General features: G+C 43.9%; 1 protein-coding gene and 1 pseudogene across 1 annotated transcript; both read right to left on the reverse strand.

Moving 5' to 3' along the window:
- Positions 1 to 124669: 124669 nt before the first annotated feature.
- CHST2 (carbohydrate sulfotransferase 2) lies at positions 124670 to 127252 on the reverse strand. The gene has a single exon (XM_068280766.1). The coding sequence runs from the start codon at positions 126897 to 126899 to the stop codon at positions 125631 to 125633; it is 1269 nt and encodes a 422-aa protein (XP_068136867.1). The 5' UTR covers positions 126900 to 127252; the 3' UTR covers positions 124670 to 125630.
- A 44268-nt stretch (positions 127253 to 171520) lies between these two features.
- Positions 171521 to 172174, reverse strand: LOC137504717 (histone RNA hairpin-binding protein-like; annotated as a pseudogene).
- Between the last annotated feature and the right edge of the window lie 116184 nt (positions 172175 to 288358).

Raw genomic sequence — 288358 nt, forward strand, 5'->3', positions numbered from 1 at the left:
TGGGGCTTCTCTTTGCTCATTACTACCTCCTACTATAGCTTTAAATGGAAGGGCTATGGAGAACTTTTTTCACAAAGCTTGGAGAACCTCAAAAAACCTTCCTGCATTGTGGTAACTGTTATAGTAGCCCCTGATGAAGCCCATTAATGGCAAAACATGTTGGATGAGAATAGTGTGTCAGTTTGGCGTAAGCTCTTGCACTTTATATAAACTCAGTGTTAGGTGACAGGTGAGCTGTTGATCCTGACACCAGTGGATAGCGTGAGCTCTCCTAACGCACAGAGTCTAAGTGGCTACAGGTCTTCACCAGAACACCCTACAAGGGCAACAGACAACTTTGCTGCCTAGTAGCCACTAGGATTGCCCCAAGGAAGGCAGAGAGAACAACTGAAGAAGGCTGGAAGTGAGGTTGGATAACAAGCAAAGAATCAAGGGCTGGCTGCTGACAATCAGAGTAGAGAACAGGACAGAGGTCAAGGTAGGCAGCAAACAATGTAATTCAAAAACAGGTCGAATGTCAGTGCAGGCAACAGGTAACGATAACTAGAAACAAAGCAGGGAGAGCAACTAGAACACCAATCAAAACAGAGTCAGACTAGCTAAGAGTCAGGAATGAGAGATCAGACAGGAATCAGAGGCTCTAGCAACACTAGCACCAAAACTGCAATGAAGTAACAGCACTGGATGGAGGTTACTCCTCCTCTTTTATGCGGAATATGAACTTGGTGCCTAATTACGCGAATGCACATATGCACACAACAGTGTAAGGAAACGTCATGGTGCATAAAAGTGAGAGTGTGCTCGCGTGTGTACGCCCACATAAACACAGAGGCTATGGACGGGAGCCATAACAGACAGGAAGGTAGCAGGCTATGTTTAAGCTGAGGAGTAAGTGCAGTATACCTGGTGGTGACTTTGCATGTAGTGAGGGTTTGAGTTAGCAGTATATAGCATTCTATTTACAATATACCTCTTGGAACCCTGTTTTTAGACACCTGTTAGTATGGTTATTTCCACATGTTTTAATGATCTAAAAAAGGACTACATGTTATATCTACAGGCCCTTTTGTCTCCTTGTGGGAATCGTAATATTTGCATGGTAGTAGCTTAGCCAGAATTTAACATGGACACAAAGAGGGATAGTAATTGCTCTGACAGCTGACGCTATACTTCCCTGCTGGCAGTCAGTCATAGCTTCAGACTAGCTGATAGAAGGTAGGGAGGGTGGAAGTGGGTGGATGGTGGCATCTGTAGATTGCTGAGGAGGAAAGTGTTGCTGCAGGTGATTTCCTGCGATATTTCACATAACTTTATGCATTAGACTTTTAAAATACTGTTCTATCAAATGCATGTGAGAAACAGCTCATGCCCTTGGGCTTTGGTAATAGAATTATTTAGTAATATGATAAATGATCAAATGTTCTGTGCTGTGAATGTGTTTCAATTGTACAGTAGCCTACAAAACAAGGCTTATATAACATAGGAAGTACCCAAAACCATGGAAACCAAAATGTTTGTCTCCATATGGCTTCAGGAAAATGAAAGGTGACTACTTGCTAGAGATAATGGCACTCTGCACATTGTGTTTGCTTTCTCTGGGCTTTGTTAATATAAACCTGTTTGTTAGATGTCTTAAATGTAGAGTATAACCCAAAACAGATTTGTGGGTCACAGCACAATGAAACATGGCTGGCTAATCTTTGCAGCATTCTCAGTAGAATTGCTTTTTCTGAACCCGAGCTTTATCTAAATAATTAAGAGTTGTCTGTGATTCAGTCAAGCAGAATTAGATAATAGGTCAGACATTGTACAGGAGTCCTATTTCTGGATTCATTATAAGGAATAAGAACTTACTGACAGAAATAGCAAATTCTGTATTTACTTTACAGCAAATGAATGCTCTCCTTGTTTCTACTATCTTCATTAAGTTCCATTCTTTGGTTTTGCATTATGATATTTTTATTCCGTATTTTATGGTAATGCAAAAATTATGTTTATGATGTATGTTGAAAAGTATTAAAACTCATTAAACAGAAGAGTAAAGTTGGCCATACATCTTTCCACTTCACGGCTGATCGACCATCCAGCTCCCCAGTTATCGAATGAAAATCGGTGCTGCCAAGACCATGGCTGATTGACGATTCCAGGCCACAATTGGTTGCATGTATTGATCAGACATGCTGCAAGGTCGTCGGGCCGTTGTCGTGGTCAATCAGGTGCGTAGTGGTAACGGAGAGCAATATAATTTGGGATGAGCGACGAAAACCCCAGCGCTGCCCCCCAGTGTATATATGTGCCCCCCATGTGTGAGGCACAAATAGAAGAGGAAGAACCAGAACACTGATAGGCACCACGTGGTGGGCAATGCAGGACAGGGAAAGTATAAATGCACACACGTACATGCACATTTATACGCCGGGGGCAGCGGTGGATTCAGATGATTCCTGGGAGAATTCATGCTGTAATTTATCGGTAATTGGCCTACAGTGTATGGGCAGCCGACAGGACTCTCTCTGATCAGATTCGATCAGGGAAAGATTTGTCTCTTGGTCGAATCTGCCCATCATTGCTAGTTGTATGGGGACCTTTATATTCAGTGTTTTTACTCATAGAACAGATTTAGCAGCCATAGCAGCTGCTATGCCCCCCCAAAAGTTAAATACTTATCTATGTAGAGGGAAACCTCTAGGAAATTCAGAGGCTACCCATCTCCTCCTTGACCACACCATCACCACATATGGACCCTCTGAACATGTCTGGCAAGAGCTTGTTTGATTATGTTCTCTCGTGACAGTGCTCCCTGCAGGTGCAGTGCGTCTGCAAACTAAAAGAAGGTCCTGGCCAGTGACAGTGTAGTTGAGGAGGACATGGGACTCTTCTTAAGTATCTAACTTTTTTCATGCTGGCTCCTATATAACTTTAAAAGCGGACTAGCAAGGCATAGGGTAGAGATGCGTGCCTTAAGTGAATTGGGTTATACATATACGGTATAAAGCTACTTCACTGCAGAAAGTGACAATATTGGTCACACAATCATGCAGGAACAAAAAAAATCTTTAGTATGCTTTATATAGGTGAACACTCATCCTAAGCATGCATTCTATAAGTGCATTGTTTCCTTCTTATTCCGGTATGGGTTTTATAGGTGCACATTTTCCTCTTCATCTTGATTGTGTTCTATAGGTGTACGCTTTCCACATAACCCTTGATATGTATTATATACTGTATGTTAAATGTTATTTTTGGGCATGTTTATTATATATCCTCTTTATCCTGGACATGTATTCTATAGGTGCACACTCGCCTTCTCTACCTGGATATGTGTTCTATAGGTGCACATTCTCCTTCTCATCTTGGACATACAGTTTATTATATAAGTGCACACTCTCCTCCTCATCCTGGATATGTGTGCTATGGGTGCACATTCTCGTCCTCATCCTGGACATATGGTATATTATATACAGTAGGTGCACACTCTCCTCCTCACCCTGTACATGTATTCAATAGGTGCACATTCTCCTCCTCATCCTGGATATTTATCCTATAGGTGCACATTCTCCTCCTCATCCTGGATATGTATTCTAAATGTGCACATTCTCCTCCTCATCCTGGGCATGTATTATATAGGTGCACATTATCCTCCTCATCCTGGGCATGTATTATATAGGTGCACATTCTCCTCATCCTGGGCATGTATTATATAGGTGCACATTCTCCTCCTCATCCTGGGCATGTATTATATAGGTGCACATTCTCCTCCTCATCCTGGGCATGTATTATATAGGTGCACATTCTCCTCCTCATCCTGGGCATGTATTATATAGGTGCACATTCTCCTCCTATTCCTGGACATGTATTATATAGGTGCACATTCTCATCCTGGAAATGTATTCTATAGGTGCCCATTCTCCTCCTCATCCTGGATATGTATTCTATAGGTGCACATTCTCCTCCTCATCCTGGACATATATTATATAGGTGCACATTCTTCTCCTCATCCTGGATATGTGTTCTATAGGTGCACATTCTCCTTCTCATCCTGGATATGTATTATATAGGTGCACATTCTCCTCCTCATCCTGGATATGTATTCTATAAGTGCACATTCTTCTCCTCATCCTGGATATGTGTTCTATAGGTGTACATTCTCCTCCTCATCCTACATATGTATTCTATAGGTGCATAATCTCCTCTTCATCCCATAAATGTATTCTATAGGTATGGTACATATTATGCTTCTCATCCTAGACATGTATTCTATAAGTGCACACTCTCATCCTAGACATGTATTCTATAGGTGCACACTCTCCTCCTCATCCTGGATAAGTGTTCTGTAGGTGCACATTCTCCTCCTCATCCTAGACATGTACTCTCTAGGTGCACACTCTCCTCCTCATCCTGGACATGTATTCTATAGGTGCACACTCTCCTCCTCAACCTGAACATGTATTCTATAGGTGCACACTCTCCTCCTCATCCTGGATAAGTGTTCTGTAGGTGCACATTCTCCTCCTCATCCTAGACATGTACTCTCTAGGTGCACACTCTCCTCCTCATCCTGGACATGTATTCTATAGGTGCACACTCTCCTCCTCAACCTGAACATGTATTCTATAGGTGCACATTCTCCTCCTCATCCTGGATATGTGTTCTGTAGGTGCACATTCTCCTCCTAGTCCTAGACATGTATTCTTTTTTTCCTGATTAGCTTAGAGTCTAGCCACAGTTTATGAAGGCCCAACCATATTGATAGGCTTCATCACCACGCTCTTTGTGTTGGGCATAAAGTCTCATCATGTTTGCTAATCAGAATTTGCCAATCAAATTTAATAATTACATAGAAATAGATAAAGAAAGGAAAAAGAGAAACAGACTAAAGGAAGAAGGAAGAGCTACCTTCAGAGAAAGAGAAAGTACAGTATCATCCAGCATACAAGACGCCCCCCAACCCCCGGAATCCTGCAATTATGATAGTTTTTCGTAGTTGCGACCGCCCTCTCAGCAGAAATGGATCGGAACCCCGTGTTCAATGTGGAACTCAGCCGCCCTCGAAAGTGTGCTCCAGTCCAGAACCCCCCTGCTTTATCGGATATTGCAAGGCCCAAAGCCAAGTGCCCCAGCACGCATCACCGCCAAGTGCACCCCCACAAAGAGAACAAGCCTCAGAGGTGGCCGCAGGCAAAGCCCTCCGATAAATTAAAGGCGACAGCAAGCGTAGGGATCCCCGCATCACCAAATACAGCAAGGCCCAGAACCAAGTATCACATGCTTAGCATGTATGACCGCCAAGTGCACCCTGCCAAAGAGCACCTGACATGTATTTTATAGGCGCACACTCTCCTCCTCATCCTGGACATGTATTCTATAGGTGCACAATCTCCTCCTCATCCTGGACATGTATTCTATAGGTGCACATTCTCCTCCTTGTCCTTAAATGTGGAAAAAAAAAAAACATATTAGTCCATGACTGATTTCTGTAACATCTGCCTTCTTTATCATATTTCTGTGCATGCTAAGACATTCCCTTCGTTCCACTTCATTCTCTTCATTAATCCAAAAGCTCCATTTAAGGATGTGACATTTCTGCGACAAGGATACAAAATGACCATTACTTCCTGTCACAAGCTGCAGCTTCCAAATGACTGAATATGAAATCCCAGAGTTCAAGTTCAAGTACAAAAGAAACAGAAAGTATAATTCTCATCTGAGGCTGCCTATTTCTGTCTCCTATTAAAGGGAACACTGAGAAAAAGAAACAGACAATCTTAGGTAATAAGAAATTCAAACAGTAGAGAGAAACATTTGTATAGAATAATAACCATGCATTCACACTTATGTAACATGCAACATTCTTGATGCAAAAACAAACATATCTGCCATTTAATTTTCCCCATAACCTGTATATTTATAATACAGCATGCCTACAACTATTTTTAATAGACAAAACGGATTGTAAAAGCCAGATCATGGTGTAACTTTTAAGAGATTCACATTTTTAGAAGGAGGTCAGCAATTGTTCATTTCAGAGGTCAATCGCAGGCATTTTGGGCGCAGCTAGAGAATAAGCAAATGGAGGTGAAATTTATAGTAGAATGAGGGGTGAACCATGGAGGTACCATTTCTAGATCTAGTGGTATTGGTAGTGGACTCTAGATTTGTTATATGTGGTTATACAGATTCAACTTTGGTGTTATATTATAACATGTATCATCCAAAACATGAGAACATGTGAGGGATTCTGTTCACTCAATTCTTAGATTAAGGGGAAACACTGCTAAGATAGGAGATGTTCTAACAAAGAGTGCAGATTTTGAGATGTGAAAAAGAGGGGGTATGACACCACAACTGTAAACCAGGCATAAGGTAAGGTAAGGCAAGAAGTAAGGACAGAACCCTGGTATTCTCTAACTACCTTGCTGGCCCTTTGTTTGTGCTTTTAGAAGGTGCTTTTTCTTTAATGGTAGATTAGGGGAGTGAATATACCTAATATAGGCAAGGGAGCAAATGTAGTGCCAGGCATGCATGCGCAGGTGGGGCGGTGTGCTTGTGTAGTTAGTTGATCTTGTCAATAGGGGGAGGGAATGACATGGGTGATATCATGGTCCTATGGAGCTGGGAACACAGAAGTGCTTATATAAGGACTCCTATAAAGGAGTGGATAGAACATAAACTGGCTACAAGGCAGGGAATCTTGTTGCACTCCTTATTAGCCTTCTCTTTTAATTCAATCATGATTAATAACCTGTGTAGTCTATCAGGATACCCTGCATTTATCGGTTTAGTGACTGGAACCCCTTAACTAGTTTGCTAAATTATTTTAGGATAATAATAATATAATAATAATAATCTGAACATTTCTTTTTACTTTCAAAAAAAGTGTTTATTGAAATATTAAGTCATACATAGCTAGTAATACACCAAAAGTAGAACTTGCAGTATTTACGGCATAAAACCAATAAGGCTAATGAACTAACAAACAAACAATGCTATACTTCTTATTATGAACATATTTTATATCCGTGAGGCTTCTCTCACATAGATATTAACAGTCAATCAGTTCAGAGATAGTAACCTGTAAGGAGAAAGTAGTCAGTCCCATTTATACATAGTTACATAGTTATTTTGGTTGAAAAAAGACATACGTCCATCGAGTTCAACCAGTACAAAGTATAACTCCAGCCTGCTCCCTCACATATCTCTGTTGATCCAGAGGAAGGCGAAAAAACCCTTAAAAGGCATGGTCCAATTAGCCCCAAAAGGGAAAAATTCCTTCCCGACTCCAGATGGCAATCAGATAAAATCCCTGGATCAACATCATTAGGCATTACCTAGTAATTGTAGCCATGGATGTCTTTCAACGCAAGGAAAGCATCTAAGCCCCCTTTAACCACTTGCCGACCGCACGCTTATACCGTGCGTCGGCAAAGTGGCAGCTGCAGGACCAGCGACGCAGTACTGCGTCGCCAGCTGCAGGCTGATTAATTAGGAAGCAGCCGCTCGCGCGAGCGGCTGCTTCCTGTCAAATCACGGCGGGGGGCTCCGTGAATAGCCTGCGGGCCGCCGATGGCGGCTCGCAGGCTAAATGTAAACACAAGCGGAAATAATCCGCTTTGTTTACATTGTATGGCGCTGCTGCGCAGCAGCGCCGTAAGGCAGATCGGCGATCCCCGGCCAATCAGCGGCCGGGGATCGCCGCCATGTGACAGAGGACGTCCTGTCACTGGCTGCACAGGACGGATAGCGTCCTGTGCAGCCCGGATCACTGGGGGGACAGGTAGGAGAGGGAGGGGGAGGGAATGTCGCCGCGGAGGGGGGCTTTGAGGTGCCCCCCCCGCAACATGCCACCAGCAGGAGCGATCAGACCCCCCCTGCACATCATCCCCATAGGGGGGAAAAAAGGGGGGCGATCTGATCGCTCTGCGTGCCCTCTGATCTGTGCTGGGGGCTGCAGAGCCCACCCAGCACAGATCCCATCAAACAGCGCTGGTCCTTAAGGGGGGGTAAAGGGTGGGTCCTCAAGTGGTTAAATGCAGGTATAGAGTTTGCCATAACAACTTCCTGTGGCAATGCATTCCACATCTTAATCACTCTTACTTTAAAGAACCCTTTCCTAAATAAATGGCTAAAACGTTTTTCCTCCATGCGCAGATCATGTCCTCTAGTCCTTTGAGAAGGCCTAGGGACAAAAAGCTCATCTGCCAAGCTATTATATTGCCCTCTGATGTATTTATACATGTTAATTAGATCTCCTCTAAGGCGTCTTTTCTCTAAACTAAATAAACCCAGTTTATCTAACCTTTCTTGGTAAGCGAGACCTTCCATCCCACGTATCAATTTTGTTGCTCGTCCCTGCACCTGTTCTAAAACTGCATATCTTTTTTGTAATGTGGTGCCCAGAACTGAATTCCATATTCCAGATGTGGCCTTACTAGAGAGTTTAACAGGGGCAATATTATGCTAGCATCTCGAGTTTTTTTTCCCTTTTAATGCATCCCAAAATTTTGTTAGCTTTAGCTGCAGCGGCTTGGCATTGAGTACGATTATTTAACTTGTTGTCGATGAGTACTCCTACGTCCTTCTCCAAGTTTGATGTCCCCAACTGTATCCCATTTATTTTGTATGGTGCTAGACCATTGGTACGACCAAAATGCATGACTTTACATTTTTCAACATTGAATTTCATCTGCCATTTATGTGCCCATATAGCCATCCTATCCAGATCCTGTTGCAATATGACACTATCTTCCTGAGAGTTGATGATTCTGCACAATTTTGTATCATCTGCAAAAATAGCAACATTGCTCACTACTGCATCTACTAGGTCATTAATAATAAATTGAAGAGCACTGGACCCAGTACAGACCCCTGTGGGACCCCACTGCTAACAGTCTCCCATTTTGAGTATGATCCATTAACCACAACTCTTTGTTTTCTGTCCATTAGCCAGTTCCCTATCCATGCACACAGACTCTTCCCCAGTACATTTCGTTAATTTGGTTCAAGTACAGAGATTGATATATTAGTCTACAATATGGGGATACCTTCATTATAGTCCGTGCCTTTTATCTTGATATTGTAGTATACTTTCATTTTAAAGCTATCAAGAGCAAGGTATTTCTCCCTCTCCATATTATTAAGATTAACGTATAGATGTTTCCCATATAAGGACTCCTATAAAGGAGTGGATAGAACATAAACTGGCTACAAGGCAGGGGATCCTGTTGCACTCCTTATTAACCTTCTCTTTTAATTCAATCATGATTAATAACCTGTGTAGTCTATCAGGATACCCTGCATTTATCGGTTTAGTGACTGGAACCCCTTAACCAGTTTGCTAAATTATTTTAGGTAGATTAACGTATAGATGTTTCCCATATTTGGATGTCAACCAAGGATGCCAGATGGAGAAAAAAGGGGGGGGGGGTGTCACCTATTGTCAAAGCCATAATATATTCGTTCATACATATATAATTAGTTTTTTGTACTACCTTTTCCCAGTCTAATTCTTATGTTAGCCAGGACTGAGCTATGTGGGATCTGACAGCAACTAAAATTTTATTGTAGAGTGTTTTCTTCCTTTTTTAGACTAGGGAGTCCCAGCAATTTAACAGGCTTTTGTTGGGACTCTCATTGGGACAACAGATCGGCAACAGAACACAAAAAAGATGCTCCGTCCAGATCTGTCGCAAGTGGGAACTGAGCGTTACTGAATAAAACATATTCAGCAGTCATAACAGTGACTGGCAGTGCTTGGACCACAGTACCTCTCTTCTGCTGCTCCTGTACGGCCCCATCCACAGCTTCTCTGCAGGATGACCTATATTTACCCAATGCGAACCTCCAGTCCCCACAGAAGATGACACGGTTCCTTGTCATTATGACGTGTTATTAAGGAACCCATTTACCATTGCACAATTAAAAGGGAATTGTTTACATTTATTAATGTTTTCAAGCTATCTGATTGAAAACAATTAATTTTACTAGATGCTTGCTCAAAGGATTTCCCCATTTTGCACGCTGCCTCAGTGAATATGCCCAAGACTACAGTGTGAAAGATTGCACTTCTATAATATGCATGAAAATGTTCCTGCTTCTGCCCACACTGCGAGCGGCTCAAATGATTCAAAGACAATGGCTTTCAGAATATGTTTAGTATACATAGTTATAGAGTAGCTTGTTAATTTTATGACAATCCTGTATGTATTTTATGATATAACATTAGGGTACCTATTCTCCATAAACTGCTCATTTTGTAGCAACACATAGATATGTGGGGACCATTACTAGTTCACTTGGACAGCAAAGAGTTTCCATTTCTCAGTATCGCATCATAAAAACTACACTGCTTCAAATTGTTACAGTAATCATCTGTGCTATAAAGCATTGTGGGTAATGAGCTCTCATAATATACCAGGATATAGAAAGGTGAACTTAAGGTAGATCCGAAACGCAAAGCTTCAAACAAAGGCTTTTAAAACAAGGTGGAAAATGTAAATTCAGTACGGAAAAAAATCCACATAATTTCCTAATGACAGAGAGAATTAGCTCTGTACACATTTGCTGCAGCAAGTGTGTTTACCTCCATCCCTGGAACCAGATGTCACTGCAACATATTTCTAAAATGTCTTTAATGTAGGGATTGTGTTTTCCATAGTCAATATTGACTGAAAATGCTTCTTTATGTAAGGCTTGGTGGTGTATTCTTCACAGTCAGCATGCAACGCATGAGCTGACGTGGAGGAGGTACACACACTAGCACAAGGAAACAGGCTATCCCTAGTATAGTGGAGGGGAGGACTGACTCCAATAGGAGATTGTGGCGCGCAGAGCCGGTGCAGATCTGACAGCCACAAACAATGCTTTCGTTATAACGTCTCAGCGCAAGGTAGCGCTGAGCGCATAAACCAGAACTGAGGAGATCAGGACAGGTAAACAGAATGAACGCTTGCTTAACTAGCCACTACTTAGTGACAGCAAGCGTCCACAATAACACAGACTGGAATGAGGCAGCCAATGTGTTGCGGCGATGGCGTGCCTCACAAAGACAGGACAGGATAGTCAGGAAATAGCAGGATCAAGATAGATGAACGTAACACAGACAAATATACAATAAGTATGTTTTCCTAGCGTATTACAATTACAGCTATCAATGAAACTATTTGTAACGTCTGACTAACATATGTATATATCGGCAATGAACCGATATATGACATAAGCAGGAACGCTGACTAGGACTGGAGTAATACAGGGAACAGGACTCAGAAGGATTCGCTATCTCTTCGCAGAGATGAACGCAATCCACAAACGGTAACAGAACAGGATTCAGAAGGATTCGTTATCTCTTCGCAGAGATGAACGCAATCCACAAACAGTAACAGAACAGGATTCAGAAGGATTCGTTATCTCATCGCAGAGATGAACGCAATCCACAAACGGTAACAGGACAGGATTCAGAAGGATTCGTTATCTCCTCGCAGAGATGAACACAATCCACGAACAGGACCAGGAGCAGGATACTAGCTCAGCACGGGTGCTCACGATACGCGCAAACTACCAAAACGTGCTGGAAAGCTGACTAACTGCACACAGGATATAAACAGTTCATGTACGTATACATCAGCGACACTGATGTATCAACGTAACACGAATACAAGGAAAATAATAAACGTGCTGGTATGCATATATATGGGCAATGAACCAATATATGATGCAAAACCAGCAAAGTATCTTTTAGAACAAGAAACACGAACGGGGCTGAAGCGACAGCAAGACAGGCTCAAACTGAAGCTATGAAAACCCAAGGAAACCCTGCAGGAAGCAGATGTTTATACTGAGGTCATCCAATGGGAGCAGACATGCAGATTCCCACACAGGTGAATGATAATCAGTCACAAGCTGACAGCAGGGAAAGGCAGACAAAGCTATGCAGCTTGCATGGAAATAGATCAGAACTGCCTGAGCTGCAACACTACTGCTTCCAGCAATACCTGCTGCAGCAGCGATCATTACAGTACCCCCGCCCTTAAAAGTGGATTCCAGACGCTTTTCAAAACTGAAATTCCCAACAAAACAGTCTGACTGATAATTCATGATGACCGGGACAGCCCGGCAAGACCGAATTCCAGAATCAGTCCCCACAAGACTGGACCCATCAGAACCAGAACCTATAGAACCATGCCCATCAGTACTACAAGCCCCAGTGTGACACCCATCAGAACCATGATTTCCAGAAGAAAGCCCTCCGAAACTCCCTGAGCGATACCCACCGCCTTCCAGGAACCGTTCAAAAACGCCAAAGCCTTTGCAATGCCCACCGGGACTGTCTTTACCAACACAAAACCCACTGTTGAACCAGTCCAAGGCACCAGGACAAGTTTTCTCAGAGACCTCCCAGAACACCTTGAAGCTCCAAAGAGATCCCCATAGGTCAGAATGCCCCTTAGGCTCACATGGAGAACTTTTAAGAACCCCTATGGAACCTAGGGCAATTCCCGAGTCAGGGCCACAAGGACAAACATCAAGATCAGGGCTTTCAGGGACCAGAACCATCTCTGGGCATGCAGGCAGACTGGCAACATCAGAACATGTTCCCACTAAGGAAGCATCAGAGCACGCTAACACCTTAGACACACTTGGGCATTCTGGCACACAAAGAACATCTGGGCACCCTGGCACAAGAGAAACCTCTGGGCATGTCAAGGAACTGTGAGCCTCAGGGTCAGCCAAGACAGGACCAAAACCAGGACTGGCCAAAAAAAATCATCATGACTAGACTTCGCAACTACTGGACTTTTACACGAGAATGCAGGATCAGACTTAGATATCGCTGATTCCAGCAAAGTCAGTAACAAATCAGATTCAGGGGCACTAACAAGACAGGACAAATCTTCTGATGTATGCACTGAACCAGATAGGGACTCCACAACTACCTCTGGACTGGACAGAGACTCATCTAATACACTGGATTGGAGCTCATGAGGCACTGCAGAACAAGTCAGTATTGCAGCAGCCCCCACTGGACTAGGCAAAAGTGAGGAATTCCCTGGACAGGAAGGGGACTCTGGAACCTCTGCCACAGCGGCCAGAGCACCAGAATCTTTCAGGATACAGGGCTGGGTTTCAGGAACACTCATCAGACCGGACTGAAATTCTGAGATTTCTATTATTTTGACCAGAGAATCAGAATTATCCATGTTACAGGGCAAGACTTCTGAAACATTCAGAGGACAGGGCTGGAGTTCCTCGGCTGTTACAACACTGGAGAGGGACTCAACAACATTGGTTAAATCAGACTGTGTACAGGGCAAGGTATCTAACACACTTGCTGACGAGGACAATATTTCAATGGCTTCTGCTTTGCTGGGCAGAAATTCATCAAGTTTTATTAGAGCAGACTGTAATTCCAAAACAGCTGCTAGACAAGTGAATATTACTGCAACACCAACTGAGGTAAGCAGTGCCTCAGACTCCTCTGCTAGAGGGTTTGAAGTATCCAAAGTACTGGGTGAAGCATAAGACTCTGCGACCACAGCTTCACTGGACAGGATCACTGAACAGTCCCTATTGCAGGGCAAAACCATGGAAGCACCTGCTGGACAGCATAATGATTCTGTGACCTGAGTTTCATTGGAGAGATCTACTGCACAATTCATGGTACCGGGCAAATTTATTGGAAAATTTTCTGAACAAGGTAATAATTTTGCGATTTCAGGTTCACATAGCAGATGCTCTGAGCTATTCACGAAACTAGAGCGAGGTGTAGAAACAGGAAGATCAAGACACAATGTTTGCGCATCTGAATCACCATTCATTTGTAAAATTGGGAAATTCAGATGCTGGGGTTCTGAGGTTTCTAGGCAGGATTGCTGGGACTCGGAAACTGATGTAGTGCATCTATTGGCATCTGCTGGATCAGACAGGAGTTGAACTTTATTAACACAGGTAATTTCTGCAGAAGTGTTTGCAGAGGCAGGCCAGATTTTTCTGGTGTCTGTTTCACTGAACAAAGACTCATGAGTACTGGCTAGACTGGACTCGGAAGTCAGCAGGACCTCTGGATTCTCTGCTGAGAAATTTGTGCAGGGCAAGGTTAAGAAAGTATCAGTGGCTTCTGTTTTACTAGGAAGTAACACTGAGTTATCCATGGTACAGGGTGGAATTGCAGGAACTTCAATTTCACACAAAAAGAGCTCCGAATCACCTGCTGAATCAGCGAAAGGTGCTGAAGCAGGCGGGTCAGAACGCCATATTTGCGAATTCAGAGTCACATAAAAATCATCCAAAATCAGTTCCCACACATCAATCAAAGGAGCCACACAGTCATACCTACACACACCAGCCTCTATTAGGTTATAGGCTGACTTAATGCATGCGTTCAATACCATTTCACTTTTTGCACTGTAAAATAGCAGGATCAAGATAGATGAACGTAACACAGACAAATATACAATAAGTATGTTTTCCTAGCGTATTACAATTACAGCTATCAATGAAACTATTTGTAACGTCTGACTAACATATGTATATATCGGCAATGAACCGATATATGACATAAGCAGGAACGCTGACTAGGACTGGAGTAATACAGGGAACAGGACTCAGAAGGATTCGCTATCTCTTCGCAGAGATGAACGCAATCCACAAACGGTAACAGAACAGGATTCAGAAGGATTCGTTATCTCTTCGCAGAGATGAACGCATTTCACAAACAGTAACAGAACAGGATTCAGAAGGATTCGTTATCTCTTCGCAGAGATGAACGCAATCCACAAACGGTAACAGGACAGGATTCAGAAGGATTCGTTATCTCCTCGCAGAGATGAACGCAATCCACGAACAGGACCAGGAGCAGGATACTAGCTCAGCACGGGTGCTCACGATACGCGCAAACTACCAAAACGTGCTGGAAAGCTGACTAACTGCACACAGGATTTAAACAGTTCGTGTACGTATACATCAGCGACACTGATGTATCAACGTAACACGAATACAAGGAAAATAATAAACGTGCTGGTATGCATATATATGGACAATGAACCAATATATGATGCAAAACCAGCAAAGTATCTTTTAGAACAAGAAACACGAACGGGGCTGAAGCGACAGCAAGACAGGCTCAAACTGAAGCTATGAAAACCCAAGGAAACCCTGCAGGAAGCAGATCTTTATACTGAGGTCATCCAATGGGAGCAGACATGCAGATTCCCACACAGGTGAATGATAATCAGTCACAAGCTGACAGCAGGGAAAGGCAGACAAAGCTATGCAGCTTGCATGGAAATAGGTCAGAACTGCCTGAGCTGCAGCACTACTGCTTCCAGCAATACCTGCTGCAGCAGCGATCATTACACTTTATAGTCTATTGTGCTTGACACTTTTTCCACCACTACAGTATATCTACGTCCTCTGTGACTTCACCTAAGGCACAAGAACGTAGATATACGTCTTCTAGCTGAAGCACAGCTGTGCACGATTGGGCTTGCTCCTGTGCAAAACCTCAGGCCCTATCTGCTACAGCACTAATTGGTGAAAGCGAATATATGTTCCCTGAGCCAATTACATTGATTTTTGTCATTAAAATACTTTTATTTTCTCAGTTCATAGTGAAAAATGCACACTGTAGCATTATTTCAAAATCCAGTATCTTCACCATAAATAGTGATAGGAACGTCATTTAAGTTTTGTGATAAACAGTAGAAATAGTAAAACAAAATTTGTGTTTTTATCTACAATTGGGCTTTTTATTTTTAAAATGGAATTGGTAAAACTAAGAAATAATGTGTTTTTTTTCTATTTTTTTCCTCTTTATCGTATTAAAATGCATAGAAAACAAAATTGTTTTAGGAAAAAAACGCCATACAATGAAAGCCTAGTTAGTCTTAAAAAATATATATATATTTCATTTAGGTGTCATAAGTAGGTAGAACTTTATTGAAAATTAAATAGGGACATGGCTAAAATGTCAAAACTGCTCAGGTCCATAAGAGGGAAACAAGGTCTGGTTGCAAAGTGGTTAAAGTATACTTTTAGGATAAAAAAATTATTTTTTATAGTATGATAATTAGTCAGAGATTCTCAGAGATGGAGGCACAAGAAGGGCAATAATAAAGTGGTTTTATCACTTCCTCTATAGACAGGACAACTTGAGCGATAGGAATCAATATCTTGAAAATTAAATGCAGACACATCGGGAGCCCAGACTGTGTAGTATTTTCAGTCAGGTGGAAGATAGTTGTAGTAAAGGGGGTACTCACAAGATAAGGTTGCTATACAGGGCAACCAAGCAATGTAGCTTTTAGAAGGATGAGAACAGTTGTGAGGTGAATAGTACACAACATTAAAGTGATGAGGCCATAGTTGAGGGACAAAAGTACCAAACTGAGGGGTCATGTCTGAGAAGGTCTGTAGACATGACACGATTTAATGTTGACTGAATGCTCTATCTTTTTTTTGTCATCTCTATGGGGGCAATGTAGGTGTAGGGAAAAGCCGTGATTTTAGTAATGCTGCTTGTTCGTCATAACGTAACTGGGTGCTATGCAATGGCACATGGAGCTTTAGCCCGATTGAGGCAGCAGTGCAATTGGTCAAACTGTCTGTCACATGATCTGTGTCTGAATCACACACCTGAAACAGGCACGCAACTAATGTAGTCACACTTAAGTCAAAGCAACTGATCTGCATGCTTGTTCAGGGTCCATGGACAAAAGTATTAGAGGCAGAGGATCAGTAGCACAGCCAGGTAGTTAAAAAGAAATAAATGTGTCAGCCTCCATATTCCTCTCACATGTATGTGTACTTACAGCTGGTAAAGGCAAAGCAACCCTCATCAGGACTCGCTTAACTTTCTGTTAGTGATGGTCAAGTAGATGCACATAACTTCGAGTTTATGCACATTTTTATGCAAGTGTATGCATCTTGAAAATGAACCAATCGAATTTTACCTCAGAAGGATTTTATTGGTTCATTTTCAAGCTCCATACATGTGCATCAACTCAAAGTTATTTGCATCTATTTAACCATCACTACTTTCTGTGCTCAAATTTAGTATTAACATAAATATGCTGATCAACCTAAAATGTTTCTATAATCAACATTGTAATTATAATTTCACCTATCCTTTATATACAGTAACTTTAATATACAAATACAATGTATGTGCTACTTTGATAGCACATCATTTTCAGTAGTAAATAAAGCAATAAAAACATTCTCGTGTGAAGTGAAAGCTGGGATCAGGGAAGAAAATCCTGACAGCCAATACAAATATTTCCTCTTTACAGCATGCCATCTGGTTTAGGCATCACAGGCACAACATGTTGTCGTACAGAGAATCTCCTCCAGAAAACAGATGCGATCCTTCACTTGATCATTTTATCTTCTCACATCACATTGTTCACAACAGTCTTCTTCTTAAATCATCAGTGTCCTTATACAGTGACCACCCCTGTCAATGCGCGCCAATTAAGCAGGAATGTTTAAGAGTAAGAGCATTACAAACAATATTATAATCAATGTTACGATCAACATTATGATCGATATTAAGAGCTAAAAACAATAGAAATATTGATCTGCAATGTTTTTTTTTTTATTCGGTTGAAAAATCATTGATCAGAATATAGATATTTGTAATATCAATCAAAATATTGATCAAAGACACAAAAAATTAAGTGATATCTGAATAGTGCATGGCCAGTTTTAAGTCATATTAGATCAGCAAAACAAACAATATCTTCCACGTATTGATTTTTTATCTGGTCTACCACTTTGCACCAGTAGACAAGAGTTCAGAATCTAATATCTAATCTGTTAAAATAATGTGTTGTGTTATGCCCACCTCAAGTATAAGGTTAAAAAACACCCTTTGGGATGGTTACTGAGTAGTACGGCATACATACAAGAGCCAGTGGGGCCGGAGCAAACGCTTAGAGCGCTACAATATTCATCATTGGAAGGAGTGCTGGGACCTCCGTAAAGCTCCACCCCCTGACTGCTGTGAAGCTCCACCCTAACCTCTGTGAAGCTCCTCCCTCACAGGCATATGCTTTTTTTGTAGCCAGTGATTCACTCCCCACTTCCTCACATTATTGACTACCACAGCGTGTACCTAGGAAAAAGTATGTAATGTATGGCAGCATCAGCTTAAGCCCTATCTCTGACACACAAGTAGAGTGGGGGGGCGGGTTGAGAGATAAGCCAGCCTCTCACACTTTCCTGGCTGCTCTCCATCACTCAGCTCTCTCTGTGCGTCCTTCTCTGTGCTCATTCTATCCTATCTCTTATATTTCTGACCTTCGATAGACTGCAGACTCTCCTCCTGACTTTAAATAGTCCTTTCTCTCCCACCCAATATCCTCCATGGTAACACTGTTCTCTCTCCAGGCTCTCACTGTACATAGTTTGTACAATCAAATTGCCACAGCTTATAAAGCGTACTGTGGGAATGATAGTTTGTGAATAATGCATTCAGTAAGGTACAGTAACCAGCAATAACTTATGTGCATCCTTACTAGACTTTTGTGAATCAACGTCATATTTTTTATCTTCTTTGCTTTAAAGGACGTAGTCTTGGAAAGCCTCCAAACTTTGATTTGCCAGCATTCATTCTCTTTCTAGGTGGTCTTAACTAGTTCCTAGTCCAGTCAAAAGCTCTCACTCCACCAGCATATTCTGAATCTGCTGTGGGGCATCCTGCCAACTGGATGTACTTAGAACAGTAGAGCTGTCCAGGGGAAATGTAGGGCCTATATGAAGTTAACTCTACTACATGTTCTAATTCTTTTAGAATTTTGGGAATAAGCCCAATATGAAGACATGTAGCTGTATTTCCATGGACATGAATAAACATCAGCACCAAATGATCCATTACTCTTTAGAGATTCGCTAAACTTTAAACTTTATATAACGCTCTAAAAAATTAATTAGCCCTCTGTATACTTTAATAGTACCTAATCAAATGATTCCTTTTTATTATCCTAATTTAAGATTAGTGCTGCTGTGTTTTATTACATTATAATATTCATTATTTTACACATTCCGCTTATAACATTATTAACTCCTACGTTCATCCATTCCTCTCCTGACCTCATTTCTAAATAGGAAATTAAAGTTCTTATCTCTTTAAGCTGGCAGGTATCTTCAGTGTAATGAACCATGCCAGTCATAGGACATAGGACATCATCCCTGCTTATATTCCCTGGGTAATATTGGAAGTCTGTTTCATTTCTTGCAATCTAGACTTCTATTCTTCTATGCCAGGAAAATGTTGAAAAATGGAAGTTACAGGTGGTTTCCAATGTAAATAAATGTAAAACTTTATTTAATACTAGTCTACCTTTTGTATAAACCAACTTACCAGGTGAGGGGCCAACCAAACACATTTGACATAATTTGGGGTGTGTGGTGGGTTGATACATCCTCAACACGTATTCCTAGCCTGGATATTAATGTAGCTGTTGCTGATATCCATCTATGAGAAAGTAACTTTCCTCGTGTTTGTTGCTAAGGCGCCCATTAACAGTAAAAAAAATTTTCATCAGATGCGAGCTTCTGACAATTTTAATGATCGTAACAAATTGGAAGGCAATTATTGATTGTTCGCAATAACGGAACGATTTAAGAAGGTTTTACATACCAATTTGATCATAAAATCCAACTTATTATTATTATTATTGATTTATAAAGCGCCAACATATTCTGTGGCGCTGTACAGTAAATAGTCAGAAACAAACGAGAAACAAAATAATACAGAAAATGATATAAACCAATATACATAATACAGAGTTGGAACAAAATACAGAATCAGTACAAAGTACAGAATCATTAATAACAGTGACATAATTAGTATGAATAAATTTGTAACCAAATCCACAACACAAAAGAGTGAGAGAGCCCTGCCCTTGCGAGCTTGCAATCTAAAGAAATGGGGGGGGGGGGAACAAGAGGTGGGGTAGTATACAGTAGTCATACCTAGAGGCAGTGTGTTTTAGGTTATCTGGTAGGAAGTACAACTTAGCCAGAGGTCAAAAGGTAAACTGGCCTAAGGTATACTGTAGCATATGCTTTGCAGGAAAAGTGAGTGTTGAGGGCACTTTCAAGATATCAAAGGTTGGGGGGTGATGGATGTGTTGTGGTAAAGGATTCCAGAGGAGGGGCGAAGCACGTGCAAAATCTTATATACGTGAATGTGAGGAGGTCATTCTAGAGGAGGAAATAAGAAGGTTATGTGCAGATCTGAGATTTGCGAAAGGGGGGGTGGTATATTGAAACTAGTGAGGAGATGTACACAACAGAAAGATTGTGGAGAGCTTTGTAAGTTAGAGTTAAGAGTTTGAACTGGATACTCTGGTTAATTGGTAGCCAATGAAGAGCTTGACAGAGAGGAGCAGCAGAGGAGAAGCGGGAAGAAAGATGAATGAGGTGAGCAGCCGAGTTCAGTACAGATTGGAGTGGAGCCAACCTGTTAGTTGGTAGTCCACAAAGTAGTATGTTACAATAGTCCAGGAAATATATCATAAGAGCACATATTAACATTTCAGTTGTGTTCTGAGTGAGAAAAAGTCAGATGTGACATATGTTTTTGAGTTGGAGATGACAGAAGCTGGTTAGGAAGTGATCGATCATTTTTCCTTTTACGATCGCATTTGCGCCACAAACAGTTCAGTTTTCTATACAATTCAATCATAAACAGTGCATCTAAAGATGAAACCTCAAAGAAACTTGTACTGTTAATGAGCATCTTAAGAGAGATTGATATATTTTAATGAGTGTGAATAACTATGACAATTGAGATCTGAAGGGTACTGTTGCTACACATATATGCAATTCCCGTGTCTTTATTTGTATATCTGATATTGAGATGTTCACTTTGTGCACAGTGGTTTTACCTGTTACTGTTTTTTATGTGTTGTATGTTTCTTTAGCTCCTCTGAGCCACAAATCAATAATAATTCTGATAAAAAAAATATTCCCTGGACAGCCCAACAATCTGAGACCACTTATTAATGCTTCTATCCACGGCTAACATTTCTGGTGAGTTACATGTCACTTTAAATCTAAATTCAGTGTTTTCCTTATTAATGAGAATGAAAATCGGTGACCCAAATCCCAGATGAATCAAAAGAAATGGCTGTAGCTTTCATTGCCGATAATGTATTGTCTTTCTGATGCTAAACATTATCTCAATAAATAATTACTCAGAGGAGCACAATAGATTTTGCATCTGGTTTTTATTTTTTAATTCTCCAGCTACATTATCTTAACTCAAGAAAGAACAGTAATTAGATGCTGAAATGGCACAATAAAGGTCACGTCTTCACATGCTGATTTAATGAAAACTACCAAACAGAAATTACAAGACATATAAAACCAGGGTAAATACAAGGAGATTCTCTGTGGAAACTGACGGACCAGACAGATCCTAGTTGTGACGGATGACCCCCTCACCCCCATTCATATTTGTATATTCTGTCCCCACATTGGTGTAGTGACTGGTGTATGGCATGGGAGGGAGGAAGGTGTGGTTGGACTTCCATATCCACAAGTCCAGAATAACTAGCAGTATGACAGAGAAGCCGTGTTTTGATAATGGAGTGGAGAGAGCATGTGTGCAAGGTTGTAGAGGATGTGGTTTAAAGCAGGGGTAGGGAACCTTGGCTCTCCAGCTGTGATAAAACTACACATCCCAGCATGCATTTGCTTTTATTAATTATGACTGTGGTTGTCAGACTCCTGCAATGCATTGTGGGACTTGTAGTTCCTTAACAGCTGGAGAGCCAAGGTTCCCTACCCCTGGTTTAAAGGGAACCCGAGGTGAAGGGGATATGGTGGCTGCCATATTTATTTCCTTTTAAACAATACCAGTTGTCTGGCAGTCCTCCTGATCCTGTGTCTCTAATACTTTTAGCCATAGACCCTATCGTGCATGCAGCAAAGCATAGCTTCTTGGCGCCCGGACACCCAGAACCAACTACTAACAGGCACTTTTATTGACCTGAGGAAGCGGCTGTGGCCGTGAAACGCGTTGTCTAGTGCATCAATAAAAAAACCTGATTTTTTTGTATCCTAAATTTCCACTTGTTTTTATCCCAAGCGGGACATCTATAAGGTAGGACAACTTTATGTTTTAACATTGTTGGATACTACCATATAGCGTTATATACATATATAGAGGTAGACTACCCTTCTGCATATCCGGGCGTCTCCTACCCATTCTTAGCCTATCGTTAGCAGCCCCCACAATTATAGGGGAGATTTAGTCGAGCTACCTGACATAATAATCATTTTTTGGAGCAGCGACTACCAAAGAACCAAAGACCGAGTGGGGACGGTACTTCCCTACACGCCTTATTAGCAACCCACTCTTGTGAGTATAATATCTACTGTTTACACTTCATCCTGATCCACTAACAATATTGCACCAGATTGGGCTCCCGGATTTCTCTCCTTTCTTTTTCCCGAACAACTATGCAGCAAATCAGATACTTTGACTCAGCTGGCTCAGTTTCTACTGGATTAGCCATATGCTTATTCCAGGGTTTTGACTCAGACACTACTTATGCCAGCAGATTAACTGGGCTGCCAGCCACTGTTTACAAGGAAATAAATATGTCAGTCTCCATATCCCTTTCACCTCGGGTCCCCTTTAAAGACCCCTTTACACTGTGCAGGTTGCATTGCAACACAATTGCAACCCAACGCTGCCGAAAAGTCATACTGTGCGTTATATGGGCAGTGCAACTATACGTTGAAGCACAGTGAGGTATACAGTACTATAAAAGTATGCTTCACTGCAACTGTAAATGCACGCATTGCTGGGTTAACGCACAGCATGCTGTGCCTTACTGCATTGGAACCCACCACACCGCACTCAGTGTGATAGCCCCATAGGTATATCAATGCATTGTGTTGCTATGTGATGATATTGCCCGTGGTGATGCAACAGACTTTGGGCTTGATTCACAAAGCAGTGCTTTAGTATGCAATGTGACATGCGCGAAGGTTTGCGCGCATATAGGTTAGCGCGTGCTAACTCGGCAAAGTGCGCGCAGTACCGCGTGACAACCTTCACCTGCGCGTGCATGTAAATCTTTATGCGCGCAAACCTTTGCGCGCATCACATTGCGTGCTAAATGCATACCACGGTCATGCTATGCATTCACACTGCTTTGTGAATCAAGCCCTTAGTGCTTTCATTTGAACTATGGGGCTTTAGATTAAGGGGCTTTAGTATAAACTATGGGGGGGGGGAAACAAGCACATATTCAAACGACTAAAGCCCCCACATCACTAATGTAAGCTCTAAAACCCAGGGGCGTCGCTAGCCCTATTTTGGGGGGGCACGTGCCCCCAATCTGTCCTGGGGTGCCACGGATCTCCGCCGGCCGCTCACCCCCTCTGTCAGCGCAGCCGCCGCGTCACACTCAGTCAGACCTCAGCATCAGGCAGCGAGCCGGCGACCAATCGTGCGGGCGCTAGGACCCAGCACCCGCACTGATATGCGGAAGTGGCATCACTTCCGCATATCGAGAGGGTGCGTCCGGCGCCCGCTGGTACTGGTCGGGTCGCTGCTGATCATGAGGTCTGCTGCGAGGTAGGGGAAGCGGCGGCTAGAGGGGGGGCCCTCCCTGTCACTCACTCACTGCCTGGGGCCCTGTCACTCACTCACTGCCTGGGGGGCCTGTCACTCACTCACTGCCTAAAGGGGCTCCCTGGCACTCACTCACTCCATGAAGGGGCTCCCTGGCACTCACTCACTACCTAAAGGGCCTCCCTGGCACTCACTCACTCCCTAAAGGGGCTCCCTGACACTCACTCACTCACTCACTCCCTAAAGGGGCTCCCTGGCACTCACTCACTACCTAAAGGGCCTCCCTGGCACTCACTCACTCCCTAAAGGGGCTCCCTGTCACTCACTCACTTCCTAAAGTGGCTCCCTGGCACTCACTCACTTCCTAAAGGGGCTCCCTGGCACTCACTCACTTCCTAAAGGGGCTCCCTGTCACTCACTCACTACCTAAAGGGGCTCCATGGCATTCACTCACTCCCTAAAGGGGCTCCCTGGCACTCACTCACTCCCTAAAGGGCATCCCTGTCACTCACTCACTACCTAAAGGGCCTCCCTGTCACTCACTCACTCCCTAAAGGGGCTCCCTGTCACTCACTCACTGCCTAAAGGGGCTCCCTGTCACTCACTCACTCCCTAAAGGGGCTCCCTGTCACTCACTCACTCCCTAAAGGGGCTCCCTGGCACTCACTCACTCCCTAAAGGGGCTCCCTGGCACTCACTCACTCCCTAAAGGGGCTCCCTGGCACTCACTCACTCCCTAAAGGGGCTCCCTGGCACTCACTCACTCCCTAAAGGGCCTCCCTGTCACTCACTCACTCCCTAAAGGGCCTTCCTGTCACTCGCTCACTCCCTAAAGGGGCTCCCTGGCACTCACTCACTGCCTAAAGGGGCTGCCTGGCACTCACTCACTGCCTAAAGGGGCTCCCTGGCACTCACTCACTGCCTAAAGGGGCTCCCTGGCACTCACTCACTGCCTAAAGGGGCTCCCTGGCACTCACTCACTACCTAAAGGGGCTCCCTGGCACTCACTCACTCCCTAAAGGGGCTCCCTGGCACTCACTCACTCCCTAAAGGGGCTCCCTGGCACTCACTCACTGCCTGAAGGGGCTCCCTGGCACTCACTCACTCCCTAAAGGGCCTCCCTGTCACTCACTCACTCACTCCCTAAAGGGCCTCCCTGTCACTCACTCACTGCCTAAAGGGGCTCCCTGTCACTCACTCACTGCCTAAAGGGGCTCCCTGTCACTCACTCACTCCCTAAAGGGGCTCCCTGGCACTCACTCACTCCCTAAAGGGGCTCCCTGGCACTCACTCCCTAAAGGGGCTCCCTGGCACTCACTCACTCCCTAAAGGGGCTCCCTGGCACTCACTCCCTAAAGGGGCTCCCTGGCACTCACTCCCTATAGGGGCTCCCTGGCACTCACTCACTCCCTAAAGGGCCTCCCTGTCAATCACTTACTACCTAAAGGGCCTTCCTGTCACTCACTCCCTAAAGGGGCTCCCTGTCACTCACTCACTGCCTAAAGGGGCTCCCTGTCACCCACTCACTCCCTAAAGGGGCTCCCTGGCACTCACTCACTGCCTAAAGGGGCTGCCTGGCACTCACTCACTGCCTAAAGGGGCTCCCTGGCACTCACTCACTGCCTAAAGGGGCTCCCTGGCACTCACTCACTGCCTAAAGGGGCTCCCTGGTAGAGATGAGCGTAATGACGTAATTACGATTTTGCGAAATTTCGTGTAATTAGTGTAATTACGATTATGGCCGTAAGTACATAATCGTAATGAAGAAGGATTTCGTGAAATTTCGCGTAAGCGTAATTTTTCGCGTAATTTTCGCATTACAGTGGGTGTTACGAAATTAATGCGTATGGCCATGCTCCCAAGCGGAAAAGTTGACGCATGGATCAATGTTAGATAGCCGCCGACTTTAAGGGTTAATAGCAAAGCCCCCTTAAATGCTAAGAGCCTCAAATTTGGAGAATATATTAAGGAGATCAGGAGGAATAAGAGGAAAACATTTTTTTCCAAAAAGACCTTATAGTTTTTGAGAAAATCGATGTTAAACTTTCAAAGTAAAAATGTATACAGTTAAAAACCCGCCGAATTTAACGGTTAATAGCAAAGCCTGCTTAAAGTTTAGGAACACCAAATTCCTAGGGTATATTAAGGGGATCAGTGGGAATAAGAGGAAAAATTTTTTTTTCAAAAAGACCTTATAGTTTTTGAGAAAATCGATTTTTAAGTTTCAAGGGCAAAATTGTCTTTTAAATGCGGAAAATGTCAGTTTTTTTTGCACAGGTAACAATAGTGTATTATTTTCATAGATTCCCCCAAGTGGGAAGAGTTTTACTTACTTCGTTCTGAGTGTGGGAAATATAAAAAAAAACGCCCCCTCCCAGACCTCTTTCACCCCTTGTCCCCCATGCAGGCTGGGGTAGCCAGAATGCGGAGCACCGGCCGCGTGGGGCTCCGCACCCTGACTATACCAGCCCGCATGGTCCATGGATTGGGGGGTCTCGGAAGGGGAGGGGCAGCCAAGCTTTCCCCTCCCCCTTCGAGCCCTTGTCCAATCCAAGGACAAGGGGCTCTTTTCCACCTCCGATGGGCGGTGGAGGTGGAGGCCACGATTTCCTGGGGGGGGGGGGGGTTCATGGTGGAATCTGGGAGTCCCCTTTAAAAAGGGGTCCCCCAGATGCCCACCCCCCCTCCCAGGAGAAATGAGTATAGAGGTACTTGTACCCCTTACCCATTTCCTTTAAGAGTTAAAAGTAAATAAACACACAAACACTTAGAAAAAGTATTTTAATTGAACAAAAAACATAACCACGAAAAAAGTCCTTTAATATTCTTAATTAACCAATAATACTTACCTGTCCCTTTAAATAAATGATCCCTCGCAATATCCTCGGAAATGTTCTATCAGTTACAATGTAACAAAGTTATTACAATGTAACAACTTTGTTACATTGTAACTACGCCGCACCCGACGTCACTCGCCGCTCAGCCGCCGCTCAGCTGTTATGACAAGACAAGCATCCCAAAGAATGAATGGTACCACAACACTCCTAGTTTAAAGGGACACTTAAGTCAAACAAAAAAATGAGTTTTCAATAGCCCGCTGCAGCTGTCCGGTGCCCTCGCCATCTCCCTCCGATCCTCCTGGCCCCGCCAGCAGCCACTTCCTGTTTCGGTGACAGGAGCTGACAGGCTGGGGACGTGAGTGATTCTTCGCGTTCCTGGCCACAATAGTGCCATCTATGCTGCTATAGCATATATCATATACCATATAGCAGCATAGAGGGTGCTAATGTGTCTGGGAACGCGAAGAATCACTCGCGTCCCCAGCCTGTCAGCTCCTGTCACCGAAACAGGAAGTGGCTGCTGGTGGGGCCAGGAGGATCGGAGGGAGACGGCGAGGGCACCGGACAGCTGCAGGGGGCTATTGGAAGCCCTAGGTGAGTAAAACTCATTTTTTTTGTTTGATTTAAGTGTCCCTTTAAAGAGACATAAACAAATTAGCTTTTTTGGAAGCTTAAGAGAAGTATGAAGGAAATATCCGTTAGATATAGCTTTTATCTGTAAAATGAGTTGGAAATCACAGTTTTCTTCCCTCTTTGAGGAGTTCTTTGAGATTCAGTTTGATACAAAACAGATCTGATAATCACATCATTTTGCAATTAACTATTTGTTTATTGACAATAAAGTAACTCCAAAGCTTCCCTAAAAAATGTAATTAGAGTCTTTTTCTGGAGACATATTTCATACAGATTTGCTGTCATAAAAGTAGTTTCAAGTCACAGAAATGACAGTGCCTTTTTCTAATGTATCCATGGAGAACCCGAATAGATTATTATTGTTATTATTATTATTACTAGACCATTACAATAAAGGGCGCTAGGCCTTGACTGCTACACACCTCACAACCCCGTCCCCTCCACCAATGCTGCCGCAACATCACCTGCACGGTCAGCATACATGCATATGGCCGCTACGCGTACGCGCTTACTGCACATACATGTCCTCACAACACAACGCCTGCGATGCACACACATGCCGCAATGTGCGCGCACACGCCCGCCCCCTGCACTCGTCCTTCTGTGCTGTCTAAAGTCCACCCACATGCAGTGCATGAGCGCTGTCCTAAACGCACAGACACAGGAGGACCCAGGGACACAGGCAGATTATTATATAGGATTATTATTAGAACTTGCTTTCATGAAATTCATTGGAGCAAATCAGAGGAAGACTCTACATCATGGGTAGGCAACATTTGAAAGGCATTCCAGCATATCCCCCAGTGTTTCTATACATTCCCCCAGAGTTCCTAGCCTACACTTCCCCCAGTGTGAACATTATATCCCTCACAGTGTCCCAAGTTGTTCCCTAGTGTACCTCATATTTCACATGTGACCCTACATGTCTTCCCATTGTCTTAACATGTTCCCGTGTGTCGCCAGGTTATCTCCTCCATTCATAAATATTATCCCACAGTGTCCAAAACCTGTCCCATAGTGCAGTCTTTATTATTATTGTTTCTTAGATTTCTATAGTGCCAAGATATTCTATTTATATGTTATTTAGATTTCTCTAGTGCTAAGATATTACTTGAAGTTTACAATTATGGTAGCACAAAGTAGAAAAACTAATACATGACCGGCACAAGGTAGGAAGTATTAAGCAGAAAATGCAAGGCAATATACAACGCTGTGCCACATTCAGAGGGATGGCCTTTTTCCAGTAGGAGAACTGTCGGGCATAAAATCAAAAATCAATTCTTTATTTTTATCTGGTAAACAAGTAATGAGGATGCTAATCAGGCAAACCAAAAGTTAAAATCACTATTATTTTTTTTTGCTGATAATTGATCATTCCCCAGTTTACCTGACTATTATTTGGTACGTTGCCACACAAAGGAAGTTGCAGGGCATGCTGGGTTGTCCTTTTGTGCTTCTGTACATTTGTTTAGTCTGAGGGGAAATAAAGAAGCAAAAAAAGACAACCCAGCATGCCCTGCAACTTCCTTTTTGCGGCAACGTACCAGATAAGAGTCAGGTAAACTGGGGAATGATCATTTATAAACAAGAAAAGTAATAGAGATTTTAACTTTTGGATTGCCTGGTTAGCATGCTTATTACTTGTTTACCAGATAAAAATAAAGAATTGATTTTTCATTTTATGCCAGACAGTTACACTTTAATGGAATGAAACACAAGGTGGAGGAAGATGCAAAGCTGTGCTGCCCTAAAGCCGAATACACACGCTCAACAGTGGTCTTTTATGCAGCACAATTGTTGAACAACTTTTGTTGTGAAACAAGTTGAAACAGCTTAAAAAAAAGGTCTTTTGCTATTGTTCAAAAAGCTGATAAGACGTCAATCCAACTGTTGAATTGACTTCTTATCAGTCTTATCAGCTTTTTGAACAATAGCAAAAGACCTTTTTTTAAGCTGTTTCAACTTGTTTCACAACAAAAGTTGTTCAACAATTGTGTTGCTTAAAAGACCGCTGTTGAGCGTGTGTATGGGGCTTAAGTAGATAGTAGAGATTGAGACAGAGCTAATTTAGTAACTGGATTACATGCCCTAGGTCAGATTGTTTGCTTGTTTGTGGAGGTGAGTTTTAGCTTAAGTTTAAGGTGAGTTTAGATGAGTTTAAGGTTGTATGATAGCCTCCAGTGTACCCAAAATGTTTCCCAGTGTGGCCATTTAATTCCCAAGCGTTCCTACAGATCTTTCAGATGTTCCTACATGTCCCTTTTTCTCTTTTCCTAGTGTACCAACATATGTCTTATCGTGGCTGCCCGTGAGAATGACCAAGATGGCGCCGTAAGAGGTGCCTCGGTCACATGGCTCCTTCGGTTTTCCTGTCTTTTTAGCTTTTAGCTCTGTTTTTTTTTTTATTTTAGCCTTTATCGATATCTTTAGCTCTAGCATTTCTTTTCTTTTGTAGCTCTCTAGAATTAGTTTAGCTTAGCTTCGTCTAACACCGAGGAAGGTACACTCTCAAGTCGGGCCACCCAGCTGCGGCTCCCGGAGCCACCCGCCTCCCAGCCCAGGACTCTACATCCCCGTCCTCAGACCCTCCGGAACCCATACTGCAGCATCTCTCTCACCTGCCTCCTCGATCTCCACAGTAAGGGCACCAAAGTCCACAGCAGCGACAACAGCTCAAGGCCTGCTCGTCCTGTCCCCCATCAGCCGCGGACAGCAGCGCACCGCTCCGGCCTCAGGCCGCCTCCCGGCCTCCACGCTCCCAGCAGCAGCTCCAGGCCTGCTCGTCCCCCCCACCAGCCGTGGACAGCAGCGCACTGCTCCGGCCCCAGACCCGGCTCCCGGTCTCCACGATCCGAGGTGAGGCTCCATCCCCAGGCCTGCTTGTCCCCCTCCAGCCACGGACAGCAGCGCACCGCTCCGGCCCCAGGCCCGCCTCCCGGACTCCACGATCCCAGCAGTGGCATCATCTCATCATCAGGCCTGCTTGTCCCCCTCCAGCCGCGGACAGCAGCACATCGCTCCGGCCCTGGGCCCGCCTCCCGGATCTCAGCAGTGGCCCCATCACTAGTCTGCTCGTCTCCCTCCAGCCGCGGACAGCAGCGCTCCGCTCCGGCCCCAGGCCCGCCTGCACGATCACAGCAGCGGCACCATCTCCAGGCCTGCTCCCCCCCACCAGACAGCAGCGCACCGCTCCGGTCCCAGGAGCGCTCATCCAGCACGGGGGCCCTGGGACACTGCCCGCAGAAGATCCACGAGTCCCGAGAGGCATGCCGGGTCCTCCACTGCCGGCATCCAGCTGACCCACCACGTGGCTGCCCGACGCCCTGCCTGCAAGCCACTGCCTTCCACCACCAAGGGTCCCCACTCCTGCAGCCCTGCCTGCCACTTCAGCCAGGAGGATACGGTGAGCCTGCCTAACTTATCACTCTGTTGTCACTGTGATGCATTCCTCTCTGGGCTCCCCCATCTGTGCCTGCTCCCCCATCTGTGCCTGCTTCCACCTGTGCTTGCTTCCACCTGTGCCACTACCAGCCAACCCTGTCTGCTGCTCCCTATGTGCTTTGTCTGCTCCTGGAAACAATGCCTGCTGCCCGCTCTGCCTCCCCAGGCCCCACTGCTCCAGCGGCTGCCCTCCCAGGCAGGAGCGCGGGGAATCCACCCTCACGGGGGGCAAAAACTGTACGCCTCCTATCCCGCACTGAACTCCTAGAATGGGAGCCCCTTGCTGGCGGCGACCGACCCCTTGAAGCCACCCTGTGGGAGACAGTCAACTCCCACATTGCGCTCCTAACTAGTAGCACCAGGGGCCCTCCAAAAAACCGCCGCCGCAGGGGGAGAAGGGCAGGGGCTCGGGTAAGGCTGAAGAGAAGAGGACTACTCGCCCCCATACCGGCCATACTCCTAGCGAACGTCTGCTCACTCCAAAACAAGGTGGACGAACTACTCCTACTGCTCGGCCGCAAACCCTCGCTAAGCAAGAACACCCCTGTGCTCTGCTTCACGGAGACCTGGCTCAACGGAAACGTCCCGGACAACGCTGTACATATGCCAGGCTACTTCCTCTTCCGTGCAGACCGGGATCGAGACCTCTCCGGGAAAACGAGAGGTGGCGGCATATGCTTCTATGTTAACTCCGACTGGTGCACCAACATCTCACTCCTCAGCAAGTTCTGCTCCCCTGATGTCGAACTCCTAGCCATCAACTGTAGGCCCAGGTACTCACCCAGGGAGTTCTCCTCATTCATTCTGATAGGGGTCTACATCCCCCCGGATTCTAACACCAGGAATGCCCTGGGAACACTGAGCGACTATATCTCAGAGTGGGAAACTGCTTTCCCGGAGGCCCTCATCATCACCTTAGGGGACTTCAACAGCGCAAACCTGCGACAGGAGCTGCCCCACTTCCAGCAGCACATCACCTGCCCCACCAGGAACCTCAACACCCTGGACAAATGCTACTACAAGGCCTCTCGAGGTGCTCCCCTAGGGAACTCAGATCACTGCGTGATCCACCTGATCCCCACTTACAGAAGGCAGCTCGAGACGTCAAAGCCCATTACTAAAACTGTCAAAAAGTGGACCGAGGACGCAAAACTGAGGCTGCAGGCATGCCTGGAATGCACCGACTGGTCGACACTGGAGGCACCCACCTTGGAGGAATGGTCGGAAAACATCCTCTCCTACGTCCGCTTCTGCGAGGATTCATGCATTCCAACCAAAACCTTCAAAGTCTTCCCAAATGATAAGCCCTGGTTCAACAGCAACCTACGACGTCTCCGGAAGATCAAGGAGGAGGCACACAAGTCGGGCACCCCAGAAGAGTACAAGGAAGCCAGGAATACCCTGAACAGAGAACTGAAAGCTGCAAAAAGGACCTACTCTAACAAGGTAGGCCTCAGCCTACAGTCCAACAACTCACGGGAAGTCTGGAAGGGACTCAAGGCGGCAACGAACTTCAAACCCCCCCTGCATCAAGCAGCCTCCAGCTCACAACTGGCGGAGGAACTCAACGAGTTCTACTGTAGATTCGATCTCCAACACAAGCAGCCTGTGGCCCCAGCATCCCAGTCAGCTCCAGATCTCACGGCATCCGCGACGGAAGACACCCAGCGCCCCCCAGGGGCCAGGGGCATCCCCGCTCTGACCGCAGTACAGGAGGAGGATGTGCTACAATACCTCCGCAGACTCAACACCAGGAAAGCCTCGGGCCCGGATGGGGTGTCCTCACTGTGCCTGAGAACCTGCGCAATCCAACTAGCTCCCATCCTCACCTCCCTCTACAACAGATCCTTATCAGAAGGAAAGGTCCCCTCCTGCTTCAAAAGGTCCACAATCATCCCAGTCCCCAAAAAAACAGGGAACACGGAACTCAACAACTTCAGACCCGTGGCCCTAACCCCCATCACCATGAAAGTATTCGAGAGGCTAGTGCTGGCCCACCTGAAGCACTCCACCAGCACCCTCCTCGATCCACTCCAGTTTGCCTACAGGGAAAACCGATCAGTTGACGATGCCATCAATGTCAGCCTGGCACACATCTATGAACACCTCGACAGTCCAGGAGCCTACGCTAGGGTCCTTTTCCTGGACTTCAGCTCGGCTTTTAACACCATCTGTCCGGACATTCTGATCGACAATCTTGAGCATCTTGGGGCAGATTCCCTCCTCTGCAGGTGGGTAAAGGACTTTCTCTCCAACAGAACTCAACGGGTCAAGCTTGGCAGTCGCATCTCCAGCGAGAGAACCACCAACGTCGGTGCCCCGCAGGGCTGCGTGCTGTCCCCTCTCCTGTTCTCTCTGTACACCAACAATTGTACCTCAGCCTCCGACTCTGTCAAAGTTATCAAATTCGCAGATGACACCACGCTCATCGGCCTCATCGACAGAAACGGGGAGGACGCTTACCGAAACGAAGTTGCGAGGATCTGTAACTGGTGCAAGGACAACAATCTTGTTCTCAATACAGCAAAGACCGTGGAACTTATCGTGGACTTCCGGAAACTTCCTCCGGCCCCACTACCTGTGTTCATCGACGGGTCCGAGGTCTCCCGAGTCCAAAGCGTACGGTTCCTAGGTTCAACCCTAACAAGCGACCTCAAATGGGGGCAGAACACCACCAGAACCCAGAAGAAAGCTCAGCAGCGGCTTTTCTTCTTACGTCAACTGAAAAAATTCGGAATGTCACGGGATCTGCTCACCAGCTTTTACTCTGCGACCATCGAATCCATCCTCTGCTGCTCCATCATTGTCTGGTACGCAGGAGCAACCGCCAAAGACAAATACAAACTCCACAGAGTGATAAAAAGAGCAGAAAAGATCATTGGCTCCCGCCTGCCCTCGCTAGATCTCCTCTACTCCACGAGAATGAAGACAAGGGCCTCCAAGATCTTACTCGACCCCTCCCACCCGGGCAGACGATACTTTGAGACCCTTCCACTGAGACGCCGGCTCAGATCCATCCCCGCCAAGACCACTAGGCGCATGAACACCTTCTTCCCCCAAGCAGTCCTCCTGTTGAACTCACTGAACTCAAAACTCCCCACCCCCCCACCCCCCTGGCCTACATCCCAGGGACACTCCAGCCCCAGGCATCCCCTCCTCTCAGCTGCAATCTCGGACTGACACGCGGACTATCACAGCAGCAATCACTCCCCCCCCCGAGGACTCTATTTAAGACTAAGATGCTCCAAATGTATTTGTATGTATGCCTTTGTTATGTCTGCCATGTGTCGTTATATGTTAGAGGCCATGTGAACCACAAGCAATTCCGGGCACACCACTTGGTGTGCTTGGCGATAATAAAGATGATTCTGATTCTGATGTCACCTTCTGGCCCTCTTCCAATGCCCCAAACTCTCCCCCTACCTTCCCTCTCCCAGTCTCTCAACATGTTCCCTTCCCCTTCCTCCCAACAGGCAGATTTGTTCAGAAAAGCATGTGACAGTTATTGTCATCTGTTCTAGTGTACAGTCTCCAGCGATCCGCCTGTCACATCCATAATAGGTGAGTGTATGTGATGTCACGTACCAGTGCCTGGGTGATGTTGCAATGGATGATTTGGTACTACATGTCAACTATGCCATCGTCTCCTCCTGTGGTACATTTTGCTTATTGTGTTGGTTGAGGAGGTCTTCTGACAGGGAGAAGATGAGGAAGGTTGTTGGCACAGCAATCCAGGCAATCAAATCTACCCATTGCATGTCTACAATCGACAGGTAGAACATAGCTGATACAGTAGGTTGCTGACCCAATCTCTTGATGCACTCTGCAGTTTTTGTTGAAATCTTCTGTGAGCGCATTTACATAATGAGCTTGTGAACAGAGCTAATTGTTCTTTGTTAGTTTCCTGATTACTCTTTAATGAAGTGATTTGAAAAATAAGAAATCAATATAGAACCCAGGAGAATCTGGAGAGGAATGATGGGAGAAGTGTTGTTGAGGTTGCTAAGGACACATAGCAACAATTGTGGCCACAAATTGTTTTTTCCCCCTCTCAAATATGCCCTGTTTGGCAGAGGTTGAACATTTTCCATATATTTTAACTAGTGATATGAAATTAAGTATTTAGCATTATCAATTGTGTCTTGCAAACCAAGAGAAATTTATAACTGTGGATCTGATCTGTTCTCTTTGCCTGTTTTCACTTCACATAACCAGTCAGATTTTTCTTATTCTGTTGAATCTGATTATGTATTTGAAGTAAGAGCAAGCACAATGAAACATTCTCTTTATATAGCATCCTGTCCTGTGTGTAAGGATTTGATTGGCAAGCATCTCCCAGAAAGCTACAGACAGAATTGTTATTTTGTGATTTGGACTTGTGCCTAGCAATTTATTTTTAAATTATTTGGATTTTATTGCATACGCAACATGCAATTTACACATTCGCAATGCTTTTAGTCAATCATAAACTCTATTCATCACTTTGTTTGTTGGTAGAAGAAATACAAATCTCTTTTTCACTCAGAGATGTTTTCTGTAAGAAAGTCCAAAATAATTTATGGTATTTGATAATGCAGCACTATATAGGCTGTTAAATATTACTGGACACTGACTTAGTAGTATCTGTGTGTCCTGGAATGAACTTAAAGAGGAACTCCAGTGAAAATAATGTAATAAAAAAAGTGCTTCATTTTTACAATAATTATGTATACATGATTTAGTCAGTGTTTGCTCATTGTAAAATCTTTCCTCTCCCAGATTCACATTCTGACTTGTATTACATGGTGACATTGTTACTGTGGGCAGATTATGGAGCTGTTTCTAGCTGGTCTGGCTTTAACAGACAGCTATTTCCTGTCTGAACATTGTTACATTGTGACAGTTTGCCCAGAGTACCGTACGGTACCAGAGCCTCTTGTGGGAGGGGTTTCAGCACAAAATCAGTCATACAGCGCCCCCTGATGGTCTGTTTGTGAAAATCATTATTTTTCTCATGTAAAAGTGGGTATCAGCTACTGATTGGGATAAAGTTCAATTCTTGGTCGGAGTTTCTCTTTAAAGGAAACCTAAATTGTGTAAAAAAAAAAAAAAGTGAGATATTTAGCCCATAGATGGCCCAGGGCTTCCTGGAACCTTCCACCGCCCACTGTACCAGTGCAGGGTGCCTCAAAACCTATTCAACAATATGTGCTGAATAGGTTTCTTCTGTGGACTAGTACATCCGGACTGGGCATCCTCAAGTAGGAGCCACACATGCCTAGTAGAATGAAGCACTCATGCATGGAGGAAAGAAGCCATGCATAAGCAGCCTTTGTCTAGTGGGCATGAGTGGACCTTATTTGCACTTGCCCAGTCCAGATGCACTCATCCATGGCCAGGAGTGCGGCTAGAAGATGTTATCAGTTATAAGTTTTCTTCTAAACAGCTCACAGCCATTGTATTTTCTTTCAAACTCTTATGTATGGCCAGGTGCAGAGCATGATCCTTCTGCTCACCAAGGTGAGTCAGAGAGAAGAGCGGAAACGGCACCAGGTACAGTGGAGGTCCGGGTGGCACATCTCTCTTTTCTCTGACTCACCTTGGTAAGGTCCTGCTATAATTTACGGTGTGTTATTGCTTTCACTCATCTGGTCTGCATCCCTTGGTTATTCCCTTTCCTCCACTTTTGTTTGGTGATTTGGTTTACTTTGGTTGGTGGTTGGTATCCCTTCATATTTCATTACTGGTTGTTGCACTTGCACTGTATCTCATCTTACTTATCTACTTATTGATTTATATGTCTGACTGATTTGTTTACAAGTTCATTGCCTTTATTTCTTGTGCTTAGTTGCACATTTGGCATTCATTTTTGAACCCTGCTGGAGTAGTTGTTGATCTTTTATTTGACAATAAAGCTGATTTGGCGTTGATACATATGGTTTGGTGCGACATTATGACTACTTTATATAATTGTTATAATTGGCTTTGTCATTCTGCATGGCTATAATACTCTAGTCATTTTTGATTTAATATTGTTGATGCTAGCCCAGTTTGGTTGGTTAAGGGAGTTATATGGTAAGAGGGAAAATGTAGAGAAGATGGTGTGTCTAGGGAAAGAAAGCAGAGCACAAATCACCTGAGAGGTGTAACGATCGGTGCTAGCACACAGAGAACTCTGATTAATGGTGATCTGCAGTATCACCAATAATACAGATGCTATACCTGATTATATGGTGATCTGCAGAATCACCAATAATACTAGTATAGCCTGACACTTGACAACCAGTGGAGGATCGTGTTTGGGTGTAACAGTAATTCAGATGAGAGGCCTACCCGAGGAGCGGGTGACTCAGCCATCAGCTGATGTTCACCTAATGGCGGGGTGAGTCAGACAGTACTGCAGGCAAGAGGGATAATGTGTATAATACAATAATGCTGGATAACTGATCACCTGTGGAGCAAGTGATTCAGAGTGTACTGCAGCCCGGTAGTGTTTTGGAGCACAGTATAAGGAGAGAACCACAGTAGTGCTGAACTCAGGCTCCTCTGGAGAACAGATGGGGCTGACTGTTTTGCAGCCTAGGAGTAGTTGATACAATTGGTGCTGTAGCCCCGTAGAATTCAGGCGTACAGCAGCCTAAGCTAGAGTGAGACAGACAATACTGCAGCCTAATGGCAAGTGATACAGATAGAACTGAAGCCTAATGGCAAGTGACACAGATAGTACTGCAGCCTAATGGCAAGTGACACAGATAGTACTGCAGCCGAGGATGTAGTGAGACAGACAGTACTGCAGCCTAGGATACCTGAGGAGCAGGTATCCTGACTATAAGACAGTATTCTACACCTAGGAGATTGGTGCAGAAAACTGATTTCCCTCACTAGTGGCAGGGCCCACCAGTGCGGGTAGAGTGGTCAGACAGGCAGAGTTGACAATGAGCGGACAGACAAAGTACAGAAGCGGAAGACTGATTCAACGTCAGGGACAGGCAGGGTCGGCAACGTGAATCAGATAGGCTGAGGTACAGAATCAACAAACGGAAGAATAATCAGAGGAAGCAATAGGTCATAACAAAAAAACAATGCACTAGTACTTTAAAGCTATCAACAGAATCTAGCTAAGTGTGAATTTCCAGCTCCGGCTGGTTCTAACACACTTTGGGAACTGACTGGGGTCTGAGAGCTAACACAATATAGCATACGCAACAGCAGATGCGGAGCTACTGACAGGCCTGCTCTATATATACCCAGCAAGCTCCATAGCGCCGCCCCAATTCCCCAGCCAATCCGGATGCCAGCTGGAGTCAGCTGACCCCCCTCTTAGCTGCATAAAGGTCCTGTCGCTCCGCTCTCGCGCGCGTAGCCCTTAACCTGTGAGCAATGGAAGGACCAGGCGTAACTTGAGTGTCTAACCGCGCGGCAGAGGCCGCCGGCTGAAACGCCGAGATAGCCGCCATGCTGCTTGTCTCCGCGGCAGCATCTCCGCTATTCCTTACAAGAGGTGTGTAGCTACCAATGGTTGCTGATTTCCTTATTAATACAGCATATTAGTCTCTATACCATGCCCAGACATTCAAGGGTTTGTGATGACGATCCATAGAGTTTTTTGGCTGGGGTTTCATGATATGAAGTTACACCCCTGCCTGTGTCATAATGCAGCTGTATGTATATATATATATATTAAATTGTGCACGCATGGTATACTAATGCTAGCATTTCATGGTCATTATAAGCACTACAAAGGCTGTATGACAAGAACTAAATAACCATACTATACTGAATTGATACACTAAGCTGAGAGATCTTTCCTAAAGAGAAAATGAAATGTGCCTCAGGATAACAGACAATCATGTGCTGAACCAGAGCAAGTGCAATGACACTGGTATAGAATGAGCTCACTATTTTGCAGCAGGAAGTGGTCTACTGATAAGATAAATAGTAACAGAGGTCACCACCACCCCCCTTTCACTGGCTCCATGCTATTGTCTGCCAAGCTCAAGAGAAGACTGCTCTCAATCCCATGATCCCATGCAGAAAGAATTATGAATTATGAATGGACCTTTGATCCAAACAGAAAAAAATTATGTTAAAATGAAAAAATAAACTTCCTCCAAAACTTGTCTGCAAAAGTGTGAAAAAATGGTATTTATTTTTGAATAAGGTATTGCCTTTATGGCTTTCCCACAGCCAAAGCACCACTATTAATAGCAGTACTCACTGAGCTCACTAAAACGACAGCTGAGTGTGATGCAGGGGGTATACACAGTGTGGGTGGTTAGGACAGGTGAGAAGGTGGGTAGCAGGAAGCACAGAGTGTTTGTCGGTATGACAGATGATTGGGGGAAGAGCACATACCTGTGATAATCAGGGCTGGTGAACATGGGTCTAGAGAAATCACACAATGGAGGAAGCAGTAGAGTGTTGTACCATAAAATCCATCACATCTGCACAAGAAATTGTAATCCTTATTAAAATCTTTATCTACCGTTTTGAACCAATGTATGAACTTAGTCTCCCTTATTAGACTTTCATTGAGTGAATTGAAGCCATCCATTAATACAGTGACAAGAAGACCACTTCAACTGCGGTCTTGTGAGCAGAAGTACTGTATATGGGAACTGGGAGTTTAGCATACTCGTTTTTGTTTTTTCTTTTCCTGTAAATTGTGAACCTGTGATGGTTCATACGCTCATGAGGAGTCTGTCTTGTTTCTCCCACATAAATTCCTTTGGGGCATTTTGCACACATGACCATATATACTACATTAGAAGAATGATAGGAAAAAGTGCCTTTTATTTTGTATTCCTGTTGTTTTGTGTGTACTGGTATACTGGCACTATATTACTATAGTCTAAATGAGATATTATAAGAGCATGTACTAACATTTTAGTTGTGTCCTGAGTGATAAAAGTAAGGATGTGAGATATGTTTTTTGAGTTGGACATGACAGGCGCTGGCTAGGGAGTGAATGTGGGGAATAAATTAGAGAGAGGAGTCAAATATTACCCCTACGCACTCCCTGTCTGCTGCTGAGTATCTGGAGGGGGAAACACCAGAAGGAGGGGGCCCAGGTGAGGGAGGAGGAGGGTCTGGCCTCCCTCCCCACCGCTGCCCCCGCTGCCCCTTCTTCCAAGCTTCCCCCATACCGGGGCCAACTATGCTACCTATACTGGGGGCAACTATACTATCTAAACGAGTTAATTGAAGGGCGCTGCTATATTAATTTAGAGCTGCCTATTCCTCAAGGTCTGGGGTATCCCCTTCCCCCTACCAATACTTGGAGCAAAAAAAGTTAATACAGAGGATGGCGCTACGAACAGGCAGAGCCGAGACTCGAACACTGGTTGCCTGTGTCAAAGGCAGAGCCCTCAACCAAGATACAAGATACAAGATACAAGAAGGATTTATTCGCCAAGTGCGGTGGAGCCGTACTCGGAATTGCTTGTGGTACACATGGCTTGGGCAAAGTACAACAGCAACAGTTGTACATGTTACATACACGGCTACAGTACATATACTGACAACACTTAACAATACAGTACATTTACAACTACAGATAAACAGGCTAGCAGCATAAATAGTAGAATAACATTCGGAGTGGTATTAGTGTCAGAGTTGCAATGAGACACGGAAAGTGCATAAGAGAAGGCGGAGAGTAATGCTGAAGAAGGGCAGTGTGAGTAGGGATGCAGAGGAGAAGTGGAATAGCGGCACCAGAGGCAGTCATGCTGGTTGCAGACTAGGAGGTGGAAAGTCAGGGGTCTTTGTTGTTCAGCAACAGAACAGCCTGTGGGAAGAAGGAGTTCCTGCGCCTGGTAGTCTTGGATGGGATGGTGCGGAAGCGCCGGCCAGATGGGAGGGGCTCAAAGAAGCGGCTGCCAGGGTGAAAGGAGTCACGGGAGATCCTGGTGGCCCTCTTCTTCATCCTTGCCCTGTGAAGGAGTTCGAGCCGTGGCAGAGGCGATCCGATCAGGGCCGGATTTGTGGGCAGGCCCGAATAGGCACGTGCCTAGGGCGGAGCCAAGGAAGGGGCGGGTTGACAAACAAGCAGTCAACCTTCCAAACGGTGTCCCCACAGCTGCTGACTCTATCCTCCACAATAATGGACTGGCAGTGCTATGTTTGTCCACGGCCGCCCCCCTGCTTTGCTCTGCACATAAAGTAGCATGTCTGTATGAGCAGCAGCAGCTACAGACTGGACAGACATGGACAGGGCAGACAGCTTTACTAACGTGAGTGTGAAAGGAGCAGCGGCTGTATCGCTGCAGCCCTGCCCGCTGTCATTCTCAAAGTGAAAGATTTAGGCAGCCCCACCCCCGCTTCCTCCCCCTTGCTTGTGTGCCCTAACCATGCTGTTAGAGGAGTTTTGTGTTCAGCAGATAAAGAAAGTGACAAGAGGCTCAACTCATCCCCCCTTTTTTCCACATGGCTGAACTACCTGCAGGAATTATACAGCTGCCGAATGCTGATGCACTGAGTCCTGGCCTCACATCCAGCTGTAAAAGTGAGTGAGAGAGCACATCGTGTTTCAGTGGGGGAGGGGACCCAGGACATTGTAGGTTGATGTGCTGGATGTGTTTTGGATGAGACCTATAGCTTAAAAAAAACACACACAAACAGGATTTACACATTCCTAAGTTTTCTTCCACCCCCCATCCCTATACAGTTCTTGCCCCTCAGTTCCTTAGAACTCCTGTCATATTGCTGTCAACCCTCTAAAAAACTGCAACTGGGCACATGCAATGTCCTGTGTGCTTAGCATCTCCTCCGCAATTATGCTTCCCAGAATCTGTGCACAGCAGCTACAGCCAGCCCAGTGATGTTCTGTGCATGCACAATTTTGATTATTTAAAAAATACACATCTGCAGAGCACTCTGACCCACAGCTTCTGTGCCTAGCCACTTGGAAGCATGATGGAGGAGGTTGCATGCACCAACCATAGCTGTGACTGAGGCCAGTCACAGCTTTTTAGTGTGGCTACAGCAGATGGAGAGGAATGTAAAGGAACTGAGGGGCCAGAAGCAGTACCCCCCCTTCCCTGCTGGTAGAAACCCCAAGCATGTGTAAATCCTGTTTTGTTTTTGCTTAGTTCTGATTTTCTGGAATTGTGTGGTGGTGTTTTTTTTAATTCTTTAAAGCACACCTAAGCTGTTCTTAAAACTAGGTACTTTTACATACCTGGGGCTTCTTCCAGCCCCCCATAGTCCGTGAGGTCCTACAGCAATCTCTGGTCCCCCTCCATTCTCCCACTGGCGGCTCTGTAAGTTTGGTAACTGAAACTTCAGGCACTCCGACTGCGCATGCACGGTCCTATTCATGCGCCCTTCTCAAGTGGTCCCTAACCCATTCTGTGTCCCCCAGATCTGGTACTCCTGACCCCTAATGCAGGGGTGGGAGAGCGGGTCATCCGGCTACCTATACTGAAGGGAGGCAGTGATCTGGATACCCATACTGGTGCACAAAACTCTCCTCTTGTTTGTGGCTGCACTCTCATCTGTGTACAAACACAACCGTACTGGGCATGTGCAAGTACAGTCTGAACGTGTCCAGTAGCACAAATCCACTCATGTAAAAAGGAAAAGGACATATGCAAGCGGCTTTGTGTTACTGGGCATGTGCAGACCATACTCGAGCATGCCCACTACATTTAGGCTTGTACATAGAGTGAATTAGCCTTGAAAAAAAGGGGGCCTGAGCAGCAGTGGTGGGGTCTGAATATGCTCAGAGGGTCCCAGCACTGGAACAGTGGGCCCCAGGAAGATCTACCATGGTAAGTATCTAATCTTTATTTTGCTTCAGGTTCACTTTAAGACTATATGTTAGGGGGGACAGTGTATGTAAGTTGGGGGGTGGGGTTGGTTGAGATGCTGTTAGGTTGGTCAGGGGGCGGCTGCTGACAATGGGCCTTGGGCGGTTAAAAGTAGAAATCCGGCCCTGGATCCGATGATCCTTTCCGCCTCACCAATGACTCTTTGCAGTTTGTGTCTGTCACTAGCTGATGCACTGGCATACCAGACGATCACTGAGGAGCAAAGTATGGATTCTGTGGTGGCGGTGTAGAAGCTGATGAGCAGCTCCCGAGGCATTCCAAATTTTTTGAGATGGCGCACTATACTATCCAGCCACCACTGGCTGGACTATTCCGGGATGTATAGTTATTATGCACACAATCCAATATATATATATGAAAGGATAGCGTCAGTTTTTCTAGGTATATACATTTGTTTATTAAAAGTACAATTTAACATAAATATTAAGGTCTGATAAAAATGCCAGGCTTGCTCACAATTAAAACAATGGTCATCTGAATATTTCAAACCAACAACATTCACTCACATATTTCATACTATTATTAGGTATGCACTCTCCTATGCCGTGTTCTCACATGCATAAATCACTCACAGCTTGCACACAATGGAGCCACCTGATCCAAAAGAGACAAAAAATGATAAAAAATAACCTAAATAAGAAAATATGTATACAAATATAGATCTCTTCTGTTCAAAAATTGCCCCCACAAGTTCTGTGTAGCACTATAGTCTGCTGTAACACTGTAGTCTGCCACTCTAATAGAGCTGCCAAATAGCTTTTGTTAGGAGTGCTTGCAATAGTAGTGCTTAATCGCGTTTCTCATAAGGTTACTCACGCGTCTTCTAACAGTTATTGATTCTCTCCATGCGGGCTCCGGCCGGTAGCCTCGCACTAAGTCCCCCACTCAGGGTGCAGTACTTCCGCTTCCTATGCGTAACTGTATCCGCGTAGTTCCAGCAGTACAGTAGCGGTGAAATCAGCTCTGCCTACAGCTTCCGGGCAAGTGGTTGACTGGGAGTGACGTCACTTCCCCCTGGAATTTATTGCGTTCCACCTTGCTTTCCAACGCGGCTGTCAGTCTCCAGGCTTGTTTTAGCAGCCCGTGGATAATGCAAGAGTGTCCACACTGGTAGCTTCTCTATCAGCTTGCTCAAAACTCCTTTTAGATCGACATGTTTCAATGGCTGACGGCCATCTTCCTCAGGATCAGGATCAACTATACTATCTATACCATACATGTCAAACTCCGGCCCGCGGCCCAGATTTGGCCCTCAGAGCCATTAAATTCAGCCCTCAAGTGGTTTCCCCACTTTTCATTATGTATGGCCCACTCTAGACCGCCAGGGAAGCTATATTGGAGGTGAAGTCCTAGAACACCAAGGAAGCCATATGGGGTGGTAGTGGGAAAGCACTAAACTCTAAGGAACTGTATAGGGGAGGGGGCACCACTAGACACCAGAGAACTTTATAAGGGAGGAAGGTGGCCAGTAGATATTGAAGTTGGCACGTGACTAGGTCCCAGTGTACAATTTCGGGCCTGTGAGTAGATCCCTGTGTACAATTTCAGCCCGCAACTAGGTCCAAGTGTACAATTTTGGCACAGTTTATATTTGAGTTGGACACCCCTGATTTATACTAGCTATACTGAGGCTAGTATACTACTTATACTGGAGCAACTATGCTACTTATACTGGGGGCAACTATACTAGCTATACTGGGGGCAACTATACTAGCTATATTGGGGGCAACTATACTACCTACACTGGGAGCAACTTTCCTAGCTATACTGGGGCAACTGTACTAGCTATACTGGGGCAACTATACTAGCTATACTGGGGCAACTATACTAGCTATACTGGGGGAAACTATATTAGTTTTACTGGGGCAACTATACTAGCTATACTGGGGCAACTATACTACCTTCACTGAGGGCAACTATACCACCTACACTGGGCACAACTATACTAGCTATACTGTGGAAACTATACTACCTATACTGGGGGCAACATTAATACCTATACTAGGGCAATTTTACTAGGGGACACCTATGCTACCTATACTGAGGCAACTATATTATCTATACTGGGAGCACCTATACCTGGCAGTACCCACCTTGGCGCGCTTAGCATGCCACCTGTGCTCCTTTCCTTTTTTGGGAGGGAGCGGGGGCGGTCTTTTAATACTTAGCACTGGGTGTCAAATGCTCTAGGTACGCCACTGGAGTGAGGCCCTTTATGTGTACAGATGCAAGTATCAGTAGGAGTAAGGTGTGGTTGACAATAGTAAACACTGATGACAGATCAGGAAGGATAAGTATGGAATAATGGCCTTTGGATTTAGAAGTAAGAAGATCACTGACCACTTTAGTAAGAGCTGTTTCTGTGGAGTGGTTAGAGCGAAAGCCAGACTGGAACGGATCAAGCAGGAAGATAGATAAATAATGGCTTAGTTCAGCATGTGCATTATATGGTGTTCAAGTAATTTGGATGCAAATGGGAGAATTGACACAGGGCGGTAGTTAGCGAGTCCCATGGGATCTAGAGATTTTTTAATAGTGGTGTCACAAATGTATTTTGAGTGAGGATGGAAAGATGCCAGTGGAGAAAGATAGGTTATTTATTCTTAGACTCCTCAAGCTGCTTGATGTCTTCAGGCTCCCTCCAATTCCACGTTAATCATCTTCTTTTCCCCACAGCTTTCAGGTGATGAGCTATTCTGAACTATGCATGTGCAAGGTACAAACCGCACATGTGCAGTGAAAGAAGCACTTGTGACCAAGTGATTCCTTTTTGTCAGCATGCACTGTTCAGAACAGGTGCATGTGCAGTTCCGATTCACTCATCACCATTTGGGGGAACTTACAGGAGGCTAATAGATGGAGGGAGCCAGTCAAATATAACGAGAATAGGGAATGGGAGGGAGCCCGACGACAACAAGCAGCATAAGGTGCAAAAATACACAGAGATGCAAATATAGGCAGGGACCCGGGCAGTCACACTGCCCAGGACCCCGCAATGCAAAACACATGGGGGGCAGCATTAGGATCCTCAGTATAAAGAAATATAGCTCACTATGGACTTCATTTTTTTCTCCACTTCAAGTGGACGAGATGTGATTGTTGACAGCGCTGACACATTATTTAACCGTACTGTGACCTTCTAATGTAAACACTTTAATCTCAGGGGTGCTTAGTGGCAGAAATAACTTCATGAGCTATGTAGACAATGTTATTTTCAGAATTTACTGAAGGCCAGATGGCAGCTCCCATGAAGCAGTGATAGCACATTTTGCAGCTGTCCAGCAACATTAAATGACACTGTGTACTAATAAAACAATGTCACATAGGGGCGTAGAACATCACAGATGAGATCAAGTGAAAGAAAGTTTACTTTTTTTATGCAATTAATTACCTTATGGTTAATTTAGGAAAAGGCTTCTAGACTCTTTAAGGAGGAGAGGCTGAAGATCTACTTTGAGATAATATTTACACACTGGGCAAATTAGTAATAATAATTCCTTTTTTGTATAGTGCTTTTCTCCTGTCTGACTCAAAGTGCTTGCGAGGCAGCCACTAGAACGCACTCAGTAGGCAGTAGGCAGCCACTAGAGCGCACTTAGTAGGCAGTATGCAGTGTTGGAGAGTCTTACCCAAAGAACTCCTTACTTCAGTACATAGGTCCTGGCTTACAGAATAGAAACAGCTGAGATTTTAACTCAGGTCTCCTACGTCAGAGGCAGAGCCCTCTGGATACCTTAATTAAAAGTATTGGGTGGCAAGTATAACCAATTATCTTAAAGAAAAAAACTATTCTAAATGTGCTGTAAAGCTGTATTTCCATCTTCTTTCTGCTATTAAAAACAAACATTGGAAGTTTAATTCTTCAGATTTCAAAATGGATAACACTAGTTTATTAGTTATTACTTGCTGAAGCCTGAAACATCCTCTGAGTAGCAGCACTTTTCATGTGCAGTACGGGCAAATACAGTATAGGTAGTGGGATAAGGAATGGGTACATGAAGTATTGTTTGTTTGTTTTTTCTCAGAGAAAATTTTAATACAGAAAAAAATAGTGATTTCCTCTCTAGCTGTGACATCACCGAGTAATGACGGAACCTTCTTAGCCTAACCAGCAACACAATAACACACTTGTTTATTTTAGCTTCGAATTGTTAAGGTGCCCATTAATGATGCAGTCTCCAGATCAAAAAAAAACATACAATCGATTGGATTGGGCAGCATTAAAGGTAGCCATACATTAGGTGACTTGGTGGGCAATCAAAAAATTGGTGCTGCCAAGCGCATGCCCGACCAACAATGCGACAATGGTGTGAAATTCAACAAGTGTGACTTGTCTTATCTGTTTGAAGCACAGTCTTCCCCTTCTCCCGCCTCTCTAATGCCTAATGGGTTTGTCTGATCTTAGCTTGTGGGAGATTAAGTCTAATTAGAAGAGTCCTTATCTGCCTTCCATCTTCTGTTGCTTGATACCAGCTTGTGGACAGAAGAAGTACAGGAAGTAGAAGGATTCTGCCTGTAATTAACCTTTAAATGTAAAAAGATAGGTAAAATGAAAGTTTTTCACATTTTTAGTATGCATTTTTAATTTTCTACTGAGCTGCCATGGTGCTCGGCCCCTTTTAAACAAGCCTGACTAACCAGGTGGAGCTCCAAAAACCAAACATTATTTTTTAGTAATTCATATGCTTCTAAGTAAAAAAACAACAAATAAACAACTAATTATAATAAATGTTTTAAATGCAGTTTGATAAAAACGTTATACATTCCATTTAAAACAAAACAATAATAATGAGAAGAGCAAAGTTATTTTAGAGAGGTTTTCTTTAATTGTATAAGAAGAAAAATAGCATTGCAAAGGCAACACCACTTTCTATGGGAAGAGGAACACGTCATCGTCTCAATATACTACTCCATGGATTCCAATTTTTATTGACAAAATACAATTCTTGTTATATATAAATATTTTAAATTGGATTTTTTTTCTCCCAAATATTCAGTAATAGTTATAATATTCACTTCACCTGGCAAATGACATGCTGCAGAGCACTTTTAGTGGTTCAGAACAGAGAATTACAATAACAAAAATACAAAAAAGTACCATTTTAAGACGCAGTGAACTTGTATAATTCAATATTCCATGAATAAACCTGAAAACTATAGCAGCCGCATTCATTGCAGCATGTTATATATAGTTCACAAACCCCCTAAAGTGTTTCATAAATTATTTTCCCAAGTATTCTTTGTGCTGATGGGAACAATGCCTACAAACATGTCTCGTGCATTTCCTTTACTAAAAATAATGACCTCTTAAGCTGATATTGTACTAAAGAATTTCCTTAATGGTGTAAAGTAATGAGAATCACTTATTGTAATAATGATTTGGGCTTGACAGGGCCATTAAATTATGAATATTGCAAAGGCATTCTTACATAATACATATACTTTATTTCAGTTGTATTAAGATGCAAGTGTGCTGAAATCAGTGGCAATGGAACACCTGCTGGTAAATCGAATTTTACTTTATGCTGCTACCATTATCACTAATAATCAGAGCTCAGTACAGGGAATCTGCATGAAACCACTGATCAATTAAAGTGAACCTGAACTCTTGCACACCACAGAAGGAAAACATAGAAAAATGCACCCTGTATGTATTTAGAGAGTTTAGCCTGGCTAATTGCCCCTCATCTGTGACTAATCACCACCTTAATTTGATCTCTCAACTGTGTCAGCTCATGAATCTCCTCTGCCACAACAGGGCAGCTAATTTGTAAGCACAGGAATATGTCTACTTCAATAAAAGCAAAAGTTTGCTTTCTTAAAACAGAAAGAATTTGCGATAATTTAGGTTGGAGTGAGCTTGAGATGTCTCCCAGGCACCACTGCTGAATATATGCAAATTAACCATTGTACCCTTAGAAGCTAAACACACCTCCAGAACCGCTGGAATGCAATGATGTGTCAGCTTGTTAATTTGTACAGAGCCATAATAATCCAACATGCATACAGACTGTTTCGGATTGTTTGATCCTCATCAGTGCATGGCATGCATTAAGAAAGCAAACTTTTGTTTTTTTAACATCTTAGTAAGGGGGCTTTTAGGACCATTGTAGTCCCTTACACACTCCAATGAGTTCTGGGTCACCAGGAGCTTGCTGGTTAGTCTGTACCTCTCCATAAAAGCAAAAATAGTAACAGTGCAGATTTATTGCAGGATTTGTATCAGCTGTAACAAAGAAATGTTTTTCTTTAAAGGTTATTATGCTGATGCCTATCTTTTAGAGCAAGAGGAAGTTCTGAGTTCAAGTCCACATTTAAACTTGTATTTTGACATTAAAGGACTGTAGCCCAATCCATCTATTTAGTATTAGATAAAGATGATTAGTAGTGGCAGTAGAGCATTGTGCTGTGTTAGCCATCGGTAAAAGCAAGATTAGTTGGGTTTTCTAACATCTAGTCAGCATACAGGAACAGAGTCTGAAGAACGCTGATTAGCCCAAAGCTTCCTCTTTTTCTTTTAAATAAGCCAATAAATGGCATCAACATGATTCAAAACTTCTTGCTTATAAAGGTGATTCAATGCCATGGTTAGCTTGTATTCTGCTCCAACCTAGCTCAGGAGAAAAGGTGAGGCTGGCCTTTCCCAGCCTGATGGCTTCTCTAAATAAGGCTGCTGATGGATATATCCAGCCTCTCTGCATGACATTCTAGACAGAGTTGTGTATTTAGATAAATGATGTCATAGTCAGAGTGTACTTGGCATGTCCAAACACAGTTGGCATGCTGTACATACATAGCTTACGGTGAAGCTCAACTCCTGCAAAAATAAAATAAAACAAAAATCATTATAGTTGTGCAAAGCAGAAAGAGAACAAAATGGAACAAAGTGATATAGTGCTGTAACTTAAAGAGGAACTCCAGTGAAAATAATGTAATTAAAAAGTGCTTCATTTTTACAATAATTATGTATAAATAATTTAGTCAGTGTTTTCCCATTGTAAAATTTTTCCTCTCCCTGATTTACATTTTGAAATTTACCACATGGTGACATTTTTACTGCTGGCAGGTGAGGTCAGTGGAAGGAGATGCTGCTTGCTTTTTTGGCAGTTGGATCCAGCTGTAAACAACTGTTATTTCCCACAATGCAATGAGGTTCTGAGACAGGAAACCGTCAGGACCATGGTTCTGACATCACACTGTGGGATTGGTTTCACCACAATATCAGCCATACAGGACCCCCTGATGATCCGTTTGTAAAAAGGAATATATTTCTCATGGGAAAGGGGGTATTAGCTACTGATTGGGATGACGTTCAATTCTTGGTCACGGTTCGAACTAGACTCGGAATTTCCTCTCTGCTCTAAAAGATTAGCCACAGCATAATAACATTTATGGGGAAAAAAATCTTCATTAACATGTATGGAAATCCTAAAAAAAACCTGAAGTTTTACTAGGTTTCACTTCTGCAGAAGGCACTGAAAAGGTTAATCCTAAGGGCCTATTTCCAAATTGGATATGGCACCTGTGCTGTTGTGAAGCCGCAGTCAAATCACTATAGCTGTGCCATTCGTGGATTCGCTGTCGGTGCCCAGAAAACACCAATGTACTGGAAAAAAACTAGTTACTAAAACTTGTGGCGCACCATAAGGCGGGGTGAGGAGGGGAGCAATGTGATTTGCCTAAAAGACATGCGCAAAGGTGTACAGAGGCGCCGGAAGGATAAAAGTAGCTAAAAAGTTTAAAATTGTTCTGGTTGCGGTGGTGGACCGGCCAACCATAAACACACAAAAAGCTGTCAATTTTCAAAACATATACAGTTTATTCAATTACTCCCATAAACAGAGCAGCTGACTCTGTTTATGGGAGTAATTGAATAAACTGTATATGTTTTGAAAATTGACAGCTTTTTGTCTGTTTATGGTTGGCCGGTCCACCACCGCAACCAGAACAATTTTAAACTTTTTAGCTACTTTTATCCTTCCGGCGCCCTTGTACACCTTTGCGCATCCAGAAGTCCACCCTTGGTGGAAGGGTGATCTACCCTACAGTTTCCTCTATCCACAGAGAGGGGCGTCTTAATCCTGAGTGGGGATAGGCTTTTTCTCCCCACCAACCTGAACAGTGGTTGCTTTGGAAGCAACCCTGGTTTGTGAGTATATTACTTACATTTCATAATACATCCCACCCCCTACTAATACATACTACACTATATTGGGCTCTCGATCTTCTATTGTTTGCCTAAAAGACACAACACTCTGGATCTTTTAGCTATGCAGTAGGGTGGCTGTACACATGCTAGAGTTTTAGTAGCGATGGTCCAAAACAGCCGCCACTATAGCGTGTCTACTGGCCCTTTACATTTTTTTGCCCAAGATGAGCACAATGGCAATTTTGGCTGGTGAAAATCTAAGTGTGCACAGGTGTGCCCAGATAGAGTGACCAGATTTTTGTGGGTCCAACCTGGGATGGGGGGGGGGGTGGGGGCGGCAGTGGGGAGGACTGAGGAGCGCGCAGCGCCGAAAACCGGGGGCGGGGGGGGGGGGGGCTGCACCATGGCGAAAAATGGGCGTGGCCATGACATTGTATGGGCGGAGCTAACGTAATGATGTAACAGTGAGGCATAAGAAAGCAGTGTTTACGCCATGATGTGGACAAACGAGACTTTGCATCATGGGTGTGCAGAAACTGTGTGATGCTAATAGTATACCGTAACCACAAAGCAGCAAACATAGCCATCTATGACCATTAAATAATAAATGCAGTAACAGTTACCCCGGACACCAGAAAATAAACGCAATAGGCAACATGTCAGCACAAAATAACCGCAATGCGGCAGTATAAAATAAATGCAATGCGGGCAAACATGTCAGTATAAAATAAATGCAATGCGGGCAAACATGTCAGTACAAAATAAACGCAATGCGGGCAAACATGTCAGTACAAAATAAACGCAATGCGGGCAAACATGTCAGTACAAAATAAACGCAATGCGGGCAACATGTCAGTACAAAATAAACGCAATGCGGGCAAACATTTCACCAGAAAAGAAACGCAATGCGGGCAAACATTTCACCAGAAAAGAAACGCAATGCGGGCAAACATTTCACCAGGCAAGAAACGCAATGCGGGCAAACATTTCACCAGGCAAGAAACGCAATGCGGGCAAACATTTCACCAGGCAAGAAACGCAATGCGGGCAAACATTTCACCAGGCAAGAAACGCACTGCGGGCAAACATTTCACCAGAAAGGAAACGCAATGCGGGCAAACATTTCACCAGAAAGGAAACGCAATGCGGGCAAATATTTCACCAGGCAAGAAACGCACTGCGAAAAGTGGGGAGGACTGAGGAGCGCGCAGCGCCGAAAACCGGGGGCGGGGGGGGCTGCGCCATGGCGAAAAATGGGCGTGGCCATGACATTGTATGGGCGGAGCTAACGTAATGATGTAACAGTGAGGCATAAGAAAGCAGTGTTTACGCCATGATGTGGACAAACGAGACTTTGCATCATGGGTGTGCAGAAACTGTGTGATGCTAATAGTATACCGTAACCACAAAGCAGCAAACATAGCCATCTATGACCATTAAATAATAAATGCAGTAACAGTTACCCCGGACACCAGAAAATAAACGCAATAGGCAACATGTCAGCACAAAATAACCGCAATGCGGGCAACATGTCAGTATAAAATAAATGCAATGCGGGCAAACATGTCAGTATAAAATAAATGCAATGCGGGCAAACATGTCAGTACAAAATAAACGCAATGCGGGCAAACATGTCAGTACAAAATAAACGCAATGCGGGCAACATGTCAGTACAAAATAAACGCAATGCGGGCAAACATTTCACCAGAAAAGAAACGCAATGCGGGCAAACATTTCACCAGGCAAGAAACGCAATGCGGGCAAACATTTCACCAGGCAAGAAACGCAATGCGGGCAAACATTTCACCAGGCAAGAAACGCAATGCGGGCAAACATTTCACCAGGCAAGAAACGCAATGCGGGCAAACATTTCACCAGGCAAGAAACGCACTGCGGGCAAACATTTCACCAGAAAGGAAACGCAATGCGGGCAAATATTTCACCAGGCAAGAAACGCACTGCGGGCAAACATTTCACCAGGCAAGAAACGCACTGCGGGCAAACATTTCACCAGGCAAGAAACGCACTGCGGACAAACATTTCACCAGAAAGGAAACGCAATGCGGGCAAACATTTCACCAGAAAGGAAACGCAATGCGGGCAAACATTTCACCAGGCAAGAAACGCAATGCGGGCAAACATTTCACCAGGCAAGAAACGCAATTCGGGCAAAGTTCACCTGGAAAAGAAACGCAATGCGGGCAAACATTTCACCAGGCAAGAAACGTAATGCGGGCAAACATTTCACCAGGCAAGAAACGCAATGCGGGCAAAGTTCACCTGGAAAAGAAAGCATTTACTCACCTGGCAGAAGTGTCCGGCCTCTGGCGCGCTGCTCCCGGGACCACCTTCCTCCTGAAGTCTCCCGTGCTGACAGGGCTACGGCAAGATGGCGCCCGAAGCCCTGTACTGGAGACACATAGTCTCCGGGACAGGGCTTCGGCAGCCATCTTGCCGTAGCCCTGCTCGCCTGCCGGTGTCGGAGCAGACAACGGAAGAGGAGGCTGGAGCGGGGCTGCAGGCAATGAACTGGCATGGCGTCTATAGACGCCGCTGCCAGTTCATGCGGAGAGAGTGGCCAGAGTCCCGAGGCCGGGACGTCCCGCTGCTGAAAGCGGGACGTTTCCCGGGACCTCATGCTGCCTGGGACAGCGGACCCCGAATCCGGGACGCGTCCCGGGCAATCCGGGACGTCTGGTCACTCTAGCCCAGATGTCATTTGTACTGGATCTCTGCTACTTTTTATATCTTCCAAGTCATATTGCCTGTTCACCATCCTGAGAAGAAACTCATCCAAACATTCACCCACTTTTGAGGTTATTGATTCAATCCCTCATATATGTTATCTTCTCTTTGTAAAATATTTTTGTGTTCCTTTACCTTATCCAGGGTTTGTTTAGATTCTGCCTTAAATTGCTAGATCTAGATTAGGTCTTTCTTCAATAAGTCTGATTAGAAACAAAATAAAATCATTGTGTAAAAAAAATTAGAGCAGGGATGGCATATCAATAAATAATCATCAATGTGTAGCTAGTATCACCCAAAACAAAAGAACATATGAAATAACAAAGCAAAACTGAAATGAAAATAAACTTATGATATAATGAATTGTAGGTGTAGTACAGATAAGAAATAGAGTATTAGCAGCAAAGAAAACAGTTTCATATTGTTTTCCAGTACAGGAAGTGTTAAAGAAAACTTCAGTTGTTATCTATGCAAAAGAGCTTCCCTGAGCTCTTCAACCCACTAGGTCAAATACAGTCCTGTTTTCTGAAGCATTTAAACAGCAAAAAAAATGATAAACAACTTGAGACAAGGTTTTACTGCAGGAAAGTTCAAAAGGTCATTATTTCTGCTTTGTTTTATAGCTTAAAAGACAGAGTGTGGTTTTAAAACTCCAACTGTAACAGAATGATTGCAACGTTTGTTAAAAAAGCTACATCTAAAAATAAAAATATGAGATTCTTTTCATTGCTACTAATGTTCTAGTCATCAGTACTACACATACAATTCATTTCTGTATCTCATAAGGACTGAAAAAAATTATGAATTAGGAAAAGCAGTAAGAAATCATTTTATAAAGAGAATATAGATACAAATTACAACAAACTATCATAAACTAAAAATGATGACACACTAGTCATATTTCATTAATTAACATTAACTTTATGGGGAAAAAATCATTGTGGCTTGTCGTATATCTGCAGATGAGTGCAATTGATATCTCAGTTTGATAGATAGATATGCTCTCGCAGTTCTAGTATGTATAAGCCTAGCATGGGAAGCCTGAGTGGCTGGAATGTGTTCTGGTTAAGGGCTCTGCCTCTGACACAGGAGACCAGGGCCCACACGCAATTCACTTTTTTACCTGAATTTTCTCCTAGGAGATCATTTTTCATCTTCTATTTAAAATAACTTTCCATCACTTTTCACCTGAAAAAGTACCGAAAAGTAGGTGAAAAAGTTCCATCAAAATAAAGCTTTGTATTTTCTTGCTTTCTGGTGGCTTAAAGGCCTTTTCATTGACAATTTTAAAAATATCACCTTGGAGAAAACTCAGGAGAAAATGTTAATTACATACTGGCCCAGCAGTGGCGTAGCAATAGGGGGTGCAGAGGTAGTGACCGCATTGGGGCCCTTGTGCTAGAGGGGCCCCCGGGGTCCCACCCCTCAAACACAGTATTAGCTCTTTATTGGTCCTGTGCTGATAATATTCAGTTCTATAGTGGATTTGAATAGTAGTGCTCATTAACATACTGTTTTCAATCCCCTTCTTGCACCTCTAACACTGTGGTTTTCCTTGATTGGTTTTGGTGTGTTCTATCAATTGTTATCTATAGCATGCTTGGGCGGGAGGGGGGGGGGGGGGTTACGCTAAACTTGCACTGGGGCCCATGGCTTCTTAGCTATGCCACTGTGGCCCAGGGTTTGAATCTCGGCTTTTCCTGTTCAGTAAGCAAGCACTAATTCAGTAGGAGAGCTTGGACAAGACTCCCCAACACTGCTACTGGCTACTACTAGCTGCAGCTCTGGTGCTTTGAGTCCGCCAGGAGAAAAGTGCAATATAAATGTTCTGTGTCTTGTCTTGAATTCCCCTTTATATTGTACTGCTGGGATAAGTCTCCATATGCAGCATGAACCATGGCATATTTTACTACTTGCTGTAACATTTGCTTGTTTTCTTACTAACAAAATAATATTTCCTTCATTTATCATTTCATTTGGCTGTGGAGACAATGACATGAAACAGGCCACAAACCACTAATGACAAGGCCGATAAAACCTGCTGTCCAATCCAGTGTGGCATGTCAGGAAAATGCAAGGGAGGGCGAGAGAGAGGGAATCACAGACAAATAATGTCAACTACGGCACCATTAAGAATAATTGTGCTTCATCCATCATGCCAGCGTGAGCCTGGAGTTTGTTCTGCAGACAATGGCCTCAGCCTTGCCAGCCTTCATTACAAATCTTATCTAATGGCTAATTTTGCTCCAGCGTTATGTGCAGTCAGCATATCACTCACATCACTGACTGGAGTGGAATATTCTAATTCCTCTCACTGGAGACACAAGTGAGGATTATTAATGAACTTAAAATGGAATCTTGGGGCACAGAATAGAACACAATTAAAAGGCATTATATTAATTAAAGTAACTAGACCTGTTAGCTCCTGTACAATATGGTACCAATATGGGGAAGATAAATGGTAATTGCCCTGGTATATCACATGCAGTTAGTGACTTGTCTCTAATATAAAAAGAAATGTGATAGTCCACAGTATTTTAGCATAAATTCTCTATATCAGAAGGTGGAGTACATTTAGATTTGGCATGGTTAGGTTTGTTGCCGGTACAAAGTAGCCGACACAGTTCTGAGCTCTGTTTTGGATGGCAAGCCTGTTGACTGAATAGGCAACGTATTCCAATTTGAATCGCATGCACTAGTGGAAACCGTCCATTAATATTTTTTTTTTTTCATTTCTGCCCTTGTCATACATCTTCCTGATAGCTAATCTTAAAGAGCACCTGAAAAAAGTGCCCTATTTAAACACTTACCTCGGGATAGGTATCCTCCAGAGACTTCTCCGTCGCCCTCCTCGTTCCAGTGCTGAGACCCCCACAAGACCGTCAATAAGGGCTTGTCGACAGAGCCCGGCTGCACTGTGCACAGATGGCTCAAGCCTGAGCAATAGCACAAAGCTGGATGTTTTTTTCTGCTTTTTCCACCGAGCATGAGGGGCGGCTCCATGCTACCTCATACGGGAGTGTAGCTGTAAGCTTCAGGGGTTCCAGCGCTGGGGCAGAGGGGAAGCCTCCAGAAGATAAAGAGGCTTCCCTCTCCTGAGGTAAGTAGCTACATTTTTGACATGAATACACTGTATTGCTTTAAAGAGAATCTGAAGCGAGTATAAAACTCGCTTCTTCTCTTATATTCAGCAGGGGCATGTGTGCCCCTGCTAAACCGCCGCTATCGCGCCGCACAACGGTGGTCCCTTACCCCCGAAAACCCCTCCGTCCTCACTGGGGATCTCTTCCGCATTGAGGCAGGGCTAACCACTGCAGTCCTGCCTCATGCGCATCTGTCAGCTCGTATCTCCGCCTCTCCCCACATGCCCCTGCTGAATATAAGAGAAGAAGCGAGTTTTTTTACTTGCTTCAGTGTCTCTTTAACACACACACGCACACAGATGCACACACACACACACACACGCACACGCCCACACACACACTCACCCCTCATCCTGACACCTATCAATATTGCTCCCTATTGCCTGACATTAAAGCAAATGTGTCATTCTTGCTTGTTAAAGGGTTGCTAAAGCCAAATAGAAAGACAGTTTAACTTACCTGGGGCTTCTTGCAGCCCCCTGGAGTCATTCTGTGCCTGCGCTGTACTTCGGAGACCCTCCAGCAAGCAGCAGCAACTCCCTCAAAGCAGGCCAGTTGTGGCCAGTTGGATTCTGCTGCCCAAGGCCGCGCACACCCTGATCGCGCTCCCATTGCCGGTAGCACTCTGTGCATGCGCAGTAGTGATTCTCATATACTGCACATTTGCAGAATGCTGATTGCAATGGGGACATGGCGAGGAGGCGCATGGCCAGCCAGCTTTGCAGGTGATGCCGGAGGGTCTGCAAAGCATGGTGCAGCTGCTGATGACTCCAGTGGGCTGCAAGAAGCCACAGGCAAGTTAAACAGATTTTTTCATTTGGCTTTAGATTTCCTTTAAGGGTAAAATTGCATTCATACTGCCTCCCTACAGTGCTTTGTAGTCTACTTATTTACTTCCTGGAAGAGTAGTGTAGCCACATCCCTATCTGACATGATGATACACCAGCTCTGCAATGCAGAAGGAGGAGGAATTGTGGCTGGAAAGAAAAACCTTAACACACACACCCTCCTCCCATGGGCACCTAACTTTAAACCCCTGTATCCTGAAAAGGACAACGTGTCTTGCGCCCTTTTCAATTACTTTGTCCCTGTAGCTTTAAGGGGACCTGTAGATGTAGATTTAAGGGGAATCGTTCCTGTAGCTGTAGATTTAAGGGGATTGATCAGTCCTTAGTAAAGGTGAATGTGGTTTGCAAAACCTAGTAGATACCCCTGGAAGTGTACTTATGCTCTGGGACCAGGGGATGAACTTGTGAAAGTCAGTCAATCATACTATTAAATTTTGACACTAGAAAAGGACTAGGACTAAATAATATATAAACAAGCCTAAAATAAGTATCATAGTTACATAGAACCATGCAAAAATATTTGAAATGCATTTTATACTTTTATTACCTTTTATTACTGCTAAACACACAGTACAGGCATCAAGCGGTACTTGGGATGATGTCACCCTCTCCAGGGAGTACTTGGCAAATACCATCTTTCATAATGGGCTACATGCTATAATTACAATGACAAACATTGGCGTTCGGTAAACAGAAATGTGCTTTCAATTAAATGTTATAAAACAGACTATGAAAAAAATGAAACTTTGACAGGGCAGAGATTTAGTAAAAGTAAACAGCTTCTCTTCTATATACAAAGATTTCAGACAGACACATAAAAGGTACTGATTTCAAATGTGAATTTTAAGTCCAGCTTAACCCAAAACTAATTTTGTTCAGTTTTAGACTCATGCCACACTGGGGCAGGATTGCAAACAACCATCTGAAGCAGACAGTGCAAGATCAGCTCCAGCTGATCGTTGAGGTATTTGTAGATTCTGGACTGGATGTGTTTCCACCATATGCTTAGGAAACCATAGGAAACCCATCTGCTTATCTGGAGAAATGGTGCAGGTCAGAACAAAAACAAATGAATCCATTAGAGGGTACAAATGCAAATGGGTGCTAAACTTAACATAAGATCTCTTTGCTCCTCTGCTGATCTTCGATCAGTAAATCAGTGCAATTTTTCAGTTCTGCAAAGGAGTAGGGAAACTGACTGGCCTCTTTGTACAGATCCTTTCCAGGGAGTATTTTTGTAAAGAATGAAGGAAATACTGAAAACCCCGCTCCCCCATGAGGAGATGGAATAATCCAGAAACTGTCAGCTTTTTACTGCTTACAACAGCAACATAGGAAAAAGGCCATTTATAGTGCATTATAGACTTGGAGAAATGTACATTTCCGGGCACTGTAATATTTCTTCTGGGCACTCTGACTTTTCTCCCGGGCACTGTAATATTTCTCCTGGGCACTCTAACTTTTCTCCTGGGCACTCTAATATTTCTCCCGGGCAATCTAACTTTTCTCCCAGGCACTCTAACTTTTCTCCCGGGCACTCAAACTTTTCTCCTGGGCACTGTAATATTTCTTCCGGGCACTCTAACTTTTCTCCCGGGCACTCTAACTTTTCTCCCGGGCACTCAAACTTTTCTCCCGGGCACTGTAATATTTCTTCCGGGCACTCTAACTTTTCTCCCGGGCACTGTAATATTTCTTACGGGCACTCAAACGTTTCTTACGGGCACTCTAACGTTTCTTCCGGGCACTCTAACTTTCCTCCCGGACACTCTAACATTTCTCCCGGGCACTGTAATATTTCTTCTGGGCACTCTAACTTTTCTCCTGGGCACTCTGATATTTCTTCCGAGCACTCTAACTTTTCTCCCGGGCACTGTAATATTTCTTCTGGGCACTCTAACTTTTCTCCTGGGCACTCTGATATTTCTTCCGAGCACTCTAACTTTTCTCCCGGGCACTGTAATATTTCTTCCGGGCACTCTAACTTTTCTCACGGGCACTGTAATATTTCTTCCGGGCACTCTAACTTTTCTCCCGGGCACTGTAATATTTCTTCTGGGCACTCTAACTTTTCTCCTGGGCACTCTGATATTTCTTCCGGGCACTCTAACTTTTCTTCCGGGCACTCAAACGTTTCTTACGGGCACTCTAACGTTTCTTCCGGGCACTCTAACTTTTCTCCCAGGCACTCTAACTTTTCTCCTGGGCACTGTAATATTTCTTCCGGGCACTCTAACTTTTCTCCCGGGCACTGTAATATTTCTTCCGGGCACTCTAACTTTTCTGCCGGGCACTCTAACTTTTCTCCCGGGGCACTCTAACTTTTCTTCTCCCGGGGCACTGTAATATTTCCTCCGGGCACTCTAACTTTTCTCCCGGGCACTGTAATATTTCTTCCGGGCACTGTAATATTTCTTCCGGGCACTCTCACTTTTCTTCTGGGGACTGTAATATTTCTTCCGGGCACTCTAACTTTCTCCCGGGCACTGTAATATTTCTTCCGGGCACTCTAACTTTTCTCACGGGCACTCTAATATTTCTCCCGGGCACTTTATTTTTTCTCCCGGGCACTCTAACTTTTCTCCCGGGCACTGTAATATTTCTTCCGGGCACTCTAACTTTTCTCCAGGGCACTGTAATATTTCTCCCGGGCACTATAACATTTCTCCTGGGCACTCTAACTTTTCTTACCATATGTTCATTTTTTTTTTTAACCAACAAAAATAGTTTATTAGCACAAAAATAAATAAATGTAATCTGTAAGATACATACAAATGAAAAGCACCAAATAGTACAATTACAGAATGAAACTGGTTACATCCAAGAGGGTCAACTCATATACAGTAATGAACAGTGCATAACCGTATGTTAAAGTGTACATTATTTTACATTAGTGGTCTGTTAATAGTTATTCTCATAGAAAGATATACAGATACTGTATATACTCACGTATAAGCCTAATTTTTCTGCATAAAAATGTGCTGAAAAGTTACCCCCTCGGCATATATTCGAGTCAGTGGAGCAAAACAGATGGTGTAGCAGGTTTTGTTACTGGCAGAGGAGCGTAATGATTGTGCACTAGTGATCCTGCTCTTACTAGCTTGTGCGCTGCTGTCTACATGCCCCCCGCCCCCTGCAACATGGTGTGCAGAGTGTGCTGCTCAAGACTACCTGTGTCCCCTGGCTTGTGGAGCGGAGCGTGCAAGCAATGTGTCAGCGGTGCAATGATTGGTTGTTCTTCCTGTGTGGCAATCGCTGTGTCTCATATCTATGACGTCATCTAGTGGCTTCTTGAGACACAGCTGTATGATCCTGGGGTATAGCTGGCTATTGGGAGGGGGGCTGACTTGTACTGGGGGGACATCTGGCTACAGCGGAGGGGGCTATATTGGGGAGGGGGCTTATATGCGAGTCAATCACTTTTTCCTGGCTTCCGTGGGAAAAGTGGGTAGCTCGGCTTATACACGGGTCGGCTTACATGTGAGTATATATGGTATACTGATCTGCATGAGAATATTAATCTTTCTAAAATTTATTTATAGTCTAGTGATGGTGTAGTTGAAGCCTGTGGCAGACAAGGCAGAGGCACACTTAAAGCGAACCTCCAGACTAAAAATCTACTCAGCAGCACTGAAAAGGCTTGGTGTTTAACAGGTTCACAGCATCAGAACTTTGTTTTTCACACCCAAGCCTAATTTTTAGCTGTTTAGAAGCTAAGCCCCACCCCATCAAAGAAAACTGCCTGGGCATTTTCCCCTGATACTGTGCAAAGCATGATGGAATTTCTTATGTTGTTTTTCTCATTGCCTAGCAGCTGGGAGGGGTGATCGGGACACAGGACAGTTGGAACTGTGTCTCATGCTCCCTTTCACCTCCTTTCAACCAAAAAAATTGCTTCCCTTATGAAATCACAAACCTTTGCCTGTTATTTTAAAACAGGGTGGGTAAGATATTATATTACCTATTTTAATTAACATAACTAATGTAACTTAATGACAGTATGTTTGTTTAGGCTGAAGTTCCTCTTTAAGCTTCAAAGCAACTGGTAACCTGTTTGTTTCATGTATGCATCAGAATAGAAGAGTCTGTGATAACATACCGTAGGTCTTTTCTATCAATTCTTGTAGGGTTGTTGTAGTTGTAGAATGTGTGGCTGGTTAAGCACACGTCTCCTACACACTTGAAAAGATCCATCATACCAGCAGACTGGCACAATCTGTTACATAAAACACGAGAGGCCTTGTCTTTTAACATGGCTGCAGTCCTAAGGAAGCCATTGTAAGCATACAGAAACCTGTAGTAATCAATCAAAATCAGATTTAGTCTTGTCTTCCGATGAAGGCTGAACCCACACTGGTCATTATGGCTTACTGCATGTCATTACTTTTTATGATATTTGATGAATCCTAAGTCTCTTATGTGACCATGATAAGTAATATCTATCCTCATGCTATACAGACAACTGTGCTGTGCCCCTAGCAAGGCCATGGCTCTGCCTGAATAATGGTTTCTGTCATTTACTTTCTGACATGATAGAACATAGTGGGAATCTGGTGCTTTCCTGCATGCAAGAACACCCTCTAGCTCCTGGAATTTGCTGTAATAATAAGCCTGTAAGAGCTTCGATTATTATTCTGTCATGCAAGCAGACAAAACATCATTGCCTACGTTGCCATTTTCATGCTGCAATAATGCTGCTTTCTCACAGCTGGATGTAAACCATGCTAATGGCTGTTTATTTTTACATTTTGTGGTGGGAATATTAGAGATTTATTGCACTGGCAGAATTTCTCATAATGAGGAGGCTTTGTCATCACACTATTACATGCAATAAACAGCACAGATAATACATGTGTGTCGCCTGTAGCACATATGTTGCCAATATTATTCCCACTTGTCATACTCTCTGGATCTGCCTCATAAATAATATATGTAGCTTTAGAAAATCAAAAATCGACTGTATTGTACAGATTGCTGTAGCAACGTTTAACCTCTTCAGGATCTCTGTATTAATTTTCCCACCTTATAGTGCCTCTGTCATAACAGGGCACCCATAAGTGCTTCTCTGTTTATGGTGTTCACCTCATCATATTGCCCTCTTATAGTGCTACCGTCGTCATAGTGACCACTTTTGGTGTTCTAATTACAGAGCCCTTTTAGGATTCTTTTTCACTTTATGCAATTGTGCTGCAATTTGATTGTGATGCAATTTCATTGTAATTTTAAAAAGTCCTGCATGCTGTATTTTTTTTCTGTCGTTGTTTTCTCCTCGTGTTCCTAGCATCCAGTGAAAATCGCATTAAAATCGCATCAAAATAGCATTGCAATTTGCACTGTAAAAGAGCCCTATAGAAGAGCAAATGCAGCAGGCCAGTAATTGCGATTCGTGAGAAAAACTGAAAAAAAAAAGACAAGCTAATCGCACTAGTGGAAAACCAGCACCGTAATTTACATGTTAATCGCAGTGCTGTACCGATCTGCAAGAAGCAAGAGATCCAATTTTCAGAGTGAATTGCAGCTACTGGAAATGGGTAGTTTGTGCTTCTTTTATTATAGTATCTGCATTAGTGTTGCCTTCATCATAATGTCCCCTCACCTCTTCAGTGTCCTCCTGATCACAGTACACCTTCTGTACTTCCTTCATTATAGCAACCCTTATCATGGTGTCCCTTTTCATTGCATGACCCCTTCACCATAGTGCCACCTCATTAAAGTTACCCCCTTGTTACACAATCTCTTCATCATTGCGCCCACTGTAATGCCACCATTAAAGCCCTATAGACCCACCTGGTGCCAATTCTTACACAAACCCTCCCTTTTTATTGCCTAAAAATGCCTAATGGAGAAGTGATCAATTCTCTATGTCATAGTCTACTTGATCTTGATTGGATTACAGCAGAAATTGAATCAATAATTAATTGGCTGTCTGTCATTGTTCCACCCTATGGAGTACAATGCCATGCAGCTACTGATCCCTCCACGCTCTAACTGCTAACCTTTCCTTCCCCCGATACAGGGGACTATACTTTAGATCTAGTGGTTTTGTGGCTACACTTGTTATGGGTGTGAAGATCATGATGGCCACACTACCCTAGAGAGATGGGCCTCAAGGCCGAGAAGGCCTCCAAGGGGAGGCAAAGGAAAGAAGTGTGACCATTGGGGGGAGGCATAAAGTTTTGTTCGGGTGCCCCATGAATTGTAGTCACCCCACTGGCTATAGCCCTAGGAAAGCTGCATGCATGGCCCCAGGGCCACGCATGCACAGTGGCTGGTGACTGGCTTAGTTGCCCAGCTTTCCAGGAGCTACAACGGCTGCAGGGATGAAAGCGAGGGACCAGAACAACTCCCAGAAGCTACAAGAATCCTTAAAGGGATACTGTAGGGGGGTCGGGGGAAAATGAGTTAAAGTTACCCGGGGCTTCTAATGGTCCCCCGCAGACATCCTGTGCCCACGCAGCCACTCCCCAATGCTCCGGCCCCGCCTCTGGTTCACTTCTGGAATGTCAGACTTTAAAGTCTGAGAACCACTGTGCCTGTGTTGCCATGTTCTAACTGCCGCTGATGTCACCAGGAGGGTACTGCGCATGCCCAGTATGGTCTGTGCCTGCGCCGTACGTTCCTGATGACATCAGGGGGAGCGAGGACACGGCAACGCAAGCGCAGTGGTTTTCAGACTTTAAAGTCTGAAATTCCAGAAGTGAACCAGAGGCGGGGCCGGAGCATCGGTGAGTGGCTGCGCAGGCACTGGATGTCTGCGGGGGACCATTAGAAGCCCCAGGTAAGTTCAACTCATTTTCCCCCGACCCCCCTACAGTATCCCTTTAAGCACCCGGGGAAACAATTTTGCTTAATATTTCCTTTAAAGTGTACAAGCTATCAAGAAATAGGCAGAATCGATACTTACCCGGGGCTTCCTCCAGCCCCATAAGCACGTGTGAGTTTCACGACGCCCTCCCGCGGTCTGACGTTCAGCCGCGATCAGCCCTGGTAATTGCTTCAGTCGCGTCAGTCTGGGTCTTCTGTGCATGTGCAGGATGGCCGTGCATGCACAGAAGACCCAGACTGATGCGATTGAAGCAATTACCAGGGCTGATCGCGGCTGAATGGCAGACCAGGGAGGACAGTGTGAGACTAACTCGTCCTTATGGGGCTGGAGGAAGCCCCGAGTAAGTATCTTTAGATTTTTTTATCTCTGGTTTACTTTAAGGAAACAATTTACAATGTGAATGTTCAGGATAGATTTGGTCCACCAGCTTCTCTGGTTTCATACATTATGATCTGAATAATCTGATTGAAAATATGATTATTCACTAACAAATTGTGCCATTAATTAAGGCGCACCTTTAGAAAATACATACATTTCTTCAACCCAAATACAGTATTTAATCAAATTCTCATCACACCCATGCAGGGTAGATGCCATTTACCAGGATGTTGTCTACATATGCAGATTACAAATAAAATATATAGTTTTGGTAGATGAAATGCAAATGCACCTCACAAGATGTGTTTTTTTTCCTGGTGATTTACAATGTCCAAATTACACTGTGCCCTCCACACACGGCCAACAGAAAAATTAGAGTAGGCACATGTCAAAAATCTCAACAGTAAAAGTACTGTAGTGATCAATAAAATGTTTTGTGGACAAAAATTATCTTCTTCAAGGATATTCAAAGGTATTTACATTTGTGATAAATGTGCTGTGAATGAAACCTTTGCATTTAAACAAGTCAGCAGCAGACATAAAGTCACCTTCAATAGAAGTACAAGTCAGTAACTCTGCTTTTTGGTTCTTGAAGTCTTCCTATAAAATACTGTATTTCATAAGTATGGAGGACATTCAGAGGTACTCAAAGGCAGGAAAAATATTTTCTTTTAACATGTTCAGCCCTTCTTTGCTCAGGTAGCCTTTCAAAATCATGTTGATTGGTTAACTGAGGTCTGATGATGGCATTAGGATGTTAGTCTGAGCTTCAATAGGCTGAGAGAAACCCAGTTTTCTTTGCTGCTGGTGAAGTATATTAATTGCTAATTGGTGTAAGGCGGTATAATTACTACAGGAAATTAAAGGTGATTTAAACTTTCATAGACATTGGGCTATATTCACAAAAGCTTGGCCCCCTTAAGGACCCGTTTCCACTAGAAGCGGTGCGATGCGGTTACATAGATTCTCGCACATCCGCACACATCTGCCTGCCGTCCCCTCCTTACACTTCCGCATCAGGAGGCGCGGTGACGCGGACGCCAGCGGAAGTGATGCGATGCAGCTAGTTAGCCGCACTTGCAGCACAGATCATGTTACATGCAGAGCGATCCCTTTTCCCCCCCCTATGGGGATGATGTGCAGGGGAGGGTCTGATCGCTCCGGTCTGCAGGCATGTTGCGGGGGGGGCACCTCAAAGCCCCCCTCCGCGGCGAAATTCCCCCCTCCCTCTCCTACCTGCTCCACCCCCCGGTGATCGGGGCTGCACAGGACGCTATCCGTCCTGTGCAGCCAGTGACAGGCTGTCCCCTGTCACATGGCGGCGATCCCCGGCCGCTGATTGGCTGGGGTTCGCCGATCTGCCTTACGGCGCTGCTGCGCAGCAGCGCCGTACAATGTAAACAAAGGAGACATACGTCTCCTACGTTTACATTTAGTCTGCGAGCCGCGATCAGCGGCTCGTAGGCTATTCACGGAGACCCGCTCCGTGATCTGACAGGAAACGGCCGCTCGCGCGAGCGGCCTTTCCTGATTAATTAGGGAGGCACCTGGCGACACAGATCTGCGTCGCTGGTCCTCCAGCTACCACTTTGCCGCCGCACGGTATGAGTGTGCGGTCGGCAAGTGGTTAAAGGGAACCTAAACTGAGAAGGATATGGATTTTTCCTTTTAAAATAATACCAGTTTTCTGACTCCCCTGCTGATTCTGTGTCTCTAATACTTTTAGCCACAGCCCCTCAACAAGCATGCAGATCAAGTGCTCTGACTGAAGTCAGACTGGATTAGCTCATGCTTGTTTCAGGTGTGTGAATCAGCCACCACTACAGCCAAAGAGATCAGCAGGACTGCCAGGCAACTGGTATTGTTTAAAAGGAAACATCCATATCCCTCTCAGTTAAGGTTCCCTTTAACATGATCCGTTGACATATACTACTATTCAAGGCACTATGGGCTTGATTCATTAAGCTGTGCAGCTTAAAGAGAATCTGTACTCTAAAATTCTTACAATAAAAAGCATACCATTCTATTCATTATGTTCTCCTAGGCCCCTCTGTGCTGTTTCTGCCACTCCCTGCTGCAATCCTGGCTTGTAATTGCCAGTTTTAGGCAGTGTTTACAAACAAAAGACATGGCTGCTAACCAGAGTGTGATAGGCTGAGAGGAGCTCAGTGTGTGAGTCATACAGAGCCTGCAGGGGGCGAGGAGAGGTTGTGTATAGCTTCTATCCTATCACAAGCAGAACAGCACATTCCCGCCTGAGTGCCTCAGCCTGACAAAGCCATCAGAGGAAAGAAGATTAGATTATATAACAGAGATAATACAGCCACTGTGCAACTAGCAAAGGCTGCAGTAATCCAGACCACATTAGAACAAGTATAGGAACTTATAGGATAGAAGAAATAAGGCTGAAAATGTTGTTAGAGAGTCTCTTTAATATGCACGCCTTACATAGCAGCGTTCGCTTGAGCACTCAAGGTGATATTGTACTGCTACAATATATTATTATTATTTAGTATTTATATAGCGCCGACATCTTCCTCAGCGCTGTACAGAGTATATTGTTTTGTTGCTTAACTGTTCCTCAGAGGGACTCACAATCTAAAGCCTACTATAGTCATATGTCTATGTACGTGCAGTGTATGTATCGTACTCTAGGGCCAATTAGCCAATTAACATCTGTATGTTTTTGGGATGTGGGAGGAAACCGGAATAACGGGAGGAAACCCACGCAGACACAGGGAGAACATACAAACTCCTTGCAGATGTCGACCTGGCTGGAATTTGACCTGGGGACCCAGCACTGCAAGGCAAAAGCACTAACCACTACGCCATCGTGCTGCCCCAATATAGTCAGGATTTCTATACCTTGCTCTATAGGTGCAATATAATGTATTATTATTGTCTTTAATTACCACATTCTATTGCCTCAAGTTGTTTGATAGTTTTTAATGATTGTATTATTGCTTATAGTGTTTAACCTCTTTAGTACCAGTGGCCTCTGGCCCCTTATGGACAAGAGATTGAGATTGGCTCACATTGATGACAGGGTCAGGAGCCAATGAAAATGGCTCCTGAACGGCTCACCCTCACTATGTAAATTATGTATATCTTGGTAAATGTCTGCAAACATTACCTTTACTAAGTATTTATGAATACAGCCCATTCAGTGAGAAATTGAGATTACTTTCTTGCAAAAATTCACCCGTTTTTATCAACCCTTCAAGTGATATTTCATCCAATCAGGAAAATGCTGTGTTAGATTAGGGTATTTTGAATACACCAGATAAAAGGTACCTCATGGCACCCTATTTGTATAGAGACAGACATCAAAGTCATGCACAAACCACTTGTAAGACCACATCTGAATACAGGTTTGGGTAACACATTACAGTAATGACTGAGTTTTACAAAGAGAACAAAATAGACTTCTAAACTAATTAAAGGGAACCCGAAGTGAGAGTAATATGGAGGCTGACATGTTTACTTTTATTTAATGCACATTGCCCGGCTGTCCTGCTGCTCCTCTGCCTGTAATACCTTAAGCCATAGACCCTGTACAAGCATGCAGAACAAGAATGAAGATTAGTTGCATGCTTGTTTCAGGTGTGTGATTTTGACATATTGACAAGAAAGATCAGCAGGACTGCCAGGCGACTGGTACTGTTTAAAAGGAAATAAATATGGCAGGCAGCTTCCATAGATCTCACACCTCGGATTCGTTTTATATAGATGGATGGTACCTCTTATAAAAACAAACTGGGCCAATATATAAAACCATCCAAGTAAATTTTAAGAACTTATAAAATTTGTTTTTTTTTATATTCAAGTCTGTATAAAGGATGAGAAAAAAAATTAGAATTTTCTGCCAAGACTTCTCATTAGTCCACTGATCCGACCAATGAGAAACCTCTCCAGGGATAATCCTCATTGCTTCAGATCAATGAGCCAATGCGGAGCTTTAGTCGAAGATTTAAAGATGCTTTGTCAGGGCTCTCTTTTCAGGATTGTAGCAGTAGTGGGGAATCGGGGTGGGGGGGGGGGGGGGCTCTTCAGTCAGGAATTTAAGAAGCCCCTTGAAGATTATGATTGAGGCATATAATTTAATATGAATTACCGCAAAGGACAATAAAGCAACTTTTTTCTTATGCACCATGTTACTCATCTCAAATCCCTGAGGAAAGGGAGTAGTGGCTATATGGAAGCCTCCTTATGATAGGGGCCTTCCAAATCGCACCTAAACTTACCACAGGGTCGATCTTTGTACCTACCTATGTACAAAGCGCCAACCTATCAAGGACCCCATTAGTTGGGCACAGCAGCTGTGGCTGGGAATGTTCTGTTGTACATTCACTGTTGTGATGTATTTTTAACCGTTCATGTTCAGGATGCTCTAGTATTTGCTTGAAGTCAACTGAGCATAAGCCCTTCACGCAAGAATTGGGGGGGGGGGCTACGCATGAAGATCAAGGGGAGGCCGGCTAAACTGAGGGGACAACAAGGTAATGGAGGTACTGAAGAACCCCCAGGTATGGCCAGGTCTGATATTTACTTTTAGTTCAGGTGTGCTTTAAGATTGAACATGACTATTGTTTATAATGTTACATAGATTGCATAACTCATGCTATACACACAACATGCACTTTACCTGTATATTATGCACAAAGCAAATAGCATAACACATGGTATACATGCAATGTATATGAGTTATGCAAACTAGGTAACATGCTCTCATGTCTCCCTGTGGGGGAGAAAACCATCAATTGCACACTTGCAGGAAAGCATTTTACCACAACACTGCCAGATGGCGTGTGAACCGGCCCTTAAAGTGTACCAGAGATGAAGTTAATTAAAAAATATATACATACCAGGGGCTTCCACCAGCCCCATCCGCACATATCACTCCCACTCCGCCATCCTTAGTCTTCTCCGACTCCGATACCGGGTCCCGTAACTTCTGCCAGTCGCGGCCGGAGACTGCTCCTGTGCAGTACTATTCTCCACCGGAGAGAGCGCACTGCGCTTGCGCAGACTGACGGACGTTACAGGATCTGGTACCAGAGCTGGAGAAGACTGAGGACGGCGGCGTGGGAGTGATCCGTGAGGATGGGGCCCGGAGGAAGCACCATGTATGTATAAATCTTTTCATTTACTTCTTCTCTGGTTTTATTTAACATGCCCTGCCCAATAATCCCCCACCATCGAATAAGACCTCCACCTCATTGCTGTGTAGCACAGCTGTACAGCAGGATGTACAGTGAGTCACATACTGTGCACTCACTGATGTGCCTATAGGAAAAAGTAAACCCGAGGTGAGAGTTATATGGAGGCTGCCATATTTATTTCTTTTTAAGCGACACCAGTTGTCTGGCTGTCCTGCTGATCCTCTGCTTCAGCCATAGACCCTGAACCAGAATAAAGTAATAATGATACATGAATACATAAATGTTAAGCTGTTCCTCTGAGTCGAAGGGGATGATATACTGAAGGAGATGTGCATTAAAAAGCAATAAATGTAACTTGTGTTCATTGCAAGCATCTTATTATGCACAGAGCAATTTTAATAAATTGCATGATTGAATGTTTGACGTGAACATATAGTAGTTTTTCCTTATTAAGATCTATACTGAAAATGATGAATTCTCCTAGTGCTGACCAATTTTAAGAAATGCTGATTCTCGAGATGGTATGTGATACTCCACCTTTAGTACTTTCTGGGTCACTAACCTAGAACAAATATGGAGATAAGATGTTGTATCTCCTCTGCCAAAAATCTGCTTTGCACACATGTCTGGGCATTTAGTATGCCAGCTGTTGTCCCATCAAGAAACTGTCACTTGTAGCTTGGAGAACAAGCAGCCTTAGAAATCTACAAGAATGTCAGAGATAGTGGACATGGGTAGTCATTTCTGGTATTCATTTGGAACCATGATTACTGACTGACTGAACGGCAAATGCCTGTAAATGAACTGTTCATTGAAGCATTTGCTCAGTGGTTGTTTATGCCATTCTGTAATAGTGCTTCACTCTGGTGACTCAATTGTTGTACCAAACACTGGGAAAACACCAGGATCAACGATGGCAAGGACAATGTATAGGAAAGTTGGGGCAAATGTTGGGGCACTCGCTTTTGTGAAACTCAAAGGAAACCTTAAGTGACATGATGAGACAGACATGAGTATGTACAGTGAATAGCATAGCACACAAATAAATATGCTGTATGCTTTTCTTCTTTCTCTGCCTGAAAGAGTTAAAATTCTGCTATGCAACTAGAGTTTTTCTCCAGTTGGGATCCAGTCGGATTACTGATAAGGAATTACAGCCATAAAATACTTTGCTCTAGGAAGCCCAGTTCTCTGCCAGGAGAGGATAGATTAAAAGAAATGGCAATAATTCATATATTTCAGCACTCTTGAGACACAGAGACAGACTGGTACATTCAGCTGAGACAAAACAATAAATCTGCTTTTTAAGTTTTTAAACATAATATAAACCTGTAGAATATCTAAAAGTCATTTTTGGGAGTAGAATGATATATACAATTGTTAAGTATCACTTTAACCACTTCAGGACCAAATTAATTTTCACCTATCAGCACTGCTCCCATTCATTCGCCAAGAACTTTATTACTACTAATCACACCTAAATGATCTATATATTGTTTTTTTTCAGGACAAATTAGGCTTTTAGTGTGTGATAATTTTCTTTAGTAATTACCTTATTTTCAATGCATTTTAAAGGGAAAAGCAGAGAAAAAAAACTGAAAAACACACTATTTCTCCATTTACATCCATTATAACTTTACAATAAACAGTGCTAACTATAAGTGAAACCCACTAATTTTATTTGCTTATTCATCCTGGTTATAACCACATTTACATTTTGTTCCTAGCACAATATATGGTGACAATATGGTACTTGAAAATAAAGGTGTCTTTTTTCTGTTTTTCGCTTTTGTTTTCTCATTGTACACTATTGATGATTACAAGACCTTATTTGCAAAAATAATAGTAGTATGCCCTCATGGCATACATATTTAAAAAGCCAAGTTTCTAAGGTAACAACATAGGTTGTTTCTTTCATATTCTGTCACTTTGTTTTCATTTTTCAAGTCTTTTATTTTGGTACAGCATATGCAAAAATGTAATTGCCTTTGATTCAGTTTGCGACTAAAAAGAATACACAAGACACGGGCCTCAACCCTAAAACTTTCTACTACTTATCATGGTTAAAATGTTACTACATATGTCTCTTGTCGTTTTGTTAAAACTTTCCCAAATTTGATCATCATTTAGAAAATGACTTTTTTTTATGTTGGATTGAGTTTGTCCGTACCTATTTTTTAGGTGATGTGTGTCGAAGCTTTAAGACACACCAAAATGTATTCTCGTCACGGTTAAAAATGATACCATATGTGCCTCGTTTAGTAACAAACTGATTGTGCACTCTGCACAAATACACTGGACGTTTATAAACGTCTAGTTGTCATTAAGTGGTTAAACCAAACTAGCTGCATGCTTTTTACAGGTGTGACACAGAAACTACTAATTCCAAAAGATCAACAGTTTAGTTATAGTGGGTTTTATTATCTCTAATAGCATACGTTCAGGTTTGCTTTATTAGTTTTTCAATTAATACGCGTTTCACTAAATTACCATAAAGTCTTCAATGACAAGGACCATTAATGGTGATTTCTATTAGACTATAATTTCGGTAGAGTGCATGAAAGAACATGTAGGGAAACAAGCGATAATGAAAGAATATCCATCTGACCTCCGCCGCCAATTCTGTACATAGCCAGCACTGTGTGGGTCCTTGATGAGAGCTCTCAAAGGACAGGACAATATATATATAATGTAAAAGGTGAGATTTTGAGTTCATCTGCTTATATCAAAAGAAAAGAAGAAAATGTGCTTTCAAAGATTAAGTGCAGAGGACTAACCTTCACAGGCTGAGTGCTTTTACAAAGGTCATGAAGTATAACTACGCCTGCGAATATCTGTCTGTTGCTGCAGTAAGGTACAGTATTCCTCAAAATGACATGTGTAATGTAAAGAAAAGAAAAGTTACTTCTGTGAGATGATTTTCATGACCATACAAATTCCTACCTTAAGCAATATCTAAATCAGATCACAAACTGTGTCATGTGTCTGAAGAAGGAAATTATCATGCCTGCAGGTAACACAAATATATGAAATATATGTGTACTTCAAGGTATTGAATGATAATACTACTCTCTAAATAAAAGTAATATAACTCATGCCCTGGATAGTTTACTGGCTCTGCCTCTGACATAGAAGACCTGGGTTTGAATCTTGGCTCTTCCTGTTCAGTAAGCCAGCATCTATTCAGTAAGATCTTCGGTACCATGTGGTTCATAATAATGTAGGCTTTATCTGATGTATTATTTACTCGCTTATTTTAAACCACCTCCCTTGGAAAATACATTTTTGGAGTCTTTGGAGTTAGCCGCTAATGGAAGGGACTAACCAATCAACCATTGTCATCCCTAGAAGCTAAACACACCTCCAGATCTGCTGGAATGCAATGATGTAGTTTCCCAGGAGACAGCAAGAAGCTAGGACTACCCTGGTTTCTGACCAGCTGCATCCTTCTGCAAGTTAAGACCTTCATGCTGGTAAAGTTTGATTATCCGGTTATTCCCATTTTTATTTTTTCCTGATCTACTAGTTTTCTTACAACTACGAGTAATCCTTAATTGGCCTGGAAGGGGTGGGAGCTATTTAACCAGTGGAATGCAGATTGCATAAGTTTGGATTCACTGGATGGTGGAAGAAGATTGTTATAGCTGACTGGATTTGATTGTTGGTTACTTCTTGTTACTATCTGTCTACTTTTAGTTATGCTTTTGGTCAATACTGCAAGATTGTAATGGATATTTTAGATGTTAGGTCTATTTCGTGGTCATTTTTATGTTTCTTTGATATTTTTCTTGTAATAAAAACCGAGTGAAACAAACTAGTCAGCTTGTTACCATATTGCTGGAGAAAGGCACCAGAGGGCAGTAGTACTGTATGTGCTGGCCTCACAGGAATCAGAGCAATCTTCAGCTGATCTGCTCATAATACCAGTAGTTGTCTTGGCTTTCATGATCTGCTCATAATCCAAATGGTTGGCTTGGCTTTCACATTTATGGAAATATGAAAGAGAAAATCATGGCTGCTGATGTTGTTGGAAAAGGTCCATGCAGCAGTTAACAATTCAGCACACATTTTTGATCCCCTTTAACTAATTGTTACTGAATATTATTATTATTGATTTAGAAAGCTCCTACTAGATATCCTCAAACGCACTGCCTCTAAGTATGACTTTTGTCCACTACCCCATCTTTTGTTCCTCATTCCTTTAGATTGTAAGCTCGCAAGGGCAGGGCTCTCTTCCCCTTTTGTGTCTTGGAATGTATACATTTTATTCATCATGTCACTTTTGTCACTGTAATTAGCAATTCTGTATTTTGTAGCAATTCTGTATTTTGTATATTAGTGTATACCATTGTCTGTTATATTGTGTACCCCATGTTTGTTTCTTACTTTGTACAGTGCCATGGAATATGTTGGAGCTTTATAAATTATTAATAATAATAATAATAACAACGTGTCAACATATTCCATAGTGCTGTACAGAGTAAGAGTACAAATATTGGGTACATAATATAGACAATGCTATACACAAAATATAGACAATGGTACGTTATAAAGAATTGGTATACATAGCAATTAGTGACACATGTAACATGATGAACGAAATGTATAGCAAATTCCGAAATACAAAAGGGTGAAAGAGCTCTGCCCTTGTGAGATTACAATCTTAAGGGTCTATATTTATATTTATAGATATGAGGTCATCTGAAAATAGACATGATAAGACAGGTGCCTGATCTGGCCATGATCAGCTTTAAAAGCCTACACTGGCCATTTAGGTTCACCATATGCACAAGGAATAATAAATGCAGTAGCCAAGAAACAATGGATGTTTATTGCAAAGTTTTTTGTTTAAAGTGTATCTAAACTCAGAACTTCCTCTCTGCTCCAAACAACAAGACACAACATGATAACCTTTAAGGAAAAAAAAATCTTCATTAGAATTTATGTAAATCCTAAAAAAATCTGAAGTTTTCTCTTTCAGTGAGCACAGAAAGAGTTACGTTTTTTCCTGTACAGGCAGAGCCCTGGCGCTCTCATTCACAGCCACCGATGAGTCTAATTACACTCTGATTTAGCTAAACAAACACACACAGCTCAGTGCAGTAGATTTGTACAATTATATGTGAAAAAAAACTTTTCATTGTAAGTTGTGCAAGAGTTTAGGTCTTCTTTAAGTTTGATCTAGTGTTGTGTATCTTGGAGGCATCCTTGCCACTGTGTGAGTTTACCCATTCTCTGCTACATCCCAAATCTCTTGTCTGAACATTGTGTGGAGCAGTGCCACTAGGCAGTTTCTGCAGACAAAAACTTTTCTTCAGCACCTCGAGCACAATGATTTTGTTGCACAACCCCTTTTTCTATGCTAAATTTGCCTGTCCTTAGTGGTGGATTGCTGTTAGTCCAGAGTACCTGCATTGTCTTTCTCCTTATTTGTATCGCAATATAAATGTTGTTTGTCTTGTCTTGATTAAGTTACTTTCTTCTTTCTCCTATTTGTACTGTTTTGTTACTTTCTTGTATAATCAAGATGGTTCTCCTTTGACATGTTTCCAATTCTCCACTTTGTTAAAGAATGTCTGAAGCGCATGAGGCTGAGTGGCTGCATAATATTATTCCACTTACACAGAGGTGGTAAGGCCGGAACCCTTATTCAATTTTATTTTTCTAGTAAGTTTGTATGTGGCTAAAGTACACAGTGCTGTCAGAAAGAGAGAGTGAACTGCAAAATACAAATTAACGCTGGCAGGGGGGGAAGTCGCCTAAAACTTTGCCACATCTCTGGACTTCGGGGATGGAAAACAAAGGAACCCAGAATGCACAGCGAAGTAGAGACTTCCTCCTCCTTGACTTTGAAACACAAGCAGTTGGAGGACTGACCAGATCAATAAAACACCAACCAGATGCTTTATTTACTGAAAAAACCCTGCTGATACACATTTTTAAGTGCACTACTTTTATTCTATTTTTAATTGTATGGGAGGTTTAAACCCACTTTAATAACCCAATAAATCAGGACCTGCAAATTTCATACAACTGTTGGTAGATACTGACTAATTTTATCTACGTAAAGCTAAGCTTTGAATGTAAAAGTCTGACAAAAACTCAGCAGGCTATTTTATCACCACAGGTTTTAACGTAGAGCATTCAAATAGGAGTACGGAGTAGAAATGCTTAAAAGTTTTATTGAATAATTTAGTGAAATTTTACCTTAAACTTTTTTTTTAATACAGAACTGAAATACATAGTATACTATATATTTTTACCATACCATGATTCTGTAATGCTGTTCATTCAATTCTGTAATTTAAACCAGGGCTGTGGAGTCAGAGTCAGAGCAATTTTGGGTACCTGGAGTCGTAGTCTGAGGTTTCATAAACTGAGCAGTTAAAGTTGGATGATTTCTGTACCGAGTCCACAGCCCTGATTTAAAGTGTATCTGAGATGTATACATACTTGTAGCTTCCTGCAGCCCCTTTCAAGCTGATCGCTTCATTGCCGTCCTCCTGGGCCTCCTCGATGCGCCAGTCGGCTTCAGTCAGCCCATGCACAGTCCGGCCACAAGTGCTTCCCTGTCGCGTTCCCCCTGCACAGGCACAGAATGCTCCCGGCCACCAGGAGATTAGATGTACTTCTGAGATGCAAAGGCCCATCCAGCTAGGGATAAGAGCGGATTGGGGAGAAGTCGAGAGAGTGATCGGCCTGAAGGGCCTGGAGGAAGCCCCAGGTATGTATACATTTTTTTTGTCCCCATCTCAGGTTCCCATTAAATAGCCCAGCTACACAACGCAGCCATCACAACTGGCTATGTAAGCTCATCTCTTCCTCCTCTGCATTTCTGCAACAAACCTGGACATCTAACCTCCTCATTACTGTTCAATGTATAGTAAAGAACAGCAATAAGAACAGCAGCACACTGATGAGGTCATCATTCTGCTCCCCCCCCCCCCCCCCACACCTCTTCTTGCTTAAAAATACCATGTGAGGAGTGATGGAGGCAGGGAATAAAAAGCACACAGATCGAGACAAGGTCCCTTTGCATTTTGCTGTGTAAACTTAGTACCAGGCCAGTCAGACCTGCTATTATGAGATAAAAGGGCCGGGGGTGTCTGAATGTACTAATTATGGAAGGTGGTTGTATGGTGCCTTCAGTTGTTATTGGGGATGGAATGTTGGCAACACCAGTTATGGCATGAGAGGAATCGTTATGGGGGAATGGTGACGCCAACTTTTTCTGACCCCGGTGATCACTACAGAGTTGTGTGTGTGTGTTTATAAACTGGCCTTTCAATAGTTGCAGTTCTAGAAGCTGATAGTCTCTGTCTCTCTCTAAAGGTGGCAATACACACTATACAATAAAATGATCCGATTTTATAGCAATTCGATAAATCTGATCGGATGTTTTTTTTCATTTGACTGAAAAATTCGATCAGATTTCCTGTTTTTTTTCCGATTTTTATTGAACCGGAATGCTGGAAATTTGTCTTCACTTTTTCTAAAGATTGTACAGTGTGTGTTAGATTGTCAATTTATTAATATAGAAGAGGGAAACCGAGAGCCCAATATAGTGTAGTAAGTACTGCAAGAATGGATATATATAAAGAGTACAATATACATACTCACGAGACAGGGTTACCTCCAGGCAACCACTGTATAGGCAGGTGAGGAGATTATCCTGTCCCCACTCAGGAATAAGAAGTCGCTCTCTGTAGACAGGAAAAAAGGGGTATCCCCCTCCACCAAGGGTGGATAATTAATATTATGTAGAAAGAACAGAGGCGCCAGCAGGATAAACAACAGTAAATGGTCCTGGTTACCTGGACCTTTTACTGTTGTATTCTCCTATGTTATATTGCCTGAGGAAGCAGGTTTACACCTGTGAAACGCGCTGCGACCCCCTTGGAGTATACAAATAAAATTTATTTAGATTTGAACTGACAGTTTATAGTGTCTGCTTACAGGAGGTAAGTCCACCGCTGCCTCCAAAGCACTTTTAAACGTTTTATTACCTGATTTTATCCTGCTGGCACCTCTGTTCTTTCTACATAAATTTATTAATATACACATCCTTGCAATTTTCTCAGAGTTTCCAATCATTTTTATCATAATTGGGGAAACATGTAACATGTATGTGGTACATTGGTCATATTTTTGAAATGTTACAATCAGTCAGAAAAATTGATTGCAATTCTTGAATTGAACAGATATTTAAATAATTGTATGGTGTGTGGCCACCTTTAGTGAAAGGAGGTGGGCAGGTTCAGGTGATCTATTTTGTGCTGGGAAAGGAACTCTCACTCTCCTGGCAACAAGTATCTGCTGGATGCAGTCACTATATATTTTTCCAATAATACAGAATAACAATGTACAAAACTTTTTGCATTGCCAGTTACTGCTAAATTTCTACCGTATGCATTGAAAAAAATGGCGTCTGACCAAAGGCTTTAAGTCTGGTTCATTTTAACGTAATCTTTTTACCTTTTAGGTTTATCGTAGATAGAGTTCTGGAGGTCTAAAACCTCTGAAGGGTTTGCATTGCTGTACATATTCACAAGATTTTTTACCCTACATCTTTCTCTGGTGATAGATGCTATGGAAATAAAGGGTAAACGGGATCTCAGAATTTTACAGCTCTCACCAAATCGTCAGCTGAGACACGTATTCTAGTGACCGTTCTCAGGTATGTGACTTTCTCTTCATTGACAGACATATCCTCTCACATTTTGTCATGTGTCTGGGACAAGAAGTGAGGCGAAAACTTCCTATGGATACAAAGAGTTGTAAAAACCTAACAAAAAAGCTAACCCATCTAGAGAGGTGTCTTATACTCACTAATGGTTATTTCCATGTAATGTAGATGGGAGTGCACAGTTCAAGCGGACCTGAACTCAGAACTTCCTCTCTGCTCCAAAAGATAAGCAACAACATAACATTTAAAGAGAAAAAATTCTTTGGTGCAGCGCACAGAACTCCTGCAATAAATCTGCAGTGTGCATACTTCTTGCTTTCATGGAAGCAGACAAATGGTTAACATCCTGTGTATACAAATTAGATGAGGCTGCGAGATTCCTGTGCTGACACTGCTGTGAGATCAAATACATTCCTACTGATTATACAATCACAGTTTTGGCCAAGTCAACAGTGTACTAAATCCTTAAAAACATTAGTTTACTTTGCTAAAACGTTACCATTTAGCAGATATGCTAAATATAAACAGCACATAGAAAAAGAGGCAGCCAGTTCTCCTTCGCGCATGTAGTTGCTGAGCAGACCAAACATTTGTCATTCCATCACTTCCTCCTTTCCTGTGTGCTTCTCCTGTTACCCATCTGGATGTTCCTCAGCTTGTTAACATATTGCACTGCATCGTGTAACCTCAGAGAATCAGGAAGGCCAAAGCTGCTGCCAACAGTTAAAGGGAATCTGAAGTGATTGGGATATGGAGGCTGACATATGTATCTCCTTTTAAACAATACCAGTTGCCTGGCTGTCCTACTGATCCTCTGCCTCTAATACTCTTAGCCATAGACCCTGAACAAGCATGCAGGTCAAATGTTTCTTACAAAAGTATGACTGAATTAGCTACATGCTTGTTTCAGGTGTATGATCTAGACACTACTGCAGCCAAAGAAGTCAGTAGATTGCCAGGTAGCTGGTATTGTTTACAAGGATAAATAAATATGGCAGCCTCTATACATCTCTCACTTCAGGTTCCCTTTAAAGAAAAAGTGACACCCATGCTAACATAGAAATAACAAACACATACTGTATATAAGTAGATAAATACTAGTTCTACTTACATAACAGATGGATTGCACTGTCCACTTTATGATTCCGGTCAATTTTTAGAAAGGAAAAGCAGAGAATTCTATTCTAGACAGTTTCCATCTTAGTTACCTACGAATGAAGTTAGTCCTGACATCATTTCCTCTCTCTCATTTTTTCTAATTGTGCATTTGTTACCCACCCTCCTCCCAGTGAACACAGTAAATCCAGCGCAGGAGACTTGGGCGCACAGGGAGTAACTTCGGCGTCGTCAGAAGACGGAGCTGAAGTTACTTTTAGGCCTCTTTCACAGTGGGGTGGTGCGATTGATGCGACGTTAAGGTCGCATAACGTGCCCCCAATGCAACGCATTGAAAGACTATAACTTGGACGTTATAGTACATTCTTTAGCCCTGCGTTTGGTGCGCCGTTTTCGTCGCACAGTGATGGAACGAAAACGGCGCATGCGTTACATAAAAAAAAAAAATTACTGAGCATGTGCAACAAACACAACACAGCAGATTTATTGCTAAACGCACAGCATGCAGCACTTTCTAAATATTGCTACAGGTTACACACAACGCAACGTGTGCACTGTGAATGTTGCACAGACTTAATATTGCTGTGCGTTTTTCTAACATGCGACTTTAACGTCGCACTGTGAAAGAGGCCTTAAAACACAATAATTCGGGTTCCAGCAATTGCTGGAAGCCGAATTATTTTATTCCCCACCATCCAAGGCGGCCTGGAGGAGGAATAGTATTTAACACGGCCGGGACTTGTGCAGCAGCAGGATCAGCCATATACTGGCTGTATCCTGCACCCAAGTCTCCTGCGCCGATTCCTTTAGTACGCCCTCCCAGAGTCTTCAGATACTCCCACTGTGGTCTCTACTAGGAAGTGCACTGTCTTATGTCATTATAAGGATTAGGAAATAAAGGGAAGGGAAGGAATATATTATAGATAAAAAGATCCCCCAGCATGCAACTGTTTGGCAATGGCAATTAAAGGGCCAGTGCTCCTAAGGTTTGTGATAACTCCAAACCATAACAGCAGAACAAGTTTTGAAAGTTTTGAATGCAGGATTAGCATCTTTATCACTTAATATACTTCCACCAGTTGCTGTTGAAATTTGATTTTTATGGTGACAATACTGCTTTAAAAAAACTGCATCTACATTTTCCAAAAGAAAAAATAAAACAATCTTTATGAAGTTATGCCCTACAGACTTCAACATTTGAACATATTGTATTACATAAACATACCTGTGATCTGATCACTCTGCATTATCTCATGAAAGCTTTGCTGTTTACCTCCTTAGCTCTCAGCTGTCAGTGAGATAGGAGTAATGATTACTTCAAATGCTTTATATACTGTATATACAGCTAGAATCCATGCAGAAGTGTAGCATCTCTCTTCCCTGCAGGATGAATGGGTCATTGTATAGTGCAAGTACATATATAATATACCCATGTACATATATTAGCGTGTCTAATTCCTCCACATTTGTCTCTAATCACAAGTTGTAATTTGATCTCCCCCCTGTGTCACCTGACTGCCATGGCAGAGATGGCAGATAAGCTCATTTGAAAGCACAGGATGACAATATAGCTAATTACTGTTACCGATTTGTACCTGGATTTTGACTACTCTCTGCCTGACACCTGCACCGACCTCTGCCTGGATTTTGACTACTCTCTGCCTGCCGCCTGCACTGACCTCTGCCTGGATTTTGACTACTCTCAGCCTGCCGCCTGCACCGACGTCTGTCTGGATTTTGACTACTCTCTGCCTGACTTATTTTGAACAGTATCACAATTTTTAAAGTTTAATCATAAATTGAATTAAATCAACAAATGTGTGTTCTAGTCTTTTATTTATATGCAGAATGTCTACCAGGCTTTTATTCTGACATATTTTGGTGAGTTATGACTTAAGAATTGGAGGCCTAAAATTCTTGAAAAAAAATGTACCGCTTTTGACTCATAATTCCAGACAGAAATGCACCGCCAGGGAGGTTAAAAGTTATAGCTGAAGTAGACTTTTCAATAGATTTCATGCTGGACAGCGCGGCAGCCTCCATCCCCCTTGGTCTCAATACTTTGCACACTTAAGAGCAGGGTGTAACCAACTGCTGGGACAACATAGCTAGTTGCCCCTCGGCTGAGTGGGGACACACCACATGGGGAAGACTGTGGAAATATTGAGATATTGAGACTGAAGGAAGGCAGGAGATCTGCTAGGCCTCACACAGGAGTAAGTATGCACTCACTGCCTGGTCGTTTGGGCACAGGGTGAGCTGAATAATTGCTCACCCTGCTGCCACTGAAATTCTGGGTGGCAATACTATTCCCCCTCCGAGTCATACCAACCTGGAGGGAGAAGAAATGTGGGGTCCAATGATCGCCAAGACCTGAATTACACTTTAAAACATGTTATGTTCTCATACTGACTGACACTACCAGAAATGCTGGCTCTGCTGTGTTGTGGAAAACTTCACAATTTAGACCTGGGAGTGGGCATGTGGGAGGGTATCATTGCCTAAAATTAAAAACTAGATAAGTATCCTTCTACACCATACACAAAAAACATGTTAGATACACGGATTTGCTCTGATGCCAAGTAACATTTTATTTTAGGTTGAGTACTGTGGATAAGGGTTAGGATTGTTTTTCTTCTATGGGGGGGGGGGGGGGGGGCTTAGGCTTCATCTGCCTGGGTCCTCCAAGGAGCTTTGTGGCTTTAGCCTAAAAGCTGGTGAGACAGGTGATCGGGTGAGTAAACAAATTACTCAGGGTTCTTGCTCTTCCCTATTCGAAAAAATATTGTATTTGTTGCTGCCCCTCGGCCATTCTTGAGAACATTTCCACACTTGGATGGAGACACAGAACAGTAACCCCCTTTTGAAACTACCCAAAACTACAGAGTGTTACCCACATTTGCAGTGTGATCCATTAGTGCCTTGGTTAAGTGCAGGGCCCAGCTCATCAACCTTTCCAATCCAATGACTGACCTTGTCCGTCACAATGATTTTCAGTAACCTAAGATAGATAAATCCTCTATGGAAGGCAAATGTATGATTTTCTATGATAATGTAGGATAACTTCAAGCAATCCACAAACCTCTTTAACAATCCACAATAATTAAAGTGATCTCAACTTCGGCTCAAAATTAGATAGATACCTTAACCTCCTGAGCGATAATCCCGAGCTGAGCTCGGGGTATGTCGCGCAGGAGGATTTCTCAGGCCCCGCTGGGCCGATTTGCATAATTTTTTTTTTGTTACACGCAGCTAGCACTTTGCTAGCTGCGTGTAACTTCCGATCGCCGCCGCTCACCGCCGATCCGCCGCTACCCGCCGTTCCGCGCAGCCCCCCCCCTCCCCAACCCCTTGCGCAGCCTGGCCAATCAGTGCCAGGCAGCGCTGAGGGGTGGATCGGAACTCCCTATGACGTCACGACGTCCATGACGTCGGTGACGTCATCCCGCCCCGTCGCCATGGCGACCAGGGAAGCCCAGCAGAAAATCCCGTTCTGAACGGGATTTCCTGCTTACTCTGATCGCCGAAGGCGATCGGAGTGGGTGGGGGGATGCCGCTGCGCTGCGGCTATCATGTAGCGAGCCCTGGGCTCGCTACATGATTTAAAAAATAAAAAAAATTAAAAAATAGTGCTGCGCCACCTCTTGGGCGATATAATTGTATCGCCCAGAGGGTTAAGAGAGGGAATCCTCAGAATCCTATTGAGGCTTCCCTCGCTGATCTAAAGCCCCTTGTTGCTGAGCACGGCCCCCTTCCACATTGGGGCCACGCAGCTCTTCTTTCTGAAGCGGGGCTGCACAATAGCCGTGTGAGTTGGCCCGTGTATGAGCAGTACCACGAAGTCTGCAGCTCTGGCTTACTGCGCATGCGTAGGCGTGTCCCCACTGGAGGAAGGAGAGTTGAGCGGCCCGATAGGATTAACAACAATGCATTGCCGCTAATCTTCTGGGGGCTGTGCTCAGCGACGGGGGACAACACAGTAGGAAGGAAAGCCTCCCGAGGCTTCTTTCTCTTTCGGTAAGTATCTAATTTTGTAATCGAGCTTCGACTTGGGTACTCTTTAACAGCTAGGGAGTTTTCTGATGGCAAAAAGAAGTATGGATTGGATTGGAAAGGGATTTAATGCAGAAACTGGCAATACAATGTGCTTTGTACAGAGATTGGCACTGAAGCATGCTTATGAGCAGCCTGTGCAGATTGAAAATGCTTAGTCCTGGACACCCTATGTGAGCGACATCACAGGAAAGTGAAATAAATTTGGTAGATGCTTGAGAGGAGACAACTATAGCGACCATTGAGCAACTCATCTCTAGACACAGCATGCTTTCCTGCTGAACTCTGCTATGGGGAAGGAGGGTGGAATTGCAAATAGGGTCAGAAATCTGGAGCTAGTGTCTGAAATCCAGCAAGTGTTTAGCTGTGGCACTGAGGTATGCGGGCATTCAATCTGCCAAAAGACTGAAAGAAAAGCGCTTCCATGAAACATGCATGCTGATATTGGCTGCACATGTGTATTCATATACATGTAATAGGAATAGGAGAGAGGAGATATCCGTGGCTCCACTTGATCTGAAATGAGACAAGATGAATGATGACAAATGTAAATGAAGGCATCTGTGGTGAATCTTGGGTGAATTCACAGCATAACATTGAAGGATTTATTTCATCATGTTTTAGCATCACTAAATATGTAGAACAGGGAAAACATATCACATCTGTTGTTCTGCTTCTCTTGCCAAGTCAAACACAAAATAACTTCTGGTAATAATAAATTAACTTAAACTGCTAAAATTTTAAATTAAACTCCGGTTCAATATAACAGTGCATTTAAATGAAACCAGCTTATGTGAATTACAAATAAATATACAGTATAAGACAAGAGGGAATCAGGAATTTATACTATATGGATGACTACATAATGAAAGTGAAAAACTATAAAAACAAATACACATTGACAAGTAAGGGTATGGCTGCATTCTGTACAACCTTGTCACTCTTCCTGCTGTACATATTTTCAAATGCAAGGCTGAAGACACCTTTCACTGGTCCTTTTGCTACGTGCTTCAAGCTATAGAAGCCCAGCTAGAGCAACCAAAGCCAAAGCCCAACTGCCTCACTTGACTATGAATTAATAAGCGAATTGTCAGGGCAGAAGTGTCAGGAAGATGGAGAGCAGCATGCAGTACATCAGCGAGAGGCGGGGACATAGGCAAGTTACCACTTCTACTGTGCAACATGCCAACACGGTTTTACATTTTGTGAAACTGTTCCCGCTCATGCCTAGACTTGATATGGATTGGGTCTTAGCAGCCTGGCGTCTCTTCAAAAAGTATTTGGGCATAAACATCCCTCTCAGAAGTCTTCGTGGTTTGGTGTTGTTCCCACCTTCAGTGCTATAACAGCCCTTGGGTATTCTTGGAAGGCTTTCTACCAAGACAGACCGGGATGCAGTGCCTGTCGCAGGTTTTATGTGAACCACCATGCTCCAATCACAAGTCCATCAGTGAGCTCAGGCAGTGGTGTTCTGTGATAAGTCCCAGTTTGATGGATCCCAGTTTGACTGTGTTTAAATATGGGTTCTATACTGGACTGGACTGTCTAGTTCTTCCTCAGCAAACTCCGCATTTCTGTACCATGCTTGCTTTCTGTTGCAGTTGGACAAAGCCCACAATTCTCTAGAATGTCATGTGATATAGCATGAAGATTTTTGTTTACTGGAATTCAGGCTCATAGCCCAAACCATACATAAGCAATCCCAAAACCATTATTCTCCAATGAGTACCAATGGCAGCATGTGTAACTACAAATGTCAGTGGTTATCACATAGTGGGGCACTACAAACCTCTCATGACACAACTAGGTGCAGCTATCACTTTGCTTACATGTGCATATATGGGATAACTCCATCCTATTGCCTGTGTCAGGCACTTGCCAGCTTGTATAATTTTACCGAAGCCAGATAAACTGAGTGAATATACTTTCAATAGACTTTTAGGTAGCTCCTCTATATTAAGGTGGCCACAAACCATACATTTTTTTAAATATCTGTTCAATTTAAGAATTGCAATACATTTTTCTGACTGATTGTAACATTTCAAAAATATGACCAATGTACCACACATATATGTTACATTTTTCCCCAATTATGATAAAAATGATTGGAAACTCTGACAAAATTGCTAAGGTGTGTATATTAATAAGTTGACAATTTAACGCACGCCATACAATCTTTAGAAAGATTGAAGAAAAATATCTGGCATTCCGGATCAATAAAAATCGAAGAAAACGGGAAATCCGCTTGGATTTTTCAGTTGAATGAAAAAAAAAGCTTTCTATTTTTTCGAGAGATCCGATCGTTTTTATCGAATTGCCGTAACATCGGATCATTTTATTGTATCGTGTGTGGCCACCTTATACACAGATGTGGTAAGATTGCACAATCAAGACTGTATTATTAAGGGAGGGATCGCACACTTGCATTTGCAGGAATGGCGGACGATTTCCCCCAAGCATTTTGCAGTACAATTGTATGGTTTGTAATGAGCTTCAACTTTTTTTTTTTTACAGTAGCCATTGATTTCAATGAAAAAAGCATGCATTGTACGAGAATGTAGTGCAGGTTGTATCTTTTTCTTAAAGAGACTCCGTAACAAAAATTGCATCCTGTTTTTTATCATCCTACAAGTTCCAAAAGCTATTCTAATGTGTTCTGGCTTACTGCAGCACTTTGTACTATCACAGTCTCTGTAATAAATCAACTTATCTCTCTCTTGTCAGCCTGTGTCTGGAAGGCTGCCAAGTTCTTCAGTGTTGTGGTTCTGCTATGAACTCCCCCTTCCAGGCCCCTCTATGCACACTGCCTGTGTGTTATTTAGATTAGAGCAGCTTCTCTCTTATATTTTACAAGCTGGATAAATCGTCCTCTGAGCTGGCTGGGCTTTCACATAGTGAGGAATTACAGACAAGGGCAAAGCTGTTTGCAGGAAGAAAAGAGTAGCCTGAAACTTCAGTGCATGAGAGATGCAGGGGGAAAGAAACACACAAATGATCTCTTGAGATTCAAAAGGAAGGCTGTATACAGCCTGCTTGTGTATGGATGTATTTTCTATGTGTGGACATACTGTACATCAACCTACTTCCTGTTTTGGTGGCCATTTTGTTTGTTTATAAACAAACTTTTTAAAATAGTTTTTAACCACTTTTAATGCGGCGGGGAGCGGCGAAATTGTGACAGAGGGTAATAGGAGAGGTCCCCTAACGCACTGGTATGTTTACTTTTGTGTGATTTTAACAATACAGATTCTCTTTAAAGCTATGCAGAATCACATATGCCTCCGGAAAATGCAGCACACCATAGACTATCATTACATGCAATTTTGCATGCATTTTTTGTGTGAGGCACAACGCTGTGGATTTTCTCAAGTGTGACCTCTGCCTGATGGGAACCTTTAGGGCCCATAGCCACTAAATGATTTTTACATGAACGATTTTGCACAACATTGCGCAATATTTAACAAAAATGTTCAACAGCCGAGTGTGCGCGATAATCGTTCGATCTGAACGATCGCCAAGATGGATCCAATCGTGGACAGTTGTTCCAATCACCACTGACCCCCGCATTAATTACTGTGATCTTTCAATAGCGTGCTTGCACTGCACATTCGTTCCTACATTCGCAATTGCAGAATATGGATCAGGGAAAGATCGCTCGTCAGATTGTTCATTGCCATGTATCCCACGATCCATCTTCCGCGGTCTTGTGGTGAGTATGTGGCTTAAGTGCGCAGTTCTCCTTTGTGCAGACGGAAGGTAAGCGAGGCTGCCAACAGCTGTAGTTGCTGAGATGCATAGAAACAATTTTGCAGAATAACTCTATATCCACGGCAGTTATGTTAAGGCAATTTACACATTGCTGTGAGTGGGCTAAACCTGATGCCAGTATTGTCGATGGGCATACACTTCAGCCTGCTGGAGTTGTCTCCTCTTCTGTGTGTCTACTTGTAGGTGTAAATAAACGTGGAATGCTGGCAAAGCAATGTGGGGATGTGTGGGGAAGAGCAAATCATCACCCAAAAACACATTAGCAATGTAAATATGCAGATTTGATTATTTAAGATGATTTACATATTTACTGTAATTTCAGTAACAGCCTGCATTGCATAATTAGCTCTGAAGGTGTTGTTATCCTTTCCAGACAGTTTTCAAAGTTCATACTCTCAATTCATAATGTAAAATGAAGCACAGTACACTGCTACACAATCATTTTCATTTAAAATCCTTGGAAAGTAACACTTTCTGGCAGAAATAAGGAGGAAAGTCATTATCACAGAAAACACAAACATTCTAGGCATACAAATGTACACTAGATGAAGTACAGACTGCACTGTGATGCAAGAAAGTTTGTGTACGCCTAGGAATTGTCTGACTTTCTGCAACTGTATGCCAGACATGTTTATTGGACAGCAAGTATGTATGGCAAAGTTAAAACAACAGTCAGTGTATAAGGGTCATTCTCACGGTTTTCAACACTCAGTAAAAACATCTGACAGTGCTTTCTACAAGATGTCTGATATTCCTAACATTACGGCCTTTTCCACTAGCTATGATCTACTCAAAAAGGCGGATCGCTAGCGTTTTGACAATGTAAATCGAGATGCCCCTTTTCCATCAGTGCATTTCAATATTTTGCGAATGGCATCCGTTGTGCTGCACGATTATTGTGATCGCGGTCTGTTCCTGTCGGTTCCTGGTGCAATTGCGGCGAATGGAAAAAGTTGGTTGCACTATCGCATTGCACTGGGATTTTGCGTGCGATCACGCTTCCTAGTGGAGAAGGAGTCTTAGGGCTAGTTCACAGTGCTCAGCTGTGTCAACTCACTGCCCATACAATTCTATGGGCCTGTTCACAGTACTGCGTTGTAACTGATCACATTATTCTAATTCACTGCATACAAGCTTTGTATTAAAGTCTATGTTCAGTCTCTATTTCAGTTCACACTCATTAAAAATGCATTATAAAGAATGTGTTATGCAACTGACCACTGTGAACTTAGCCTCAAACCATTGTAATAAGTATTGTTTAGATCAGTGTTTCTCAACCATATTACAGCATGTACACCTTTGTGGAAGATGGTGTTTGTCAAGTACCCCCTATAGGGAAAGGCCTCGTTCACATCAGGGCCGTTTCTGTGCGCTTTCCACAGCGCACTGCCCTGTGCGATCAGCAAGGTATTCATTTTTCCATGTAACTAAATGTAGCTGGTTCACATCTATGCGCTGCGGTGAGCAGCGTTACAAAAACGTAGTGTTGCATGCATTTCTGTATGCTGAGCTGTAAAGTGCACAGCAATGCAAGTGAATGGGTCCGCTTTTTTAGCGCATAGAAGCGCGTACAAGCGCATAGAAGCGCATGCGTTTTTTACCCCTAATTGGAGAAAAAAATACATTTACATACAAAAACAAAGTTTTATTGACAACTGCTGCTGGTACAACAAGCAAAACGTGCTTTAAAGAAGCGCAGCGCAACGCATAGAAACGCGGACTAAAGCGCGCACAAGCGCATGCGTTTTTTACCATGCGCTTTAACACCTTTTTCAGCGCAGCAGATGTGAACGAGGCCTAACATCTCAAGTACCCCTAAATACAACAACATTTTCTAGAAGTTCTCAATATTTAGTGTATACATGCTTTTCAAACTCTCCTTTATGATTTTATGTTAAGCAAAAATATTTATTAATTTTTAATTACGAACAGTCCACAGCACCACATCAGTAATATATAGCTCTTTTATTATTTAAAAAGGCAAAGAGTTAGCCATAACAGCGACAGACGCTGTTTCGGACAAGGTCCTTCCTCAAGCTGTATCAGGCTATGAGCCTGATACAGCTTGAGGAAGGACCTTGTCCGAAACAGCGTCTGTCGCTGTTATGGCTAAATCTTTGCTTTTTTAAATAATAAAAGAGCTATATATTACTGACGTGGTGCTGTGGACTCTTCGTGTTGGACTTTGCTGACCCACTGAGGGCTACTGGGTCAATCCACTTTAGCACATGTCTGTCCCCATTTGGGTGCTGGTCTATCCAGTTTCTTCATTCTTAATTATACATGGAAAATGATTTTACTTTATCCCAAGACTCCCTGTTATAGACCGAGATGTCACGTTTAGGTGGAAGTAGGAAATTTCGGCATTGGAAGCGCTGCAGAAGATTGGGTGTGCTATAGGCGCCCATCTTAACGGAACATGAGGGACATTTGAGCACTCACAGTAATTGGCAGGTTTGCGATGGGGTGTGGTAAAGATTAGGCATTGTGGGGGGATCAGTTAAGTTTAGGCATTGTAGTGGTGGTGGGAGGGGGGGGGGGGTCGGTGAAGGATAGGCATCCGTAGTGGGAGGGCTCTATGTGAAAATAGGGTTAGGTTTAGCAATAGTAACATATCAGTAAAATGTATCAGTATTTTACTATCAGAATTACTATTGCCCAAAAGCAGAACATCTGTAAGGGCCCGTTCTCACTTGAGCGGGAATCACGCGATTCCCGCTCAAGGCAAACTGCTAGCGGTTTTTGTCAAACCGCTACAGCATGTAACACATGGCAGTGTTCTCAATGCCGCGTTTGCGGTTAGCGTTAACCACAAATGTGTTACATGCAGCGGTTTGCTGGGGATTCGCGATTAGCGATCGCGATTAGCATGCATAGCACGCTAATCGCGATCGCTCCAAAACTGCCGCAGTGTCCAGTGATTTTTTTCCATGTTAGGTGCGGGAAAATCACTCCCGCAAAAGTTTTGCGATTTTAGATGTGAACGGGCCCTTTGGATATCCATATTCTAATAGCAGCTGTCTCCAGCAATCACATTTCCCTGGTGTCCTTTTTGCATGTGTACCCCCTGAACCCAACCCATGTAACCTTAGATCATGGATTGCATTAGCTGCATTTATTATCATTACCTATTTATGGAGGATTGTACACATCAGCTGTGTTGCACCTAACCCCTCCCCCCTTCCCTATTTTAAACGTTTTTACAAGTTTGTCTCATTAATAATAACTTAATGAAGGAGACTTTTATGAAATTTTGAACACAGTGAGGATTCCCTAGTTTCTGTGTAACTTGGGCATGGATTCAATAGCAGGAAGTTAAAATAGAATGTTTCAATGTAGATTACACTCTGAAGTCATTGCAGAATTGCTAAAACTGGTATATTTGCTACATGAAACGTGTTTAAATGAAACGCATTGACAAATACAGGAAATTATGATCCAGCCCACTCCAGCTTTTACACAAGTAATGCACGAAGTATCATGAGGGATCATGAGGGAGGCGTCCCTTGTTCACCCTCCTTGATTTTTCAATGCTAGAAGAGGTTGATGGGGACTGTTGTTATTCATACACTTTTCATGTTTGATGCAGACACATTCCCTTTGGAAAAGTCAGTCACATGACTTGGAGATCTGTGCACAATAGGCTGCTGCCTGAGAGGAGCCCACCATTGCCCTTTGATAAAGGTATAAACCGAAACAGCGCTGTCAGGGTATCTGGATCTCTGCCATTTAATCACTCTGTTAGTTGTGTGTTTTATCGCTCATGTAGTGTCTCCTGTTCCCATTGGCACTCTTTTGCCTAACATATGGACATTTTCCCTTGCTGCCTTGCTACATAGTTGACACGTTTTTTCACTAGAGTAATTCTGTTAACATTTGTTCTGTATATTAGTGTTTTTGAATGGTGTATTGTTTATACTGATTGTGTAGCTCATGGATAACGTTTTTTCGTGCGAAAATGCGCTAAAACGCGCACAAAGCACCTTTTCACAGCCGTGAAAACAGTTATAATGGCTTTGTGAATCAAGCCCTTGATATTGTTCACTTACCTACATTTTCCTATTTACAATATATATTTTGCAAACTACAATCCTGGTGTGCTGGTCATTTTCTATATGTGGATAAAATGGCTTATAGCCTGTACAGTATTATGCTATGCACCATTGCTACAAAGTTCCGTCACGGAACTTCGCCACTGCTATCTTCTCAGGTGCTTCTGTTGCCCAAATGACCTATGGTGGCCCCCTGCTCCACAGCCAAGCTGTATCTGAGATTCACAAAGGAAATTAGAATGGCACAGGAACAAAACAGAAATGCATTGTAAACTTAACTACACTAGGTAATAACAATTAATAATACAAAAATGGTTTATGTACAATGCTAATTATGATATATTCAGTACAATGTGTCGGCTTTTAACAACATGCTTTCAGTGAAATCAAATACAGAACAACCCCTTCAAAGTGGAGTTCCAAGCAGCTGCTATACAGCAGTGAGGCACTGTATGCTCCATTCAGGAATTATGATTATGCACTGTGCCCTCTGAAAGTACTCTGTGACTACCAAGAGTCCCCTGGGAGTGAAAGAGGAACTTTAATGGATAGTCAAAGTTTGCCCAATCCAAAGTTTTTCTTCATCCTTATTTACATGCATCACAGATGGTAACATCTTTACTACTGGCAAGGTGCATCACTGTGGGGTGTTTGCAGAAACAACACCTGGTCTCCCACAATGATTTTGGACAGAAAGCTGTGAGATCATAGCCTGCACTAAACATCATTGGGAGGGCAGTGTTACATGCCAATATACAACAATATATAGATATAGGGAGTAATGCTGAAAAGCAGGGCCGGATTTACCATAAGGCACTGTAGGCTCATGCCTACAGGCATCTGATGATGGAAAGGTGGCTCATTCCCCTCCTCCAGAGCCTCCCTCCTTCACTATGCAGAGTCCCAGAGAGCTCTGTTGGTGGGGAGAAAAGAAGGGGGGGGGGGTGTCACTTGTGTGCTGTGTTGTGCGGCCCTGCAGCTTGGCCTTAAAGCTGCAGTGGCCAATTTAGTAAAATTGGCCTGGTCTATAGGGGGGGGGGGGGGGGGGGTTTAACACTGCGGTCCTCAAGAGGTTAAACACTAGATGCAGGCTTGTATTTTAATACAAATGATCTAGATTACATTATAATTTGCAATATATGTTTGTGGATTGCTTAAAAGCATTTTTTTCTTTTTTATTACTTGTCTGCTTGGGTTGACAAAATAATTTCCCTTGCCAATGACAGCTGCTGCTTACCTTAGAGAACAGCAGTCTGTGAGCCATCCAAACTCCTCCCCATCACAGCATCACCCACAAGTTAGTAAGGGTCGTTTTACACTTAATGTGATGGTATGCGTTAGTGTGCATTAGTACGCGGCGGCATGTGTTTTTTACATAGTGCATTGTGAAAAAGATTTTAGCTAAAACGCATACAGTGGAAGCTGCCATAGGAAAACATGGACATAGTTTTCTTTCAGATATAACTGAGAACAACTGATTAAGTGTAAAAGGGCCCTAAGGAGATGGAAGGGGATACCAGCCAGTGCATATTGTGAGTACAGCCTTCCCACTACTTAGGTATCTATTTTTTTTCTACAGGTATAGAGTGTTTTTAATTTGACTTTCACTATTGATACTGTATCTGTAAATGTTTGTTATAGAGAGTATTCATACACACATGGACCCTCTCCAGGAAACATGAAGCAGAACAGCAGGGACTAGATTATTCATTATCCCCATCCGTAATCTGCTCAGTGTGGGAATGTACTATTTTATCTGCACTGGAAATCTGTACATACACAATTTTGTTGCTTTAATGCATTTAGCTCATGCTACTTTATGTAAGTAATATTTAGGTGTATTCAAGTAAAAAGGTGGCCAACACAGTCTTGCAGCTCTAGGGACTTGGGTTTAAGGGACACCCGAGACGAAAATAAACTAATGAAATAAACGTTTGTATCTTCCTTCTCCTAAAAATGACTTTTTAAGATATTCCACAGTTTTATTTGATCTTTTAGGCCTCTTTCACGTTAGAAAATTTTATAATGCAGAGTAACGCACAGCAATACTAAGTTTGTGTGACATTCACAGTGCACACGTTGCTTTTGTGTGCAACGTGAGGCGTTATTAGAAAATGCAGCATGCTGTGCGTTTAGCAATGAATTTGCTGCGTTAGTTGTGTTGCACATACTCTGTAATGTATTTTTTTTTGTTATATGTAACGCATGCACCATTTTCGTTCCATCACTGTGCGACGAAAACGGCACACCAAATGCAGGGCTAACGTCTAAGTTATAGTGTACAATGCGTTGCGTTAGGGGCACGTTGTGCGACCTTAACGTCGCATCAAACGCAACGTCCTGATGGGAAAGTAGCCTAAATCTACTTTTTATGTTTTAACTGTTATTGTTTTTGCTCAATGACTCATTCATTGAAGTATGCCAGAGCTAAAATTTATGACCCTTTTTATCTCTTTCCTGCTCTCAGAAGCCATTTTCTTCTAGGAAAGTGCTATATAGTTGGTATTTCTTATCAGCGAGTGTGACACTGTAGTCACTTCCTGTCTGGCCACTTACATACCTGATATTTAACTCTTTCAGGCAGAGCAAGAAAAAAAAGGAACACAGCAGTGTTCTAGGCACTGTACATACACGTCTATCTCATCATGTCACATGTCACCTCGAGTATCCTTTATAGAATACCTGCATTAACACAGTAATAAGAAAGGGACGCTATATAAGTGTATGGGGAGGTGGGCAGAGCCTTATGGCACCTCCCATGTGCTGGTGTCTCCCTCCATTCAGCAGTAAAAGTCCCCTGTCAGCCCTCAGGTCGGCACCCTTTGAACCAGACATACTACGCTAAGCATGCGCAGTATGTGAGGTCACGCTTTGTGACCGTGTTCTCCACTCGTGTCCTTTTATGTGCACAAGTGGGGTGCACGGTCAGAAGGCGCCAACCTGAAATACTAAAAGCGGCCTAAGACATAAGCAAACTTATTCAGTAATGGGAAACAGTTGAACAATATTCATCTTTCATTAAGCTATTGCTGACTATTACTGCCCTTCACATATCACTGTTGCTCTTTCAAGAATATTTAGTAAACGCAGTGCAAAGACACTGACAAAAAATATAGGGAGAAATCTACAACCACACTCAATTCACTAAGTTTTATCAAACACTTTATCAAACGTTTGATAATTTACCTCATGAGTAAAATCTAATTTTGATTTCACCAAGGTGTTATATGTTTATCGAATGTTTTATCGATAAAACGTTCAATAAATCTATAACACCTTAGTGAATTCAAAATTACATTTTACCCATGAGGTAAATTATCAAACATTTGATAAAGCTTAGTGAATTGAGGCCCATGCTAAAATAAACATTAATTCATTAGGTATAAAAATATCATCCCTTCCAACATATATGCTCACTATCAAGGTACAAAGCTTTGCTTTTAACTCTAAAGTCTCTTATTGCTGACCCTGACAAGATAATGTCAGCTTGTTAAACGTGGAGGCGTTGTGTGTAGGCTGTCTTTTATTACCCTGTGGAATGTGGAGAAACTGGCAATATAATTTGAAATTTCACTAGAGTGCATCAGTTTTTTTCTCCTTTTCAAACTTAGGTTACCCTCTTCTACCGCAGCTTGTCAAAATAGCCATTACAGTCAGTGGAACATGACACACTGCCTGCGATGTGACAAAAGTGCTCCAGGTAACACAGAAGCTAATGCATTAGCGTGCAACGCCGTAATCCCGGATGTGCACCAGAAGTGCCACGTTATTTTTTTTCTTGGGTTTCATTGCGGCTATAACATAGTGTGACTTTTTGGCTCCGGTGCATGCCATTATTTCAAATCCTACCACACCAAGTGCTAAAGGGCCCTCAACTAAACTATGTAACTGTGGCCCTGACACACTAAACGGTGGTAGGGCTCAGACACACTGTAAGAGCTTTTCTGAGCGCTTTTTGGCCTCCAGATCTGGTATTGTGCTTTGACTTTGCTTTGATGTGCTACAGAAGATTTATTTAAATCCATTGAAATGCATGTGCTACTCAAAGGATTTAGTGTGAACTTAGCCTAAGGTAGCCCTCAATGCTGACCCCCCCCCCCCCCCTCTCCCACGTTATAATTAACTATTCTACAGCTCCAAGACTCTGCCTTCCTCAGCCATCATGCTTCTGTCCCTCCTCTGTACATTGCCTCTATGTGCAGTGGATTCATAACCCTACAACCGTCTCTGGCCAGACTATTTAGGCTTCCACCTCTTGCTACGTTAAACATGCTTGCTGTAAAAGGGGACCTCTGACTATTGTTGCCTAATTGTGTAAAAAAACCTCAGAATCTGTATATCCCATCTCTTGAAGAAAGCTCTAGCTGATCAACCTGAGAAGAAACATGAACACCAGCTGAGCAGAATTTGACAAGTGTGATCTTCTTTCCCTTTCCTACAAAAGGTAGTCAAAATCTGGTTCTTAGCAGAAAGTGCTTTTTCTAAATAAATGACTAAGTTCAACTGCCAAAATAACGTTTCACCAGGAAATAAATTGCTTGGCTTGCTGCGATCCCTGATGATGCCGGACGTATTTCCTGGTGAAACATGTTGGAAATACACAGCAATACATTTGTGTGAGGATGCCGACCTCCTCCTGCCTCAGGTCATCTGGCCGTCCAACCACCAGCTCGTGGAAATCAAGCTTCCCCATGCACCTTTCTTGTGGATGTAGGATCCGGCTACCGAATTCAGTGTCATGCAAGTATACCTGCAGCTTTGAATACCATTTATGCAGCCCTCTTTTATGCTTGTGCAGATAGTCTGTGAGCCCAGTAGACTTACTGCGCTTTGGTCATGTTTCTCTTTGCTTTGCATAAGCTTTAGCACATGACTTGCATCTGTATGGTCTGCATGACAAGGTGCACTATTACTAAACAGCAAAGGCTGGTCGCTGTCTGAACTGCGCTTGTGGATGTGTCTGCAGTCTGCCCCAGCAACCTTTATGGGCGATGCCTTAGGGCTCATTTCCACTACAGCAGAAATTGGGCCGAATCTGCAGTTTCCCTGCAGGCAAATCGCACAGGGAAACTCTGCCATAGGGGATAATGTTGCCGTCGTCCGAATCGCTTGCTATAGTGATTCAGCTGTACTCACTTAAATAGAAGTTTCTAGTGGAAACGGGCCCTTATACCTCACTGGTTGTGGCAGAGGGGAACCGCCCTATCTAATGACTGTCTGTTAATGAGGTCATGGCCTAGCAGGGATAACCCTCAATCATTGCAGCTAATTTTTACTTTTTTCAGTTGTGTCATATTTTTTACCCATAAGTTATTTATATATATTCTATTACATTTTTGCTTCCACCTGTATTCCCTTCCCCCTCCCTTTTTCCCATTATCAGTTTTCAATATTGTATACGGTGCTACATGTGGCATATGCATATAGTATAATTTTATCTTAACCACTTCAGCCTTCAGTCGTTTTTCACCTTATGCATCCGAGCAATTTTTACCTGCCATTCATTCACCAATAACTTTATCACTACTTATCACAATGAATTGATCTATATCGTTTTTTTCTGCTACCAATTAGGCTTTCTTTGGGTGGTACATTTTGCTAAGAATTATTTTTTCTAAACGCAGCGTGTCGCCAGCACAATGTTTACCTAAGCGCTGACACATCGCCGCTCCCCCGCCTCCTCCGCATCGGCGCTACCCGCCCGTGTCCCTTCCCTCCCGCTGATAGGAAGGAAGTGACGCGGGCGGGTAGCGCCAATGCGGAGGAGGCGGGGGAGCGGTGCTGACTGACAGCGCATAGGTAAACATTGTGCTGGTGACACGCTGCGTGTCGCCAGCACTGCGGGGGGTATAGCGGCGCGCAGGGGGACATGGAGGCACACCATGGGGCAACGGAGGCTGGTCTTAGTGTGCACAACCAGCCTCTGTGCCCCAGTTACATAATTAAATCCCACCTCGGGTTCTCTTTAAAGGGCAACTGAAGTGAGAAGAATATGGAGGCTGACATTTTTATTTCCTTTTAAACAATACCAGTTGCCTGGCAGCCCTGCTGAGCTTTTTGGCTTTAGCAGTTTCTGAATAACGCCTGAAACAAGCATGCAGCTTGTCAGCTCTGACAGAAACACCTGATCATGCTTGTTTAGGGTCTATTACTAAGTATTGTAGGAGGAGGATCAGCATGGCTTTCAGGCAACTAGTATTGCTTAATAGAGATGTAGCGAACGGTTCGCCGGCGAACGGTTCCAGGCGAACTTAGGGGGTTCGCGTTCGCCTGCAGCAGGCGAATTTTTGCGGAAGTTCGATTCGCCCCATAATGCACTATGAGGGTCAACTTTGACCCTCTGCATCACAGTCAGCAGGCACATTGTAGCCATTCAGGCTACACTAAGCCCTGGAGCCCCACCCCCCCCCTTATATAAGGCAGGGTCTGGCGGCCATTACACTCACTCGTGTGCCTGCTAGAGAGAGGAAAGGGACAGCTGCTGCAGACTTTTTCTCCTAGGGACAGATTAGTTAGGTTCTAGGCTGCTTTGCTTGCTCCTGACTGATTATTATTGCTTTTAAAGCACCCATCAACAGCAACAGCTCTTTTCAGAGCTCATCCTGTACATATTTTTTTTTCTGTGCGTCAAACTGATACTTTTGTTGCATGCACAGCATTGCTAATTGATAGTGTGTGTGCCACTGCCAGCAGCCCAGTACATTCAGTGACTACCTGTGTGTGTGACAGGGAGCTGCACATTGTACTACCCAGTACTGCATATACCCCAGTACCTGTTGTGTTTACTTTACCCACCTCATCACTGCATATACGCATATAAGCGCTTTGAGTCCTATGGGAGAAAAGCGCTATAGAAATGTTATTGTATTGTATTGTATTGTATTGTATACCTATCTTTGTGTTGAGTGAACCCAGCTCACTGCATCTAACTACCTGTTGTGTTGAGTGAACCCACCTGGCCACCTCACTGCATCTAACTACCTGTTGTGTTGAGTGAGAACCCATCTCACTGCATCTTAAGTACCTTTAGTGTTGAGTGAACCCAGCTCACTGCATCTAACTACCTGTTGTGTTGAGTGAGAACCCACCTCACTGCATCTTAAATACCTTTACTGTTCAGTGAACCCAGCTCACTGCATCTTACTACCTGTTGTGTTGAGTGAGAACCCACCTCACTGCATCTTAAGTACCTTTAGTGTTCAGTGAACCCAGCTCACTGCATCTAACTACCTGTTGTGTTGAGTGAACCCACCTCACTGCATATACCTAGCATCCCCCCGAGATGGACAAAATGGACAAACCAGGTAGAGGAAGAGGCAGACCCAGAGGAAGGCCACCAGGCACCAGCAGGTCTGTGCGAGGTGGTGTTGCTGTGATTTCGTGCGGACCTGGCCCAAAATACAGTGCTCAGAAGAAGGCACGTGCCATCACTTCCCAAAATCGTGAGGAGGTGATTGAGTATTTAATACAGAACACCTCATCTCCCGCAGCCACCAGCGCTACAACAAGCACCACATCCGCTGCATTTGACACTTCGCAGGAGTTATTTGGTGGTGGTGGTGAAATCACTGATTCCCAGTCACTACTGCAACAACAACAAGAAGGCACAGGTACACCACCTCATACGTCTGAGTTAGGTGGCGATAGTATGGAGGAGGGGGATGATGAACCACCTGAAGTTGGTGCAGTTGAGGAGGTGTCTGAGGAAAGCGCAGCTGGCCAGGAGGATTATGATGACAATTATACGGATACCACATATGTTCCCAGTAGAGAAGATGACCAGGGGGACAGTTCAGAGGAGGAGTCAGAGGAGTAGGAGGAGACGACTCCATGATAGAAGCAGAGGGAGCTCGTCCTCAGAAACAGCTGGGGGCAGTGTCCGGCGCCATGTATCGCCAGCTATGGCCAGCCAGCCAACATGCCCTTCAACGTCAGCTGCTGATGTCACCGTAGCGCCATCACCCCAGGGGGGCTCAGCGGTTTGGAGTTTTTTTTCACGTGTGTGTCTCAGATCGGAGCAAAGCCATCTGTTGTCTCTGCCAGCAAAAATTGAGCCGTGGAAAGGCCAACTCTCACGTAGGGACAAGTGCCTTACGAAGGCAGCTGGAGAGAAGGCACAAACAGCTATGGCAAGAACACCTGAGGAAAAGCAGCACCCCTCAAAAGACAAGCCACCCTCCTTTTCCTCTTCCTCCTTCAGGTGTATCGTCTTCATCCACTTTCTCCCTTGCACCTTCACAGCCACCCTCCTCCACACCGCCTCTTCCCTTGAGCGGTACCTTCTCTTCTGCCCACAGCAGTACCCAGCTGTCCGTGAAGGAAGTATTTTAGCGTAAGAAGCAAATGTCTGCCAGTCACCCTCTTGCCCTGCGTCTGACAGCTGGCGTGGCGGAACTATTAGCTCGCCAGCTATTACTATACAAGCTGGTGGAGTCGGAGGCTTTCCGTAAGTTTGTGGTCATTGGTACACCGCAGTGGAAGATACCAGGCCGCAATTATTTTTCACTAAAGACCATACCCAAACTGTACCGTGCAGTTGAGAGGCAAGTGGTGTCATCTCTGGCACACAGCGTTGGGTCAAGGGTCCACCTGACCACGGATGCCTGGTCTGCCAAGCACGGGCAGGGCCACTTCATTACATACACAGCCCATTGGGTCAACCTGGTGACCGATAGCAGCAAGCAGAGAGTACGTGGCTGCGCAGCGGACCGACTTGTCACACCTCCACGGCTTGCAGGCAGGCCTCCAGCCACCTCCTCTCCACCTGCTACCACCGCTTCGCTGTCGTCATCCTCCTCCTCCTCCTTGGCTGGTGCCGCGATCTCCTCTCCAGCTACACAGCCCCTGCACCCCAGGGCCTATGCTGCATGCCAGGTACAACGGTGTAACGCAGTGTTAGACATGTCTTGCCTGAAACCGGAGAGTCACACTGGAGCAGCTCTCCTGGCTGCTCTTAACAAACAGGTAGAGCAATGGCTGACCCCGCACAATCTTGAGATCGGCAACATGGTGTGTGACAACGGCAGCAATCTCATTGCTGCGTTGAATTTGGGAAAGCTGACACACATACCCTGCATGGCACATGTGCTGAATCTGGTCGTGCAAAGATTTGTGTCCAAGTACCCAGGCTTAGAGGACGTCCTGAAGCAGGCCAGGAAGTTGTGTGGGCATTTCAGGCGCTCTTACAAGGCCATGGCACGCTTTGCGGACATTCAGCGTAGAAACAACTTGCCGGTGAGACGCCTAATTTGCGATAGCCCGACTCGCAGGAATTCCACCCTGCTGATGTTCTCTCGCCTGCTAGACCAGGAGAAAGCCGTCACCCAGTACCTGTATCATTACAGTAGAAGGACACAATCTGGGAGGATGGAGACGTTGTGGCCCAACAACTGGACACTGATGCGAAATGCATGCAGGGTCATGGAGCCCTTTGAGGAGGTGACCAAACTGGTGAGTCGCGATGAGGGCACCATCAGCGACTTTATCCCCTACGTCTACTTCCTGGAGCGTGCCGTGCGTAGAGTGGTGGATACAGCTGTGGAGGAGCGTGAACGAGAAGAGTTACGGCAGCAGGAGTCGTGGGAGCCATTTACACCCAAACCCGATGTTCCCACAACACCTGTGGCAGCACAGAGGGGGGAGGAGGAGGAAGAAGAGGAGTCGTGTGGGGAAGGAGAGGAGTCAGACTCTGATGATGGTGATGATGAGGAAGGTGTTTCTGTGGAGGAGGAAGAGGCGGCGGAAGAAGAACAACCGCGGCAGCCATCACAGGGGGGCTTCTGCTGCTCCACGTTCCCGTGGTATTGTTCGTGGCTGGGGGGAGGAACAGGAGTTGCATCCCATCACTGAGGAAGAGCAAGAGGAGATGGAGAGTACGTCTGCATCCAGCTTTGTGCAGATGTCCTCTTTCATGTTGTCCAGCCTGTTGAGGGACCACTGTATCAAAAAACTCAAGTCGAATGACCTGTACTGGGTGGCCACGCTACTAGACCCTCGGTACAGGCACAAAGTGGCGGACCTGTTAACAACTCAATACAAGGAGGAAAGGATGCAGCACTTGCAGAACAAGCTGTCGATGATGCTTTACAATGCGTTTAAGGGTGATGTGGCTGCACAACGCAATCAAGGTACCACTAGCAGTAACCCTCCTCCTCCCAAGTCCACGCAGGCAAGGACAGGACGCTCCAGCGATCTCAGGGTGATGTCGGACATGTGGACGTTTAGTCCAACTCCTCGCCACAGTCCTTCCGGATCCACCCTCCACCAACACCTGGACCGGCAGGTAGCCGACTACCTGGCCTTGAGTGTGGATGTAGACACTGCGAAAAGCGACGATGAACCCTTGGACTACTGGTTGCACAGGCTTGACCTGTGGCCAGAGCTGTCCCAATTTTCCATACAACGTCTCTCTTGCCCTGCCGCAAGCGTCCTGTCAGAAAGGACCTTCAGTGCAGCTGGAGGCATAGTTACTGAGAAGAGAAGTCGCCTAAGTCACGACAGTGTTCAGTACCTGACCTTTATCAAAATGAATGAGGAATGGATCCGAGGGCTATTGCACGACCGAAGACTAAGTCAGTCCCCACACAAAGCATTTCTGCCTGCAGGCCGCTTGCCTTCTCCGCCACCACCAACAGGGTCCAGGACTCTAGGCGGATTCCTGAATTTTTAAGGCCGCTGCTAGCAGCGGCCGCTACACTCATTTTTCTGGTGCGTGTACATGCCTGCCTAATTTTTCTGGCTGCACTGCGGGCGGCTGCAACAAAAAAACAAAAAGGCATGTACATGTGCCCATCCCCCTTCGTGATCATTACCTTGCCGCGGTGAAGGGGCTTGCGTATCACAATGAAGCAATGACCGCCAGCTATTTGTATACATGTCTCGGGTGGGGGTGGCACACAAAAGATAATAAGGTCGTTGTTTCATTGTGGTCAGACCAAATTTGATCAGCTGGACAGTCACTGTTGTTCTATCATTGAGCTACCACAGCCCGGCGATCATATGGGCTTGAAAACCGCCATGGCCTACACTCTGGCCACGGTGCGCACCAGTCCAGCACGGCCGTCACTACGCAAACAGCTGTTTGCGGTGCGTTACAGTGAGTTTGGTGTGTCAGTGTGAAGCAGAACTCTAATTACACTCCCTGATTGATGTATACCCATGCAAGATGTTTGAAAGCACGTTAGGCCTGCAATTTAGCATTCAATGTGATTTCTGCCCTTAAAACGCTGCTTTGCGTCAAATCCAGATTTTTCCCCGGGACTTTGGGCATGTATCCCACTCCGCCATGCCCTCCTCCAGGTGTTAGACCCCTTGAAACATCTTTTCCATCACTTTTGTGGCCAGCATAATTTTTTCTATTTTTCAAAGTTCGCCTCCCCATTGAAGTCTATTGCGGTTCGTGAACTTTTACGTGAACCGAACCTTTCGCGAAGGTTCGCGAACTGAAAATCGGAGGTTCGCGACATCTCTATTGCTTAAAAGGAAATAAATATGGCAACCTCCATATTCCTTTCTCTTCAGGTGCCCATTAAGGGCTTACTAAGATGGAGCTGCTTTTCTTACCCTCCACTCCCCCCCCCCCCCCCCCTTCTCATGCACAGAATTTTTGTTTTAAATATTTTACTATTATTGAAACATGGGGGAAAAAAAGGCAAATAAACACTAGGGCTTAAAAAACAAAGACTAGCATGTTAGGCGAGATAAACAGCAAAAGAAAAACAAAAAAAAAAGGTCAACACACACACACACACACACTCTTCTGCCAAACAGCTGTGCTGACACAGCCTTCCTCAGTGTGCACCATATGAGAAAGTAAAGGTCTTTCTGAGCAATTCATGATCAGACTGCAATAGTTACAAATAAGCAGGAAGTGAGTATGGGAAAAGAACAGGATGGTGCACACTATTAACCACCTGAGCGTTCTGGACAAGCTGAGCTCTTCCAGAGACGCCGGAGGGTGCCGCTCAGGCCCTGCAGGGCCGATTTCAATGAAATAAAAGGGAGCACGCGCAGCCGGCACTTTGCCAGCCGCGTGTGCTACCTGATCGCCGCCGCAGCGCGGCGATCCACCGCGTGCAGCGGCGAAAGTGGGTCCCCCCAGCCGCCCGAGCCCAGCGCAGCCGGACCAAACAGTTCCGGCCAGTGCTAAGGGCTGGATCGGAGGCGGCTGACGTCAGGACGTCGGCTGACGTCCATGACGACACTCCGCTCGTCGCCATGGCGACGAGGAAAGCAAAACATTACTTCTGATCGCCTGCGGATTAGGAGCGCCCTCTAATGGGCTTTCATGCAGCCAACTTTCAGTTGGCTGCATGAAATAGTTTTTTTTTGTTTTTTTTTTAAAACCGTCCGGTTGCCAGCCTGGCGATCTTAATAGAACGCCAGGCAGGTTAAAGCCCTACTACACCTATTATACTAAAACTAACAAACAACAACAACAAAAAAACAGCAGGACTCGTGCTGATAGTGTATACAGTATATGTCTTAAGGCCATAGAAGTTATCTTTCTGGCACCACTATAGGGCAAGCTGGCTGAGGCCTTGTACACAAATGAGATTGTTCTCGGCTATGGCAGCTGGTCGGGGCTGAGCGCATGGCTTTCCTTCTTATCCGTCTTGCTTGAAGTCATTCTGTTATGCATTGCACCATCAATTCTTTTATCCCTCTATAGCAACAGAAAATGTTGCAAAGCTGTAACTTCATGATGTGTCTGTACAGCAGTCGGCCTCGAAAACTTGCCAGTGGGAACAAGTCCAGATCCCTGACGTAGATTATATTTCTGCGTGCGCATGGTCTGCATTACCTTTAGCGCTCTTTCACTAATGTACTCCCATCTAGTGTTAGGCTCACTTCATAGCGATAAACGACCACCATGGCGCTTGGCACTTAAGTGCTGTCCATCCAAATTAATGGACAGTACCAATACGGCTGCTTGCGCAAATGTCGTTTTTTAATCCCAATTTTTTTAGTCATCTGAGGCCATCGCTTCCAAGACAATTTAGCTCCCTGCAAGTGAAGCGCCGCCTAAAGCTGCCAAATGCTTTTCCTCTTGCTAGCAGAAAAGCGTATGAACGAGATGTCCGTCTGAACCAAACCTTATTTTATGGGCAGCTAGAAGCAAGAGAGATAGATAGCAGTGCTTTAGCCCTGGCCAACAGTTGGAGACAGGCACAAGGGTGGTGGCCACACATTCCCCTATATTCCAAGAATAGCAGCGGTGGTTTAAGGATTCTGATGGCCTTGCAATGAGTACTTTCTAATTCTGCACACAAATATGAAGTTCAATTCTCTCTATCAGATTTACAGGGAATCTGAAAATAATTTAGTCAGAGAGCAATGCTATTTTCTGAAGCACTTATCTCAACCTGTCTCTCACTGTTTCTAGTTTTCTTAGGGCTGGAACCCACTAGAGCACAGTTCCCCAACCCTGTCCTCAAGGCCCACCAACAGTACATGTTTTGCAGGAAACCACAAACATGCACAGGTGAGGTAATTAGTGTCTCAGCAGAGCTGATTAACTACCTCTTTGGAATTCTACAAAACATGCACTGTTGGTGGGCCTTGAGGACAGGGTTGGGGAACACTGCACTAGAGCGATTGTGTGAGTGTTTAGGGAGCAATTCAAACCGCTAGCAATTTCCCTAAACACTCAGCTAATGTTAAAGCGGACCCAAACCAAACTTTTTTTAATTCAAAATATTTAGTTGCACCACTGACACATACAAAGATAAAAAAAACACTCCAAGCCTATGAGCATTTCAGTGCATGCTTTTCACCCTTCTCTTTTCATAACTAGGGTTATACAGGTGGCAGCCATTACTTCTGAGCTTAGTAGGTTTTAAATAATGGGTGTGTTTGTCATCAGCTACCCTCCCTCACAGGGGCTTCGTCTATGTGAAATCTCTGCCGGATTCTGTCCTGGCAATATAAAAAGGAAGGGAGGGGTTCCTCCAATAAATGTTAAATATTTTATATTTGTCATCATGCAGCTAAAAAAAGGCTTCTATTTATTATTATAATTTAGAAAAGACTTTATTTCTGAAATCTTGCATTTTTAATTTAGGTCCACTTTAATGGAGCGTAGGATACAAATATTAAACTACAACTGATGTGAGAAGGATTCCTACATAATGATAAATAATGAAAATATTGTGGTGTCACAAAAAGAACTATTTACTTTTTAAAGCCTACCATAAATATCCAAACAAAAATATAGAGGGTAGGGCAAATTGATCAGTGCAGTAGACTGCAAGTTGTGGGATACCACACTATAAACAGACTTTCTTGGTTTACTATTGCAGTTAAAGAGAGTCTGAAGCGAGAATAGATATTGCTTCAGACCTCATATATAGCAGGGGCACGTGTGCCCCTGCTAAAACGCCGCTATCCCGCGGCTTAACGGGGGTCCCTGTCCCCCCAAATCCCCTCCATAATGCGGGGGAGCGCTTCCGCATTGGGGCAGGGCTAACCGCCGCAGCCCTGCCCCACGCGCGTCTGTCAGCGCGTAGCTCCGCCTCTCCCCCTCCCCTCCCAGTCTTCCTTCACTGAGAGGGGCGAGGGAGAGGCGGCGATGCGCGTCTATAGGCAGGGCTGCAGCCGTTAGCCCTTGCCTCCAGGAAGCAGAATCTGCGACCAAGAAGACGACCAAGGTTTGCGGGGGGTGGGTTGGAGGGGGTCAGGGACCCTCGTGCAGCCGCGGGATAGCGGCGTTTTAGCAGGGGCACACATGCCCCTGCTATATATGAGAGCTGAAGCGAGATTTAGTCTCGCTTCAGTGTCTCTTTAAGGGGTGACTATTGTTAAACATGAATATGTAACATTTCCTGTTCACACACCAGTGTTTGCAGCACAGGCAAGTCTGTTTCTGTCTCACTAGTCCCCTTTCACCTGAAAAAAAGCAAGTTTATGTAACCTATAAACAAAACCAAATAAACCTGCTGTGCATCTCCGTCCTGGTGCCCAGCCTCACTGTTCAGGATTACACAGCACTTTTATGTGTAGGGGGATCTCGTTAAGTAGCAGTTTTGTATACAACAGTCACTGGAGTACTCCCTTCATGGTTTCGTCGGCAGTTCTTCTGTGTACCACTAGGCAGACATTTTTCATTTTATTAATTCTCTAAGTTCGTGTTCCCCAACCCTGTCCTCAAGGCCCACCAACAGTGCGTGTTTTGTAGAAATTCACAGAGGGAGTTAATCAGCTCTGCTGAGACACTAATTACCCCACCTGTGCACGTTTTCTGCAAAACATGTACTGTTGGTGGTACTTGAGGACAGGGTTGAGGAACTCGGCTCTAAGTGACCTTTTAAAAGGGTCTACACAAGCTTCCATGAAAAAGTGACCCTCTTAAAGAGACTCTGTAACAAAATTTTAAACCTTATTTTTTCTATTCTATAAGTTCCTATACCTGTTGTGATGTGGTCTGTCTTACTGCAACCTTTTCTAGTTGCACTGTCTCTGTAATAAATCTTATCTTCTTATTTCCTCTGTCATGTCTGTCGGCAAGAGGCTGGAATGTGTGAAATGTACAGCACTGCTTGTCATTGGCAGAAGCTTTACACACCCCTTCCAAGCTCTGCATGAATCACACAGTAAGCTGTTCTCAGCCTATGATACTCTGGTTAGAAGCCAGTCATTTGTTTGTAAACACTGCCTAAAACTGTTAATTACAAGCCAGGATTGCAGCAGGGAGTGACAGAAACAGCACAGAGGGGCACAGGGGAACATAAGGAATAGAATGGTATGCTTTTTATTGTAAGAATATTAGAGTACAGATTATCTTTAAGGCTGAGAGTGCATTTGTCTGTGCATAAAATCATAAGTTTCCGACCCTGTGCATTTCTGCAATTGGAAATTTATTTTTTTTTGTGTTTGCAGGTACAGTCACATTTTTCATGCAATTTGCATTGGTAATAATATGCCTTTTTGTTAAAGTGAACCTCCAGACTAAAAATCTACTCAGCAGCACTGAAAAGGCTTGGCGTTTCACAGTTTTGTTTTTTTTACCCAAGCCTCATTTTTAGCTGCACAGCATCTAAGCTCCGCCCCATCAAAGAAATCTGCCCCTAATTTTCCCCTGATGCTGTGCAAAGCATGATGAGATTTCAGATGTTGTTGTTCTCGTTGCCTAGCACGCACAGCTGGGAGGTGTCATCAAAACACAGGACAGTTGGAACAATAGGCTAGATTTATCAAAGTATTACCAACTGTTTTTCTTCTTAAACTGTTCTAACCAGCTGGGGAACTGTTCTGCATGATAAGAACATTTTTAAATTCTACTTAATAGTGGCAGTTTAGCTTGGATTCCTAGAACTGTACCACAGTGAAGAAAAGTGCAAATCCATTCCTAAACTGCAGCAGATTAAGAAGAGCATAATAGCACTTCTACACAGCAGGCTAGACATGATTTGTGAAGTGCTTCTCCCCCCTGCTGCCAGGTGTCCTTTGAAGCTGTTTGGGGTTAACCCTCCCAGTGCTGGGCATTGATCCTGTTTCAGATCTAATACATTTATATTGTATACTTATTTACATTACATCTTGTCAGTTAACCTACAATAATCTACTGTAAATATATTTATGCTATTATAACTTCTCTTTTATGCATCAATGCGGCAGATGTATGGATTACCACAGCAACAGCAATTTTCCTCAGGCAGGGAACACACTTGTCTTTCAGTTTTCTGTGCACGTTTTTCTGCATACTTTTTCTGCACACCAAGTGTGCGTTTTTTCACAGCAGCTGATCTAATTGATAAAGAAAACTGACAAAATGTGCAGTCACATGCAGAATGTCACGTGCTCTGCTGTCTCCCTTATAAAGACCGCCAGCCTAGCGACACACAGATTGTCGCTAGTCGGCTGTTTACATTCAGGCTGCCACTCCCCCGCCTCCTGTATAGTGCAGCTCCCCGCCTGCGTCCCTTCCCTCCTCACCTCCGTAAGCTTCCTCCAATTGGAGAGCGGCGGTGAGTGGCAGCCTGAATGTAAACAGCCGACTAGCGACAATGTGTGTGTCACTAGCCTGGCAGTTTTTATAAGGGGGACAGCAGAGCACAGGGGGAGCCTGGGGGCACACTATAACAGAGGCTGGTGATTGTATGCAGAATGTGCTTCTGTGTCCTAATATTGATTGCAGAAACCCACCTCGGGTTCTCTTTAACCACTTGCCGACCGCGCGCTTATACCGTGCGTCGGCAAAGTGGCAGCTGCAGGACCAGCGACGCAGTACTGCGTCGCCAGCTGCAGGCTGATTAATCAGGAAGCAGCCGCTCGCGCGAGTGGCTGCTTCCTGTCAATTCACGGCGGGGGGCTCCGTGAATAGCCTGCGAGCCGCGATCGGCGGCTCGCAGGCTATTCACGGAGCCCCCCCGTGAATTGACAGGAAGCAGCCACTCGCGCGAGCGGCTGCTTCCTGATTAATCAGCCTGCAGCTGGCGACGCAGTACTGCGTCGCTGGTCCTGCTGGGGGCTGCACAGCCCACCCAGCACAGGTCAGCTAAAACAGCGCTGGTCCTTAAGGGGAGGTAAAGTGTGGGTCCTCAAGTGGTTAAGTAAAAACAATTGAAAAAAAAAAATTAAAAAAGGACTGTCATATGCCCAGTCAGTACCAAGCAAAAAAAAAAAAAATATATATAACATAGAGAAAGCCTAAACTTCAACAAACAATGGTTCAGACAGTGATGAAAAGCCAGTTTATGTTATTACAGAGCTGCATCAATACAAAGCCTGGACTGCTCTGCCTGCAGCCACTGCTAATAATAAGTACATACAAACCTGGCTAGGCTCCTGATAACAGGATTACTCCTCAGCATCTCTACTGAACAGATGAACATGGGGAGATTGTAAACGTAAAAGAAAACGGAGATCACTGAATACAGGCTGGGTTACATCTAGTGTTAAGGTGGCCACACACACACACCATACAATTTTTTAAATATCTGTTCAAGAATAGCAATCAATTTTTCTGACTGATTGTTACGATTCAAAAATCTGACCATTGTACCACACACACCTATGTTTTTTCCCCAATCATGAATAAAATAATTGAAAGCTCAGAACAAAATGATTGGAATGTACATCAAGTAACTGACAACCCATCACACAGTACAATTCTTGATAAATTTAGTTTGAAATTTCCAACATGTCCAATCTCCAAAAATCAAAAGAAAAAAAAAAATTCAAATCAGATTTATCGATCGAAAACAAGGAAAAGCTCTATATTTTTGGGACAACCGATCGAAATTACGGAATTGGTGAAAAATTGGATCGTAATTGTATGGTATGTGGCCACATTAACTGTCTGCTAATGACAGCCAAAGAAAAACAACATAGCTTCAATGCCTTTTTAGTTCGAGAAAGCATTTGATCAGTAATATACAGTAGAGCGACTTTTTCAGTTCTAATACGGCTGAGGAGATTCCTTAGCATTTTATAGGTGATCTATTTTCTTTTGCCAGTACTAAAAAAATAAAAATGGTCACCCTTACTGTAACTGAAGTGAGTGAGTGAAGAAACCATTACAACAGAAAAGGGTGCCCAGCTGAAGTGTTCTTATTTTTCCTTGGATTTATTATGACCTGAATAAAAAAAAAACAAAAAAACAAAACACATCTGCTAATGTATAAAAAGCTGAATTTCTCAGAATGGGTCAATCCTAACAAAGCGTATTATGCAGTCCTACATGTTTAAAACAATGAAGTGTGGTAAAATGCAGATAACTAGATACTTACCTCTGTAGTCCAGAGGCTCCCTGTACACACCATATTAGTCCTGGGTACCTCTAAACATATGTGACCCAGCATATTCAACTGTTTGTTTTGCGCATGTTCCACTGAGCCTGTGTGAACCGTACTTGCACATGCGCAGTACAGTCACGCTCATCCACAGCTGCACCCACACTCTGAAAACACAAAAGGACCCAGCACTAGAACCGTACAGGGTACAAAGATATACGGATTACCCAGATGCTTCTCACGACTAATGCAAGAATTGAATTTTCTCTATAAACTTCAGGACTGCTTTTAACAAAAACAAGTTGTGAAGAATTTCTGTAAAGTGTAAACCAACACTGTCTAAGCTCTAAGTCACAAATACTGTTTAAGGTACAAATTTACAGATTTTTTTCTATCTGAATACATTGGTTAGCAGTGGGTTTTATAGTTTTAATGCATACATTTTCCCAGAAACTTTTTTTTTACAATTCATTGTTGGTAAGCACTTCACTAAGGGCATCCTTTGCTGCCCTCTCTATCAGAACAAGTTTCCCTGCGAGTTACCCCTTATCTCACCGCAGGGAACTGGGTCTGACTCCATGAGCAGATGCGAGCAGTCGATAAACTCAGCAGCAATAAACTTCTGCACCAGGTTTTTTTTTTTGCAAAGCTAAAACATGCTTTAACAAGCATGTGCAGTAATAAAAAAAAAATACATTAAGGCCTCTTTCACAGTGCAACGTTAAAGTCGCACGTTAAAACACCATTTAACGCAGAATAACTCACGGCAAAGAAAAATCAATGCTTCACTCACAGTGCACACGTTACGTTGGTGACTAACGCTGCACGTTAAGTGAAAGTACTGCATACAGTGCATTATACACGTTATTAGCTGCGATGGACTGTTTGCACATGCTCAGTAATGACTTGGAAGCATACTTTTCATGGCCTGTATGCGACGATAACGGGGCATTAAGTTGTGACTTTTTTGGGGAGTTGCGTTGTAATTTGCGTTGCCACTTTAACGTCACATCAAAACACAATGTCCTACTGTGAAAGAGGCCTTAACAATGCATTTAAAAAAAAAAAAAAAAGTTTAACTAGCATACCATCAAAAACAGCAGGTCTGAAAGTCCCTACAGTGGCCACACGCACATTCAAAAGAACAAATCTTTAAAACTATTGTTTTTTTTTAATGAGAACATTTGCTTAGTGGAAGGTCACCCAAAAGTCAGAAAGGCACATAGCCAGTTTCACAGTGTGACAATGGTTTGAACTAGTGTGAAAAACCTGATTTCAAGTCTCTGGATGAATTACAACCTCCCCTCCTGGAATCAATGCGTCCACATGGACAGTGTGATCTTTTGGGTGTTGATATCTCATATATCCAATTGTTTCTATAAATCTGAGGTGTCCTACTGTCTTTTCCCACCGCTGCCCACCTTTGTACAGTATTTGGCTTTCATAGGGGCAAACAAAGCGAACCTGAACTCAGAACTACCTCTCTGCTTTAAACTATAAGCAACAGCATAATAACCTTTAAAGAAAGACATTTCTTGGTTACAGACGATACAAATACTGCTTTTATGGAAGCAAACATGGGGTTAACATCTTGTGTTTATGCATTAGCTGCTCTGCCTTGGCAGCCCAGATTCCTGTGTGGACACAGCGGAGAGATTAAATAACAGTTGTGATAAGTCACAGATATGGGGGATTAGACAGGCTAAAAACTTTTCTATACGTTTTCTTTCTGTCCCGTGCAAGAGTTCAGGTCCACTTTAACCACTTCACCCCAAGGCGGTTTTTACCCTAAACGGACAAGAGCAATTTTCACCTTTCAGTGCTCATCCCTTTCATTTGCCAATTGATTATTCACTACTAATCACAATGAAATGATCTAGATCTTGTTTTTTTCACCCCCAATTGGGCTTTTTGGGGTTATTTGTTTTCAGTAATTACTTTATTTTCTATGCATTTTAAAGGGAAAAACAAGGAAACAAAATGAAAAAAAATACACTATTTCTCCTATTTCATCCCCTATAGTTTTAATATAGACACTGCAACTGTACATAAAACCCACACATTTTATCTGCCTATTTGTCCTGGTTATCACAAGATTTTAATTATGTCCCTAGTACAAAGTATGGATACAATATAGTATTTGGAAATAAAGGTGTATTTTTCCTTTGTTTTTTTTCTTCTTCACTATTTTCACGTGCACGGGAATGCGAGGGCACGTGCGGGAGCGCACACGTGCACCCGCGGGAATGCGCAAGTGAACGCGCATAGCGGCAGCAGTACTGTCTTACTTATAAAAACTTCCTGGAGCCGTTAAGAGGCTCTAGCAGGACATTTTTATAAGTCAGCTTGTCATTAAGTGGTTAAGCTGCTGTCTAAAGAGTCATACTGTTTTTCCCCCCACTAATGACTGCATGCTTATTTGGCCACTGGGCCTCTCATTCAGAGTCCCCCACCCATGTCCTAGCATGTCCCCATAGCCTCACATACAGCAAGTAATGGGATACTTAGGGCCTACCAAGCTCTTAGGCACCTCTGTCTGGTTTTCTGAACTAAAGCATAGGCCAGTAGAAGAGTCATATATGGATGAGCAGTCAGAAGTATGGCCACATAGAGCAGGCGTAAGGTGGGCATTCCTGGCATGTCCACATCCATGGCAGGGGCAATCTGGTGATGGGGAGAAGCAAAGGCAAAAAGATGATATTGGAAACTATGCTTTAAGTCTACCCATACTGTCAGTGTGTATGTATGTATGTATGTATATATATTTTTTCAGCTCCATTTTAAAAAAATATTCTGGAAATCTGTATAGAGCCAGCTGACAGCTTGTGAAAATCTATTTTTATCTGTTACGTGTCTCTAGTTGAGTGAAACCCTTCCAGATAGTTACACCAAGAGCTCCCCAAGGACTTCAGAGTCTCAATATTCCAGTGACAGTGAACTGCAATGTCATAATTCTACTACAGCATGGCATGCTGGTGAATCTGGGACACCAGCTTATCAAGCAATTTAAACAGTAAGAGGAGTATGATGCAGATCCCTCCAACGCTTTCCAGAGGGAGATGGGGCGGGACATCATAGAAGAGGGAAATAAAGTCTTTGTTCGCAGCCATTACAATAAAGATGTACAAAAAACTCTCTCAAAAGCAAGGAGACCATCTGTGTAAATGACCTCACCAACCAAGTCACGCGTAAATAATATATTCGCTAGACGTTAAAGTCAATTAAACTGCCTTTGTTTTGCTCATGTTTAATGCAAGACTTTGCAAGGTTGGAAAGTACATTTCTACAATGTTTTCGGGCATGTTTATTACAGATTACACTTTGGGGTAATTCATATAATCCAGCTGTCTATGTTCTTTTACTCTCAAAGCCTCAGACAACTTTCTAATGTGTATAAAGTAGACTGCTACTTAAACTTTGTAAACCAGCAACATCTGTGCCAAATGATGTAAAGTGAAGAAAAAGGGAGTGTTTTCCCAGCCAAACAAAAAAGAAAACTGCAAAACTGATATCTTCTCCAACATGCCTGTATAATTGTTAGCCAAAACATATGTTGTAGTGTTATCCTATAAACATACTAATAAACTGCAATACCTTGGATTAACCTTCCTGGCGGTAACCCCGAGCTGAGCTTGGGCTATGCCGCGCAGGAAGATATTTCAGCCCCTGGAGGGGCGATTTTGCCCATTTAAAAGTGCTGTGCGCGCAGCTAGCACTTTGCTAGCCGCGCGCACAGCTTGATCGCCGCCCCTCTGCGGCGATCGTCCGCACGCAGCGGCGGAACAGGCCCCCCCCCGCCAGAGCCCTGCGCTGCCCGGACCAATGAGTTCCGGGCAGCGCTATGGGCTGGATCGGAGGCGTCTGACGTCAGGGCATCGGCTGACGTCCATGACGTCATTCCGATCGTCGCCATGGCGACAGAAGCCAAACAGGGGAACGCGTTATGTACGCGTTCCCCTGTTTGCTATTGATGCCAGCGACGATCGCACTAGAGGGACACATGCGCCCTCTAGTGGTGTTTCATGTAGCTACCACTCTGGTAGCTTTACATGAAACTAAAAAATGGATTTCTGCCTATTTGGCAGAAAAAAAATAAACCGCCAGGAAGGTTAAGGCACTGGCTAGATTAAGCTTGGCTTTTTCCTCTGAAGCCCAAGCAGATGCATGCTACTGTGCAAGCGCAGTGTGGCCACTCTCAAGCAAGGCCGCGAGCTTCAAGAGGACACAGTGCTGGAATGCTGAGGTGGGGAGGGGGGTGAAGGAAGCCTCTGGGGGATCCAGAAGCTTTCCCCTCCTGAGGTAAGTATCTACATTTTTTATTTGCAAACCTCACAAGTTTGCATTGAGTAAATAAAAAAGTGTGTACACTCACACCATTAGTGTGATTGTATCAGATGAAAATACATATATGGAATAAACAAATTTATGTTGCTGCCTTCACAAATTACTGATTTCTTTCTACATTCAAACATTTTTTCAAGTGCAAGTTCAGGTCAGTAAAATAGTGCGGTAACATGGCGGTAATAGTGGGAAAAAAAAAGTGCGTTAAATGTTCGTTAAAAATGGGGAATAGGTGCACAAAATATCGTTTTCTGTAGAAATTCCAAAGTCTAAATGTAATTGGATGTGAAGTGAAAACTAGCACCAGGTACTTAAAGAGACTCCGTAACAAAAATTGCATCCTGTTTTTTATCATCCTACAAGTTCCAAAAGCTATTCTAATGTGTTCTGACTTACTGCAGCACGTTCTACTATCACCATCTCTGTAATAAATCAACTTATCTCTCTCTTGTCAGACTTGTCAGCCTGTGTCTGGAAGGCTGCCAAGTTCTTCAGTGTTGTGGTTCTGTGATGCATCTCCCCCCTCCAGGCCCCTCTCTGCACACTGCTGTGTGTTATTTAGATTAGTGCAGCTTCTCTCTGCTCTATTATCTTTTACAAGCTGGATAAATCCTCCTCTGAGCTGGCTGGGCTTTCACACACTGAGGAATTACATACAGGCAGAGCTGTCTGTACTCTGCAGGAAGAAACAGCCTGACACTTCAGTGGAAGATAGCTACAGGGGGAAAGAAACACACAAATGGTCTCTTGAGATTCAAAAGGAAGGGTGTATACAGCCTGCTTGTGTATGAATGTATTTTCTATGTGTGGACATACTGTACATCAACCTACTTCCTGTTTTGGTGGCCATTTTGTTTGTTTATAAACAAACTTTTTAAAACTGTTTTTAACCACTTTTAATGCGGCGAGGAGCGGCGAAATTGTGACAGAGGGTAATAGGAGATGTCCCCTAACACATTGGTATGTTTACTTTTGTGCGCTTTTAACAATACAGATTCTCTTTAAATGAAATAAAAAATAAATAAAAAATGGGTAAATAAAACAAATGCGTTCTTTTTAATTTTTTTGCAAACTTTAAAATCTAGAATAACGATTTTTTTACGGCACTTTTATCGCTTTTTCCCACAAACAGTAATTTCAAGCCAAAACCGTTGTGAATGTGAACATGGTTATACTTCAGTCATTTCCCACAATTTGTTACCAATGTGGTAACTCATTGAGAATGCAGGTCAATGTGAACTTGCTGGTAAGGGCATTTTGTTCTTTGTAATTAAAAGTCTTTCCATTTAAATTTACAGCCAGTAAAATAACTAACTTTTTGGTAACCATGGCAATAGTTCAGTTACTTACACACACTATCCACAAATGCACCTATTTATGTATGGATAATTGGCTGCTCAGTGCAAGTGAAGCATGGTCCGGTGTTAGTCGTGGAGGAGATATGCAGACTTTAAAGGGAATCTGAACTGAGTAAAATTATTAAAAATAAAACCATGGCATAGCTGCAAATATTACATACTAACCTCACCATCAGTTCCTCTCAGAAGCTCACCATTTTCTTCTTACAGTGATCCCTTCCAGTTCTGACAATATTTTGTCAGAAATTAAATATACCAGTTGCTGTCAGTTATATATCAGCAGCTGTCAGTTACAACTGAATGTGAAAGGTAATGTCCATGTTTCCCTATGGCTCAAGTGGGCAATATAACAGTTTAACAGTGGGTAATGACCATTTTCAAGATGGAGAACGGAGAATTCCATTGATCAGTGGACAAATGGGATGCAGGAGAGGAGAAAGAGATTGAGGAGTAGACTACACAGGAGGTAACTATGACGTGTGTAGGTTTATTTTGACTTTTAATTTTCAGTTCAGGTTCTCTTTAAGCCAACAAACGTTGCTTCAGGTAATACAGTTAATGACTAATTGGATGTTTTTTTTGCAAGCTTTCAAAACCAAGTTTCTTCTCCAGGCATGACACAGAGCTGGATCAGAACCTTACGTATGGCTCTGACCCAGTTCTGTATCATGCCTGAGGAAGAAAAAGTTTGAAAGTTTGCAATAAACCATGTACGGTCACTAATGGTATTACCTGAATCAACATTTGTTGGTTTGAATCACATACCTGAAACACGCATGCAGTTTGAGGTGTGCTTTAAACCAGCAGCATGTTACCTGTTCAGTGATCTGATAGTGCCATCTTTCTTCTTTTAAAGTGGACCCAATTAAAAAAAAAAAACACAAGATTTCAGAAATAAAATCTATTTTCTAAATTATAATAATAAATAGCAGCCTTTTTTTCAGGTGAATAATTACAAATATAAAATATTTTACATTTATTGGAGGGACCCCTCCATTCCTTTCATATTGCCGGGAGAGAATCCGGCAAACTGGAGGTGTCCGGCAATGGAGGAATTGCTAATGGCTGCCAACTGTGTAACCCTAGTAATGAAAAGAGAAGGGAGAAAATCATGCACTGAAATGCTCATAGGCTTGAAGGAGTGTTTATGTTTCGGTGTGTCAGAGTGATGCAACTAAATATTTTGAATTAAAAAAAATGTTTAGTTTGGGTCCGCTTTAAATGAAGACTATAAGGAGAATTTTGTGCTGCTGCTAGATCAGGGGAGAAGCAAGAATTGTGTCTGGAAATAGTACACAGTGGGAGGCCAGTGTTGGGTGAATATGGAGGACTGTGTTGGGTGAATATTACTTTGTTACAGTTTAGGTCCGCTTTGCTTATAAAAATGTTTCTATTTAATGTACCCAGTATGCAAATGCCTAGAGAGATATTATTAGTAACAATGTGTTATTATTCAGTGCTGGCCAATCCCATCTGTAGCTGAGAGCTGGCTGTGTAACTAGTGCAAAAAACGTATGCTATCAAAGTATGTTCTTGTATAGCTACAAGTATGTGGTAATGAGCCGTTATTCAAAAATATGGCAACACAAGCACACGGCTAGTGTGGGGTTGGGAGTGGCACAACAGCTGTCTACAATATGCAAAAGCATGAGCTCCCCTTCACATGTATTCAGCAGCTGTGGTGGACCTGTTCATGGCTGGCGTGAGAAGAAACTGTAGAGAAATGCAGAACAAAAGATTTAGCATCAAAGTTGCAGTTTCAATTTTTTTCCGTCAATGTACACAGGAAGTTTGTTGCACTACACACAGGAACTTGTGTGGGCGTGCTGACAGGTGGAGGGGTGCTGAGGGCTGTTGTGCCTGTTCTTACCCTCAGCACCCCACCTTTGTCAACTTGTTAGCACTCCCACACGAGTATGGTGTCTACTCTGAATCTTTTGTGCTGTATTATGCAAAAATATGCAACTTGAAAATAGACAGAAATGCAGCAGTTTCACCTGATTGGTCTATTTTCGAAATTGGTATAAAATTTGTATCAACTTGGATTTATTAGCATTTCTAGTGGTAAATGACCTTTAAGCATTGAGAAAAAGAACTAGCCCATAAGAAAAGGAATCCACACAAAATATTGTCTTTCATAATATTAGAACATAATGCGTCACTAGGCAAACATCTCCAAGCACAGAGATCCAAAGCTTGCACACGCTTTAGACTACCTTGCAGGGATTATGAATGGATTCCTCGGGTAGCAGGTCTTGGACGATCCTGAACATGCCGCTGGCCTGCATGCTGGCCACACATTCTGTTACCATGGAGGCAGGCGGAGGAACAATGCTTGGTGCATGTTAATAGTGGGATGGAAAAAGGAGGGGGAACAACAGCCTCAGCTGAGTTTAATCTAGTGTGTGTATAAATAGCTTCACAAGGATGTCCAGCATAAATGTCAGAATAGCCTAAACTTTCTTAGAGCTAGTTCTCACTGTACGCAGTTTCAGGCATTTCAGAGGCTCTTGCAAAAAGTTAGGACAAAGTAAAACTCATTCTCAATGAGACTGGTTCATAGCACTAACGTTTTTTTCAACTTCTGCTGCAGGCATTTTGTTGGGGCTGACTAGTGATCTGTCTACCATAGGAGACAAAGAAAAAAATTCCAGTCAGTGCCATTGTAATCTGTAATAAACACCAATCAACTCCTGCTAAAATTGCTATTCAGCATCAAGTAACAGAAAGCACCAGTCAGCACCGAGTAAAGGAAAGGGCCAGCCGGCACCGAGCAACGGAAAGGTCCAGCCGGCACCGAGCAACGGAAAGGTCCAGCCGGCACCGAGCAACGGAAAGGTCCAGCCGGCACCAAGCAACGGAAAGGGACAGCCGGCACCAAGCAACGGAAAGGGACAGTCGGCACCAAGCAACGGAAAGGGACAGTCGGCACCAAGCAACGGAAAGGGACAGTCGGCACCAAGCAACGGAAAGGGACAGTCGGCACCAAGCAACGGAAAGGGACAGTTGGCACAGAGCAACGGAAAGGGACAGTCGGCACCAAGCAACGGAAAGGGACAGTCGGCACCAAGCAACGGAAAGGGACAGCCGGCACCAAGCAACGGAAAGGGACAGTCGGCACCAAGCAACGGAAAGGGACAGTCGGCACCAAGCAACGGAAAGGGACAGTCGGCACCAAGCAACGGAAAGGGACAGTCGGCACCAAGCAACGGAAAGGGACAGTCGGCACCAAGCAACGGAAAGGGACAGTCGGCACCAAGCAACGGAAAGGGACAGTTGGCACAGAGCAACTGAAAATGGTATCCAATGAGCACCAAGCAATGGAAAGCGCCAATCAGCACCAAACAACTAAACATGGAAGCCACCGATTGCACTTCCAGCATACAAAAGCCTATAAAAAAAATATATAGGGAGTTCAGCTAAAAAAAAAAATAAAAAAAAAAATTTTGGTTTCCAGGTATGTAAAAGCAGTTTTATCAAGTCAGCTGTTCAGGTCTCAGGCCTTTAGTTACATATTAAACATAGAAGTAAAGCAACAAGATCAGTGCCATTTCCAGATCTTTGTATCACTTTACTGCATGTGAGTGCTGCATGTCACCACCTAACAATTTTAACGTCTGTTATAGCTACAAAAGTTTACACTAAACATGCCTGTGATTAAATGATCATAGTTATAGTGCATATGGTCAAACGCTGACATACTGCAACCTTATTTAATATAGTACTTTCATTAGTTATGACAATAAACATGAACGTGAACTGACTCTCCACTCCTCTGCAGCATGCTTGCACTTAATTGTAAAATTAACTGTGGACAGCTGTGCTTATTTGGTTGTCGTGCCCCACTGGTAATAGCAGCTGGGAAATCATCTGCTTACTGTACAGTGCTTAGGATGAGTTCACACTATGCATGTTCACAGAAGGAGAACGCTATCGTGCATTAATCTTTTTATTCATAAAACCATATTGCGCTTTATAGAATGTAAAGGTTTTAGGCATATTCTGTAATCAAATCAAGGCTATTTTCTACAGTGTTGCCTAGTTGCTTCCTTCCTCCTCAAGCCGGGGCCAGCAGCGTGGGTGAGAATTGGAGTATGCAAATCTCCTGTGAGAGGTGCCAGCTGAGAGGTGGATCCAGGGTTAGCGTGCTATTGCATCATTACGCGTTTCGGTGATCTCAGCCTTCATCAGATCTGCATATTCACACCCTGCGTTCTAACAAGCCACGTTAACCAAAAACACTTTCTACTGTGCGTCTGATGGCTTGTGATAACACGCATGTTATACAGCAATTCTTCATGGTACCAAAAAAAAAAAAAAAAGTGTGCGTTGCTTTATGCCCCCATTGTAACATGGACATTACACAATGCACATACTGTGAACTTATTACACATGCATATGACAACAAATGTGCAATGAGAGAATTGACCACAAGAGGGCAATCCTACATGCAGAGTGCCTGCCCGGGACCTCTACCATCGGCCAGATGCCAGGCCTTCAGGATTGGTTCCTGTGGGTAACCATGACAATGCTGGAACGCCAGAAGGACCATGGAGCTCCCAGAGCGCTCGTTACCGTGGTTGGCACGAATCCACCATCCTATGGAGTCAAACTGCACACATGGCACCCTCAAGTCTTCCTGAGTGACAGATCGTGCAGACAATGGGGGACACCGGTCTCCATGTGAGGTTTCCTGCCTCTGAACTGCTGTCTCCGCTAAGCAGGAAGTAGTGAGCGGCGCTAGTGACAGAGAGCAGCCTGGTGGCAGTAAACCTCACATGGAGCCCAGAAGGTGAGTTTGTACTACAAGGCTTCCTGCTGCCACAAATCTTTTCAATGGGGGGGGGGGGGGGGGAGGCACAGAGGGGGTCTTGAGAAGAGGCATGGGTCAGGCCTCCCTCCCTGCGGCTAAATTCTTGTGTGCCCGCAGCTTCACCCTTCATCACTGTGCCCCCCCTCAGACACCTGCCTTGCCCTCCCATAGAAATGTTGCTGCATAGATCCTTTTTTCTTTTTCAGTGATCACCAGTTGCTCCAATTACATCCAACCGATCTGACACACACCTGCTTTAGTCACATGGGCATGCAGGGGTAGTGTGGACACCACGCTTCACTACTGACTTACAGGACACCTGAAGCAAGAGGGATATGGAGACTGACATATTTATTTCCTTTTAAGCAATACCAGTTGACTGGATATCCTTCTTATTCTCTGGCTGTAATACTTTTAGCCACAGACCCTGAACAAGCAGACAGCAGATCAGGTGTTTAAAAAATACAAGACAATGGTTTATAAACATTAAAAATGTAAACATGGAGGATTGGTTCACACTGAGAGCTTTTCTAAGCACTGTTTAATTTAAAAAGCTCTTCCTAATGCTATCCTATGCGAGTGTTCACACTGGAGCAATGCGATTTTGTAAAAATCCCCCATAGCTTTTTAAATCTCTAGCGTTTAAAAAGCTCTTGTAGTGAGGGCCCTAACTGGAATCCTATACTAAAAGCCTTTCTTGCGCTTTGCTATTACCATCACTGGCCCTGAGCTCCTCCTATCTTAGCGCCTCAGGTAGCTGCAGACAGAAGCTCTAGGAAAATGGTTTCTGGAGCCACCAGTGCAGACACACACACACACACACACACACACACACACAGGGCCATTTACTACAGTTACACGCAAGGGTTCTTTTCAAACATCTAAGCAGGTGCAGGACAGGATAGGAACTCTGAAGTCATTCATAAATTATCCCCTAGAGTCACACAGGCTTCCCTGGTGACTTCTGTAGTAAGCTCCAAGCATTGTTTTCCCAACGCCTTCAATGGGATTTATGTCAGCATTGTTCTATTTAGCAGCAAATCCTAAATAGCAGAAAGAACTGGTAATCCACATAAACAGAAGAGTGGGACTGATGCTGGGCTTGTAATCCAGTCAGAGGTTCCAGTTTCTATAACATTATGCAGTGGAATATCAATTTGGATGTAAAGCCAACAGGTACCCCAAGTTAGGAAGCAGCTGGCTAATGCACCTTGGTTTCTCTGCGGCCTTATAGGATGATTGCATGCTTTAGATCTCACAGAATTACCAAGCTTTCCTTTGAAAACAAGCAGCCAGCGTAACAGGAGCAATATCAGTAAAGCAAACTAGTTACATTATTGATCAGCACTGTGTGAAGAATTGCTCAAAACAGGCACGTCGGCTGTACAGATTGCATTCAGTGGTATGAATAAAATAGTGTATTACGCAAGATGAATAAATACGGATTGCTCAAGAGCTGTTCTGAATTGTACTCCACTCACTACTGAAAATAGTTCTACTAAGAATGGTAGTGTAGAACAACAAGTGACATAATGCTGGTTAAGGGCTGGTTCACATAAGCTTCTGCTTGGTGTCTCGTTTAGCAAATGTAAAACACTTTTTGCTACCATGCAGAAAAGAATTTGGCATCAGTTCCTGCCGTCCCGTTGCATTTTGACCCGGGGGAGGGGGGACACGGAACCGCACAAACGCAGCCATCTTGGATGCTACATATAGGGTTCAAGACGAGACATTGGGATCTACCGTAACGTATCTACACATAGGGTCCAAGACGAGACATTGGGATCTACCGTAACGTATACATGGAAGCCAACTGCTGTCACCATTGTTTCAGAGCGGTTTCCATTCATTTGAATGATAGAGCAGTTGATCCCTATCACATGACACTCGTCAGCTGGAAAAAAAAACCGTTGCATTTTTACCGCTTGTGTGAGCCAGCCCTAAACTTTATGGTGCATGTCTCAGCACCACAGAATATGTTGGCGCTTTATAAATGAATAATAATGTCTCAGACTAACTGATGGGTATACAGATACAGGACTAGGAGTGCTCACATTACAGCAACTTCGGGAAAAAAAAAAAAAAAAAAGCTAGGAGCATTTTTTTTTTCTAATTATGATTCACCAACATATGGCAGTTTATGTAACAGACAAAACTTTGTTGCGAGTTTTGAAGGGAACCTAAAGTGAGAAGGATATTAAAACATATTTAATTTTAACCACTTGAGGACTGTGGTGTTAACCCCCCCCCCCCCCCCCTAGTGACCAGGCAATTTTTCCTAATTGGGACACTGTAGCGTTAAGGGACTTACAAGGCCAAAGGAAAAAAAAAGTTCAGTACCTGTAGCTAATTTGAATGCACGGAGGACGCCATCTGTGCAGTTTCGCCGGGTCCCCGCTGCTCAACATACCCCCGGGCCGGCTCCCAACCCCACAGTCCGGGTCGGGCTCTCATGCCACCTGTAAAATGTCCGCCCGAGCTGGCCGCGGCTGCGCGGTCCGCACAGATGCGAGTGTGGCTGCACAGCTCTAGGGCCTCCCCCCTGATCTATGCTACAGGAGACAGACTGTAGCGTGGATCGGGGGGGGGGGGGTCCTAGAGCTGCGCAGCCACACTCACGTCTGTGCGGACTGCGCAGCCGCGGGCAACTCGGGCGGACATTTTACAGGTGGCATGAGAGCCCGACCTGGACTGTGGGGTTGGGAGCCGGCCTGGGGGTATGTTGAGCAGCGGGGACCCGGCGAAACTGCACAGATGGCGTCCTCCGTGCATTCAAATTAGCTACAGGCACAGAACTTTTTTTTTTCCTTTGGCCTTGTAAGTCCTTTAAGTGCTCGCTGCAGGGCCGTACAACTCAGCACACAAGTGACCCCCCCCCCCCCCCCCCACCAACACAGCTTTCTGTTGGTGGGGGTCAGATCGCCCCCAGGATTATTTATTTATTATAAATATATTTCTTAAAAATGTTTTATTAAATTTGTCTATTTTTTTTTTTTTTTTTTTTATTGAATAAACCTCCCCCCCTTCAGCCTATCACAGCGCTCGGCTGTGATAGGCTTCAGCCTATCACAGCAAATCGCTCCTGTGTCCCCCAGCGGTACAGCTGTGTCACACGGCTGTCCTCAGTACAGCGCTGTAGATCGCAACGCTGTACAGTGTTAATAGATGGCGGTTTCGCCATCTAAACAGTCCCTGGAGGACTGATGGCTGAGCTCCAGCATTCATGCGGAGATGCGCTTGCAATCTGCTGCAATCCACACCTGCAGCCATTCCCGCCAATCAGCGCGGAGTGGTCCTGCGGCCACGTTCACGCCGATCGGCATGGAGCAGTCGGCAAGGGGTTAAACTATACAAACTGCCTGGCTGGGCTGCTAATCCTCTGCCTCTAATACTTGCATACCATAGACCCTGAACAAGCATGCACAGCTTTGATGTTTCTGACAAAAGGCTAACAAGATTAGCTATATGCTTGTTCCCGGGCGTGAGATTCATACACTACTGCAGCCAAAGAGATCAGCAGGATTGCCAGGCAACTGGCAGCCTCCATATACTTCTCACTTCGGGTTCCCATTAAAGAAGAATGCACATATAGCAGCTAATCAGATTTTAGTGCTAATGTGGGGTGAAATCAGTACAGGTGTCCCACGTCATTTAGGATTACATCCTGGCAAATCACTATACAAACAATAAGAAATAAGCGCAATTGTTCAGTGCCTCTCTGTCCACTAATCCCAGGATGCTTGACTGTAGTTGAGCAACAGATCTATATAGGGTTCATTCCAAAAACTGCCATCCAAATAATCACTTATCGACCATTTAGGGTGAAAGAAATTAAGCATGTTTACCTTGCACTGTAAACTGAAATATGATAACAAAATGACTTATTGCAGGGCACACATCACTGCTCTGTTGGATATGTCCAACTATTTAGCTGCAAGCACTGGAAACACTACATTTCTCTCACTGCTGACTCAATGATGGAGATCACTGTACAGACCAAAGTATTAATAACCTAGTCGTCATTCATAGATGCCTGCAAGACTATTCTAGCCCAAATCTAGACACTAACCACCACGACATAGGTGCACGGTACAATTTGGTGTGACACATTATAAAAGGAAACAAAGATGTTAGTGACTCATGTTGGTTAGACCCTAAATTGTAAGCAAAAAATAAAAATGAACGTAACTTGTTTATAGTAACATTTATTTGTTTAGCCCACTAGGCAAATTGTACAGTTTAAACAGACCATAGCAAAAAGCATGCCATAGGTGGAACTACTGGTCTCCAGTCATTTTTTGTAAACAAGATTCTTACTGAACAGTTAAATGTCAACAGCAACCATTTCAAACGCTATCACCTACATGTGACTCAGCAGTATAAACAAGAGATCTGACAGTACTGAATAGCAGTTTTAATAACCTCCATCCCCTCTCCTAATGAAAAGGGAGGAAGACACAGCACTGAAGTTTGATAAGAACCTCTACTACACTGTTTTGGACAGTTACTTTATGGTAGTCAAACATCCGTGTACATCACACACTGTCCTCAGGTCTCACGATAAGGAAACATTGCTACAGCTTTTTCAATTAAAATAGTGCAAGAAGCAATGATCTGTAGAGTGCAGTTACCCAAGGCAACCATAACGTCTCTTTACAAACTTCAGACCACTGTACAATAGCTTATGTTTGGCTGCAATGGGTTACTACCCTACAGAATGCCTACAGGAAAAAGGCCTAAACTTCAGAAATTACTATCCACTCTTCAGCTTGAATGAAATCCCTTGAGCATAAATACTCATCACAAGATATAGAGCAATTAAAAATCTCCAGTATAGCTCAGGCCTTGAACAGAACACGGGCTCAAGGAATGATTCAGTAGAGGACCTTCTTGGCCCACTGTATATGTACCCTAAACATGACCTGTCAGTGGGTCCTGTGGACAGGTTAAATAAGACATAAGCATAAAACACCAAAAAGCTTAATACCCTGAAAAATCTGATGGTCTCTCTCTATGAAAAATGAGTCAAAACAGATTGGTTGTAGAGAAATGGTGTGAATTTACCAGAAGTAATTAAAGGACAGTAGCAAACATTTGGTACAGTTGCTAGGAGATTTTTGGGGTGCAGGCAACAGATCAGCCATAAAAGTTTATAATAAGGGTTTCCTAAGCAGTGATTTACTTAAATCTTTCACTTCATGTTGGCTTGAGACTGTCCGGTAACCCAAAAGATCCATAGGCACCTGGCAGTATTCTTCCACCTGCTTTATCTGTAAGTATGTAAGTACTGTCCTCCAAGCACTGACAGCCTGGGTAGCGTTGCGAGCGGAAACCACAAAGGGTTTGGATGAGTAGCCTGAACCACTAGTCATGTTCAGTGAGAACTTTTCTATCTCTGGGCTAACTGAAAGGTTCACAAATCCATAGACCTGTCTTAGCGTCTTAATGGGATCAACCACAAGATCCTCGTATCTGACCACCATGTAATTACCCTTGAGCCAGCTCGGGGGATCAAGTGCAGTCCGCAGGGTCTTGCCCATGCTGCTACATATCACTTCCATGGCACCTATGGCATGATAATCAGAACCATCTTTCTTGTTCAGCTTGTGTCCAGGGTCAATAAAAGGTACTCTGCGGATCCTGGGGTCTCTGCTCCGAACCACCTGCAGACTCTCTCTGATCAAGCCGTGCCTAGACTTGATCCTGGAGTTGGCTACAGCCCGGGGGTCCCTAACTAAATGAATGACCTTCAGGTCCAAGGAAGGATCTACCATTAGAGGAGCAAGCACGTTGATGTCAAAAATCCTTACCCCTTTAATAACTATAGTATTATACTTGTGGCACTCTTCCTCCAGCATGCTCAGGCTCTGGGGTGGGCACTTTTTACACACCTTGTCGTCCACTAGTCCCACCACCTCTTTCCTATAGGCAGAGCAGAGAGGGGCAGAGCAGATGACCTTGTTGGTGGAGGCACCGAAGATGCCCAGAGTGCTGATGTTCTTGGCGCCAGCGGTGTTGTAGAGCTGCAGGGCAGATAGGTCGCACCTGTAGAGGGCGCTCAGGAGATCCCGGGCAGCTCCCTGCAGAGACATGGCATCCCCAGGATACAGTTTCTGCCAGATATGCCACACGGGCTCATAGAGGAAAAACACGTCCGGGTTCTGGTTGAAGAGCTCCCCGAAGAAAGAGGAGCCGGACCTCCAGGTGGTGAAGACATAGACCAGCTGGCGCTTCCTGGGAGGGGAGGGTCGGTACAAGTAGCGGATGTCGGAGCGGGTCTGGTAGGGGGTGTAGCGGACCTGCTCGTTGCATTGCTGGGGCTCCTTGTGCCATTTGTCCATCAGGTTGAGCATGGTGAGGACCAGCAGCAGCACGTAGCCCAGGCACAGGATGATCGCCTTCCTGCGGAACACTTTCATGCTGGGATGCGGCGGCGGGGCGGGTTACCGGGAGGAGGTTGCCGATCTGTGGCGGAGGGACCCCCCTCGGCTGCAGCAGCAGGAGAGGCGACCACCAGGAAAGTTTGGGGAGTTGCGCGGCAGCATGACGGCGAGGTCAGCCCGCAGCGCATCTCATCCTGCGGGAACTGTGGCCGCACATCTCCTGCCCACCGCGGGAAGGAAATCCAGCGAATTCCCTTCCGGAAGACTGGAGCCCAGAAAACTTCTCCTCCTCGCACTGCAGCATGATAGCCGAGGCTCAGCAGCCGTCTGTGTGTGCGGGCAGCGCTGCGGGGTAGTGTTGTCCGGATCATGAACGATTCGGATCTTTGATCCGAATCTATTTTATGAGTCGATCATCCGAATCATCAAAATGAACGATTCGGATCGCAAAAGGGGCGGGGCCAGGAGCGACACGCCCCCTCTCAGCGGGCAGCGGGGTCCTGGAAGCAGAGATCGCTGAGTTGGATGGGAGGCAGCCTTGCAGGGAGACAGGTAGCTGAGAGAGAGAGGGGACATGGGTGCCACTGCCAGATATGTGTAGAGCACACATACTGGCTATAACATTCTGCCCATTATAGGCTGGCTGTTCCGTAGTGCTGCACAGTGAACACATGGGAAGCTTTTGGCTCAGCACAGCTCAGTAACTTTGCAGACACTGTGATTGAAAGGCAATATAATCCTCCTGCACTCGGCACTAAACAGCTGCACTTATCTTCTGGGAATGCTTTCTTTCACTGTGCGACCTTTTCTTTCAAAGTGTACAGATGAACATATAGGTGAAATATATGTAAAGCATATGACTGTGGGTATTACGTGCAAACATTTCTGCTCTCTGCTCGTCCCTCCTCCCTTCTCTGTCCACTCCCTGCCCTCTGTCCATCTTCTCCCCTACTCTGTGTGTCCACCCCCCTCTCCTTCTCCTGTCCACAGACCTGTCCTGCTGTTCATTTCACCCCCGAATGCTTCCGGTAGTAAAATGATCCGAGATTCGGATCAAAGATCCGGATCTCTTCAATGATCCGATTCGAATCATCCGGATCATTGAAAAGATCCGAACTTCCCATCTCTACTGCGGGGCCGTCAGCACTGCGCTCCCCGCCCGCCGGGTATCACTATTATGTATATATAATATGCAATGGCTGAGCCGCACTGCTGCCGACCCGGAGCCAACGCAGCGCGCCTCACTCTGCGCTGCCCACCACGGCAGTGAGTCCCCAGAATACGGAGAGAGATGCTTCTAATCTGCCCATAGGCCGCGCTGTGATTGGAGGGGAGAACTGTCACTCTGAGTGACACGCCCCCTTTCTGTACAGGCGATTCCCTGTATCTATGCGCTCCACGCCAGGCTGGTGGGAACTTCCCTCGTTGTGTACAGAGGGTCGCCCTGCACAGCTACGGCGCCCACCTGTATGTACCTCCCCGTTCACGTACGGTCAGAGGGAAGGCACCGCTTATTTGAATGCACTTACAGGAGTTCCATGTAAAAATAGCGTGATGTAAAGTGCGGGCCGCACACAGCTAGGCGCCCATTGCAAATCTTGTGGGATAAACAAATGAGAGGTCAGATGGCTGGAAGCGCAGCGAGCTTTTCTGTCCGTAGTGTGACAGCTGGACGCTTCTCATGCCTCATATCTGGCTGTTCAGCTGCGAATTCGCTCATCAGAGAGAGAGACAGATTCATCAAAAGCAATGTGAAGAGAACTGGAGCAGCAGCTCAGAGCAGCCAATCAGAACCGTTAGCCTGGGCATCTGCCACAGTTTTCCTCCAGTTTTCTTTGCACTGATTTGGGCAATCTGCTCCTTCCTGTGATTGGGAGGCTGGTGGAGTGGTTTACTCTACTTTGATTTTTGTGCTGTAGTGCTTTTGTATGGTGGGATTTTTTCCCACTAGTAGTATTTTTGACTCTGATCGCTAAACACCTGGTACTTTACAAATTGATGGAATCCGCACAGGAATAATTCCATATGTGCAATGTATTTAGCATTCGATTTTTCTCAATGGCAAATGGCTTCCCCCTCCCATCGCAAATGCACCTCAATCATGCTGTACACCCGTTGGATCGCACAAAAGTTGCGGTGGAAATGTGGTAGTGGAGAATAAGGTCACGTAAATTTGGGTGTCGGAGATGCAGAGCAAATTTGGGCAACACCAGGTGCCCATGTAAAAAGTGGCTTCAGCATTAAAGTTTGGCCCTGGGAAAGCCTGGTATTAGACATAGATATATGACAGTGTAAAGAAAAGGTGGGGGTGGGATTAATCTTAAGGTGGCCATACATGGTACAATTTTTCAATTAGATAATTTAGTTCGATTTTTCCGTTAGATCGAATATAAAGATTTTTCCAGCATGTCCGATCATTTTTCCCGAAAAAACTGGATAATCGTTCGAATTTCTTGATCGAAAAAAAAAATATTTTCAACTTTCATTCAATTCGATCATTTAGATCGAATAAATGGGAAAATCGAACGTTTTTATTGTATCGTGTATGGGCACCATTAAGGTGGCCACACAGGATACAATAAAATGATCCGATTTTACAGTCATTCGATAAAAACTGTCCTATCTCTCAAAAAAATCGAAAGCTTTTTTTCATTCGACTGAAAAATCCGATCGGATTTCACGTTTTTTTCGATAATGCCAGATATTTCTCCTCAGTTTCTACTAAAGATTGTATGGTGTGTGTTGGATTGTTAATTTTTTAATATACACACCCTAGCAATTTTCTATGAGTTTCCAATCAGTTTTATCATAATTGAGGAAAACATTGAACATATATGTGTGGTACATTGGTCATATTTTTGAAATGTTACAATCAGTCAGAAAAATTGATTGCAATTCTTACATTGAACAGATATTTAAAAAATTGTATGGTGTGTGGCCACCTTTAGGCATAGACAGGAGACGGTTGTTCTTATGCATATATAGTGGAAGTGTTCTTGTTAGATGTAGATCTACCATCTACATCTAACAAGAACACTTCCACTATCTATGCATAAGAACAACCGTCTCCTGTCTATGCCTAAAGGTGGCCACACACCATACAAATGCCTAGACAGGAGACGGTTAAGGTACTTACACACGTTCTGATTTTCCGCCCGACTTGTTGTTTGAACGACAAGTTGGACGTGTGTACACGCAGTCGAGTGACTGATAACAGCCGGTTTGCCCAATCCGCTTGGTGGATCAGTTGGACCAACTGTCGTTCAAATGGCTGTCAGGTCCATACATGTGAACAAACGACCAGCAGTCATTTGACCAACTAATAAGTCAAAGTGAGTTGGATGAGAGTTAGACAAAGAGTCAGACAACATGTAAATTAGCTTGTCGGCCGTTTTGTTTTTACGTGTGTACGTGATGTTTAAACGACCTGTTTGCCTGGCAAATCATTCAAACAACAGGCATAAAGTTGGACGTGTGTACGCACCTTAACCTCCCTGTCATTCAATTTCCCCAGGATTTCTGTGCAAAAGTTATCCAATTAATTGTCATAACCTTTTTCCCTGTAACTTGCCAAAATGTGTCAAGCAAGGGTCTAGTATGTAGCACACGAGAGTAGTGACGTGTATGCACACACAGCATATTTTGTATTGATGTGTATATACGACAATATAGCTAGGGAGGTTAAGAGACCGGGTACATAGGGGCATAATAGAATATCAGTAAAATTACTAATCTTGTATAGCAGATAATAGAATGTCTTTAGCATAACCGATTTTCTATTGCCACTATTTCACGCACATTTTTACACATGCCTTTTTTAAATGTACGCCTCTGTTGTGGGTAATAATACTCTCAGTTCCCCATGACACATGTGTATTTATTAAGAGAACTCAGGGCTGGAATTACATCTTGGGAGCATGTGAGCAGATTATATATAACAAACACCACTAAACTCCGACATCTGACCCTTCAATACACATCACACATGTGGCACATGCACTAGTGGCCTGCTTAGAATGCTGTTTGCAACTTTAGAATGCTATTAATTTATGATACTTCCCTTCAGGATACAATTTCAATGCTTCTTTGTTATCCTACCTAATAAAAGCCCATGGATCTGCATCCGGGTCAGGCAACCAGTGTGTAGCATAACAATGTGGAGTGAGAATCTGCAGAACAACTTTGTAACATACATTTGGGTGTCAGGATCACCAAGTGTTCAGAGAATATGTGTGGGCAGCATGCTGGCGCAGTGAATAGTACTTGAGTCCCAGTTATAAATCTCGGACACCATCTGAATGTAGTTTGTATGTTCTCCTTGTGTTTGCATGGGTTTTCCCTGGGCTCTCTCATACCCAAAAAAGCACAGTGTACAAATATTATTATCAAGAGATTTAAAGCGACCTGAGCACCATATCTATAAAAATGTTTAAAATGAACCTCCCCCTAAGGGAGGTCCATAACTGATTGTGTGTGTGTGTGTGTGTGTGTGTGTGTGTGTGTGTGTGTGTGTGTGTTGCTTTAAATTAACTTACCTACTAGGGTTGCTCTGTACAACCCATCTCCATCTTTCTCAATAGCATCTGATCTGCACGCTTGTTCCGGGTCTATGGCTAAAAGTATTAAAGGCGGTGTATCAGCAGGACTGCCAGACAATTTGCATTGTTTAAAGGAAACATCAGGCAAAACATGTAAAATCAGCTTTACTCACCTGGGGCTTTCTCCAGCCCCTTGCAGCCGACTGTCCCACACTGATCGTTTCGCTCTCCGTGGCCACATGGCCATGATCGACAGCGGTGCGTCACACAGCTGCAGTAAGGACGACCTCGAGGTCGGCCTGAACAGCGTGCGTGGACCCCGGGACGGCGGTGGAAAGCGGAGCGATCAGCTTGGGACAGTCGGCTGCAAGGGGCTAGAGAAAGCCCCAGGTGAGTAAAGCTGATTTTACAATTTTTACCTGATGTTACCTTTAAAAGGAAATAAATATGTCATCCTCCATATCCCTCTCGCCTCAGATTTCCTTTAAAGGACAACTGTAGCGAGAGGTATGTGGAAGCTGCCGTATTTATTTACTTTTAAACAATACCAGTTTCCTGGCAGCCTTAGTGATCTACTTGGTTGCAGTAGTGTCTGAATAACATCAGAAACAAGCATGCAGCTAATCTTGTCAGATCTGACAATAATGTCAGAAACACCTGATCTGCTGCATGCTCCTTCAGGAGCTATGGCTGAAAGTATTATAGGCAGAGGATCAGCAGGATGGCCAGGCAATTTGCATCATTTAAAAGTAAATAAATTTGGCAGCCTCCATATCCCTCTTGCTTCAATTGTCCTTTAAGTTGATTTTTGTCAAAGGCCTATAGCCTTCAACAGGTTAAGTCATCAGATGATATACTGCATAGTGAGCCCAGTAGTCCTTGGTTTCATAAGGGATCATTTCCCCAATTCCTTGTTTGAAAACTGACATCAATTAGCCTTAATGAGAGATAATTTCTAGAAAAGGGGGAACATCTCTGTCTGCGTTATTGAAAAGTTAAAAGACTTTTAGTTCTTTGTACGTTATGCTGATATTCCTTCTAAGGGTGTCGCTGTAATTCAAGAACTCGCTATGATCAAATGTGCCAAAGTTGAAATACTATTATTTGTTAGAATAGTGCTTCCCAATGTGACAGCACTATATAAATGCCTAATAGTGATATAACAAATAGCTGCCCTTTAGATCTATAAAGTGGAACTCTTGTTAAAATAAGGTCTAGTGGAATACAGAGACACTAAATTGTTCTGGAAATAAAGTCTGTTTTGTATTCTGTGACATGCCCGTTTCTAGCCCCGTGCGGGGCGTGCCACCCCCCGGGGCGCTGTTGGGAGGTGGGCGCTGTAATGGAGGGGGGAAGCACCGTAGCCGCAGGGAGGGCAGCCCGACCTCTCCCTCCCTCTCCCGGGCCGCCCTCCGTGCTCCCCCCTCAGATGTATAGTGAGCAGCAGCCAGGGAGGGAGCGCTGTATACAACATACCTCCCTGGCTCCAAGCGCTGCTTTCTCGCCGCCGGTCTTCTTCTCTCTGCCTACACGCGTATACATACGCTGCTTCCTGTTTAGCCGGAAGCAGCGTATGTATACGTGTGTAGGCAGATGGGAGAAGACCGGCGACGAGAGAGCAGCGCTTGGAGCCAGGGAGGTATGTTGTATACAGCGCTCCCTCCCTGGCTGCTGCTCACTATACATCTGAGGAGGGAGCACGGAGGGCGGCCCGGGAGAGGTCGGGTTGCCCTCCCCGCGGCTACGGTGCTTCCCCCCTCCATTATGGGGGACAGCTACCTATCTAACCTATCCTGGGGGGCACCTACCTAATCTAACCTACGCTGGGGGGCAGCTACCTATCTAACCTATCCTGGGGGGCACCTACCTAATCTAACCTACGCTGGGGGGCAGCTACCTATCTAACCTATCCTGGGGGGCACCTACCTAATCTAACCTACGCTGGGGGGCAGCTACCTATCTAACCTATCCTGGGGGGCACCTACCTAATCTAACCTACGCTGGGGGGCAGCTACCTATCTAACCTATCCTGGGGGGCAGCTACCTATCTAACCTATCCTGGGGGGCACCTACCTAATCTAACCTACACTGGGGGGCAGCTACCTATCTAACCAACACTGGGGGGCAGCTACCTATCCTGGGGGGCACCTACCTCATCTAACCTACGCTGGGGGGCAGCTACCTAATCTAACCTATACTGGGGGGCACTTACCTAATCAAACCTACACTGGGGGGCAACTACCTATCTAACCTATACTGGGGGGCACCTACCTAATCTAACCTACACTGCGGGGCAGCTACCTATCTAACCTACACTGGGGGGCAGCTACCTATCTAACCTATACTGGGGGGCACCTACCTAATCTAACCTATGCTGGGGGGCAGCTACCTATCTAACCTGGAGTGGCTGGATAGAGTACTGGTTAAGGGCTCTGCCTTTGACATGGGAGACCAGGGTTCGAATCCTGGCTAGTTTAAGTACCTATTCAGTAAGGAGTTCAAGGCAAGACTCCCTAACATTGCAGGGTGGCCTCTTGAGCGCGTCCCAGTGGCTGCAGCTCTTGAGCGCTTTGAGTCCGACAGGAGAAAAGCGCTATACAAATGTTCAGATTATTATTATTATAACCTATACTAGGGGGCACCTGTCTAATCTAGCCTATACTGGAAGGGGGGGGGGGGGGGGCGCAGCTACCTAATCTAACCTATACTGGGGGGCACCTACCTATCTAACGTATACTGAGGGGAACCTACCTATCTAACCTATACTGGGGGGCAGCTACCTATCTAACCTATACTGGGGGGCAGCTACCTATCTAACCTATACTGGGGGGCAGCTACTTATCTAACCTATACTGGGGGCACTTACCTAACCTGTATTGGGGGCACCTACCTACCTAGCTAGCCTATACAGGTGACAACTATACTGGCTACACCTACCTAAATGACCTATACGGGGGGCACCTACCTATCTAACCTATGCTGGGGGCAACTATTCTGGCTACCTATATTAGAGGCACCCACCTAGCTAACCTGTACTGGGGCACCTACCTATCTAACTTATACCGGGGGCGCCTGCCTATCTAACCTATACTGGGGGCAACTATACTGGCTACCTATGCTGGAGGCACCTACCTGGCTAACCTATAGCGGGGGCAACTATACTGGCTCACCTATGCCTGGCTACCTATACTGGGGTACCTATTCTTGGCTACCTATACTGGGGGGACCTATACTAAGTGAAACTAGACCTGGCTAACCTATACTGCGGGCACCCATACCTTGCTCCGGGGGGGGGGGGGGCGCAATTTTTACACCCTCGCCCTGGGTGCATTTTAGCCTAGAAACTGCACTGTTCTATGACAGTGCTGTAGTGACATCCAAGGGGTGTTGCTATTGTTAATGTCTGCCTTTGCTATATATCCAGTTCAGAAAAATAATCTGGAGTTGTTTGTTTTCTCTGGATTTTCAAGCTTACTTTTCAGAATTCGGCCTGGTGAGGCCACCTCCCACCCAAATGTTAAAGGATACCTTAGCTGTAAATACTTTTTAAAAAGGACGCCTAATGTGTATATGGGGAGTTGTGCGGACCAACGTCGCCCGCAATCTTCTTTCTGGTGGGTGCAGTCGGTGCCCTCTGACCCGGACATACTACGTACAGTGTGTCCGCTTGGGTGCTTTAGGTCCACGCGAATGTGCCAACTTTATATGGTGTCGACAGGGAGCGTGCTCACAAGGCACCCAAGCGGACATACTACACGTGATCAGCGTAGTATGTCTGGGTCAGAGGGCACCGACCGCGCCAACCAGGAAGGAAATTATGGCAGGGCATCAAGACTGGGGAACAGAGGGAGACGCCAGGACACGGGAGGTTATGATCCGCACAACTCTCCATGCACACATTAGGTGTCCTTTTTCAAATCTACTTACCGCTAAGGTATCCTTAAGCCCGACGAAGGCTATACAGCCGAAAGCATGCTTATTCTTATTCTTTTAAGTTAGCCAATAAATGGTATCATCCTGATTCTAAACTTCTTGCATTTACTGATGACTAACACGGTAATACCCTACTGCTTGATAGCCCCCGTGGTGAAAGTGGAAGAAGGCAGAGTGGGACAGCATGGGCACCAGGGGGAGGGCGGGGTACATTTTATACTTGAGGGGACATTGGCCAGGGTCCGTTGCTATCTTCGCGATATCACATGTCAATACCACCGCACACCCAATCAACGTAAAGTGCTTCAGAAAATGCCATCACTATTCCAATGCGGAACCACAATTCAAAATGGCTGTCTCCCACATATGAAAAAATAAATGCGAAAAATGCTGCATAGTCACTGAAGGGAATGAGGCAGTTATCATAAAAAATGGAATATAAGATCAGGAGGTCCTCTTTAAAGTGAGCCTATTAATTATACTGTAGTACTAAACAAAATTTGAATAACGAGAGCAGCTTATTGTATTGTATTACATAGTGATAGTCTAAGTTTTAGAGTTCCTCCTTTTAAAATTGCTTCATTTTGCAGATAAAGTTGATACTTTTTGCTAGATCATGCCTACTACTGTCACTTCCACATGTTTCCTGTTCCCTGGTGTTTCACTGGCTGTGCCCATTAACTGCCCCATCAGGGAGAATTGTGAATTACATGCGAGTGTCTGGTTTCTATGTTGATATCTGTGTGCTGCTCATATTTCTATAGTTCTCTTTGGCACAACCCTCCATCTCTGCCTGTTTCTTGTATAACTGTGCAGCATGCCAGACAGCCCTGTCAGAATGATTTATGCTGCAAAGCTTATGAGTTGACTGTATCTTTTTTACTCTCTGCTCTAACAGAGGACTGAGTACCTGGGGAGCAATTGGACTGGGGAAGTTTATTTCCATTTTCCACCAGCAGACCAGTTTTCAGCAATATCAAACTGCATTATTGTTTTGCGTTCAGGCTTTAAGAATTAGGGAGGGCATTACATTTAACCTGACTATGGAGGCTGCTATCTTCATTCGCTTATAAACAATCCTAGTTGCCTGGCTGTCATGCTGAGTTTTTGGCTTTATTAGCAACAGGCATGCAGCCTGTGGAGTCAGTCAAAGCATCTGATCTGCATGTTCATTCTGGGCCAGTGACTTACAATATTTGAGGCAGATTATCAGCACAGAAGTCAGACAACTGGCATTGGGATGTGAAGATGGCAGCCTCCTTATTCCCCTCACGTCAGGTTCCCTTTAAAGTGCACGCTTTGTTTTACTTTTTAAAAAACAAACCTCCCTATATGGGAGGTTTGTATTGTTTTGTGCTGCTGGGGGTGTGGGAATCAGGGGGACTATCATTGCTTACCTACGGGGTGCCGATGCTCTGACCCCCAGCCCGTTCTGGATCCTCCATCTTCTTCTCCCAACCACAGCTTGAGTGGGAATTTGTACTTTTGGGGAGGTTTGTTTTTTAAAAAAGTAAAAAAAAACCTGTGTCTCGGTTGAGCTGCATGCTCAGAGCATAGTTTTGCCTCCAATCTACTGGCCATTGAGCGCCTTTTTTAGTTTCAGCAGTCAACTTGCAGCATTGTATCCCCACAGTTACAAACCATGAGGCGGTTGCATGACAGCAAATAACCGTCTCGTATCATGTCTGGTGTGGCCATGCTCAGATTTACCTGCATGAGTCGGATGCCTCCCACATGCCCATACCAAGTGCTTCCCAGCAGTTTCCGAAGCAAATGACAGGTGGTGGATTCTGAAAGAGGGGGAAAAAAAGTGCACCTTTTTCTCTGCGGATGCTGGTAAAGGATCCCTGGCTATTGTAATCCACAAAGAAAAGTACAGATCCACACGCAGGCTTATGCAAGAACAGTGTACTTCTTTATTGTCCCATCACACACATGTAAAACTCTGACCGTTCACCAATGATTGTTTCAGGGCCCCTAGGGTCCTCTTTGTCAAGGCTAGGACAGACATACATGATGTATGTATGTCTGTCCTACCCTTGACAAAGGAGACCCAAAGGGCCTCAAAACGATTGAGTTTTACATATGTGTGATGGGACAATAAAGAATTACACTGGTCCTGCATAAGCCTGTGTGTGGATCCGTACTTTTCTTTCTAGGTGGTGGATTCAGCCGCCTGTATGAAATCAATGGTGCGTTGGGACGACACTTCCATTTTCCGATGCGTTCAGGTGGGAAAGGGGCTTAATAGTCATCTTTGTCATTTCATGAATGGGGTTAATCACATGTAACTGAACAAAAACATACACATGTTCTGGGTCATAGTGGTGAAAATGCCGTTAGATACAAGATGACACGGCGGTGGAACGGAGAGCTGACGGGGGAGAAAAGACAGCAAAGGAATCCAGGAGCAGGTGAGTTGTGCTGTGGTGCTTGGTCAGTGGTAAAAGAGGGCATAATCGAGGAGGATAACTGCCATTTCCTCCCCGCCCATATTCCATGTTCTATCTAGTCAGTAGAAGATTGCGGCTGACTAGAACAGGGAACCCTGGGGGCATGGGGGCACTGACTGAGAGAATAGTGCTAGGACATATGTCACAGCCCCATTCAAATGACACCTAGTATAATCCAACCCCCTCACAGTTAAGGGGTAATTTAAGTCTGATTCCCATTTTTGTAATTCCCATCTAAAGTATATTTAAAAAAAATCCACATAATTTGTGATTAATAAGTTATAAAGAGTTTAAAATAGTTTAGAAGGAAAAATATATTTTGGTTTGTTTTAGACCTACATGTGAAAGCTATCAGCTCCATGCAGATAATCTTACTGCATGTGTGTTCATAGTTAGCTCTGTTTCTGTTTGTGGCTCATTATTATATCTTTACATGAGGACAGATCCATCTCCTCATTAAACAGGCAAGCTCTGCTTCCTGCATGGTGGTACTAATGATGGCTGTGTATCTGCTTCAAAAGTATAAGGGCAGTTTAACACCGTATATGGTAGTGGTTATTATAACTGCAGTTATGTCATTAGCTTTATTTTCATTATTATGGTTGCCAAAACGACAAACATACTTTAGATTTCTGGCCACAACAATCAGGAACACTCATTTCAGCTGAGGTCATTTTAAAATGTGTACAGAGATCCATTGAGATATCCATTGACAATAATTTCATATTTGCCTGTTGTTAGCCACATCAGGAGTAGAGATGGCTATTGAGATGCAAATAATTTTGACGTTAAAGCAAATTTTATGTAGCTTGGAGCTGGACAAATCAAAATCGTCAGGAAATGCATTTGATTGTCCCATTTTCAAGTTGCCTACAATTTGCATTCAGTAGGTACGTTTGTAACCTAAATCTGTAATTAAGTCAAAACTCTGCTACCTCTGTCCTCTGTTTCCCCGTTGCTTCCAGAATCTCTGTGTCTCCTCTGTGCAACCTCTTCCACCGTGCCTCCAGTGCCCCCTCTGTGCCTCTAGAGCGCCTTACTGTCCCCTTGTGCCCCCTCCTGAACCATTTGTCCCCTCTGTGGTTCCATACACTCCCCTGTGCCACCCTGTGCCTCCTTCTGTCCCCGTTTGTGTCTCCTGACCCCCTGTGTGCCACCTTCCATCCTCGTGCCTCCTGTACCCTTCTGTGCTTCCTTCCATCCTCTGTGCCTCTTATTGTCCCCCTCTGTTCCTCCCTCCATCCTCATGTGCCTTCTTACTTCCTTGTACCTCCTTCTGGACATTTTTATCTCCCCCATGCCCTGTTCTCATCTCTGACAATGTCCCTCGCCGCTGCACCTCACTCTGGGAAACTCTCCATGGTGACGGTCCTGTTGTATTCGCTACAAAAGTTATGTAATCGCGATGGATCGCGACATTCATAACAGCAGGTTGTTAGTAACTTGACCGTTCTGAAGACGAAAATCCCCTGTATAGTAGAATTTCTAGCTTTTGTTTTTACACAAGTGGCTATTTCCTTGGACAACACATGGTAATGGGGCAAAATACATCTGTTTCTGGAGACCTGCATCTATTTGTATCCAAAAACATTTTGCTGCTGCCATGGTGGCTTTTTGGCATGCTAGTGCAAGTGGTTCAGTGGCCGACAGGCTACTAAAATGAAAGAAAAGGCTGGCTAGTAAATTGGAAGTGGGTGAATGACAATAGCAATGCCATGCAGCACAGAGAGGATAAAAATGGTCCAAAATGAGGAGAAGCCTACAGTACAGTATATTAGTCTTGTTTATAATAGCAGGGTGTATGAACTTATGTCTGCATTCCAGGGGTGCATGCAGAGGCTTGTCAGCTGTGGAGTTCACATTACAAAAATAGAAGAGGACAGCTTACAAACTCTGGGACTCTAATTCATTTGGCCATTCATATATTTTACTAACCAACTATGCAAAATCTTCTATCTCACTTTGTACTGTTCATTCAGGTATGTATTTATACAGGATCACAGCTGGATGTATTATGTCTCAAACATCAGCAGATGACAAATAGCAAACACAGACAAAGCAAGGGCTACAGGGCTCAAGTTTCCAAGTGTTATTATTATCCAGGGATTAGAAAGCACAGATGAAACGCTAGGTAATTTGGATAATTAGTATGCCGTGCTTTGTCCCACATGTCCTAGAGGTTCCATAGACCATATGTTAAGCTTGGTAGTTTTTAGAAGTTATCTTCGATGTGGTATTTGCAAAGGGAATGGTAGGAAAGTCATTCTCGGAGCAGCAATAGAGATGAATGGAGTGGGTCAGGAGAGAGGGTACTAGGACAAATAGGACAACTTTACTGTGAAAAGTGCTATCTGACAGTGGGGTTGATTCACAAAGCTTATTTATTTTTCACTTTAAAATGGATCAGAGATGAAAAACTAACTATAACTATAAAGTTTAGATAGTTTAGACAGCACATCTAGCTGCAAACAGCTTCAACAGTATATGATTATTTCCTTTTGTGATACAATGAGGACAGCCATGTTCTTCTTTTCATTACAGAGGCAAGCTGCTCTGCATCTCCACCCCTTAGCCTGTAAAAACTCCACTTCTCTCTACTCCCCTTTGCCTTCGGAAATCTCTGGCTGGTAACGCCGCCTCCTTCAGGAAAAGCCTCCCCAGACTCAGCTCCCATGAGCACTTGCTACATGGTACTCAGAATGCCTAGGCACTGGAGGAGCTGTGGGCGAGGCTTGTTTAGTTTATAGGGAATTAGGGTATTAACACAAAAAAAAAAGTATTTGGCTTGAGGAATGCCCTATAAACATATATGTAAGGGGCACAATTATGCAATGAGTAAAAGTTTATCTCGGATCCACTTTAACTGCAAGGAGACCTAATGTATCACATAAACAAATAAGTAGAGATAATTAACCACTTCCGGATTCCTGGTGGTTTGGCTGATCTGTGCAGCGGGGTCTCTTCAGCCCGCAGCACAGATCAGAAATCAGGCAGGGTGATCAGACTTTCCCCCTTTTTTCCCCACTAGGGGGATGTCCTGCTGGGGGGGTCTGATCGCCGCCGCGCTGCTGTGCCTAGCGGGGGGTGGGCTCCTCAAAGCCCCCCTCCGCAGCACTAGTCCTCCCTCTGCCTCCTTCCCTCCCTCTCCCGTTCCCTGTGTGCGGCGCAGGACGGAAAGCCGTCCTGCGCCGGATAGGATAGGCTTTAACCTATCAGATGCCGGCGATCCCCGGCCAATTAGAGGCCGGGGATCGCCGATCTCCTCTACGGCGCTGCTGCGGAGCAGCACTGTATATATGTAACCACCGGGGAAGATCTTCCCTGCGTGTTTACATTTACCCTGCGAGCTGCGATCGGCGGCTCGCAGGGTGTTCACGGAGACACCCTCCGTGAACTGACATGGAACAGCAGCTCATACGAGCGGCCGTTTCCATGCAATCCACGTCAGGATTCAGGGGCGTAGTTAAGCGTACGCAGAATCCTGAAGTGGTTAATGAGATAAACAGATAAGGAAAGATAAATCATGAGATAAACAGATAAGCGGTAACAAATATGAGTTGTCATATAAGGAGAGAAGAATCATGAGTTAAAGAGACTCTGAAGCGAGTCTCAATTCTCTTTTTTAACCTATATTCATATTTAAGCCCCTTAAGCACAGCTAAACCGCCGCTATCCTGCGGCAAAAGGAGGGGTTAATACCCCCCAAATCCCCCTGCAAAATCCACGACTTTCTTGGTCGTGGATTTTGAACTTCCTGGAGGCAGAGCTATGAGCTGTAGCTCTGCCTGCCTCCATGCGCGTCAATCGCCGCGCGGATCTCCGCTTCTCCCCCGCCCGTCTCTGTGAAGGCAGATGAGAGAGGCAGGGAGAGGCGGCGATCAGCGGGGAATGACACGCTTGAGGCAGAACTTTATGGCTGTAGCTCCGCCTCAAGCAGGAAACCCCTCGTTTTGCCGTGGGATAGCGGTAGTTTAGCTGTGCTTATGGGGCTTTAAGTGAACCTCCAGACTAAAAATCTACTCAGCAGAACTATAAAGGCTTGGTGTTTCTTTAACAGTTTCTAGCATCAGAACTTTGTTTTTCTTACCAAAGCATCATTTTTAGCGGCATTTTAAGCTAAGCTCCACCCATCAAAGAAAAAAAGCCCGGGCTTTTTTTCCCTGATGCTGTGCGGAGCATGATGGGATTTCCTATGTTGTTATTCACGTTGCCTAGCAACTGGGAGAGGTGCTCAGGACACAGGACAGTTGGATATGTGTCTTGTGCTCCCTGTCACCTCCTTTCAACCAATAAAATGGCTGCCATCATGAAATCAAACATTTGCCTGTCTTTTAAAACAGGGTGGGTAAAAGATTATATTACCTATCTATTTTAATTAACATAATTAATGTAACTTAATGACAGTATGTTTCGTTAGGCTGGAGTTCCTCTTTAATATGAATATAGGTTAAAAAAGAGAATTGAGACTCGCTTCAGAGTCTCTTTAAATGAGATAAGGGGAGATAAATCATTAGTTAAATAACTAATGGCTCTTCTGCTGATTTGCTTCTAATACTTTTAGCCATAGACACTGAACAAGCATGCAGAAGATCAGGTGTTTTTGAAATTATTGTCAGATCTGACAAGATTATCTGCATGCTTGTTTCTGGTGTGATTCAGACACTACTGCAGCCAAATAGATCAGCAAGACTGCTAGACAACTGGTATTGCTTCAAAGGAATTAAATATGCCATCCTTCATATCCCTCTCCCTTTTTCATATCCCTCTCCAGTTGTCCTTTAACCTCCCTGGCGTTCTGATTCCCGCGAACGTTTTTTGCACATTTTTTTTTTATAAATTTATCATGTAGCTAGCCTAGTGCTAGCTACATGATTCCCCCCTCCCTGCGGCATCCCTCCCACCCCTCCGATCCCCGCCGGCGCAATCACCCGTCCGGAAATCCCGTTCTGAACGGGATTTCCAGGAGGGCTTCCCCCGTCGCCATGACGACGCACGTCGTGATGTCACAGGGAGACCCGATCCACCCCTCAGCGCTGCCTGGCACTGATTGGCCAAGCAGCGCACAGGGTCTCGCCTGGGGGGGCCCTGCATCGCGGCGGGCGGCGGTGATCAGACACAACACGCAGCAAGCAAAGTGCTTGCTGCGTGTTTAAAAAAAAAAAATTATTCAAATCGGCCCAGCGGCCTAGCTCGTCCAGAACCCCAGGGAGGTTAAGATGAGATGATTCAACAGAAAAGCGTTGTGAATCAGCCCCAATGATCCCAGTACCTCCTGTTGCACTGGATGAAGGAGAGTGTCAGAGTATTGAAAGTTGTACCTGTTAGTGTTGCTGCATCTGAAAATCCATCCTGTCTGGAGGGATTAATATAAGCAAATATGAATGTAGCTACAACCTCAAGGCACCCAGTAGCAATGGCACATAAAAACCTTTGCCTTTTTTTTTATTTTATATCAGAAACGGTGATGTCCCAGCTTCAAAGGGATGCCAGTTGGATGACTCAGAAAACTACTGGGCTGCCCTGTGACAAAAGGTATCCACATGTTTTTTATCTGCACTTGTGAAGTGTCTGATGGCTAATCTCTATTAGCAGGAATTAAGCCTTCCACCCACACTCAAACTGGGATTTATTTATTATTATTATTGATTTATAAAGCGCCAACATATTCCGTGGTGCTGTACAATGTAAGAAACAAACATGGGTTACATAATAATACCCACAATGGTGTACACCAATATACAAGATACATAATTAGTGACAAAATACAAAAAATGATACAAAATACAGAATACAAAATACAGAATTGGTAATGACAGTGATAAAGTAACATGATAAAATGTATAATGATTTCCAAGACACAAAAGGGGGAGAGAGCCCTGTCCTTGCGAGCTTACAATCTAAAGGGGATGGGGGGGGGGGGGGGGGTGCGGAACGAGAGCAGGGGTACTATGAAACAAATATATAGAGGCAGTGTGTTTTAGAATACCTAGTACCAGTGCAATTTGGTCTTAGGACAAAGGGAAGTGGCCCAAGGTAGCGCATATGCTTGTTGGGACAAATGAGTTTTTAAAGAGTTAGTATTAAGAAAATAGCGCTCTACACTTGACGTCAATATGATTAAATGCAGATGAATGAATTACAAATGAATAATCCCACTCTCCAAAAAAAGTCCATGCACCAATGTCCCCAGGCAGTAACCGAATTTCCCGTAATCACAATCCTCTACTTCATTTCAAGGCTGATATGCAGTTGCAAATATTGGCAGGTATCACTCTCACCAGATACCTGCCAATATTTGCAACTGCATATCAGCCTTGAAATGAAGTAGAGGATTGTGATTACTGGAAATTCGGTTACTGCCTGGGGACATTGGTGCATGGACTTTTTTTGGAGAGTGGGATTATTCATTTGTAATTCATTCATCTGCATTTAATCATATTGACGTCAAGTGTAGAACGCTATTTTCTTAATACTAATTTGAATTAGGGTGAATTTACCCACCCATGTGAGTAGCGATCCACTTGTCAGTCTTTTACTGTTTGAGGTATTTTAGGTTATAGGTGCTAAGAGGAGCGCATCTGCCATATTGTCTAGCTAGTTTTTAAAGAGTGTTTAAAGGTAACAAAGGTTGGCGAGTGACGGATGTGTTGTGGGTGGGCATTCCAGAGGAGGGGTGAAGCGCGTGCGAAGTCTTGTAAACGTGTATGTGAGGAGGTTATTCTAGAGGAGGACAACAAAAGATCATGTGCAGATCTGAGCTTGCGATTGGGTTTGTGCCTGGAAATAAGAGAGGATATGTACCGGGGAGAGAGATTGTGGAGAGCTTCGTGAGTTAGGGTTAGGAGGTTGAACTGGATCCTCTGGTTAATTGGCAGCCAGTGAAGAGCTTGACAGAGAGGGTCGGCAGAGGAAGATCGAGAAGAAAGATGAATGAGACGAGCAGCTGAGACGAGATATTATAAGAGCATGTATTAAGATTTTAGTTGTGTCTTGAGTGAGAAAAGGTTGGATGCGGGATATGTTTTTGAGTTGGAGATGGCAGGAGCTGGTTATGGAGTGAACATGAGAAGTAAAAGAGAGAGATGAGTCGAATATTACCCCCAAGCACTGTGCTTTGGGAACTGAAGTTATGGGAGTGTTACATGTATTGTTACTTCAGGCAGAGAGGTGGCCAGAGACGGTGGAAAAATGATTAGTTCTGTTTCAATCTATACTAGGAGTGTTAAGAAAAAACACTGAGCATTTCAACAAACATTTTCTATTTCATTTTCAGCAGCAGCAGTGGAGCTGAATTCACGTACCATATGTGAAACATCAGTATTTGTGTATTAGTGCACCTTGGGTTTTTAGACTCCTGCTTAAACAGAAGTATCAGGGTGGTTACACACATATGTGGTGCAAATGGCACATGTCAGAAGAGCCCTACCACAGCTCACAGCACCGCACCATTACCAGCAGTTTGACCCCTGTGGCAATCTGCGCCAACAGGAAAATCTACATGGCCCCACCTATCATTCCCCCCCCTGCATAGCAAAATAATGTGTAAAATAATAGCATGTAGCACTCCGCTCCAAACTGTTCCTGAGGAATTCCTGAGTCCCGATCCCTGCAGACACAGTGTGTGGGTATACAGTGTGTAGTCTTAGTAGTCCTTGCCTGCTGCTGCCCACAACGCACACAGATGCCAACTTCCATAGATCTTTCCTGTGTCAGTGTGTCCCCTTTTGAGCACAGGTAGCTTCATTGTTTACTGCATACTCCATACACACACACACACGTACTGTATGTCCAAGGGGCTGACACAATGGCCTCAATTCACTAAGATCATGCTAGAGATAATAAGGCAAGAGAAAACTTACCTCCACACATGAGAGAGTTATCTTACCTCTTCATTCCTTAAGTTACCTCTCCTGTAGTTAATTTACCTCCTCTGTAGTTAATTTACCTCCTCTGTAGTTATTTTCACATGCAGCTAATTAACAGCCTGTCTTTAACTCTGGAGTTATTTTAAGGATTGGAGAGTTAATTTAAAGACAGAAGAGTTAACTTTAGGCTTGCCTGAGGTAAAATGTTTCCTGAATACTACATGCCTTATCACCATGGTAACAACTCTAGAAGAGTTATTAAAGACAGGAGATAAGTTTAGTGAATTGAGGCCACTGTCACATATGAAGGAGCATGCACAGATTCTGAGGCACTTCAAGCACTAGAACTGCTAGACCAAAAGTTGAAGTTACAGCAAAAAAAATCAAAATTTATTAGGCAAGTGTCTGCCTAATACAGTATGATCTCATTATAATATACTCTGATATAGTAAACTACCTCCCCATTATAAGTCTGTGGGAGCAATGCCTGGTATAGTAAACTCTGATATAATAAAACTTCTGTTATAGTAAACATGTTTTTGGCCCCTAAGTGATGCTAACTCTGCAACAGTGGGCGGAGCATGTGTCATATGTCGGTATGAAACCCATGGTCTGCTGCTCTCTTCAGGTTGGTTTCAAGTGAGTTGATGCCTGATTACATTTGTAAGACAAGAAGAATGGCACTGGCATTGGATATACTGTACAAATAAGCAGCCTGGGGAAAATGAGGAATAGTGTGAACATAAACCAAAGAGGATGCAGTGTTACCACTTCCACTTTGCAATCAGCGATAAAAGTATCATCCCTTCCTCCCACACACTCCTGGGTATCTCTTCCCCTGTTAGCTATGATGCTCCTGGTAGTGTGTGGAGCACAGTACAGACTACTTTCACTTGTAGTGCAGATCAGAGTGGGCCCACTCGCTGCAAAACTAAGGAGAGTGGAGAGAAGAGTGCACTGCTAAGGCCTGCCCATAGAGGTATCGGACCCACTCACATTACAGATGTGATTGGCTTATCATGATTGGCTGCATTTTGAAGAGAGGCTTCATGGATAGCTTAACCTTTTCGGGACCGGCCACCTATCCCCCCTTAAGGACCAGGCATTTTGCGCGGGAAGGGGGTGCGCGCGTTTGGGGGGGGTCAGGCGGCCGGATCCCGTGTGTGGCTGGCTAGAGTGGTGTCCCCCATGGTGGCCTGTGCCTCCCCCTTCTGCCCGCAGCCTTCACTTACCTTCCAGGCTCCAGCGATGAGCCGCACGGGACCCTCTTCTCCGGCCGGCATCTCCGTTCTGTCTGAAGATCAGTTCCGGGTCGCGGCTTGATGACGTCATCAAGCCGGGACCCGGCGCTGATGTCAGACGGAGCGGAGATGCCGGCCAGAGCGGAGGGGGGTGCCGATCGTCGCTGGAACGGCAGGGAGGTGAGTGGATCCTCTTCTTTTCCCCCCTGCCGCCGCAGCTGTCAAACTGATCACTACGATCCGACGGCGATCGTAGTGATCACGTGATCAGCAGCTATACGCGATGGCTGCTGATCACTCGGGGGAGATGTCGGCTGTCATATGACAGCTTAATCTCCCCCTCCGGGTGCGCACGATCGCGTCGGGAGCGGAAATTGCGGGCCGGCGTAGATCCTACGCCGTATCAGGTTAGAACAGCCACAAGTGCGGCGTAGGATCTCATTAACATGGTCCCGAAAAGGTTAAGTGTGAGCAGAATGTTTTGCAGGACACGTGCAGCAAGTCTCGCCCACGGAGGTATCAGAGCCACTCACAGGAAGCGAGTAGCTGTCTCAATTCAGTGACAGTTGCAATTTTTAAGGAGCCCTGGATACTGTACCAGCAATTTGTCAAGCCTGGCTATGCAGCCCTAGGGTATATTTAACCTTGTAGACCACCAAATGTTCAAGTGCTTGCACTGTACCTCCAGTGGAAGGACAGAGTTGGTCTTTTGCAGCAATGAATGTACCACGGCATGCTGGGCCATTTCTAGGACAATTTCCATAGCTCCCAACTGTCCCTCTTTTGGAGGAACAGTCCCTCTTTAGGAGCCCTGGCCCTCTGTCCTCCTCATTTGTCCCTCTTTCAAGACTTTGTCCCTCTTTCTATGTAAATATATATACATTGCTCTACTAAAAAATATGTTTGATTGACTCTAAACTTCATTCTCATCCTTTAAATTGATATTTTACTAATTTAAAAATGTTAATAAGTAGGAAAAGAAACCAGGATAGAAAGGACCAGTGTGGTTTGAATTATAAAACACCATATTTTTCTTATGAAATCTTTATGGTATGCGTGACTAGGGGTGTGATGGGGGCGTGATCAGGGGTGTGGCTTAAATGGCCCTCTTTCTCATCTCAAAAAGCTGGGAGGTATGAATTTCTGATATAGTAAACTTTTGATATAGTAAACCACTTTACCTGGTCCCTTGGACTTTACTAGAATGAGATTATACTGTATACCTGTAAACACGCTGCTAACTTGCAACAAGCGGGAAGTCTATAGCTACACTTTAGGCTGTGCTACACAAGCAAGATTAATTACTTAACATAAAAAAATTTCTTTCCTTGTGAGCATTTGTTGTACCTGATAGTCACAGGTTTTAAACAAAGCAGAAAGCAGTGTCAAGGAGGAGGTAAAACTCTTGATCCTAAGCAATTAATTCTAGTTCTGTAGCTCAGGCCTAAATGTCTGTGCTGGTACATACACCCTTGTCTGGAATAGCAGATATACCGTTAGCAATTACACTGACAGGCTCCTCACTATGTAGAAAATGCAGTTTTCACTACTATTTTTAGATGCCTTCCTTACAGTCAGCAGTGAGGGCAGAGCCATGTGATATGAGGTGGCACCTGCTCCCAGCTTTGTGAACTCCTGCAAGCTCATTACTACATTGACTTGAACTGAAATTACATTTAATGAACTGTTTATGTTATTCTCCTATAAAAATGAGAGATGGATGCTGCAAGGTTAGTGACAGGTAAGCTAATTGCAATTTGCTAATGGCCGTTACAGCGCTACCCAGCCAAATCTGCAGTAAATGCTGATCGAGAAAAGTAAGGATCATTATGAAAACCTATTGGGAACTTGTATATAGAAGGATTACAGAGGAATTAGGAAAATTACTAATAACAATAATAACTGTATTCTGGAAAAGTTGACGAGAGACAGAGATGAGACAAATAGTACAGTACAAAGAAAGACCAGCAGAGGGCAGTGTGCATACTGTTTGCCAATAGAATGCAGAAACTGATGGCAAAGCAACAATTTGTGTTTTGTACACAGCATAAATGAGCACTTTTCACCTCAACATAAGCAAAAAGCAACACTTGTGTTGTTTGATTTCAGACTGATCGGTGGAATATACAAATTATTGCTTTAGGCAACTGACAGCAATGAAGAGTCTTATTTATAAACAACTAGTAGACCCAGCCCGTTTAAAAACGGGCTCTAGGTCTCAGGCCGCCGCCGCCAGTCCGACACAGGCGCGCGCCCGCACCTGCCCACCTCGCTCGCCCAGCTCCCTGGTCCCAGCTGTCAGTTACTGCGCACATGCGCAGTAACTAAAATCCTGGGACACGGACAAAACTGCTGGACGCAGCGACAGTGAGCTTTTATTAGGTAGGATGGAGAGCAGGAAAAATATTGATTGTACAAAATAGGCAAATACATTTTACATTTCATACTTTGCCTTGCTGATACAAAATAAAATGAATCTCACTGCTTGGTGTTTGCTACCAGAGATGGCTTAAAGGGTACCTGTGAGTGTAAAAAGTTAGATACTTACCTTAGAAGAGGGAAGCCTCAGAATAATCCGGAACCTTCCCCCATCCCCCTCGAGCTCGGTGTTTCAGCTCTAGGACCCTCCATACCTATTACACAAGTGCTTGTCAAATAGGTTCAGGTGGTGCTGCTCCCATCCATGTACGAGCGCACCCGCATTGTGCAGGCACAAGACAGCTTACACCTGTACAGTAGCATGGAGCCGCTCATGCATGCCTTTTTCCTTCATGCATGAGCAGCTGTTCACATAGCGCAGGCTGTCCACATAGCTGTGCAGTGCAGCTAGGCTCATATACCTTAAAGGGGACCTGAGGTAAGGGGGATGTGGAGGCTGACATGTTAATTTCCTTTTTAATAATGCACATTGCCTGGCTGTCCTGCTGATTCTCTACCTTTAATACTTTATTTATTTATTTTTCTACGCACTTCAGCTCAGTTTACTGCCCAGCCTATAAGATGCATTGCTGTGCTCCTGTGGCTTTGGGCCCAAGTTTGCATCATAGTCCGCATGCCTTTATTAGAGGAAAGAAAAGAAGAAGAAACAGTATGTAAACAGAAACACACACACACACACAAAGTAAAACACAGACAAAGATCCACACATCCAATCATCCAATCCCGCATAATATCTCACTCAGCCTCTAATATTTTAAACCATAGACCCTGAACAAGCATGCCGACCATATGTCTATGCCAAATCTGACAAGATTAGCTGCATGCTTGTTTCAACTGTGTGATTTAGACCCTACTGACCAGAGGGATCAGCAAGACTGCCAGGCAACTGGCATTGTTTAAAATGAAATAAATATGGCAGCTTCCATAGTTCTCACACATTGGGTTCCTTTTAAAAATGAGGCTCTAAGGAAAGCATCAACATTGGCTCTTTAAACCTGGCCACAGATTAATTTAACAGGCGTAAACTATCTCTATGTTCTTGTTTGGAATGGTAGTGATATCATTTCTTTTTACTTATTTTAGAACCTTTGAAATGTGATCTGTCAACTCATATTTCTGTATTTTATTATTTGCTGTTGTCATGCATGTATCCTTTAAAACAACAATAGGGAGAAATGTAAACAGAACCTGGCCTTTTTTTTGGAAGCTGGGGTGGGGGCAGATGCTCAGGATAGGTGGCAGCAAAGCCAGGCCTCTTGACATCCATAAGGCACTAGGTTGCCCTGTGAATAATATGGCTCTGCTTGTTTTCATACAACACATCAGCAAGTCAAGGCAAATTAAGTGGCCTGGACCTGGTAGCACATACTGGCACATGACCAAAATATTTGCAGAGATTTATAAAGACTTCTGATGAACATTGTGCTGTACTAATGCTGACCAAAGTAAATAACAAGTGCAGCCTAGTGGCTCGTATGTCAAGTGTAGCTATGGCTTCAATATAACAAATGCTGCCCTGGCTGTCCCCATAACATATACAGTCCCCACTATCCTCTATACAGAGTGATGTAGGTAATGCTCACAACTCAAGCAGTTATCCTCTTAACCACTTGAGGACCTAGGGCTTTCACTTTTTTTCCATTCAGACCACTGCAGCTTTCACGGTTTATTGCTCGCTCATACAACCTACCACCTAAATGAATTTTGGCTCCTTTTCTTGTCACTAATAAAGCTTTCTAATAAAGCTTTCTTTTGGTGCTATTTGATTGCTCCTGCGATTTTTACTTTTTATTATATTCAGCAAAAAAGACATGAATTTTGGCAAAAAAATGATTTTTTTAACTTTCTGTGCTGACAGTTTTCAAATAAAGTAAAATTTCTGTATACATGCAGCGCGAAAAATGTGGACAAACATGTTTTTGATAAAAAAAAACCCATTCAGTGTATATTTATTGGTTTGGGTAAAAGTTATAGCGTTTACAAACTATGGTGCAAAAAGTGAATTTTCCCATTTTCAAGCATCTCTGACTTTTCTGACCCTCTGTCATGTTTCATGAGGGGCTAGAATTCCAGGATAGTATAAATACCCCCCAAATGACCCCATTTTGGAAAGAAGACATCCCAAAGTATTCACTGAGAGGCATAGTGAGTTCATAGAAGATATTATTTTTTGTCACAAGTAAGCGGAAAATGACACTTTGTGAAAAAAAAAAAAAAAAAAAAAAAGTTTCCATTTCTTCTAACTTGCGACAAAAAAAAATGAAATCTGCCACGGACTCACCATGCCCCTCTCTGAATACCTTGAAGGGTCTACTTTCCAAAATGGGGTCATTTGTGGGGTGTGTTTACTGTCCTGACATTTTGGGGGGTGCTAAATTGTAAGCACCCCTGTAAAGCCTAAAGGTGCTCATTGGACTTTGGACCCCTTAGCGCAGTTAGGCTGCAAAAAAGTGCCACACATGTGGTATTGCCGTACTCAGGAGAAGTAGTATAATGTGTTTTGGGGTGTATTTTTACACATACCCATGCTGGGTGGGAGAAATATCTCTGTAAATGACAATTTGTTAATTTTTTTTACACACAATTGTCCATTTACAGAGATCTTTCTCCCACTCAGCATGGGTATGTGTAAAAATACACCACAAAACACATTATACTACTTCTCCTGAGTACGGCGATACCACATGTGTGGCACTTTTTTGCACCCTAACTGCGCTAAAGGGCCCAAAGTCCAATGAGTACCTTTAGAATTTCACAGGTCATTTTGAGAAATTTCGTTTCAAGACTACTCCTCACGGTTTAGGGCCCCTAAAATGCCAGGGCAGTATAGGAACCCCACAAATGACCCCATTTTAGAAAGAAGACACCCCAAGGTATTCCGTTAGGAGTATGGTGAGTTCATAGAAGATTTTATTTTTTGTCAAAAGTTAGCGGAAAATGACACTTTGTGAAAAAACACAATTAAAATCAATTTCCGCTAACTTTTGACAAAAAATAAAATCTTCTATGAACTCACCATACTCCTAACGGAATACCTTGGGGTGTCTTCTTTCTAAAATGGGGTCATTTGTGGGGTTCCTATACTGCTCTGGCATTTTAGGGGCCCTAAACCGTGAGGAGTAGTCTTGAAACGAAATTTCTCAAAATGACCTGTGAAATTCTAAAGGTACTCATTGGACTTTGGGCCCTTTAGCGCAGTTAGGGTGCAAAAAAGTGCCACACATGTGGTATCGCCATACTCGGGAGAAGTAGTACAATGTGTTTTGGGGTGTATTTTTACACATACCCATGCTGGGTGGGAGAAATACCTCTGTAAATGGACAATTGTGTGTAAAAAAATCAAAAGATTGTCATTTACAGAGGTATTTCTCCCACCCAGCATGGGTATGTGTAAAAATACACCCCAAAACACATTATACTACTTCTCCAGAGTACGGCGATACCACATGTGTGGCACTTTTTTGCACCCTAACTGCACTAAGGGGCCCAAAGTCCAATGAGTACCTTTAGGATTTCACAGGTCATTTTTGTTTCAAGACTACTCCTCACGGTTTAGGGCCCCTAAAATGCCAGGGCAGTATAGGAACCCCACTAATGACCCCATTTTAGAAAGAAGACACCCCAAGGTATTCCGTTAGGAGTATGGTGAGTTCATAGAAGTTTTTATTTTTTTGTCACAAGTTAGCGGAAATTGATTTTAATAGTTTTTTTTTCACAAAGTGTCATTTTCCGCTAACTTGTGACAAAAAATAAAATCTTCTATGAACTCACCATACTCCGTACGGAATACCTTTGGGTGTCTTCTTTCTAGAATGGGGTCATTTGTGGGGTTCCTATACTGCCCTGGCATTTTAGGGGCCCTAAACCGTGAGGAGTAGTCTTGAAACCAAATGTCGCAAAATGACCTGTGAAATCCTAAAGGTACTCATTGGACTTTGGGCCCCTTAGCGTACTTAGGGTGTAAAAAAGTGCCACACATGTGGTACCGCCGTACTCAGGAGAAGTAGTATAATGCGTTTTGGGATGTATTTTTACACATACCCATGCTAAGTGGGAGAAATATCTCTGTAAATGACAATTGTTTGATTTTTTTACACACAATTGTCCATTTACATAGAAATTTCTCCCATCCAGCATGGGTATGTGTAAAAATACACCCCAAAACACATTATACTACTTTTCCTGAGTACGGCGGTACCACATGTGTGACAATTTTTTGCAGCCTAGGTGCGCTAAGGGGCCCAACGTCCTATTCACAGGTCATTTTGAAGCATTTGTTTTCTAGACTACTCCTCGCGGTTTAGGGCCCCTAAAATGCCAGGGCAGTATAGGAACCCCACAAGTGACCCCATTTTAGAAAGAAGACACCCCAAGGTATTCCGTTAGGTGTATGGCGAGTTCATAGAAGATTTTATTTTTTGTCACAAGTTAGTGAAAAATGACACTTTGTGAAAAAAAACCAATAAAAATTAATTTCCGCTAACTTTTGACAAAAAATAAAATCTTCTATGAACTCGTCATACACCTAACAGAATACCTTGGGGTGTCTTTTTTTCTAAAATGGGGTCACTTGTGGGGTTCCTATACCGCCCTGGCATTTTACAGGCCCAAAACCGTGAGTAGTCTGGAAACCAAATGTCTCAAAATGACTGTTCAGGGGTATAAGCATCTGCAAATTTTGATGACAGGTGGTCTATGAGGGGGCGAATTTTGTGGAACCGGTCATAAGCAGGGTGGCCTTTTAGATGACAGGTTGTATTGGGCCTGATCTGATGGATAGGAGTGCTAGGGGGGTGACAGGAGGTGATTGATGGGTGTCTCAGGGGGTGGTTAGAGGGGAAAATAGATGCAATCAATGCACTGGGGAGGTGATCGGAAGGGGGTCTGAGGGGGATCTGAGGGATTGGCCGAGTGATCAGGAGCCCACACGGGGCAAATTGGGGCCTGATCTGATGGGTAGGTGTGCTAGGGGGTGACAGGAGGTGATTGATGGGTGTCTCAAGGTGTGATTAGAGGGGGGAATAGATGCAAGCAATGCACTGGCGAGGTGATCAGGGCTGGGGTCTGAGGGCGTTCTGAGGGTGTGGGCGGGTGATTGAGTGCCCTAGGGGCAGATAGGGGTCTAATCTGATAGGTAGCAGTGACAGGGGGTGATTGATGGGTAATTAGTGGGTGTTTAGGGTAGAGAATAGATGGAAACACTGCGCTTGGGTGGTGATCTGATGTCGGATCTGCGGGCGATCTATTGGTGTGGGTGGGTGATCAGTTTGCCCGCAAGGGGCAGGTTAGGGGCTGATTGATGGGTGGCAGTGACAGCGGGTGATTGATGGGTGGCAGTGACAGGGGGTGATTGATGGGTGGCAGTGACAGGGGGTGATTGATGGGTGATTGATAGGTGATTGACAGGTAATCAGTGGGTTATTACAGGGGAGAACAGATGTAAATATTGCACTGGCGAGTTGATAAGGGGGGGTCTGAGGGCAATCTGAGCGTGTAGGCGGGCGATTGGGTGCCCGCAAGGGGCAGATTAGGGTCTGATCTGATGGGTAACAGTGACAGGTGGTGATAGGGGGTGATTGATGGGTAATTAGTGGGTGTTTAGAGGAGAGAATAGATGTAAACGCTGCGCTTGGGTGGTGATCTGATGTCGGATCTGCGGGCGATCTATTGGTGTGGATGGGTGATCAGATTGCCCGCAAGGGGCAGGTTAGGGGCTGATTGTTGGGTGGCAGTGACAGGGGGTGATTGATGGGTGATAGGTGATTGGCAGGTGATTGACAGGTGATCAGTGGGCTATTACAGGGAAGGACAGATGTAATTAATGCACTGGCGAATTGATAAGGGGTGGGGGGGTCTGAGGGCAATCTGAGCGTGTGGGCGGGTGATTGGGTGCCCGCAAGGGGCAGATTAGGGTCTGATCTGATAGGTAACAGTGACAGGTGGTGATAGGGGGTGATTGATGGGTGATTGATGGGTAATTAGTGGGTGTTTAGAGAAGATAACAGATGTAAACAATACATTTGGGAGGTAATCTGACGGCGGGTTTGCGGGCGATCTAATGGTGTGGGTGGGTGATCAGATTGCCCGCAAGGGGCAGGTTAGGGGCTGATTGATGGGTGGCAGTGACAGGGGGTGACAGGGGGTGATTGATGGGTGATAGGTGATTGGCAGGTGATTGATAGGTGATCAGTGGGTTATTACAGGGAAGAACAGATGTAATTAATGCACTGGTGAATTGATAAGGGGGGGTCAGAGGGCAATCTGAGCGTGTGGGCGGGTGATTGGGTGCCCGCAAGGGGCAGATTAGGGTCTGATCTGATAGGTAAAAGTGACAGGTGGTGATAGGGGGTGATTGATGGGTGATTGATGGGTAATTAGTGGGTGTTTAGAGGAGAGAATAGATGTAAACAATGGATTTGGGAGGTGATCTGATGTCGGATCTGCGGGCGATCTATTGGTGTGGGGGGGTGATCAGATTGCCCGCACGGGGCAGGTTAGGGGCTGGCTGATGGGTGGCAGTGACAGGGGGTGATTGACGGGTGATTGATGGGTGATTGACAGGTGATTGACAGGTGATCAGGGGGATAGATGCATACAGTAAACAGGGGGTGGTGGTCTGGGGGGGGGGGGTCTGGGGAGAATCTGAGGGGTGGGGGGTGATCAGGAGGGGGCAGGGAGCAGGGTGGGGGATAAAAAAAAAATAGCGTTGACAGATAGTGACAGGGAGTGATTGATGGGTGATTAGGGGGGTGATTGGGTGCAAACAGGGGTCTGGGGGGTGGGCAGGGGGGGGGTCTGATGGGTGCTGTGGGCGATCTGGGGCAGGGGGGGGAGAAATCAGTGTGCTTTGGTGCAGACTAGGGTGGCTGCAGCCTGCCCTGGTGGTCCCTCGGACACTGGGACCACCAGGGCAGGAGGCAGCCTGTATAATACACTTTGTAAACATTACAAAGTGTATTATACACTTTGTATGCGGCGATCGCGGGGTTAACATCCCGCCGGCGCTTCCGTATAGCCGGCGGGATGTTGCGGCGGGTGAGCGGCGCCAGGCGGAGGCGGAGGATCGCGTCACTGATGACGCGATCGCTCCGCCCATGCCCCTACAAGGACCGCCGCCAATTGTCAATACGGCGGTCCTTGCGGGGTGCACTTCCCGGCCGCCAATTGTACATATGGCGGTCGGGAAGTGGTTAAACATCTACTGTACTCCACTTTATTTGCATGGAACCGGGAAAAAGGGCACAGGAGCCCTTTGCAGAAAAAAGGGGACTGCCCTAGGTGCCCATTATAACAGCCACGATTTGCGACAAAGAAGGGAAATTTGGGCACACAGAAATGCCCAATAAAATTTCGGGCTGCCACAATTTGCATATCGGCAATCCCATTTTATCAGTATACCTGGGCACCCAAATTTCCCTTCTTTGCTGCAAATCACGGCTTTGCAGCAGGAAGGTAGGTTAAGGTTGGGGTAGGTTAAGGCTAGGCTGGTTGATAAGTGTTAAGTGCTGGGGGAGGGGGGTAAGTCTCAGACACCACCTGGGGGGGGGGGGGTTAAGGGTTAGGCATAGGTAGAGGACTTAGGGATAGGCATAAGTAGAGGACTTAGGGATAGGCATCGGTAGAGGGAGGTCTTAGGGTTAGGCATCAGTAGAGGGAGGTCTTAGAGTTAGGCATCAGTAGAGGAAGGTATTAGGGTTAGGCCTCGGTAGAGGGAGGTATTAGGGTTAGGCATCGGTAGAGGGAGGTATTAGGGTTAGAGTTAGGTATCGGTAGAGGGAGGTCTTGGGGTTAGGCATCAGTAGAGGGGGGTCTTAGAGTTAGGCATCAGTAGAAGGAGGTCTGAGGGTTAGGCATCAGTAGAGGGAGGTCTTAGAGTTAGGCATCGGTAGAGGGAGGTCTTAGAGTTAGGCATCAGTAGAGGGAGGTCTTAGAGTTAGGCATCAGTAGAGGAAGGTATTAGGGTTAGGCCTCGGTAGAGGGAGGTATTAGGGTTAGGCATCGGTAGAGGGAGGTATTAGGGTTAGAGTTAGGTATTGGTAGAGGGAGGTCTTGGGGTTAGGCATCAGTAGAGGGAGGTCTTAGAGTTAGGCATCAGTAGAGGGAGGTCTGAGGGTTAGGCATCAGTAGAGGGAGGTCTTAGAGTTAGGCATCAGTAGAGGGAGGTATTAGGGTTAGGCATCGGTAGAGGGAGGTCTTAGGATTAGGCATCGGTAGAGGGAGGTCTTAGGATTAGGCATCAGTAGAGGGAGGTCTTGGGGTTAGGCATCAGTAGAGGGAGGTGTTAATGTAAGGCATCAGTAGAGGGAAGAGGTAGGGTGAGGTCCTGAAAATGATTCTGGATGACAGGTTTTGTCTGGGCCTCAGGCCTCATAGCAGCTACCATGGCTTCTCTGGCGGGTCCTATGCCCTTGGTTTAATTGTTATACTATTACACCCTATTCCTCTACACCTAGTACAAAAATGTATAGTAAAACAGTATGACATCCCAGAATCTGGGCAGTTAAATGACTGATCCTTTTTCTATGGAGAAAAGAGCAAAAAATTACATGCTAATGATAATGAGCACTGTAGTGCTTGCATGAGCTAATGACTTACAAAGGTGCCTTATACTGCCATATAATGTTATCACATGTGTGGCCTCTTGTACACATCCAGCAAAACTATGAAGTGTAAATTGAATTTATACAAGGATGCAGTACTTGTAAAGTGTACTTATAAAAGAACAGATAGCCTTTGCCAACCACTATATGAGAGCAACAACCGAACACTTACAGAATTCTGCGTATTCACAGTTGCCATCATAATACTAAGTGTAATGTGAATAGATTTTTCCATTTGTGTTTTTCTGAAAATGTATGTTTACTTATTTCTCAGACAGTGTATGCATATTTTTAAACATTGTTCTCCATTGCAGTTTTCTGGTCTCAGATTCAGTTGCCTCTAAGGGCACTATGTTCATGGACTTTGTGCAGTGTCGGACTGGGAGCTGGGAATGTTGAGGAAATCCACCTGCTGGCCAAGCAGCAGTAACCCTGTGTTATTACTCCCAATAAAAACCTACAGCAAGTCTTCACTGTGAGCAGCAACACGTCATCACGGCGGCCGGTGTGACAGTACTGCGCATGCGCAATTAAACTGTACATGTGCAGTACTGTCACGCCGGCCACCGTGATGACGTGTGGCCGGCGTGATGACAACTAACGTCATCTTTCAGGAAGAGGGAGCCCGACACTCAATTTGGGGTGTCGCCGGGAGCTGCCGGGTGTCATTTCTGCGGAGGGACCGGGAGAGGAGGACGCCGGTGGACCTCTCGACCTACGGTGGGCTGGAGAAAGCCCCAGGTAGGTTCAGATTTTGTTTTTAATCACTGCTCGGAGTCCCTTTAAAAAAGAATTATAACAGTTGTGTTGTGTAGAATAGGTGTATCCAAAGAAGGTCTGCACACAACTTTAATAGGAACTTTTCATTGCTCCATCACCATATACACACAATCGATTGTAAAACCGATGATCATTTCGGGGCCACACAAGGTCCCCTTTGTCAAGGCACAGTTACGATCATAACACCAGTGTTACATACAAGCTTATAAAACTGAGCTAAACAGTGAAGAAACTCCCAAAATGTAATTAGCAAACGCAATTAGCATAATGATCAATCAGATGTAGTAATTATATCATTATGTAAAACAGGATCAAAAAATAGTGTCAGCTGTATTAGTAGCTGTGTAAAAAACTCATAGTAATCTTCTTGAAAAAATAGCATAAATTGCTCAGCATTGTATAGTCTCCCCTATCTATCTGGAGGGGGGTAAAAATGTTAATGTATCTTTTCTTACCTGGGGCTTCTTCCAGTCCCTAGAAGTCTTCTGGGTCCCTCGCTGCAGCTTCGGTGCTGCACAGTGTCCCACTGGCTGCCATCTCATGCGCAGAAGTGCCTACCAGCCGATGGGTCGGCTAGCCTTACGGGAGGCCAGCAGGACACCGGGGAGCACCGGAACTGCGGCAAGGGACCCAAAAGACTTCTATGAGCTGGAAGAAGTCCTAGGTAAGTAAAGATATATTAACATTTTCGCTTCCAGAGTTCTTTAAAGGGAACTTTAACTGAGAGGGATATGGATGTTTCCTTTTAAAGGACCACTGTCGTGAAAAAAATAGGCAGTTAAAATCTGACAGAACTGACAGGTTTTGGGCCAGTCCATCTCTTCATGGGGGATTCTCAGGGTTTTTTTTTGTCTTCAACAGCATTTTCTGAACATCCAAAAGTCTGACAAAATAGTGTGCAAGTGAGTAGGGAGGCAGGCTGGTATCTTACTATTTTGGCAGTTGAACTGCTGTTCAGGAGATGCTGTTGAAAAGAAAGAAAACCCTGAGAATCCCCTATGAGGAGATGGACTGGTTCAAAACTTGTTGGTTCTGTCAGATTTTTACAGCCTACTTTTTTCACGATAGTGACCCTTTAAACAATACCGGTTGCCTGGCAGTCCTGCTGATCTCTTTGCCTGCAGTAGTGACTGAATCACAGACCTGAAACAAGCATGCGGCTAATCCAGTCTGACTTCAGTCAGAGGGCCTGATCTGCATGCTTGTTCAGGGGCTGTGGCTAAAAGTACTATAGACACAGGATCAGCAGGAGAGTCAGGCAACTGGTATTATTTTAAAAGGAAAAATCCATATCCTATTCAGTTTAGGTTCCCTTTAATGTTAGTGCTTTATAAATAAACTGAATATCAATAAATAATAATTATATTCTAACAGTGAACTATAAAGAAGTGTTATTTATATATTCCGAGTAAAATCCAATATGACTTATTAGTTACATCTACAAATTCAGAAAAAGTGCAGTGAAGAGCAAGACTTCCTATCCTTTGTTGAAACTATTTGTTAAATTTATGATGTAACAGTTAATTGGTAACATAAGGTACCCCATAGTGCAGATGACAATGCACTGATCAGACTATGACCTCAGGTGTATAAATGTATCTGATGGCTGATATATGATCGCTTTTTGTGAAAGGAGGTGAGAAACACCCAGTTTACCTCCCTACTCTATTGATATTAACACAAACTCTCAGGTGAGCTGATCTTTGCATTTATATTTGTAGACTATATTTAAATATGTATGCTCTTTATAGAGTTGTCAGATTGTACCAGAATCATCCACTTCCCTCTGGTTTCTAAGGGCAGCATATATTAGTGGTGTGTGTGCAGTAGAGCAGAGCTGTCAGCTGACACCATGTTATTTTGTGGATTAATTCTGCTTCCCTCTACCTACTAGAAGCTAAAGAGTTAATTGCCGTTTCAGGATACATTAGTAAATACTTTCCTCACTATATTCAGAAAGGTACCCTTGAACTCAAGAATCTATTTGCAGTTGCTCCACCTAAAGCTTTATAAACACTAGAGGAACAAAAGGGACACACAGTCCACCCAAACCAGTTTACATAGATATGTGTAAAACCTTTTAAATGTGGGATTTTCTCTGTGTCCGAGCACAGAGCTCCTAGGACTACAAATCCCCCAGGAAATCGATACACTATGCAGACAGTGCACCTGGTCTATAACTCTATGTACAGTGGACTTAAATGTGCCTAGTGGTGTTATTATGCTAGTTGCAAGAAACACAACAACCTGGTCTCTTAAAGAGAAACTGTAGTGAGACTAATAATGAATAAAATTGCGTAAAATCATTCCTCACTATGATTTACATTCTGAAATTTAACGCAGTTATTCCAGGTGATCGGTACGAAGTGTTTGTTTACTGACAGTTCTATGCACAGAGGGAGATGTTCCTTGCTTGGCAGTTGGAAAAAGCTGTTATTTGCCACAATGCAACGCGGTTCACAGACAGAAAACTGTCAGGACCATAGTCATGACAATGCACTGTGGGAAGGGTTTCACCACAATATCGGCCACACTGACCCCCCTGATGATCTATTTGAGAAAATGGAAAGATTTCTCGTGGGAAAGAGGATATCAGCTACTGATTTGGATGAAGTTCAGTTCTGGCACAGTGAATTAAGGAATCTGCAGTACAGAGCAGGTGACAGCAGAACTGTCAATTTGATTCAAAGTTATTTTAGGCACTTTATTGCATTAGGTTAGGTGATCTATGTGCCCCCGCTCTGCACGGCTGGTTATAAGGTGATCTTTTTTATTGACCTGAGGAAGCGGGCTGAATCCCGTGAAAAGCGTTGTCTACAGTATAACCATTTTTATTAAAATAAAGATTCCTTTTTCCAACCAGTGAGTCTTCTTTGGAGGTAAGGGACCTCCTTTTTTACTATTATCTTCATAGTTTTAATTTTTTTATTTTTTTCTGTATCTGTGCAACTCTGATAAAAAATACATATTTTGGGCGCCTCCACCAACATGCTTTTTCTCTAAATAAATTGGCTGCTAAATGGTTAATGAAGGGCTACAGCATGCACAATGGAGGACACCTAAAAAACACTGAGGGGCCTCAAAGCTTACGGTGGAACTTGAAGAAGCACCTGGTAAGTAAGAATAGACGAGCAACGATGTAACTCAAAGACAATGGGCCTGCCTAGCAAACATTAAGGCTTTAGTTACCATACAAACTGCCACATGAGGCATAACAAAATAGACATTTTCCAAACCAATTCCTAAATTGTAATAAAGCAGGGAGATCCCCCACATAAAAATTAGGCAGCCAAACATCACAATCAGCAGCATGTTTTCCCCAAAAACATAATAAACATAATTAGGTAGACTGTCAGTTCCAGTCAGGCCCGGATTTACATCCCAGGAGCCTACAGGCACAGATGTTCTGGCACCCTAGACTTCACCCTCCATTAACCTACAAACCCCCACTGGACCACACCTCAAGTGTGCTGGCTGTCTAATCTTCTAACTTAGTTCCTTTGTCCGTCATAGGTAGCTATAGATGCCCCTTAGTATTAGGTAGCCAGAGCTATCCACAATATTAAAGAGACTCTGTAACGTCAAAAAGATCCCCTGGGGAGTACTCACCTCGGGTGGGGGAAGCCTCCGGATCCTAATGAGGCTTCCCACGCCGTCCTCTGTCCCACAGGGGTCTCGCTGAAGCCCTCCGAACAGCCGGCGAAAGAGCCGACTGTCAGTTCAATATTTACCTTTGCAGGCTCCAGCGGGGGCGCTGTGGCTGCTCTCGGCTCCGAACTACACGGAAATACCCGATCTTAGTCGGGTCCGCTCTACTGCGCTGGCGCCGGAAACTTGTGCCTGCGCAGTAGAGTAGACCCGACGGCGATCAGGTATTTCCGTGTAGTTCGGAGCCGACAGCCGTCAGAGCGCCTGCGCAGGAGCCAGGAAGGTAAATATTGATGTCATTATTCTCGGAGGGCTGCAGCGAGACCCCTGAGGGACGGAGGACGGCGTGGGAAGCCTCATTAGGATCCGGAGGCTTCCCCCACCCGAGGTGAGTACCTCCCAGGGGATCTTTTGATGTTACAGATCCTCTTTAAAGAGAACCCGAGGTGGGAATTACTTTTACTATTGGGGCACAGAGGCTGGTTGTGCGCACTAAGACCAGCCTCTGTTGCCCCATCGTGTGTCTCCATGTCCCCCCTGCTCGCCGCTATACACCCCGCATTGCTGGCGACACGCAGCGTGTCGCCAGCTCAATGTTTACCTTGCGCTGTCAGTCAGCGCTGCTCCCCTGCCTCCTCCGCATCGGCGCACCCGCCCGTGTCCCTTCCCTCCGGCTGATAGGAGGGAAGTGACGCGGCGGGTGGCGCCGATGCGGGGGAGCGGCGCTGACTGACAGCGCAAGGTAAACATTGAGCTGGCGACACAGCCAGCAATGCGGGGGGTATAGCGGCGAGCAGGGGGGACATGGAGGCACACGATGGGGCAACAGAGGCTGGTCTTAGTGCGCACAACCAGCCTCTGTGCCCCAATAGTAAAAGTAATTCCCACCTCGGGTTCTCTTTAAGGTGCTAGAGGTGCCCCCGACTGAAAGAAGATCACATCAGTGGATCTCATTTACACTCTGCTCAGGACTCTGCATAGGGAAGGAGAGAGGCACTTGGGGAGGGGAGTGAGACGCCTTTCCATCATCATATGTATGTTCTCTCCGTGTCTGCGTGGGTTTCCTCCGGGCACTCCGGTTTCCTCCCACATTCCAAAAACATACAGATAAGTTAATTGGCTCCCCCTAAAAATTGGCCCTAGATTACAGTACTTACACTACACAATATAGACATATGGCAATGGTAGGGATTAGATTGTGAGCTCCTTTGAGGGACAGTTGATGACAAGATATATATATATATACTGTACAGCGCTGCGTAATATGTCGGCGCTATATAAATACTAAATAATAATAATAATATGCCAGTAGGCACGTGCCTACATTGCCTTACGGAGAATCCGGCCCTGGTTCCAGTCAATATAATTAGGCAGCATTTCCTTCCCGAACATAATTGACAAAGTCTCCCCCGGAAAAAAATCCCACAAAAATATATAGTGTTTCCTCCCCCAAAATACATAACGGCCGGCGTAATGATGCATAGCGTATGTGGCGGGGACTCGCATTGGCAAATTCAGGCTGAAGTCGTCGATTAATGGAGCTGCCAGCGGGACTGCGAGAGGTGCTAGGAGGACGCCAGGGGACCTAGCGGGCTACTGAGGGATGGAGGAAGCCCCAGGTAAGTCCAAATTAAATTTTTAGCTTGAGCTCAGGGTCCCTTTAGAATTTAATAAATCTGTCAGTCTTCATATCCCTCTTACTTCAGGTTCCCTTAAACACAGGTAGAATTTTATGTTATTTATTTTGTTTTAACAGTGTTTGTGACAAATCAGCCATAAAAGAAATGGCATATTCCCTAACTGAATTAACTGCATGACTACAACTGTATGCATACAGTATTTAAGTGGTAACACAAACTTATAAGTTGGACATAAATGAAATGACCGACAGACTCTGACAGACCATAACTGAGTAACCTGTGTGATGACAGATGTGCACAGACAATGTTGTGTGCTTTAAATTAAAAAAAAAAAGTAACAAAGGGCAACTCTATAGAATGTAGCAGTCCAGCTGCCTGTCTGTTCTAATATGGTATTTATGCTGAAGGATAAGCACATATTGCAAAGAACAATTACAATAGTTTATGTTACAGTAATTCTTTACTAACTGTATAGCATGAGTGCTGACAGCCTGGTCTATTGTACTGCAAATGTAGTATAATAACAGCACAAAGCAACAATGATAATCATTAAAAGGCAGTTCATGGCCATACTATGTAGACAAGCAGCAGGACTGCTCAGCGCCTGCTCTAATATGCTGCAGTTGCGAATAGAGTTAACAGCCAACAGCAGAAAACAGTGAGCAACAAGAGTGGTTTACTGATTGGCTACTGTGGGGATTCCAGATATTATGAAATTGGGCTTTCCCAAATGAAATATTCAACATTTGTGGCAACTTTTACTTTTATTCAAACACAGACAATAAAACCAATCTCTTACTGTACAGCCCCCAATAACTACAAGTAAGAGGAGGAAGGGGAGGGGGGAGGTGTGCTGTAGTTCATGGCAAGCACAGAGGATGCATCTGGCTGTTTGCACATGTGCAATAGACATTCAGCTGATAGGGCCTCATGTCAGCATTAATTAGCAATAGGGCCAGTTTGTGCTTCACCATTAGTGAAATAGGTAAGATGCCAAATACTATGGATAATGTTAGCTGAAAGAAATGTGTTTTCTATCACTACAAATAAAAAATGTGAAAATCATTGCCGTATGATGTAGACATTGGTTTGTGTGATTTTAATTCATTAGAAATATACTAAGTGCAGGGCGGGATTTACCATAAGGCACTGTAGGCACGTGTGTACAGGCGCTTGCTGATGGAAAGGCAGCTCATTCCCCTCCCTTAGTGCCTCCCTCCCTTCTTTTCCTATACAGAGCCTCAAGTGGAACATATAAAAGAAGCTACTCACCCAGCTCTTGGCATTCCACTGACAAGATCTCCCTTTAGTTGGGGGCACCTCTAGCTACCTAATACCTGGGGGCACCTCTAGTTACTTAGTATTAGGTAGCTAGAGGTACATTCAGTATTAAGGGACACCTGTGGCAGTGCGGCCAGCCAGCACATTTGGTGGGGGTTTGTAGGTACGTGGTGGGTGAAGTCTAAGGTGCCAGAACATCTGTGCCTATAGGCTCCTGGGATGTAAATCCAGCCCTGACTAAGTGTATAGAGTACATACAACACCCTATGGCGTTTCATGTTCATGTGTACACCCATCTGTATTTCAACTTGTATATTTTGTTAGAATAAACCATAAGCCAATACAGCAAATGAAGAGAAATTCCGCACAATGTCCGTAGAAAAAAGATAGTCCAACTTTTATTAGGTCAGGTTAAAATCCACACAGCCAGTTAACCAAGTTACCTGGCTGTGTGGATTTTGGATTTTAACCTGACGTAATAAAAGTTGGACTATCTCTTTGCTACGGACATTGTGCGGAATTTCTCTTCGCTTGTTGTTTATATGGGTCTGAGTCGCCTGATTCCAGCACTGTCCTAGCAGCAGAGGTAGAGCGGAATTCACCTTTCTATAAGCCAATACAGAAACAATATATCACATTACTGCAAGAATACATCTTGATGATCAGATCAGGGAAAAACATTATAAAGTGAAAGATGAAGATAAAGATAACTAACAAAGCTAATTGTTTCTAAAACAGGAGAACAAATAAATGTTATAATGGTAATTTGGTAAACATGATTAATAAATTATGATTCGGATATAAACATGAAATTTCGTTACATGATTAGTTGATGAAAGAAAGTTTCTCATGTGAGGAATAATTATCCCCAAGATACAGCAATCAAAAAATGATGATTCCAATGTACTTCTGTAATAATAAAAAAAAAAGTTTTGAATCTCACAGAAATATGAAAATAAATATGTTGCTGGTAGATGATGAATATTATCAAGACAGTCATTAAACCAAATCAATTAAAGCACTCAAAGAACAAATTAATATTTTGATGTACACATAAATAAGACACCCACAGGGGAGGAGAGACATTTGGGAGCCAAACAAGCAAGAGAAGCAAATAAAAAAGTCATCAAACTGGTTGGAGTTTGTTTTGGTATAAAGGTCAGAATCAGAATAAATTGTATTCACCAAGCATGACTGTTTCATGCCCGGAATCGGTGCAAACAACTCTCTTCAAATACATACGAATGCTAGATTTTCATCCCATTAAACCACTGTGATCATCTTAGGTGATATTCTAGCATGTGTACAAGTATCCTGCAATCTCAGTAGCATCCTCTTCAGCAATCCACTGTGTTAAATAACATATAACAGGAATCCACAGTCTTCACCTCCCCCACCCTTCTCTACAGAACACAACCTGCTGCTTACACTTGGATGTGCAGCAGTTCAGCACACAGCTAAGCACCCTGTTGTGGGGGAGATATCTGGTGGTATTCCAAGGACCTTTCGGAAGACAAAAACATAGGAGAGACACAGGAGCCCCTTATAGTTTAGTAGTTTGTTATACCAGAAGTATAAGGTAGAAAATATACTACTAACAAATATGGGTTGCACTACCAGCAACCACCGTGTTGAGCATGTGAGGAAAACCTGTCTTCACTCGAGTCTTTTGTATCCTCTATCGTAGATATGGCGCTCCCTTGAAAAACTTATTGAAAGGAGTTCACAAGGACTTATTAAGCCCCCCCCCGAGCTGGCTTGGGAAGAGGGGATATAAACTTAGATGTGAGATGCGGTCCAAAGAGGATTATGTGATACGATAAACAATGTGTTACAGGTTAAATTAAGTCTTACCTGAGACAGTAAACCACTAAAAAAGTATAAAACAACAAATTTCAGGGGTAGTAGCCCACTTCATCAGGTTCACAAAAGTTGGCAAAATATAATACAGAGGCTCGTAATAGAAATTTAAATCAAAGTATTGTGTAAATAGTATATTTAAAAAGAATCCTCTATCTCTCATAGTCCAGTATAATTAATGTATATAATACACTTAACCACCTTATATGCCCTATAATAGAATAAAAATATCCACTGATCGATATTGGAAAAAACAAAAATAATAGTAATAGTAGCAGTGCATAAAAATCTTTTTACAGTTATGATGAAAAAAGTAAAACAGCAATAAAACGTGTGAGTATAATAAAAAGATTATAATAACAAATACATCTAAGGCTGTTAAAGTTTGATTTATCAATACAGAATACCCGGTTTCAATAGATCATAATATAAATTCACGGGTAAAAAAAAACAAGATAAATAGATCATATGTAAAAACAACAAGGGAATGAAATAACATAAAAAGCAATAAAAATCTGTATACAAATCTCAATGGGTATATAGGTCAATATAAAAGAACTAGTGAAAAACTGAGTAACCTTATGGCACTTTCCATAGCAGTTCTCCTGATGGGCAATGTGAGGAGTGTGCAATATATGTAAATTAACTCTGCAATAGTTTATAAATTCCGATAGTGAGTAGCACTAAAGATACTGCTGTGTGCGCATAAAGGAGTACAAAATACCTTTTTTGCTGAGAAAGTCCATCACTAGGAGTGCCCGTGAATGCTGCTGGCGTCAGGACTGTAGTTTACATAGTTACATAGTTATTTGGGTTGAAATAAGACATACGTCCATCTAGTTCAACCAGAGAACAAAGTACACCAGCCTGCTCCCTCACATATCGTTGATCCAGAGGATCAACAGGGATATGTGAGGGAGCAGGCTGGTGTTGTACTTTGAGCTTGGTTGTGCTCAGAGTGGCATCTGACGTCACTCATAAGTCGTCAAGGGAGCTGAAGTGCTCTGTCTGCCATTTTAGATAATTACTGCATAGTTTCTCTTGAGTTGTACTGGAATCATTGTACTTTTTCTTATATTGAACACCCCCCCCCCCCCCCACACACTCATCAGTCTATTGTGCATCACTTTTTCCCCCTGCTTTCTCCCTAATACCACTTCTCACCACCATCCCTACACACCTAGATACACCCTCCTCCCCACACACTTCCCACTAGCATGAGGAGCACAATAACTATCATGTGCTCAAGTAAAGAACATGTATCTTTTTTCAGTGGTTTACTGCTTCAGATAAATCTAAATAAATCTTCATTTAACCCTATACACATTGTTTAGCCTATCACATAATCCTCTTTGGGGTGCCTCTTACATCCAAGTGTTTATCCCCATTTCCCAAGTTGGCTTAAAGGGGGCCTTAAGAATAGAGTCCTTTTGAACTCTTTTCAAATAAGCTTTTCAAGGGAACGATCCATCTATAAAGACCTGAGTGAGGACGGGTTTTCTTCACCTGCTTGACACTGTGGTGGCCGGTAGTGCAACCCATATTTGTGAGTAGTCTATTTTCTACCTTATACATCTGGTAAAACAAACTACTACACCATAAAGGACTCATATGTCTCGCCTGTGGGTTTTGTCTCCTGGAAGGTCCATGGAACCCCCCCCCCCCCAGATTTCTCCTCCACAACAGGCTGCTTGGCTGTCTGCTGAACTGCGTGTCTCTACTGTGATTGATAGAAAAATATCACCCAAAGCAATCATGAATGATTCCTTCGGACCACAAGACATTGACCTCGGTATGTATCTCAAATCATACTGATAATTCTGCCCTAATAATCTCTAACGCCGATAAAATAATCCTTCCAAGTTAAATCCTTCCTTAAGAATTTTACTTTTTGTGCTATTGTACCTTATTATTATGTTCAGAAGCTAGATACTCTGTCTTGGAAATGAGTATATGTAAGTGATTTGGCTTTCATGTTCACATTTAATATGCTCATTTTAGAACAGGCTTTCTCATCAGATCCTTTGACTGTTTTCCAAGTAAGAATATTCCTGGTCCAGATGTCTACTGGTTAGTAAAAAACACTTTCCCAATTTCTTATGCCTCTCTGTATTCACACTGTGACTGCATATGTATGCCAGCTGCTAATTTGACAGCAAATTCTGAAAATGGACAAAGACCTCGTACTGTGAAGTTTATGCCTTGTTTCATTTATCAATGATGTCAAAACCATACAAATTCTGGCTGCAGTACTGTGAACCATGTCTCTGTCAGTACATTTCCATTATTGTGCAGCTGTGAGCCTTTCTCTGCTTCTTCTCTATTACTTGTTGTTGCCATTGTCTAGCTGTCAGTCTATATCTCCATCTCATCCTCACCTGTGCCTTCTCTCATCAATCCCACACCTCCTACAGCTATTATACTGCATTATGTGTGGCTCAAGGATTACTGATGCATTCTGGTCTAGCCACTTACCTATTCTGGTACCGGTGAAGTCTGCTGCTACCCGAACCTATCTGTTGTATCAGTTTATCTGTTTTGTCCCAGCTCTGTCATCTGTACATTGTTTTCATAGAACTAAATCCAGCACAATTGTCACACAGTTTCGGTGGAGGAAGGTACAGCTCTGCTCTTCAGTACATCAAAAAAAAAAAATAAGGGACCACACAGTCAGAGTGCAGGGAACAGTCCATCCCAGCAAATAGTATAATCTTATAGACAGTGTCAGGAACCGGCCCGCGGCACGCCTGCATATACGGTTCCCGACTGCGGGTTTGACCCGATCGAGAGGGGAAGCAGCCTTAGTCACGCTAAAACAAGGCTGTGACCCCCCAGAACACTTCTCACTGCTACCACTAGCGGTTTGCTAGACACGTCCACTCTGCTGTTGAGTGCTCAGCGCGCAGTCCGCGTTTTCGTATTCGGGTCAGCTTTGCGCTTTAGGCCGAATACGGGAACGCCACACACACACACACACAGTTGCAATCTTACAGTGTAGTGAAGCAAAACCACTAACAGTCGTTCCGAACGATACTGTTAGACTTCCCACTCGGCTGTCGAGCGCAGAAGTGCCCCATACACACAATGCAATTACAATCTCATACGGTAGTGTTGCTCAAGCATACAATTAGGCATGGACTTATACACAGTTACACTGCAGTCTCTTCTAGGCTATGAGTGTTAGTTTAGTACAGCAGAAGTCAAACTTATTTAAATAACGATTTAATATTCCAGGAAAACGTGGAACAGTGCAGAACTTAATATATACAAAAGATGTACAAAAAAAACAAATTTTACAAAGATAAAAGTTACAAAAATACACACAAGGATATTTGCATAAAATAAAAATGGGATATAACGTTACCGCGTAGGTTAGAACGTGGTTTGGCGGGAGGACGCCGTTCCGATTCGCTCGGGATTACTCTAGCTATGCGCTACCTCCAAGAGACGATACTTTCTAGGCATCTGGCTCTGCTTTTTATACTGTGAGATACGCCGGGAGGCTGCAACTTCCTTGGGGAGGGAAGGAACTAGTTTTAAAAGTGTATTTCGTAGCAGATCAAAGGTGGGGACTTGACTGCTCTTGGCATAATAAACTATTTCCTGGCCAGAGGCAGTTTCTTGCCCCAAGACTAACGCAATTTCCCCGTTTGTGACATCACTGAACGCTTGTCCTAGTCTTCCTGTGATATGCAAACTTTAAAGGGTTCCTGTTTGCACGGGGGGGAACTAGTTTTTAATTACATCCTCAGACATAATTTGATTCCCAGATATCTAACATCCACATGCGAAAAGTGTATTATAGCACACACACAACAAAAGACTTCCTTAACATCCGATTTCCCCAGGTTAAAGGTGACAATTGATTAAGGCTTTCACATTGCAGCAGGATGTCATGTGTAAAGTCCTGGCTCAGGCTGGTGTGATCTGCTTCAAAGCATACTGCAGCCAGTCCAGGTGACAATTGCTTCCAAGCACCATACACCTCTGGGACAGTATTCAGACAACAGAGTCAGACCACCTGTATAGGCTTCAAAGCAAATGTCTGATTAAGTGTCTCCTAATTACCTAATTTTCTGGCTGTCCAGATTAACTGTATGCTAATGTCCCAGGTCTATTGACCCACACACACAATCACATGAACAGTCCATGAATCTAGCCTGGCATATCTACACCTTCGACATAATACACAGCAGGTTAGAAAAATTATATAAATATACTCCTGTATTCCTTACATCATCAGCCTCATAACTAGCTGCTATATTCCTGACAGACAGTACATATCAGCTCCTGGCAGAAACAAATTCCAAGATCAACAAACATTCAAATGATCTATTCCCATCATAGGCACCTCTCCATATCAGCGGAGTCCACAGTATCTATTTCATGACCTTGGTTGGAGTGCCTTCATAAAGGATTTCCTGAAATTCATTGTCATCTTGCAGGTAGACCATGTCGGCTTCAGCAAATGGCTGCAGGTCACTGCCCTCCTCTGCAGATGGGTCCCAAGTGTGAAGAGCAATCTGCCACAGTCTGATCTGCTGATCCCAGGACCTCCGACTGTACTTCTTGAATTTATTGGAGGTTCGAGGGTGAATGCCTTGCTGTGCCTAGGAACTGCTTGTATGTATCGGTCATAAGCAATTGTATTTTTTCCAAAGTTTATTGGCGAGAACAGAGGAATCTGTTTCCATTTCTCCATCAGTCAAACAATCTTTGGAATCAGAGCTATTAGTAGAAGAAGAGCGTCTTTCCCTTGGTGCAAAATCATTGATGAGCAGCCTTCTTCTGTACCTCACTAAATCTTTCGCCACTCTGTCTTTCAGTATTTCTTATTTCTCCACTGCAGACCCCCAGTCTTTGCATTTTGAGACCAGTCTGTGGCCCTCTGGTGTGGTGAAGCTGTCAGGACATTTACTTTGCTCTTTAGGAAACTTTTCTTAATCAAATACAGTGGATTTGTCATCATTACGTCTTCTAAGATTTCCATCTGAGCAGCTTTTGTGTCCATGAGACCTCTCCTCTCTGTACATTACTGTTGTGTTTATCTCTGTGAACTCTCTGCTATGCTAATAATGGGCTTTTTTATGTCTTGTGCATTCATATAATTAAATTAATACATTTATGTTTTGTACAGTTAAGACCACATTATAGCACACATACAACACATTTGTGGATATGTATCCTAACCCAAACAAAGAAGATGTCTGAGGACCTAACAAAAAAAAGTATTGATAGATCTGGAGAACAGGGGCATTGCCAGGCCCAAAGACCAGTGGCACGTGTCCTGGATCCATTCTGGGGTGCCCCGGATGTCCTGCAGGCAGAGTCAGCTGTGGTGTCTCAATGGCGGGCATGCTGTGAGCTGTGGTGCATCAATTGGGGGTTATGCTGGGTGCTGTAGTGCCTCTATGTGGGCATACTGGGTGCTGTAATGCCTTTATGGGGGCATGCAGGGAGCTGTGGTTCTTCTATGGAGGCATGCTGGGAGTTGTAGTGACTCAATGGGAGGCCCATAGGAGCATGGGAGGGGGTCCACTAGAAGGTCAGGGAATGCTATATGGGAACTTCCAGATAACCCAGCAGCAGGCCAGCCTGCTCAGCAGAAAGCCAGATCAGCCAGCACAGAAGCCAGTTAACTCTACCTAGTTATGTTTAAGTGACACTGTCTATTTATGTGATACCCTGCATTTTTTTTCTATTAATGGAGAAGGGGAGAAGGGATGTTCATCCAACATTTTGCTTGGTAGGGCTACTTAGACTACTGTTACGATCATGTAAATTTGGCTCCACCCATGACCACGCCCTTATTCTGATGAGTGTCCACACCCGTTTTCTGTCTGGAGTGCCCAAAAGTGCCCCGGGTCTCTGGGGATCCTAGCAACGCCCCTGCTGGAGAAGGTTACATGACCATCTCTAAAGTTCATTCTCCACCAATCAAGTCAGACAAATTGTGTATAGGTTAACCCTGCTTGGCCTCTGAAGAAGCAGGGAGTACCCCATGAAATGGCTGTCAGGCTGATCCTTCACTCCCTTTATATTTTGATGTTTCCCTAAGTAATAAAGTACTTCCTTGAAACTGGTGCCGACACTGTTCCTGTACTGAGATTGGCTAGTATTGGTCCTGCTGAGGAGCATAATGTGGTTGACTGAATGGCTCTTTAAGTGTGACTGGATAGTGTACTGTTTAAGGGCACCGCTTCTGACATGGGAAACCAGGGTTCAAATCCTGGCTAGAGTCACTACCTGTTCAGTAAGGAGTCCTTAGGCAACACACTACAGGGTGGCCTCTTGAGCGCATCCCAGTGGCTGCAGGCTGCAGCTCTTGAGTGGCAGGAAAAGAGCACTATACAAATATTCAGATTGATCTAGGATCATGGTTTTCAAAACTAGGTCTGTCCCAGGTTTTCAGTCCCATATACTTGGATGTAGTCAATACAAACAGACTGCACAGTGCTTACAATGAATTGCAGTGGTATACCTAGGGAATTGACAACCGGTGCTGATTATTTACAGACAACCCTTCCACTCAAAACAAATATTTTTTTTTTTATAGGAGGGTTGACGGGTTGGGGCGCAAGCATGTTGCTGGAAATTTTGCGGGATTTTTGGGGAAGAGGAGTCATTCGGATGTGGACGGAGCTAACCGTTATGAAACTATAGTGTACTCTATACACTGCTGTAGAAGATGTCATTGTTTTATAAATACATAATAATATGGTAGGACATTAGACTATGACTATGGTACGATTAGATTGTGAGCTCCTCTGAGGACAGTCAGAAAAGGGGGACATATGAAAGAGGGGGATGCATAGGAGGAGAGGTGGGATAAAGAGGTACAGGCACAAGACAGAAATACTGGTGGGAGAGGAGAAATGGCAGGAAGGACTCTCATCAGGACTGCAAACATCACCAGTACTGTTTGGTAGGGACATGCTGTTAAAAGGAGCCACTGAAATCTGAAAAGCGCAAAGGGTCTTGAGGAAGACATCAGGGTGGGAGGGGGAGATGGGAAAAGAAATAAGATTACCTGCAATCAAGCTAATCTAAATTGCCTGGAACTTGGTTCTCTGCTCACTACAGAAGTCGGCTGTCAGCACCTGTATCACTGGCTTCTGCAACAGCAGACTGCCCTGCATTTTTGATTAATCACTCTGATCAGGGTAAATAATCAATAGTCCAGGGCACTCTGGTATTACAGCAGCTAGTGCACATGGCTACTAATGACAGGCAACTTGTGAAGGACTAAACACATCCTGCCACTTCTCCCTGTTAATGTCCCAGGTGCAGAACAGCAATCATTCTCTCTACTCACCCTGCTGCTCTGCACATTCACTCACTGCAGGCTGTGTGTAGAGAGCAAGGAAACACATTGCCCATGGGGCAGGAAAGGGGAGTGGTGCTACATCTAGTGCAGGAAGTAGTACAGTCCCATGCACTGCCAGCTGCTATTTTCCCGAATGTTGCCTGAATTATAAAAGAAGGTCAAAGGTTGAAGAACACAATGACTGAGCACCACAGCGTCACCCCTAGCCATGGCTACACCCGGGGCTGTGAGCACCTGCAGCCTTGTGGTAGGTACGCCATTGATGAATAGAGAAGGGCTATATTAAAATAATTTCCAGGGAGATTGCGCTGATAAGCTACTGCCTCTTATCCCGTCCCTTGTAATTCTTTCTCACATGGTCCCTGTAATAACAGCATAAATATGTATCTTTACAAATGCTCCATTGCTTGCAAATGGAGAGAAATAGAATGATCAGCTTAAAGAGAAACTCCGACCAAGAATTGAACTTTATCCCAATCAGTAGCTGATACCCCCTTTTACATGAGAAATATATTCCTTTACACAGACCATCAGGGGGGGCTGTATGGCTGATATTGTGATAAAACCCCTCCCACAAAGAACTTCTGAGTACCTACTCTTGGCAGTTTCCTGTATGTAAACCCTGTTGCATTGTGGGAAATAGCTGTTTACAGCTGTTTTCAACTGCCAAAACAGCAAGCAGCAGGTACATCACTTACCAGCAGTAAAAATATCACCATGTGATAAATGTCAGAATATAAATCAGGGATTTAAAATATTTTACAATGGGCAAACACTGACTAAATCATTTATACATAATTATTGTAAAATGAAGCACTTTTTTTTATTACATTATTTTCACTGGAGTTCGACTTTAAGTCACCTGTACTGCTAATTGAACAGTCATGTTTCCAAAGCATCGAGTTTTTACATAGAAAACGTGACTGAAAGATTTTAGGGAATAAAGGCAAATGTTTGTGTCCTTTGTGATTGTGAGAATGATGATGATAAATATACAGTATAGTGACAGATGTCCATAAATAAAGTAAAATCATATTTGTTACATTGCAAGAAGTGCTTTTCACAAGTCAAAGGCATACATGGGCATTATGTGAAAGCCGTGTTAGCTGTTAGTGGTAGGTTGAAGACCACTGAGCATTTGTAAGGCTATTTATTAGGCTGGGAGGTGCATTACTGTATAAGTGGGCAGCACGGTGGCGTAGTGGTTAGCTCTCTCGCCTTGCAGCGCTGGGTCCCTGGTTCGAATCCCAGCCAGGGCACTATCTGCAAAGAGTTTGTATGTTCTATCCGTGTCTGCGTGGGTTTCCTCCAGGCACTCCGGTTTCCTCCCACATTCCCAAAAACATACAGATAAGTTAATTGGCTCCCCCTAAAAAAATTGGCCCTAGACTAAAGTACTTACACTACATAATATAGACATATGGCAATGGTAGGGATTAGATTGTGAGCTCCTTCGAAGGGACAGTTAGTGACAATATATATATATACACATTGTACAGCGCTGCGTAATATGTCGGCGCTATATAAATACTAAATAATAATAAAAAGTGTTAAAAACAGGAACATGCAGTGTTTAGACTTACTGTTTGCTTTTACTGGACTGTCTCTGGAATGTTCTACACAAAAGTGCTAAGACAGACTGCTGATTGATGTTCCAAGGGTGCGTGCGATGTGGAGAAACCTGACTTCAGCTGGTTCTTCTCTTCTCTTATTGGAAAAACTGCTTTCACATAAATATTGTGCTTATAGCTGTACAGATCAGCGTATGGTAACACTGCATGTATGGCAATACAAGGGCTGTAGACAATTAATCATAATAATGGCATAAGTACACTCAGGCAGGGAATACACTTGAGGCAGAGAACACACTTGACTGTTTTCGTGCGCGTTTTCTGCACAGAAAAACTGAGAACTCATGTTAATCAATGGGCTAGTACACACTTAATATTTTGTTCGTGCGCAGAAAAAAAACTGACATTCAGCATCATGACTCTGCACATTTTGTCAGTTTTTTGTATCAATTACATCAGCTGCTATGAAAAAACGCGCGCGTTTTCCTGCATAGACACACACTGGGTGTGCAGAAAAAGTATGCAGGAAAATACGCGCAGAAAACTGAAAGACATGTGTGTTCCCTGCCTGACTGTTTTTGTGCGCGTTTTCTGCACAGGAAAACTGAGAACCAGTGCAGTTTCTAGGCTAAAATGCACCCAGGGCGAGGGTGTAAAAATTGCGCCCCCCCCCCCCCCTAGGTTAGATAGGTAGGTGCCTCTCAGTATAGGTTAGATTAGGTAGGTGCCCCCTAGTATAGGCTAGATTAGACAGGTGCCCCCCAGAATAGGTTAGATTAGGTAGCTGCCCCCCAGTATAGGTTAGATAAGGTAGCTGCCCCCCCAGTATAGGTTAGGTAGGTGCCCCCCAGTATAGGTTAGGTAGGTGCCCCCCAGTATAGGTTAGATAGGTAGCTGCCCCCCAGTATAGGTTAGATTAGGTAGCTGCCCCCCAGTATAGGTTAGATTAGGTAGCTGCCCCCCCAGTGTTGGTTATATTAGGTAGCTGCCCCCCAGTGTAGGTTAGATAGGTAGCTGCCCCCCAGTGTAGGTTAGATAGGTAGCTGCCCCCCAGCGTAGGTTAGATTAGGTAGCTGCCCCCAGTATAGGTTAGATAGGTAGCTGCCCCCCAGCGTAGGTTAGATTAGGTAGCTGCCTGCAGTATAGGTTAGATAGGTAGCTGCCCCCCAGTGTAGGTTAGATTAGGTAGGTGCCCCCCAGTGTAGGTTAGATAGGTAGGTGCCCCCCAGCGTAGGTTAGATTAGCAGCTGCCCCCCAGCGTAGGTTAGATTAGGTAGGTGCCCCCAGAATAGGTTAGATAGGTAGATGCCCCCAATAATGGAGGGGGGAGCCGCAGGGAGGGCAGCCCGACCTCTCCCTCCCTCTCCTCTCCCGGGCGCCCTCCGTGCTCCCCCCTCAGATGCAGAGTTCGTGAGCAGCAGGGATTGGGAAGCGCTGTTTACAACTCACCGGCTGCCTGGCTCCAAGCGCTGCTCTCTCGCCGCTGGTCTCCCCTCTCTGTATACATACTGATACACGCTGCTTCCGGCTACAGGAAGCAGCGTGTATCAGTACGTATACAGAGAGAGAGAGAATGGAGACCAGCGGCGAGAGAGCAGCGCTTGGAGCCAGGCAGCCGGTGAGTTGTAAACAGCGCTTCCCTGCTGCTCACGAACTCTGCATCTGAGGGGGGAGCACGGAGGGCGCCCGGGAGAGGAGAGGGAGGGAGAGGTCGGGCTGCCCTCCCCGCGGCTCCGGCTCCCCCCTCCATTATAGCGCCCCCCTCCCAACAGCGCCCCGGGCGGCGGCACGCTCCGCACGGGGCAAGAAACGGGGCTGCTGAGAACTCATGTTAATCAATGTGCTAGTTCACACTTACTGTGTTGTTCGTACGCAGAAAAAAAACTGACATTCTGCATGATGACTGCACGTTTTGGCAGTTTTCTCTATCAATTATATCAGTTGCTGTGAAAAAACGTGCACGTTTTCCTGCATGGAAACACACTTGGTGTGCAGAAAAAGTATGCAGAAAAACGCGCGCGGAAAACTGAAAGTCAAGTGTGTTCCCTGCCTCAAAGTTTTGCACATTAGCATTAATTCATTTAGCTGAAATAACAAGTATTGATTCATCTTGTTAAATGAGAGCAATGAGAGAGATACCCTTCTACAAGTATTAAACAGGTTTATATAGTATATGTATGTAAGGCCTGGAACCCACTAGAAAGCACAAAACACAATATCGCAATCACTAGCGATTTGTGATAGCATTTTGCAAGCGATTTTGGGATCAATGTCCCTACTTCTATACAATTCATTAGAAAGGAAATGTCCTGTGATTGAGATTTGCCTAATTGCAATCGCTCTAGTGGACCCTGTCCCATCCATTTACATTGGCAGAGCAGCGTTTAGGGAAATTGCTAGCGATTGAAAGCACTCCCTAAACGCTCAAAAATAACCTTCAGTGGATTCCAGGCCTAAGTCTGTTTGCCTTTTTAAGTAATAATAGTAGTGCCTTATATAGAAAATTACATGAAGGGGAGGCAGGAAATCTCATTCTTTAATCCCTTCATGATATTCAGTAACAGTGGAATCCACCACTTAATCCAGTTCACTAAATGACTAAAAGCAGGAAGCTTTGAATTGGCCAAAACAGAGCTGGCTCCTCAAGGGAACTGTTCCTAGGTCCATAAGACATTATTATTAATTTGTATTTATATTGCACTGACATCTTCTGCATGGTTGTATTATGTACTATAATTATCTTACTTGCTGTTCCTCAGAGGAGCTCACAATCTAATCTCTACCATAGTCATACTTTTTTGTACTACTGTAGACTACAATGGATTGAAGCTAATTAACTTATCTGTATGTGTTTGGGATGTGGGAGAAAACCCATGAAGGGGGCAGATGCGGGAGTAGTTAATTGAAGTGCAGAGTAGCATAGAGTCTGGTGGTTGTTCAGTAAGCAGGGTGTGGGCCTTCACAGGGTGGCAGCCTTGGTAAGGATGGGGGAGAAACTGTACTGTGTATTATGGTGGGGTGGAATGACCCTCTGCAAGGCTGTTCCAGTGGCTACAGAAGTATCTATGTGGACAGGGTGGAGCCAAAGTGCTGCATAGGATGGGGGAAGAACAGTCAGCGCAGTGCTCTGTGCAGGTGGCAGTCTTTGTGCCGGTGGGGTGGAAATGAGGCCGGACTGTTTAATGCAGCCCTCCATCCATAAGTAGTGGAGTCTGTGCGGGAGGGGCAGTGTGTGCGGAACAGGTAGTGGGCATAAAGAGGACCAAAAAAATCATCAAGTAAGGCATAGTGAAGGCCACTGTCCCTTCCAGAAGCACGTGCCCAGTTGCAATTCTGATTTTGACTAGACCATCAGGTGCATCAGTATGAGACTTACTCTGTGTACACACATATAACAACGGTCTTTCGTAATATGCGAGCAATAATAGTTAAAATAGCAATCGGTCAATAAAACAAAGTAACAGCTTTTAAAGTGGCCAACGATGCAGTTATTTAAAAGTAAACAATGTGGAAAAAAATTACTATTTAAAAAAGTTGTTTTTAGGAATGCACTGTGGTTTGTGAACGATCATTTCCTTAACGGTCTCCATACACACACACCTTTAATAATGATAATCGTTTAAAAAATGTGGCAGCTTTTGGAACGACTTGGCTTGTTGGTCGTTGGTTTTAATGATAGTTTTGTACATTTTTACCAACGATAGTTGACCGATACCTACTGGAACAATCATTTCAAATAACTATAGTCGGATGTGTGTGCAAGGTTTAAAGCAGTGCTATAAAAAAGCAATGATAATAAAAATCAGAATCTTCATGATTGCAATGCATAATTATTTATTTTTCAATAAAATGTGCTTTCTACAATGGAATATCCTACATCTCCACGTATGAAATATAGCTACAATAACTGTCAGATCCAGAACATTCAGTTCAGCAATGCTCTAACAAGCAACATTACTGGTAATGTAAGAAGAACATACTTTAACATTACTGCCTACCCTAGAGCCTACAGCAATTCAATTCAACCACTACTCTGTGTTATGATCCCTAATTCATCCTCTTTGATCTAAACATAAATTTAAAGTTTAGCTAGAATTATACTGCATATGTATTCTGACGCCAGTATTTATTTTCCTCTCCTCATTACAATGTGTACACGCAATTTACTGAATTAAATCTAAAAAACTAAAGATATGCTTGTGGAACATTTCTTTTATATATGACATCCATAGCAACTGAGCTTGAAGTTAAGGATTTGCTACCACCAAAGGCTGGTGAAGCGATGCTCTTTTATGTGCCTCTGGTGCACCCAAGGCCATAAGCTTCATGATCATTGTGAAAATGCAGGTTCAACTTGTCTCACAATGTAAGTCAGGCTTTGATGTTGTAGGACTCTGATTCAGGATACATACCCGTTGACACATTCATGGAATTTGTTTCTTTTTAGAACATGGAATTTTTGCAGCATTTTGTACATCAGCAGCTCCTAAAAGCCAACCTGAAGTGAAAATGAATGTATGAAATAAGTAATTGTATCTGAAAGTGTAAAGGTGGCCATTAATGACCCAATATTTTTCATCCAATCTTACCATTTCTATGTTATATAAGGGAACTGCCTAAATTATCCATTTATTATATTCACTCAATTTACCTTTATGCTACATAGATTTGGTAAAATTGGATGAAAAACATTGGGTCATTAGTGGCCACCTTTAAACATCAGCAAGAATGGACAGGTGATTTTTTATGTACTGTATATTCTGGCATATAAGACTACTTTTTAACCCTTGAAAATCTTCTGTAGGCCGGGGTTGTCTTATACGCCGGGTTTCATTGATGCCGGATGATATGCCCTTTCCTGTTACTGACTCTCAGATCTCACTGTTGAGGACTTTAGTGAAGCGGCGCAGGCACACATGTGTGAGATCTGAGAAGCAGAGAAGGAGGCAAATAGGATACAACGGTGGGCCAGAAGGGTGAAAGAGATGTGTTTTATGGGCACAGCGCAATCTATTCCTGCATACCGCTCTGATAAACAGGTAGACAAGGAGAGCTGAACAATCCAACCAGTCAATCGCCTATATACTGGGTACCACATACAGTACAGCACCATAGCACCAGTATATGATGTTTTTGTATTTTTTTTATTTGGTGTGCGTTAGAAGAGGGGTAGTCTTATACAGCGAATATATCATAAACTCTATATTTTAACTGGAAAGGTTGGTAGGCCATCTTATACGCCCAGTCGTCTTGTATGCCGGAATATACGGTGTTTAGAATTAGCTTGCCATTACAAACTCTGCTGATTTAATTTAGTTTTGGAAGGATAGCTGTATGAAGTTTAGCGTTGGTTACTTTAGTTTTAGTGTTAGGGATCTGTTTTAGGTTTGGTTGTTAATCTAAATGTATTGGTTGGTTCCTTAGAAAAAGAGTATATGTCTTGGTAAGGATTTTGAGGATGTCTATTTAATGATAAGGATAGTTTGTCTTGATAAATGGGATGAAACAAGATGGAACTATTGTAATCAAAAAATCAAGCAAATGCATGTAATGAATTAGTGGCCTCACTGACTATTGCTATTAGTTTGTTCAGCTCTATTCTCTCATGTTAACCTGAAATCTAAACTTCATAGCCCCACAGCTAAGATAAAGACTGGTTGAGAATATCATTTTAATAATGAATTGTTTCATATAAAGCGTAGCCTTAAGCTGGCCATATAGATTTCAACACAATGTTCCAAAATGATTTTTTCCTTTCTGAAAAAAATAGATTCAGAAGGGATTGATTCCTACCATACATTGCACATCAATTCCCAATACATTCCAGCAGGGAATCTATTGAAAATCGATTGAACTGCGGAGTTCAATGCAGTGCAAAGCTACAGGCCATTAATCTACTAATGCTCTTGCCCTGCCCTCGATCGGCCTCAACTTTCTCTCCTTTCCGATCACTGTTTTTGATAAATTTTTGGTCAAAATCGATTGATCTGACATTTTGGGAATTGATTCTGAGAAGACGAACTGAATGTGCAGGGAATTGAATGAGAAAATCGATGAGTGTATGGCCACCTTTAAAGTGTACCAGAGCTCAAAGAACTAAAAAGATTTATACAAACCTGCGGCTTCCTCCAGCCCCATAAGCTCCGATTGCTCCCACACTGCCATACTCCGTCTTCTGCAGTGCCGGAATCGGGTCCCGGCACTTCCGTCAGTCGGAGCCAGTCTGGCGTAAGAGAAGTGCGCCCTCTATGTATCTCTCCAGCAGCTGCTGGAGAGATATGCAAAGAGCTCACTTCTCCTGCGTAGACTGGCTGCGACTGACGTAAGTGTGGAGACCCGATACCGGCGCTGCAGAAGACTGAGGATGGCAGTGTGGGAGCAATCGGAGCTTATGGAGCTGGAGGAAGCCACATGTATGTATATATCTCTTTTTCTGAGTCCCTTTAATAATTTTTAGAATATGTTACTGTTTATTGCATTTATTGTATTTCCTCTCATTTTGTCAATCTAGCTTGTTTAAACTTGCTAAACTGACACCCATAAGATCATGGAAGTGTAATAAATCTAAGCAGACCTTCTCATTCTGACCCTCCCTCACTCTTTAGGCTCTTTTGTTTATATTAATCGATATATTAATGAACCAGATGAAATTTATATTCCATCACCAGTTTATTGGCGCTATTACTTATGTTTAATAATGTTATCATTCGTGTTTCAAGCCAGTTTATGGATACACATAAATTATCTATGGGGGAGTTTAGCAACAGGCCAGAGTCTTGGAAGATCAGGGAGACTGAATTGTGTTAGAATTACCTCATGTAATGTGAAAACGTTTTAACATACTACAAAGAGGAACACAAATTCTAAACCATTAAAAAAACAACAACAAATGGTTCCTTGTGAGAAACACAGAACAAAACTTCTAAACACATTCAATACTTTTAGTAAACATCTTAACCTGAGCTTACTGAAACAGTTTCAAAACACTATGGCAGGCAGATTGATTTTTGTGAAAATACAGTAAAAGACAACCAGAGATGCAAGTGTCTATATTCTCTGCAAAGAGCAAACACAACACTTTACTGAATGTCTAAATGTCAAAAAATGGATTATAGGACTAGGAAGAGATCCTGTACTCTGCCCCCTTCAATTGACCTTAATAAAGCAAAAACAGTATTTCATAATTACGACTAAAATGTAAAATGAGAATTACAACAATTCCATCTATTGGATGGCTCAAGATCATCATTACATCCAGGAGAGAACGTGAAAAGTTCAAATTCTAAACTTTAAAGGACCTCTATCGCGAAAAATGTAAAATGTAAAATATATACTTATACAAATAAGAAGTAGTTTTCTTGCAGAAAAATTAGTCATAAATTACTTTTCTCCTATGTTGCTGTCACTTACAGTAGGCATCAAAAACCTGACAGAACCCACAGGGTTTGGACTAGTCCATCTCTTCATGGGGTTTCTCAGCAGGGCCTTTATCCTTTTGAAAGAGACAATCCCTGAAAAGGATTTATATAAAGATGCAGCCCGCCTCCTACCTGTTTGCACACCTTTTTGGCAGTTGGGCAGAGAAACTGCCATTCACAAATTGCTTTTAAAAATCAAGAAAACCCTGAGAATCTCCCATGAGGAGCTGGGATAATCTAAAACCTGTCGATAATGTCCGATTTCTTTCTACCACTTACTGTAAGTGACAGCAACATAGAGAAAACTGATTTATGTCTCATTTTACTCTGGAAGAAATGTACTTCTTAGTTGTATGTGTTTACGTTATTTTAAATTTGTACTATTTTCGCACTAGTAGTCCTTTAAAAAAATTTATATATATATAGTAGATATAAGTAGGGTAGATAGTATTGTAGTTCAAGAGTTATTTTAAACACACAAAATATTCCCATATTCCTTCCAAGTATAAAATGGTTCCTTGTGAGGAACCCAGGTGAAAAATCAGAAAGGATTCAATACTTTTAGTAAACATCTTATCCTGACCTTACTGAAACAGTTTCAGAACAATTTGGCTGATTGATTTTTTGAAAATATATGCAATTGTTCATATTTTTCATTTTTTTTTCAATTAGATAATTTAGTTCGATTATTGCGTTAGATCGAATATAAAAAAATTTCCAACATGTCTGATCAAATTTTTTAGAAAAAACATGATAATCGTTTGTTTTTTGTGATCGAAAAAAAAAAAATTATTTTCAAGTTTCATTCGATTTGATCGTTTCGGTCGAAAAAAACAGGAAAACAGGAAAATCGAACGTGTTATTGTACCGTGTATGGGTACCATTAGAGTCCTTGCTGAGAAACTGAAGATGAGGAGAAGATAAACTACTGATCACATACACATGCTACATCAGATTTTGAAGAAGTGTTCTGAGTACAATATTGTCTTGCATAAGGTTTTGTTAAAGTTTACCACCAAAGTGCCATCACCCCAGGGCTCAGCGGTGTGGAAATTTTTTTGTGTGTCTGCCTCAGATACAGAGCAATGCTATCTGTACTCTCTGCCACCGAAAATTGAGCCGTGGAAAGACCAAGACCCGTGTAGGGACAACTACCTTACGAAGGCACATGATTACAAAGCACAAACTGCCACCAACCCCTTGAAACATCTTTTCCATCACTTTTGTGGACAGCATAAGTGTTTCTAGTTTTCAAAGTTCGCCGGTTTCAGCGACAGGCGCCGACAGGCTGGGAACGCGAGTGATTCTTCGCGTTCCTGGCCACAATAGCACCCTCTATACTGCTATCGCGGCAAGGAAGACTGCAATAGCAGTATAGAGGGTGCTATTGTGGCCAGGAATGCAAAGAATCACTCGCATTCCCAGCCTGTCGGTGCCTGTCGCCGAAACCGGAAGTAGCCGCCGGCGGGGACAGGAGGATCGGAGCGAGGCTACGAGGGCACCGGACAGCTGCAGGGGGCTGGTGGTTGCTTGACTTAAGTGTCCCTTTAAATTAATTATAATTGTATCACTTCAGACTCTTTTAGAAGCTTGTTTGCCATTAAAGTGAAAAATAAACTGATGATATAAACAATTGTATTTTTATCCTCCTACTCCTTTTTAGATTTCGCATGATTTTATTTTATATTTAAACATTTACAAAGCAGATTGAATGTCTTATTGTCTATAATCAATGACAGTCTATAAGGGTCTCAGAGTTAAAATACACAAACTATTGACCTTTTCCTATTGCTTCCCTGCACAGTTTCTGTACTAAATTAGCCAAACAAATCATGTAGGTAGAAAAACCAAGTCTTGTTAACTAGACCACCTCACGCCAATGGTCGCGACTGCGGCGGCAACCCCAGGACCGCCTAACGCCAATTGGCGTCAAGTCCTGGGGCCGGCTACTGCTGGAGATCGCGTGCAGGCTGCACGAGCATCTCCTGCTTGGGAGGGGGAGTTCTGCCCCGCCTTCAGTCTCCGAGTGGCGATCGCCGCTCGTAAGACTTAGATGGTGAAACCGCTGTCTAATTAGGATGTACAGTGCTGTGATCTGCAGCAGCAGCGCTGTACTGGGATCACAGCACTGTACTGGGGACAGCCGTGTGACACGGCTGACCCCCTGGGACACTAGAGAGCGATCGGCTCCCATAGGCAGAAGCCTATGACAGCTGATCACCAGGATTGGCTGGCTGGAGGGAGGGAGGGGTTTGCAAAAAAAACAGTGAAAAATAATATGAAAATAATGATACAAATATTTATTTAAAAAAAATAAACACTAGGGGGGGCGATCAGACCCCACCAACAAAGAGCTCTGTTGGTGGGGAGAAAAAAGGGGGGGGGGAATCACTAGTGTGCTGTGTTGTGTGGCCTTAAAGCTGCAGTGGCCTATTTAAAAAAAATAGCCTGGTCTTTAGGGGGGGTTTAGCACTGTGGCCCTGAAGTGGTTAAAGTAAATATGCCCGAATAAGAGGACTAGATCCCTGACAGCTTGCATAATTTAACTTTATCAGTTAGTCATTAAAAGGTATTACTTTTACAAGACTTCGTTTTTTCTACCTACATATTCTGCCAAGGAAAACTTTTATGGCTGTCAGTGATGTTTACGATATTCCCCAAAAGAGAGAAGCTGTCACTTGCATGCCTGAATATTAAAGGAAACCAAAGACCAAATGAAAAAAAGTTTTATACATACCTGGGTCTTCCTCCAGCCCCATGCACACAGATCACTCCCATGCCGCCGTCCTCCTCTGCCTTCAGCTCCGGTATCAGGTCCTGTTAGTTCTGCCAGTCATGGTCAGTCTGTGCAAGAGAAGTGCGCCCTCTACATATCCGATTCCGGAGCTGCAGGCAGCGGAGGACAGCGGCGGGGGAGTGATCCGAGCAGATGGGGCTGGAGGAAGCCCCAGGTATGTATAAATCTTTTTTTTTATTTCGTCTCTGGTATGCTTTAACTCTTTCTGGCAGAAAAACTAAAAAAAAGATAAACAGCCTGGTTATTAACATGGTTTGCACCGTACATACACATTTATCTAATCTTGCCACGTGTCACCCCTCGGGTACACTTTAATAAAAGGTTATGCAAAACAATATTGTACTCACAACACCTTATATAGCATGTGTATGTGATAGATGGTGGACCTACCCACATTAATTTTGCATTTATCACCTGCTCAGCATATTCTGTGAGTTCATCATATAATAGACTGGAGAACTATCAGGCCCGGATTTTCCTCACAGGAGCCTATAGGCACAGCTGTCCTCGCACCCTATACTCTGCCCTCCATGAACCTACAAACCCCCACTGAACCGCACCACAAGTGCACTGGCTGACCCAGCTGTCACTTCTCCCTTACTTCCCTTGCCCATCATAGGTAGCTACAGGTGTCCCTTAGCATTAGGTAGCCAGAAGTACCCTCAGTACTAAGTAGCTAAAGGTTCCTTCGACTGAAGGGAGATCTTGTCAGTGAAATGAGCAGGGTGAGTAGCCTCTCTTTTATACTCTCAGCAGGACTCTGCATAGGGAAGCGCTCTGGGAAGGGAGTGAGCCGCCTCTCTGCCATCAGGCGCCTGTAGGCACATACCTACAGTGCCTTATGGTAAAATCGGCCCTAAGAACTATATTCAGTTAAAGAGACACTGAAGCGAAAAAAAATATATGATATAATGAATTGGTTGTGTACTATGAATACTTACTAGAAGATTAGCAGCAAAGAAAATATTCTCATATTTTTATTTTCAGGTATAAAGTGTTTTTTCTAACATTGCATCATTCTCTAATATGTGCAGATTACACAACACTCAGCATTCAAAATGAGTCTTTCAGAGCAGTCTGTGAACTAATGACCTCTCCTCTGCCAGAGGAAAAGTAAATAGTTCAGGAACAGTTGAGATAATAAAAGTCAGAAAACAGCCCTCTCCACGACTTTGAAAGTCGTAGAGATAATGGCTTTTTTGTATAGAGATAACTACGGAAGTTTCCTAACTCTTCCTGTACTGGAAAGAATTAGACTGATGTATCTGATCTTAATGTTTTATTTCTTAGCTGTAGTACACATACAAATCATAATATCATAATTTTTTTTTTCGCTTCAGTGTCTCTTTAAGTAATTCCCCTGTAGATGCTGTAGTTTCTTTTATAACCTTTTTATGTGATACACTCTTCTTCTACTACTCTACCAGTCTCTCCTCTTTCCACACCTTTAACCCCCCTGGCGGTATGAAAAATTCCACCAGGGGGCAGCGCAGCAGTTTTTTTTATTTTTTTAAATCATGTAGCGAGCCCAGGGCTCGCTACATGATAGCCGCTGCTCAGCGGCTTCCCCCCAGCCCCGCCGATCGCCTCCGGCGATAGGCGATCAGGAAATCCCGTTCAAAGAACGGGATTTCCTGGAGGGCTTCCCCCGTCGCCATGGCGACGGAGCGGGATGACGTCACCGACGTCAGCGACGTCGGGACGTCATTGGGAGTCCCGAAGAACCCCTCGGCGCTGCCTGGCACTGATTGGCCAGGCAGCGCACGGGGTCTGGGGGGGGGGGGCCGCGCGCCGCATCAGATAGCGGCGATCGGGCGGGGGCCAGCAGCGATCAGAGTGCTGGCACAGCTAGCAAAGTGCTAGCTGCGTCCAGCAAAAAAAAATTATGAAAATCGGCCCAGCAGGGCCTGAGCGGCACCCTCCGGCGGCTTACCCCGTGTCCAGCACGGGGTTACCGCTAAGGAGGTTAATACCAATTGATGTTCTTCTTCTAAAGATCGGTTTCACCATTTTTAAGGAGATCAGCAGTTACACTTTCACTCCCTGGTGAATGATTTGTAGTTCCTTATTTCTTTATTATCTCAGGAACTACTACTTCTGTTATGTCCTGTACATCTGGACCATGTGCGAAATGCAGCTCCACTTTGATATTGTTCATCCTCATTCCCATAAAGATTGTGAAATACTGTATTTCCTCCGTCTTTCCATAGTCCTATTGCATTCTGAGAGTAGACTTCAGTCTTGATAAATATATATCATATCCCTAAGGATATCTAATATTCACAATTTTTCAGTAAAACTTTCTTGTATACCACCTCATGTTGCGTTGCCCCAGGCGTGATTATATAAATATATATTGGACTGGTCTATAAGAGGGCTTGTCTTTTTCTACCTCTGTTACACTATTTATTTTTAAAGGACCACTATCGTAAAAAAAGTAGGCAGTTAAAATCTGACAGAACTGACAGGTTTTGGGCCTGTCCATCTCCTCATGGGGAATTCTCTGGGTTTTCTTTGTTTTTAATAGCATTTCCTGAACAGCAGTTAAACATAAGCCATAATAGTAAGATACCAGCCAGCCTCCCTAATCACTATTTTGTCAGTTAGACTTTCCAACTGCTGTTCAGGAAATGCTGTTGAAAACAAAGAAAACCCTGAGAATCCCCCATGAGGAGATGGACTGGGCCAAAACCTGTCCATTCTGTCAGAATTTTAACTGCCTACTTTTTTCACAATAGTGGTCCCTTAAGTTATTTCATGATTGGTAGATGGCTTAATTATTATGCTAGCTAGCTCTATATTTTTTAGGTTGGAAGAAAGATAAAGTTGGACCCTACAAGCAATAAAACATGTGCTTTATTTATAACTATAGTAATTAGATAATCCATCTTTAAGTGAGCAACTGTGGTTACCCACAATGCATCGCTAATGAATACGCATATTTATGCAAATTTGTCATAATGATCTACTGTGTCTGTATCTATTGAATTATTCTGACTTTTTTCAATAAAAAAGTATTTTAAAAAAACAAAACTTCCTTGTATTTTTCATGGTGCTAAACTCTTCTACCTCATAAATATTTATGCACCTAACAAGTCTCTATGTCATCTCAAGTGTAAGTAAATAAGTGTAATAGTCTGAGTGATCTCACATTCTGTACTGCCTATCTCTGGGACACCAGGAATTGGTCATTCGGTTGCACAATTTTTCCCTTGTACTTTCAAGTTCCCTACATGGATCTTTCTAAGTTGAGAATGTAGTATATATATATATATATATATATATATATATATATATGTATATATATATATATATATATATATATATATATATAGTTGACTGGCAACACAGACATACTTTCAGTGAATGTAAACCATCTGCTTTTACGTGTGTAAGTTATGTATGCTATGAGTCCATTTTAGTGCTAAATAAAAGTTATAATAGTCTTACTGGCCTTTTTCTTCAGGAGAGGTAAGATCAACGGTACCTCTCCTTTTTAAACCATTTTTAGGTGTTTTAACATACCGGGCGCCTCCAAAATAAATTCTGGTTCCATCTGAATGTGGCTTTTTGAACAGTTTAGAATATCTGCCAACAATGGACTACATGTGCACATTGATAGATGCCTGTGCAATAAATGTGCCCATCTACACCAATAAAAATAGGGATACGAGAGATATGAACGCAGGACAGTGCTGGTACTTTCTCCTTGTCACAAGGGTCATAGCGACAGGCAGCCTTTTCTGATCTATGGATCGTTGTTTAATAATTTGTGGTTTTATGGGAAATGACAAGTCAGCTAAGTTGATGCTGATTTTATAGGGCATGTTCAGACAAATTAAAAGTCTTAAATTAAATTTCAGTATCAGTGTGATGCAAATAAAACCTTCATATGTTCTCCAGCCAGCTCCCGGCTGTGGCTGCTGATATTTGAGAATGCTGATAAGGCAAGAACACAACTAATAGTGTTGCCTCTGATAACTGCCATAAGTCAGCACGTCTATATTTCATAAAGCTCTTTCATTTCGTGAAGGTGAAACTGGAACTTTACTTTGTGTATTACTATATTTGCAAGGTTAAAAAGTGATTTTTTTAATAATATTTTTAAAAATGCTAAACGTGTTTTATTATTGAAGCCATGTTAGTAAGTTTGCAGAGCCAGATGAGTTTTTCTGATAACAAGAGATTACTTCCTATGGTGTTAATTCGCAAAGCAGAGTCAAGCTGTAATGAAAATGCAAAAATTATGCACTCTATATTAGTGCCCCACGCATGCATTGGTTACTTGTATAATGCATTAAATAATAGGCAAGCAGGCAAGCAAGCATGTGAACATACAAATGTTGCACATGTTATGACTTTCCTCACTTGTTATCTAGGGCCCATGCTTTCATTTGGGAACCAGGGCCTAGGGCCTTCAGAGCCCACAGGGGCCCCCAAGTCCCACCTCTTTCAGTGTCATCAATATGAGGTGTGGTGCACAATAGCTGTCACCAGAAGGGTGACATCCAGGGGTTAATGCAGATTATCTCATCTGACAGGCCAGTAGGTTCCTCCTTCCTTCCCCAGCATGTCCTCTGGTCTCTATGGCTTCCACAGTGGCATCTCTTCCCCTGTGACTACCAGCATGTTACATTACTGCATAAATGCTAGCAGGAAATGGAGAAGAGGTGCCTGCAGGGAGATACAGGAGGCTGGAGCATGCTGAGGAAGGCAGAAGGATTAAAGAGACTCTGAAGTCTCATAAAAATCATCTTTTTATTTCAAAAATGTCTTTAACATAATAGCCCTAACGACAACACTGCATCCCAGCGGCTGTAATCTAACTAAATCCCCCCAAACTCCCTGGGAGGCAATCCGGGCAGCACTTCCGTCAGAAGCAGAGCTTTCAGCTACAGCTCTGCCTCTCCACGCGTCTATCAGCGCCGGATCGCCCTGCCTACACCCGCCCCTCTCAGTCTTCCTTCACTGAGAGGGGCGGGGGAGAGGCGGAGATACGCGCTGATTGACGTGTAAGGAGGCAGAGCTGCAGCTGAAAGCTCTGCCTCCTCCAGCAGCAAAATCCACGACCAAGAAAGTTGTGGATTTTGCGGGGGAGAGGGAGGAGGGAGTTAGGGGGGATTTAGTTAGATTACAGCCGCGGGGATGCAGTGTTTTAGTTAGGGCTATCATGTTAAAGACATTTTTAAATTATGTTAAAGACAAATAAAAAGATGATTTTTATGAGACTTCAGTGTCTCTTTAGGCTGTACTTACTCTGGATTGTTGGAGAGACGAGCCAAAGGTCTTGTAGTACTTTACGCCTGCGAGACTCAGCTACTCTGAGATGTTCCTTTTATATCTAATCATGTGACTGAACTTTGCTAATTAACCTATGTGATTGTAAGTTGTTTCACCATGTACTTTACTTTCATTACTACTCAGTGGCCCATATGCAATTTATGTTATCTCCTAGGTGATATTTTCACACCTTATCAATCAAATGCCTTTTAAACCACCACAAAGCAAGAAAATACTCAAAATAATTCGATAGTTATTTTTCCACCAACTTTTTGGAACTTTTTCAATAGAAATGAGCTTTAAAGAGAAGATGAAAAATTATCACCTAGGAGAAAACTCAAGAGAAAAAGTTAATTGCATGTGGGCCATTATGTTTTCCAGTCCACTCTACTCAATGGCCCTTATTCAATTCACGTTTCCCCCTAAGTTATTTCCTAGATGATATTTTCACACTTTGGTCCATAGGCAATTATTATCTCCTAGGACATCATTTTCATATTCTCTTTAAAATAACTTTTAAGCACTTTAGAATCGAAAAAATACCTAAAAGTTGTTGAAAAAGTACTATCAAAATTATTTTCAGTATTTTCTTGCTTGCTGGGTGTTTAAAGGGCATTTTATTAACCTCCCTGGCGTTCTATTAAGATCGCCAGGGCGGCTGCGGGAGGGTTTTTTTTAAATAAAACTGAAAGTTGGCTGCATGAAAGCCCACTAGAGGGCGCTCCGGAAGCGTCATTCTGATTGCCTCCGGCGACCAGAATAAACAAGGAAGGCTGCAATGAGCAGCCTTCCTTGTTTTGCTTACATCGTCGCCATAGCGACGAGCGGAGTGACGTCATGGACGTCAGCCGACGTCCTGACGTCAGCCGCCTCCGATCCAGCCCTTAGTGCTGGCCGGAACTTTTGTTCCGGCTGCGCAGGGCTCGGGCGGCTGGGGGTGACCCTCTTTCGCCGCTGCTCGCGGCGCATCGCCGCAAAGCGGCGGCGATCAGGCAGCACACGCGGCTGGCAAAGTGCCGGCTGCGTGTGCTGCTTTTTATTTCGCAAAAATCGGCCCAGCAGGGCCTGAGCGGCGACCTCCGGCGGTGATGGACGTATATATTCGTCCATACCGCTGTGGAGGTTAACAAGTTTGAAAATATCACCCAAGAGACAAATCAAGATTAAAAGTGAATTGCATATGGGCCCTTGTCATAAAATGCTTTTTGAGCCAACAAGAAAGAAAGTAATCAAAATAATTTTGATATTACAGTTTTTACCTACTTTAGGATACCCTTTTAACTGTAAAAATACTTAATATTCTCTTCAAAATAACTTTTATCTCCTAGGAGATATTTCAAGAGAAAAAGTCAACTGCATATGTGCTTGATGTCTCTAAAATGTGTTGCTGGCATCTAATCAAGAGTAGCATATATCCTCATAAAACAATATAATTTCTCATTTTTAATTAAACAAAAGGTTTAAATGTTGATGATGCAAATCATTACAACCTAATATTTTCAAAGTATATACAAACACACACACTTATACCGTACATATAATATTCATAGGTAATTTTTCTTTTCTTTTTTTTTTAAGTGAATCTATATTTTAGTACTGCATATAATGAATGAAAACTAAAAACTACATTTATTTATATAAAAGGTAGAGTTACAATTTGCAGCAGCCATACTGTTAGCTGAGTAGAAGTTTAGGAGAGCTCTGAAGAGTATAGCGCCGTTATTATTTTCTCCTTGTGACAGGGTCATTTCAGTGGGCAACCATTTCTGATCCATGGAAGTTTAATAATTTGTGGTTTTATGGGAAATGACAAGTCAGCTTAGTTGATGCTGATTTTATAGGGCATGTTCAGACAGATTAAAAGTCTGAAATTAAATTTGAATATCAGTGTGATGCTAATAAAACCTTCATATGTTCTCCAGCCAGCTCCCGGCGGTGGCTGCTGATATTTGAGAATGCTGATAAGAGCAGGTACACAATTAATAATATTGCCCAAAACCCTCTGGGTTTTTGAAGTGGGAACTCTAGTGGTATTTCAGTTTTTAGAAAGTTTGTAAAGAGATTCTAGTTGTTGATTACAAAGGGATCCCAGTTTTGGATAATAAATAGATACTAGGTGTGAATTACAAATGGATCCTAGTTGTGGATAATAAAAGGATCCTAGTTGTGGATAATAAATGGATTTTAGTTGTGGACAATTTCCTCATATCTTTGACTAAAAGAAAACGCACGGACTTCGGAACTCCACAAGTAATATTCCTTTATTAAAGCCACAAAGCACAGGTACAGAAGAAAGCCCCTCTGTCTACAGCTGTTTCACGTGAATGTCACGCCTCTTCAGGACACGTGGGGCCAATTTCCTCATATCTTGTCTTGACATGAACTGTTGAAAATCTTTACAGATGCTCTAACTTGTAACTCCTTTATACATTACCCAATACTAAATGTTTCTTCCGTGAAGCTTTAAGTGTTTATTGCCTGCTATGCCACTTGCTGTGCCAGTCTTTGGAATATAAAGCAAAAGTTTTGAAGTGTACATGTACGGAAAAAAAGTGTCCCAAATAAGTACCTTGGCAGAGGGAAGCATCTGGATTCTCCATCTTTTTCCTCCACCAGCGCTGTCCCCTCCACAGAACCATTGGCTCATGCATGCGCAGTAGCAAGGACTTGCTCAGGCGGCTTTCAGTTAATAAAGCCAAGCCCTATCAGGTCCATTCAACTAAGAGCCTAAGAATCGTTTCCTGTCTAAATTCATGCTACACTGTTGTTTAAGTAAACATTTACCCCTGTCTCACACTCTAAATAAAAGGGAAGTAAGAAATGACTTGCTATTGCAGGCATGGCAGTGTGGTGAGCAAGGCGTTGGAGTCGGTACAAAAATCATCCAACTCCGACTCTATAGTCTATGATTCCACTGACTCCCTCTCCTGTTTGGCCACAAGCAATTTCTTGAGCACTTGTGGAGGTGGGTGAGGTGATCTGTCTTTTGCTTGGGAAGGAACTTATGCTTTTCTGGCAATAAGGAGCGCATCTACTGGATGCACCCTGCCACAAGCCGGACAGGTACATTCAATATAACTTGTATATCTTTATTTAAAAAGTACAGACATACAATTAACAAAACTTTGTGCATTGTTCATTAAGTCTACTATCATATGCATTAAAGTAATAGGAGGCTGAATTTGGGCTTTAGAATAGTACAGCATTACTGTGGTTAACAATTAGTAAACTAAAACGGAATATATATATATATATATATATATATATATATATATATATATATATATATATATATACAGTGGGGGGCAGCCTTGTTAATTGTCATGATTTTCTTGTATAAATCGTTGGTTGTTACGATAAAAAATGTCAGTTAAATATATCATATAGGAGACCCACACAGTGATATTTGCGAAGTGAAATTAAGTTTATTGGATTTACAGAAAGTGTGCAATAATTGTTTAAACAAAATTAGGCAGGTGCATAAATGTGGGCACCACAAAAAAGAAGTGAAATCAATATTTAGCAAATCCTCCTTTTGCAGAAATTACAGCCTCTAAAGGCTTTCTGTAGGTTCCAATGAGAGTCTGGATTTTGGTTGAAGGTATTTTGGACCATTCCTCTTTACAAAACATTTCTAGTTCATTCAGGTTTGATGGCCTCCGAGCATAGACAGCTCTCTGAAATTCACATCACAGATTTTCAATTATATTTAGGTCTAGGGACTGGTGTGGCCAATCCAGAACGTTGTACTTGTTCCTCTGCATGAATGCCTTAGTGGATTTTGAGCAGTGTTTAGGGTCGTTGTCTTGTTGAAAGATCCAGCCCTAGCGCAGCTTCAGCTTTGTCACTGATTCCTGGACATTGTTCTCCAGAATTGCCTGACAAGATTCCCATTTCCTGTGGGGCCACACAGCCCCACAGCATGATGGAACCACCACCATATTTTACTGTAGGTAGCCGGTGTTTTTCTTAAAATGCTGTGTTGTATTTCCTACATGCATAACACCCCTTGTTATGCCCAAATAACTAAATTTTAGTTTCATCAGTCCACAGCACCTTATTCCAAAATGATGCTGGCTTGTCCAAATGTGCTTTAGCATACCTCAAGCACACACAAAAGTCTTCCTCTCCATCACTCTCGCATCCTTGTGTAAAGTGTGCCCCGTGGTTGAACGATGCACAGTGACTCCATCTGCAGCAAAATGATGTTGTAGGCCTTTGGTGCTGGTCTGTGGGTTGACTCTGACTATTCTCACCATTTGACGCTTCTGTTTATCCGAGATTTTTCTTGGTCTGCCACTTCGAGCCTTAACTTGAACTGAGCCTGTGAGCTTCCATTTCCTCAATATGTACCTAACTGTGGAAGCAGACAGCTGAAATATCTGAGACTGCTTTCTGTATTCTTCCCCTAAACCATGATGATGAACAATCTTTGTCTTCAGGTCATTTGAGAGTTGTTTTGAGACCCCCAAGTTGCTACTCTTCAGAAAAAATTAAAAGAGAAGGTAAACTTACAATTGACCCCATACTCTTTCTCATAATTGGATTCACCTGTGTATGTAGGTCAGGGGTCACTGAGCTTACCAAGCCAATTTGAGTTCCAATAATTAGTTCTAAAGGTTTTGGAATCAATAAAATGATAACAGAGCCCAAATTTATGCATTTGCCTAATTTTATTTAAACAGTTATTGTACACTTTCCGTAAATCCAATAAACTTCATTTCACTTCTCAAATATCACTGTGTGTGTCTTCTATATGATATATTTAACTGACTTTTTTATTGTAACAACCAACGATTTATACAAGAAAATCATGACAATTAACAAGATTGTCCAAACTTTCGTACCCCACTCTATGTATATATGTTATTTATCAGCGCTGCGTAATATGTTGGCGCTTTATAAATACAACAAATAAATAATAAATAAATATTTAGACCAGCTTCAGGGCCAGTTCTAGACTTTCTGCTGCCTGAGGCAAATGTGTGAGAATGCGCCCCCCCTCCCCCCCCCCCTGATTAGAAATGCTCGCACAGCACCCAACAATTTACTCTGCTTCAGTCAGCAAGGGAACATATGCAACAATTTAAGACATGAGATGCTGCAGCCCAATAACTCACTGGCTGGCTGGCTGGCTGGCTGGCTGCGAGTCTGTGATAAACAAACTGCTTTGCCTCAGTCAGTAGGCCGTCCTTTCGTTCCTCCTCAAGACAGCAGTGCCACCTCCTCCCTTCGGCTGTGCAAGTCAAATGAAACACTGCTGCTCTCCTGCCTCCTCCCTCCTCACTTACTGTCAGACTCCTCACACAGCACAACAAGCTGCTTTTCCCCTATGATGACCATTTCATCTCTCTCTCCTCTCGCTTCTCCTCCTATTCTGACTGCATGTTGTTACAGTACAAACATGCCACCCCTGTAATCTCTGCGCCTGATGCAAATGTTTCACCTTGCTTCATGAGAGACCCGGCCCTGACCAGCTTGTTGCACTGGACAAAACTTGTAAGAATGTTGCTTCATGTGGACATATACAGTAAAATATTGTAAATGCTGTACTCATGGAACCAGACAGCTAATAAAAGGGTAAGTAAGGTTGAGACGATCCCTCGATATCTAGGAGTGACTTTAGCTCTGTAGCTGGAGGATGCCCATAGGCTGAATTACATGGAAGTGACAGAATCTCTGCAGAGCTGTGAAGGTTGCTGAGATAAAATGCACAACATTATGTAACGTAACACAGTGCCTGTACAAACGTGTGAGTATCATATTTAGGGCTTAATGGAGCGTGTATATGTTTACTATAACTGTCAGCAACATAAAACAAGGACTATCTATGACTGCAGAATCACCATGCTGTCACAGACATGTGTTTGATGATGCAAAGTCTGCAGTTTGCACTGGAGAAGTTTTACAAGCAAAAGTATTCATTAATGGAACTATTGCAGTGTGTGCAGCGTAGCATACAGAAGACTCACAGCCATGTCATCCATCCCGACCCTTCCCCTCCCCCTGCTGCCCACATGACCTGACGAAATTGCATCAGATTTTCTTTGCTTAGTTTGATTTTGTGACATTTAGGCTTTGTTCACATCTAAAATCGAAATCGCTGACGGCAATGTTTTTTTTTAGTTTTTCCCCCTCCCGGCGCTTGGGTGGGCACTGCTGTTTTTTTAAAGCGCTTTTCTAAGCACTTTTTCACTTCCTGACTTGTGAACTCTTTGATCCGGAAATGAATAAATACAATGTATTTATTCATCAAAGCTCTGGGGAAATCGCTATACAAAGCGCTTTTTCAAGCGCTTTGCGATTTCCCTATACCTTCTATTTAGCAAAAACGCTCAGAAAATGGTACAGGCAGCGCTTTGCTGTGCGGATCGGAAACGAACGGCTCAGATGACAACACTCTCATAGAAAATGATTGCAGAAGCTTTTTAGGGCGATTTTCAAAATTGCCAGCGCTTGAAAAAAGGGCAAAAACGCCCTCGGTGTGTACAAGCCCTTACAGTTCTTTATTTGCTCTGAAATGACCAGTTAGGATGTGTGTAGCTACCAGCTCAGTCCCCTGACCTAATCTCACTCAACCGATACATTTACATTGATTTCAATGTCATATGTCATCTTTTATGCATATACATGGTAAATGTCTTGTTTTTTTTATGCAACCTTGCTTTTGTGTATGCTGAACCTAAATTCTACAAACATATTGTGACCCCTAGAGTTTTACTTTTCCTAAAATCAAAAATCCTCTATTTTCTGGTGCAAAGTTTAATTTTCTGCGCTTCACCCCTCAGAACCACTTATTATTATTTTGTATCTATATAATGCCAGTGCTTACATGTACAAACAGCGCTTTTATTGCCTATCGTAACCTAACTCTCATATTGACCCTTGCCCTACTACCTAATCCTAAAACTAATCCCCACACCCACATTTAAGACTAACCCACCCCTACTCGCCACTAACTGAAACTGTTCATTCGGTCTAAATACCGCTAAATACCATGTGCCATACTTGCACAGCTGGCACTGGTGAGAACAATATTAACATAATTGTCTGTGGGGCGCCAAAACTACAAGGTGCGAGTGCGTGCCTTAATAACCTTCCTCATGTGCCATTATCTTTCATGGAACTGTACAGTAGAGTATACATCGTAAAGTGGCACAAACAATGATGGGGGTGCCAATAAATAATAATAATTCCTGTATTGTTTGTTCCATGGACACATGGAATCGGCGTTGAGAGCCTTCTTCTCACTATACTCAGATTGCGGTGTCTTATGACTCTGGTCCATTGGATGTTTGTATACAGTGTACCTCTGAGGAAGCGGCTTTTGGCCATGAAACACAGTCAGGCAGTCCTTTGTGTGAATTGGAACTCTGAATTTGTATCCATATGACATGTCCGCAATTTGAAGACTTTATGAACGAATAATAAATAAGAGAATATTTGGTTCTAAGAAAAGCCCTATAGTTTATCTGTTTGAAATTGATTTGTAATAATATTAAGGGGCGGAACAATACTATTTTATTGTGTTGATAGTGTGGACAGTGCATGCCAGTTCCCTAGTGCCCGTTATCAAACGGACTTTGTGACTAGTAAGTAATTGCATATTGAGGAGGAAAAAAGCAACACTATAAAGCAGTGATAAAGTACACCATGAGAGAGAGGCCTGCCACTATGAAATTATAATACAAGGGGATTGGGTTCTAGGTAAGATTATATGCTCGTCTGAAGAGGTGAGCTTTTAGGTTGCATTTAACCACTTCAGGACCATAGCCTTACACCCCCTAGGGACCAGGCAATTTTTTACAATTCAGGCCACTGCAGCTTTAAAGAGAAACTCTGACCAAGAATTTAACTTTATCCCAATCAGTAGCTGATACCCCTTTTACATGACAAATCTATTGCATTTCACAAACAGCCCATCAGGGGGCGCTGTATGACTGATTTTGTGCTGAAACCCCTCCCACAAGAAGCTCTGGTATCGCGGTACTCTGGGCAAACTGCCACAATGTAACAATGTTCACAGACAGGAAATAGCTGCTCACAGCTGTCTGTAACAGCCAAAACAGCTAGAAACAGGTACATAACCTGCCCACAGTAACAATGTCACCATGTAATACATGTCAGAATGTGAATCTGGGAGAGGAAAGATTTTACAATGAGCAAACACTGACTAAATCATTTATACATAATTATGGTAAAAATGAAGCACTTTTTTAATTACATTATTTTCACTGGAGTTCCTCTTTAAGGGCTTGCTGCAGGGCCGTACAACTCAACACACAACTCAACACACAAGTGATTTCCCTCCTCCTTTTCTGACCACCAACAAAGCTTTCTGCTGGTGGGCTCTGATCGCTGCTGCCGTGTTTGTTTATTAAATTTGTGTATTTTTTAATTTATTTTTTTCCCCCTGCCAGCCAAAGACAGCGATCGGCTGTCATAGGTATCAGGCTATGAGAGCCGATCGCTACTGAGCCTCTCTTGGGGACAGCCGAGTGGCATGGCTGTCCCAATGTAAACAGACGGCGGTTTCACAGGCAATCGCCACTAGGCGACTGATGATGGATGATGATGGAGTAGAGTTCCATCATTGAAGCAGAGATGTGCGTGCATTGGCACACTCGATCTCTTGCAAAACCCTGCCCCAGGAATTGACGCCTTTCGGCATTAGGTGCTCCTGGTGATGCCACCCTCCCGACACTGATCAGTTAAAGGGGGTTAAAGGTGGGTGAGTGTTGGCCAAGTTATGGAAGGCCTTGCAGAGGAGTGGAAAATAATAAGAGAAATCTGTGCATGAGAATGAGAAGCGGTGGCTAGAGAGGAGGACAAGGATCATTTCAGGAATAGATAATTAGATAGTGTGAGAAAACGCGGAAAAGCCGCCGCGAGTACTCAGAGTAAGGCGGCTAATTCCGCGTCCAACATGGCATCCACTAGCCTGACGGAGCGCGGAGAAACCGCCGCATGCCCAGTGAACAGGGCGGCGGATTCCGCGTCCGACGCAGCGGTTTGCACGCATGGACCTACCATTAGCAGTATGGCTGAACGCGGGCAAACCGCCGCATGCTCTGACAGCGGTGCGTCTGGCCCCGCATTCAAACCAGCAGATACATTACAACACATGTCTGGTGTGGCTGGGACTGATAGTCCACACAGGTTCAGAAGGACGCGCGCGCGCGCTGAGAGGCAGAGCCTTTATGACAGTCAGAAGGGTGTCAGCTGATCCAGCCGATCAGCTGACAATTCTATCAGGTTTCATTGGTCCAGCACTTAGGGGAGGCGCCAGAGAGCGCTTGTGTATATATACTGGGTGCTGGTCATTTCTCTGGTGTCTGGCGTTGCGATCTCTACGTGGTAGCACTCAGACCTTGTCAGAATCTGTGATATATTCTGTGTTATTATTCAGACTAGTTCCAGGGTGTTGATGATCAAGGAACTCACACCCAAGACTAGGGAACTGTATTACCATTCTGCTATACTTCAGACTAGTTCCAGGGTGTTGATGATCAAGGAACTCACACCCAAGACTAGGGAACTGTATTACCATTCTGTTATATATCAGACTAGTTCCAGGGTGTTGATGATCAAGGAACTCACACCCAAGACTAGGGAACTGTATTATCACTCTGTTATATATCAGACTAGTTCCAGGGTGTTGATGATCACGGAGCTCACACCTAAGACTAGGCATTGTTATTATCTGTTATGACTTTCTGCTTTCCTGACCACTCTCTTGATCTCTGATTTGGTACTTCGCTATATCTGATACTCTGTTGCTGAACCCTGCTTGTCTAAAGACTCTGTATCGGTCTCCTGTCACTGTACCTGATCTGTCTGTCTGTTGCCGACCTGGCCTGTCCGACCTCAAGAACTATCTTCCCTGTTGGGAGATAGTTCACAGACCTGTCAGTAACACTTCACCATAGGTGTCACTCACTCTCTGGTCCTTCCCACTCTCAGCCTGGTTCCGCCCCTTGGGGAGCATCAGGCCATTGGAAAGAATCTGTTCTCTGAGCAGTATCTCTTACTGCCTTGCACCCGCTATACGGGTGCTCTCCTCAAAGTATTACTGTTGCACCAAACACTCATATCACTCAGGTGTCCAGAGGTTAAAAATATATCTGATTATCGGTGATACTGCAGATCATCAATAATCGGGTATATATCTGTATTTTCGGTGATACTGCAGATCATCGATGATCAGATCCTCTCTGTGTTACACCGATCGTTACAGATAGCATGTTTGCATTGAGTACACAAACTCAGGCACTGGATGAGAATGTGAATATTTAATGTGAAAATAAACAAAAGCAAGTGAAAAGGAGTTCAGCATCGATAGAGCAGACATAGTAATAATACTATTCATAAAAGAGAGAATACAGCAATGCAATCTGTAAAATGACACAGGCATGTCATCAACTAAGAAAGGAAACAATAAAACATGCCAGGCTTAGGTTAAACAGTGTCCACAGTAATCTATGACCTAGGTTCTCAACATATGGTACAGGCATCACTGAAGGTACTTTAGTTGGGCTCAGGTGGTACTTGGACTTGTCAGAGTCCATCTATTATATTAAGTTTGAGATCATTATTAACCATATGTAAATTAATCTGAATAAATATGCATAGTTAATTAAAAGCATCAAGGAATGTCTGAAAATCATTTGTTCACAATTGTGAAATTAAAGTACTCCTAAGCAATATGTAAGTGTCAAGGAGTACTTGAGATGATGTTACTCACAAGAGGGGGTACATGGGCAACGCAGTCATTAATAAAGGGGTACATACTGTAAAATGTCAAGAAACACTTAACTGTTGTACAAGGTGAGGAATGGATAGAGTAGGCTACACAGGAAAGGCCAGAATTGTATAGGTGTATGATTAGATAGGTACTAGGCTAGGCAAGGCACATGACAAGAAGGTAGGACCAAAGTTAGTTGGGTAAGACCTGATGCTGCAGGCAAAACAGGGGCATTATATTGAGCCAGAGTGTGCAGCTAGCATATAAAGGATTTCAGCAACCAGACACAGGTGGTTTGACATGTGGTAGGTTCAGAACCCTCATTTCATTCAGCAGCACAAGCCTGGTTACTTGCTGATTTACTTTTGACCCTGATTTCTTTGCACCCCTCTTTATAAATGATCCGTTATACCAGGGTAAGGAGATGCAGAGAAAACAGTTAACCACAGAACGTTCAGAAATTACTCTACTGAAAACAGAATAGAAGATTTCCTTCTGCAGTCAGCTGTGCTAGCTTTGTTGTTAGCACTGTTTGCAGTCATTAATAGTTTCCAGTTTCAGTTAGCTGATCAGCAGGGCTCTCTGTTTTAGTTTCAGTAATAGATGACAATTCCACTATGAATGAGCAGCTTAGAAACAGGAGAGTGCAGAGGCAAAGACTTCTGTTTGCTCGTGTCTCCTGGGTCCCAGTTTTGAACTCTTATTTATTATAATTTGTCTGCCAGTTATACATTTATACTCACAATACTAAGATTAAAGAGAATCTGAGGCTGCAGATGTTAATTTAAAAATTTTCAGCCGCTACTGTGGCCAGATATGAGCCATTTTCACTTTTAGTGACCTCTGTAATTTGGGGGATACTGCAAGCTCTGCTCTGTGTGTCTCATCACAGTGCAGAGTGCAGGGAGGTGGGGGAGCAACGTGGGAGAGGCGGGGAGAGGCAGAGCTGCCCTATTAGAGCTGGGGAAGGGGCGTTAGGAATGCCAACAGTGGGCAGTTTGCAGGAGTGCCTCTCCTGCAAGAGACACCCTGTCTCCTCGAGATTGCAGAGAAGCTGCATATTGGCAATTTCAGGGAGTGACAGCACAGTGCAGGGGGGGGGGGGGGCAGAGAGCGGTGCACAGGGGACACAGAGGCATGTCATCAACAAGGGAAGATGCCTCTGTGCCCCATCTGCTCCCCCTCCCCCGCACTGCTTTGGGTACACTTTAAGTGTCTATAAACTTGTGGCAGAATTACGTCCTGGGTATGTGTACAGTATTGATAACCTGGGCTCTTAAATATTGTGCATTCTGTTAAACAAAAGAGCAATCAGAAAGATTTTGAATCACCAGGCTTTGTATCAGGCCAAGAGTGGTTAACAAGGTGCTATAAGGTAAAAGATCCATTTACTTTCTGCTGTGTAACTATCATTCTAATTCCAAGTGAGCCTCAGCAATGCCACTTTTGACTGTGCAGACATGTGCCCATGACCATGTACAATGCGTCAAAAGTGGTACTTCTTAATTTTGTTTATAAAAATAAACTAAAAAAAAAAATACATGTTCATTAGTGTCCTTTTATACCCTTGAGTGGAATGGCCTTTCCTTTACATACAGTGGCTTGCAAAAGTATTCGGCCCCCTTGAAGTTTTCCACATTTTGTCACATTACAGCCACAAACATGAATCAATTTTATTGGAATTCCACGTGAAAGACCAATACAAAGTGGTGTACACGTGAGAAGTGGAACAAAAATCATACATTGTTCCAAAGATTTTTTACAAATCAATAACTGCAAAGTGAGGGGAGCGTAATTATTTAGCCCCCTGAGTCAATACTTTGTAGAACCACCTTTTGCTGCAATTACAGCTGACAGTCTTTTAGGGTATGTCTCTACGAGCTTTGCACATCTAGAGATTAAAATCCTTACCCATTCTTCTTTGCAAAACAGCTCCAGCTCAGTCAGATTAGATGGACAGCGTTTGTGAACAGCAGTTTTCAGATCTTGCCACAGATTCTCAATTGGATTTAGATCTGGACTTTGACTGGACCATTCTAACACATGGGTATGTTTTGTTTTAAACCATTCCATTGTTGCCCTGGCTTTATGTTTAGGGTTGTTGTCCTGCTGGAAGGTGAACCTCCGCCCCAGTCTCAAGTCTTTTGCAGACTCCAAGAGGTTTTCTTCCAAGTTTGCCCTGTATTTGGCTCCATCCATCTTCCTATCAACTTTAACCAGCTTCCCTGTCCCTGCTGAAGAGAAGCACCCCCAGAGCATGATGCTGCCACCACCATATTTGACATTGGGGATGGTGTGTTCAGAGTGATGTGCAGTGTTAGTTTTCTGCCACACATAGCGTTTTGCATTTTGGCCAAAAAGTTCCATTTTGGTCTCATCCGACCAGAGCACCTTCTTCCACATGTTTGCTGTGTCCCCCACATGGCTTGTGGCAAACTGCAAACAGGATTTTTATGCTTTCTGTTAACAATGGCTTTCTTCTTGTCACTCATCCATAAGAGCCAACTTTGTGCAATGCACGACTAATAGTTGTCCTATGGACAGATTCCCCCACCTGAGCTGTAGATCTCTGCAGCTCGTCCAGAGTCACCATGGGCCTCTTGACTGCATTTCTGATCAGCGCTCTCCTTGTTCGGCCTGTGAGTTTAGGTGGATGGCCTTGTCTTGGTAGGTTTACAGTTGTGCCATACTCCTTCCATTTCTGAATGATCACTTGAACGGTGCTCCGTGGGATGTTTAAGGCTTTGGAAATCTTTTTGTAGCCTAAGCCTGCTTTACATTTCTCAATAACTTTATCCCTGACCTGTCTGGTGTGTTCTTTGGACTTCATGGTGATGTTTCGCCCAAGATTCTCTTAGACAACCTTTGAGGCCATCACAGAGCAGCTGTATTTGTATTGACATTAGATTACACACAGGCGCACTCTTTTTAGTCATTAGCACTCATCAGGCAATGTCTATGGGCAACTGACTGCACTCAGACCAAAGGGGCTGAATAATTACGCACACCCCACTTTGCAGTTATTGATTTGTAAAAAAAATGTTTGGAATCATGTATGATTTTCATTTCACTTCTCACGTGATTCATGTTTGTGGCAGTAATGTGACAAAATGTGGAAAACTTCAAGGGGGCCAAATACTTTTGCAAGCCACTGTATATATATATATATATATATATATATATATATATATATATATATATATATATATACATACATACATATATATTTATATATACATATATATATATATATATATATATATATATATATATATATATATATATATATATACACACATGTTTGCATGTTAAACATGTATATACTGTATAGGCATACATATATGTTTGCATGCATCAGGTGTAAATGGGTTCCTTCAATTGTATAATAATTTGCTAATTATTACAAAAAAAAACATTTATAACCACTTTACATGCATAATAAAATGAATTAATGTGAAGAGTGCAATCGCTTTAAGCTATTAAGATGCTGATTGATGGAGCACATATTTTATGGCTTTTATATTGCCTGGGAGTCTTTGCCTTTTGGTATAACAAACGGCAATGTTTTATAATTAATACTGTACTAACTAATTAAACAGGCTATTATAGTATGATCTATTATAATTGTCTCAGTTCTGAGATATCCCAAAAGCTAAATCCAGTATGTGGTAAAAGATAAACGTGTTTTAATATGACATGTTACATTACATTGTTTTGACTACTTGCTTTAAAAGCCCCCTGACTCTACAGAGGCATGAATTCACACCTTGGGTATTTATATTTATGTATAATAGAATCTAGCCCAACAGCTACAATAGTCTGATTATGCAAAGCCTCTTATGTGGTTCTTCCTATACATTTTTAAGATTTCATAAATGGTTGACAAGGCTTAGCAGCCAATCAAAGACCATTGCTTTTTTTCTGAAGGATAAATGGAAGATACTGTAAAGTGCCACAGAAGATGCTGTTAAGCGCCACGGAAGATGCTATTTGGTCCGCAGAAGATGCTGTAAAATGCCACAGAAGATGCTGTAAAGTGCCACAGAAGATGCTATAAAGTGCCACAGAAGATGCTGTTAAGTGCCACGGAAGATGCTATTTGGTCCGCAGAAGATGCTGTAAAATGCCGCAGAAGATGCTGTAAAGTGCCACAGAAGATGCTATAAAGTGCCACAGAAGATGCTGTAAAGTGCCATGGAACATGCTATAAAGTGCCACGTAAGATGCTGTAAAGTGACACATTAGATGCTATAAAGTGCCATAGAAAATGCTGTAAAGTGCCATGGAACATGCTACAGTATAAAGTACCATTGAAAATGCTGTAAAGTGCCATGGAACATGCTATAAAATGCCATGGAAGATGCTATAAAGTGCCATAGAAGATGCTGGCACTATATAAATCCAAACTAACTAATAATATTATTTATATTTCATTTCATGCCGCATTCTTTTGGGCAAGATATTCCTCTCCTCCTGTGTCATGTTTTCATTATTGTAATATAACTGTAACACTGGCTGTGATGCAGGCAGGGGCGTAGCAATAGGGGGTGCAGAGGTAGCGACCGCATCGGGGCCCTTGGGCCAGAGGGGCCCCGTAGGGACCTCCCTGAACTTCAGTATTAGCTCTCTATTGCGCCTGTGCTCATAATAATTACTTCTATAGATAGTTAATGATTACCACTATTCAAACTAACTGTTCCCCATCCCCTTGTTGCACCTCTGACACTGTAGTTGCCATTTGCAGGTTTTGGCACGCCGTATAATTTGTTATGTATACAGTGCTTGGGGGGGCCCATGTAAAACTTGCATCGGGGCCCACAGCTCCTAAGCTACGCCACTGGATGCAGGCTATGAAGTGTACACTGAATATACGATAATCGAGGTCAGATCGTCAACTGAGGTCATAGACGAAGTCAGAGATATGCGGAACACAGGGACTGAGGCAGAGCAAGGTCAATAACAGACTAGGATCATACACTGGTAATCAGATGGCTAAAGTACAGTAGGCTAAGACAGGTGCAAAAATGTTATACAGGCCGAAGTCATACACATAGGTTAGATATCAGTCGTATTGGAAGGATCAAACAGGAGCGAAGTCAGGGACAGGCCGAGTCATACACAGATATCAGATGGCAGTAATACAGAGGGGCTAGGCAGATTCGAGGTCAAGAGGCAGGCAAAGGTCGATACACAGAACAATATACAGTGGGTTGCAAAAGTATCGACCCCCTTGAAGTTTTCCACATTTTGTCATATTACTACCACAAACATGAATCAATTTTATTAACATTCCACATGAAAGACCAACACAAAGTGGTGTACACATGAGAAGTGGAACGAAAATCATACATGATTCCAAACATTTTTTACAAATAAATAACTGCAAAGTGGTGTGTGCATAATTATTCGGCCCCCTTTGATCTGAGTGCAGTCAGTTGCCTATAGACATTGTCTGATGAGTGCTAATGACTAAATAGAGTGCACCTGTGTGTAATCTAATGTCAGTACAAATACAGCTGCTCTGTGAGGGCCTCAGAGGTTGTCTAAGAGAATATTGGGAGCAACATCACCATGAAGTCCAAAGAACAAACCAGACAGGTCAGGGATAAAGTTATTGAGAAATGTAAAGCAGGCTTAGGTTACCATGTGCGGCGGAAAACTAACACTGCACATCACTCTGAACACACCATCCCCAGGGCAACAATGGAATGGTTTAAAACAAAACATATCTATCTGTTAGAATGGCCCAGTCAAAGTCCAGATCTAAATCCAATCGAGAATCTGTGGCAAGAACTGAAAACTGCTGTTCACAAATGCTGTCCATCTAATCTGACTGAGCTGGAGCTGTTTTGCAAAGAAGAATGGGTAAGGATTTCAGTCTCTAGATGTGCAAAACTGGTAGAGACATACCCTAAAAGACTGGCAGCTGTAATTGCAGCAAAAGGTGGTTCTACAAAGTATTGACTCAGGGGGCCGAATAATTATGCACACCCCACTTTGCAGTTATTTATTTGTAAAAAAAATGTTTGTAATGATGTATGATTTTTGATCCACTTCTCACATGTACACCACTTTGTATTGGTCTTTCACGTGGAATTCCAATAAAATTGATGCATGTTTGTGGCAGTAATGTGACAAAATGTGGAAAACTTCAAGGGGGCCGAATATTTTTGCAACCCACTATATATATCGCGCTGATGCGCAATATATGAAATGTAGCTCCCCAGAACTTTAACTAGACTAAGTAGTAAAGTAAGGTCCAGCACTCAGAGAACTGAAAGCTATAACGGACAGTGAGTAACTGAATGCCCAGGGTTTATATAGCAGGAATAGAGCATAGACCAAGCCCCCAGGAAAATCAGACCAATCAGCAACATCCCTGCAGCAAGTGTCAGCTGACTGCAGGAATCAGCTGACACACTTCAGACACGCCTCCTTAGCCTATAAAGGCAGTTCTGAGCTGTGCGCATCCTCCTAGAGAGACTGCCAGAAACAACATGCTGACCCACGTCCACAGGGGAGCCGGGGATGCGACCAACCAAAGAGGAAGAGGAAGCCTCCTCCAGCTGCTCAGAGCAGGCTCCAGAGACAACACCAGGTAAGTTTGTTACAATAACCCTTTTGTTTCATGTACAGCCCTGCTTTATAGTTTGTAGACGCAAGTATGCTGGATAATAATAATTATACAGTATATGCTGTGCACTAACATTGCATGCTTCTGGTCTCTCAACCAGGACCTTTTGCAGAACCATTTTTTCTTACTCTACTTTGCTACAATGACTGCAGACTACTGTATATGCAGCCTTGATCTGTGCAGACAGGAAAATCCTAATTTTATTGCTCCCCTGTTCCAACACAAAAAAAAAACTTGAGAAGCAGAGCTACAAATATAAAAACAAGGAACACCAAGAGCCCCAATAGTGTAATATGTACTGGTAAATGGTTACTAGATAGAGTAAATATTAATACTCACAAACCAGGGTTACCATTAGGCAACCACTGTAAAGGCAGGTGGGGAGATTTTCCTGACCCCACTCAGGAATAAGAAGTCGCTCTCTGTAGATGAGAAAAAGGGGGTTCAACCCTCCACCCAGGGTGGACTCAATATTATGCAGGAGAACAGAGGCGCCAAAAGGATAAAAGGAAGCTAAATGAGCTTAAAAAACAAATTCTTGGTAAATAGAGGAGGTAGTGGTGGACTTACCTCCTCCAAGTAGACACACAACGACTGTAGTAAACACAGTCAATATATTTTATTTATGAACTCCAAATATGCAACGCGTTTCGCAGGTTTGATCCCGCTTCATCAGGCAATAACAACGGAGCAATAGCATATGTGGTCAGTAGAAGAGCCAGGCACCTCTGTGCCACTAGACAGAGGTGCCTGGCTCTTCTACTGACCACATATGCTATTGCTCCATTGTTATTGCCTGATGAAGCGGGATCAAACCTGCGAAACGCGTTGCATATTTGGAGTTCATAAATAAAATATATTGACTGTGTTTACTACAGTCTTTGTGTGTCTACTTGGAGGAGGTAAGTCCACCACTACCTCCTCTATTTACCAAGAATTTGGTTTTTAAGCTCATTTAGCTTCCTTTTATCCTTTTGGCGCCTCTGTTCTCCTGCATAATATAGAGCTACAAATATAAATCAGAGGTTACTTATCCCTCTCTGATCACATCAGAACATGGTCGATCTGGTGGCCATCATCAACTAGTGTGTCGCCACTGTTACTGATCCTCTCCCTCTTGCACTTTTAGCCACTGAGCTAGAACAGGTATGCAGATCGGGAGCTCTGCCTAGTTTAACCATATTAGCCACATTTGTTTTAGGTGCGTGATTTAGATGCTACAGAAGCCAGAAAGATTAGCAGGACAGCCAGGCAACTGGTATTGTTTAAACAGCAATAGCAGCCTCCACATCCCTGTCACTCCAGGGTCGAAGCATCATGTGTGCCCCACTGAAAAGCATAATGATCTTGAGCTAAGCAGCAGCTGGCATGCCCACAATCTCCATCTCAGGTCATGAAGTTGAGCTTTCAGAACACTTCCGTACTTAATGAGGATGTGAAAGCAACGTTTATACATTTTCTGAATTGCTTTTTGTATCATTGTATTTCTTCAAGCAGCTATATACTGTAATATTTGGTTACATAAGGCTCCTTACTGAATCAACATGATATCAGCAGCATGGTGGCGTAGTGGTTAGCACTCTTGCCTTGTAGCGCTGAGTCCCTGGCTCAAATCTGAGCCAAGGCTCTATGTGCATGGAGTTTGTATGATTTCCCCGTGTCTGCGTGGGTTTCCTCCCAACACCCCAGTTTCCTACCACATCCCCAAAAACATACAGATAAGTTATTGGCTTCCTCTAAAATTGTCCCTAGCCTATGATACATACATAGACATATAACTGGTAGGTATTAGATTGTGAGCCCTTCTGAGGGACAGAAGAATGTGACAAAACAATTTTATCTGTATAGTGCTTCGAAGATGTCAGTGCCAAATAATTACTAAATAATAATAAATATCATACAGTATGGGGGAGGAGGATTTAGTGGACTTTTTAATAGACCACTATCCTGAAAAAAATAAAATGTAAAAACATTCATATTTTTCCCGGAGTAAAATGCACTATGAATTACCATCTAAGCACTATGAATTCTCTGTCAATTTATTAATACATAATAAAGTCTGGCTGAAAATTATGGCGGTGGCTACAAGAATATGGCACAACTGTCTTATGGCAATGCACAGTATATATTAACTGTATGTCCTAGAAATATTATCAAATGCCAATCAAGAAAACACAGCCCAGTAGAGAAACGTTATTTTATAGATGTCAGATATATAGATATACTTTATTGTAGCCCTGCAGTTCTGGGACTAATTAAAACAAGTAGATTAGCAGGTTTGTGTTCTCATCTTATGTTTCCAGTATCCTCTGGGGTTTCAGGTTCTATATGACAGACAAAACAAACAGGAAACTTAATTGGCTTGCACTGAAAAATTCCCAGAAGTGTGTGTGGCTTTCAAGGGGGTCAAAACTGAGGTAAATATTTTGTAGCATTACAGTCCTTATAATTATTGTATAGAGAGATTTGCTCCAGCGAAAATTGCAAATGGAGGGAATATCAGCTCTGTAAACAAATACTGCCACTTCTGTATATATCCCTCATCACTTAGGTTACGTTTGCAATGGGTGGTGTGTTACCTGTAACAGCAGGAACGCAGCGCAATGGATCAGGGAAACCGGCACCGCAGTTATCCGTGCATCGCGTCGCATACAGTGAGGCTACGTTCACAGTACGACGTTGCGGAGCTGCGTTATAAAGTCTTATCATGCAGCTTACCACACTGCAATGGCCTATGGGTGGTTCTCAGTGCGACATTAGCGTCGCATTGTAACGTGTAGCTTTATGCAGTTGCAGTGCGTTACCTCTAAACGCACACGTTACCAGGTACAGGAAAGCATACTTTTCATTGCCTGTATGTGTTACCATACATACTGTATGTGACGGTAACGCAGCACTAATGTGCGTTACCACCTTTTTAGTGTTGCGACTTTAACTTTGCATCACAACACAACCTTCCACTGTGAACGTAGCCTAAGGGATACATTCAATGAAAAGTATGCTTTAATGTAACTGTTAACCTGCGCATTTTCCGGTTATGCACTGCATGCATTGCGTTACGATGGCACACGCCGTTATACCGCAGCACACCAGCCGCACACTGTGAACTTTGCACTTTGGTGCATTCCTGTGAGTCAATTCTGTGTCATCATTTAAGTAATGAAATCCTATTGAAGTGATGCTGTAGATTAACATTAGTTGGAATTCAATGAAACATAGAATGGAACCTACTATAAACATCTACTAGTAGCTGGAAAGTGTAATGGTTAAGGGCTCTGACACAGGAGACCAGAGTTGAAATCTCGGCTCTTCCAGTTCAGTAAGCCAGCACCTTTTCAGTAAGGTGAGCTTGGGCAAGACTCCCTAACATTGCTAATGCCTGCTGAGCGCGCCCTAGTAGCTCTGGCACTAGGAGAAAAAGGTGATATAAATGTTCTGTGTCTTGTCTAGTGTATGGCTACCTTTAGAATAAAGTCCTGTACTGGTTTAAGCATTCCTGCTATTTGCATAGAATTAGAATTCACTCTGCCAATCCATTCAGCCAATCAACAGCTTGCGGATGAAAGAGAAATAGCTCTGTAACATGTAAAATGGGGATTTATATTTATTTTTGTTTTACTGCTTCAAATTGTGAATTCAATACAGATAGAAAAGATGACCAGGTTTATGTAGAAGGAAATGGATACAGGGGCTGCATGTCATTCTAATAGTTACATGTAGTTTAGGTTAATGTGTTATGTGTTTGTGTTCAGCTTAAAGGGAACCTGTAGCGAGTAAAAGTATTTAAAATAAACACATGACGTAGCTGCAAATGAATATTACATACTAACCTCACCATCAGTTCCTCTCAGAGGCTCGCCATTTTCTTCTTACAGTGATCACTTCCAGTTCTGACAATATTTTGCCAGAACTAAAATAAAGCAGTTGCTGTCAGTTATATATCAGCAGCTGTCAGTTACAACTGAATGTGCAAGGTAATGTCCATGTTTCCCTATGGCTCAAGTGGATGATATTACAGTTTAACAGTGTGCTGACCAGAGAGCTGTTATGGGGTAGTGGCCATTTTTAAAATGGAGGACAGACAATTCCATTGATCACAGTGGACAAATGGGACGCAGGAGAGGAGAAAGAGATTGATGAGTAGACTACACAGGAGGTAAGTATGACCTGTGTATGGTTATTTTGACTTTTTATTTTCAGTTCAGGTTCTCTTTAACGACTGGAGTACCAGCAGTTTCAGGCCCCTTAAGGACAAAAAGACTGCTGGTACAAAAAATGGGGCTCACAGATCTCTCACCCCCACGGACTTGTCGCTCTCGTCATTCATGCCACTTTCCAATCACTGAAGCCCACTCGCCTTGTTGCTATAACAGCAGCGAATTCACTGGCTCCTGACCCTGTGGTCACTGTGAGCCAATGTGATTGGCTGTTATAGAAATGGCAAGGCATGAGGGCTGCAGTGGCAGGAGGCAATGACAGGTGTGTGCGGCGTGCTAATTGAAATCTTCCCTGGCAGGGATAACAGGTCCCAAAGAGGGTGTAGATTTCAATTAGCCTGGTCCGGAAGCGGTTACAACAAGGCCCCTTTCACATGGTTAACTTAACTCAGTGGCTGCTAAAGCATTTGTTCCTCTCCACTTTTTATCATCACTGTACAATTTACAACCAGGAAGAGGAGGGGCAGTTCCTACAAATCAGTGAAATACACATATTTCAGACAGTGATTGGAATGAGCATACAGTGTAGCTATCTTACTGTCAGTGTATAAGCACAAAGTAACAGCTTGTACTCCTCTTTTTCACTCTGACCACAACTTTCTACAATTCATTATTTTCCTCTTGCTTGACCACAATTCCAATGCAGACTCCCACACACTGACATTTCCATCTCGACCTCAAGGCTCTCGTCATCTACCCTGTAACTCTTACTGACTCTCACCTTCATGTTCACCTTCATTTTCTGACTCATAGCAACTGCACACATCACAACATGCTCATATCTGCCCTTCATTTTGTGGCTGTCTTATCCCCCCACCTACAGAACCTTTCCATCCATCAGCCCTGGCTTACTGATCAGACAAAGTAACTGAAACGCTGCTCCTGGGTGGCTGAACAGCTCTGGCATAAGAGCAGTCCTTATAATCACTTAAAAAAAATAAGAACACGCCATATTCCAGCACTAGCCTTTTCAGTCCTGAGTAATATTCTATGTGCATGATTTCACCAATAACATTTAAGCTTACCCCAAATCATAAATTCCATAAATTGTATATATGGGGTGTACCATGGGAGCCCTTTAATTATACAGCTTGCGTCTTGCCAAGGCAGTGTCCCAGTGACACAAAACAAACCTCTAAGTGCAATGCATTAAAATATTAACGCTGGGTGCACACCAGTGCATTAAAGCTCACATTTTCTGTGCGTTTTTATTGCATTTTACGTGCATTGAATGTGCGTTTGCATTTTGCGATTTCTACCCGCACATACGTTTTTTGTGCGTTTTGTATGATTGTTTTTTTTATATGCGTTTTATGCAAATCACTAGGAAGTCAACAGGAAGCGGAAATACATCAGAAAACATAGTGTTTTTTTTTTTTACAAAAATGCATATAAAAACACATGCAAAATGCATACATAATGCAATACAATGCGTCACCATTGACTTTCATTGTGTGCATTTTTTATGGGTTTTTGAAAACATGCAACAAAACCAGCGTTTTAAAAAGTGTATTCAAAAAACACATACGTATTTTCATGCGTCCCATGAACTTACCCTTATACGCGTTAATGATGCGTTTTACGCAAAGCTAGCATTTCTGCTTAGTGTGTTCCCAGCCTAAAGGCTTTATTCCCATTTGAACCTAAATAAATCCGCACACATAGCAAACTCACATTATGAGTCTGTAGCCAGGAAATATACCAAATGTATAGCACCCAATGGTTCATATAGAGAAGATAAAAGTTGCTGCCTTCTTTACAGTTTCACTATTTGCTATTTTAACCAAACCCCAGTGCCCAATTTAATCACTCAGTTCACCACAGTTGGAAATTTACATTGTGGTCTATGGTGGAGTTTTCATGAATTAATTATTTAAATTTAATGAAAGGGCTATGCACCCAAATAAACTGCTTCAACATACCCTCTCTCTGTTAAAGTACCGCAAGGCTCAGTCCTGAGATCCCTTCTCTCTTCCATATATATCTATGGTCTTACTCGGCATGCGCAGCCCCGCCGTGTTCACATTGCGTGGAGTATTCTGTGCCTGCGCAGGTGCAGAACGCTCCTTGCGATGGGAGCGAAACAGACGAGCTCACCTGGCCGGACTGCGCATGCGCTGAGTGGCCCTGACAGCGAGCGAACGGAGAGGGAGAAGAGGACACAGTGGGAGCGATCAGGCCGGAGGGGGCTCAAGAAAGCTCCCGGTATGTATATTTTATGGCTAAACCCCCATCTCTGGTACAATTTAAGGAGCCAATTTATTATGCAATTTTAGCAAACAATTTACTTTTCAAACTACAAAACGGAATGCCAGTTTGGCACCATAAGCACTATCCAATCCAATCAATGGAAGGTCAATTGTTTGCCAAAATTGCATAGTTAACAGGCACCTTAACTGCGATTTTCTGAAAAACTGCGAGGTCTTTTTTCTTTGTTGCCACTGTTCTCCTGCACATTTCTAGCAAATCTGGTGGTTCTAACATGCATAAGAAGTTTGCTATGAAACTTTTATTTTGGCCTATTGACTTTAATGGGATTTGTGAAATAGGTGTGGTGAAAATTTGCGCAAGGATCAGAAGTTTGGGGAAATTTTTGCGAGACTGATAATGTATCAAATGTGCAGGTTCAAGAACATTTGGGAAATAGTGATCACAACATGATAACGTTTGATCTGATGACTGATAGGCCACGGGGCAGCGGGACCACTAAAACTATGAATTTTAGAAAAGCAAAGTTCAATCAAATTAGGCAGGCACTGAAGTTTGGTGAACTGGGATAATGTACTACAAGGGGAGGACACTGAAGGGAAATGGCAAGCTTTTAAACTTATTCTCAATCAATATTGTTGTATGTATATCCCATATGGAAACAAAATGTCTAGGAATAAAAAAAAGGCCTCTATGGATGAATAGAAAGGTTAGGGATAAAATGAAGAGGAAAAGGAATGCCTATAAGGTCCTAAAACAGGAGGGGACCGAGGCTGCACTAAGCAATTATAAGGAGTGCAATAAAAATTGTAAGAAAGAAATTAGGCTGGCCACTGGCGAACTCAGGGGGCTGTTCCGGGTGTCTGGAACCTCCCCCCTGCACTGAGCTGTGTATTCAGCCAGGGAAGCCCGCATAATATAAACAGCCTCATTCTCCCTCCCTTCTTACTTCTGGTGCTTCCCTCCAGCTAATAGAATGAGAGAGGCAGCCGAGCTTCCCTCACAACCCTCACAAGAAGATGCAGCCTACAGTGAGAGAATGTTGATTATGGAGTCCTGGACTCTCCACAGCACAGAAGTGTCAGACATGATGAAATTAGAGTGCAGGCAAGCTGGTAAATATGCACAGCATGATGCAGAGCTTGCCTGGACTCAGGGTCCGTGTGCAAACATCTGTCTGGTCTCTCCCCATTGTTATAATGACTGCATGTGTGGGTAAGGTGTGGATAACAAGCTGAAAAGTTTTTGACAGTCCCTAGACTCCAGGAGGGCTTCTTTCTGACTTGTGTGAGAGACTGACAGGGACAGGAGTCCGATTACAGGCAAGTAGCCTGTGTGATGTGGGACTTCAATACAGATAAGTTCTCTGCTCCATCTCCGGGGCTATTCTCAATTTCTCCACTCCTCTCTCTGGGCTAGTGCACCGCCAAAATGACAATAGCAATCGCTAGCAATTTGTGAGTGTGATTTTGTGAAGTGATTTTCAGAGCGATTTTTGAATGAATTGCTCAAAAACATGCTACATGCAGTATACCTGCGATTTTGAAAAAATCACAACGCTGCTGTGGGAACACCCACATAGGGTAACATTAGCCAAGCGCTTTTCAAATCACTGTTGATTTGAAAAACGCTCAGAAGCACTCTTGGAGTGCACCAGCCCTCCCTCATTCACCTTTGTTTCCCTCTTCCCCTAGTGCTGGCTGGCTGACTGTGTGTTCTTGTCTTACAGGAAAGCTAAATAAAAGTGCAATCCTGGTGAGGCAAAATAATATTATTTAGTATTTATGTAGCGCCGACATCTTCCGCAGATGCATATATCCCTGCATCATATGGGTATCGCTTGCGCTATGTGAAACTATGTAGCATATTCCACTGAATTGTCCAAACTAAGTCTATCTCCTGTTCCTCTCTTGGGGAGTTGTTCCAGCGCTGTCCCCCGTTCACATTTGCTGCTACCAGAAGCCCTCAGAAACACTCGTGTCCTTGAGTACTTCCAAAGATAGGCAGCTCCGTAATACGCCAGCGCACTTTTGTGCATGGGCAGTATGGAGCCACCTGTATTCTGAAGCACTCGGGACATACGTGCTTCTGGACCTTCACCTTTCAGGAACCCCCCCCTTAAAAATCCTGCGTTTGCCCCTGCTGGCAAAGATCGAAGCTGAAAATCAAATCGCTAGGGATATCAAATCTAACCCAAAAAAGTTTTACAACTCTAAAAAAAGAAAGGTTGACTGTATAGGACTCCTAAAGGATGAGGGTGGGAACTCAATGGTGGATGACCAAGGTAAGGCAGAGTTATTAAATGCTTTCTTTGCTTCTGTCTTCACAAAGGAAACAGCACTGTTGCAAATTACAGAGTCCCAATCTTCCAACTGTAATATTAAATACTTAACGCAGGAAGAAGTGAAGGCAAGACTAAATAAATTAAAAATAGACAAGGCACCTGGCCCGGATGGCATGCATCCTCAGGTCCTAAGGGAATTAAGTTCAGTTATAGCTAAACCCCTTTATCTTATCTTTTGTGACTCTCTTGCAACTGGCAGAGTCCCAGGGGATTGGCGTACAGCCCACGTTTTGCCATTATTTAAGAAGGGCAAAAAATCAGATCCAGGAAATTATAGACCTGTAAGCTTAACATCAGTTGTATGCAAACTATTTGAGGGGTTACTAAGAGATACTATACATGACTTCATAGTAGAAAATAATCTTATTTCTCAGCATCAACATGGGTTTACTAAAGACAGGTCCTGTTTGACTAACATGCTCAGCTTTTATGAGGTAGTGAATGCTAATATGGATATTGGGAATGCTGTAGATGTGATATACTTGGACTTTGCAAAGGCCTTCGACACTGTTCCCCACAGAAGTCTGGTGCAAAAGTTGAGGATGCAAGGACTGGGGAAGAGTTTGTGTGCATGGATAGGGAACTGGCTAATGGACAGAAAACAAAGAGTTGTGGTCAATGGATCGTACTCAAAAAAGGAGACTATTAGCAGTGGGGTCCCACAGGGGTCTGTACTGGGTCCAGTGCTCTTTAATGTATTTATTAATGACCTAGTAGATGCAGTAGTGAGCAATGTTGCTATTTTTGCAGATGATACAAAATTGTGCAGAATCATCAACTCTCAGGAAGATAGTGTCATATTGCAACAGGATCTGGATAGGATGGCTATATGGGTACATACATGGCAGATGAAATTCAATGTTGACAAATGTAAAGTCATGCATTTTGGTCGTACCAATGGTCTGGCACCATACAAAATAAATGGGATACAGTTGGGGACATCAAACTTGGAGAAGGACTTAGGAGTACTCATCGACAACAAGTTAAATAATCGTACTTAATGCCAAGCCGCTGCAGCTAAAGCGAACAAAATTTTGGGATGCATTAAAAGGGAAATAAAAACTCGAGATGCTAGCATAATATTGCCCGTTTAACTCTTTAGTAAGGCCACATCTGGAATATGGAATTTAGTTCTGGGCACCACATTACAAAAAAGATATTGCAGTTTTAGAGCAGGTGCAGAGACGAGCAACAAAATTGATACGTGGGATGGAAGGTCTCGCTTACCAAGAAAGGTTAGATAAACTGGGTTTATTTAGTCTAGAGAAAAGACGCCTTAGAGGAGATCTAATTAACATATATAAATACATCAGAGGGCAATATAATAGCTTGGCGGATTAGCTTTTTGTCCCTAGGCCTTCTCAAAGGACTAGAGGACATGATCTGCGCATGGAGGAAAAACGTTTTAGCCATTTATTTAGGAAAGGGTTCTTTACAGTAAGAGTGATTACGATGTGGAATGCATTGCCACAGGAAGTCGTTATGGCAAACTCTATACCTGCATTTAAAGGGGGCTTAGATGCTTTCCTTGAAAGACATCCATGGCTACAATTACTAGGTTATGCCTAATGATGTTGATCCAGGGATTTTATCTGATTGCCATCTGGAGTCGGGAAGGAATTTTTCCCTTTTGGGGCTAATTGGACTATGCCTTGTGGGTTTTTTTTCGCCTTGCTCTGGATCAACAGGGATATGTGAGGGAGCAGGCTGGAGTTGTACTTTGTACTGGTTGAACTCGATGGACGTATGTCTTTTTTCAACCAAATTAACTATGTAACTATGTAACTGCCAAAAGAATTCTCGCTCATTGCTACTCAATGCTAAGCTAAACGGTAAACACTCTTCAAATATTTATACTTGTTCAGCCGTCAACTTCAGTCCCAAATGAACTCTGCTGCACAACCTGTCCACCTCTCCTCTCACTTCTCTAATGCCACCAATATTTGTAATCACTACACTGGCTACCTATCACATAAATAATACAATTTAAAATTTTAGATTTTAGATTTTACTTAGAAAACTCTCTACACTCTAGCTTCTCCTTACACAGAGGTCCCTATTTCCAGAAGCCATTCTAAATGCAACCCCTGCTTGGTTAACGATATTCTCCTTTCATTCTCCATAGTTACCTCTCCTCATTGTTACATACAAGATTTTTGACATGCTTCTCCTCTCATCTGGAATTCCTTTCTAAAATCTGTTTGACACTCAGCCACCCTTGCTATTTTTCAACACAGATTAAAAACTTATCTCTTCAGGCATGCCTATATTCTGAACTTGGACTTGGGCACTTTAAAGGGAACCTGTACTGAGTAAAATTATTTAAAATAAACACATGAGGTAACTTCAAATGAACATTACATAGTTACCTTGCCATCAGTTCCTCTCAGAAGCTCAGCATTTTCTTCTGACAATGATCCCTTCCAGTCCTGACAACATTTTGTCAGAACTAAAATATATCAGTTGCTGTCAGTTATATATCAGTTGCTGTCAGTTACAGCTGAGAGGAGAACTGATGTGTCTATGTTTCCCTATGGCTCAAGTGGGCGATGTTACAGTTTAACTGTGTGCTGACCAGAAAGCTGTTATGGGGTAATGGCCATTTTCAAAATGGAGGACAGAGAATTTAATTGATCACAGTGGACGAACAGGACACAGGAAAGGAGAAAGAGATTGATAAGTAGACTACAAGGGAGGTAAGTATGACTTGTGCATGTTTATTTTGACTTTTAACTTTCAGTTCAGGTTTTCTTTAAATAATTGTATACTACAAAGTAAGGAACATACTAACATCTTAAATACAGATTAATGACTCCCCCTACTTTTTGTTTTGTACCCCTTCTATTCCTTAGATAAATTAGGAAAACAAGAGTTTGCTTTCTTAAAACAGAAAGAATTTGCGATAATTCAGGTTGAAGTGAGATAAATTAGTAAGCTCTCAAAAGGGCAGCACTCTCTCTCTCCCAGTTTATTCAGTACAGTAGTATGCTCACTCTCCTGCAGTAAGTTTATATTGCTTCATTTGTTGATCCATTTATGTGTATATGGCAGAAGAGTTGCTGTTTTATATATTTCTTCTCCATTTATCGTATTGCCTTTATTTGTAAGTGTAGCTTGCTTGTAAAATATTTATTTGTACCGCGTCAGTCAGAAAAGATGTTGGCACTATCCAATCAATAATAATAGTAGTACACATCTTTGTTCTACTTCTCTGTACAACTTATTGTGAGAGATCACGGAAAAGCCGCCGCGCGCACTGACAGCGGGCGGCGAATTCCGCGTCCAGCGCGGCGGTTTGCACGCGGAAGCGTGCGTCTGGTAACATGGCTGATCGCATGTCTGGGTCGGCTGGGATCTCTAGTGCACCTGGATGGAGAGCTACGCACGCGCGTGCCAGAAGTCAGGACCTTTATACGAGCAGGAGATGTATCAGCTGATCAGGTCGATCAGCTGATTCCTGCTGGACTCCTGATTGGCTGAGTGGCTCGGGCGGGGCGGCAGAGTCCAGCAACTATATATACTGCTTGCTTGCCAGTTGCTGGTTGTCTGCCATTGCGAACACTTACGTGAAAGCATTCAGACCATAGTCAGATCCTACAGTGTGTTTGAACCAGGAGGACCTGGGAATTCACACTGAGCCAGATTACTTTTGTTTATCATTGTATTATTATTCAGACTAGTTCCAGGGTGTAGAGACCAAGGACCTCACACCCAATACTAGGGAACTGTGTTATCTTTGTGTTATGCTCCAGACTAGTTCCAGGGTGTAGAGACCAAGGACCTCACACCCAAGACTAGGGAACTGTGATATCTTTGTGTTATGCTCCAGACTAGTTCCAGGGTGCTGAGACCACGGACCTCGCACTCAAGACTAGGGAACTGTGTTATCTTTGTGTTATGCTCCAGACTAGTTCCAGGGTGCTGTGGCCACGGACCTCGCACCCAAGACTAGGGACCACTGTATTGTCATTTGTGTTACTTCAGACTAGTTCCAGGGCGCTGAGACTACGGACCTCGCACCCAAGATTAGGCATTGTTTGATATCTGTTACATGCTTGACTATCCCTCTCTTTGAGAGATTAGTCTCCAGACCTGCTTGTGACGCCCATCTTCCAGGGGTCACTAGCCACAGGGTCTTCTTGCTATTCAGCCTGGGGCCCCACCCCCTTGGGTGTCTCAGGCTGCTGCAAGATCCCTGCACTTCCAAAGGGAGATATTTCTCATACTGCCAAGGACCACCTGCTCCTCGTGTGGTCCTCACTCAAAGTTATTACTGTTGCACCAAACACTCACACTATATAGGTGTCCAGAGGTTAGTGATATATCTGTATTATTGGTGATTCTGCAGATCATCCCTAATCAGGTGTATATCTGCATTCATGGTGATACTGCACATCACCAATAATCAGATTCTCTCTGTGTGCTGACACCGATCGTTACACTTATAAGGTAAGCTTTGAAATTATGTATTATCTGTATTTGTTTCATTGTTTGTGCAACTGCATGTAGTTTGTGTCGTCTTCTGAACAGCCCCACACTATGGTATAGTTAAATCAGTAATGCAATCGACTTACATTATTGATATTGATTGGGGATAATCACTGTAATACCTGCTATTGATTAGAACTGTTTGTTGCACTACCTCATTTGAGTAGCATATTGTATCAGTGGGTTGTCCTTCATGCCTTTTCCTGTAACTGTGACCTGTAATTATTTATTGCAATCCCCAGTGGGACACTGCCTGTGTAAATCCTGCACTTCCCCCGAGACATGCTGTTTCATTGTAGTTTTACAGTAATCTAATACCAGGTTGTTTGCTGTTCATGAAAATTCCCTATCAGTTTCCTTGAAGGTTTGTTTAGGAATATAGCTTATGTATGTTTCCCCTGTCCTGCAATGAGCTCAGATATGTAACTTTGAAGTCCGACTGGCCGTAAATGTGGCAGGGCTTTCTTGTGAGGTGAAACCTTCCAACACAATACTGTAACTGTCTTCTAGTGGCATGCATGAAATAAAGGCGCTGTGAAAAAAGGGCGCAGGATAAAGCCGAAATCACTATTTTTCGGTAAGGAGTACTAAAATATCGGTTTACAAAGAAATATGGCTTAAAATTTGCAATAGTTTCGAAAGTGATTTTTAATGATTGTAAGTATTCCAAAGCCATATATTTTAGGTGTAATCGTGTGTACTTCTTACATCTAGCTGAAAAATATTACTAATATTTTTCTACTACTAAACCTAACCCTACTCTCACACAGAACCCTTCTCTACCGATGCCTTACCCTAAGCCCCCCCACCTAGTGGTGCCTAATCCTAAGACCACCCTAGTGGTGCCTAAACGTAAGACCCCACCCTGTGGTGCCTAAACCTTAAGCCCCATCTACACAATACGATTCTTTGTGCGATTCGATTACAATTCTATTTATGATCCGATTAAATCCGACATGTCCGATCGGGATTCAATTTGATTTGCCATTGTTTTGCAATGGCAAATCCCGATCGGACATGTTGGATTTAATCGGATCGTAAATAGAATCATAATCGAATCGTATCGTGTAGATTGTGCTTAAGACCCTCCTGGCGGTGTCTAACCCTAAGACCCCCTTGGTGGTGCCTAACCCTCCTCCCTGGTGGTGCCTAAATACAATACAAAATTTTGGAGAGATTTACTTTCCAATTGATTTTCCGATTTTCCAATAGTTTTTCTGATCGATTTCTGTTCACTTCTATGAGAAAATCCATCAGAAAAACAAGGTCAGACCTGTCAAAAATTATCTGTCTCATGGTGTATACCCAGTATAAGACTCCCTCCCTGGTGGTTGCCTAACCCTAAGACCCCCCTGGTGGTGCCTAACCCTAAGACCCCACAAAATTATAATTCCCAAAACAAATGTAAAAAAAGATTTTAAAAAAGCAGAATTATAATTCTCAAAATGAATGTAAAAATTATTAAAAATGTAGAATATCAAAACGTCGCACTTTTGGAGTAATGCTGTGGATTGTATGTTTATGTGCAATAAATGCCAAGGTTTCATACAGATCTGTGCAAATGAGGTAGTCAAACAGAAAATAAAATTTAGCCTGCTGTCTTGAAAAATAAATAGAAGGCAAAACACTGTTATCTGGCTGCGGAAACTATGCTAATAAAGTTTTAGTGCCGGAAAGTTTAGAGGGTCATTACTTACTGTTTGTTTTGCAACTAAATAAAGCAGATTTTTTTTTTCAGACTGGCATAGCTGCTGTTTTTTTTTTTTACTGCTAAAAATGTTTCATTGAATTTCATTATTCACGTACAAAGAAATAACATTCAAGATTTGAATGTTGTAAATGTTAGCATATCATTACATACATGTAACATAATATTAACTCAATCCAGAAAACCATAAAAATGGCTGCTGTTTAGAATGCAGTCTTAAAAATTGAGATCTTAATTAGAGTTGGGCCGAACGGTTCGCCTGCGAACGGTTCCATGCGAACTTCCGTGGTTTGCGTTCGCGTCCCGCAGGCGAAGTTTTGCGGAAGTTCGGTTCGCCACATAATGCACATGGAGGGTCAACTTTGACCCTCTACATCACAGTCAGCAGGCCCAGTGTAGCCAATTAGGCTACACTAGCCCCTGGAGCCCCACCCACCTTATATAAGGCAGGCAGCGGCGGCCATTACGGTCACTCGTGTGCCTGCATTAGTGAGAGTGAGTGGGCGAGCTGCTGCAGACTGTCTCTCATAGGAAAAGATTAGTTAGGCTTAGCTTGTTCCTGGCTGCATACCTGTTCTGTGAACCCACCACTGCATACCTGTACTGTGAACCCACCACTGCATACCTGTTCAGTGAACCCACCACTGCATACCTGTTCTGTGAACCCACCACTGCATACCTGTACTGTGAACCCACCACTGCATACTTGTTCAGTGAACCCACCACTGCATACCTGTTCAGTGAACCCACCACTGCATACCTGTTCAGTGAACCTGCCACTGCATACCTGTTCTGTGAACCCACCACTGCATACCTGTTCTGTGAACCCACCACTGCATACCTGTTCAGTGAACCCACCACTGCATACCTGTTGTGTTCAGTGAACCTGCCACTGCATACCTGTTCTGTTCAGTGGACCCGCCACTGTATACCTATTCAGTGAACCCGCCACTGCATACCTGTTGTGTTCAGTGAACCTGCCACTGCATACCTGTTCTGTGAACCCGCCACTGCATACCTGTTCTGTTCAGTGGACCCGCCACTGTATACCTGTTCTGTTCAGTGAACCCGCCACTGTATACCTGTTCAGTGAACCCGCCACTGTATACCTGTACTGTTCAGTGAACCCGCCACTGCATACCTGTTCTGTTCAGTGGACCCGCTACTGTATACCTGTTCTGTTCAGTGAACCCGCCACTGCATACCTGTTCTGTTCAGTGAACCTGCCACTGTATACCTGTTCTGTTCAGTGAACCCGCCACTGTATACCTGCTCAGTGAACCCGCCACTGCATACCTGTTCTGTTCAGTGAACCCGCCACTGCATACCTGTTGTGTTCAGTGAACCCGCCACTGTATACCTGTACTGTTCAGTGAACCCGCCACTGCATACCTGTTCTGTTCAGTGAACCTGCCACTGCATACCTGTTCTGTGAACCCGCCACTGTATACCTGTTCTGTTCAGTGAACCCACCGCATCAGTGCGCATACCTGTGCAGTTAAGTGAACCCACCTACCTACGTCAGTGCACGCAGTGTGATATACCACTCCGTGCATACCCGACCCGATATGGACAAAACAGGTAGAGGAAGAGGTAGTGCCAGAGCAAGATGTTTTAAAGCACTTTAGGCCTGTCATTTAGCATTCAATGTGATTTCTGCCCTTAAAACGCTGCTTTGCGTCAAAAACAGATTTTTTCCGGGGACTTTTGGCGTGTATCCCACTCCGCCATGCCCCCCTCCAGGTGTTAGACCCCTTGAAACATCTTTTCCATCACTTTTGTGGCCAGCATAATTTTTTTTTTTTCAAAGTTCGCATCCCCATTGAAGTCTATTGCGGTTCGCGAACTTTAACGCGAACCGAACGTTCCGTGAAAGTTCGCGAACCCGGTTCGCGAACCTAAAATCGGAGGTTCGGCCCAACTCTAATCTTAAACTGAAAATAAAAATATGAGACTCTGTTCTATGTTACCAACGCCTTGTTTACTGTAGAAACATAATTAATTATCTCATATGTTTATTTTCATTCAGGCTTGCTTAGAGTGTACGAGAGACGGGGGATAGAGAAAATGTGTACATACCAGGGGCTTCGTCCAGCCCCCTCTGACCTGATCGCTCCCACGCTGCCATCCTCCGCCTTCTGGATCCTCGGTAACGGAACCCGTAATTTCGGCCAGTCACAGCCAGTCGGCGCATGCACAGTGTGGCTGAGCGCGCTCCTTCATCTTGCTCCCATGGCTGGGAGCATTCTGCGCTGGTGCAGAACACTCTCAGCCACGGGAGAGAGTGACGGGGGAGCGCACGCAGCTGCACTGGACATGCGCAGTAAGCTCTAACTGGCCAAACTTACAGAACCCATTACCGCGGATCCAGAAGGCAGAGGATGGCAGTGTGGGAGCGATCAGGTCAGAGGGGGCTGGACAAAGTCCCTGGTATGTAAACATTTCTTCTATCCCCCCATCTCAGGTTCCCTTTGAAAACTGTCAATAAGGTTAATATCTGCATGCATCAGAAAAAAACAGGCCTGCCACTGGTGCCCCCTTTCCAATGAGATTTGAAGTTGTCAAATCCCCTAAATAGAAAAAAGAGTAATGCAGTTTAACCGCTTAAGCCTTTCTGGATGAACATTCTCGTCCAGATAGGCTGCGCGCACTCCCGCCGGCCGTGCACGCTCCCGCCACCGACCGTTAGTCCAGCAATATTATAGATCCCATTCATTGATCAAAGCCCCCCCCCGCACAAAAACCGACAGCCTCTTATTAGAGGCTGCAGATTTTCTGAGTTAAAAAAGGTTTTCCGTCCTTCTAATGCTTCTTGGAAGCATGATCGTATGTTTCCTGGACTTTTTGACTGTAAAAATACAAATAGTAAAACTAGACTCACATCCATTTTTTTATTAAATAAATACATTTTTTTTACATTTAAAATTAGCTGTTTACCTCCCACACCAACAATTACCGAAATAAAATGTTGAATAAAAAAAATAAAAACAATTACAATTAAAAAAAAAGAAAAGAGACATAAATAGTTACCTAAGGGTCTGAACTTTTTAAATATGCACGTCAAAGGAGTATATTAATATAATTATTTAAATTATGGGCTTGTAAATAGTGATGGACGCAAATTGAAAAAATGCACCTTTATTTCCAAATAAAATATCGGCGCCATACATTGTGATAGGGACATAATTTAAATGGTGTAATAAGCAGGACAATGGGGAAATAAAATACATGGGTTGTAATTACGGTAGCATGTATTAATTTAAAACTATAATGGCCATGTTTTTTTTCCATTTCTTTCTTAATATTCCTGTTAAAATGGATTTAGAATAAATTAATTCTTAGCAAAACGTATCACCCAAAGAAAGCCTAATTGGTGGCGGAAAAACCAAGATGTAGATCAATTCATTGTGATGAGTAGTGATAAAGTTATTAGCAAATGAATGGAAGGTGAAAGTTGCTAAAATGCAAAAAATAAACAACCCTGTGGGCTTAAGTGGTTGATAAGGCTGATAAAAAAAGTCATATGATTGGGAAATTACAAAAGTAGCTATGGGCCATATTCACTAACTATCAATAAAATTGCCATGCACAGTGTGTGCACTGCAATTTTACCATTACTTATGCCGACTATGTATTGTGTGTTGTGCAATAAGCAGAACCTGCGTTACCTAGGTAATACATGTCATATCACATGCATAGCACTTACATAGCACGCATTACCATAGCATTGAGTGGGAAGAACATTGTTTATGGTGAAAAGCTGCCCACCTGTGATCTGCTGCATATATATAAATGATTATGACATTTCATGAACTCATCATCAAATGGTAAGCAGAAAACCATATCATTAAATGTAAAATAATGCAATGGCAGTAGCAGCTTCACAGTAGAATAGCTTCCTCCCATTACTCAGTTACCACAAGTCACACAATGAAGGCATATGAGAAAGCACAGTGGGCTCTTAATGGTTACTGTAGGCACAGGTCTGACAAGGACATGTAAGCAAGGCTGTGAGGAATACCGAAGCTATGCTTGGGCGACAGCAGAGATGGTGTAATGCAACTTGTGGCTCAGCCTGAATTTCTTTATTTATCTCAGTTAATAAATGCCTCTGATTCACCAATTAGAAAACTTTGGAGAGTGGAAGGCTGGAAAAGAAAGGCTTACAAATCGAATGGCATACATTTAATAGAGGCGCCTGTTAATTTGGACATTAGATAAAGTCGATAGTTAGAATATTGGCTTCCCTAACCTAAACCTCACATTAACCAATCCCAACTAATGCCTAGCAAAAATACCCCCCTAACAATGCCGAACACTAACCTTCTCTTACCTACACCTAACCACTAACCCCTGGCTATAGCCAAGCACCCACTTCGGGTAGCCGAACCCCCGGCTCCTACACTTACCCCCTGCACTCAGCTACACTATAGCCGAGAGTCTCATAGAAAAGCAAAATTATCGCTGAACTCATGAAAATATCTCACCTTGTCCAGCTGTGGTAGCTTATAAGTCCTATTCCATCTAGTTCTGCGCCAGTTCTGCATCAGTTTTTCTTCATCTTTCATCTAGATTTCTTGATGTGGCTATATAGCATGGCCTTTATTATTTATAAAGACCCTCCGTGAAAAATATTTATTAGAAGATGCTGGCCAGCCTCCCTGATCACCATACACTTTTTTGGCAGTTGGATGGAGCAACTGCCATTCACTAAGTAATTTTGAAAATAAAGAAAACCCCAAGAGATGGGCTAATCCAAAACTTGTCACTTCTGTCAGATTTCTACTACTTACTGTAAGTGACGGCAACATGGGAGAAAAGTAAATTATGGTTCATTTTACTTTGGAGGAACTGCACTGCTTATTTGTATTTTATTTATTTATTTATTTTATTTATTTATTTTAGTATTTATATAGCGCCGACATATTACGCAGCGCTGTACAGTGTATATATATATATATATATTGTCTTGTCACTAACTGTCCCTCAAAGGAGCTCACAATCTAATCCCTACCATTGCCATATGTCTATATTATGTAGTGTAAGTACTGTAGTCTAGGGCCAATTTTTTTTTTTTTTTTTTAGGGGGAGCCAATTAACTTATCCGTATGTTTTTGGAATGTGGGAGGAAACCGGAGTGCCCGGAGGAAACCCACGCAGACACGGAGAGAACATACAAACTCTTTGCAGATAGTGCCCTGGCTGGGATTCGAACCAGGGACCCAGCGCTGCAAGGCGAGAGCGCTAACCACTACGCCACCGTGCTGCTCACATTTGTATGTGTTTAAATATATTTTAAATGTTACTATTTTCACGACAGTGGTCCTTTAACCACTTCCGGGTTTCGGGTGGTTTGGATGATCTGTGCTGCGGGGGCTCTTCAGCCCGCAGCACAGATCAGATAGCAGGCAGGGCGATCAGACTTCCCTCCTTTTTTCCCCACTAGGGGGATGTCCTGCTGGGGGGGTCTGATCGGCGCTGCGCTGCTGTGCCTAGCGGGGGGGGCTCCTCAAAGCCCCCCTCCGCAGCGCTATTCCTCTCTCTGCCTCCTTCCCTCCCTCCCCTGTTCATTATGGGCTGCTTCCGTCCTGCGCCGCCACAGATAGGCTTCAGCCTATCAGATGCCGGCGATCCCCGGCCAATCGGAGGCCGGGGATCGCCGATCTCCTTTACGGCGCTGCTGCGCAGCAGCGCCGTATGTATGTAAACAGCGGGGAAGATGTTCCCCGCGTGTTTACATTTACCCTGTGTTCACGGAGACACCCTCTGTGAACTGACATGGAACGTTTCCATGGAAACCGCTTCAGGATTCAGGGGCGTACTTATGAGTACGCAGAATCCTGAAGTGGTTAAAGGCTGGTCAGATGAGACCTTAGGAGTGGGTATGGGGCACTGGTGGACCGTACATGATGGCCGTTTCCCATCAACGGCGATTGGTCTAGTGGAGCCTGGACTCTGCGTGACCAAGCACATACACATGCCTTGTAAACACGTATGAGGCATGATGCCCGTCGGATCAGGACCTGATCCCTCAGGCGACATTGCAGAGCCAAGACTGTACAGACATTCGCTAGCTTGCAGGCTAGTGACGCGTTTTGTTCCTATGCTGGAGGGGGAGCAAAGGGCTGGCGGTGCTGCACAGAAATGATGTCACATGGCGGGCGGAGTAAGTGGGGAGAATAAAGTCAGGCAGATCACTTGGCGAGGGGGGTCAGGGGCTGCTGTACACATGCTGGATTCTCAGTAGAGGCGGTTGTTATCAGTCAGGTCCGTTAAAACTAGCGTGTTTATGGGGCATATTTTATTGTTTTTGAAATAAAAAAGAAACCAACTGTAACCTTGCATAATTTAAAGGGAACCTGAGATGGAGGCACTTTGTGCCTGCACAGTACTACTGTGACACGGGGAGAAAATAAGCGCTCATTAGTCATTTATTTAGCGATCCACTTTGATGGATCAGTAAATGGCCTCATGGTGGTAGCTGTACACATGCTAGATTCTCAACCAAGATGCGCCAAAGTCCTCAGCCGTGTATTATCTAGAGCAGGGGTCGGCAACCCGCGGCTCCGGAGCCGCATGCGGCTCTTTTTCACCTTCGCCGCGGCTCCTAGGCGGCTCCGGTGGCTGCGGCTGCGGCGCACGCGTGACTTGTGGTGTCGCTGGCCGGCAGTGTTAATCAGGCAGGACGTGACGCAGGACGTGACGTAGGAAGAGGATCGTGGGAGTTGCGCGCCAGGTCGGGACCGGAGGTCGGAACAGGAGGAGAACGTGTCTTTTGACGAGGTGAGTAAATGGGTTTTTCTTTTCAGATCTTCTGAAGGATTGTGCATATGGGGGTCATATCTTCTGAAGGATTGTGCATATGGGGGTCATATCTGCGAAGGATTGTGCATATGGGGGTCATATCTGCTTAGGATTTGTGCATATGGGGGTCATATCTGCGAAGGATTGTGCATATGGGGGTCATATCTGCGAAGGATTGTGCATATGGGGGTCATATCTGCGAAGGATTGTGCATATGGGGGTCATATCTGCTAACGATTTGTGCATATGGGGGTCATATCTGCTTAGGATTTGTGCATATGGGGGTCATATCTGCTTAGGATTTGTGCATATGGGGGTCATATCTGCGAAGGATTGTGCATATGGGGGTCATATCTGCTAACGATTTGTGCATATGGGGGTCATATCTGCTTAGGATTTGTGCATATGGGGGTCATATCTGCGAAGGATTGTGCATATGGGGGTCATATCTGCGAAGGATTGTGCATATGGGGGTCATATCTGCTAACAATTTGTGCATATGGGGGTCATATCTGCGAAGGATTGTGCATATGGGGGTCATATCTGCTTAGGATTTGTGCATTTGGGGGTCATATCTGCGAAGGATTGTGCATATGGGGGTCATATCTGCTAACGATTTGTGCATATGGGGGTCATATCTGCGAAGGATTGTGCATATGGGGGTCATATCTGCTAACGATTTGTGCATATGGGGGTCATATCTGCTAACGATTTGTGCACATGGGGGTCATATCTGCGAAGGATTGTGCATATGGGGGTCATATCTGCTTAGGGTTTGTGCATATGGGGGTCATATCTGCTAAGGATTGTGCATATGGGGGTCATATCTGCTAACGATTTGTGCATATGGGGGTCATATCTGCGAAGGATTGTGCATATGGGGGTCATATCTGCGAAGGATTGTGCATATGGGGGTCATATCTGCTAACGATTTGTGCATATGGGGGTCATATCTGCGAAGGATTGTGCATATGGGGGTCATATCTGCTAACGATTTGTGCATATGGGGGTCGTATCTGCGAAGGATTGTGCATATGGGGGTCATATCTGCTTAGGATTTGTGCATATGGGGGTCATATCTGTGAAGGATTGTGCATATGGGGGTCATATCTGCTAACGATTTGTGCATATGGGGGTCATATCTGCTAACGATTTGTGCATATGGGGGTCATATCTGCTAACGATTTGTGCATAGGGGGGTCGTATCTGCGAAGGATTGTGCATATGGGGTCATATCTCCTTAGGATTTGTGCATATGGGGGTCATATCTGTGAAGGATTGTGCATATGGGGGTCATATCTGCTAACGATTTGTGCATATGGGGGTCATATCTGCTAACGATTTGTGCATATGGGGGTCATATCTGCTAACGATTTGTGCATATGGGGGTCATATCTGCTGAAGGATTTGTGCATATGGGGGTCATATCTGCTAACGATTTGTGCATATGGGGGTCATATCTGCTAACGATTTGTGCATATGGGGATCATATCTGCTTAGGATTTGTGCATATGGGGGTCATATCTGTGAAGGATTGTGCATATGGGGTCATATCTGCTTAGGATTTGTGCATATGGGGGTCATATCTGCTAACGATTTGTGCATATGGGGGTCATATCTGCTAACGATTTGTGCATATGGGGGTCATATCTGCTAACGATTTGTGCATATGGGGGTCATATCTGCTAACGATTTGTGCATATGGGGGTCGTATCTGCGAAGGATTGTGCATATGGGGTCATATCTGCTTAGGATTTGTGCATATGGGGGTCATATCTGTGAAGGATTGTGCATATGGGGGTCATATCTGCTAACGATTTGTGCATATGGGGGTCATATCTGCTAACGATTTGTGCATATGGGGGTCATATCTGCTAACGATTTGTGCATATGGGGGTCATATCTGCTGAAGGATTTGTGCATATGGGGGTCATATCTGCTAACGATTTGTGCATATGGGGGTCATATCTGCTAACGATTTGTGCATATGGGGGTCATATCTGCTAACAATTTGTGCATATGGGGGTCATATCTGCTAACGATTTGTGCATATGGGGGTCATATCTGCGGAAGGATTTGTGCATATTGGGGTCATATCTGATCCTGTATATAGCATTAAGGTAAGAAACAATATATGCAGTGTTAATTTGTTTTATAATGGTTTTGCGGCTCCCAGTTTTTTTCTCTTTTCGGAAACGGGTCCAAGTGGCTCTTTATGTCTTAAAGGTTGCAGACCCCTGATCTAGAGTATGTGTGAGGTTTTAAACCTAAAATCTCATGGGGTGAGAAATATGCTAAGCAGTTGGACCCTCTAGTTCCTTTTGGAGCCCGTCAATATAAATCAAAAGGATCAAAAGTTGCTATCAAGGGAGTAGTACTGCAGATTAAACATATGCCATATTTTGAGATGCAGAAGGTGTATCAGTGTATATAACTACAGTATATCAGTGCTTTCAAATGCACATGAATTCTGAAAGTTCAAAGCAGGAGGGTGAGGAGATGGATTTTCTTAGTTAAATTTGCTAAGGCAACCTTTGTGTTTACATATGAGCCCAGAGTGAAATACCGCCTGTGTGAGCAGGGAACTGCATATTTGCTCTACCTACACAAAAACATTGGTATGTTGTGTACAGATAGAGCCTACAGCATACTTGTAAATGCCCTTTCTTGCTTAGAGCCAGGGTGGCCATTCTGCATATGTCAAACAGTTTGTAGGTTTAGGCAGCAGGACCCTGATGATGTATATTATTCATGTTTGCTGATTATTAAGACACTAGTTTACCCAAGCCCGTTTAAAAACTGGCTCTAGGTCTAGTTTTGCGCAGGTGCATGCACATGCCGCTCATGTGCACGCACCTGCCGCTCATGCATGCGCGGGCAACCGTCCACCCGCGCACCCACCTCCCCGGCTCCCTGGCCCCGTCCTGTCTCAACGGCTGTCTGGGTTCGTGCTGCGCACATGCAGGGTCTGTGTAGCACTCAGCTACACAGAGACAGCACACGCAGAGACACAGGGGTTTTATTATAGAGGATACCCACCCTTAAGCTCAACACACACCATACAATCTTGGTTGTACAGATTTACCAAATCTATGTAGTATAAGGGCCAACAGATTGAAAATACCTTGAATGATTGATTGGATAAACTCTTATACTACATGAAAGTGGTAAGATTGAACAACCAAGATTGTATAGTGTGTGTTGAGCCTTACTGGGAAAACTAGTTTATTTGCTGACAAGTTATTATTCTACACTAAGTTACTTGCTAAGGGGTATAAGAGTGTGTCTGTATTAGAAACAAGGTGCTTTCTTGCCCTAATCTGCTAGCAATCCAGTTCTGGCAGAAGGACAAACTGTTTCCTCTTCTGCTCCACTCTGATCCTCTGTGTGCCTTGTATGGCTGTAATGTATTAACCACTTCCCAACTGAGGGGTTTTACCCCCTGACCACCAGAGCAATTTTCACCTTTCAGCGCTCCTTCCATTCATTCGTCTATAATTTTATCATTACTTATCGCAATGAAATGAACTATATCTTGTTTTTATCGCCACCAATTAGGCTTTCTTTAGGTGGGACATTATGCCAAGAATAATTTTATTCTAAATGTGTTTTAATGGGAAAATAGGAAAAAATGTGGGAAAAAAAAATTATTATTTTTCAGTTTTCGGCCTTTATAGTTTTTAAATAATGCATGCTACTGTAATTAAAACCCATTAAATGTATATGCCTATTTATCCCGTTTATAAAACCGTTTAAATTATGTCCCTATCACAATGTTTGCCGCCAATATTTTAGTTGGAAATAAAGGTGCATTTTTTTCAGTTTTGCGTCCATCCCTAATTACAAGCCCATAGTTTATAAAGTAACAGTGTTATATCCTCTTGACATAAATATTTAAAAAGTTCAGTCCCTAAAGTAACTATTTATGTATTTTTTTTAAATTGTAAATTTTTTATTTTTTTTTTAATTACAAAAAAAAAAATTGGGGAGTGTGGGAGGTAAGGAGTACATTTTTTGTGTAAAACAAGTTTATTTGTGTGTAAAAAATGGTTAGGGTGTAGTTTTACTATTTGGCCACAAGATGGCAACATTACCAATTTGTTTCATGCGACCTGCAAGCGTCCTTCCGGACGCTTGCAGGAAGTAGAAAGAGGCTGGGACTTTGTTATTTTTTCACAATGATCGCGCTGCTCAGCCGAGCGGCAGCAGATCATTGCGGGGCTTAGATCAACGAACGGGAATGGATTTTCCCGTTCGTTGATCTCTGGGAGAGCGGGCGGCGGCGTGTTTACTAGCAGCGGGCGGCATGTTTACGAGCGGGAGCGCGGACAGCGGCGGGAGTGCGCAGAGTACGGATTTCTCCGTCCCTGGGGGTGAAAGGATGGAAAAAGGGGCGGAGAAATCCGTACGCGCGGGGGTAAAGTGGTTAATGCCAGACCAGTAACCTCCTGCACAGGAAGTAAGAAGAAAGCAACATCCTGCATAGGAAGAAGTAAACATAATGTTTGCCTTCTTAAAAAAGAATCACTCCCAAATACGAAAATGATATATTTATGTCCCTGAAAGCTAGGCCCAAATCCAGAGCCGCTGGTGTATCGGAAAGTGAGCCTATAGCTCATACATTTTGTGGAGCAAGATCAATCATGCATACAGCCTGTTTCAGACATTATGATCCCCATCATTGCATGACATGTATTGATATGTCTCTATGGGATAAGGCTCAGACCAGTACTACAGAGTACCCAGATACAGTAGTTCATGGGGCATAAAGAGATAATTTACATATTTAGGAGTGATGCATCATGGAAAGCCACACTTGCTCACTTAAAGCTAAATTATTACAAACACCGTCTGTTTTAAAGAGGAGCTGTTAGGTATAAGGTCTCAGAGAAAATAAACACATATATCAGTAGCTAAAAATTGGCTGTACTTACATTACATATGCATTTCACTGTCCACGTTTGGATTTCACAGAATTTGTATATAGTATATGCAGAGATAGATGCTCCTGACAGCTCATGGCAGGCTCCATGTTTTTCTGTCAAATGTGTGGTCATGTCCTGCCTGCTTCCTGATCACAGATAAGCTCGTACTTGAATAACACAGTGTGCAGTGAATATTAATGAGCCATGTGGCTAGGAACAATAGCTGACTCCTGCAGTGTACTCTGCCCGGAGATTTATCAGTGCTACGTGCTGGACTGATTACAAGCTGCTGTAACGTCTCATTAGCAGCCGAGGGGAGGGCCCCAGAATGCTTTGCAGTTTAGTATGCGGCTTGTGTCCTTATGGGTCTATAACAGCCTTACTGATAAGCACACATCAAAGGTAACTGAGATTTTTATCTTCACTAATGGCTTTTGGGCTTCCTTCTAAACTGTTTAACACAGGAGAATAGAGGTTTAAATTAGCTTCTTCAGCCTGACAGTTACTCTTTAAGAAGGCAAAAATTATGTTTAGCCTCTTTTTGTTTTTGTTTTTTTTAGCAATAGGGCTTTTCGGTCACTTTTAGCCCCTTTTCTATCAAATTCCAAAAGAGCTGCACGTAGGATATTTGGAGTGATTGTGATTCTGTAACATGTATAGAAAAGCAACAGTGCTGTGAAAATTACTTTAAAATCGTTTGTGTAAAATTGCTATAAAATCACTTCAAAATTGCTAATCACAAGCGCCTTTTGGGGTGAAACAGCCCTATATTTGCATACAGAATTAGCATGATCCTGTATCAACTCGGAATTATTTGCATCTCATTGACCATCCCTATTATTAGACTCAGGCCAGGTGGCATATATTTGTATTGGCAGATAATGAGCTTGTGTCAGGAGCTAGTCAGGCTATTGTGAGATTTTCTAGTGGATTTATTGTGTTTTTAACCTCTTAATTTCTCATAGAAGTGAATGGAAATTGATAAGAAAAGATAAGAGAATCGAGCAGGGTATAGAGCGGAAAAACAAATCAAAAATCGAATGAACGGAAAATCGACCAAAAAACGCATTGTGTGTACCTAGCATTAGTTGTATGTATGCTTAGTACCTGCTTGCTACAATAATAATAGCAAATCAGTTCAGAGCTCAAGGTCAAATTCTAGTGTGGTTATTGTTCCTCATTCTAATACCTGTAATACTATTTACAGAATCCCTGTTTCTGATCCTGTTTACTGGGCCTTTTCTGAAGAGTTCCTTATTTCTGGTTTTCACTTCAGCTTTTGACATGGTGGTTGCTGGTTTTCACTTCAGCTGGTTTTTTCTACATCAATTTTTTCTGGTAGCTTACCTGATTTATGGACTGTTACTGACTTTGCTCATCTAGTGATTTAGCGTCTTGCTTGGTCTCATCAGCTCTGCTTTCCTGACCTTTCTTCCTATGTAGTGATGGTCCCAAGTATGCCAATGATTGCAGCTTCCATGCACATTTACTGCAGACTCTGTGCAACTTGGTATTGGCCAAATCAAAATCAGCAGGAAGCGCGGGAAAAACTGTTAAAATGATTGACATTGACTATTTATATTCCTGTTGTTATCGATACATTCTTGCCTAAATATTTTTTTTAGTTAGTAAATGCAGCTTTGCTAAACCTTGTTAAAGCCTCCAATGTTTTGATTCGCATAATAGTATACAAGCAGTGCTGTTTTTAGCGACAGACACCCCAGGCCATTGCCTGGAGCACTGTCATAATTATGGGGCATGCTTTGGCTCGCTCCCATGCTGAGCCCTGTCTCCCACGGCGTGACCCCCTTAAGCCACCTATTGAGCATCTGTGGGGTATCTTCAAATGGAGGGTAGGGGAGCGTAAGGTGTCTAATATCCACCAGCTTCATCATGTAGGAGAGGAATAGGATTCCAGTGGCAACCTGTAAAGCTTTAGTGAACTCCATACCCAAGAAAGTTTAGGCAGTGCTGAAAATTAATGGTGGGAACACAAAATATTGACACTTTGGGCAAAATGTTTACATGTTTCACTTAGGAGTGTACTCACTTTTGTTGCCAATGGTTTGGACATTGAAGTGGTCTGAAACTCAGGATTTTCTCTTTGTTCTAAAAGAGTATTTACAGCCTTAAACCTACCATCACACAAAAAAATTGTAGCAGAACAGCATTCAAACAGTTAAACACAGCACTTTGTTTTGCAGTGGAAAGCCCCTTCAGTTTGTGATCCACATCCAAAGAGGTGATATTCCTGTGTTGCTACAATTAGTTACAGCCAGCCACGTGCTGAAACTGAACTGTACTGAGCTGACAAGCTGATACATATGAGAAATTATCACTAGATAGCTGCTGTATTTATATATTAAAAGCTAATAGAAGCTATGAATAAAATGCAATGGCAGCTTTCAGAGCAGATAAACTTTGGGAACTTGACAATATTACTTGTGCACAAAATAAATATGGTAACTGCATAGGTAATAAAAAGTAGGAAAACACATTTTTCTTGAATATTACAGTATGCCAAATTTTTATACCACTTTAATGTCTGTATGTTGCATACCGACACAGAAAATTTACACTGTTATACAAGCTGTCCATTGACTGCTTTACATTGTATCGAAGTGTCATATCTTCAGTGTTGTCTCATATAGATATGACATTTTTACGAAAATGTGAGAGGTTTACTCACTTTTGTGAGATGCCGTGTATTTTAGTGTCTTTTCACATTACATATTAGAAAGTGATGACCTAACCTGTAACACGTGGAGCTGCAAGAAACCTGAACACCAGCAGAGCAGGACATCACATAACTAACCTTTAACACAAGGATCAAAATAGCTAAAACAGTGTGTACTCAAGGACATGGTTGTGGCACACAGTTCAAACGTTTGGCAAAGCTGCTCCCGCCTGGATTACCCTTGTCACGTCTCAAGTTCATGCTTGAAACCTGGGATTTCCAGTGAACTGTTTATTCTGATAACTCAGAGAATTTATCCAGATAAGATTGAAGAAAAACTATTTTACAAATAATGAACAAAATAGAAGTTTCGAGTCAGGATGCAGTTCCGAGATTTTGGAAGGTTTCTCCTTGAGTTGAAATAAAATGTTGTATTCCATAAGCAAAAGAAAGAACGCAATATAAAAATAGGATTGCTTTCCCGATGATATCTGTCTAGCCTAATTTAAAAAAACGAGAGCTGCTGAAATGCAAATACCCGAGCTGACTATCAATTTGTTTCTCAGAACTTGTTTTTTATGAAGGTGTATAATACAAAAATAGCATATTTTAATCATTCATTTTATGGCTTATGAGCATAATATTATATGTCAAGTGAGTTAATCTAACAAATCACAGGATGTACATATTTAAACATGCATATTCTTGGGATGATTTTGTATAGCATTATGGGCAAGGCTATGGCATTCAAGAACACCTTAGGGCCCGTTTCCACTATCGCGGTTTCCGCCGCGATTCCGCAGAGTTTCCCCGCACATGAATCGCACGGGGAAACTCTGCCATAGGGGATGACAGCGCCGTGGCGGAATCGCTTGCTGCAGCGATTCGGCCAGAACCCCCCGCAGAATTCGCGGCGGAGGCTGCGAATCCCATAGCCGTGCATGGCACGGCTCGTGGGATTCGCCTGCGATCCCGCCCACCCGCTCAGTTCCGGCGTGCGTCTGCGCACTAGTGGAAACGAGCCCTAAAGTGAGAGGGATGTGGAGGCTACCATATTTATTTTCTTTAGAACAATACAAATAGCCTGTCTGCCTCTAAAGCCCCATCTACACCATACAGTTTTTTGGGCGATTCAAATCATCGATTCGATTCAGTCCGACATGTCCGATCAGATTCGATTCGATCGGTAGTGTGATCGATTTGCCATTGTTTTGCAATGACATTCAACCACACAATCAAATCGAATCCCAATCAGATATTCAGATATTTATTTATTTATGTATTTATTGTATTTATAAAGCGCCAAAATATTACGCAGCGCTGGACATTAGTTTAGGTTACAGACAATATTTAGGGGTGACAAACAGCAATATGACAATACAGGAATACAAGAAAAACCAGATCATGCAGCACAGTATGAGTACAAGGTAATGCTTAGTCAGTCACTGGATGGAGCATGGAGATTAGGCAAGTTGGGTTCACTCATAGCATGGGTTTACAGCAATGGAGTGCATGATCAGGAGGATCCTGCCTAAAGGCTTACAATCTAGAGGGGGAGGTAGGGACACGAAAGGTAGGGGACCAGAGTTCAGCTGTGGGTTTAGAGCACTTGTGAGGGGTAGTAGGCCAGAGTAAAAAGGTGAGTTTTGAGGGCCTTCTTGAAGATGTTGGAGGAGGGGGCTGCCCTAATGGGTGCAGGTAGGGAGTTCCATAGTGTTGGAGCAGCTGTTGAGTAGTCCTAGAGGCGTGCATGGGACTGGGTGATGCGGGGGCGGTCAGGCGAAGTTAATTGGAAGAGCGGAGTGAGCGGCTAGGTGTGTACCTCTGACATGTCGGATTGAATGGAATTAAATCGATGAATCGAATCGCAAAAAAAATGATATGGTGTACATGGGGCTTAAGGGCCGAGGAACACTTGGCAGCACTTTGGCCAGCATTTTGCACAGTGTTTGCATCTTGAAAAATGTTTTCTCACTCGAGAACCGCAGGAAAAGATTTTCCCAAAATTATGAAAAATCGATGTGATTTTGCCATTATTTTGCTTTTAATTCAAGCGAATGAGACAGCGCTTTTCAAAATGCAAACACTGGATAAAACTCTGGCAAGTGTCCCTCAGCCCTAATAGTTTTAGCCATAGACCACAAACAAGCTTGCAGATTAGGTTGTCTGACTGGATTAGCTCTATGCTTGTTTCAGGTCAGTGATTCAGAAACTAGAAAAATTAGCAGGGTGCCAGACAGCTTGTATTGTTTAAGGCCTCTTTCACACAGAGATGTTGCGTTAGAGGGGGCGTTAAGGTCGCATAACGTTCCCCTAATGCAACACATGGTGGTGCTAAACTTGGATGCTACATAGAGACGCGTTATGCGTCTCTTGGTGCGCCGTTTTCGTTCGATACTAGTAGAACGAAAACGGCGCATGCGTCCAAAGACTGTGGAGACCACGTGATCGGAACACTCCGCATCACATGGTCCCGCCAGCCAATCGCCACACAAAGTGGCCGCTCCAGGAAGTAAACACTGCACGTCACACAGTGCAGTGAATATTAATTAACCATGTGGCTAGGGACAATAACGGACTCTCCCCTCCTCCTCTCCTGCACTGAGCATGTGCAAACGGTCTAACGCGGCTAAAACCACGTATAACGCACCGCATGCTGCACTCTCTTTGAACGTGCAGCATTACACTGTAACGCAACGTGGGCACTATGAACAGCCCATTGATTTTTCATTACTGTGAGTTGGGCTGCGTTACAGGCTGCTCTAACGTGCGCCTGTAACGTCCCACTGTGAAAGCAGCCTAAAAGGAAATATGTCAGCCTCTATATCCTTCTCACTTCAGGTGTCCTTTAAACAATCACATGAGCAAAATAATTAAACTCAAAGAAAATATAGGAAAAAAGTTAAATGCAGATTGGCCTATGGCCCTTATTCAATTCACTCTTTCTCATAAGCTTTCTCCTAGGAGACAATATTTCATCTTCTGTTTGAAATAAGTTTACAGCACTCTGCAATTGAAAAAGTACTATAAATAAGGTGAAAAGTACTATCAAAATTATTCTGTTCTGAGTAGTTCTTTGCTTGCTGGTGGCTAAAAGGGCATTTTAATGGTAAAGTGTGTAAATACCACCTAGGAAAAAATACAGCACACTGAATTACAGTATAGCGGTGAGCAAGCGGCGCTGTTGGTTACCATGCCAACGCGTCGAGCGGAAGTGGCGTCGCAGTCTACCGGAGGTGATGTGCCGCAAGTATAATCAGCACACACAGCTTGTTTAGATGCTGGCTACAGGGCGCAGAGACGCCGGCTACCTACACACATTAAAACTTTGCCATCCACCAGAACAGGTATGTCTAATTCAATCGACCACACCCTGTGGGTGTATGTGTCTATCTTCTCAGCATATTTAAACCCACACTGCAGACAGTGCCTCAGCTCTGACTTGGGCTATTTTGCTGGGGGACACTTTGCTGGTGGGGAACACTATGCTCAATTGTATATATGTATAGCACTTTTTGATAAAGCCGCAGGGTGAAACATGTTAAAGTTCATTATACAATCACTTTGTAAATAGCACTATCACACCTTTATGTGTCCCTCTGTTATATAGGTGATGAACTGTATCGACTATGGGCAGCATCCACTAGCAGTCTATAGGACAGCTGATTGAATGTTAGCAGCTAGAGCTATCTCCTATGCCAACAAGGCTCTAAACCTCTAAGTGGGATAGCTACACCACAGTATATATTTACTTAAATGTGGGGGATAAGCAAAGACCTCCATATTAGTGGTTTATACATTACTTTGTGAGCCTTGTTGGGCACAAGTGATATTGTGTGCCGCCTGTTGACCATTAGGACTATTATTCTGGAGCCAACTACTACTCCAAACATACCAAAAGGGCTGGTCCTTAGGGACCCTGTGCATGATTATATATTTCCCTGGTATACTATCTCAGTCTGGTGTCTGTAAAACAACTTTTCATTCAACACTTTGTAATTCAAAAAACACCAAAAGCTAGGTGAAAAAGTACTATCAAAATTGTTTTGAGTATTTTCTTGCTGGCGGGTGGTCTTAAGGGCATTTTTGTTTGAAAATATAACCTGGCCTAGGAGAAAACGCAGGAGAAAAGATGAAGTGCATATGGGCCCATGAGTTCTATGTTACTGATGTTCAATTTAACATTAGTAAACGACATACAATTAATTGTCTCATAAGTTTATTTTTTCAGTACAGGTTTTATAAAAATCTTATCATTTTTTTGCTGCATTCTTGTACATCAAAAGAAGACAGTTGACTGCTGGTGCTTGAAGAGTGAAGATGCTGAACATTGAGGTCCATTTGCAATTATTTGAAAGAGAAGATGAAAATTATCTCCTAGGAGAAAACTCAGGAGAAGAAAGAAACTTTTTAGAATTTTACAATTGAAGAAGTACCCAAAAATTGGTGAAAAAGTGCTATCCTTCTTTTTCTAAGTATTTTCTTGCTTGCTGGTGGTTTAAATAAGCATTTTATGACAAAGGCCCATATGCAATTCACTTTTTCTCATAATTTTCTCCTAGGTGATATTTTCACACCTTGTCATTAAATGCTTTTTAAGCCACCAGCAAGCAAGAACATACTCAAAATAATTTTGAAAGTACTCTTACACCAACTTTTGGGTACTTTTTCAATTGTAAAGTGCTGAAAAGTTATTTTAAAGAGAAACTATTAGCAATAATATGCCCCACCAAAAAAACACATATGTAAGTAGATAAATACTTGCTCTACTTACATAACAGATGTATTGCAGTGTACATGTTTTCTTTCCATTTAATTTTCTATCATAAATAAGGAGCATTCTCTTGATGGCAGGGGCCATCTTGCATCTTCTGGGTAGATTCCTGCCCCCCACCCCCACGCATCCCCCTCCTCCCCGCACTAATTATGAGCACAGCGGGGAGGATAAATGTAGCAGGCACAAACTCGCCTAATAATGGATTCAAGCACTGCCATTCCCATCTATTCTATCAGAATATAGAAGGGAATTGCAGCACCTGGAACCATTATTACAGTCTTTCCCCTAAAATAAAAACATCCCCCGAACATAAGACATGTCTTAGATTTCAAGCATGCTTGAAATATAAGACATCCTCCGAATTTAGGACCTAGCTGACCCCCCCATTTCGCTCCCTCCCTCTGCAGAGTCGCGAGCGGAGCATTACCGTTACAGTAGAAGAAAATCACCGGCTCCCGACAGCAGCATCCAGCTTCCTCTCTCTGACTACGGCGGCTCTCATCATGTGACGCACGCATGTCCGCGTCACATGACATGAGCCGCCATTGTCAAACAAAGGAACCCAGGCGCTGCTGAAGAGATAAGTTATCGCTGCTACCGGTACGTCGGAAGCCAGTGAGTATCCTCTGCTGTAATGCTCCGCTCGCCACTCTGCAGATGAAAGGAGGGAGGGAGGGAAGGAAGGGTTTTACTGGGCTGGGGCTGCCGTTCTGTAGCCGAGGGGACCTGGTCCAGGGCAGCACATCAGGGAGGGAGGGAGGTTACTAGACTAGAGGCTGCCACTGGGGAACAAAATTGTAAGCCCTCCCCAAAAATAAGACCTAGCACGTTATTTGGGGCTGAAATTAATATAAGATAGTGTCTTATTTTCGGGGAAACATGGTAGGTGAGTCTGTGTGCACTGCCTTTATCCTTCCCCAATGGTCTGCACCAGGAAGAGGGGGAATGCGGCGGCGGGAGATGCGGCAGGCGGGTGGAGAAGGGCACGGACATGCCACTGGAGGAGGGGGGCCAAGGACAGTGACATGAGATAACCTCTGGCCCCCTCCCTGCGCTCTAACAGCGGCTGCGACTACCGCAGTGAAGGGTAGACCAAGCGGCCAATCACAGCGCAGAGAGGTGAGTGACAGAGGCTTCAGCCAATCAGTCTGATTCAGCATGCCTGTCACTTCTCTTTTGCGTCTGCATACCAAGTTAGAGCCTTGGGGCATGGGGAGAGAAAACAGCTTAGGAAAAAAAGTAAGATTGATTTTAAACAATTGAATTGCCTTGTTAGCTTCCTTTTTAGTTATGTAACACCCTGAAATTGAAAACTGATTTTGTATTTAATGCCTAACAGTTACACTTTAAAGAGAAGATTAAAATTTTCTCCTAGGAGATAGCTCAGGAGAAAAAGATAATTGCTATGGGCAATTATTTCTATGCTAAAACGCCATATACACTTTTAATCGCTTTACGCATCAGTCAGTAAAATTTACACACAAACCATTTCCTGGTGTTCAAAGAGGAAAGAGTGTTTGCTGAAAGCATACTTTATGTGGTTTCTTAGCTTTATGTGTTTGCATGCGATGGCACATCACAAATAAATTAGAACTATGATTTCCTTTTTCAGATTTCCCCAATGTCATGCACTGTTTCAGCATTCTGGCAGCCAGCAGTCACGTACAGCAGCAATTCACAGGGCCACTAAATAAATAAGCTACATTTACTTTCTCCCACTTGTTCCGGCTATCAGAGACTTGAGGACATGTGACATTCCTCACCATGATATTACAGCAGACGGCAGGAAATTCCTCATTACTGCAGCCTGATGCAGAGCTCACTTCAACAAGCCGTTCTCTGAAGAAGCATATGAGATTCTCCTATGAAAAAAATTACATCTAGTCATTTCTAGGCCCCGGAGGTATTGTTATAGCTGTGAAAGAAAATCCTACTGCAGTCTCTTTACTTTAATGGCAGGAATTGGCTAGGCTCATAGCTACTACAATCCTTAATAGCCTAATTATTATTATATGCAATTAAAGGAAAGCAAGTTCAAAAACCATTTATATAGTTGTTGTTGATTAGTCCTTATTTCCTTGTGCTTTTTCACTCAACTCCATTTTATGTTTGTCCAAAATGAATATATAGTGTTACGTTTTTATATTTGACATTTTAGAAAGAAAATTTAGCATATTACAAACACTTACTTAATATTTATTTAGATCGCCATCTGCCTGTGAAGTATGCAATTAAGGATACTGCTAGTTTGCTTTGTTAAATATAAGATACATCCACACAGTAGAATTATAAACAGGAAACTAGAACTAGAAACTAGTGTGCAGTAGAACTAGAAAAAGGACTTAAAGTAAACCTGTAAGAAAAAAAGTGCCGCTGGGGAGTACCTACCTCACTAGGGGGAAACCTCCAGATCCTAATGAGGCTTCCCTTGTCTTCCTTGACCTACCGGGTCCTGCGCTAGCACCAAAACAAAAACATCAGCGAACTCCGCTGCACGTAGGCGCAGTAGCTGCTTTCTGCAGCAGAAATAGCCAAGCCCTATCGGGTCTGCTCTACTGCGTAGGTTCCAACCATCTGTACCTGCGCAGTAGAGTGGACCTGATTGGACTCAGCTATTTCTGCTGGAGCTCATCGAAAAGCTGCTACTGCACTAGCGGATTTTCGGGGGGCCAGTGCTGGATCAGGGGTGCCAAGGAGGACAGGGAAAGCCGCCTCAGGATCCAGAGGCTTCCCTTCCTGAGGCAAGTATCCCCAGAAGCACTTTTTTCACTCTGGGGTGAGAAGAGGTGCGTGGCCCCGATCAGCTGGAGGGTCCTGGCGAGTGGCGGGGGACCACTGGATGCCATGTGAACCCTTATTAGGATCCAGAGGCTTCTCTCTCCTGAGTAAGTGTTTCACGGGTTTTCTTTCAGCATTCACATAGACATTGCTGCACCGCATACATTCTAAATTCCTCACATTGACACCTAGCATATAAAGCTGCTGTTTCTTGTAACTCAGACAACTCCCTCTAACCTTATTCTAGAATAACAAGCTGCGGTTAGCCCCAGCAAGCATGAAAAATGTATGACAAATATATACAGAAAGCAACACAAAGGGCTTTATTAAATAATGGTCAGGTCACCACAACTGGGATTATAACTTCAGTGCATTCCAAAGAAGAATAGGTTACCACAAGATAAACTTTTATTCCGGGGAAGGGAGAGGACAAGCTGACTAGCTTTGAAAGTAGGTAATATAACACATGGGTTATAAAATAATTCTGAATTGGCACTCTGGCCTCAGAAAATGATTTCCCATGTTGTTATGAATTGCTGCAAGGCTGCTGATAGCCAGTGGGGTCATGTTCAGACAGACAGGCTTCTCTTCATGGTGAAGGCCCATGTTCAGATAGACAGGCTTCTCTTTACAATGAGGGCCCATGTTCAGACAGACGAGCTTCTCTTCATGGTGAGGGCCCATGTTCAGACAGACGAGCTTCTCTTCATGATGAGGGCCCATGTTCATACAGACAAGATTCTCTTTACAGTGAGGGGCCATGTTCATGCAGACAGGATTCTCTTTACAGTGGGGGGCCATGTTCAGACAGACAGACTTCTCTTTACAGTGAGGGCCCATATTCATACAGACAGGCTTCTCTTCACAGTGAGGGTCCATGTTCATACAAACAGGTTTCTCTTCACAGTGAGGGCCCATGTTCAAACAGACAGGCTTCTCTCCATGGTGAGGGCCCATGTTCAGACAGACAGGCTGCTCTTTGAAATCACTGTGAAACACTACAGTGCAGGAGATTATGCATTTGCCACCACTCACACACGAGTTATGCCACGTAATGCACATTGCCCCAATCCCAGGGGTAATTCTAGACCTCTTGCTGCCTGACTATAAAATTATGCCATACACAATACAATGAGACCCTGAGCAATTTAACTGAATTGAGCCAGCTGTCCACCTTACCAAAATGTTCTCCACCCAAAATGTTTTACTGGCCCATGTGACATTAATGAAACGGTGTGTTACTGTATACAGTTAACAGCAAAATCCATAATCCAGCAGCAGTGTGGAGGTGTTGCTGAACAGTGTGCACCATTTGGCAGTGATGATCGTATTAGGCATACATGTATTATCGCCGCCCTGTCACTTTGGCACAGGGTGAGTTGAATGATGGCTCTCCCTGCTGCCACTCAAATTTTGGGTGGCATTAATTACTATTAGTCGTTGTTATGAATTGGAGAGAGAAGTAATTTGGGGTCCAGCGATCGCCATCACCTGAATTACACTGCTGCGCTGCCATAGACATAACATTATGTCTATGGTGACGCCCAGGTCAAGCGCAGGCTGGAGAAGGGAACGCCCTGAAATGACCTGCTTTGTGAATTAGACCTCAGTGTTAGCAATAGCAAGCAGGTTTAGGCCACCTGGCCTGCCTTTGCTCTTATGTGATCCATGTAATGGACTGCTGTTGGAGCAGTGTGTTGGTTTCACAGCATGTGTCATTTTACTTTGTCTCTGAATAGTACTTGCAAGGGTTTTTGAGAATATTTATCTTGGCCATTTGAACATTATCCTCTTGCTGTTCTCAATCCAGATGTCAATGAACTGTGCTGGTTGGATTTTAGTAAAACTTTGTAACGATCGGTGTCAGCACACAGAGAGAATCTGATTATTGGTGATCTGCAGTATCACCAAGAATACAGATATATACCGGATTATTGATGATTTGCAGAATCACCAATAATCCAAGTATAACTAACCTCTGGACACCTATATAGTGTGAGTGTTTGGTGCAACAGTAATTACTTTGAGTAAGACCACCCGAGGAGCAGGTGGTCTTTGGCAGTATGGGCGATACTGCCTTCTGAGAAGTGCGAAGACCCTCCAGCAGCCTGAGATCTCCAAAGGGGTGGAGTCCCAGTCTGAAGATAGGAAGGACCTGTGAATGAGTGACACCTGAAAGGTGGATGTCACTAGCAGGTCTGGAGACCATCTCTTAAAGGAGAGAGATAGCTCTCGAGGTCGGGCAAGCCAGGTTGGCAACACACGGACAGGCAAGGTACAGAGACAGAAGGCTGATTCGGTATGCAAAGACAGGCAGGGTTGGCAACAGATAATCAGATATGCGTAGGTACCGAATCAGAAAGGAGAGGGATAGTCAGAAGAGCAATAGGTCATAACAGATATCAAACAATGCCTAGTCTTGGGTGTGAGGTCCTTGGTCTCTACACCCTGGAACTAGTCTGAAGTATAATATGATAGTACACAATATCCCTAGTCTTGGGTGTGAGGTCCGTGGTCTCGACACCTTGGAACTAGTCTGGAGTATAACAGAATGATTACACAAAGTCCCTAATCTTGGGTGTGAGGTCCGTGGTCTCTACACCCTGGAACTAGTCTGAAGTATAACAGAATGATAACACAAAGTCCCTAATCTTGGGTGTGAGGTCCGTGGTCTTTACACCCTGGAACTAGTCTGAAGTATAACAGAATGATAACACAAAGTCCCTAATCTTGGGTGTGAGGTCCGTGGTCTCGACACCCTGGAACTAGTCTGAAGTATAACAGAATGATAACACAAAGTCCCTAATCTTGGGTGTGAGGTCCGTGGTCTCGACACCCTGGAACTAGTCTGAAGTATAACACAATGATAAACAGAAGTAATCTGGCTCAGTGTGAATTCCCAGGTCCTCCTGGTTCTAACACACTGTAGGATCTGACTAAGGTCTGAGTGCTTCCACGTAAGTGTTCGCAACGGCAGACAACCTGAGACTGACCAGCAGTAACTATATACAGAGCGGCGCTCTCCGGCGCCACCCATCAATGATCAACCAATAGTTACTTGCTCTGAGGTCAGCTGACCAACCTGGTCAGCTGATCCCTCCTTGGTTGTCATAAAAGTTCTGCCTCTCAGCGCACGCGCGCGTATTCCTCAATCTGTGTGGACTAACAGACCCAGCCACACCAGACGCACGCTGCTGCGTGCAAACCGCCACGCTGGACGCGGAATCAGACGCCCTGCTGTCAGTACACGCGGCGGCTTTTCCGCGTTTTATCACAGTACCCCCCCCCCCTGAGGAGTGGACTCCGGACACTTCCCACCAGGCTTTCCAGGGTGCAAGTCATGGGATTCTTTCTTCAATTCCTCTGCGTGCATACGACAGTCTGGCACCCAAGTTCTCTCCTCTATGCCATATCCTTTCCAGTGAACCAAATACTGCACGGAGTTCTGCACAAGCCGTGAGTCCAGAATCTTTTCAATCTCATACTCAGGTTGGTCATCAATCAACACAGGGCGGGGAGGGGGAGCGGAATCCACGTGCACTGCCGGCTTGAGTAAGGACACATGAAATGATCTCACACCTCGCATGCTGGTAGGGAGATCAATAGCATAAGTGACATTATTGCTTTTTCTGGTCACTGGAAAAGAACCCACAAATCTAGGGCCTAGTTTGGGTGATGGAAACGGAGTAGAAGCCACTGGCAATGGGGCAAACGTAGGTGACCTTCCCGTCACCACCTGAAATGGGGAAAATCCTGAAGAGGAACTTTTCAGATTGTTGTGTGCAAAATCTGCAAACGGCAGAAATTTTACCCAGTCGGTTTTTGCATCTGCAACATAACATCTCAGAAACTGTTCCAGGGACTGGTTGACTCTTTCGGTCTGGCCATTGGTCTGTGGGTGGTAGCCTGATGAAAAAGAAAGATCCATGTCTAACTGATGGCAGAATGCCCTCCAAAACTTGGATACAAATTGGACTCCCCGATCTGACACTATATTTTCCGGAATGCCATGCAGCCGGAAGATGTGCTGGATGAAGAGATCAGCCAATTCCTGGGCCGAGGGGAGTCCTTTCAGGGGGACAAAATGAGCCATCTTACTGAATCGATCGATTACCACCCAAATGACCGTCATGCCCTTAGACCTGGGGAGTTCGCCCACAAAATCCATGGACAAATGTGTCCAAGGTTCACTCGGAACTGGTAAAGGCTGCAATGTTCCAACAGGTGCCTGACGGGAGGGTTTGCTTCTAGCACACACTGCACACTCTCTTACAAACTCCTTACAGTGTGTTGCCAATGACAGCCACCAAGCACATCTAGCAAGTAGATCCTGAGTTCTGGTGGCCCCAGGATGCCCAGCATTCTTGTGGGAATGAAACAGCTGCAACAGTTGTAGGCGAAAAGGCAATGGTACAAACAGGACCCCCTCAGGCTTCTCCTCTGGAACATCCTGTTGAAATGGACTCATAGTGACAGTCCAGTATTTCCAGGTCTCAGTGGCTGCCAGGACCACCTTCTGAGGTATAATGGTCTCAGGGGCTGAGGGCTGTGCTGTCTCGGGCTCAAAACACCTGGATAAGGCATCAGCCTTGATGTTCTTACTACCAGGGGTATGCGTGATTACAAATCTGAATCTCGAAAAAAATAACGACCACCGGGCCTGTCGGGGGCTAAGTCTCTTAGCGCCCTCAATGTACTCTAAATTTTTGTGGTCAGTGTAAACTGTAATGGTGTGTTCTGCCCCTTCTAGCAAATGTCGCCATTCCTCAAAGGCCAACTTGATGGCTAGAAGCTCCTGGTTGCCTATATCGTAGCTTTTCTCTGCGGGTGAAAACCTACGGGAAAAATAGGCACAAGGGTGAAGTTTTCCCTGCAAACTAGAACGCTGAGACAGCACAGCCCCTACCCCTACCTCTAAGGCATCAACCTCCACGATAAAGGGATAGGTGACGTCTACATGTCTCAATATGGGTGCAGAACAGAATAATTTCTTCAGAGTAGAGAAAGCAGCATGGGCCTCTGGGGACCAGTGGTGAGTATCTGCCCCTTTTTTGGTGAGACTGGTGAGAGGCGAGATCACCGTAGAGTACCCCTTTATGAACCTCCTGTAGTAGTTGGCGAACCCCAGGAATCTCTGGAGTGCCTTCAGTCCTACAGGCTGAGGCCACTCCAAGACAGCAGAAACTTTTCCAGGGTCCATAGAGAGGCCAGAGGTCGAGATTATGTACCCCAGAAAGGTGACAGAGGTCACTTCGAAAATGCACTTTTCCAATTTAGCATACAGCATGTTCTGTCTCAACTTCCGTAGCACAAACCCCACATGTTTCCTATGTTCTGAGAGGTTGGATGAAAAAATCAGTATATCGTCTAAGTACACCAAGACGAATCTGCCCAACACCTCTCTGAACACCTCATTAATCAGCTTTTGGAAGACGGCCGGGGTGTTACACAACCCGAAGGTCATCACCAGGTACTCGTAATGCCCATCGGGTGTGTTAAAGGCTGTCTTCCATTCATCACCGTCCCTGATACGCACAAGGTTGTATGCACTCCTCAAATCCAGCTTCGAGAAAATCTTAGCATTGGTGACCTGAGTAAACAAATCGTCAATTAAAAGCAAAGGATAACAATTTTTTACTGTAATCTTATTTAAGCCCCGATAATCAATGCATGGACGGAGGCCTCCATCCTTCTTTTTCACGAAAAAGAATCCTGCCCCTGCTGGTGACCGAGAGGGACAAATAAAACCTTTAGCTAAATTTTCTCGGATGTATTCTTGCATAGCCAATTTCTCTGGCCCAGATAAATTATAGAGATGACCACTAGGGGGCATACAACCAGACCTGAGATCGATGGGACAATCAAAAGGACGGTGAGGAGGAAGTTTATCTGCTGATTTGGGCCTAAACACGTCTGCAAATTCTGAATACTGGCTTGGCAAACCTTCCACCTGAATCTTGGTGTTACCCAAGGTTACCTTCGCTAAACAATGATGATGACAATGGGTAGACCAGCTCGTTAGCTGACCTGAAGCCCAATTGATCTGAGGAGAGTGAAGTTGTAACCATGGCATGCCAAGAATGATCGTGGAAGTTGTCATCCGCAAAACCAGAAACTGTAGACTTTCTTTGTGTAACACCCCCACCGTAACCCTTAATTCTGGGGTCTGAGACAGAGGGTATTTACTCTGCAGAGGAGAGTGGTCCACTGCAGTGACCAGCAGGGCCGGCCTTTGACCTGAGCGACCGGTGCGATCGCTCAGGGCGCCGGCTTCCAGGGGGCGCTCGTGCCACCTGACCTGGCCGCAACTGCAGGGCCCCGGCTGGGTCCGTCTCGCTCCGCCCCCTGGTGCGCTGCTGGGGGTGATGGGGCAAACATGCCCGTGTGGCCGCCGTGATGGAGGGGGGAGCCGCGGGGAGGGCAGCCCGACCTCTCCCTCCCTTCCTCTCCGGGCACCCTCCGTGCTCCCCCCCTCCGATCCGATGCAGACTGCTAAGGGAACAACTCACCTTCCTGGTTCCAATCGCCGGCTCCTCTCACTTGCTGCTGGTCACCTCTTCTACATAGCCGCTGATGCACAATAAACTTCCTGCTTAACAGGAAGTTTATTGTGCATCAGCAGCTATGTAGAAGAGGCGACCAGCAGCAAGTGAGAGGAGCCGGCGATCGGAACCAGGAAGGTGAGTTGTTCCCTTAGCAGTCTGCATCGGATCGGAGGGGGGGAGCACGGAGGGTGCCCGGAGAGGAAGGGAGGGAGAGGTCGGGCTGCCCTCCCCGCGGCTCCCCCCTCCTCTATGGGGGGGGGGGCTACCTACCTACCTACCTACCTACCTACCTACCTACCGGGGGGGGGGGGGTTGTTACCTATCTACCTACCTACCTACCTACCTACCTACCTAATCTATACTGGGGGGCAGCTACCTATCTAATCTATACTGGGGGCACCTACCTATCTAATCTACACTGGGGGCACCTACCTATCTAGCCAATACTGGGGGCACCTACCTATCTAACCTATACTGGGGGTAGCTACCTATCTAATCTATACTGGAGGCACCTACCTGTCTAGCCAATACTGGGGGAAACTACCTATCTAACCTATACTGGGGGGCAGCTACCTATCTAATCTACACTGGGGGCACCTACCTATCTAGCCAATACTGGGGGCACCTACCTATCTAACCTATACTGGGGGCAGCTACCTATCCTATACTGGGGGTAGCTACCTAACTAATCTATACTGGGGGCAGCTACCTATCTAATCTATACTGGGGACAGCTACCTATCTAATCTATACTGGGGGCATCTACCTATCTAATCTATACTGGGGGCAGTTACCTATCTAATCTATACTGGGGCAGCTACCTATCTAACCAATATTGCAGGTACCTACCTATCTAACCTATACACTGGGGGCAGCTACCTATCTAACCTGTACTGGGGGCACCTACCTATCTAACCTATAGCTGGGACAAGTATACTGGCTACCTATACTGTGGGCACTCATCTGGCTAACCTATACTGGTAGGGATCTGTAGCTGGACACTTACACTAAGGGGGGGGGGGGGGGGATCTGCTGCTTAAATACACTATAAGGGGATCTGCGACTGCAAGACTAGTAGCCTAAGCCCATATACACTAAGGGGGGGATCTGGTCTTGTATATGTAGGCAGATCCCCCCTTTAGTGTATATAGGCTTAGGCTACTAGTCTTGCAGTCGCAGATCCTCTTTTAGTGTATTTAGGCAGCAGATTCCCCCGCCATCCCCCCCCCCCATTAGTGTATGTGTGTGGTGCACTCACACGCGAAGAGGATGAATGTGGGGGAGGGGGCACCAAAATCTGGTTACGCTCAGGGCGCTGTGAAACCTAAGGCCGGCCCTGGTGACCAGAATCCGTTGATTCAAAGGGGAAATAGGAATCCCTAATTTATTTGCAAATTCGTAATCCATAAAGTTGGCTGCTGAGCCAGAGTCTAGGAAGGCCTCAGTGGCCACTGTTTGATCTTCCCAAGATATAGTACAAGGGAGGAGCAAACGTTTATCGTCTAGAGGTAAAGACTGCGCGCCTAGGGTATTACCTCCGACTACACCTAGGCGGCAGCGTTTCCAGACTTCTTTGGACAATTCTGCACTCTGTGATCCTTCTCTGCACAGTATAGACAGAGCTGTTCTGTTTTTCTGCGATTCTGCTCCACCCGGGACAATTTTGACCGACCAATCTGCATTGGTTCTGGTGGAGGTGAAACGGGTGGAGGAGAGGCGTAGGAAACATATCTCACATTGTTCCTACTCCGAGTCTGTTTCTGGTAACGTAGACGACGATCAACCCTGACTGCTAATGAAATGGCCTCATCAATAGACTTTGGCTCAGGATGACCCAGCATTAGATCAGATACCGCGTCTGACAACCCTGACAAAAAACAGTCCAGAAGTGCAAATAACCCCCATCTAGCTGAAACTGCCCATTTTCTGAACTCAGCTGTGTAAACTTCAACCGGATCCTTGCTCTGCCGCAAAGTCTTGAGCTTCCGCTCAGCGGTAGAGGCAATGTCCGGATCATCATAAATTATAGCCATGGCTTTAAAAAATTCCTCAACCGAGGTCAGGGCCTCATGCCCTGTCTGGAGACTATATACCCAGGTCTGGGAATCCCCTGACAGCAGAGTCTTAATGAACGTAATTCTCTGTGCCACGATTCCCGATGAATTATGTCTCAACACAAAGTACGATAACACTCGATTTCTAAAATTCTGAAAGTCAGATCTGTGACCAGAAAACTTTTCGGGCACAGGCATACGTAAGTCTGTACCTGGAGGAGATCACACTATACTCACAGCCGTCTGTAGGACTTGTGCAGACCCAGACAAAGCGTTGATCTGAGTCTGATGACTGTCCAGCACATGGATGAAATTTTCCACCAAGGTGGTGAGTGCATCAAGACGGCTGTTTAGTGCGTCCATTTGGTTTTGGTCCGCCGTTCTGTAACGATCGGTGTCAGCACACAGAGAGAATCTGATTATTGGTGATCTGCAGTATCACCAAGAATACAGATATATACAGTACCTGATTATTGATGATCTGCAGAATCACCGATAATCCAAGTATAACTAACCTCTGGACACCTATATAGTGTGAGTGTTTGGTGCAACAGTAATTACTTTGAGTAAGACCACCCGAGGAGCAGGTGGTCTTTGGCAGTATGGGCGATACTGCCTTCTGAGAAGTGTGAAGACCCTCCAGCAGCCTGAGATCTCCAAAGGGGTGGAGTCCCAGTCTGAAGGTAGGAAGGACCTGTGAGTGAGTGACACCTGAAAGGTGAATGTCACTAGCAGGTCTGGAGACTATCTCTTAAAGGAGAGAGATAGCTCTCGAGGTCGGGCAAGCCAGGTCGGCAACACACGGACAGGCAAGGTACAGAGACAGAAGGCTGATTCGGTATCCAAAGACAGGCAGGGTTGGCAACAGATAATCAGATATGTGTAGGTACCGAATCAGAAAGCAGAGGGATAGTCAGAAGAGCAATAGGTCATAACAGATATCAAACAATGCCTAGTCTTGGGTGTGAGGTCCGTGGTCTCTACACCCTGGAACTAATCTGAAGTATAATATGATGGTACACAATATCCCTAGTCTTGGGTGTGAGGTCCGTGGTCTCGACACCCTGGAACTAGTCTGGAGTATAACAGAATGATTACACAAAGTCCCTAATCTTGGGTGTGAGGTCTGTGGTCTCTACACCCTGGAACTAGTCTGAAGTATAACAGAATGATAACACAAAGTCCCTAATCTTGGGTGTGAGGTCCGTGGTCTCGACACCCTGGAACTAGTCTGAAGTATAACACAGTGATAAACAGAAGTAATCTGGCTCAGTGTGAATTCCCAGGTCCTCCTGGTTCTAACACATGTAGGATCTGACTAAGGTCTGAGTGCTTCCACGTAAGTGTTCACAACGGCAGACAACCTGAGACTGACCAGCAGTAACTATATATAGAGCGGCGCTCTCCAGCGCCACCCATCAATGATCAACCAATAGTCACTTGCTCTGAGGTCAGCTGACCAACCTGGTCAGCTGATCCCTCCTTGGTTGTCATAAAGGTTCTGCCTCTCAGCGCGCGCGCGTATTCCTCAATCTGTGTGACCCAGCTACACCAGACGCACGCTCCTGCGTGCAAACCGCCACGCTGGACGCGGAATCAGCCGCCCCGCTGTCAGTACACGCGGCGGCTTTTCCGCGTTTTATCACAAACTTTAAGAGAAAAGTAATTTGTGTTGTGTTGATTGCCCTGTATTAGTGCCATAGTGAATATGTGTGGTGGTGGGAGTGGAGATGACACAGATCACTTTTTCTGGAGTACCAAATAGGTCAGAAACAGCTCTAGCTTCTTTTGATGGTGATTCAGGCCAGCTTCACACAGGGGATTAACCCCTGCCTGGCATCCGGCCACCAGGAAGTGACGCTTACTTCCTGTTGGGCAATCGATGACGTATGCGAAAGCATATTTCTAAAATGCACTTCTGCTCATGTGTGACGTTGAAAACTGCGGTGGGTTTTTTAAAGACAGGCGCGTTGCCATAAACTTACTTGACTTCCGGTCCGATACAGATTGCCGCAGGTCGCTGCAGGAGCCGCATGGTAATGTAGGTTTGGAAGCAAGCTAGATAGAGCACTGCCAGCACTGCAAAGTGGGGAGTGTGAACTCCCCCATAGACTTTCATTGCCCAAGGCATGGTGCAGTAAATTTACGCATGAAATGTGATTTTGCGGTGCATTGCTGCAACGCACAAAACACATGACTCCGTGTCAGAGTGTGTTGACAGGGTCATATGAATAGAGCCACCCCCCCCCCCTCCCCCGCACATCCCTCGCCCAATGACGTACTCGATGCTGGACATGAAGAATGTCACTGGAATTCCAACATTTTTAAATTGTATGCGTCGCCCATTGACTCACATTGGCTATGTCCCTGTGGAAGTTTGGCAGTAACACGCTGTTGACTTTGCAGCGGCTCAGCGGTAGATTGGGCACTTCCGATGCAATGGGACACAACTCGGTAAGTGTGCTAGGTTCCATTGCCTTGCATTGCCATTGCATTACCCTGCGGTAAAACAGGGAAACGCAATGCAGGTTTGCAATACAAGTGTAAGAGGGGCCTCAATCTTTATTCAGATTGTGTTAAATTTAATTGATTGTAAACAGAATGACAAATGACAAAGTATAACTGCCATAGGATATGGTCTTCAGTCACTGGAGGTTATCCCTCACCGAAGTCATAGATAGATGCACCCAGTCATGTTAGCAAAATTGGTCAGCAGAAGTAATGATGCAAAGCTCAAAGTTATAACATACAGATTCTTGAAATATATACTGTGTAAAAAAGGGTGTTGGCTTACCTTCTTTTCTGGAAGATCACAACGCCTAAAGCCAAAATGTCATTCATTATTGTAAATCACTGACAAATAAACCATGTCACACTCATTTCCTCGGGTCATATAAATGTGCCTGAATAACATGCAGCAGACAGCTCAGTACATTTATATGAAATGAGGAAATCAGTATCCTCTTTGCTAGAAAGTGACTACACACCTGAGTGAGGTCAGGTTGAGTTTCACCTCTGCCCACTCTTATACAGTAGTTACCCTGTTTGGGTGGTTCATGACTTGTGAGTAATTTTTAAAAATTTTACTCCATTATATCACTGTATACAGGCATACTACAGAATGACTTTTTTTTTTCTTCTTTTTACTTTTTTTTTTTTCGGGGGGGGGGGGGGCTTAAGGTTTCTGGTCCTTCATTTCTCACAGACTCTAAGTATGTACTTTAAAATTATATTTCAAACATAGGAAATGAAGCAAACAGAAGTGTAGGTTGGGCTATTGTGTTAGAAGATAACATAACAACCACAGCTCAAGGCTTGAAGTACAGTAGTCACATGTAAGTATGCAAAGATGCTAACAATGTATTTCCAGTAGTGTTTGTAATGAAGGTTAGCTGCTCTTAGTGGTCAGCATCCAATTAACGCAATTTTCCTGATGCAGATTTTCAGATAGGCATTCATTGGAGTCAGTTTTACTGCATCCATTCTGCATTCAATCTGCGTATAATGGAAACAGGCCCTAACCAACGGATTGCAAAAAGATCAAAAGTGCCTGTATGCTTCCTCAATAACCATGGATTGACTTGCTTTGCTGTCAAGATGTAACACATGGCTCACAACAAACACAGGAATATCCATGAGAGTCAAATCTCTATAGCAGGTCAGAAGAATACTGCTTATAGGATACCAGAGCCCAAATTAATGTATGGTGAGCCGTCCTGATTCCTGATGCCCACCGCTCCGGCCTTCTGGCTCCCTCTTCCTAGTCGGCCAGGTCGGGCATCACTGAACCTGCGCTGGGCCGGATGCGCGCATCCTAAAGAGCGCAATCACAGGTGGGAGTGCTCTGCGCATACCTATGACATCATAGTGATGTCATATGCATGCGCAGAGTGCTCCCGGCCGCAATCATGCATTGCAGGACTCGCGTTAGCCAGCCCAGTGCAGAAGTGCAGTGAAGCCCGACCTGGCCAACCAAGAAGAGGGTGCCTGAGGGAATTTAGGAGGATCAGAGGGGCAGAATGGAGAACGGAGGGAGCGGTGAACATCAGGACAGCTCGCCATACATGCCAGGTATGTAGATTAGATAGGTAGGTGCCCCGAGTACAGATTAGATAGGTAGGTGCCCCGAGTATAGGTTACATAGGTAGGTGACCCGAGTAAAGGTTAGATAGGTAGGTGCCCAGAGTATAGGTTAGATAGATAGGTGACCCGAGTACAGGTTAGATAGGTAGGTGCCCAGGGTATAGGTTAGCTAGGTAGGTGCCTCCAATATAGATAGCCAGTATAGTTGCCCCTAGTATAGGTTAGATAGGAAGGTGCCCCCAGTATAGGTTAGATAGGTAGGTTTCCCTAGTACAGATTAGATAGGTAGGTGCCCAGAGTATAAGTTCGATAGGTAGGTTCCCCCAGTATAAGTTAGATAGGTAAGTGCCCCGTATATGGGTTAGATAGGTAGGTGCCCCCAGTATAGGTTAGATAGGTAGGTGTCCAAAGTATAGGTTAGATAGGTAGGTGCCCCGAATATAGGTTAGATAGGTAGGTTCCTCCAGCGGCAGGGGAGTGGGCATAGCAACGGGGGGAGCGGGCATAGTGGTAGGGGGAGCGGGCATAGCTTAGTTACAACTCACCTCACTCACATGATCCCCCGCAGCCTCTATTTTCTTCATGTTCTGGTCTGTCACGTTGGTAAGCGCCCCCTGCTGTGATGACATGCGGTCCCGTCATCACAGGGGGCGCTGTTACAATGCGACAGACACCGAGGAGAGGAAGAAGATAGAGGCTGCGTGCAGGGATCGTGGCAGGTGAGTTGTAACTAAGCTATGCCCGCTCCCCCTACCACTATGCCCACTCCCCCCGCTGCTGCACCCACCCTGCTGCTCAATCCGGCGCCCCAGGTGATTGCACGCCTGAGGAAATGGACTTGCTCTGGGGGTCTCCTTATGAAAGCAGGTCTAAGTGTCAGAAAATCTCATATTAATGCAGAGAAATTATCTTCATCTTGCTTTAAGTTGATTATCTATGTTTTAAAATGTTTTGCAGATTATTTGAGTGAATTTCATGATTTTATGATTATAAGCAGAGTTCTTCCTTAATCACACTTAGATTGTTGGGTAGAGTAACCCTTAATGTCATTTTCTGCAGTAAGCTGTCTGTTCCTTGAACAAGGTTATGTTTATATTAAGATAGCGCTGGAGAAATGTTTTGATTTTACTCAGTTCTGGCTGTAATGCCTGCTTAGCAAGGCTTGCCCATCAGAGATATACAGTATACCGCAGAAGCTAAGCCTGCTATACACTGATATTTTAATCATGTATAGAGATCATGTATAGTGATCATAGAGTTATTAATTAATGAGTTGATCAATGATAGACTTATATAATAATGTAAATAAGTTTGCTTTCTATATATTTTAGCATGTATTAAAGCAGATGGCTGTTTGTTATGACTACTAAACCAAAGAAATAAGCCATGTGATCAAGACAGTACAACCTGTGACCACAGGGGGCGTTCAGAAATCCCCGTTAATTAATGATGTACCAGAGAACATCCCATATTTTTAGAACATAAGATAAGCTTGAACATACGCACATATCTTGGCGTCCATCAGATTCAGAAAGATGTCATAGGACAACATTTGGGTCACCACTTGTGTCATAAGTTCTAATTAAAATGTTATTGATGTAATTTTGATTAGAAAAGACATAAATTGCTTACATTAATAAGCCAAGTAGCGTCATATATGTACGCACCTGCTCAGATAACCCGCTAGCTTAAAATGTCACAAAATGTCAGAATGTACCAGTTAAAAATAAGTTTGAATTTTGTGCGTCACCATAAAATCCCCTATCAGACGCCATCTTAGAAACTTTACAATAAAAAGCCGTGGCAGGCTGGTATATTTTATCATTGAAACTCACTTCAAAGATAAGAAAAACATGAGTGTGTGGCACAACCCAACAATTTGCGGCTTGAGTGAACAAAAAATTACATTTGGCAAAATCGAATAGTACCCTGCTTTTATAGCTTGCAAGCGTCAAAATGCCAACCTGGCATGTGCACTGCAAAAACAGAAGAAATTCGTAGCAATGTCCAGTACATAAGAAAAGCAGATAGCGTGCACCTTCCGTCCAAAGTAGTGGTTTAATGGCACAACAGACAATCTTATTGGTAGTGCAAGCAATGATTACATATCACACTTTCGTATGCATACAGTAACAGGATGGCCAAGCATGGCTTACGTGACCAGTGATAGCAGGGTAGCTGGTGCTGGAGGTGGGTGTCCAGTTAGGAGTGGTGGAGCGACAGCCATTTCGCGTCTATGCGACGCTTGGTCACGCGAACCACTGTGAACAGCGGAAGCGAACGTTCCGGTCTATAGCGGGGATAAGCCCCGCCCCTTCCGGTGACGTCGCTTTCTGGTAACTTGCGTGTGGAGTGCAAGCATTTAGTGGGATGCTGTATATGCGGAAGTTAGCCGCTGATAAACATCAAATAGCCTTAACGGCATTACATTTAAATTCATAATTTTTATATCTTTATGTTTATGTTGCTGCTGTAATTGGTGGAGAGTTCACCTTGATACAAATTTTCCCTGCATCGTTATGGGGAACTACATCTCACACCATAAGGCAGAAAAAAGGATACAGCATATCCCATCAGCCTAGCGCTCCACATGCTGTGCAAATCGTGTTTTAAAGTGACAGTGCAAGTTAAAATCAATTTGCTGGGAAAACTGGGCTACAAGGTTATACATTAAGTGGGCACCTAATTAGGCATATGGCTAGTTGAGGTTAGGCCCAACAAAGTTTCTCATTACCGAAAATTAGCAGTACAGAGATAGACCCTCCTGATGAATACACCTCTTATTAACACAACAAGAAAATAAATTATTTCCCAAAAAGGTGTAAGTAAGAGCCCCCTAACAATTAATACTATACAAACTCTATATTAGGGAAGTATAGCACCTGAAAAAACAAAATAAAGTTTGTTTTAGCACCATAAAGGGTAGATACATTATCAGTGGCTCAAACTCTATGGAGGAACTCTAACCCATCTGTTAACTTTATAAGATATCCAAAAGGCACCCACATCTCATGCACCAGGCAGTTATCACGCCAGAACGTCATATAAAGTCTAAAAACGCACCATATCTGAAGAAATCTACTATAACGGGGATTGAATCAAATACTTATTATGGGTCGAGCATACATGATAGCTCAATTCTATCATTGAGGCCTAGTGGGCCCATCGCTTCAGTTTTCAGGATCATTTTAGTTTCTCTTCTTAAAGAGAACCCGAGGTGGGTTTAAAGAGTATTATCTGCATACAGAGGCTGGATCTGCCTATACAGCCCAGCCTCTGTTGCTATCCCAAACCCCCCTAAGGTCCCCCTGCACTCTGCAATCCCTCATAAATCACAGCCACCCTGCTGACAAACAGCTTGTCAGAGCTGGCTGTGTTTATCTCTATAGTGTCAGTCTGCTGCTCTCCCCGCCTCCTGCAGAACTCCAGTCCCCGCCTGCATTCCTTCCCTCCCTGCTGATTGGAGGGAAGGGACGGGGGCAGGGACCGGAGCTATGCAGGAGGCGGGGGAGCAGCTGAGACTGACACTACAGATGTAAACACAGCCTTACAGCATGGCTGGGATTTATGAGGGATTGCAGAGTGCAGGGGGACCTTAGTGGGGTTTGGGATAGCAACAGAGGCTGGGCTGTATAGGCAGATCCAGCCTCTGTATGCAGATAACATTCTTTAAACACACCTCGGGTTCTCTTTAATAATAATTTCTCTCTATCACCTCCCCTTCTGGGGATATCTTGTTTTTCTATACCAGCAAAATGAATAACTGAACCATCTCCACCATGGGTTTCTCTCATATGTGTAATAAAGCGAGTGCAACCTTTTCCGGACTTAATTGAAGCGATATGTTCACCTATCCTTGTTTTCATTGGACGGGTGGTCTGACCAATATAAAAAAATTCACATGGACATAACATAACATATACTACAAAGTTCGTCTGACATGTAAAGAATTCCTTCACTCTGAGTCTTTCCCTACCTAATCTAATACATTTGCTCAAGTTGATGTTATTACATAAGTGGCAATGTCCACATTTGAAATTTCCTACTGGGAGGGATGAACTCAGCCAATCTTTTGCTCTGGGAGTAACAAATTCACTGCTCGTTAATAAATTCCCTAACGTGGGTGTTCTTCTAAAAGCTACCCTCGGGGGAACTTTGGAAATAGAATCCAGGTCTGAGTCCTTGGTGATCATAGTCCATTTGGAATATATAGTTTTTCTAATCTGCTCCGCCATTGGAGAGAATTCAAACGTGAAAGTGGTTCTATTTCTCTCATCTTTCTTTTCTCTCTTGGGAGTTAACAATACATTTCTCTCTTGTCTTTGGGCTTTGTCCCTAGCTCTCTTTAAAAGATTCTTATCATACCCTCTTTGTACAAATCTGGAGGTTAGGTCGTCCGCTTGGGTATCAAAATCATCATTTCTACTATTATTTCTCCTTAAACGCAGGTATTGGTCATAAGGTAATTCTTTACATGTCAGACGAACTTTGTAGTATATGTTATGTTATGTCCATGTGAATTTTTTTATATTGGTCAGACCACCCGTCCAATGAAAACAAGGATAGGTGAACATATCGCTTCAATTAAGTCCGGAAAAGGTTGCACTCGCTTTATTACTCATATGAGAGAAACCCATGGTGGAGATGGTTCAGTAATTCATTTTGCTGGTATAGAAAAACAAGATATCCCCAGAAGGGGAGGTGATAGAGAGAAATTATTATTAAGAAGAGAAACTAAAATGATCCTGAAAACTGAAGCGATGGGCCCACTAGGCCTCAATGATAGAATTGAGCTATCATGTATGCTCGACCCATAATAAGTATTTGATTCAATCCCTGTTACAGTAGATTCCTTCAGATATGGTGCGTTTTTAGACTTTATATGACGTTCTGGCATGATACCTGGTGCATGAGATGTGCGTGCCTTTTGGATATCTTATAAAGTTAACAGATGGGTTAGAGTTCCTCCATAGAGTTTGAGCCACTGATAATGTATCTACCCTTTATGGTGCTAAAACAAACTTTATTTTGTTTTTTCAGGTGCTATACTTCCCTAATATAGAGTTTGTATAGTATTAACCGTTAGGGGGCTCTTACTTACACCTTTTTGGGAAATAATTTATTTTCTTGTTGTGTTAATAAGAGGTGTATTCATCAGGAGGGTCTATCTCTGTACTGCTAATTTTCGGTAATGAGAAACTTTGTTGGGCCTAACCTCAACTAGCCATATGCCCAATTAGGTGCCCACTTAATGTATAACCTTGTAGCCCAGTTTTCCCAGCAAAATGATTTTAACTTGCACTGTCACTTTAAAACACGATTTGCACAGCATGTGGAGCGCTAGGCTGATGGGATATGCTGTATCCTTTTTTCTGCCTTATGGTGTGAGATGTAGTTCCTTATAACGATGCAGGGAAAATTTGTATCAAGGTGAACTCTCCACCAATTACAGCAGCAACATAAACATAAAGTTATAAAAATTATGAATTTAAATGTAATGCCGTTAAGGCTATATGATGTTTATCAGCGGCTAACTTCCGCATATACAGCATCCCACTAAATGCTTGCGCTCCACACGCAAGTTACCAGGAAGCGACGTCACCGGAAGGGGCGGGGCTTATCCCCGCTATAGACCGGAACGTTCGCTTCCGCTGTTCACAGTGGTTCGCGTGACCAAGCGTCGCCTAGACGCGAAACGGCTGTCACTTCACCACTCTTAACCGGACACCCACCTCCAGCACCAGCTACCCTACTATCACTGGTCACGTAAGCCATGCTTGGCCATCCTGTTACTGTATGCATACGAAAGTGTGATATGTAATCATTGCTTGCACTACGAATAAGATCGTCTGTTGTGCCATTAAACCACTACTTTGGACGGAAGGTGCACGCTATCTGCTTTTCTTATGTACTGGATATTTTATCATTGAGCCTGAAACTCTACTGAGATCGACTGAGGCTTAGAGACTACCTTCCACTGTGATTCTAGAACACAAGAGAGGTAATATGCATTATTCTTGGTGAATTTATTGACAATAGCTTATATAAACGTTAAAGATTTGTCATTTCAAACTTCAGCAGCTTTTTAGATAACTTTTTTTATGCTATACTTCATACACATTCAGTAAGCATTACTATTTAAATGCAATTGCAAGCTTAGGGACAACTACCTAGCTTTGGTTGATTAAGATATATCTACTTAAAGTTCCTTATACAAGAATAGAACTTTATATATCATTTTTAAGGATAAATCTATATTTGTTGTTACCATACACGGTACAGTCTCGAGACAACAATTATCGATGGAGGATAAAATCTACAGAAGAAGAGTTGCTATATTGATATGGACTTGTTTCACTAAAAGGAGCTTTGAAAATGTATATTGTATGATGGACAACAACCGGAGAGATGTTTATTCCTTTTTTCTATGCTTTAGCTATATTTTTTATTTCAATATAATTTTATAAAATTCAACTGATGAGTGTTGCGTATTTTTTCCAGAGGTAAACATGTTAACCTATAAATATTCTGTTTATAGTGAGCCAGGGGCGTCGCTAGCCCTGTTTTAGGGGGGCACGTGCCCCCAATCTTTCCTGGGGTGCCACGGATCTCCCGGCCGCCGCTGCCCCCTCTGTCAGCGGCTCCCTCCAGCCGCCGCCGCCGCGTCTCAGACCTCAGGATCAGGCGGCGAGCCGGCGACCAATCGTGCGGGCGCTAGGACCCAGCGCCCGCACTGATATGCGGAAGTGACATCACTTCCGCATATCGAGCGGGTGCGTCCAGCGCCCGCTCGTACATCTGGTCGGGTCGCCGCTGATCCTGAGGTCTGCTGAGAGGTAGGGGGGGGAGCGGCGGCGGCTAGAGAGGGGGCCTCCCTGTCACTCACTCACTAAAGGGGCTCCCTGGCACGCACTCACTCCCTAAAGGGGCTCCCTGGCACTCACTCACTCCCTAAAGGGGCTCCCTGGCACTCACTCACTCCCTAAAGGGGCTCCCTGGCACTCACTCACTCCCTAAAGGGGCTCCCTGGCACTCACTCACTCCCTAAAGGGGCTCCCTGGCACTCACTCACTCCCTAAAGGGGCTCCCTGTCACTCACTCACTCCCTAAAGGGGCTACCTGTCACTCACTCCCTAAAGGGGCTCCCTGTCACTCACTCACTCCCTAAAGGGGCTCCCTGTCACTCACTCACTCCCTAAAGGGGCTCCCTGTCACTCACTCACTCCCTAAAGGGGCTCCCTGGCACGCACTCACTCCCTAAAGGGGCTCCCTGGCACTCACTCACTCCCTAAAGGGGCTCCCTGTCACTCACTCACTCCCTAAAGGGGCTCCCTGTCACTCACTCACTCACTCACTCACTCCCTAAAGGGGCTCCCTGGCACGCACTCACTCCCTAAAGGGGCTCCCTGGCACTCACTCACTCCCTAAAGGGGCTCCCTGGCACTCACTCACTCCCTAAAGGGGCTCCCTGGCACTCACTCACTCCCTAAAGGGGCTCCCTGGCACTCACTCACTCCCTAAAGGGGCTCCCTGGCACTCACTCACTCCCTAAAGGGGCTCCCTGTCACTCACTCACTCCCTAAAGGGGCTACCTGTCACTCACTCACTCCCTAAAGGGGCTACCTGTCACTCACTCCCTAAAGGGGCTCCCTGTCACTCACTCACTCCCTAAAGGGGCTCCCTGTCACTCACTCACTCCCTAAAGGGGCTCCCTGTCACTCACTCACTCCCTAAAGGGGCTCCCTGGCACGCACTCACTCCCTAAAGGGGCTCCCTGGCACTCACTCACTCCCTAAAGGGGCTCCCTGTCACTCGCTCACTCCCTAAAGGGGCTCCCTGTCACTCACTCACGCACTCACTCCCTAAAGGGGCTCCCTGGCACGCACTCACTCCCTAAAGGGGCTCCCTGTCACTCACTCACTCCCTAAAGGGGCTCCCTGGCACGCACTCACTCCCTAAAGGGGCTCCCTGGCACTCACTCACTCCCTAAAGGGGCTACCTGTCACTCACTCCCTAAAGGGGCTCCCTGTCACTCACTCACTCACTCCCTAAAGGGGCTCCCTGGCACGCACTCACTCCCTAAAGGGGCTCCCTGGCACTCACTCACTCCCTAAAGGGGCTCCCTGGCACTCACTCCCTAAAGGGGCTCCCTGTCACTCACTCACTCCCTAAAGGGGCTCCCTGTCACTCACTCACTCCCTAAAGGGGCTCCCTGTCACTCACTCCCTCCCTAAAGGGGCTCCCTGGCACTCACTCACTCCCTAAAGGGGCTCCCCTGGCACTCACTCACTCCCTAAAGGGGCTCCCCTGGCACTCACTCACTCCCTAAAGGGGCTCCCCTGGCACTCACTCACTCCCTAAAGGGGCTCCCCTGGCACGCACCCACTCCCTAAAGGGGCTCCCTGGCACGCACTCACTCACTAAAGGGGCTCCCTGGCACCCACTCACTCACTAAAGGGGCTCCCTGGCACGCACTCACTCACTAAAGGGGCTCCCTGGCACGCACTCACTCACTAAAGGGGCTCCCTGGCACTCACTCACTCCCTAAAGGGCCTCCCTGTCACTCACTCACTCCCTAAAGGGCCTCCCTGTCACTCACTCACTCCCTAAAGGGGCTCCCTGTCACTCACTCACTGCCTAAAGGGGCTCCCTGTCACTCACTCACTGCCTAAAGGGGCTCCCTGTCACTCACTCACTGCCTAAAGGGGCTCCCTGTCACTCACTCACTGCCTAAAGGGGCTTCCTGTCACTCACTCACTGCCTAAAGGGGCTTCCTGTCACTCACTCACTGCCTAAAGGGGCTCCCTGGCACTCACTCACTGCCTAAAGGGGCTTCCTGGCACTCACTCACTGCCTAAAGGGGCTTCCTGGCACTCACTCACTGCCTAAAGGGGCTTCCTGGCACTCACTCACTGCCTAAAGGGGCTCCCTGGCACTCACTCACTACCTAAAGGTGCTCCCTGTCACTCACTATCGGGGTCCCTGTCACTCACTACCTAACTGGAGGCGCCTGTCACTCACTAGCTAACCTGGGGGTCCCTGTCACTCACTACCTAACTTGGGGGGGCTACCATATTAAGGGGGCATTCTGCCTATTTATGTGAAATGCTGTCTATTTATGTGCCTCATGACTGCTGAATGTGTCTTGTTGGGAGCCTTATGATTTGTTGGGGGCCTCATGATTGCTGAATTTGTCTTGTTGGGGGCCTCATGATTTGTTGGGGGCCTCATGATTGCTGAATTTGTCTTGTTGGGGGCCTCATGATTGCTGAATTTGTCTTGTTGGGGGCCTCATGATTTGTTGGAGGCCTCATGATTGCTGAATTTGTCTTGTTGGGGGCCTCCTGATTTGTTGGGGGCCTCATGATTGCTGAATATGTCTTGTTGGGGGTCACATGATTGCTAACTGCGAGACTATGGGAAAAGCTGAATCCTTATCATATGAGACAATAGCATTAAACCTACTTTTTTAGCGTTTTAAAACAGAAAATAAAACTGGGAGGTTCTAAAAAATTGAATACATTTTTCAGGAGTAGGATGGATGAAATTGTTTATCTTCACAGTTTATTTTCAACTTGGATTTTCCATAATGTTCATGTATGAGTTAAAACGTTTGTACAGTATTTAGTTTAAATTGCTGTTGCCACTTTGCGATAGATACCGGTAAGTGACTTTTGGGTTGCAGTTTGGGCACTCGGCCTCCAAAAGGTTCGCCACCACTGTCCTAATCTGATGTCCCACCATTGCTAGGTTCATGTAAATTTGTCTCCACCCGTTACCACACCTATATTCTGGTCCATGGCCCACCCATTTTTTGGTGCGGCGCGATAAGCACGCCACACAACGTGATCGTCATATTTTTGGCACGCTAGCTGCAGTGTGCTGAATTCTGCTGCCTACAGTATGTACAGTATACGCTGTTCTCTAGTGCTTGCACTGTGTGCTGATTTACCTCCAGTGTGTACAGTGTAAGGTGTTACTCTGTGCCTTTATTGATTGTAAACCAGCTGTATTGTATGCTGATCCCTGCTACTTTCAGTATGTACAGTATTAGCTGTAAAGCCTGGTACACACATACAATTTTGATTAGCCAATTTTAGCTCTGTTCATAAAATTCATTGTCTGTTGGCCCACTTACTGCACGGGGGTGGGAAATTGGGGGTCAGTGATTGACCAATCAAAATTGTATGTGCGTATACATCTTTGATCTATGCCTATACTGATTGTAAATGATCGAAATAAAGAACAGGGGGCTCCGTCCAATATTTCGATGGGCAGGCCCGTTATCCGTAGCTTACACCGCTGCTAAGTTCATGTACATTTGGCCCCACCCATGGCCACGCCCACTCACCGCATGGCCACGCCCATTTTTGCCGCCGCGCGCTGCGCGCGCTGCGCGCGCCGCATGTACCTCCCCTCCTGGTGCCCACAGGTGCCACTGATCTCCAGGGACCCTAGAAACGCCCCTGTAGTGAGCTATGCACCCACTGCTGGCAAATCTTGATTATGACGACTTTTAGGCTTGCCCTTTTAAGTAGTTGATAATCATTTAAGGCAGATATCGATAAGATATTTGACATAAGCTAACGCTCATTTCTGATGGAAGCCTCGTTTCCCAGCAACATGAAAAATGTAATAGGATAGGGTGCGAAGAACTCACTGGGTGATATAATCACCCAAGCAACTTTTTTAACATTCTGCCTAGGGTTAAATGCAATTGAATCAGGTGACGATAACGGACTCACCAGCTTTCATCAGGCCCTATATCCGTCAAATCCCTTCCACATGTTGGTTATATGTTCTGACGCTCTTTTCTTGAATTCACTCGCTGTCCTGTCTACTGTTTACCACATGTACACCTAACTGTAATGATTTGCTCAGCTGCCTGTGCAGGCAGGCAGCTTTTTGACCATTGTTTAGGTTTGCATGCTGCAGGACTCTGGAAAGGAGAGCCTCTGTCAGTTTTGCAGCTTGTGCTTGCTGAGGAATTTGCATACGTTGTCATGCAAATTGCCTGGCCACATTCATTGGAGGCGTGTACTATAAGTACTATGTGTTTCCCACAATGCTTGGCTGGTCATAAGGATTCCTTCCTGTGAAACACTCCTGGAGGAGTGTCAGCCTTACTCTCTGTTTGAAGATCAGCTTAGAGTAATTCCTGGAAACTGCACTGGGCAGGTTTCTCTAGTGCAGTTAGGATTGCTTATCTGTTTTGTTTGTCTGTTGCGATTGTCCTGTCCCAGCAGTGGTCGACAGGAAATCGTTCTGTGTGTTTGGGTGCTAACCAGAACAGCGGTTGTTACTGGTAGCCCCTTCTGATCTGTCTTCCTGGATCGCACTGGCCTCTTTTCGCTGGTGCTGTGGATCTTTCTGGTCTGCTACTCTGTACTTGGATCGCACTAGCATCTTGCGCTAGTGCTGTGGATGCTTCTGTTCTGCTACTCTGTACCTGGATCGCACTAGCATCCTGTGCTAGTGCTGTGGATCCTTCTGTTCTGCTACTCTGTAACTGGATCGCACTACTGTGGATCATGAAATACTAATCCAGCGACTGAAGAATTACTGTGGCCTAAGGGGTACTGTTCTTAGCTGGTTTCAGACCTTCCTATCTGGCAGGACACAGCAAGTATGTCTGAGCACACACTACTCAAATCCAGTGCCACTTCCCTATGGAGTTCCACAGGGTTCTGTACTATCACCATTACTCTTTGCAGTCTACATGCTCCCACTGGGCAAAATAATCCAGAACTATGGCCTAGGATACCATTGTTATGCAGATGACACACAACTGTATCTGTCCTTCAAGCCTGGCACCCAAGACCCATCAGCATCCATAAATGCGTGTCTAGTGGATTTACAAAATTGGATGAGCACCAGCTGGCTGAGGTTGAACTTTGACAAAACAGAGGTGTTGGTGGTAGGTGGTCCACACATGATGGATAAAGTTCAAAGCGCTCACCACCTCAAACTAGCAATTGGGGGAGATACTGTACAGTATAAAGACTCTGTGCGAAACCTTGGGGTGATCCTGGATTGAAATCTAAAACTCAAACAGCAGATATCAGCTGTCGTCAAGTCTTCCTTCTTTCATCTAAGAAATATAGCGAAAATCAAACACCTTATCCCAGCTTAAGACCTACCTGCCCTGGTTCATGCATTTGTATCCTCCCGCCTAGACTACTGCAACGCCCTGTTCATCGGATCTACAGAAAAGGTTCTGCGCCCCTTACAGCTAGTACAGAATGCTGCAGCCAGACTCCTAGCCAATGCCCCCCGCAGCTCACACATCACCCCAGTACTGCAAACTCTTCACTGGTTACCAGTAAAATGGAGAATCAATTTTAAGATCTGCCTGCTGACATTCAAGGCTCTACACCACATGGGACCCAAATACATAGCAGATCTATTGGAACTTTATGCCCCTCCACACACCCTCCGCTCTGCCAACAAGATGAAGCTGGTTATTCCCAGGGTACACTTAACATTTGGTGCTCGGGCCTTTTCCTACGCAGCCCCTACTCTATGGAACTCACTTCCACAATCAGTACGAGAGGCTCCCTCTCTGGACAGCTTTAAAAAAAGGCTAAAAACTCACCTCTTTTCCCTAGCTTTTGAGACTGCATAATGCAGGGTCACAGCGCTTTGAGTCCCCAGGGAGAAAAGCGCTATATAAATATTATTGTTATTGTTGTTATTGTTATTGTTAGCATCCTGCGCTAGTGCTGTGGATCCTTCTGTTCTGCTACTCTGTACCTGGATCGCACTAGCATCCTGCGCTAGTACTGTGGATCCTTCTGTTCTGTCTTCCTGGATTGCGCTAGCCACTTTCGCTAGTGCTGTGGATCCTATCTCTCGCTTGTCCCTGTTTTCGTGTGTCTGTCTTGTCTGCTACGAACGCTTGCTGGAGGCTCGGTGAGGTAACCGTTAAGCAAGCGCTCGCGTCCTCTGTTTCATGTTTGTCTGTCGATGGTTAGTTAGGCGTGCTTGTCTCTATTGTGCTTATCACGTGGAGACCGCGCATGAACGCGTGCACTGTTGCAAATGAGTGCGGTGTTCGCGTTTAGTTAGCGTTTGTTATTTTTTCCGTATCTCCTCATTGTATGATTTGCTGTGCCTTTGCTACTCTCGTGCTCCGCCTTGCTGTAGCCTTGTGTCACGTCTGGCGATCGCACCTCTCGCGATCGCGTTCCTACTTCTTATCTGCTGTGGTGTGTGCACCGTCGCGGGTTGACGACTAGTTTGGTGCACACACATACAACCTGTCCCTTTGCTCGTTCTCATTCGCAATCGCTTCTCTTGCGATTGCGTTCTGCGCTTCGCACAATTCCGGTCTGGCATTTGTGGAGCTACAGAGGATTGGTTCCTCTGCACTCCACAACGCCATCTGCCAACAGGAATTTCCCTCTACGGGTGCGTAGCACCTTTTGCTGGGTTCCTGCAATTATACGCTTGTGGAGGATTTCCGCCGTGTCAGCGCACGTGCTGTGCGCTGATCACGGAGGAAGTTCCACAATCGTTACACTAACCATGTACGTTACATGGATGGTCATACATGTGCTACATTTCTTTACCTTAAAATTCTGACCATTAATAAAAGAGGTGACGTTATTCTACAGGGATCTGCCTCTGTACATCCGCTGAATTTTGTACAAGAGTAGAACCCCTCTAACTGCCAGGGGTTGAAGAAGCTGGGTTTAGGTGATTCTAAGCAACTTGGGGATAAAATTTGCTTTAGGTTGGGTGCTCTCTTGTATACGAACTTAGGGTTATTTGAGTGCAGGCCCCAAAACACTATCACCTTTAAGTATAGGCCAATGTTTTTAAATGATCTGTGGAACTCCCCCAAACTGCATATTACATTGATTCAAAAAGGCAAACTGATTAGTTACTATCATCATGTTCTATCAGATAAATAGGTTCCCCCAATAAGCTCCCTCTGTCCATCTCTGAAATGTCCTGAATATGTGTATAAATGGAATCACTATTGAAACTTTTTTTCTAGGAATCTTTTCTCAATAATATCTGCTTGAACTAAATAATCTTCCCCTCTGGAACAATTTCTGTGGGTGAAGATAACTAGTTCTGGAACAATTTCCCCGGGTGATGACAACTAGTGACAGGAATGAATCCATCTCTTGTGCGTATATAGGAGAAATTGATCACGTAATGATACATTTTTTATAATTAATTAGCATGTCTATATGTGCAGTAATAAAATTCTGTAAATGACCTAAAACTCTAGAATTGTGGTTTTAAAACATGTAGAGTTGTAATGCAGTACCGTTTATCTGCTCTGAAAGCTGCCATTGCATTTTATTGCATAGATGCTTTATTTATTTATTGAAATCTATCTATTGATCACTTCTCAGCTCTTTCTGCTTCTCAGCTCAGTATAGCTCAGTTTCAGCAGTTTGCTAATGTTTACTAATTGTACTGTATATGACAAAGGCATGTAAACAAAATATAATGTTAACACCTCTCTGATGCGGCAATATGCTTTGCACTGATCCACTGAAGAACAAAGTGTTGTGTTTAACTGTTTGAATGCTGTTCGGCTACAATTGTTTTTGTGGTAGTAGATTTTAAGCTGCAAATAATCTATCTTTCCTGTGATGTGGTGCCCAGAACTGAATTCCATATTCCAGATGTGGCTTTACTAGAGAGTTAAACAGGGGCAATATTATGCTAGCATCTCGAGTTTTTATTTCCCTTTTAATGCATCCCAAAATGTTTTTAGCTTTAGCTGCAGTGGCTTGGCATTGAGTACGATTATTTAACTTGTTGTCGATGAGTACTCCTAAGTCCTTCTCCAAGTTTGATGTCCCCAACTGTATCCCATTTATTTTGTATGGTGCTAGACCATTGGTACGACCAAAATGCATGACTTTACATTTTTCAACATTGAATTTCTTGAATCTGTCATTTACAGTATGTGCCCATATAGCCATCCTATCCAGATCCTGTTGCAATATGTCCCTATCTTCCTGCGGCTGCGAGTTGATGATTCTGCACAATTTTGTATCATCTGCAAAAATAGCAACATTGCTCACTACTGCATCTACTAGGTCATTAATAAATAAATTGAAGAGCACATATTTAAAAATGTTGGATGAGAGTTATTCTTGATAATATTAACCACTTAAGGACCACAGGCTTAAAACCCCCCTAGTGACCAGGCCATTTTTTTACAAAATAGGCCCCTACAGCTTTATGGCTTTGCTGCAGGGCTGTACAACTCAGCACACAAGTGATCCCCCCCCCCCCCTTCCTTTTCTGCCCACCAACAGAGCTTTCTGTTCGTAGGCAAGGATCGTTTCCCAGGATGTTGATTTTTTTTTTATTGTAAATATTTATTTCATTATTTTTATAATAAATATGTGTATTATTTTAACCACTTCAGCCTACAGCTTCGAAAATCTTATGCATCCGAGCAATGTTCACCTCCCATTCATTCGCGAATAACTTTATCGCTACTTATCAAAATTTATTGATCTATATCTCGTTTTTTCCGCCACTAATTAGGCTTTCTTTGGGTAGTACATTTTGCCAAGAGGCACTTTACTGTAAATGCATTTTAACAGGAAGATTAAGATAGAAATGGAAAAAAATCATTATTTCTCAGTTTTTGGCCATTATAGTTTAAAATTAATACATGCTACAGTAATTAAAACCTATGCATTTTATGTGCAAATTTGTCCCGCTTATTACACCGTTTAAATTACGTCCCTATCACAATTTATGGCGCCGATATTTTATTTAGAAATAAAGGTGCATTTTTTCAATTTGCGTCCATCACTATTTACAAGCTTATAATTTTAAAAAATTTAATAAGATACTCTCTTGACATGTATATTTAAAAAGTTCAGACCCTTAGGTAACTATTTATGTAGTTTTTTTTTTTTTTAATTGTAATTTTTTTTATTTTTTTTTAATACAAAAATGTATTTGGGTAATTTTAGTTTGTGAGGGAAACTGCTAATTTTAGATGTAATATAATGTATTTTTTTATTTAATAAAAGTATGTGGGTGCAGTTTACTATTTGGCCACAAGATGGCCACATTCAAAAAATTCCTGGATGCGAACAATGTCGCATCTAGGAACTAAAATGAAGAGAAGAAGTTTCCTGGGGGCAGAAATACCACGCTCTCTGATGAGAAAGCGTCGGTATTTCTGCCGGGGACTTAGATCGGTGAATGGGAATTATATTCCCATTCACTGATCGGGGGGGCAGCGGGAGGCAGCGGGAGCGCGCTCAGGCGCGCGCCCGATCGCGCGCACCACACGGCTGCAGCACCACTGCCTATCTGGACGGATATATGCGTCCAGATATGGCGAAGTGGTTAAATATGTGTATTTTATTATTATTTATATAGAGCCGACATCTTACGCAGCGCTGTACAGTATATATATTGTCTTGTCACAAACTGTCCCTCAAAGGAGCTCACAATCTAATCCCTACAACCTATGACAGCAGATCGCTTCCCTGCCGCCCAGAGGGACAGCCGTGTCACACGGCTGTCCCCAGTACAGTGCTGCTGTGGATTGCAGCGCTGTACACAGTAAATAGACGGCGATTTCCCCATCTAACAGTCTCCTAGTGGTGATCACCGCTGGGAGACTGATGACGAATCAGAGCTCCGTCATCTAAGATGAGATGCACGCGCATCGGCATGCACAATCTCCTGCAAATCCCCACCCCAGGACTTTACGCCGATCGGCGTGAGGCGGTCCTGGGGCTGCCGCCATGGTCACGACCATTGGCGTGACGCGGTCGGCTAGTAGTTAAAGAGGGACTATTAAGAGCTGAGAAAAGCCTAGTGCATGCCTGAGGTCCACCAATGGTCGGTGAAAAACCATATCTCGTAAAAACCCAAAGTGTATCAGCATCTCGTCTCCCACCAAGAGATATAGGGCCTGATGCAATTGTCACACTCACCAGCATTAAAAGTTAAATAATCAGGCAACAATAACCTTGCCTGATTCAATTGCATTTAACTCTAGTCAGGATGTTAAATAACTTGCTTGGGCAGTATTATCGCCCAGCGAGTTCTTCACACCCTATCCTTTTTACACTTTACATGCTGCCGGGAAGCAATGCAGTTCTGCGGAGGATGTTGGGCTCTCACACATGCATCTCCTGGGGGAGCGAGGCAGCAGTGCCGTGGTGCTGAAGGACAGCACCAAGGCGCACAACCTTGCTCCCCATCGCTGGGATATGGGAGCATCGCTCAGGCTTTCGCCTGAGTAATGCTTCCTAACGATCGGCCATCGCACAGTTGAAACCGGCAATAGGATTTGCCAGTAATCTTCGTGCAGTGGCAAGGTGATAAGTAGCTTGCATATGTTGTAAGCTACTTATTATCACCTCTAATAGGATATGGTCTATAGTGCCCAGCACTTTTGTCTTGCACTGCTAGACTCCTAGGTGTATTCCCCATCCAGGGGGATTTGTATGTTCTTGTGAATTTCCTCTAGGCATTTCAGTTTCCTCCATCATTGCAAAAAAGGGTTCCTCCAAAAAACTGGCTTTACACTTTGGTAGGGGCATAAAGGTGGAGTATGGTAGATTAGATAGTGAGCTCCTCTGAGGAACAGTCTGTACATTTCATAATTATAGAAATAATAAACTCTATGTATTAACAGCATTCCCTGTTATTGAGAACATGCCAGTTTAAGTCTTTGAATTCACTATTTGCCTTACAACTGGTCCAATTCTGTCACTCCAGCAATTATGACTCATAAGCTGCCACCATATTACCAGGCAAGCTACTGCCTTCCTATGTTAACAAGCCTGGGGGTTTAAACATCACGCTCCTCACTAGTTACATGCGCAGTTATAAACTCCTAGCCCCTGACTGATTGACGTTTTTTTAAATATGGCATAGGTGTTATATTTCCTTCATCAGCACCTTCATGTTTTATATGTGCCATGCAGCAAAATAGAATAAAATATGAAGCTGCAAGTGTAATTTAACTTCTACAAACAATACACAATTTCTCAGCTCTGGATAGCAAGCTCCCCAGTCTTAGGTACTGCAGGGAATTTCCATCAAAATAATAGCAGGATAGGTAGTGATTATTCTGACAAATCAAATCTGCATACGTGGAATGCTGCACATCCCAGACTCTACTCATTGCAGTTCAGTGCAGGTCACAATATTGTCACAGTCTCATAACAAAACAGAATTCCAAAATCCTGCCTTCCGACATTTCACTAACTAAACAAAGCATTGCTAACTGAGCTCTAACATAAACCTAAGGGGAAAAAAAGTTTTGGTTTAAATAGGTTTTGGACGGATTTCACTAAACTCACACTAATGGCCTGAGCACACTTACGCACTTCTGACTGCTTTTCAACAACATTAATGTGTTGCCAAAAAGCAGACAGAAGTGTGTTAGCAAGCTCTGGCCCCGAGGAGGAACCCTGGGTCACGCTTTGTCCCAATGGGTCTGAGAAAATGACCCCCCCCCCCCCCCCCCACATGGTCCAATACAACTAAATAGGAGCTCACCACATAGGAATAAGTTATTTCCATAGTGGAAATCCATGACAGGGAGATTTAGATTCAGAGACCAAGATGCCAGTAACAGGGCCGTGTGGAGGGTCCCTAAATGTGGGGGTTCTCAAATTTTAAAAAGGGGCCTCGCCTCCAATACACAGTAGTACCTACAAGTGGTGGAGGACCTCCCTCCCAGCCCCCTTGCCCTGCCCTGCCACTGCATGTGACATGTGACCCCCCCCCCCCCGCTTTTCAACTGTCCCAAACCATACTCCTGAGCCCCTCTGCTTGACACATACATTCAGTCACAGAAGCGCTGGCACCCACATGACAGACTCCTTTCATTGACACATAAAGGAATATTAAGCCACAGGTTAAACGTATAAACTATTCTCAGCAGCAATTCCTAAGTATCTACATACACTGTAATTTATTATAATATAGATAGCGACTGTGCTGTGAGATATCATATTGATTTTTTTTGAATGCAGTTAATCATAGTATTCCCCTTCAGGCTACAGTGTGATCATCCTTTTCAGGACATGGAATGTCCTAGCAGTGATGTAGAGGTAGCCTTGAACAAAGCTTCTAATAGTGCTTTTGCTAAATCTATAAAGCTATGTACATGATTTTGCATTTTCTCACCAGCAAGGTAGTGTAGTGGAGGGCACTCTGGCCTTGCAGTGCTGGGTCCCCAGTCCACATCTGAGTCAGTACACTGTCTTACATGGAGTTTGTATGTTTTCCCCTTGTATGTGTGGGTTTCTGTCAAGCACTCCAATGTCTTCCCACATTCCAATAACATGCAGAAAAGTTAATTGAATTCCCCAAAATTGTATTGGACTATATGACAATGGAAAGGATTAGATTGTGAGACCCTCTGAAGGACAGCTAGTGAAAAGACGGAAGGAGGCACAGAGGGGGCACAGAAGGACAGAAGGATGCACAGATGGAGGAAACTGGTCAGGAGGGGGTACAAGGGGACAGAAGGAAACACTGGAGGTACAAAGGAAGCATGGGGGAGAGATGGCACAGAGGAGACACAGGAACGGCGGTGACAGAGAGCGGGACTCTGGAGGCACAGAGGGACAGAGGTGGCACAGGGGAGTCACGTGAGGACAGAGATTACTTAGGCCCCGTTCACACTGCACACATTTCCATCCACGTTTCGGGAACGCGTGCAGGAGGCTGACACGCACGACATCATACAGTGCATAGACTGCACTGTCTGATGTTCACACTGCATGCGTTCCGGACCAGTGCGGTCCGGGAACGCATGCTGCACGCATTTTTTCCCGAAATGCGCGGCTGACCCATTCACTTCAGTGAATGGGATCAGCCACGCAATGCATACAAACGCGGATGGCATGTGTTCGTATGTGTTGCGTTCCGAACACATGGCCATCCACGTTTGCTGATGTGAACAGGGCCTTAAAGAGGTACACAGTTGGCACATGCGGGCATTAAGGAGGTACAGGAGACAGAGGTAGCACAGTTTTTAACATATGAACAAATTCAGGTTAAGAGAGAACCTACAGAGCTTATGTCGTTGGTTAGCCGGGACCTACCTGTACCAATAACATTTCTTTGCAATATTAATTACAAGTGTGTACATACCTCAAGGCCCCTTTCACACTGCAGCCCTTGTGCTCTGTCCCAGTGGACAATATGATAGCATCACAACGCAATGTCATTTTAATTCTATTGTATGCTCAACAGTGCAGTACAATTGTTTCCATCAGAATACCATGCTGCATGCTGAGCATTTACTGGACAACATGTGTGTTTACAGTGGCAGTGACGCATACTTTAACCATTTATGCCTCCAGGACGTAGTACCTACGTCCAGGAGGCCACGTGCGCGTCCGCGCGCTCCCGCGGCCGATCGCGCGCGTGCACGCGCACTCCCGGCCGCGGATTCGGTAGCCCAGGAATCAATGTATCGGGCTATGGTGCCCGATCACTGATTCCTCTCCCCCGCTGAAAAAGCGACAGCTTCTCTCTGAAGCTACGCTTTTTCTGAAGCTATGTCCCTCTAAGCGTACAATGTATGCTTAGAGTGACGTCATGTAAACAAACTCAAACTCAAAAAGTAAAACTACAAGTAAAAGTAAAAAAAAATTACAATACACAAATATTTCCCAAAATAAAACACTATTTATATCCCACCCTCCCAAAAATGCCTACATAAAATGTTTAATAATAAAAAAAAATTACTATAAAAAAAACAACACATAAATATTTACCTAAGGGTCTAAACTTTTTAAATATCTATGTAAAGATGAAATATTTCTCTCTATTTTTTTTCATAAGCTTGTGAATAGTGATGGATGCAAAACGGAAAAATGCTCTTTTATTTCCAAATAAAATATTGTCGCAATACATTGTGATAGGGACATAATTTAAATGGTGAAATAACCGTGACATATGGGCAAATACAAAACGTGAGTTTTAATTATGGAGGCATGTATTATTTTAAAACTACAATGGCCGAAAACTGACAAATAATGAATTTTTTCATTTTTTTCTTATTCTTACTGTTAAAATGCATTTACAGTAAGGTAGCTCTTAGCAAAATGTACCCCCCAAAGAAAGCCTAATTGGTGGCGGAAAAAATAAGATATAGATCAGTTCATTGTGATAAGTAGTGATAAAGTTATAGGCTAATGAATGGGAGGTGAACATTGCTCGGATGCATAAAGTGAAAACGACTGAAGGCTGAACTGGTTAATGTGCTGTATGCTTCCCTGTATGCTATGCATCACACTTTTAATGCACGATGTGACTTTTCTTTGGCATTGGATTGCAGTTGTATGGCAAGACAAGGTGTATAGTGTGAAAGTAGCTTAAAGCTAATGGGAACCCACCTTAAAAAAAAAGAAGTCAGATACTCACCTAAGGAGAGGGAAGACTCAGTCCTAATGAGCCTCCCCTCTCCTCTCCCAGTGCCTGGTCCCGCTCAGGATCCCCCGTAGCAGTATTCGACTCTTTCGGTCAAATACTGTCACTTCCACCGCCGAAGGGAGGTTTCGGAAGTCTTCGGGAGCACTCAGGCTCCCGAAGACGGGCCGCTCTATACTACTCATGCGCGACCGCCCTCTATGACGCACTCGCACGTGTCTATGACATACTCGCGCGTGCGCAGTATGAAGCCGCCGGCCTTCGGGAGCCCGAGTGCTCTCGAAGACTTCCGAAGTCCCCACGGCAGCGGATTTGACCGAAGGATCCACTGGGCACTGTGAGAGGAGAGGGTAGGCTCATTAGGACTCAGAGCCTTCCCTCTCCTTAGGTGAGTATCTGACTTTTATTTTTAAAGATGGGGTTACATTAGCTTTAATGCTAGGTACCAGGGCCGGCCCGCCCATGAGGCGGGGTGAAACTTTTGCCTCAGGCGGCACTTCTGGGGGGGCGGCACCCGCCCGTCCGTGGGTGTGGGGGGCCGCCCGAGTTGGAGGGGATAGCGGGCAGGAAGGGGGTATTGGGCCTAGCGGCAGGGAGGGGGGGTCGGACCCACCCCCCCTCCCTCGCCTGGGTCCCCCGTCCTCCGCTCCCCTCCAGCTTTAAAAAGTTCCTGACGCCAGTGGAGCGCACGCTGGCCTGGAACGAGGAAGAGGTGAGTAATCCCCGCCCGTTGCCTCTTACAAATAGCTGCAGCCAGCACGGCAAAAGATTGCCTCAGGCGGCAAAAAGTCTAGGGCCGGGCCTGCTAGGTACTGTACACGCGATGAGATTTTCTGGCAGATTGATTATTTCCAACATGTCCGGTCTGATTTTCGAGCAATTTCTGATCATTTTCTGATTGTTTTTCCCATGCGTGTCGCTAGAGGCTTAGGTCCGGGTCATAGGACCAGTATCCTGTTGGGATTGCTCGGATATGGGCGGGGATCTAGTGTGCCGCGGTGCTGGCAGTGATCCCGATGTACGGGGGTTAGCAGCGTCCCTGCTGTTGCCATGGGTGCTGAGGTCACATGGGGCCAGACAGGAGAACCTCTCCTGCCATGTGAGGCTCCTCATTTGAGTGTGAAAGCTCCATTTCAGCTGGAGCTGGGATGCTGCTGTGCGGGGCTGTCCTGCTTTCTCTCCCCCTGCAGTGACATTGGACTCTGTGTGAGCTGGAGCTGGCAGGGGGAGAGAGTGTGAAGTGCAGCTGACTGTCCTCAGAGGAGCTCACAATCTAATTCCTACCATAGCCATACTCTAATGTCCTACCATATTATTATTATGTACTAATATACATATACACCTCCAGGCAGCGCTCCAAGGACAGACTTTAGGCCAACTCAATTGTTATCACCTCCACCAGTATCACCCTGTGAAGTTCGCACTCACCAGCGGCGGTGGGTCAGTGTCACAGTGGCCTTAAAGCACTTTTGGGGCGTTAGTAGGTTCCCCACACCTTATGGCAATAGTTTCCACTCGTGTTCTTTCCTTGGGATATTTCCTTTTTGATCACCACAAAACACATTGCTTCCAAGATGTACCTCAATATTAATAGAAAGACTTTCATTGCGCAACGTTCTTAAAAACAAGTTAGCTTTATTAAAACATTGCACTTACGTGGTTTAGGAGTAAGTAAGTGACAGCTTGCAGGGTTTTGCAAGAAACAGGCTCCACCCCGTGCGGCCTCCCGGGTTGACCGCCGTGTGTGTATGTTCCAAAGCCGCGTGTCCCACCGTAGCCGGGTGTGGTGATCAAAAAGGGATCATTCCCCTGAGTAAGTCACGCTGTGACGAAACCGGTAGGGAGGAGCCATACCCGGAAGTCAGTTAGCATGGAGCGGAGGATAGTGGAGCGGCGGCTACGGCGGGACACGCGGCTTTGGAACATACACACACGGCGGTCAGCCCGGGAGACCGCACGGGGTGGAGCCCGTTTCTTGCAAAACTCTGCAAGCTGTCACTTACAATATGCAGTCTCATTTTAGAAGTTTTATTCTTTTTTTAAAACTTTGTTTATTAAAGAAAATGTTTTCGCACTAATAATCCAAGAATAGCAAAAACAACAGAGTTATCAGTTTGCATTATAAATATTTCAAAACTCAGAAATACTGAGGTTAAAGAGTATTCGAGTATAACCAGAGCTAGGCATATTTCCTGGTGTTGGCCAAGGCCTCTGGGATTGCCTTTCTGATAGGAAGAATAAGCCTCACACAGTTAACTTTTATTGAAATTAGTCAAAGAGGATGGGAAGCTGTACTGGGCACATCGACTGAAGGATAATAATAGTAATAGTATCACGCCTTATTGCATGCCTGTCTCATTAATTTAGCATGAAATGATATTACTTTTGAGCAGCCATAGTACAATACTGTCACTACTCATTGGGCCTGATGTACTAACCAGCGCTAAGATTGTTATTAACGTGCATTATGTAGCAACATTCGCAGGGCCAGTTCTAGACTTTTTGCTGCCTGAGGCAAACTTGAGAGGATGCAACCCCCCCCCCCCCCCAGTTGGAATGATTGCACAGCACCTGACAATTTGCACCACACTATAACTCTATCTTAACCATCCTCACCCCCAGCCACTCCATTCCTCCTCAGGAAGGTAGATACAGTACAAAAATGCTGCCCCAGAAATCTCTGCGTCTGATGCAAATGTTTTACCTTGCTTTATGAGAGAACCGGCCCCGCTAGTCAACTATTATTCAGTACAGTGTCTTCCGTTGCTGCTTTTGATAATAGTAAATAGCAAAAACTGACAAGAACAATTTTAAATTAAGAACAACCTTACCTACCAAGAATATTTTTAGTTTAAAATGTTCAGTGTTTTTAACCATCACTCACACAGCAGTTATCTTCAGGTTTCACTGAAAATCATCACATCATTAAAAGGCCAATTTCACACTGCGGATTGGCTGCAGGGGCCGCACCGCCAAAAACAGGCCTCCCGAGATTACTGTGTCAGTACGCGGTAATCCCCGTCTGGCAGCTGACCAAGCAGGAAGTGACTCCCACTTCCTGTGGCCAAAGCGATGACGTGTGTAGAAGTGTATTGCTAAAATACGCTTCTGCTCATGTGCGACGCGTAAAACTTGCAGCGGGCATAACAAACACGTGTCGCCATAGACTTACATGACTTCCAGTCCGCCGTCTGTTTGTTCTCGCGTTGGGGATGCGGCAAAAACATCACTTCCGTTACATCGCACCGCACCGTGTCGGTATGAAAGGACCCATAGACTAACACTGGCCTGCGGTGGGGTGCAGTAATAATGGCGCACCACACCAGTGTGAAAGGGCCCTGAGGGCGGAATAAATCTATATATAATATATATAATGTTTTATTTTTGTTTGTTTTTTTAAAAAAAGGAAAAATGTTGCTGTCATTATCTATATTGCAAAGTCCAGTCAAACGCTGACAACACGCCAGCCGCATCAATATCATTGCAAATTAGAAGTGGACGAATGGTGAGAGTGAGCGTATAACACCCACTTATCACTTCATGGGAATGAATTATCACCTCCCAGGGTTTCACAATATGCAGTCTCATTTCAGAAGTTTTATTCTTTTTTTAAAACTTTGTTTATTAAAGAAAATGTTTTCGTACTAATAATACAAGAATAGCAAAAACAACAGAGTTATCAGTTTGCATTACAAATATTTCAAAACTCAGAAATACTGAGGTTAAAGAGTATTCGAGTATAACCAGAGCTAGGCATATTTCCTGGTGTTGGCCAAGGCCTCTGGGATTGCCTTTCTGATAGGAAGAATAAGCCTCACACAGTTAACTTTTATTGAAATTAGTCAAAGAGGATGGGAAGCTGTACAGGGCACATCGACTGAAGGATAATAATAGTAATAGTATCACGCCTTATTGCATGCCTGTCTCATTAATTTAGCATGAAATGATATCACTTGTGAGCAGCCATAGTACAATACTGTTACTACTCATTGGGCCTGATGTACTAACCAGCGCTAAGATTGTTATTAACGTGCATTATGTAGCAACATTTTCAGGGCCGGTTCTAGACTTTTAGTTTGCCTGAGGCAAACTTGAGAGGATGCAACCCACCCCCCCTCCCAGTTGGAATGATTGCACAGCACCTGACAATTTGCACCGCACGTTATAGCTGCGTTGTGCCCACCCCCCCCAAAAAAATAAATAAATAAATCACCCATAGTATAGGTAGGTAGCAAGTTATAGGAGCCCACAGTGTTGGTTGCTAGGTACAGTTGCCCCCAGTATAGGTTATCCAGGTACAGTTGCCCCCAGTATAGGTTGGCCATGCACTCTCTTCACTTCCTGTTTCTGCCTGGTGCTGCCCCCAGACTTCTGCCACCTGGACATTCACTGTACTCGAGTACTGGGGGTCACACTAATAGCATAGCTCATTGTATACTGCTGGCGGTAGTACCAGTAATATTGCACTGTTTCCATGGGGCAATATTACTGCTGGTTACTGCATCAGGCCTAATGTCTGGAGCAGCCACTAGCCACAGCGGATATGTGGTGATGCTGTTACCACATGTTCAGCGTTGAGAAAAGCTCTTATTTAAATATAATTTAAAGAGAACAGCTTGGCACACCGTCTCCTCACAAGGTAAGAGCTCAAGGCCACACTGCGCAGTAGCACAGACCTGCTCAGGCTTTAATGGAAAAAGCCGAGCTTGATCAGGTCCGTGCTACTGCACATGAGTGAGCTGTTGACAAGGCCACTCTCGAGTGGCAGCGGACCTGTTTGGACTCACTACGCACACTTCCTCCTTGCAGTTTAAAGGCGGAAGTGTGTGTAGTGAGTCTTGCAACGCGTCCAATAGGACGCGTGCAAGACGTTTGGAACGCATAGAGGACCGCGGACTTATGGGTAAGTAACCCCCTCTCTCCCAGCCGCGCACCTGAGGCAATAAAGCCTAATTTTAATTACGGATTCGAATAGCTCACTAGTCACTACTCGTGAGCTCATCACTGGTCACTACTCTGCTGAAGACTCTGCAAAGGTCCCGGGACCATAGTTAAGTTGGGGGGAAGTGGCCTGGGGGGACATGAAGCTGGCTTGAGCCCTGGGACAGTTGCCCAGGTTGCCTCTATGATAGCACAGGCCCTGTGTTCTGCAATAGGTGATATTATGAAAGTCCCATTGTTGTAAGCCTAAAGACACGTCTGTGAGGGAAAGGACAACAATTCTATTGATCATTGTAAATAAAAGTTTTGCAGGTCCCCTTAATGATGTAAAGCTGGACCAATATACCTAAACTATATCGACTGGTACCAGGAGATCTGCTTTAAGTAGTTACCAAAGGTAAATAGACAGGATAAGAGACTACTGCTTCCCTACATATGAAAGCAACATAAAAATTGCAATGTCTGGCTTGTAGAGCCAATACTAAATAAATGGATGGGGAGATAATAAATAAAGGAGAAAGGTGCAGAGGAGGAGAACAATGTGAGGTAAGGGTGATATGTAGCATGTTCACCTGTTATATTAAGCATGTTTGGTAGTGTACTGCTGTTGCCTTGACGTAAATAGCATTAGAAATGCATGAAAAGTTGCACGCATGAGGGACAGAGTTGTTGGGATTTTCAGATTGATCTGGACATGTCAAATACCTGAGTGAAAAATAATAAATTAGGAATCCGGAAAGGACAGCACAGACATGCCCAGTGTCAGAAGGAGAAGAATATGTTAAAGTCACTAAGATTAAAATGACCAGAGATGAACAATAAATATGACATTCAGAGCTGGAAGACACCTCTTGTGACATGCCTCACAAATGACAAATGAATAGAGAAGCCACTCTTCATCACAGCTCGTAAGCTCTACACTTCAACCCTTCATCTCTAAGGCTGGATTTATACAGTAAGATTTCCAGAGGCACCTGCACAGATAAAGTATGCAATAAAAACGCAGCTAGATTTGTAAATCCACGCTATAACCATTTGGCCAACTCCCTGGACTTCCATCTGGCAAACCAGCCTTTTAGTAGGAACCATTAGGCAAACATTATCCAGGCCTTACTCCAACACATTAACTAGGCCCTTACTCCAGTTAGAGATACATTATTCCCAACTCATATCACAGAGGCACAGCCTTAAAGCAAACCCAAGCTGTATTTTTATTTTTTTTAAAGTTAGATACTTATCTAAGAAGAGCAAAATCTTTGGATGATCCAAAGGCTTTCTGTGTCCTTCGTGACCCAACTGCTGCTGGCAAGGACCCTTTTCTCATTTGGAGTTGTGCTCCCCTTTGTGTACGAGCGCAGCTGCATATGCAAAGGCTGATACATACCCAATGGCTGACACATAGCCAAAGACTGGCACATACCCAAATGCTGACACATACCCAATGACTGACACATACCCAATGGCTGACACATACCCAATGGCTGACACATACCCAATGGCTGACATATACCCAATGGCTGACATATACCCAATGACTGACATATACCCAATGGCTAACACATACCCAAAGACTGGCACATACCCAATGGCTGACATATACCCAATGGCTGACATATACCCAATGGCTGACACATACCCAATGGCTGACACATACCCAATGGCTGACATATACCCAATGGCTGAGAAATACCCAATGGCTGACACATACCCAAAGGCTGACACATACCCAATGGCTGACACATACCCAATGGCTGACATATACCCAATGGCTGACATATACCCAATGGCTGAGAAATACCCAATGGCTGACACATACCCAAAGGCTGACACATACCCAATGGCTGACACATACCCAATGGCTGACATATACCCAATGGCTGACATATACCCAATGGCTGAGAAATACCCAATGGCTGACACATACCCAAAGGCTAAAATAAAGCTTAACATAATCTTTATTTGATACACTATGACAAAAAATGGATAAAAACATTTAAAATAGGGTGACACCCAATGGGAGACTTTGATACAATAATTGGATAAAAAGATCAAAACACCATGTGAAATACAAGGAGTTTGGTTGAAGCACAAGACAGAAATAACAAATAGAGTAAGCTTACACCTGTCGTCCAGTGTAAAGACAATCTGTGTACTCAGGATCAAAACAATCTGAGGTAGCAGTTAATCAAACAGCAAACCAATTTATAGGGCACAAAAAACCTCTTAGTACAATAATTCACAGTGCTTGTATCAAGCATGGAAAAAGAACTGCCACAAAAGCGCTGTTTGAAAAAGATAAGGAGCAGCAAAAAGAATATATAAAGTTACCTGCTAGTGCTTGCGTATTAGTCAATGGGTCCCCCGAGTGCGCCCCTCCACGCGTATCGCGGCAAAGCCGCTTTCTCAAGAGGTGCCGATAGCGTCGATAGTGCGCGTTAATATAGTTAATTAATTTTCGCCTTTTTGGTTTGATTCCTTGCCCACACAGATGATCTTTTCTTTTTGTTACTATGCAGTTACTCTGCATCTGTTGGGACACTTATTATGGTGTTGTATATATAATTTAGACTCAGTTGTTACTGTGTTAAACATACCCAAAGGTTGACACATACCCAAATGCTGACCGAAAGACTGACACATACTCAATGGCTGTTGTTTTTGTTACCAAAACAGCTACTTGTATTTTGCAAAGCCAGGCCAGAGGGATGGAGCTCTAATATTTGGTTACGGCAGAGACCCTGCTACCAGCAAAGGCAAATAAGTTAAAACACTATGTGAATGTGCTTGACAGGGCCGGGCTGAGGCAGAGGCGAGAGAGGCTTCAGCCTCAGGGCGCAGTGTAGGAGGGGGCGCACAACTCACTCAGCTATCCTTCCCCTATAGTGTTTGAAGCAGAGAGAAATAAGAAGGGGATACATGGCAGTGACTGCAATCCAGATAACTAGAGATTAAGGTGTTGGGGGCCCTGGGGCACCTCTTAGTCTAATAGCAATCAGTGTGTGAAGGCTGGGGTGGGAGGGATGGAGGGACGCACTTTGGTGTCTCAGCCTTGGGTGCTGGAGGACCTTGTCCCGGCTCTGGTATCTCAGCCTTGGGTGCTGGAGGACCTTGTCCCGGCTCTGGTGTCTCAGCCTTGGGTGCTGGAGGATCATGTCCCGGCTCTGGTGCTTGCTTCTGTGCATGCTTATTAAAGATGAACAGAATCATTCATGTGAGAAAAGTTATGTTATTGTTTTTTTTTTTTTTTTTTTTTATTTAATGAATGTGGTTAGCATGCTTCAAATGCTGCACAAGCATAGAAACAAATACCTTACTTGTATTTCTCACAATCATGTATTTGCTTTAGAAAAGAAAAAAAGAAAATATTCAGAAAATAACTAAGTGATCTGAGTGACTCTGTGAGTGTGGTTAGTCTCATTAGAGATGCTATGTGGCCGCAGGAAGGCAACCGAGCCTTTATCTTTAGCGCAAAGTTCCTACTTCCTTAATGTAGCGA

This window comes from Hyperolius riggenbachi, chromosome 4 (assembly GCF_040937935.1).
Source record: "Hyperolius riggenbachi isolate aHypRig1 chromosome 4, aHypRig1.pri, whole genome shotgun sequence".
NCBI lineage: Eukaryota > Metazoa > Chordata > Amphibia > Anura > Hyperoliidae > Hyperolius > Hyperolius riggenbachi.

Excerpts from the sequence above, each read along its gene's own strand:
- CHST2 (XM_068280766.1), bottom strand. The coding sequence starts at position 126,899 with ATGAAAGTGTTCCGCAGGAAGGCGATCATCCTGTGCCTGGGCTACGTG.